Consider the following 288,358-nt stretch of genomic DNA (forward strand, 5'->3'; position numbering starts at 1 on the left):
ACATGTATGGGTCTGTGACGTCCCAGCTTGACCCCAACCGCAAGCTAGGTGCCTCTGTCAACACCTAGCACCACCTCGGTGCAGCCCTTGCCTGAAAATATTTATTTTAATGGAAAATAGACACTGTGAGGTAAACTCAAGCAGAGGTGCTATATTGAGGGAACATACTCCATTTATTCCAATAGGTCTCTGAAAATGGTCACTTGGAAGACTTGCAAGTAAACCCCAAGAGAGGCAGGGCAGGTTCAGGGCCTCGTGAAGGGTACCGTCTTCCCTCTTTGTTCCAGTTATAAATATATATAAAGTTCGGAGCGTAAATGCACAGCTATGGCAGACGCTATTATGAATGCATAAAAGCGAGGAAATTCCAAGTTATGAATCCCATTGCCACAGTAACTCACACACATCATGCAATCTGTTTGTAACGTGCACTACCGAACGTCGTGTTAACTTTTACGGTCTCTATTACATATGTGTGATGTGAAAAGGTTATAGTGGGAGAGGGAGCCATAAATCTGAATTTTCTGATAGTTATGACTTTCAAGTGAGTGTAAAATGGCTACTCTTTTTCCCTTGGTTTTTCTTGCTTTCTGGCTGAGTCTACTTTTCGTTGTATCTTGGTTTCTCAGAACTTTTCTGGCAGATTCTTTATTTCATCACAGAGATTGATTATTTACTTCTGTCCGAAAAATATTTATTAAGTGCCTGTTATGGGAAGAGGAGCTGCAGGACATACGTAAGTAGCTAAAATAGCTTTTGTGTTCTCGATTTTCATGACAGTACACAGCAGGGCTGGGACAACGCACAAAGGGTAGGAAGAGAGTATTTCTCCCATGTTAACGATGTACGTACCAAGGCTCACACAGCTAATACTAGCCACTGAGTAGCGGAAGCTGGGTCTGAACTGCAGTTTGAATAACCAAAAGCTCACTCTCTTTTCTATCATCTGAAGAAGAATTGTCTGCCATCCCAAGCTAGGTCTCAAAGAATATGTAGGTTTTATTTTTGAAATTCTTTTTTGTTTTTTCTTCCTTTCTTAGAGCAAAATATATTTAATATTAAAAATTCAGGAAACACCTGGGGCACCTGGGTGTGGCGCAGCCGGTTAAGAGTCTGACTCTTGGTTTCAGCTCAGGTCATGATCTCAGGGTCGTGGGATCGAGCCCCACGTTGGGCTCCCTGCTCAGCGCAGAGTCTGCTTGAGACTCTCTCTCTCTCCCTTGCCCTCTGCCACTTGTGCTTGTGCTCTCTCTGTCTCTCTAAAATAAATAAAGAAATCTTTAAAAAAAAATTTAGGAAACACAAAGTACGAATAAGAAAAAAATGCATGCATGACTCCAGTACCCAGAAACTACCACTCTGAATGTTTTGGTGTCTTTTCCTCAAAAGTTTATATTTTTTTTTCTGAATGGGAGCTTTTGTTTATTGTTTATTATACAAGTGTTGTTCTTTTACATAAATGTGTTCATGACTTTTTTTGAGAGAGAGCGTGTGTGAGCAGGGGTGGGAGGGGCAGATGGAGAGGGAGAGAGAATCTTAGGCAGGCTCCACGCCTGGTGTGGAGCCTGAGAAGGGGCTCCATCTCAGGACCCTGAAATTGTGACCTGAGCCCAAATCAAGAGTCAGATGCTTGAACTGACTGAGCCACCCCGTTGCCCTTTCGTGATTTTCCTTTTTAATTTGTCATAAACTATTCCAGGTGGAGAGAGTGCAACAGGTGAGTGGGAGGTGAGTGGAAAGGTGTGTGGGGTGGTGGACACAGTGGAGACAGGACATGGGGCATCCAGCATGCCACAGAGCTTGGCGGAAGCTTCTGAGAGCCAGGTGGGCTCCAACCAGGGGCTCCCCAATGCTTGGTTTCAGGGTTGGACTCTGTTCCATAAGACACATACATGCACACTCTTTAGCATATGGATGGCAGCTAAGAAAGGTTAAATACACTTGGATGGGGAGATGCTGAGGGGGATACAATTGCAATTGTGCCCTAGGTCTGTTATTCAGGCAGCAGCATGAGGTGGGGTGACAGAAGAGGGCACGTAGGGTTCTTCTTACCACATACACCAGGGGAGGGAAGGGTGATCTGAAGGAAGGCAGATGCAGACTATGAAGAAGGGAGAATATGGATGAGTGAAACATGGACGTTCTCCATGGAGCTGTGCAAATATTGTGATCCCAAACTCCAAAAGCAGGAGATGAGCGAAAGCTTCAGGTTGTAAGGGCTGAAAATAAAACCGAGCTGTTTCCTGTTTGGTCTGTAGATTCTCCTTGGAGACACAATTTCAGGTAAGAAAAAAACCTCTGTTACCATCCTAAGATAAATTTCCATTATATTTCATTAATTTTGCACATTTTTGTCACTTCTATTGCATGGGGGGGAAGTATCTACATGACCTCATCCTGGCACAGAATTCTCTGCTTTCTCCCAAAAGCCAGGCAGGTGATCCTGCCACACGGAGGCTGGACTTCACAAGCGGTGGGTGTGAAAGCAGGCAGGACTGTGCACCTGGGAAGAAGTGGCTGTGAACATCCCCATGTGGTTCATGTCACCAGCGTCATAATTACTTGTTTCCATGTCTCACTCCTCTAGTTGTGAATTTCTCAGGCACAAACTGTGTATCGTCTGTATTCTAAGCTGCTGACACCATAACAAACAGAGCGAGCAGCTGATAAATGGTCCTTGAATGAAGCCATCAGCGGCAAGAAATCGTGTGTGTGTGATCACGGGTATGTGTATATGTGTGTATCTATATATGGTTGTCTATCTATGGATATATGTACACGTGTATAGATATTCCTGTGTGTGTATATTCATCTACTAAGTTGTACCTGCCCCTAGTCTGGCTGCACTACCCCCTTCCTGACCTAAGCAGCTTTAGAAAGAGATCTTGCTTATTCATCAGTGCCCTATTCTACTACACAGGAAGGCCTTGCTTTGTGCAAGTGTTCTGCAAGAAATCCCCTGCAAATCAGAATTTTCTACACTGAATCCCATTCTAGATGTACCGAAGGAGTCTATTATTTAATGTATCCCTCGCATCTCGTTTTGCAAAGTGCACTTTATAGAAATGCACATCAGCAATCTTAAATTTGTCTGTTTTCAAATCCAAGTTTGATACACCAGGTCTGCTTAAAATTGGGGCATGCCTACCCCCTTCCATTTCACACTTGGCTCATCTCCCAGGGCAGTTGGAACAGGGACTTCCCTTGCTCGCTTGGGCGGGGCAGGACTGGCTCAGTGGAACATAGCAAAGGATCTGTGTGGTGATGTCCTGGACCTTCAAACACTGGGGTTCCTAGGAGGCATAATAAGAATGGGGGTATCATCCTGATCATGGTTAGCACAGAAGTTTTACAAAATAATGTAATAGTTCAACTTCTGCTCCATTAAATGTGCCAATAACGCATAACATTGAAGCCGGATATGAGTACGAAAGAAAAAGGTGGGCCCTCGGAAGGGACTGACAACGGTGTGAACTAAACTTGCTTTAAGGGCAGGGTCTCTGGTTTAGGAACGGGACGTGTGTTTTTCTCCAGAGAGAGAGGAAAAGGGAGAGAGTTTGGCTGTGACCTCGGCTGTCCTCACAGGGCCTTCACACCTGCTTCTCCTGTCCCGTGTCACCCACATGTCCGGCGGAGTTGGAAAATTGTTTGGGGGGTATATTTGTTTGCCAGGGCTCTCCTAACGAAATGCCACAGACTGTGTGGTCCAAACAATAGAAATTTATTTTCTCACAGCTTCAGAGGTTGGAGGTCCAACACTGATGTGCTGGTTGGTTTGGTTTCTTCCGAGGCTTCTCTCCTTGGCTTGGTGATGGCCGCTTTCTTGCTGGGTCTTCACATGGTCTTTTTCCTGTGCCCACATACTTCTGGTGTCTCTTTGCGGTCCATCCTCTCCTCACAAAGACACTGGTCAGAGTGGACTAGCCTCATCCTAACGGCCTTCTTTCCACTTCCCTCCTCAAAGATCCTATCTCCAAACCCAGTCACACGCTAAGGGGCTTGGGGTTATAACGTCAACATGTGTGTTCATAGGAGGACACATTTCAGCCCATCACAGGAGAGCACTCCTCACGGCCACACTGATCACCGCAACCTGTCCAACTTCCAGAGTGTGTGAGGACCAGGAGACAGAAACCCCCGCCTACCAGTTCCTTCTTCCCCCAGCACAACAAACTGGTCAAAGAAGAAGACCTGCTCTTTGCAAAGACCTCACCCCGGGAGCAGCGCTGGGAGCCCAAAACCTGTCTCTAAGATACGGAGTGTCCACCCAGGGGGAAATGCGGCTCCCCTCACCCATGTAATTAATTCTCCACGCTGAAGCTATTCCCTGGTGTAGATCCCCACTGCCTTCTCCCCCCGCCACCCCCCCCCCAATCTCTGGCATGGTCAAAAGCAGGTTGACGCTGACAGGCGATTATGCAGACCCATGAATTCATAATTCAAAATAAACCCATCAAAACATTTGCTCTTACTTTTAACCCCATTGTACCCCGAATGGAAACGTTAACACACAACAGCAGAAGAGATAAATATGGCAGACAAAAGTTTTCCCACAGCCTTTAGCCCCTTAAACATTCTAATCCCATTGAAGATATTTATGCCTGGCCAAACATTGCCACTGGGGGCTGGGCTCCTGCCGGTGGCCCCCTCGCAGCGCCCGCCGCCTTTGTAGAGACCAGCTGCCCGTTGCTATGGCGATCTGGTTACGGAAGGGCAACGCAGGGCACCTCACCCAAGCGCTTTTTTAACCAAACCACATGCTTATTAAAAGAAAGAAGAAAGTTTCCATTAAAATATCTGGGCTGATTACATTTGGAAACTTAATAACATGAGTTGACTCAAATAACTCCCATTGAACTGAACCCCAGCAGGACTTAAGAGTTCACCGGGGGGAACAAACATCTCTGATGAAACTTGGCATCTTAACCCTGTTTAACATTTTAATTAAGAAGGGAAAATTCGGTGTCATTTGCTTTTCTGCGGTCTCCAGGAGCGGCAGGGGACATGCTTGAGAATTCCTCCAAGAGGGCAGGCGGAAAGAAATACATTAGCTAATTAGGGATGATGCAAACATCTATATCCAAGACATATATACCACCCCTTGCTTGCCTGCCCACATTTTCTGCTGCCCTTCTCCTACTGGACAGATTTCTTAGAAGAGGGTGCAGGAGTATAGCTTCTACATCTTTTTAATACTGCTAATTGAGAATGAAATTATTGCTGGAGTCTTGTGCTCTAAGCGGCTAGAGAAAAGCCTAGGACAGGGGCACACATCTACGGCCCCGCTGGTGGGAAATGCCCAGAATTTGGTAACTTCAGAAAACTCTCTCCAAGCCCTCATTTCATAAACATCAGAACTCATCTTTTTTTTTTTTTTAATGAGCATTTCCTTTTTCTGGCCAGGCAGGCACCCTGGGGAAAGCTTCTTCTTAGGATGGCCCAGTTAAATAGAAAATATTATCTTCTCTGTTTTGCAAATGAGCTTGTGAAAGGGAGTTTAAAATAGCAGCCAGGGAAAAAGCTGCAGCCGGCTGTGGGGACACAGTGGTCGCCTCTGTGCCCCGGCTACTGGTTCATCCCAGTCCTGGAAAAAAAAGCAAACTGAAGCAAGAAATAGTAGGAAAATGCGTTTCACGAGAGGGTGTATAGAGATCTTCAGTGTATTTCAACCTCAAAGAGGAGCCAGAGACTTTTTCCTGTGTTTTAGTTTGTGTTGCTTTGCTCCGACACACGGAGTCAAACCCGCACCCTGAGTTTTTGTTCATTTTAAGCTCCTTCCTCCTTTTGACATCCCTTAATATGCAACCTAGTCCTGTACGGCTGAGAGTTTCCTTCCTGGGAAACTTCCCTGCCCTGCTTGGCCTGCTGTCTCCCGAGGGCCCCAGGGAAAGCAATACCCCCCAGCCCCCTCCATCTTGGGGCCCTAAAGGGATGGGGAGCAACTGAACTATGTGTTAATTGCGCTAAGGCGCTTTCTCTAATGAAATAGTGGCTTTCTCCATAGCAACGGTGATTAAAAGATGCAGAATGGCGGGTCCTCCAGGGCCCGTCTGTCTGGGAAATGATTGCTACTTTACAGAACAATTCAGTCCAGATAGAAGTTTATTGTGTACATTTCGCCTAAGCTGACTGCTCAGGTCACACTTCCTAAAGCCGCTTTCTCTCCCTCTGAGCGCTATTTTCAGGCTGACTTGGGGGAGGGAGCCACGGGACATTTGCCGCCTGGCTGCGGGGGGGGTGGTGGTGGTAGATGGGGGCTGTTTGGAGCTGGGGGTGGGGGAGAGAGAGATGAGACCTGCTCTCACTCGCGATCAGAGGATGGAGGAGAAAAAACCCAAAGCTTGCAGCTTGAATGTAAGCCCGCTCTAAAGAAGCCCCATGCTTCATTAAGCATCTTTCAAAATGCTCACTGAGGTGCCTGGAGCGGGTAAGGTAAATTCCCTTTCCATTTCGTGCACCTTTCCAAAGCACAGGGCATTCCTACTTTATATACACTGTAGGGTAAGTGATTTTCCAAGTTGGATGGGCGGGGGTCATCAACATTATCTGGACCAAAACACGCAGAACAGGGTAAGATAATGGTCCTAACAGATTGGAGGATCCCAAATGGGTGGGAGGGAGGCATCCTTCCCGCGCTGCACAATCCTGCTTCTTTCACGTCCAGGTTCCGGGTCTCCTCTAGTAGATAAACCAGAAATACGACAGGGGGGTGCTAGGACGCAGCTCACACATAGACCACGCCTCTGATGCACACAGAAGGAGGGACGGTAGAGGCCACCTTCGGAGACAATGAACTAAAACTTGCCGGGAAGCGCTCCCAGTAGGTAAAGCCCAGTTTGGAATAGGAAAAGAAACTAAACATAATCATGATTTAAAAATCCAGACTCAAGCCTGAACATATCCCAGAGTATGTTCTCAACTTATAATGGGATCAGATTTAAATGTATCCAATTTAAGAGCATAGGCTCTGGAGTCCCAGGCCTGGGGGAGATTCCTGGCTCTGCCCGCTCTCTGCTGCCTGAGCTTGGCTAAATTCCTGAATCCTCAGGTTTCTCCGTTGGAGAAATAGAGATGAGAATTAAAGGAGAGAATTTTGTAGAACATTGACTTCCTGGCATGCAGCAACAGCTCAAAAATTATAATAAAAATAGTAATTTTTATTATGCAAAGTAATGCTCTATTACGTTTATATAGCACTCCATGACTCACAAAGTGCTTCTACTTATCTTCCCTCTTATAATCTTCCTAACGACCCTGGGCTGTTCCGATAAGCCCTGGTTGTGCCTCGCTGGAGTGAGATCAAAGCCCTGTACCAGGCATTGCCAGGTCAAGCAGAAAAGGCCAGTTGCTGGGGACAAAACAAACCCAGAAATCCAAACTTCAGAATCTAGCCCTGGGAACTGGAAATGTTCTAGGCTGTGGGATCCAGGGGTGAACAAGGGCAGGACAGTCCTGCCAACCTGGGGCAGACAGTTCTGGAGGGCCACACGGGAGAGGCGGAGGGTGCAGTGGACCCAGGCCCAGGGAAGCAAGGAAGGCTTCGCAACTCTATTTTTATTAACAAAATTTTGAAGATAACATACTTAAAGGGCCTTTAAGTGTTTAGATTTCTCGAGGAAATAAAAATGCTATTTATACTGGCATAAAGTATAATTATTCACACTTTCAAAAGTGTTTGAAGAAAACTGGAGGAAGGCCACAAATCTAAATATTTAGAATGCCAAGAAATCTGTGTGCTACTGTGATTTCTTTTCTACTTAGAAAATAACTCATTTTAAAAATTATTATGACCCCAACTTTCTAATCCTAAGGGAAAACTTCAAATTCTAAACAAAAGCTAATATACAATTTAGCCTGAGCAAAGAGCCCTCTAATTACACTTTGTACACGGCCCATTATCTGGGTACATAATACGAATACTCAACATTCCCCAAAGGTATTTACCCAAACAGCTGCAGGAGCATCCGTTACCACACAGTGGTCTCTAAGACTGAGAGGACCCTGATAGCCTCCCCAATAGCAGACAGTCCTGCCTATGCGTTCACCTGCACCCTTGAAGTGTGGCACCTAGGATGTGGTCCAAGAACCACATCTGGGGGAGATTTTGGAAATGCAAAACTCCAACATCCCAACCCCCTACCCCTGCCTACTGACTCAGGATCTCCATTTTAACAAGATCCCCAGGTGATTCATATGCATATTAAATTTGGGGAGTGGAAGGTCTACCTACCCAGGGTTTGCACATAGCAGAGAGAAAAGGCACGCGGGTTGGCTGGAGACTACATATCCCAGCCTCCCTTGCAGTGAGGCGTGGCCATGTGACTAAGTCCTGGCCATTGGTAGATGAGCGGAAGTGATATGTACAACTTCCAGGTGCGGACCTTAAAAGGTAGGAGTCTGCCTTTCCCTTCCTCTCCACTTTTCTTGCTGGCTGGATTTGAGCGTTGTGGCCGAGGATGGAGCAGCCATCTTAGATCACAAAAGGGATATATATATATATATAATCACTGAGACAGTAAAGGAAGGGCTTCTAGGATACTGGTAAATTTCCATTTCATGACCTGCATGCGATTTATAGAGGTGTTTGCTTTATTATAGTTCATTAAGCAATTTTTTAAAGATGCACTTGTGAGTGACTTCCCATACATGGGGATCACACTGAGATGCCGTGATTGTCACTCTGTGGCTGTGCTACCTATGGAAGGGACATCAAATTGGCCACATCCCCTTAACCAGTCTCAGCCCAGAACCAAGAAGAAAGCTGAGGACCTGGTTAGATCTAGTCCACTTCCATCATTTTACAGACGGGAACACTCCATTCCAAAAGGCGAGCTACTAAATCACACTATATCCGTATCTTGTCTTTCCTATCCCACCCTTTCTCTCTTCTCTTTGTTGCCTGTCATGCATGGACATACTGACTATCATACCGTGAGGGTTAAAATCTTAAAATCAGAGTGATTTTCCTGCTTCCTTCTTCACTTAGTTCCAAAGTCTGGACGATTCCACCAGAACGCTTTTCATGATTAAATAATCGCATTAATTTTTTTTTTTTTAAACGTACCAACTCTGTTTAAATCCATGAGTTCATATGATATTTTAAAACAAACTTATTGGTTACCTTTGGAATATGCTAGGAAACCAACTCCTTATTTCAAAAGTTGCTAAATAACAAGAATGAAGCACTTAGACTAGCTTTTCTACATGAACTGTGCTTTGGGGTCAAAGAGTTGATGAGGTAAGTTATCTTTATAGATAACAAATGAAGATGAAATGATAAAATTAGACTATCACCATTTTCAACCCTTAACTAAATAACTAATCAAGGCAATAATCACTAATGGCTGCTAATATCAAAAAAGAGAAACAACCAGGAGTTTTCTTTTCATTCTTATTTGGAGAACACACCATTACCTGTGAGTCTTATTAAAAAACTCATACCTGGATTTCATTAAGCCTGGAGATGAAATCAGCAATTGACAAAAAGTACAGGGGAAAGGGGAACATGTTCAGTGACACCATGGGGACATAACCAACAAAATCTGGACCGTGAGAAACTCTGCAGGACAAATGACCAGATTTCTTCAACTAGTAACTTCCAAGCAGGGAGAAATGTGCAGACCGGACTTACAGATGAAAATAAACTTTAGAGACATGTTAAATGATTGCAACAAGCGGACCTAATTTGGATCCTAATTTGAACAATTAGTAAAACAATGTATAAGATAATTGAGGAAATGCTACCACCGAACAGATAGTGATATGGAGGAATTGTTGATGATTGCAAAAATGGAGCTCTGACAAGGAATGCTAGTGGTTTATGCTTATTTTAAGAACATATATCTTTTAAAGATACATGCTGCAATATTTATTGATGGAATGATATGACATCAGGGTTTTAGTCAAAATAATTCAGGATAGGGGAGGGGAGTCAAGGTAAGGGGGAGTAGATAAAATACATGAAATGATTGTTGTTGAGGCTGTGTGATAGGTATAAGGGGGCTCATTATATTACTCTAATTTGTATGTTTGAAATCTTCCATAATGAAAAATTTCTCGGGGTGCCTGGGTGGCTCAGTCGTTAAGCAGCTGCTTTCGGCTCAGGTCATGATCCCAGGGTTCTGGGATTGAGCCCCACATCCGGCTCCCTGCTCAGTGGGAAACCCGCTTCCCCTCTCACACTCCCCTTGCTTGTGTTCCCTATCTTGCTGTCTCTCTCTGTCAAATAAATAAATAAAATCTTAAAAAAAAAAAAGGAAAATTTCTCTTTTTTAGTGAAATTACCTGCAATCCCAAGGATGCTAGTCTCTGCTTTCTGATCTGACATTGAGCACCCTGAATGAGCCCATTGGCCCCTTTCTATAATCCCAGTAAATGAATAACATCTGAAACTTTTGGTCACAACTCTCGTGAGGTCAACATTGCTCATGAGGTCCATGTGATGGACTATTGCCATTCTCTCTTATATAATAGCCTCTTTGACCTAAAGAAATACACCCTGGGGCACCTGGGTGGCTCAGTCAGTGAAGCGTCTGACTCTTGGCTTCAGCTGAGATCATGATCTCAGGGTCCTGGGATGGAGCCCTGCATCAGCTCCACACTCAGTGGGGAGTCCACTTGTCTCCCTCTCTCTCTGCCCTTCCCTCTACTCATGCACACTCTAAAATAAATAAATAAATCTTAAAAAAAAAAGAAAGAAATGCACCATGACCAAAGATACCCTGGAAAGGACCTCCCTACACACACACACACACACACACACACACCCCTAAGACGGGGGTGGGGAAGAAGGCATTGTAATGACAATTCTGGAAGTCCAGCTCCCTCCTTTCCATCATCAACCTCTGAAAGCTCAACCTTTCCTCCTTTGGGAGTCTTCATTCATGGAGAAAGGAGTGTATGTTTCATAGAATCATAGCACGGACAATATTTTCAAAAGGTTCAATCCAGCCTGTAACTGGGATATGTGGATAAGGAGGGGGCGGGGGCGGGGGGGGGGGAGGCTTGTGCAGCCAGCATAAGAGAGCTTCCCCCCTCAGCCTGGGGACTTTTCCTCTGACCATTTCTCTACTCTCTACTACTGTTGGGTTACTTGTGAATTGTTTGGTTAACGCTGTGGCGAGAGATGGTGCAACAGTGACTTCAGTCCACAAACAAGACATGGCCCCATTGCAATGGTGTTTGCATCATCACTGTCCCGTTCTACAGGGGGACACCTTCTTGATGGCTGTAGCCTGGGAAGCATTTAAATAATTTGCATCGTAGAGTCAAAAGAACATTCTTTTTCATTGTAGGTTCTTTTCAGTTATTATAGGGTAATATATCAATAATATAAAGCCACATACATTCATCTTATTTTTTAAAGGGTAAATTACAATTAACTCATATAGGCTGGAACAAGTTAACTGTTCCCCAATTCCTCGTAATCACCAACTTCTTTTTCTACTGGGAAGTGGGAAAGAGGGGGGAAGGCTGACCTGCTTAATTGGTGGTCAAAAGTGAATGAGATCCAGAATGCCTGGGTGGCTCAGTTGGTTAAGTGTCTGCCTTCAGTTCAGGTCATGATCCCAGGACCGAGTCCCACATCAGGCTCTTTGCTCAGCTCGGAGCCTGTTTCTCCCTCTGCCTCTCCCCACGCTCATGTTCTCTCTGACAGATAAAATCTTAAAAAAAAAAAAAAAAGTGAATGAGTCCCTACTGCCTAAACGCATTCAATGAGCAATCCTAGACTGGAAAACAAACAAACAAACAAAAACTATAAAAGACATTATTGGGAAAATTGACCCCATTAGATATACTGTAGATAACTATTGTGCTAATGTTTCATTTCCTGATTCTGGTCGTTGTACTGTGACTATATGAGACACACAGAGAGAGAGACAGAAAGAGAAAGGCAAAGTATTAACAATTGATGAAACTGGGTAAAAGATTTGCAGTGGTTCTTTGTACTATTCTTGCAAATTTTCCACAAGTTTGAAATTATTTAAAAATACAAAATTTTAAGACGTGATGAGGAATCTGAGACCCATGCCCACCGACACTAGAACCCAGCCCTTGCCCGGGGCAGCCCAGCCCTGTCCCACTCCCTATGAGCAAGGCCGTGTGTGATTCCAGGAGGAGAGGGTATCAGGCAGCCGAGGAAGAAGTGATTCCTTCTCAAGGGCAGGAGATGAGCTGAATCAAAAGCTAGAGCCCTCAGCACTCTCTTAGGCCAGAAGCCTGGAGACCTTTATTACCAAAACAAAATAACGTAATCAGAACAAAACAAATATTCCATATGGTTTAATCTTTATTTTTACAGGATTTGGCAGGAGCCGTAAGGTCTGGAATGATGGGTCTTTTGGGGAACTCTGTATTTATTAAAATGGTCTGGACACTGGTTCATATTATTCTTTTTCTTCCTTTGAAGCGGGAATGGAAAGTCTCCTGATAAATGGGCAGTGCGTGGTCCAGTTTAGGTAACTAACTAGTCTCATATCCTTTTATGCTCCAGTACCAAAATGTACTCCTGCAATTTACCTTCTTGAGATTCTAAGTTCTCAGCTACCTAAACTTGCTAAAAATCCTGTGCCAAGTAGAGCACATGGACCCTTGGTCATGTCAACAACAGGACAAAGTTTCACCTGGAAAGTTTCATCTAAAAGAATCTTATAAATATTATAAATTTACTACAGGGGATCTAATTCATCCTTCTTAGAAGAGAGATGGAGTTTATATTTTGTTATTCTACAAGTTCCACATAGTTTACAAAGTTAACTTCTTCTGCCAAATACTGAAATTCACCTTCATGAAACAGGGCAACAGACACCCAGGTTGCTATATCATAATGTAAGCTTAATTTAAAAATTATTTTAAAAACTTAACTGTTAAAATACACATAACAAAACCTACCATCTTAACCATTGAAAATGCACAGTGCGGTAGTGTTACATATATTCACATTGTTGTGCAACCAAATACCCAGGACTTTTTCATCTTGCAAAACTGAAACTCAGTACCCACAAAATAATAACTCCCCAGTGGCCTTGCCCAGCCCCTGGCAACCACCATTCTGCTCCCTGTCTCCATGAATTTAACTCTTCTAGATAGATCTGTGGAATCACACAGTATTTGGCTTTTTGCGACTGGCTTGTTCCACTTAGCATAATGCCCTTCAGTTCCATCTACGTTGTAGTGTGTGTCAGAACATACTTCCTTTTTAAGGCTGGCTAGTGTCCCATTATATGCACTCACATTTTGTCCATCCATTCATCCATGGGCGGATGCCTGAGCTGCCCTCGCCCTCTGGTGATTGTGATTCATGGCTGCCACGAACTAGGTATACAAATCTCTCTCTGAGATCCTGCTTTCAATTCTTTTGTATATATACCCACAAGGGGAATTGCTGGATTTATATGGTAATCCTATTTTTACTTTTTGGAGGCACCTTGTTTTCACAGAAGCTGTATCATTTTTCATTGTCACCAACAGTGCACAGGGGTTCCAGTTTCTCCACGTGCTCACCAACACTTGTTCTGTTCTGATTTTTTTTATAGTAGCCATCCTCATGAGCAGGAGGTTAAACTTTTCACGTTTAGCGTTTCGTTGTACAATAAAAGGCTGGCTCAAAGAAATATTAGGAACCAGCGGCGCCTGGGGGGCTCAGTCGGTTAAGCGTCTACCTTTGGCTCAGGTCATGATCCCGGGGTCCTGGGATTGAGTCCTGTGTCAGGCTTCCTGCTCAGTGAGGAGCCCACTTCTCCCTCTCCCTCTCTGCTGCTCCCCCTGGTTGTGCTCTCTTGCTCTCTCTCAAATAAATAAACAAAAATCTTAAAAAAAAAAAAAAAACAACCCACACACAAACACACAAAACAAAGAAATATCAGGAATCAGTGAAAAAGCATGGAAGGCATTATCTTATCTTTTTTTAAGAGTTTATTTTAAGTAACCTCTATACCCAGTGTGGGGTTCAAACTTACAACCCTGAGATCAGGTGTTGCACACTCCACCGAATAAGCCAGCCCGGGCACCTCTATCTTCTCTTATTTTAGGAAGGAATGTCCTTTGCCAGTTATTTAGCAAGATGGCGCTGCGCTGGAGAGAAGACTGAAGCTAGCAAGCCCGTGAGGAGCCTATTGCACTAGCTGAGCTGAGAGCAAACGGGTGTGCAAACTTTACCAGGGTCAGGGGAACGAAAGGACCGAGATGCTAGAACTACACTGCAGATGAAGTGGATAGGGCTTTTTAAGTGACTCCATGACGGACACGAGAGATTGGAGTCAATGATCCCACTGCACCAGGTCACAGCAGGTAGAAGTGGGAGCAGAGAGGAGGTGACAGGCGACCCCCTGATGACACCACCGAAGGAGGTAAAAAGAAAGCAGGGGACTTGGCTAGAATAAAGGAATTTTGATTCATCTGTCCCACGTAGGCTTGTCCTGCCAACTATTTCTCCCCGAGCGGAGCCAGAAACCCTCCCCAGCTTTGGCCCAAGCGTTCCAGCAAAGGCATGGCAAGGGCAGGCTGAGTGCTGGGCCGGCTGAGGAACAGCTCTCAGCCCCCTGGCTGCAGCCTGCTTGGGGACCCTCAGCTCTTCCTTTTGCAAAATGAAATCCAGTGGGTGTGGGTGTGGGGGCGCCAAGCCCTTCTTAAGAAAGCCAAGCCAGGCCCCGGCTACTGCTCTAGCAGGCGGGTGGTCCCTCCTTATAGGGGTGCGGGCTGGGCCCCGTGCTTTCTCCGGCAGCAGGGCAGTGAGCACAGGTCGTGGAGGAGATTTGAGGCACCTTCTCCAAGTTGGAAAGGCACGCTACCTTACACACAAACGACACGTTGTCGACAGAATATGGAACCGGCCATCCTCCCACAGATTAGAATTTGGTGATAAAGTCAGTGTTTCTCAGTCATAACAGCGAGGAGAGAACATGGTGTGTGGAACTTATTGGAGTCCTAGCATTCTGCTTTCTATAGAAGCAGCAAGGAGCTTACATTTCAACAACAGTAACTACCCTTAGCCTGTCGCACATACCGAATGTTTGCAGCGTGTGCGCGTCTACGTGGGCTTGCCTGCCACGGCGCATGCATTTGGTTTTCATTGTCCTGGACTGACTGGAGGAGTAAAAGCTCTCTCCTCCCTGGAGAGAAAGTGGGGGTCAGCCCATACATTTTCCAAGTCCAGCATGTGGTTTCCGTCACATGTCCCTTATTAAAGTCCGTGGGAGCTGTGTGGGGGTCAGGGAACGCGTGGCCCCCCAACACTCCCTGAGGAAAGGGGGGCGCTAGTACCAGAGTTAGTAACCAGAGCAACACATAACAGGGTGTCTCATTCCAGACTGGGTCGCCGTGGTCCTGGTGTCAGGGACGGACGAGATCCCCAGCGCCCCCGGGGAGCCAGACCATTCGATGGTCACGCCAAAAACAGGTGGGCTGAGGACTGGGGAGAGCACGTGCATTGGGGCAGACGGGCCCTCCTGGCGGGCAGACAGCAGCGAGAGGCTTGGAACTCCCAACACCAGCCTCATCCACACGGGCTCAGGACAATCAGGGCTCCAGCCGAGACAAAAGTCACCTTACACTTAAGAAAGGCGTAGGTGGGGATTTTCCAGTTTTGTTCTTATAAAAGGGAGGAAAAAACCCAAAGCCACAGTTTAAATAAAATGAATATTTGCTTTTTCTTTATCATTGGAGGCATGTCCCAGGCACCTTGATTATCATGTTTCCATACTTCTAAAGAAAGAAAGAAGGATCTGCAATGGATATCCATATATATTCTCAAACTAAAGCATGGAGTGACCTTCGCTGAGAACGCCTATAATAGTAAGGGCAGGCATATGTAGAATTTCACCGGGCGCCTCGCTGGCTACGTTAGTAGAACATGTGACTCTCGATCTCAGAGTCATTGGTTTGAGCCCCACAATGGGTATAGAGATTACTTTGAAAGAGAAAGAAAGAATTTCAAATTTTCCTCGATCCTTTCTCATTTTAATCTTCTTTTTTCCCCTCTGGTAAGTCCTATTCAATCATTCAGAAAGTGTTCACTGAGAGCCCACTAGGGGCTGTTTGGGGTCTGGTGATAGAGCCTCGGGCAGGCCAGAGCGGACCTCTGCCCCCAGAGCTACCAGTCCATTGAGGAGACAGACAGACAGACAGACAGCAACACAAACAGGAAACACGGTCTGTAGAGAGCAGGCCTAACACAAGAATGCAACAACATTCTAACTGTCATGTCGAAAGCCAATGGTTGGGTGCTAATTTAAATGGGGGGGCTGCTAGAGGCCTCCCCAGGGGGAAGCCAGCAGAGCCAGAACAGGGAGAACGGCGTTCTGGGGGCGACAGGAGGCTGGGCCCCAGGACAGCGGGCGGGTACCTTGCTCTTCCTCCGGCCAGGTGAGGGTAGGACACCCGTCCAAGTCGCCAGCTCGCTGGCATCAGAGCCAGGGTGAGAACTAGATCCTCCCCTAGTCCCCTGTTGTCCTCATTGGCCCCAGGGGGCTCGCCGCCTTCATCCCTTCTCATGTGTGTGTGTGTGTGCACACGTTTTCTTTTTACTATCAAGTCAGTTTTCTTTGCCTTGCCTCCTCTTACCTCCTGTGATGCCCTCACACCTTCCTTCAAGCCATAATTTCAATCTTTCCAGACCACGCGTCCTGCTTATGTCAACATGTCCTTCTAGGTCCTCACGATCAGCACGCCGCTCTCTTGTGGACTCTTCCCCCAGGAGCACACCGGTAAGAGTGCAAGGGGCTGACGACAGCAGTCACGGTGACGGCTCACCCCCGGAGGAGGAGGGCTGCAGGGACCGTGACCCCAGCAGGACGGTGGGAGGAGCTGGTGCGGGACCGGCAGCTGCTACTGGGTTTTCTGCCTCTCCGGCCCTTCTCTCGTTCCCCGCGCCGGCACGAGTTTCTCCGTGGGCCCAGAGCTCTCTGTTCACACGCCCCAGCAGCAAGGGTCTCTGAGCCTTGTAGTGGACGCGGCCGTGTGTGCGTGTTGGTCCTCAGCAGCTCCCCCTACCCCATTGCAGGGGCGCGGCCCTGGGCCAGGTGGAAACCATCCCATCTGCAAGGTCATTGTCCTCACCTGGCTGGGCCCGGGTCAGCTGAGGCCAGCGCTGCTCAGCCCCTGGCCTTGTGCCTTCTGCTTCCTCCTTCCCCTTTCCCCAGATCGCTCCCTCGCTACACCCCCCTGCCCAAGGAGCCCTGTACGGCTCTGTGTCTGGGAAATCTGACCCAAGACCAACCTGTTCCTCTCCCATAGCCGTAGTTACTTATATACTCCGTGCACCTGCTACTCCCAGTCAGCCTCTCCTCGTCTAGGGACGGCCCTCTTCTGCTCTTTCCTTCGATTCTAGCGCCCTCCTTCTGAGGATCCGTTAGAAGGCCATTTCTTTCCCGCGCTGGCAGCACATGAATTTTCGTTTTTACACGTAACAATCCAGGGAGTGGCATTCCAGAAAGGAAATGGCAGCTTGCGGAGAACCAAGCCCCACCCCTCGCCAACCTCACGGAGCGGCAGCTGGTTCAGGGGCGGGGAGGGCGGGCTCGGGAAGCCCACGCTCTTATCGAGGTGACGGGCTGCAGGTGCTCTAGGAAAACTGGAGAAGCACCGACCTCAAGGACTTTTCAATGCTTTTCTCATGGATTTTTTTGGAACCGGAATTTCTTAGTTCACCAGCCACGTTGGCCACGCTCTCTGTTGCGTCCTTCTGGGGCTTTTCTCGTGGGGCCCCCTGCCTTTCCGTGCGGCCCCCCCCCCCCCCGGGGCTCCCTCTGGGAGAGGCTTAGATGCTCGCACATTCCACCCTAGGTCTCCTGGTGAAAACAACAAACCAGTTTAGCTGATGCTAAGAAATCCTCTGGCTTGTCCATTTTGTGGTGGGTATGCTCGGTTTCTCTCCTGGGAGATGAGGATGCGGCTTCTCCTCGCCGGCTGGGACACAGCCCCTTCCAGCCATGGCTGCCCCCCACTGCCATCCATGGTGGCTCCGGGGGGCTGCCAGGGAGGACGCTGTTTGCACACAATGGCACGCCAGTGTAGGAGCCCACCCCTCCTGAGGGGCTTCACTCGGCCTTCCACTCTAGAGCCCAGGGCTTTCTTTCAAATTCTTTGTATTTCAGCCAAATGAAACGGCACGCTGGTCCCCAAGCATGCCCTGTATTTCTGCCTGCACACGGGGTCTTATTCCATCCCTTCTGCCAGGAATGCCCTGACCCTCCTTTCTCAAAACTGACTGTTGGTCAAAGATCAACTCCCTCAAGAAACGGCTCTGATCGCCTCCATTAGATGCAAGCTTTTCTTCCTAAGAGCGTCCATTGGATTTTGCAGAGAGCTTTCCAAGAGCAGGCACGGGGAGAGCCCCCGGCCTCTAGGGATGTGGGGCCACAGCCCCGTGATGTGTGGGGTCAGTATGAGGGCTGTTCGCCCCCGGACCACCCCTGCCCGCCGACCACCCGTAACGACATGTTCTCATGGGCCAGGCAGCTCTTCTCTCCAAATGCCACTGCGGCCTCACATCTCTAAGCTGGTCACAACTCACATGAGCCGAGCAACCGTGTCACCTGTTCATACTGGTGCTTTTTTCTTTTTTTTGGTGGGAGAGCACTAAACCAAAACAGGCCTGCCCTCAAGTACTGGGATCCACAGACCCATTAGGCCAGGAATTCCTTACCAAAACAGCCAAATGTCCCCCGACAGCTCCTCCCCACAGGTGCTGGTGGCTGCCAAGACCTGTCAGCCCCCCGGCGCTCCTGGGGTCCTTTATTCCTCTCTCTCACTGTTCATTGGGCAGCAGGTGACCATGAAGGTAGCTGTCGAGGCACAAATAGCCCCACAAGCATAATCTTCTCCTCTGGTGAGCTAAGAAGCTGTTCAGCACATACCTATTCACCCTGCCCCCTGCCCCCATGTGTGAACACGCCATCAGGCAGAACCACGGATGCATCTCTTAGCATCCTTAGTCACTGCCCATTAAAAGGCAAACAGACTGGTGCTTCTCCAAGGTTATAAAGAGAAACTCCTCATTTATGTACATCAAATTTACAACTCTTCTTTATGGGCATTTCCGTTGTTCTTAATGTGTTAAGAGCCTGCCACATTCAATCGATCCCACTGTGGACTCACTGCTCAGGAATGCTTTCTAAACATTTCCACCCAGTGCTGTGAAGCTGAGTCCAAGGAGCAGACCCATCCTGAGGGCCTGGGAGCCTGGTCTCAGCACCCACCTGACCCAGACACACTTTCTCGAGGGAAGTTTCTCCGATGAATCCAGTCTCTGGCTGGCTTTCTCAGAGCAACGTGCATCATTCCTATGGTCCAACTTGTGTTGCTTGTCTCAAGCCTTTAGAAAGAATTGCGACATGAAGAAGGACTTCAGACATGGTGGACCAGGCACTCACGGGGAGGTGGCACCTGGTATGAACCTTGCAGATTTGAGTGTCTGCAGCTGGAAGAGGTTGGGCAAGACAGGTGAGGGGACAGACTCAGGGGAGGTCAAGAAATGGCTGAGAGGGTTTATGGAAGGGAGATGTAGCAAAAGTGGACAAAGGAGTTGGGCATGCCAGTGGGGCGGGTGAGGTTTCATGCAGTAGGTGATGCAGCGCTGTCTCATGTGGGACCAGGAGAGACAGATCAGAGTCAGATGTCTGTCAGGCTTGTGAACTGGCTGGGAAGGTTGGCAGGCTATTGCAATGATCCTGGTAAAAGGGACTGGGGGCCTGCACTGGCCCGGTGAGGCTGGAGACAGGGAGGAAAACGGGGGAGAGACTGGGCTGCTCTCTCAGGCCTGGAGATCTCAGAGCTAAGTCATCCATCAATATAAAATGTCTCAAATGTGCAGATTTCTCCTTCATGGCTTTCCTTGCAGAAAGATGACTTAATTCAAAGACAACCCAAATCTGAAAAAAATCAAGGAAGTGGCAAATAAGAAATACAATTTATATCAAGAACATTGGCCCAGATGGACCAAAGGAAAGGTTTACCTTCCCATGCATAGTTTAACCAGGGGGGGAACGAACGGCAAGAAAGTTTCTTTCTGCCCCCTGGTGGCTCCTGGGAGAATTGAACTGGAAGGGCAGAACGAAGAAAGGGGACCAGTTTCTCCACCTTGAGCCCAATGTCAACGGAGCAAACACCACTCCAACCACAACGAAGACGTTTCAGACGTCCTGACATCTCAGATCTTCGGCCTGAGGTCGGCGAGCGGAGCTCGGGCCCCCGCCAGTGTGGTCTGCTGAGTGTGAGCAGGTGGTTCTGCCCACTGCCCAGCTGGACAGCGGAGTCGGCCGCAGAGACTCTAACTCCGCTTCCACTGAGCAGTTGCTAGAACGTGACCCGGGAGCAGAGCGTCTGACAATGCTCAGGAAACAGCTCCACTGGGCCCCGTGTCGCATCGCACCGGCCCAGGTGCTGCACACAGATCTGCACACAACAGAATGCACTTATAATTAGGTTGGGGTTTTCTGGTTTGAGGGGTGTATTGGAGGGGGTGCGGTAAAAGCGACCAATCTATTCGCAACTTTCATCTTCCAGCTCACCTCTTGTTCCCCACCAGGGCGGCATCCTGCAGCCCTATATAACATCACTTCTTTTCCACTCAAAAATGTGCTTTTGATTTCCTTTTTGATAATGCTCTTCAGCTAACATGTGGCCCTGTGAAAAGCCAAAATTAGGAGGTAATGCCTCTTCCAGAATTTGCCTTCATGCAGAAGAATAATGCAGAAGGACGAAGAAAAGCAGGAGCAGTTGGGGGCTGGCTGAGAACAGTCCAGTCATGATCAGTTAAACGGTAACTGGATACGGCAGGCCCGCTGTGCGGAGCATTCGGCACGGCCTACAAAATGCTGCTGGTTTTCCAGATATCCTGTTATTTAGTTTTGTCTCAAACAAAACAAACAAAAATGCGCATAATTGCACTGGGCCTCAAAACCCATTTTAATCTCCCAGTATAGCAAGGAAATCCTGAATGGTGGTGCCACTGGAGAGTGAGGCCCTCCGTGGGCTCCTATGAAGAATGGTTTATCCACATTCTATTAGAGAAAGGCCAGCCAGTAGAAAGTTTGTACCCTCCTAACATTACAGCGTCCTTTGTAAACGGGCATCTCAAGTGGATTCTAATTCCATAGTCTCGAAGACCTGTTTCGGTATGGTGAATTTTGCGGATAACTGTAACTTATCCAGTTAATAGAATCTTTTTGTGACTTTAACAATTTCAAATAGAAGTATTTGAATGCATTCTATCCTTTTTCCTGGATTGGAGTATACCGAATGTACTTTAACTGTTTCCTTGACAATTCAGCATTGTCATTACCAATGTCAACTCTGACCTGACGATGTTGTGTGCTCAGGGGTTGATGTTTGGGGTTCTATGCCTTGGACTGGTAGGGTCTGCTCTTCCTTTTTTCTTTACTATTTTGCTAATACTTCCTTACCTTTCTTTTTGTCGGCATCTGCTTTGGGCAAGGTGTAATGGGCTGCAGAGCAGGGGCTAGGCAAGGCCACTTCTCAAGGCAACTGTCCTCGCCCCCTACCCGCTGGCCCCCCACCTGCCCAGTTCGCCTCTCCTGATGAGGAAGCTGAGGTTTGCTTGCCTTCTGGTCCTGGCCTAAGGTCCCACAATTAGTTAGGTGATCCGGGGACTTGAACCTGGTCCAGCTTATCACTAGAATCCAGGTTCCCTCCATGTTTTGTTTTGTTAACTTACTAAGGTTAATAAAAGGATCTGGTTGCTAGTGGAACGTGGTCAGAAGGTCGCTCTAGGTCTGCTGTTGGCCCTCCCCGCCTTACAGTCCATCTTCCCTTCTCCAGAGCGGGCTCCCAGCACCGCCGCCCAAGGGGGCAGTGTTGAATGTCAGTGGGCATACCGCAAGAGTTGGCCAGGAGGTGATGTACACCCTTCCAGTTCACTTTATCCTTTTCCTTTGGCACCAAAAATTTCTTCTCCTTACGCCTCATGGCCCAGTGGCTTTCCCTTGAGTAAGGCATGAGCTCTAGAGCCTGGATTCAAGCCCAATTTAGCTTCTAAGAGCCAAGTTTGTTTCTTTGTTTCTTTGTTTTCTTTTTAACCTCACTTTTGGATACTCCGTTTATGTTCCAGATGGTGAAGAGCCCGGATAAGCAACCTGCAGATAAGCAAGGCCCGAGATTCATCATCACTCACTGGTAATGCTGACATAGGACAGTTTCCATATCTTAACAAAGGCAATAAAGGAGTAATAGAAATGAATAATGCGCTCATTATCGTAAGCTCAAAGTGGTCTCCAGACTTTCTCCTCCCAACTTGGATCCTTTATTTCCAAACTCTCTTGACAGCATCTTTGGTGACATTATCAGAAATATTAATTACTGCAAGCATGAACCACCAGCGGCTGTAGATGCAGACTTCATAATTACACGCAGTTGGCCACACATGGATGTTTCTCTGGCCGTCTTATAAAAAGCATATGGAACAGAATTAAGTAAATCACAGTGTGGCTCTCAAGAATAGGCAGATGACCAGGGAGACCAGAGATAGTGTTCCTTAATTCCTGTAGGCATTGCCCTCACACTGTGCAGAGCCCCCTGGAGGCCGCTGACCAACCTCGGGGGCTCCCGCGGACCACCCCCTCCCCCGCCCCGCCCCCCAGCCCACCAGCTCTGTTCGTGGGTGGCCGCAAACAGTCTGGTGAAGTGAATCCAAACGAATGTCTCCGAACCTAAATCACGCGCCTCTAGTGAAATTCCACGAAGATCTCCACGTTGAGGACATTGATAGGCAGTTTGGGTCAGAAGTAGGCTGTACTAGGGAAAAAAACAACAGTAATCAAAATCACTCTTAAAAATACGATAGTAAAGGCATAAAAAAATCTCTAAGGCAGACCTGTAAATCAATCTATTCTGTCTTCTGGACTTACTCACGTGAGGTAACCACCAGCTGTGTATTCAACAGTACGAGAGATGTGTAATGAAGATTTATTTTTCCCATTTTCTTCTGCGCACAGGTTCACTGCATATTTTTGGGAGAGATGCATATAAATCCTTTTATTGGTATAGATTCAAAGATTTTTATTGATAAATCTATAAAATTTTTTTTTTCTACTTGATCAAAATAAACATGTAACTAGAACTAGAAACCTGAAAGAAAATCTGAGATGCAATATAAAAATGGAAATAATAGAGACGCCTGGGTGGCTCAGTTGGTTAAGTGTCTGCCTTCAGTTCAGGTCATGATCTCAGGGTCCTGGGACTGAGCCCCATGTCGGGCTCCCTGCTCAGCGAGGAGTCTCCTTCTTCCTCTCACTCTGCTCCTCCCCCTGCTTGTACTCTCTCTCTCTCTCTCAAGTAAATAAATAAAATCTTAAAAAAGAAAAAAGGAAATAAGAGAAGAGCATAAATACTTTAGAAATATTTCTGGATTAATCTCTAGTCATTCAAATTGTTCATTAAACATTATCTCTGCACGTATTTTAACTTTAAAGATTTTATTTATTTGAGGGGAGGGGCAGAGGGAGAGAGAGAATCTGACTCGCTCAGCGAGGAGTCTGACATGGGGCTCGATCTCACAACCCTGAGATCATGACCTCAGCTTACCCAACTGAGCCACCCAGGCGCCCCCATGGGTTTAACTTTAAATCACAGCGACGTGGCAGTTATATCGGGAAACTGAGGCAGCCTTGTGGTAATGAGATACAGCAAATTCATACGTACGGGCAGCTACACTTTAATCAAAGATGGGCCTAGACTGCTCAGTGTAAATTACAATGAGAAACCAGAAAACATCAAAGTAAGTTGCCCTGAATGTTCTGCTGCATTAGCTCCATGGTGTTTTGCCATGTAGAAATGTATAAAATATATCAAACCATGACATTTTCATTTCGTAAGATGGCCCTTCTGCAGCACCGTCCACTAGAACTTGCAACAGTAGAATCGTTCTGCATCTGCACCTTCCAGTATGGCCGCTCTCGTGGGTTCAACTGGGTCCCCCACAGGGGCGCCTGGTGGCTCAGTGGGTAGAGCATGTGACTCTTGATCTCGGGGTCATGAGTTCAAGCCCCCTGTTGGGCACGGAGCCTACTGAAGAAAAAGGAATTGTGTCCTTCCCTGCCCCTAGCCCCCTGACAAAAAGACATGTTGAAGTCCTAGCCCTCAGTGCCTTGCCGGTGTATTAAGATAAGGTCATAACTAGATTAGGGTGAGCCCTAAATCCAGTATGACTGGTATCCTTATGAGGAGCTGACATAGAGAAACACACAGAAGATGGCCTTGGGAAGAGAGAGGCAAAACTGGGAATGAGGCAGCTGCCAGCCAAGGAACACCGAGCACTGCTGGTAATCTGCAGCGGCTGAAAGGCGCAAAGAAAGACTCTCCCTGGATCGATCAGAGTGAGCACGGCCCCGTCGATACCTTGATTTTGGACTTCCAGCCTCCAGAACTGTGAGAATCAATACATGCTGTTTTCAGCCATGCAGATTACAGCGTGGTAACCTGTTACAGCAACCCAGGGGCCCCACATGGCTAGCTATGAGCCCCTGAAATGTAGCTAGTGAGGCTGAGAACTGAATTTTAATTGTAATTAAATGAAATAGACACATGTGGCTACTGTGGACAGGGCAGCCTGATCAGTTTGTAGGACTTCTACAATAGTCCTATACATCGAAGCCCGTTTAGTTGACCGTTGAACAACACGGGACATCGACCCCCTGCGTAGTCAAAAATCTGCAGATAACTTTCGACTCCCCAAAACTTAACTCCTAATAGCCTACTGTTGACCAGAAGCCTTACCAACATAAACAGTCGATTAACACATATTTCCTATGTCATATGTGTCATATACTGTATTCCTACAATAAAGTAAGCTCTCGTAGAGAAAACACAATGTTATTAAGAAAATCAAGGAAAATACATTGACAGCACAGTACTGTATTTATTGCAAAAAATCTGCGTAGAAGTGGACCCATGAAAGCCCGTGTTGTTCAAGAGGCAACTATATTGAGCTGATTGTTTGAATTGAGAATAATCATACTCTTACTAGTGAGCTTTCATTAAGTACACACTCTCTTTCACTGTATATGTATGTACATATAATCTTTGCTCTAATGGTCAATAAAGCATCAGCAACGGTTAGCTTCCAAATTCCAATCTGGTCATCTCTGAACATTTTCAAATGTGCTGAAAGTATATAGAAGTGTCCACATACAACTGAGCTAAGATCCTTAAGCTCTGAATTCACAAACTTAAAATGCTGTTTTTCTTATTTCATGATCAAAAAGCTCCATTAGTTGAGAGATGCTATTCAGACTCACTGAATACTGAATTAACAAAGTGTGATGAATGGGACTTTATGAAGTATTCATGAGTCCTGATTTAACACTAATTAAATAAAATTTTATAAAAGGCCAGTGTTAAATGATTTTAAGACCCTGGCACAGACTGACAAAAGCACAAAAAATTAAGGTTCAGGGGGAAATATGATCCAAAAATCACAGAGTTGAATTACGCAAGCAGGGAGCACAACATTTATACGTTTTTGGTATGATGGCTTTAGCATGCAACATTTGACTAATTTTAGAAACCACTTTTTGTCTATTGGTTTTAATCAAACTGTAATGCTCAAAGAAACAGATATTTATGCTAGTCACTCTTGGTCTGCCTAGTGCATACCAGACAAGTGAAGGATGTCTTTCTCTCCTCTGAGGTGGCTGAAACATTTATTATTGAATTCCATATTAAAGGGTAATTCTTAAAAATCACAAATGCCACATAACATTAAGATTTGCTGTGCTAGGTTTCATTTCTTTTAAAGATTTTATTTGAGAGAGAGAGAGATTGCACATGAGGACAGGGGCAGAGGGGGAGGGAGAGAAAGGGAGAGAATCCCAAGCAGACTCCCCACTGAGCACAGAGCCTAATGAGGGGCTCGATCCCACGACCCTGAGACCATGACCTGAACTGAAATCAAGAGTCAGACGCTTAACCGACTGAGCCACCCAGGTGCCCTCAGTTTTGTTTTGTTTTTTAACAGCACATCCATTTGGAATTGCTTCTTCATATTACAGGTGGAGAGATATGGTGAGGAACCCAAGTGATAAAAATCTGCAAGCTATTTTGGAGCTCTAAATGAATAAAAATTTGGCATGCCAAATATATTTAGCAACTTCAATTCTTGGTCTAATTGAGAATTAGACTGTCAATAGGAAACTATTTCCTGGACAGGACTGGACTGAAGATACCAACTGTGACATCCAACTGATAGAAAAATGCAATTTTACTTAGAATTAAATCTTAAAAAGCCAGCATATTTTTCAAAGTAAAAATCTTGGCTAAATTAACGATGGCCCACCCTTTCCAGGTACCCATTTTAAGGGCCTCTGTTGTATAAAGAATCAATGAGTCAGAACCTTAATTTTAAATAACCTTAAGCTTTTAAGTAAGACATTTTCTAATTGGGAATTTTAGAGACGTTCAAACTGTAAAAATGGTAGGATAGTCTCCTAGAAAATATTTAGTTGAGGGACAATGAGAGGAGGTGGAACTAACTTTTAAAAGCTATACCTGAACGTTCGAGTTCGGAGGAAATCCCTACTGTCGGGGAAAGGCATAGGATCGGGGAAAATGAGGGATAAGAACCATGTGACTGAGTGTTACAAACAACTGATGAGAACCATTAATGCAGGTCAATTACAACTCCGAGTGCCCATGAGGTGGGGCTCAAGTCTCAAGCCCCCTTTCTCAAAAGATATAGACACAGCGGACTATTATCGAACAGCCATTAAAACAATTATATTCTTCCTCATTTATTTGCATGTTCACAATGGATTAAAATGTTCAAAATTATGAAACAATATACATGGCATGATCCTATTTTTCTTTAAAAATAAAACAAGACATATACATACATGTAGGTAGAAAAGTTTGAAAAGGTACAACATCGAAGTGTGAATGGCAGGGGTGGTGGTTACTGATGGCATGGTAACGGATTTTGTATTTTCTTCCGTAGATTTTTCTACACTGCCTAAGTGCTCCCTGGTGAACACCGGCCACTTCAAGTAAGAAAAACAACAAAGCTACTTCCATTCTGGAAAAAAAAAAATGTCAGTGGGTATTATAACCAATTTAAATCACTTGGAAAATAGGATTCATTTTATTCTAAACCTACTAGGGTCCTCTTTACTATTAAAAAAAAAAAACACAAAATGCTTGTAAACGTATTCCATAAATATACCGTGTACTATTATGAATGATTATACTTTGCTTTATATTTATGAGAATTTCTCTGTAAACTAAGCTTTTTAAGAGAAATTATATTTGAGTTTGCTACATAAATCCCATGCCTAATCCCCGTGGGTAAAAGAATGTCTATTTCCTAATTTCTCATGTGAAATCCAGATGTTTTGCTTAAAGTGATATTTATTTTATTTTTATTTATTCCTGGGAAAGGAATCCACCATGCTTTGATTTAGGTAACCAAATGATCTGGAATTCCCATAATTACTGTAAGTGAGATATTATGATTCATACAGCCAATGTTTTACCTCTGTTTTCTGCATATTCACTACAGGTAAAATGTAGTTAAAAAAACCGAAAAGTAAGGAAACATACGTCTTCTAAGTATTGACCAGCAAGAGCCACGGCAGATAGAAACAGCTTTATTATTTTTTTTTCATTCAAGATTTATCAAATGGACTGTTCAAAAGGCATACACGAGAGCAAAAAAAATCACATGCAATCAGACTTGTTTTGTTTTACAGTCACTGGTTTTCTTTTGGAAAAGAATACACGTTTGAATAACTTCTAGATCAAACATTATGTTTCCATTTCACTTCCTTCTTTTCTTTAAAGTTAGAAACCACCAACACTTTCTAGATAACTGGTCATCATATTCCTTCTCATTTTTATTCACACTGAAATAGTATAAAGCCTATAAAATCAAACCACATACTGCTCAGATATCTGAAAAGGTTCATTTATATAATAGGTTCTGCTATGTTAAGAAACCACACACAAGAGGTATTTTGCAAAATGGATAAAAAATAGGATACGTTGTCTGAAAGCAAAGATAAACCGTAATAATTTCTTATCTAAATAATTTTTAATCAAATGAATAATATATTCATTTGGTAATAGCCTCTTTTATAGAATATTAAAAAAAGTGCTCAGATTACATTTTTAAAAAATAACAAAAAAATCTCACAGAACTGGAAGAATTTAAATAAAGACGGCAGTGTGGAAAACCTCGATTACATTTCTGCTCCTGAGACGAGGAGGCAGGTGTGAATTTACCTGCATCCATGAGGGAACTACAACTCTAAGAGGGTAAATGCGCAGCTTCCAGCCTTGAAAACATAGAAACTGTCTTTGAAAGGTTCTCGAGTGTCTTTCTTTGGATGAAAGCCATGAACATAAAACCAGATTTCTCAGCTAGACTGCACGTCGACTGGCAAAGCCGGGTCACTTGCCTTGCTGTCCTTTTCTAGCACGCTATTAATACTCAGCCAGGGCGCAAAAGAACAAATAATTAACTCAATAGGATCAATACACTATCTATTCCCAAAAGAGCAGCACATGAATACAGCAACCGAGCAGAAGAATCTCCGTGCCCAGTTCTCTCTGGCGGTTCACTGCAGCCAACCTTGAATGCTGCCCTCGGGGGCAGCACCCCGGTTCCCAGACAAGGATGTGATCGATCACTTTCCTCTGAAGGAACCCTAACTGAATTCCGCAGGAGGAAACCAGAGTCGTGGTATGATGTAAGAGTCAGGTTTTCCCTTCATGGGATACTCAAGGGTTGTGATCTTCAGGGCTCCTGCTCTACCCGCCAATCACGGACGTAAGAGTGGGTGTGATGCAGATGGCAGCAACGTGAACATTCCAACGCCAAGGGCACCAAGATCTGACCCAACCCACTGACTTTCCTAGGACTCAGACTACTCACAACACTTCCGAAGTCCTACTTCGAAACTTCTTTCAAAATTCAGGCATGTCCACAAAGCAGTGTGTAGAGCCTAATTCTATTTATATTCAAATTATGTATGTATGTGTGTAGATATATAACAGTTCTCTCTTTCTCCGGTATGGTAGAATTTCAGATTATATTTATAGTTTTATTAATGTTTGAATTGCTTATAGTGAGTACCATTTTGTAAACCTAAAAATATTAAGCTATCTTCATTTTAGAGGAAAAAAGAAAAAAAAGTTCTGTAGGTTCTGAAGGCAGTTCCAAACAAGAGCCTATCAAATACTCTTGGGAGGCTATTTTGAAGAACAAAATCCCAGAAGAATGCCAAATCCACACAATCAGAGAAAATGGCTTTCCTCACTCCTCTATCCTCAGTTGGCAAAATACCTGCGTACGGCAGGTGTTACACACACACACACACACACACACACAGACACACCCCGTCTGAATGAATAAATACACAGAGTATTTGGATGTTGAATTTCTAGACATGTGATTTTTAAAATCATTGTTTTATGATCCCTCTTTTAGCTAACTGAAATTATTTTCTAATGTCTTATCCAAATTCAGTGCCTTTAGGAGAAAAGTTTAAAACCAGTAGTGGGTTTCAAAGTACTACGTTTTATAATACGGTTTTTAAAAAAGATCAATAGAAAACAGGCAAAATGGGCAATGGAATGAACTCCATGGCCAAGCTGCTGACACAGAAGATGGGGGTCAGCTGAGAAAGAGCACAGGAAACTAACCCTCCTCTGTCATTATCGTCTCCAACACAGCTCCGTTCTGTGAACCAATATGCTGAGTCTCCTTCCTCCTAGCACAGGGCCCGCCACCTTGACAGGGGTGGACAAGGGACATTTGCTGACTGGGTGAGGGGCCAAAAGAAAGTGAGAGGACAAGGAGCTAGCATGTGCTGACTCCCAAATCAAAGAGCAAGAAACCGATTGCTCCACCTCTTGCCCTGGAACACAGGTCAAAATGATTCCTACGCTTCATTAAACATGATTTGTTGCACAGCTATAAAAGTAGTCAGATATTAACTAATTTTTAATCAATAACCAAAGACAAGTGTCCTGAGTTCTAAGGAGTGTGTATAGTTACTTCTGATGGGTCTTAGGTCAAGGCAGGAGCCAACATTTTTCTAAAAAACAAAACCAAAAAACCAAAAACCAAAACAAAACCTACAAAAACCTCCATTTCTGAGATTTTTAGAAACAGAACAAATAATATATATACAACTAGGGTAATCACATATTTTGTTGTCCAACTGGGATACTTTTGAGAGTAAGGTTATTTGAGAGTAATAATTATACTAGGAAAAACAAGCGTGCCGAGACAACAGACATGACGGAGGCCGTCCTGGGTAAACGAACATCTGACGTTCACACGACGTCCTTTCTTTAAGGTTTGTATTTTCTTTCTCTGGGTTTTCTATTAACTACGTAACATTCGGCAGTAATATTGAACACTGAGGAACAACAGTTCCGTTCTCTTGAGAAGACGTTTTCCAAGAGAGAAAACCGACTCCCCACCTTCTCCCCCAGCCTTCCAGTCTTGGAGCACAAACTAATGTCTTAAATGGATCTGAGAAAAGTCTGCTGTAATTTCTTTGACAAAAAAAGCATGATGGTGATTTAAATGACTTAAGATCCACTTATTCATTTTACTCTCCAAAATATTAACACAAGGAGTTTATACCGTAGCTTGTTCATAAAACAAACTTCCAAAATGATAAACCCCCACGAGGAGGCTAGGTCACAACCTATTTTTAAAATCTTTATATTAACCAGGAGATTCTCACAAATACATTGCCACAAAATATTCTAGAAAAGCCACAGAGAGTCAAAATAAAAAACGCCCCTCTGTGGGCAGGCCGGAGCCTCCCTGGGGCGCGGGGGCGCAGGGGTGAGGGGCGCGGACGGCCTCAGGTCCGCAGCAGCAGCATCCGCTCGGAGCACGCCTGCCCCACCAGCCCCGCGTACTGCAGCACGGCGGCCTCCTCGCTCGGGTCCTTCCGCTGTTTCTTATAAACGCCGTAAGGCATTATGGCTTTCTTGTGGAACACCTGCAAACGGTCAGGCTCCTTACTGCGACCTTCGTCCACTGCAAGGACAAAGAAAAGTCATTAAAAAAAGTCACAGGTCAAACTACTTTTTATATCCGAGTGTAACAATATTTAATTCGAATAATAAGGACGCACGAAGATGTCCTCCTTGAGCAGTATGTTCCAACGAGGATGTTCATAAGTAATACCCTGCTGACAGGAAGAGATTCCCTCCCCTGAGAGAGCTAAAACATCAGAAGAGAACTGTACGCAATTAAAGAACGGGTCTTCAACACATTATTTTCTCCTCATGGTCAAGTTTATAACCGTCTTTCCTGAGTCTGAACTGCGTTGATTTTGCCTCCCCCCCAAGCCGATGTACCGTCCGAGGTTTTCATCCCTGCGACAAAGCCGTAAGGCAGTGGCCTGGGCGGACTCGAGCCAAGCAGGTCCTGGCACTGGGGGCAGGTTCTGGGGGCAGAGGGCAGACGCTTACAGCTCTCCGGGGGGACGGGGCAGGGACGCCTAGCGGCTGCGGCTCTCCCTTCTCCTCTTTTTGCAGATAAACAAAACCAAGCAGAAGTGTTCTTTGGAAGTTTCTAGGCATCTTTTAAGAGAACAGCTGGTCTGTGCCCTTCAACCCTTCCTTCACTGAGCTGCCTGCAACATGAACGTCACGGCAGGAGCGTTAACCAACCCTCCCCCCCTCGCCTGAGATTAGATTTCCCTTAGGTCAGAAAACACAAAAGCCAGAAGGAACCCGGGTACCTGAGGACTCCGCATAATAAAACTACCGTACCAGCCCTGGACTACCTATGTAAAGAATTTCATAGAAAAAAGAAACTATCTTGTTTAAGCCAATTTACTTTAGGTTTCTGCTATTGGCAGTTGCTCCTAATTCTAACACAGGGAACAACTTTGCACTATCAACTAAAATGGACCATGTCTCTATCACTGACTCAGCCAGGCCACTTCTAAGAATCATCCCACAGCTGCGGTTCTCAACCCTGACCACATACTGGAGTCATCCAAGGAACTTTTTAAAAATACCAAAAAAGTCCTGGATCCCACCTCCAGACATCCTGATTTAGAAAGTGGTCTGAATAAAACCTGAGCATCTGTATTTTCTTAAGCCCTTTAAAGTGGGTTGAGTTGGGGCACCTGGGTGGCTCAGTCGGTTGAACTCCCAGCTCTTGGTTTTGGCTCAGGTCATGATCTCAGGGTCGTGAAATCAAGCCCCTTCGTTGGGATCAGCACAGAGTCTTCTTGAGATTCTTTCCCCCTCCCTCTCCCTCCTACCCCCACTCACTCTCTCTCTAAAATAAATGAATAGATAAAATCTTTAAAAAATAATTTTTAAAAAAGGTGGGTTGAGAACCACTGTTGTAGAAAAACACACACAACAGTATTTATATATGTGCATAAAGATGTTTATAGCCACACTCTCAGCAGTACCGAGAACCTAGAAACAACGCAAATGTTCACCATGGAGAACTGGTCAAATAAGTTAAGGTATATGCATATAATAAAATGCTACACAGCTATTAAAGACAAAGGAAGGTAGATTGTTAAGTGAAAAACCGGAGGTACAGTGTAAGCTACTGTTCTTTATAAGCCTAGTATATGCACAGAAAAAATCTGAACAAACATGCATCAACCTTTTTACAATACTTCTCTCCATTCCCTTTGCCTAGAAAGACCCCTCTTTCCTCCAGGAAAAAACATGGCTCGCCCTCTTGCTTCATCAGATGACTTCAAATGTTGGCTCCTCAGAGGGCCTTCCCTGACTCTATAAAACAGCATCCCCGCTCTCCTTAACTCCCTTCATGGCACGGACTACCACCTGACATACATAATTATTGTCTGTTTCCTTTTCCACTAGAAAGTTCTATGAGAATTCAAATTAAATGAAAAACTGTGACTGCTCTGCCCACTAATATTTCCCCGGTGTCTAGTACAATGCCTGACAGTAGGTGCTCCGTACATATTTGCTGAATGAATGAATGAGTCTATCTCTGGAGGCTTTCACGTCATGGGAAACATACACACACACATACACATACTCTCACCATTTTTTGGATTTTCTATAATTGGCACAAGGCTTTTATAATTTTAAAAAGTTGTTTTTAAGGTTGATTTAGGCATTTTTTAATTAATTTGGGTCTTCTGAAAATGAAAAGTGGGAATGCTAGTTTCCTTTTCAACAAAAGGATTCTTTTAGAAGATTTCTCAGGGTCTTTCAGCTATAAACTTCTTCAAGTCAAATCATAAACATAACAGCTTTCACAACAGAGTCGCTATAAATTCAACATTTTATTGGGCACCTCACAGAAGGCTCTATGTGTTTGAACATTTGAATTGGATTACATCCCTTTTTATTGTGTAATGGAAGCAACAATTAAATGTTTATTCTTCCTCAACTGATGCTGTTTCCTCTACTGGGTATTCATTAATTAGTCTGGATTAATCATGCAAGATCAGTTTCAGAAGAGACAGAAGTCACACTATTTTTCCAATATCTAAAAGAGAAAGAGACATCCCATTTTATGGACTCATGTCATAGGCTAGCTGATCTCAATCATCAGAAAGTGATAAAGTGAGGGCATTCCAAAACTGACTGCACTGTACACCTGTTTAGAAATTTGTTAGAGAGAGATACAAGCTAATCATGTACTATTACCCCCAAAGAAATTCTCCGTTGTCAGAGAAGGCCACGTTGGTCCACTTAGAACCCCACTTGGGAAGGCATGCAGACGTGAAGGGAAAGGGGTCACCAAGGATGCCAGCCAGAGGGCCCTCATGCCCTCAGAACCGAGTGCGGGTGTAGTTTTAGATTTTCACTTTACCCAGGACACATTCAAGGGAGATCAAGGGGCAGGGGGACAGCATCTGGAGGAACAGGGATCCAACCCCTCACTACTGATTTATCTCCAGCGCCACGCCCGGGCCGGTCTAGCCTCCCTGCTTCTACCACTTGGCTCTGCGCTGCAGGAGGCTGGAGCCAGGGGAGACGGAGCCAGGGTTTCTTCCCAAAACCTTTCGTCTTTCTTCCTTGGCTCTGCTTTTTGGCAGGAGCTCCAGCTACTACTTTTTTTTTTTTTTTTTTTAAAGACTTTATTTATTTATTTAACAGAGAGAGACACAGCGAGAGAGGGAACACAAGCAGGGGGAGTGGGAGAGGGAGAAGCAGGCTTCCCGCAGAGCAGGGAGCCCGATGCGGGGCTCGATCCCAGGACTCCGGGATCATGACCCGAGCCGAAGGCAGACGCCCAACCATCTGAGCCACCCAGGTGCCCCTCCAGCTACTACTCTTAAAGTGGTCAAGGTTCCAGCTTCTATTGGTAGCCCTGGCGTGGCTCAGGGGTGGCTCAGGGGTGGTCCAGGAGTGGCCCAGGAGTGGCGGTGGCTTCCAGCTATCACTCATCTCTGGGTCACTCTGTGCCTTGCCCAGCTCTCAGCAGCACCACTCTCTGTTATCACCAATTCCCTGCATTAAATGTTCTCTGTTGTAAGCACCCCAAGTGGTTGTGGTACGCTGGCTGACTATACCAACTTCAAAATACGTGTTTTTAACAAATTACTCTGTCCAGCTGAAGCAGAAAATCCACATACTTTAACACAATGAAATATTTCGCATTTACTAGGTCTCCACACCCCTTAACTAGGGTAAGTGACAAAGGAAAAGGGCAACAACCTGGTTCCTGATGTCAATTTCAGGCATTTTAATGTCCACACACTGCAACACAGACAACTAAGTCACATCACCTGGGTATAAATGTAGCAAGAAAAAGGTAGGTTCAAGTACGTTTACAGTCTAATACAAATAGAAAACTGGTAAAGGTCACTGAGAGCAGCAAAGGAGAAGACCACTGGCAAAACTGTACAAAATCTTCTAAATCTTTACCTTTGAATTTTTTAAACTGGAATTTTAAAGTATGTCTGATGAGAGACAGCAGCAGAAAAATGTTCACCTTTGGCCCAGAAGGCTGACCGACAGCCTGCAGAGTTCTGATAAGGATCAAATACATGCCGGTTGCTACATTCTTCAAGGGTCTCAGGACTGCCTGTACATCCCACCGATAGTTAACATCAAGCTGAATGATAAGCACCAGAGAAATCTTGCAGAAGTAGTTTTATGAGTAGAAATTCACAGATGTTTATGATCTAATACTCCCTGCACATCCCCTCCCCTTGAGCACTAAGCATATAACCACCAGCTTCATTCAGCAAACATGCACCTCTTTCTGCCCACGAGACCTTTCCCGGTGCTGTAATAAAAGCACCTTTTTGCACCGAAATCATCTCAAGAATTCTTTCTTGACCATTCATGCATGGCCCCACATCATATCTATATCTAACTTTACAGAATGATGTGTAACCGTTTAAACCTTTATCCTAAAATATTTTAGGACAAACATACTTCAAGAATCAAACTGGAACACTCTAGCAAATAAAAATGTTAAGACCTGATATGCCATCATCTTATCTAGAACGAAATGCCACTCTCTAATTTTTATTCTTTGCTAATATGGCATATAAAAATAAAAATAGAAGATTAGGAAAAAGACCACTATTATGCAGAATTTACAGCAACTATTCTAAAGTGCTCCTCCAAAAGAGTAGGAAATTATATATTGTTTCATTTGTCAAAATATAGATTTCATTTCTCTTTATTAAGATTACAGGAAGAGTTTTCAATTATATGCAAGTCAAATTTGGGAGAAAGACTACAAATATGCAAGCTTCAACTACTGAATTCCAAGTTGGCTTGTGATGCCATGCCGCTGCATCTACTGTTAAACACATATATCTAATTAATTTTCATAAAGCTTATAAATTAATTTATAGCACTTTTAGAGAGGCTTATAGCACAGAAATCAATCAAGTTCACTAGTTCTTTTTACTCCAAATACTTCTGAGGCCTTGTTCTGAGTCAAAGTAATCAAATGCATAATATACTTAAAAAGTAGGTATTGACCAGCTATTATTCACTTTTTTTTTTTTTAAGATTTTATTTATTTATTTGACAGAGAGAGACAGACAGAGCACAAGCAGGGGGAGCAGCAGAGGGAGAGGGAGAAGGAGGCTCTCCACTGAGCAGGGAGCCTGATGAGGGGCTCGAATTCAGGACACTGGGATCATGACCTGAGCCGAAGGCAGACGCTTAACCGCTGAGCCACCCAGGTGCCCACAGCTATTCACTTTTTAACATCATATGTAATTTAGGTAATAATGAATTTCAAAATCCTCTCCTCATTCTCTTCAGTGTTAACATATCCAAATTATTTGGAGATGCAAATATAGTTGGTCTTGGTGTTCAAATACTTCGGAAGTCTGTCCGGTTAGTGTTATTGTCATTGTTGTTTAACACAGCACTGACTCTATCACCAATTCACTTATCCGAAGCTTTTTATTAAATTACTGAAATACAAATTACTTTTCTTAATTGCCTCAATTCTTTAGTTTCCCCATTAAAACACTCTGACCATAAAAAAGACATTAAAACATCATACAGATTAGAAGTAGCACTAATGCATTTCTTTCCCCACCTAAAAAGACTTAAATTGCAAGTCAAACTTGAAATGTAAACTAGAATTCTGCCTACCCAAAGATATGACTAAAACTGCCAGAAAAAGGGGATGCAGAGCCACAAGACATAGAGTAAGAGAAACAAAGGAAAGATACACTTTTATAAATTTTTCAAAACTTGACATTTCAATAACTTGAACTAACTCAACGAATTTTCTGGGAATTAGTCAACAAAATTACCAAATAATAATAAGCACATTCATTCTTAAATTTTATATTTTTTAATCATAAAAGTAATACTTGTAAAAACTCAAATAATCTAGAAATAAACAAATAGAGTGATGTCAGCCCCCACACAGAACCCTTTCTCTCCCACCTTCTCCCTGTCTCACCAAACTTCCATCCACATTACCGGTGCTTAACAATTTCAGAAGACGCATTTAAATATTAGAGGAGTTTTGGATCACATTCTACCCATACCTTAAATTAAGGCCACAAAGTCAAATCAATCACCCTTTCAAAGGGTATACTGTATTAAACTTCAGAAACTGCGGCGCCTGGGCGGCTCAGTGGGTTAAGTGTCTGACTCTTGATTTCAGCTCAGGGTCATGAGATGGGAGCCCCACATCAGGCTCCACACTAAGGGAGCCTGCTTAAGATGCTCTGCCTCTCCACCTGCCCCCCCACCCCCGCTCAGGTGCACCTTCTCCCTCTCTCTAAAAAAATAAAATAAAAAAGTCTTAATTGTTAAAAAAAAAAAACAACACAAATCTTCAGAAACTGATTATCATTATAGCAAAATACAATTCGCTTCTGGGCTTAATAATCTGCAGTGTTATTATCAATAGTTACATTGCAATAATGGCTAATTCTGATTCCTAGCACATTTATTAAAACCAATTTAAAACCTAAACAAGAAAAATCCTGCCAGATACTTAAAACAGCAAATTAAGTTATGATTTATTTACTAAAGTAAAAAAAAAAAAAAAATGCATCCCAATCCTCACAAAACCTTTTGTGATCACCTTGAATCGCCTGCCTGATAAATGCCATCAGTGCTTGTAGACAAAAATCTATGTAGCTCAATCCATACAGCACAACAGGCCTCTTCTTGAGGGGACCCCAAAGAGACTGGAGAAACAAGCCATTCTGAGATTAAAGACCACTTGCCATCTCATCCAAGGGTAACTGCCAGCCTACTGGGAGGTCTTGGAAATGTGTGCCAACAAGGACCTCTTCTACCTTTTCTTTCTCTAATGTGTCACAATTTCATAAACTAAAAACCAAAGGCAATCCTGCAAACTCTCTGAGTTGAGCATTTGATCAATGACAATACAAATATGCTGTTAAATCAATGGTGTTTTAATCTTCAAGGAAAACTCATCATGATGGGGAACGACTGCTTGATTTTTATTCACAGGAGATGAACTGCGCATCACAGGTGCTTTCTAAGGAAAAGAATCTAGAGATCAAAGCTTTACTTCTTATGGGGATTTAACTCATTCATTATTCTTATAATGTCTAGGCTTTTCAGAAAATGATGAAAACAGTATTTTCTTAACTTCATTATTTACTGCTACAGCATTACTACATAAAGATGAAAAGGTACATACTCTACAGTTTCTCATGAATAAGGTGGTACAGGGGCAGACCTGGTGATGTGAATGAAGCTAAATACAGTTGGGTAAAATTGTGACATAACGGAAGAATGTGAAACTGTGAAGAGAGGCATGATAGAACTCAACTCTGAAACCAAACTCAACTCTGGAAAGTTCAAAATCAAATATGATTCAGAATATTTTCGAGTGACAGGAGGTATGAACAAATGTTTCAATCACTGTGGAGGAGGGTGGGGAGAATCTGTCAAAGGAATATTTCAGTCTGGGGAGCCAAGGGCTTGGCAGGGGGACGCATAGTACATGTGACAGAAATGAACTCAGCTCAGTCAGCTAATTCTTCAAGTCCACTTGGTGGGAGGCTCAAAAAATTGCTTTGGGAATCCAAAAGCAATCAGGGAGAATTACACATTTTCATCATCCATAAGGAATAATGTTGCCAGTCATTTCACTTGGAATATTCTTTCGGACAAAATGAAAACAAACCTAAACTTAGCTTACATAAAACACCATTTAATAACAGCTTTATTGAGATATAATTCCCCGACCACACAATTCATCCACTTGAAGTGTATGATTCAATGGTCTTTAGTGTATTCAGATCTGCGCAGCCATCACCACCATTTTCGGCACCCCAGAAAGGAACCCCGTATCTATTAACAGTCACTCCCCATCCCCCTCAACTTCCCCAGCACCAGGCAAAACCAGTCTATTTTCTCTCTCCATACGCAATCTCTTGTGACTTATTTCTTTCACTGCGCGAAGTGTTTTCAAGGTCCATCCATACTGCAACATGAATTAGCACTTCATTCCTTTTTATTGCCAAATAATATGCCATGGTACCGACACGGCGCTTTTTACTTATTCTGTTGATGGACATACGGGTTACTTATGCTTTCAGACTATTATGAATAACATTATGAACATTCATGTCAAAGTTTTTGTGTGTTTTCACTTCTCTTCAATATATACCTAGGAGTGAAACTGTTGGGTCAATGATAACTCTATGTTGAACCTACTGAAGAAATGCAAGCCCATTTTCCAAAGCGGCTGCACTGTTTTACATTCGATCCGCAGTGTATAAAAGTTCCAGTTTTTTCACATCAACACTTGGTATTACCTGTCTTTTTGACTAAAGCAACTCTGAGTGGGAATGACATATTATCTTACTGTGGTTTTAGTTTGCATTTTCCTGATGGCTAAAGATGCTGAGTTTCTTTCCACGTGCTTGCTGGCCATTCATATATCTTCTTTGGAGACATGTATATTCGCATCATTTGCCCACTTGAAACTGAGCTTTTTATTGAGTTGTAAGAGTTGTTTATATATTCTGGATACTAGATCCTTATCAGATATATGATATGCAAATACATCCTCCTGTTGTATGGATTGTCTCTTTACTTTGTTGATGGTGTCTCAGGAAGTATGAAAATTTTTAAATTTTAATGAAGCCTAATTATTAATTTTTTTCTTTTTGTTGCTTGTCCTTTGGGTGTCATATTTAAGAAATCATGCCTAATCCATGGTTAAGAAGATTTACTCCTATTTTTTTCTAAGAGTTTTTTGGTTTTAGCTCTTCCATTTTGAGTTAATTTTTATATACACTGTGAGATAGGGAACCAATTTCATTCTTTTGTGTGTGGATATCCAGTTGATCCAGGACCATTTGTTGAAAAGGTTCTTCTTCTCCCACTGAATTGTCTTGGTATCATTTTTCAAAATCAACTGACCATAAATATGACAGTTAATTTCTGGACTCTCAATTCTAGTCCACGGATACATATATGTTTGTCTATATGAGACAACCATACAATTTTAACTTTCTTCTTTAAGATTGTTTGGCTATTCTGGGTTCCTTTAATTTTCATGTGAATTTTAGGATCAACTGTCAATTTCTGCACAGAAACCAGCTGTTATTTTAATAGGGATTGCATTTAATCTGTAGATCAGTTTGAGGACTACTGCCATTTCACCAATATTAAGTCCTCCAATCCATAAACATGGGATGTTTTTCCATTTACTTAGGTCTTCTGTAATTTCTTTCAACAATATTTTGTATTTTTCAGATGGTGAGTTTTATACTTCTCTGTTAAATTTATTCCTAACAGTAATTCTATCTTTTTGATGCTATTATAAATGAAACAGTTTACTTAATTTCATTTTTAGGTTGTTCACTGCAAGTGTATAGAAATAAAACTGACTTTGTGTGATTTTTTAAAGTTTTATTTAAACTCCAGCTAGTTAACATACAGTGTAGTATTAATTTCAGGTGAACAATACAGTGATTCAACAGTTCCATACATCCCCCGGTGCTCATCATGACAAGTGCCCTCCTTAATCCCAATCATCTATTTCTCCTGTGCCCCACCCACCTCCCCTCTGGTATGTGTGCTGATTTTTCATCCAGCAATCTTGGTGGACTCATTTATTAGTTCTGATGGTTTCTTAGTACATTCTTTAGGATTTTCTATATACAAGATCATGTCATTTGCAAATAAAAATAGTTTTACTTCTTCCTTTCCAATCTGGATGCCTTTTATTTCATTTTCTTGCCTAATTGCGTTAGTGAAATATTTTTCTAAGGAAAAAAAACTATGTGATTTTGTTAAACTTGTCACATGATGGTAACTAAAAATAACTCCTGATTCACAGAAAAAGGTCACCTGAAGAAAACAGGATGATACAGGCCCTTAGTCAACTGTGGGAAAAAATCACACCAACTTTACCTCCTGCCTCAGCACACTGCCAGCAGGACTTAATACTGTTATCGTAAGTAAAATGCTAATAAATAACCCTCTTCTGATGATGAATAAGGGTGGTATTCTCTCAAGTTTCTCTGTTTTAAGATTTTATTTTTTTAAAGTAATCTCTACACCCAACGTGAGGTTCAAACTCACAACCCCTGAGATCAAAAGTTGCACGCTCCACTGACTGAGCCAGCCAGGCGCCCCTAACTCTATGTGTTCTGACCCTTGAATACTCTCTTAAATACTTCCTATTTCACCAATGTTTACCCTACTAAAGGCTACATTTAAAAACTGACAATATAATGAAAGAAATGTAAATTAAAACACAAAACATGCCATTACAGAATTTCTCTAAGACAAAGGGGACGCTGGTTTGCCCAGCTGCTGCTGTGTGCAGGGGCTGGGGCTGGAGCCAAAGAGGCGGTCTGGCAAGTTCGGGGCTGGCAGGACTGGGCCACCTCTGACCTGTGTGGTCAAGTGACTAGTAACATGCAAGGAAACTGGTTACATAAATACATATATTGAGAAAAATGGGAGTTAGATTGCTCTGTCAGAGAAGGGAGAGACAGAAGATTAGAACAAGTTCTACTGTGTTGGATCAGAACTGGAGGTACTGGTGGAAACTCATGGTTCTTATACGCTGTACAGACAAACAGATGTAAAAACAGAAGTGTGTATGTGTGCACTCCTGTGCACGTGCGCACACACACATGTATCTATTCTAGATCTGGCTGCTGAGAGGACTTGGAAGCAAAGAAACCCCTGCTGTGATGAGCACACTTACTGCCCAGATCTTGTTTTCCAAATACACTCTCCATGAAAGAAACCGAGAGCTCCTCAGAGAAAAGCCTGAATGCAGTGCTGGACCAGGGAAAGTACAAGATGAGCCTGGAATATTTTGTGCCACACTCAAACAATGATGGGGAGATGTCAAAAGAACACAGGAGTCACCTTGAAAAGGTTCCTGCTGGCCAAATCTGAGACAATCTGAGCATTCAAAATAAACAATGAGAGCAATGGATTATAATACATTGACTAAAACGCTAGGATTCCAGGAGTCCACACTGATATAGATGAACAGGGAGAAGGCACTGCTCTCTCTTCCAGCAGAATGCCAATCTACCGAAGTAGAAGGAATGATGAAATTAGAAAATTCTCACTTGGCAGCCATCTCAGTAATAAATGATTCAAGCAAGAATCATCATTAGTGGATGTAAAAACTAGCAGACATTAAGTTTGACAGAACAGGATATTTACACTGTCTCAAAGTATCTCCCTACAAAATATTTATTACTTATTAACTTATACAAAATACTAATTTTACAGTGGAGACACTTGGCATTTATTACTTTACCAAGTGGTATAAATTCAAGTGCCCAGCAGTGAGAGGGGTGGACAGTGTGCACCTCCTCAGATGATGCAGTAAGAACACAGCATCAGTTCTAGGATATTCTTGCCAAAACTATGTAACCTGCATCTAATTATGAAGAAACATCTGAGGAACAAAATTGAGGAATATTCTACAAAGTGATTGGACTGTAGCTTCAAAAATGTCCAGGTAATGAAAGACAAGGGTATGTACTAAGGAACTCTTCCAGGCAAAAGGAGACTGAAGAGACAGGACAGTAGATGCAGCATACAATCCTGACTTGCACTCTGGATTCAAAAAAAAAGAAGGAAAACAGAAAGTAGGTTTGTATGTGTGTGTATGCATGTTTGTGTCATAAAGGACATTACTGGGAAAATCTGGGAAATTTTCCCAGTAATGTGGGAATTAGATGGTGTAATATAACATTGGTACTGTCCTGGTCTGGCTGGCTGGTTATGTAGGAAAGTATCCTTGTTTTCAGACAATATACACTGAAATAGTGATGGAGCAATATATCTGCAACTTATTCTCAAATGGTTCAGAAAAAAATACAGAATAAAGGGGGAGAAATGAGAAGGCCAATATTTACAAGTGGGAAATCTGGGTAAAGGGTGTGCAGAAGTTCTCTGTATTAGTCTTACAATTTCTCTGTAAATTTGAAATTTCAAAATAAAAAATTAACAAATGCCAAACTGTGTTCTTTGGCCTCATCATATTGTATTTGTGTATTTTGAAACCCAAGCATTACATTTGTACCTTCTAATTGTTAAATTTTGTTCTGACAAATTCCCATCACTACAGCCTCTTGAGGTATTTTCAGCTTCTGTTTCTTCTAACATGTTAGAGATCATAATACCTGGAAATTCAGCAATCAAGATTAAGAATAAAAATCTTAATTTTTATTAAGTCTGAAAAAAGGCAAAGGAAAAGGTAATGCTGCGTTTAATATAAGTCAAAACATGGATAGCTGATAATATTTTGATTATCAAATACATTGACTTAGTTCATTTTATGATCTATGATGTTCAGTTGGTTTGACAAATTAGTTTTTTAAATCATTAGCTTTAAATTCCACATTTGACAATTCATGGAAATTATTACTGTGATAAGAGGTAATCTCATCAGTAACCTCACTGATATGTGACCCCAGTGGGTCACCAACCCATTTACAATGAAAGCTAGACACAACACTCATTTCCAACAAATGAACCTGGCATTGGGTTAATTCTGATTCCTTCCAAGGAACTGGAATTGAGCTAGAGCCTTCCAAAAGTACCTTTGAACAGCAAAACCTTTGAGAATTTCCAGGGGCAAAAGATTCAACTCAAAATTACAGTATTTTTACCTTAAGAGCAAATACAAAATTCACTTTTCTTTGCGAAAGGTCTCAATCTGGAAATGTGTCCTCTTCCCCATTCTTGGCCTCAACCCAATCTGTATACAATCTCTGTAAATTACATCTCCTGTAATCCATTTTTCTACTAGTTCCTTTCTACTAACTTTCACAAAAGCTTAAGTCTGGCAGAAACAAAACTCCGTGGCCTCTGCTTACCCTCCAGCTATCTCACTTGACTTTCTCTCCTTCTTTAAAGGCTATTTACTTAACGGCCAGTTCTTCACCTCCCACTCACCGCACAATCTATTTCAATGTGAGTCTTGGCCCTGTCATGTCCGCTCTATTCACTAAGGTCAAAGGTCTCACTGTTCTTGAATATAATGAACACATTTCAGTCTTCACCTCCCTCAGCAAAGTGTAAACTCAGAGGACCACGTCCTCTTCCCTGAAATCCACACCAGCTTTTCTGACAACACTTACCCCAGTTCCTCTTTCCACCAGGGCAGTTCTCTACCTGACCATCAGACGAGGGGAGTTACACAGTATTCTGCTGTAGGTTCTCTCTTTTCGCTCTACACTTTCTCCCTAGGAAACTTCATTCGGGTACCATCTTTAAGTCTGACCTCCAAATCCTCAGGTTCCAGCCTAAATCTTTCTCTTGAGACTCAGGAAGATGTGATAATACTAAGTGCAGCTGAGGGCAGGAGACTGTGGTCGACAACGTGCCTTTGGCAAGGCAAACTCACATGGTCCTGGTCAGAGCAATTTTTTAGGAATGCGTCCTGCAGAAATATTAGTATGTGTGCAAAAGATGTATATTTAAAAGTATGTTGTAGCATTATTTGTAACAGCAAAAAATTTAAAACTTAAATGTCCATCAATGAGGGTAATGATTATCAATAATATGTATCTTTGTATGCAGCCATTAAGAAAGAATAAGTAATCACACTTATACCATATGGTCCAATAATTACACTTCTCGGTATTTCCCCAAAGGAGCTGAAAACCTTTTTTTTTTCAGTTTTTTTAAAGATTTTATTTTTTTTTAAAATAATCTCTACACCCAATGTGGGGCTCAAATTTATAACACCAAGATCAAGAGTCGCATGCTCTATCGACTGAGCCAGCCAGGTGCCCCAACGAGCTGAAAACTTATGTCCACACGAAAACCTGCAAATAAATGTTTAAAGCAGCTTTATTCATTACTGCCAAAATACAGAAGCAGCCAAAATGTCCTCCAATGGGTGAATGAATAAACAAACCGTGGTACTATTATTCAGTGATGAAAAGAAATGAATTTTCAAGCCATGAAAAGACATGGAGGAACTTTAAATGCATATGACTAAGTGTAAGAACTAATCTGACAAGACTACGTACTGTAGGATTCCAACTCCATGACATTCTGGAAAGGGCAAAACTGTGGAGACAGGAAAAAGGTAAGTGGTTGCCCGGGGATGATGGCACGGAAGGGGGGATGAATAAGTAAGAGCACAGAGGATATTTCGGGCAATGAGACTATTCTGTACTATACTGCAATGAAGGATACATGTCACTATATATTTGTCAAAACTCATATAATGTACAGCACAAAGAACAAACACTAAACTGTGGACTTTAGTTAATAATAATGGATCAAGGGGCGCCTGGGTGGCTCAGTCGTTAAGCGTCTGCCTTCACCTCGGGTCATGATCCCAGGGTCCTGGGATCAAGCCCCGCATCGGGCTCCCTGCTTGGCGGGAAGCCTGCTTCTCCTTCTCCCACTCCCCCTACTTGTGTTCCCTCTCTCGCTGTCTCTCTGTCAAATAAATAAATAAAATCTTAAAAAAAAAAAAAAATAATAATAATAATAATAATAATGGATCAATATTGGCTTATCAACTGTAATCAAAAGTATCCCACTAATGCAAGATGTTAATAATAGGGCAAACGAGAGGTGGGAGTTGGAGGGTGGATGGAAATTCTCTGTACTTTCTGCTCAACTTTTCTGTATACCTAAAACTGCTTCAAAAAAGTCTATTAAAAAAAAAGAATGAGAAAAATGTTAAGATGTTGACAAGAGAGGAAACTGGGTATGGGGCATGGGAGAATGCTCTACATTATCTTTGCAATTTTTCTGTAAAGCTACAACTCTTCTAAAAAGGTTTATTTTTAAAAAGAATGAGGAAGTCCATTATATAGTAATAAAGATTTTCAAGATAACCTAATGTTAATGTAAAAAACAAGCCACAGGATATTTTTAAATTGTATGTTTAAATAAATGATATAATTAAAAATTGAAATTAAAAAACATATGCACAGGAAAGAATCCAAGACCTTCCTACCAAATTTATACAGTGCTTACTTACCTCTGCAGAGCCAGGGGTGTGGATGTGTGTGCTCATGTGCATGTGCGCTGGAATACGCTGTGGGATTTTCACTTTCCGCATTGTATTTTAAATAATCACAAGCATATTATCCAATCATGTTTCTAGTAAAAAAAAATTGTTAAACCAGAAGAAGCCACCCAGAGTTGAAGTGTTGGTGAGTAAATAGTATGAAGCATCCAGCACAAGATGGATGCTAAGAGTAGCAGTATTACTACGCCTGTTATCTCAGTAAAGGCAGTACCACTGTTTTTAGCACCAACGAGAATTCCCACTTCGGGCACGAAGCTTCTATTTATTTTTATTTTTTTATTTTATTTTATTTTTTTTTAAAGATTTTTTATTTATTTGACAGAGAGAGACACAGCGAGAGAGGGAATACAAGCAGGGGGAGTGGAAGAGGGGGAAGCAGGCCCTCCGCCGAGCAGGGAGCCCGATGCGGGGCTCGATCCCAGGACCCTGGGATCATGACCTGAGCCGAAGGCAGACGCTTAACGACTGAGCCACCCAGGCGCCCCACGAAGCTTCTATTTAAAGAGAGTGCTCACATCTGTGCTGCCTTTACCGTGTGAAGCTGTGGGCCAGAGCTGGGTATTAGGAATGCCTGCTTGCTGTGTTCCTGGAAGCAGGAGGGAGCTTCTGAGTCAGCTGACTGGGACTGTGCACGGGGCAGCGTCCCCCTCGGCAGTGCTGGTCACAGGCCTGGATCTGCCTCTGTGCAAAGTTGCCCCCGAGGGCTCATCTAAACTTCTGCGGAATGAATGGTCCCAGAGGCAGAAGAAAGCGCTGCCAGTCCCCCAAAGAAAACACGTATTACAGATGGTAAGCTAAATTCTAGTGCACCGGCTCTCCACTTTGGTTGCATTTTAGAGTCCTGTGGGAAGTTTCAGGGAATTCTGATGCTCAGCATACACTGTGGGGCCATCAGAGTCTCTCGGAGTGGGGCTCATAGATAATGGTACAGAAATACCCCATCATGGAGTCAGACATATAGGAGAGCTTTAAAACACACCAGTGCATGAATCTAAGGCTATGTTAACAATTTCTTGCAACTGGCTTTAAAAATAGTGCTCTAGGACAGAGAATTACCAACCCCCCCCAAAAAAACAAACCAACGCCCAAAACCCCATAACAAAAAAACAAAAACCAAGGCTGCAGCAGGGTATTCCTATGCTACCACCTTCATGTGGCCATTTTTCATTTCTGCTCCCATGAAAGCTTCAGAATGGAGAGGGTGAAACTCGGCTGGGCCTTAACTACAGTGCAAGAACCTACAAAGTAACCTTGCGTGTCTTTTTATATCTTATATAATAATGTTCTGATCCACTAATTTTGTATTAGAAGTCAGCAGACTTCCATTTAATTTTACTTGTAATTTGCTAAAGTGACTCTGTGGAGACTAAAAAACCCAATATATTAACATAGGTGAGAGAAAAAGAGAGAGAGATTGTTGATAGTTCCTTAAGAATCTGTTTACAGACCATCACAACATGAGGAGTAAGGGTGAGTGGTGTCATCTGCTGTAAGTGCTCTGTTACTGTCCAGCAGCTTTAGGCTTTTGAAAGTTTTCTGGATTTTTAAACCTAAAACTGGTTGCTGTAATCTCTCTGGAAGTTCATACGGTAAGTAGTATTAGTGATACAAATAAACCTTTTACAAAACTTGGATCAGATTTTATCAGGTTTGATTTTTACTAGTAAATTAACTTCAGATTTTCTCAATTACTCATTTGCTACATATTAACTACCAGGAGCATGTTTAATATTCTTCCCAGTATAGCTGGAAATGCACAGCTGAAACAACAGTAATAGTTTACACACTCCTAACTAGCAAAAAAATAGTTCTTGGACTCTTTCTTCCTTCCTTTCTTCCTTTCTTTCCTTTCTTTCCTTTCTCTCTCTCTTTCTTTTTTTTTAATTAAGACAAGACAGGAGGCCTTCCACTTCCAGAAGATAAGCTCCAACCTACTTCTCCCTACTGCCCCACTACGTATGACAGAAAACTCTGCACATTATACAACAAACCTAAGAAGACACTGAAACATGAGAGAAGAGGCAGCCCAGCAGGGACTCTGAGACCTGAGGAACGATAAGGTGGTGGGCATCTGGGCTTCCTTTCTGCCTCAGGTATTCCAGAGGGGAAACTGCAAGAGCAGGCAACCCAGAAAAGCCAAGACACTGAGACAAAAAAAAAAAAAAGGTAACAAGAAAACCTCCCTCTAACCAGAGGTCCAGGAAAGTGGCAGCCTAGCAAGAAAGGAAACTTTCTGACAATAATCTCAAAAAAACATAAACTGCCACAGCTCACCCAATATGAAAGATAATGTAAATAGCCCTACAGCTAGTGAAGAAATTGAGTTTGTAATTAATTCCCAAAAAAGAAATCTCTAGGCCCCAATAGTTTCACTGGAGGATTCTACCAAACATTTAAATAAGAATTAACACCAATTCTACACAATCTCTTTCAGAAAATAAAAGAGAAGGAACCTAAATCAGACAAAACACAAGAAAACTGTAAAGCAGTACCCCCTATGAATATGGATGCAAAAATGCTTTATAAGATGTTAGCAACACAGATTCAGCGGCTGCATGTATTCTAGGGATGCAAGGCTGATTCAGTATTTGGAAGCCAATCAATATAACCTCCCACATTAACAGTTTAGAGAAAACAATTACATAATCACATCAACTGATGCTGAAAATACACCTGACAGATTCAACAACCAACCAGGCATGATAAAAACTCTTAGAAAACTAGGATTGCACGGGGACTTCCTTAACTTGATAAAGAATGAATGCTTTCCCCCTAAGATTAGAAATAAGGTAAGGATGTGTACCCTCACCATTTTTATTCAAAATAGTGTTGGAAGTCCTAGCCTATGCAATAGGGTGAAAACAGGAACTGAACTGCACCCGGATAGGAAAAGAAGAAATAAAGTTGTCCCTATTTGCATACGACATAACAGGGTCTGTAGAAAATCTCAAGGGCGCTATAAAACAAAACCTCCTAGAACTGTAAATGAGCCCAGCAAAATCACAGGATAGAAGATCAACATACAACAATCAACTGAACTGCAAATCACACACTTGGTAAGGGGACTAATATCTGAGATATAAAGAACTCCTAAAACTCAACAACAAAAATACCCAAATAAGTTGACTCAAAAACAGGCAAAAGACATGAATAGACATTTCTCCAAAGAAGACATACAGGTGGCCAATGATCATATGAAAAGATGCTCAACATCACTCATCATCAGGGAAATGCAAATTGAAACCACAATAAAATACCATGTCCCACCCATTAAGATGGTTATTATCAAAAAACCAGAAAACAGCAAGTGTTGGCAAGGATGTGGAGAAACTGGAATGCTTGCCCCACTGCTGGTGGGAATGTAAAATATTGTGGCCACTGGAAGAAACAGTATAGTCGTTCCTCAAAAAAGTTACAATTATTATATAATCCAGCATTCCATTTCTGGACATAGACCCCAATAAACAGAAAGCAGGGTTTCAAAGAGATACTTGGATACCCATGTTCATAGCACATTATTTAAACAGCCAAAAGGAGGAAACAACCCAAGTGTCCATGAATGGTTGAATGGGTAAACAAAATATGGTATATATGTACAATGGAATATTATTCAACCTTAAAAATAAATGAAGTTCTAACATATGCTACAACATGAATGAACCCTGAAGGCATGAATGAACCCAAAAGGACAAATAATGTATGATACCACTCCTATGAAGGACTTAATAGTCAAAATCATAGAGACAGCAATTAGATTTGTGGTTGCCAGGAGGTGAGGAAGAAAGGAATGGGAGTTATTGCTTAATAGGTACAGAGTTTCGATATGGGACCATGAAAAAAGTTCTGGAGATGGATGGTGGTGATGGTTGCATAACAATGTGAATGTACTTAATGCACTTAATGTATATGAATCATATACTTAAAAAAGTTAAAACGGTAAATTTTATGTTATATATGTATTTTGCCACAATTGAAATAAATAATTTCATTTTATTTTATTTATTTTTTAGAGATTTATTTATTTATTTTAGAAAGAGAGCACACATAAGCAGGGGTGGGGCAGAGGGAGAGAAGCTGACTCCCCGCTGAGCTAGGAGCCTGACACGGGGCTTGATCCCAGGACCCTGAGATCATGACCTGAGAAGAAACCTACCTGGCTGCTTACCTGACTGAGTCACCCAGGTGCCCCAATAATTTCATTTTAAAAGGCCCACTGTATTTCAATATACTAAAAATGAACATATGGAAATTATGAAATATAAAAAAACACACTATTTATAATTACTTGAAGAAAAAAATACCTGTAAATCTAAAAGAAAGTGTATGGGACTTGCATTGCTTGTTTTCAGTAAACTACACAATGCTGATGGAAGAAATCAAAGAAGATCTAAATAAATGGATAGACAATCCATGTTCATGGATTGGAAGACTTCTGAGAAAAATATTAATTCTCTCCAAGTTGATATACAGATTTAACACAGTTCCTAACAAAATCTTTGCAAGTACTTTTATGGATATAGGCAAGATTATTCTAAAATTTACACAGAAAGACTGGGAGAGCTGAAACAATTCTGAAAAAGAACAAAGTTGGAGAAGAATCATTCTATCCAATTTCAAGACTTGTTTCATAGCTTCAGTAATCAAGACTGTGTCGTATTTACACAGGCTGGACACACAGATCTGTGCAACAGAACAGAGAATCCAGAAACCGTGCCACACAAGTCCAGCCAAATGATTTTGGCAAAAAATGCAAAAGCAATTCAGTGGAGGAAGTCTTTGCAACAAACAGTTTTGGAGCAATTGCTATCCATAGGCAAAAACTAAATCTTGATCTAAACTTCACATCTTAAACAAAAATCACCTCATCAATCATATGTTACATGTAAAAGTATAAAACTAACAAGAGAAAATCTCTGATACCTAGGGCCTGGTGAAGAGTTCTTAGGACACCAAAGCATGATTCATAAAAGAAAAAAATGATAAATTGGACAGCACCAAAATTAAAAACTTTTGCTTTGTGAAAACCAACAAAGGACAAAAAGACAAGCTACTGAGCACTTGTATTTAAAGTATATAAAGAAGGGCACCTGGGTGGCTCAGGCAGTTAAGCATCTGCCTTCAGCTCAGGTCATCATCCCAGGGTCTGGGATAGAGCCCCACATCAGGATCCCCGCTCAGTGGGGAGTCTGATTCTCCCTCTACCTCTGCTCCTCCCCCTGCTCATGCTCTCTCTCGCTTGCTGTCTCTCCCAAATAAATAAATAAAATCTTAAAAAAAAAAAAGTATATAAAGAGGTGCGCCTGGCTGGCTCAGTTGGAAGAGCGTGCAACTCTTGATCTTATGTGAATTCGAGCCCCACATTGGGTGTAGAAATTACTTAAATAAATGAATAAACTTTAAAAAAAAAAATAAAAAATAAAGTATATAAACAACTCTCATAACTCAACAATATAAAAACAAACAAGACACGAGTATGCATTTCACTGAAGGGAATATATGGATGGCAAATAAGCACACAAAAAGATGTTCAACAGGGCGCCTGGGTGGCTCAGTCGGTTAAGCGTCTGCCTTCGGCTCAGGTCATGATCCCAGGGTCCTGGGATCGAGTCCCGCATCGGGCTCCCTGCTCTGTGGGGAGCCTGCTTCTCCCTCTCCTCCCCACTTGTGCTCTCTCTCTCACTATCTCTGTCTCTCTCTCTCTCAAATAAATAAAATCAAAAAAAAAAATTAAAAAAAAAAAAAAAGATGTTCAACAGCCATTAGGGAAACACAAAATTAAGACCATAGTGAGATACTGCTATCTACCTATTAGAACAGCTAAAACAAAAACATAGTAACAAAACCAATGCTGGCAAGAATGTGAAGAAACTCTCATACATGTTGGTGGTAATATAAAATGGTACAGCTACTCTGGAAAACAGCTTGGCAGCTTCTTAAGAAATTAAACATATACTTACCATACAACCTAGCAATTATACTCTTGGTCATTTATCCCAGAGAAACAAAAAATAAGTTTTTTTTGTTTTTACACAAAAACCTGTGTAACAAATGTTTATAGCAGTTTTGTTTTGTTTTGTTTTTGGTGAGAGTCCTAAAATGGAAACAACCCAGATGTCCTTCAACAGGTAAATAATTAAACAAGCTGTGGTACAACTATCATCCATACCATGGACTACTACTCAGCAGTAAGGACTGGATTATTAATACATGAAGAAAGAGAAAGAAACACACACAAATATACTCCACCCACCACCCCCGACCCCTCACACATAATAGAGAAAAAAGAGGGAAATCAAAGGAAATTTAGTAAAATATCTAGGACAATCTTATTGGGCCTGTGTTTGTAATTTAGTTATTTTAGCATAAAAATCCCTAATAATCTCTGAGATTAGTGGTCAAAGGAAGTATTTCAGGATTTTACTGATTTTCAAAAGCAAAAACAAAACTATAGCATTTTATATACAAATTTAAAATATTTTCAGGTTTAAAAAAAGTATTTTCAGGTTTTATTATATATTGCACTCTTTAAAATTATCTGTCTGCTTTTGAACCTTAAGATCAATTACTTTCTTTTACTTCTGGTTAAAAGTTCAAACAATTCTATAAACCAAATACTTTGACCAATAAAGCCAAATTTCAGTAAGTCTGATCTGACTTAATAAAGTAATAACTCATTGTGCTTGACTTTTAATAATTTATTATTCAAGATGATTAGGGGATTTATAAGATATTTCCTTAACTGAAAAAAATAATCGTATCAGGACCTTTCATTACCTACTGCAATTAAAAGCAATCTCAAAATGAGACTTTACACATTCACTGTTTTAAAGTATCTTGAATGAATGAATGAACAGATGTCTAAAACTTCTTAAACATAAAAAAACTCAAGTCTTAGGGCGCCTGGGTGGCACAGTCAGTTAAGCATCTTACTCCTGGTTTAGGCTCAGGTCATGATCTCATGGTGGTGGGATCGAGCCCTGTGCTGGGCTCTGTGCTCAGCGTGGCGTCTGCTTGAGATTCTCCCTCCGGCTCCCTCTACCCCTCCCACTCATGCTCTCTCTAAATAAATAAATCTTGAAACAAACAAACAAACAAACCTCAAGTCCTAGAGCTAACCAGGATATCTCTAAGAATGGCACTTGCCTCCTTAAAGCTTGCAACAAAATTTAAATAAAGAAACATATAATACACTAGCAAAGGAAACCAAGGCTGTCAGAGAAAAAAAAAGCAACCAAAACAAAACATCAAATTAGGTCCTTCAAAAATCCTCACAAAAGGCTGAGATAAGTGAAGGCCATCTCTCTCCACTGTAAATAGTGATTATTCTTTTTTTTAAAGATTTTATTTGAGAGAGAGAGCGAGAGAGCATGCACAAGTGGTGGAGAGGGGTGGAGGCAGAGGGAGAAGCAGACTCCCCGCTGAGCAGGGAACCCAACGCAGGGCTCGATCCCAGGACCCTGAGATCATCACCTGAGCTAAAGGCAGCCACTTAACAAACTGAGCCACCCAGGCACCCCTGATTTTTCTGAATGTTAAGATAAAGACAATCTGCAGGGTCATGAACCATGCCTAATGCAAACAGAGGTACTGTCTACCTAGGAAGAAAGGTGAGAAGAAGCTCGTCTTCCAGCCCCAGATTCACCAGCCATTACAATCCAGCTATCCTACAACTGTAAAGCTTTTTCATACTGAAAACACACCTTAGATTTTATTTTTAATTCCAAACAATGGTGGGAATGCAAAGGCCAATGAATAGAGTTAATGGCCATAATTAAAGTTTCCAGGATCTTTTATGCAAATTAGAGAAAATGTAACTCATTTTTTTTTCTCTCTCTTTTTTTTTTTAACCCTCACCCCATCCGTCCCCTAGATCTCTGCCTCCAAGGTCTGATGGAAGCCAAAGCGGTGAGAAGAAAATATAACTCTTACATCCTTTTTTAAAAATGCAAAGATTATACATTTCCAATAATTTCTAACTGTTCTCACAATTCAGAGACTAAAATGGAATGAGCAATAAGCTCAATACTTAAGAAAAATTAGCAATGAGGACAATGCATGCAGCATTTTTTCTACTTGGGCCAACTTTGCTTGGAAAAATGCAGTTCAAAACCTCAGCAATTTTGTCCCCGTAAGCCATCTTACTGTCAACTTAGTTTTTCCTTTTATTATGACCACTTAAAAAATGAAGCTTTGCTCCCACACAGTTTCACTAAGGTAAACCTGACAAAAATTAGAATCGTGCATACCTAGGGTGTACAGCATGATATCTGGATATAGGTACACACTGCGAAATGGTTACCACCATCAAGCTAATGAACACATCTATCAGAAGTGGTTTTTAGGGGCGCCTGGGTGGCTTAGTCATTAAGCGTCTGCCTTCGCCTCAGGTCACGGTCCCAGGGTCCTGGGATCGAGCCCCGCACATCGGGCTCCCTGCTCAGCGGGAAGCCTGCTTCTCCCTCCCCCACTCCCCCCGCTTGTGTTCCCTCTCTCGCTGTGTCTCTGTCAAATAAATAAATAAAATCTTAAAAAAAGAAAGTGGTTTTTAATGCAGAAAAAGCCTTTTATAGGAACAGTATTCTGGTTGCTCTCTGTCATCTTCTATGTGGGTAGCCCTCCCAACCTGACAGTAAACTCCTTGAGGGTGGGAAGCAAATCCTGTACTTCTCCTCAGCCAAGGGCCCAGGCACCACATTCCCAAGATGCTGGAGATAGGGAGACACATAAGGCGCAGTGCTGAGTGGGCATCCCGCAAATGTTTGTGGTTCATGGTGCTGATCTCTCTCCCACTCTAATTAATAGACAAGCAACAGAAGACAGATCTTCAGAGCAACTACCCAGCTTTCATCCACTTTCCTGTTAATTAGTACCTCATGTTTATTACTCAATGTCTGAATTCTCAAATTAAATCATTATTGGATTATTTTGTTTCTGAATGTGTAATAAATATTGAAATTAATCAGGTCACAAAAGCTTTAAATTGTGCTCTGTGCTAATCCTTTTTTAGGACAAGAATGGTTATCTGGCATCTTCATAAAACTCCCATTAATTAACCACAGTAAAATGTAAGAAAATGATGCTAACTGCAAACAACCCATCAAACACGCCCTAGGTTTATTTGGAATGAAAGGCTGTGTCTCATGCTTCACATCCTAGACTAGTCCATGTGTGCTTCTCCAGAGAGACTAAGAATTCTAGAAACAAAGACACTGTGTGGAGAATACCCATGCTCCAGGTCTTTCGAACTGGCAGAGCTCAACTGATGATTTGTACGAAGACAGGAATCTGGGCCCGAACCCGACAGTGAACCACAGCCAAAGTCAATGGCGTAAGCAGCATTTATGGATACTTCTGAGACAGCCACGACCTATGGATTGCTTTGCTACTGCTCAAAGGCCCTGTTGATTACCGGTCCCTAAACCAGTGAGCATAATGACGTGAGTGTTTTGATTCTACTGTCTCTGGATACTAGATTGGAACCTGCAATCCACTTCCACAAAGCAAACTCCCTTTTCCAAGGTGATAAAAGCATGAAACCAAATCAGTTTTGCTGTATGCTCTTCTGATATACTATCCTCTTGCTCAGAGGAAGAAATGTTTTCTTTAGCTCTTGTATAGCCACGCAGGTTTTGCTGTTTTTGCTTTATTCTTATTAGATCCTTCTATCCCTCTCCTGTGCTACTAGGCCAGTGGATTGTTCCATGTACTTCCAGAGTTTCTGCTGTGCTTTCATTAGGTCACCTTTGCTTATGATGAAATCCATTTGTTACTTGCTGACTCAAATCTCCCCAAGTGACCTAATGCTCTTGGTTTTCATTTTCTTCACAGGGCACTGAAAAGGTCTACTTTGAAGTAAAATGAAAATGTGTGCGAGGGGCACTATAATAACAATATTAAAACTCCTTTCTTGTCATTAAGTAAGCAAGCTAACCAGCAACCAAATCAGTTAAGGCAAAATTTTACCATCGATACATAGAACCTCTGAACAACAACAGAAGAATTCTCTCTTGTTCCAGGCCACTCCTCAGACTTTCCTGCGTTCTTCATCAGCTGACAGGTCTGACACAGAAACTGAGTTTTTGTCTTCATGTTGCTTAGCTACACGATTTATTCACAAGCCCCAAAACTTGAGACTTTCTAAAGTAAATTCCAGTTTTTTAAAAGTTTAAAATAAATCTCTAAGAACTCTTCCTATATCCCAACTGCTTCTTTCTAAGACTTGAACTTGTTACAGAACCTCTGATGGCAACAACACAAGAGGACAGAATCAGAGGCCTTTAATAGAACAGTGCAGCTCGGCCCTTTGAATCCAAACATGTTTCTGTTACATACTTTTAAAAAATCTCAACTATTCCTTGAAAAGGAAAACTTCAAAAAGTTGAACTTGAAACTTGAACTTCAAACTTGAATAACACAAGTTTGAACTGCATGGGTCCACGTACACACAGATTTTTTTTTTTTTTTATAAATACAGTACAGGATTGTAAATGTATTTTCTCTTCCTTATGATTTTTTTTTAAAGATTTTTTAATTTATTTATTTGACAGAGAGAGAGAGACAGGGAGAGAGGGAACACAAGCAGGGGGAGTGGGAGAAGCAGCAGCTTTCCCACTGAGCAGGGAGCCCGATGAGGGGCTGGATCCCAGGACCCTGGGATCATGACCTGAGCCGAAGGCAGACGCTTAACGACTGAGACACCCAGGCACCCCTTCCTTATGATTTTCTTAATATTTTTTCTAGCTGACTTTATTGTAAGAATAGACTACATAATACATATAAAAGAACAATTATGTGCTAACTAACCGTTTATGTTATTGGTATGGCTTCTGGTCAACAGGAGGCTCTTATTAGTTAAGTTTTGGGGGAGTCAAAAGTTACATGCTGATTTTCAACTGCATGGAGGGGGTAGGTACTCCTAATTCCTGTTGTTTAAGGGTCAATTGTATTTTCAGAAGTGTGCAGTTAAGAAAGAAATGGCTGCAGTTTGTAGTGAAAACCAGGTCTATGGTCCCAAAATTAACTCTAGCACCACTGGCAAAATCAGAAAGTGCAAATAAACTAAACAGTCCCTTCTGATTTTCCTTGCTTTCTTCAATACAGTTTGAGTGCTTTAAGAAAACATGTTCGAAACTCCAGGTATGTCTGGGTAGCTCAGTTGGTTAAGCGTCTGACTCTTGATTTCTGCTCAGGTCATGATCTCAGGGTTATGACATCGAGCCCTGTACTGGGCTCCGCACTGGGCTGGAGCCTGCTTACGATTCTCTCCCCCTCTCCTTGCCCCTCCCCACCTTTCTCTCTCTCTCTCCCTAAAAGAAAGAAAGGAAGGGAGGGAGGGAGGGAGGAAGAAACATATTCAAAACTCCTTATTTTTAAAATGACAATGTAACACAATAACTAATTAGCTGCATTTCAGAAGAGCCTTTGTTTTATCAAAAGATTAGCAATAATGGATTTAACAACGGTGTTTTCTTAGAAGACATTAAAAACATAGAGTCCAATTTATAATCACTAGATCCCATTCGACTTTTCTGAAAACATTATTTTATTTTATAGAACAAGGGTTATGCAAATTTAGTGAACTAGCTCAAATACACTTACTTACATTTAGTCAGTAGATCACTGCATCTAATCCCCCCGCCCCCATACCCTCTAATTTCATCAACTTGAAAGGCATTTTTTTGGTTTAATTCACAGTTTTGAGGAGCTGCCTGGCATCACTTTAAGATGTGTATCCAAGCTCCCACGTGAACAATAATTTGCTTCAGACTGATAAGACCTACACAGATGGCAGGTGGAAAAAGGGCAGCTGAGAAAGTTCAAAGGGCACTAGTGTTGTTCCAGAGCTCTCCCGGGCACCTGCATCACAGGCTTCCATAAGCAGCTGTCACACGACAGATCTTCTTTATGAAGGGAACGTAACTTAGATCTGAATGTGACATGAGAACAGAGTTCCTGACACCAAGGCTCAGACCACTGCAGTAAACTGCTGTTGTCTGGTCAAAGAAATGATCTATGCAACTTAACATTAAGTAAGCAAAAAAGAAATTAAAAGAGGAAAACACAAATGGCATTTATTTAAATTTTCTCTAGTATACTCAAATCATGTTTAGAGTGAAATATTTTTTAGGGGCACCTGGGTGGCTCAGTCAGTTAAACAACCGACTCCTGGTTTCAGCTCAGGTCCTGATCTCATGGGTCGTGTGATTGAGCCCCATGCTGGGCTCTGAGCTCAGCGAGAGTCTGCTTGGATATTCTCTCCCTCTGCCCCTTTTCCCACTCATACTCACTCTCTCTCTCTCTCTCAAATAAATAAATCTTTTAAAAAATATATTTTTTAAAAGCATCTTTGAGGGGTACCTGGGTGGCTCAGTCAGTTAAGCGTTCAACTCTTGATTTTGGCTCAGGTCATGATCTCAGGGCTGTGAGATGGAGCCCCACATTGGGCTCCATGCTCAACGGGGAGTCTGCTTGAGATTCTCTCTCTCCCTCTCCCCCTCCTCCCCATATCTCTCTCAAATAAATCATAAATAAATAAATACATGGCATCTTTGACTACATAATAAAATCAATGGACATAGTATTTCGGTCCAGAGTTTGTCAAGGGATGGAAGCCTATAAGGTCACTTCTTTCTCAAAAGGCAGACACATCTGGAGAATCCAGACATTTGCTAGACAAAGATAGTTACAACAAACAAAACAAAAGTGAGTTATTTTAAAAATAAGGCATGCAATTGTATAGTTTGCTAAAATAGATGATAAACAATGAGATTATTGTATGATACCATAGAATACAATTTAGTTTCATTTTGGACAGTTTTCAGTTAACTATCTAGCTAGGAACATAATCTTTGGCATACCTGATCAGTAAAGTTACAAATTTAGGCCGCAGTAAAATATAAAAATGTTAGAATCTTGACCAAGACAGTAAACCACTTATAAGAACATAAAGATCTGTGCTACAGTCCTCGGTCTAAATCTGTGGCAGCAGAGGACAGGAAAAGAACCAATTTGTCACTCGGCCGACAAACAAGTCACTTTTCTTATCCAAAGCCCATATATGCATGGATACACAGAATAAAACACAAAATGAAAACCATGTGCAAAACTGCTATCTTAGTTACTAATATCCCTGGAATTAAAAAACAGAAAGAGGCCTGTCAGCAACAGACCAGGAAAGCCTGGAAAGGTGGAACTGCTGTTAGAGAGAAACCAGTTCAAACCTGTACTACTTTTTCCTGCCTATAGCCTAGTTCTCGCCTCTAGCCAAAACTTTCCTCAGGCTTTTGATGAGTGGGCCCATTATTCCAAACAGGCAAATTTCATCAGACAGGCTCAAAATATCCCATCTAGAGCCCCCACCTGAAGCTATCTAGGTCAATCAAATATGGCCACTCGGGACAGTAACGTGGCTGTGTCGGGCACGTTCCTTGGTCCGACCTCAGCGTTCAGGGCCAGGGATCACTGGATGTACCCACCACATACAGACAATACCCACTGGTCAGCAAAGGACTCTCAATAACTACAACTGTGGGATGTCTACAGAGGAATTTAAAGAAGTCCTCCCAACAAAAGGTATACTCTAATATACCCGCCCATCCCAATCCCTTTCTACTACTAATCAGTTGTTTGCCTCATGAATACTGATTTAGAGCAACAGAGTCAGTGCGGGGATGAAATAAGACGATAAATGATAAGCATTTAACACAATGCACGGACCAACAAATATTAATCACAGCAATCGCTGCTACCACTACTACATCTAAATCAGAAGTGGCACAGAGCTGGAGTGAGAATCCGGGGCTTCCCCCCCCTTCCTCGTCTCTTAGTTCTAGAACAAATTCAAAACTACTAGAGTACGTCACATGAGTAAAGATGAGTATTGTTTAGCACTTTTGTTTCAGCTGTGTGTTTGTGAGAAATGTGGAAATGGGAACACAGTAGAAAATCCATTTCTTACAGTGGACCACATTCAAGCATTTGGAAAACACTCTCCTAAACTACTTGGCCTCGCCTGAAACTACAGTTTCAATCTTCTGATGTCAATAGTGAGAATGGGGAAGGTGGGTGAAAGAGCGCAGCATAGTGAAAGCCAGCACAATTATGGTAAATGCTACAATGTTAATATGGTGCATATTACTTGGTGCTTCAGAATCATATACCTTACATTTATGTAATGCTTTCTAGTTTTTAAGCAGTGTGATCCTCACAAAAAAATCTTAAATGTTTGGAGGTCACAAAACATACTAGGATCCTTTCTCTGAGTGTTGAGTTTTATAAGTTCTTTATATATTTTGGACACTAAGTCTTTATCGGATATGTCATTTGCAAATATCTTCTCCCATTCCGTAGGTTGCCTACTAGTTTTGCTGACTGCTTCCTTCACTTGCAGAAGCTTTTTATTTTGATAAAGTCCCAACAGTTTATTCTTGCCTTTGTTTTCCTTGCCTCGGGAGGAATCTAGAAAGAAGCTGCTATGGCCAGTGTCAGAGAAGTTACTGCCTCTGTTCTCTTCTAGGATTTTTATGGTTTCAAGTCTCACATTTAGGTCTTTAATCCATTTTGAAATTATCTTTATGTATGTTGGTGGGAATGCAAACTGGTGCAGCCACTCTGGAAAACAGTATAGAGGCTCCTCAAAAATAGAACTACCCTATGATCCAGCAATTGCACCACTAGGTATTTATCTAAAGAATACAAAAATACTAATTCAAAGGGATACATGCACCCTGATGTTTACAGCAGCATTATCTACAATAGTGAAATTGTGGAAATAGCCCAAGTGTCCATCAACTGATAAATGGATAAAGAAAATGTGGTGTATGGTAGATGTATCTACATACACAGTACATCTGCCATGTGTACACACACACACACATACACACACACACACAATGCAATATTACAGTGGCCAATCTGTGGAAACAGTCCAAATGTCCATCAACTGATGAAGGGGTAAGTAAAATGTGTGTGTGTGCAGGCGCGTGCATGTATACATCTACCACACTGCAATACTACTCAGTCATCAAAAAGAATGAAATCTTATCATTTGCAATGACACAGATGGAGCTAGAGAGTATTATGCTAAGCAAAGTAAGTCAGGCAGAGAAAGACAAATACTGTATGATTTCATTCATATGTGGAATTTAAGAAACAAAATAAACAAGCAAAGGGAAAAAAAGAGAGGCAAACCAAGAAACAGATTCTTAACTATAGACAACAAACTGATGTTACCAGAGGGAGGTGGGTGGGGGGAGATAGGTGAAGTAGGTGATGGGGATTAAGGAGGGCACTTGTGATGGGCACCGGGTGATGTATGGAAGTGTTGAATCACTATATTGTGTACCTGAAACTAATATAACACTGTATGTTAACTAATTGGAAATTTAAATAAAAACTTTAAAAAATTTAAAAAACCATACTAGGATTCTTAACTTTATGCAGTCTGAATTTCCCACTTCACAGATAATGAAACTGAGGCTGAGAACTTGTGACCTGCCTAAAGTCACAGAGCTAATGTGTGACAAAACGAGAGCCATTGTCTTTTTCTTTCTTTTTTTTTTAAAGATTTTATTTATTTGACAGAGAGAGAGAGAGCGAGAGCAGGAACACAAGCAGGGGGAGTGGGAGAGGGAGAAGCAGGCTTCCCGTTGAGCAGGGAGCCCGATGCAGGGCTCGATCCCAGGACCCTGGGATCAGGGCCTGAGCCGAAGGCAGACGCTTAACGACTGAGCCACCCACGCGCCCCAAGCCATTGTCTTTCTATTTCTACTTTAAATATGTTACTTGGCATTCACACTCCAGTTACCTGCTATTCTACGGTAGTAGAATGGTTAAGTATTAAGTTAATAGACTGATTTTGGAAGCTGTTAATGAAAAAATCAGAAAATGCTATGAAAGATACTAAAAATTCAACTGAAAATAATATGACTCAACTCTTAATTTACGACAATGTAGTCAGTATGTAGATCAACATGACAATACTATCTGTTTAAAGATCTTTCTGCTGGTTAGGAATCAATGACGTATCTTAAGACCTAAATGCAATGCACATGACAGTCAAGATATAACCTTCTGGGCTTAAGTAACGCAAACTGCAGTGAGCAGACCAAGAAATTAGCTGAGGAAACACTTGGTCATGGGCTATGTGTCCACCTCTTTGGGATACCGAGTCACTGAAACGGCACTGTATATAGGCTCCGGTGTGTCTTTCAGCCTGGAAAAACTGAATTAAGAAGGAAAATGTTTGAGAATAAATACTATGGTACTAATAATGGTGTGGAGGAATCCGAGCATATTTGCCATTTTTGGTACTTATAATGTTTGATTGAACTGGGTCCATTAGAATAATAAACAGATCACTCTCATGATTTCATCTGTCATCTTAACAATAAACATTCAATCTTCAGTCCACAAACGTGGCAAATCTCTCCACTGTTTAGGTCTCTGAAGAAAGCTTTGTAGTTCCCAGTCTTGCAGTAGTCTTGGTAAATATATATATCTAAGTACTGAATATTCTTTTATGCTACTGTAAGTAGATTTTTTTAAAAAAATTCATTTTCCAATTGTTTGTTGCTAGTATGTGAAAATACAACTGATTTTTCATCTGCAAAGAGTGAGAGTTTGACTTCTTCTTTGCCAATTTGGATGCCCTTTATTTCTTTTTGTTGTCTGATTGCTGTGGCTAGGACTTCTAATACTATGTTGAATAGCAGTGGTGATAGTGGTCATCCCTGCCGCGTTCCTGACCTTAGGGGGAAAGCTCTCAGTTTTTCCCCATTGAGAATGATACTCGCTGTGGGTTTTTCATAGATGGCTTTTATGATACTGAGGTATGTACCCTCTATCCCTATACTCTGAAGAGTTTTGATCAAGAAAGGATGCTGTACTTTGTCAAATGCTTTTTCTGCATCGATTGAGAGGATCATATGGTTCTTGTTCTTTCTTTTATTAATGTATTGTATCACATTGATTGATTTGCGGATGTTGAACCAACCTTGCAGCCCAGGGATAAATCCCACTTGGTCGTGGTGAATAATCCTTTTAATGTACTGTTGGATCCTACTGGCTAGTATTTTGGTGAGAATTTTTGCATCCATGTTGATCAAGGATATTGGTCTGTAATTCTCCTTTTCGATGGGGTCTTTGTCTGGTTTGGGGATCAAGGTAATGGTGGTCTCATAAAACGAGTCTGGAAGTTTTCCTTTGCAGATGATATGATACTTTATGTGGAAAACCCAAAAGACTCCACCCCAAAACTGCTAGAACTCATACAGGAATTCAGTAAAGTGGCAGGATATAAAATCAATGCACAAAAATCAATGGCATTCCTATACACCAACAACAAGACAGAAGAAAGAGAAATTAAGGAGTCGATCCCATTTACAATTGCACCCAAAACCGTAAGATACCTAGGAACAAATCTAACCAAAGAGGCAAAGAATCTGTACTCAGAAAACTATAAAATACTCATGAAAGAAATTGAGGAAGACACAAAGAAATGGAAAAACATTCCATGCTCATGGATTGGAAGAACAAATATTGTGAAGATGTCAATGCTACCTAGAGCAATCTACACATTCAGTGCAATCCCCATCAAAATACCATCCACTTTTTTCAAAGAAATGGAACAAATAATCCTAAAATTTGTATGGAACCAGAAAAGACCCCGAATAGCCAGAGGAATGTTGAAAAAGAAAAGCAAAGCTGGCAGCATCACAATTCCGGACTTCAAGCTCTACTACAAAGCTGTAATCATCAAGACAGTATGGTACTGGCACAAAAACAGACACATAGATCAATGGAACAGAACAGAGAGCCCAGAAATGGACTCTGAACTCTGTGGTCAACTAATCTTCGACAAAGCAGGAAAGAATGTCCAATAGAAAAAAGACAGTCTCTTCAACAAATGGTGCTGGGAAAATTGGACAGCCACATGCAGAAGAATGAAACTGGACCATTTCCTTACACCACTCACAAAAATAGACTCAAAATGGTTGAAAGACCTAAATGTGAGACAGGAGTCCATCAACATCCTAAAGGAGAACACAGGCAGCAACCTCTTTGATCTCAGCCGCAGCAACTTCTTCCTAGAAACATCGCCAAAGGCAAGGGAAGCAAGGGCAAAATGAACTATTGGGACTTCATCAAGATAAAAAGCTTTTGCACAGCAAAAGAAACAGTCAACAAAACCAAAAGACAACCGATAGAATGGGAGAAGATATTTGCAAATGATATATCAGATAAAGGGCTAGTATCCAAAATCTATAAAGAACTTCTTAAACTCACACCCAAAGAACAAATGATCCAATCAAGAAATGGGCAGAAGACATGAACAGACATTTTTCCAAAGAAGACATCCAAATGGCCAAAAGACACATGAAAAAGTGCTCAACATCACTCGGCATCAGGGAAATCCAAATCAAAACCTCAATGAGATACCACCTCACACCAGTCAGAATGGCTAAAATTAACAAGTCAGGAAACGACAGATGTTGGCAGGGATGCAGAGAAAGGGGAACCCTCCTACACTGTTGGTGGGAATGCTGGTGCAGCCACTCTGGAAAACAGGATGGAGGTTCCTCAAAAAGTTGAAAATAGAGCTACCATATGACCCAGCAATTGTACTACTGGGTATTTACCCCAAAGATACAAATGTAGGGATCCGAAGGGGTACATGCACCCCGATGTTTATAGCAGCAATGTCCACAATAGCCAAACTATGGAAAGAGCCAAGATGTCCATCGACAGAAGAATGGATAAAGAAGATGTGGTATATATATACAATGGAATATTATGCAGCCATCAAAAGGAACGAAATCTTGCCATTTGCAACGACGTGGATAGAACTGGAGGGTGTTATGATGAGCGAAATAAGTCCATTAGAGAAAGACATGTATCATATGACCTCACTGATATGAGGAATTCTTAATCTCAGGAAACAAACTGAGGGTTGCTGGAACGGTGGGGGGTGGGAGGGATGGGGTGGTTGGGTGATAGACATTGGAGAGGGTATGTGCTATGGTGAGTGCCGTGAATTGTGTAAGACTGTTGAATCATAGACCTGTACCTCTGAAACACATAATACGTTATATGTTAAAAAAAAAAAAAAAGATAGCAGGAAGGGAAAAATGAAGGGGGGGGAATCGGAGGGGGAGACGAACCATGAGAGACTATGAATTCTGAGAAACAAACTGAGGGTTCCAGAGGGGAGGGGTGTGGGGGGATGGGTTAGCCTGGTGATGGGTATTAAGGAGGGCACGTACTGCATGGAGCACTGGGTGTTATACGCAAACAATGAATCATGGAACACTACATCAAAAACTAATGATGTAATGTATGGTGATTAACATAACATAATAAAAAAATACAGTTGATTTTTGTATATAAGCCTCACATCCTGCTACCTTGCTAAAATTTATTTACTAGTTCCAGTAGTTGATTAGTACACTTCTGAAAATTTTCTACGTAAACAAAAATTTATGTCTCCAACAGGAAATGCATAGTTAAATAACAGATTTAGACTTGTGACTTCCAAACTAAGTAAAAATTTAGGTTTGTTACATCTATAAATTTATTACATTTATATGAGTATTTTTATCAGACAACTGAATTAAGAGAGAAACTGAGGACATTACATTTATAAAAGAAGTTTAAAAATGTTGAAAGAAATTTAATTAGCATTTTATAAATGCAAACATTATTCAAAAGCACCTTAAAAAATGATTGCCAAAATGTGCAAAACTTGCACACTGAAAATAAGATTTATAATCTGAGTTTAAATGTCTAAAGAAGAAAAAAACGTTACTTTAATAGACTATCACTGTAATGAATAATAATTTCTAAAATTAAAGTGAACCTTGGCATTGCCTTTCGTGCAAACGAAAATCATGCTCACAGGCACCTAAAACTTACTATTCAACAGCTGATACCGGTAAACCCACAGATTTGAAAACTTAATATATAAATCTTTAAAAGCTGAGATAAACCAGTCTTCAAAAATTGCAAGTTGTCGTTTTTTAAGTGGGTTATGAAATCAATATAGTGGGTCAAGACAGCTTTTCTTTTTTTTTTTTATAAAATAGTAAAGCAAATGGAGTGTATCACATCTAATGAGGATAAATACTATTTCATGAAACTCTGGTTTCAATTTCGTATCTATACAGATAGACACAATACTTGCGTGCATGCGTGTGTACAAGTGCTATGTACTAGGTGGAGATACAAATTGTATTTTTTCTGAGTTGTAGTTAAAATTGTGAAAAAAGGCAAACATAGATGCACTCAAGATCACTATCTATACAAAATAAGGTTTTTCTAAAACACAGTACTCTATTTATTCTCTATCACATACTGATGCACGGGAGGCACTTCATCCGATATTGACGTTATTGGGTTATTGGGGGCTAGCAGTCTTAGCATTATTTGGTAAATGAAAAGGGCCTTCATTTAGGGACATCACCACTCTTACATCTAAATGGCACCAAGGAATGGAAATTTCTGGCAGGTCCATCTCTGCTACACAACGTGGTACCAAATGCAGCTGTCATCCTGGTTACTTCAGTCTTCTTTAACAAGCCAACCTTAATTCTACTTTAGCTCCCCAAACCCCAGGTCACAACTTGCCATGACTCTGAAACTGTAAAATCGGATACTCTTTCTTCTCTGGATGCCATTTCCTATCCTTGCGGCTGGTTCAGTCAGCCCGTCACCCTGGTTTTCAAAGACGACCTGTCCTGTGGCCCTTTCTATGACATTTTCCTCCATTTGTCCCATCTTAGGTTCCTTTCTAACTGAATTCAGATGCCTCTACCGTATTTCAACCATTTCCTTGTCAACAGCCTTAAATTCTTGCCCTTTCACGGCAACAAACAGCCTGACAACAAGACAACTGTCTGCCTTCCCCAGGCTGCTGGAGAAGCATCCCATCTACACAATCACCCTAGCTGATTTTTTTTTTTTTAAGTTTTATTTAAGTAATCTCTACCCCTCCTACATGGGACTCGAACTCACGACCCTGAGATCAAGAAGCACATGCTCTTCCAACAGAGCCAGCCCAGCACCCCTCACCCTCACTGATTTTGACAAGGACTGGCAATCGGCTCTGTCTCCCGTTCTTATCCTGCCACCACCCCCGTCACTAGTACCTACTTCAGATGCAAAACAAAAGGCATCAGATGAGAAAGCGTTCAACCTGCTGCCCCCACACCAATCTATTTAGCTTCACTTGCACTGAGCCTTTCCTCACCCTCTCCTACAACAGACAAAGCGTCCTTACTATCTAAGGCTCATCTTCCCATCTGTGTGCTTGATTTTTCTTGTGCTTCACGCCAGAGACCCTGATACATTGATTTCCACCCCTCTTCTGTTGTCCCTAATCTTTCTCTGCCCTAACTCCCTTTGAAAATGCTCAAGTCTCTCTCAGTTTTGAAGGCCTTCTGTCATCAGATTTACCTTTCTCACTAGTGTCTTCAAAATTCACATTTGATTATGTCACCTTCTTAACTTGTACTTTGTTGTTTTTTTTCAAGATTTTATTTATTTACTTGAGAGAGAGTGACAGACAGAGAAGGGGCAGGGAGACGGGCAGGAGAGGGAGAAGCAGACTCCCTGCTGAGTGGGGAGCCCAACGTGGGGCGTGATCCCAGGACTCTGCGATCATGACCTGAGCCAAAGGCAGACGCTTAACCGACTGAGTCACACAGGCACCCCTTCTACTCAGTTTTTAAGCCTTGACACTATTTCATTCTCCCCTGAGCTAAGACAGTTCTTGCTGAGATCCTCCAAAGGTGCTTCTCAAGCCCTGTCAGCAGAATCAGATGCTGCTACTGCCCCCCAGCTCTTGAACGTGCTTCTTGTAACTTCTGTGACCCTCCACTCTCTTCGCTTCTCCTGACCTCTTTGGTCTCTAATGGGGCTTTTCTTCATCTACTCAGTCATCCGTGGTGGGGTTCCTCAGGGTTCCCGCCTCGGACCACTGTTCTTCACTGCAAGCAACCGCACTCCCTCGTGAAGCTCCTGTGCACGCGCTAGTGCCTCCTTCCCAGGTCCTTCATCAGTGTCAGGTCTGTATGTCCAGCTGCCTCCGCGACACCACTGTTCATGTCTCCAAACACCCGCAACTCAGCATGTCCAAGCTGCACTCACCAGTCCTCTCCTTCTCCCCCAAATCAGCTCCCCCTTCCATGTTCCTCATTTCAGAAATGAAGAGTCAGTGTTAACTCTGTTCGTGTCAGAATCTAAACAACTCTCTTGACAACTCTCTTCCTTCACCCTACAATTAACTGGCCAGTTCTGTGTACCCCAGCTCCTGAATATCCTTAGCATCTGTTCACTCCTGTCCCAGTCCCAATTGTTACCACTCTAGTCCAGGCCACCATCATCCTTGCTTAGAGTACCATATGCAAAACCCTCCTAATTAGTCTTCTTACCGCCAGTCTTAACTGAGTCCTGGTCATTCTCCACATGTGGAGTAGAAATGACAGACCTGCTGATGTCACTCTGGTACTTAAAACCCTTTCCTGGCCTTCCAGTGTTTTCAAGAGAAACATCAGAAGTCCTTATAATGATTAGCAAAGTTCTTCACTAGCCAGCTGCATCTCCCCCACCTAGCCCAGCACGCCCGGACTCCCCCCCTCACCAAACTCTAGCTGTGCTTCCTGCCCCCTTCTGAATATGCTCTTGCATTCCCCGAAGCTCTTGCATTCCCTCCCTTTACAAATTCTAACAGATCACTTCATCCGAGAAGCATTCCCTGCCCTCCCACACCCTGTCCAAAACTGGGCTGAGGACCCTCCCATGTGGACTAACTGCATCTTCTATCTCCTCCAATATGCCACTAACTACAATTCACTGAAACTGCTGGGGAACTGTCTGCATCCTCCACTAAGCTCCTGGAGGGCTGGGATGAGTAATTTACATCTCCATCATAAAGCATAATACTGGCTGGATAAATACTTGAATGAATGATTTTATGAATTCTTCACATTTTTTATTCTAATTCTTGGCTGGCTCCTCCAACTATTTCAAATTAAACTAGCTTATTTTTTTTTTCCCTAAAGTCCACTACTTTCTCATGTTTGTGGTCCTTACTCTATCTGCCCCAATGCAACAGACATGGTCAGCTGACACTAGGGACATGCCATCTCAGTACTTCTTCTACATTAGACACTGCTTGGGCATTGCCACTTATCCCCCAGGCCTTATCTGTGACTCACGCCATGACTACAGTGCACAGGTTCTGTGAAGGGTAGATGGGCAAGGTCTGTCTTGCTTCCTCCCTTTCAGATGCAGCAGCCTGATCCACTTGGACATGTGCAAATGCAAAATGCAGAGACATTAACACCCAGTGAGACCGTCATCAGCCAGGGGACAGTGAAAGCCAGGGGACACATACGTCTTCCTGTGGTTCTTCAGGCAGCCAATTCTGAGACATCCCTGACGGTTTCTCAAGGGACTGAACTCCAGTCATTGAAGTGCTGGTCTGCACTGTGCACACACACCATTGTTATCTTTTCCTCTTTCCTTCCCTAGTTCACTCTCTCCAGTCCCCACTCCTGCTCCCGGGAATGCAAGCCCATTTCAGGATCTGCTTCTGGAGGGAAAGCAGGCTAAGTGTCTCTTCGCATCAGAATTTTGACTCTTGTTTTCTTATTTTGATAGGGGTTAGTAAAGCAGGTAGCTTTACTTCTTTCCTGATTGTCAACATGTCTTTCCTATTTTCAGACAAATTTCATTTTATTATCAGTGAACACTCCACAGAAGCATGAACAAGTCAAGTCTTCCATAAATGATGTCTATTTCAAATGAATGGCAGCTAGGAAAATACATTTCTTACAAGAACAGGAATTCTACCCCAGTTTCCATGTTTATATTAAAAACATTTTGCTAGCATCACATAAAAGAACACTTATAAAATAAACAGACCTTCTCATACCTTCATTTTATAGCTTATTTTTCTGCTGAGAGACTGAATATTAACAGATAGAAAAGAGAATCTAAACAGTTTAAAAATACCTTTCAGACAAAGGCAGAGACTTCATTCTTATATTGAAGCTGGGTGTGAATGATATAAGAAACCTCTGGATTGTTATGTTTGTTTTTGGGTCAGTTCCTCCAATAGCTAGTAGACACTGTATTATGACTAGCAAATGATGCAGGTTCCAAAATGCAGCACCAAAATATAGCACCAACTATCCTTCAAGATTTTTTTTCAATTAAGCTAATGATTCATGTTCTGTTACTACAGAGGCACAAGTTAAATCAAGAATATTTACTGATAATTCACAAGATAGGAAAACGTTCAATTAATTGCACATTATTTAGGGCTGATGATAAGCTTGATTGACATTCTGGGGTATGATCTTTTGCCCCTTCTTTCCTTATTTAATCTTTGATCATTCCATCAATTGTCAGAGATCATTCAATTTATTGGCTAAGCAAAGATTATAAATTCTCTACTTTTATCACATCAAAGTTTTTAAATTTTTAAAATTTGTTTAAAACCAGAATGTGCAGAAATCATCAATGCTTAGAGAATTTCAATGCTCTTTGGGTAGTAATAAATTTTACTTTCATTACAAGAAAGTATCCCTGTGAAAGAGTTACATGTCTTCTCAAAAATTTGTAAGGTACCTAGATCAGAGTATTAAAAGAATTCTATTGTTATCATATATCAATGATAGTAATCTTATTTTTATAAAAAAGCATGTGAAATCCACACCTTCCAGCTCCAATACATAAGTATATACTCCATTTATAATATATTCAATGCCTAGAATTAAGATGCCACAAAGCTTCCTAACAAATAAAAACAAGTCTTTTAAATACTATGTAGTTGCTCCAGGTATTATGGTGCACAGACTGAACTACACCTCCTCTATGTTAAGATTCACATTTTTACACATTCTGACATTTCTGAAATCCAGACGCATCTTACAACTGATGGAGTCATAGTCTAATTAGCAATATTTTTCCTGTCTTAATAGTACATCAAATAAAGGACTTAAAATTGATGATGGCTCACGTTCAACAGGACATCATTCATCCAGCACTTAGACAACAGATATGGGCTTTATTTTTATTCTTTACCTGACATTTTGGACAACCTCTTCATTATATAAAAAATGTCAGTTTTTTATTCAAACAAAGCAGCACTGCAAGATGCCACACAGTAGAGCCAGGCTGAACGAGCATTTTATAGACATGTTCTGAAGCATCATGATCATTTCCAGCTTGCTGGATGGAATGATTTCAAAATGATTATTATGTATTACAGGATTAATTAAATTAAAAACTGGGTGATTATAAAAGGGAATTATTTACTTAAAAAATTTATTCCATAAGAAAAGAGAAAGGGATCAGAGAAGTATTTCTTGAACAGCTAAATGGAAACCTCAAATCTGCTTCAAACTTTTTCAGAACTATTTCAGTCTGCCTCCGGCCAGTGACAATTTTCAGTCATTGGCTCACTGCTCATGCATGCCTTTTTGAGCAAAGACTGGCTGGTAGAAATTTGTAAAGCAGTATTTTTAAAATTTCTCTCATGTAAGACTGGGGTTAAGATACTCAAAAATGAGAACAGTAGTTGCAACTGTTGAAGTTTACCTCAGTAAGTCCGTTGCACATTTTTCAATAGAAAATACAAATACTAAAATGTTATAATACTTCAGTGGTATTCACAAATACCATAGGAAAGCCTTGTTTTCTTGCTCCTTACCGTCCTCATGAAAACACCATGTCAACTAGGGAAACCTAGTTTCTAATTTTTACAATAGGAGTCATATTAGTGCAGTGTATGTAGTGTAGCTTCATGTTAGTGCTACACTGACACCTGGATAAGAAACGATATCTTTGAAAAACAGGTTAACTGGGAAAAGATAGAAATAACATAATGAAGTCATATTTTCATGTGGATAGAGAGTAAACTGAAAAATTAGAAGACTGTAACTTTTGGGGCGCCTGGGTGACTCAGACAGTTAAGCGTCTGCCTTCGGCTCAGGTCATGATCCCAGGGTCCTGGGATCAAGTCCCGCATCGGGCTCCCTGCTCAGTGGAGAGCCTCCTTCTCCCTCTGCCTGCCGCTTCCCCTGCTTGTGCTCGCTCTCTCTGACAAATAAAATCTTTAAAAAAAAAAAAAAAGACTGTAACTTTTTATATTTTCCACATCAAAACACATTCTCCAGAGTCACCAAATATAAAAGCCATATTTCCAAAGACACTGGTTCTCTCTCCACCTGGCTACACATCCCAGGACCACCATCTTCACTGGCAACAAAGAATATATGTTTACTAAGTATCCAACAATCAATATCAAAGTAGGTAGGTCAACCTCAAAGCCAGCTTAATTCTATACCTATAATAAAGAAAGACACTGTCTACTTAATTATAAGTTACCACTGCAGCACATTTTTAGGGGCCCTTGGAAGTTCTGGTAAATCTGCCTTCTCATTATGTATTATTTCCCAGTGATCAGGGTGACACTGTGGCTAAGGTATGCTCTTTTGAGGAACCATGAACACAGTATTCAGAAAGTGATACCAGACTTGGAGAAAACAGGGGAGCAAATACAGGTCAGAGCTCTTTCTGAACCTGATTATTTCGCACACGGTCAGAGTGGGACCTGCTTTTTCCATGGGCACATGGGACAGAGACTACAAAAATATAGAAAAATGCCAGGGAACCATGCCGGCAAGAAAGAAGAATGGAGTAAAGAGACAGATGAAACAACATAAAATAACAGACTGGAGCCTTGGAACTTCAGGGGATCAAACCAGAAGAAAGCTCCTTACACTTGGATTTTCATTAATTGGCTGGGAAGAGGTAAAATGTCCTAGAAATTCTCTAACCTGCGTAAATGCATAAAGCACTAAGATAAAATTAGATGCCATTATTTTTACGGTAAATTTAAACTCAATATCCTTACTAATATTATGACTTAAAACAAATTAGAAAATTTCTTACAAACATTTCAAAGTATGTACAGAAAAGAGGGAGTGAAATCTAGACTACTTTGTGGTAAAAATGACTATATTGCTGTAATTATCAGTAGAGACAGAATAAAGACCATTCTAATTAGCTCCTTTGAAGTCAATACTAAAAACAGCTACTTATAAAAATGAGAGAGCAGGGGCACCTGGGTGGCTCAGTTGGTTAAGCAGCTGCCTTCGGCTCAGGTCATGATCCCAGGGTCCCCGGGATCGAGCCCCGCATCGGGGTCCCTGCTCGGCGGGGAGCCTGCTTCTCCCTCTCCCTCTGCCTGCCTCTCTGCCTACTTGTTCTCTCTCTCTATCTCTCTGTCAAATAAATAAATAAAATCTTTAAAAAAAAAAAATGAGAGAATAATATTTGAACTAAAATTATTTTAAATCTCTGATTAAAAACAAGTATTCGCTGGTATTTTTCCCAATAAATGATATCTGAGGGGGTCAATGATGAAAAATTCCATCATGTCCTGAGGATCAACTGAGGTCACCCAGGAGGAACCATAGGATGATACTTGAAAATACTATATGCTCGGTGAAGTTGTCATTTGTTATAAATCTGGAAGCAAACTACTACTACCAACAATAAATAGTACACCTGTACAACATTAAGAGTCAAATCAAATCGTAATTTATCATGGTTCTAAAACCAACTCCAAAACATCTGGTTTACTCCGTCAATGCCGTCTGTAAATATCTGTGTTGGACACAGCCTATCACCCAATTACTGGCATTTGTCCGCTGAAACCCCAGATCAGTGGTCAAGTAGTTTTTTACCTTACTAAAAGGAAGAAGCAACACAGAGCATTCAGTAAAAACAATAACAGAAGTGTGAAGGATGACTCCTGCTCTGTTTTTTTAAAAATGTACACAGACGTATGCAGAGAAAAAAGCATCAGACGGAGAGCATAAAAACACTGACAGTGATTACTGCTGTACAGAGAGATGAGAGGGTCATTTCAATTTCTGCTTACCAGTGGTTTTATGCATTTGGATAAATCTACTACTATTCGCAGTAAACATTTTTAAAAGATAATTTAAAACAAGAAAAGCAAAATGTAACTGTGATGAATTTTTGAATTCTATACATATCCAACTATCAATTTAATAAGCAATCTAACAGATTTTTACTTAAAAATCAAGTGAGAACCTTCTAAAATCCTTTCTTTAGAGTCAGCAGAGGTCCTGAATTCAAAAACAAAAGACCAATTCGTGAACAAAGGGATGTCTTTAGAATTTTTCAAGTGGCTTCTGTTTGTCAGCCCCTCCCTCCCCCCCACCATACATTAAAGCAGTAAATACAACAGGTTTTTATCATTCTGCAGACTTCCTAGTTAAGTAAATAACCATATAACCCAAACCTCCAAAATGTGGGAGGTGGGGGAGGGGGAGGTCAAGGGCAGGGAGGAATAGGATTTCCAGAGGCTTACATCAATTCAGGATAGAGGGAAATGTAATTTTTCTTACAAGTGGCCCCGATGCCCCTTGTAGCCAAGCTCTGTTTTACAGGGACCTGTGGTGATCAGTTGTGCCTTCTGCACAGCAATTTAACTACTGAAAAGCTGGGAGGAGAAACAAGATTTAGTGGGGGAGAAAAGCACCATGCCGACTAACAATGGTGTCCATATTAAGCTCTGTATTTTGTTTGGGTCACGTAAGAGTAAAACTGGCCCAAGAGAAGAGAATAGTTTCTCACAGATTGCCATTTAAATCTCAAATGACCATGTTTCACAGCATGCTCAATACACTCCAGCATGTAACTGCATTTTAATTTCCTAAAACCACAGGATAGAAGTCTGATTTCAAATAGTGTCTGGACTGTGATATTCAATACTGATAAAACTGTATGATGTTCTCTTGAAAGTTGCAAAGATTCAGCATACGGAAAAGGATCTTCCTTTTCTTTGAAGCACTATTCTTGGAGAAATTTACTCCTCTGACTTTTGTAAATGAATTCTAAACGATGAATATTAAGAGCTAAGGCTTGTGCCGTAAGAGAGGTAATTTAATAGGTTACAGGAGGAGAGCATGCTACATACTCCTCACTCACCACGGGGTCACACCATCGAAACGAGACTTCAAATTTTGCCATGAAATGCTCATTTATACTTACTTTGGAAAATAAATTTAGAACCTATTAACATGAATGAATCTTTACTTGAATGTCCATTCGGTGCATGGAAAGTATTCAGTTACCTTTTCAACTTTATAGAACAGGGAGAGCCTGTGATGGCCTTAATTTCCAGGTATTATATAAAAGAAGGAAACTTTAAAACAGATCAAAAAGGAAAGAAAAAGGGGAAGGTGAAACTGTGTCTTAAGTTTGGGAGTCAGAAACCAACTCATGATCATATTATTTAGTTGGAAGGAACTTACAAATTTTTGTATATGAACATGAAATGATGCAGTGAAGATGGTTAGCAGTTTTCACCATAAGGGAATGGCTCTGAGCCACCCTGGAGAAAATTTGCTAAAAGGGGAAAAAAATATTTTTTGAAGGGACAGTGGATTAAGTATATGCTTTCCTCTAAACTACTTATTATTGCTTTTCCTTTTGAGCCTGACTCAAACCCTAGTTGACAAATTCAATAGGTCTGTTTTTAAGCAACACGTCTGTTTGATCAGTCAGGTGTAATTTTACTTAGAAACAAAGAATGGAATCCTGAAGGTGCAAGAACTATAAAGCCATGGTTGCTCTATGAACCTAAATATCTAGGAAACCTGGGGGTGACCTTGGGGTGCCTGGCCTAGGAGTTAGGTGGGTCCCAAGGCCACATCTTCATCAGATTCTAAGCTATCATCATGTGTAAGAAGTGCCCCCTCTTGATTTCATAACAGCTTTTCAAGGAGATACCAAAATACAATGGAACATGAGCCAATTTTTTTGTAAGAAAAAACCTGACTTATGGGGGGGAAATGCACATCCTAGAACAGAAGAAAATACTGCATTTCTTTTCTTGTCCCTTTTGTCTTCCTATTTGATTTTTCCATTTACTCCCTTCCCCTCCCCTGGCCTTTCCACTTCTCTTTTCTGATTTTTTTTTCCAAGCTTAGACCATAGATGACTAGATAAAAAATATTTTAATCTTAATTGCACATCAGGCATCTCCTCTGGTGGGCTGGGAGGAGTCATAACTCAGTGAAGCACACAGGGGAACACCCAGGAACTTCAGTCTGAGGAAAAACACGCAGGGGAACTTGATGCAACCCATCACGAGAGCATCACAACTCACACGTGATGAACAAAGCCGCAGCAGAACGCAGGCAGGGTGAGGAGGGCTGTGTAGAGGGAGACTGCTGTAAACTGAGGGGGGGGGGGTCTAGACAAAAGGGAGGTGAGTAGAATTGCACATTGTTTTGGAGACAAGAATCAGACCAAATAAAGGCAGATGCAGACGAAAGCCTGTGGTACAGTATAGGGGATCCAGTGTGCTACTTTGCCTAGCAACCACCAACTCAGCAATAATACAGGACTATTCTCAGCATGTTTGTCTTACTTTAATCCTCATTACAGCTCAATAAGGTAGGTTCTATTATTATCTTAATTTTGAAGGCCAGGAAGATGATGAAATTGCCTAAGGGCCACAATTTACAGGCTGATGATGGAGCCAGGATGCAAATGCAGGAAGTCTGACCCCGGGGCTATACTTTTACGGTCTGTGCCTACTACTAGTGCACAGAGTATCCAAATGGGGAATACTAAGGAGATCAAATAGGGCTAGGGCTCTACTGCGTAGGAGGTGGAAGAAGGGACAAAAAGGAGAAGCACCAGAGATGTATGAAGAAAGTCAACAAAGTATTCTCACACACACACACACACACACGAAGAATAAGAAAGCATTTTCACAAAACCCATCCCAGCCTGTTGGCCCTCAGGAAACCATTCCTCAACTTTATTTAGTCCAACTGGTCAGTATTTCTATCTTCTTTACCTTAGCTAAACAACCTAGTGAGCAACTTTTTTTATGCACTGTGATAGTTGTAAAAAGAAATGGAAAGTGGTATCAGCCCTCAAAGCATATAACAATAGTAACAGAAGAAGATGGGTTAGTAAGGAGCAGAAGCACAGGAGGTTTCTGCATTTATTTCCCAAAGTGCGAGTGCTGTATCCGTGCACACATGTTATCTCCCTGTCCCAAAAGCTTACACACACACACAAGCACACACTCATGCACATTCTACAATAGATAAAAAGCTACCTGGACCCTATGAAGAGCCAAAACCACATACATGGAACCTAAAAACACTGTCAACGATTTCTGGCAGAGCTCTGCTCCAAACATACCTGCTTCTGGATCCTGGTTGAAACGGCAGTACTTGGAGTTATCAAGCGAAGACAGGCATTGCTCAATGGGCACCCAAACATACGTCTCAGGACACAACAAATCAGAAGGTCTATACTGACCCTAAAGAGAAGTGAAGGAAAAAAAAAACACAGGCATTACAAACACAGTAACTTCCTGGTTACAAGGCTCCAGAGTTCTAGGAAAGGTTTTAATCACCAATTTAAACAAAGTCAACCAGAAACAGCTTTCTTGTAAATACTAAGCGACTCTAGGAACTGCTTCCCCATCCCAAGAATGCACACTTGATTCAAAAGCTCTCTAAAAGTAATGCATCACTATTTGTGACGCCTGTATTGATCTGGAAGATTCGGGTTTCTACTTTCTTTTTGAAGAAATATTTAATATATGATTCTTGCTGAGCTGATTGCAGAGAATACCCAGTTTTGAAATCAAAGTGAAATGTCTTTCCACGCATGACAGCATTACAATTTACATCTGGAGCAAACTTCTTTTCCAAAATGGAATTTCAGGATGTTTTCATTTGTAGACTCAGTTGATAATACTCATTCCATGCTAATGTATTAAAAAGTACTGTTTTGTCAAGAAACTTTCATGAACAATCTAAACTGGTAAATGTAAATTAAGAGAAGTTTAAAAAACATTACAGAAATTTTAGGTAAACTTCTATGATAAAAATCCTCTCAAGTTTCTTCAAAAATGCCATTTAGCAAAAATGATTTATATATTTATAACCCAATTATGTACTCCAAATCTAAAACAAAGACTATACACTAGATGCTGAAGAAAAAAATCATTTGCTTACAGGTAATCTGGTAGACAATCAACAGGGGATGACACAAATTACGTGAAATCATTCAGTGAAAATTTTCAGAAGCATCAAAGTTAATTAAAATTCCAAATATCTCTTCTCTAAATTTTTGAAATTCAAAATTCATTATGGAGGTTAAAATCCAGTAGTGTTTTTCAACTCTGTTTAGTACAACCCATAGTAAGAAATACACTTTACATCACAACCTAGCAAACATATATGCAAATAAAGAACTAGAAACAAACCTTTTACATAGAATGCTTACCCATGTTATGTAATCTTTTATTTCCTATCCTACTCCATTTCATTTTTCAATGATGCTCTTGAACCATAAATACTGCTTTTACAAACAGCAAGTGGGTCACAACCTCAGAGTTTGAAAAACACGTTCTAGCACGAAACCCTTTACAAAGAATACTGCTGTTACAGACCCAGCACTGTTACATACCTTTTTATCAGACAGGCACTCTAACCTGCCTGCTATGTGCAGGTCACTATATGAAGCCTCACTCAGATACACAAGGAACACCACACCCTCCCAGCACTCGAAGCATCCAGAAGTCCACAAGGGAACGGCGGAGAGCGTAACTGAAGAAAGTATATGCGAACCAGCTCCTGCCGGAGAGGCTGGGAGAGAGGTCAAGGGGAATGGGGAGTTTTACTGGGGATTTAACAGATGACTGGAGTTAAGTCTAGGGCAGGATGAAAAGGAATGAGAATAATCTAGATGAAGGGAACAAGATAAACGAGGACACAGAGTGGGGCCTGGTATGAGATCACCCCGAGGAACAGGAAATAGGGTACCGCAGAAATGGAAAGGTAGGTTGGGACAGATTCCGTGAGGCCTCAAAATCCATGTTTCGGGCTATATTCTAGATGAAATGGGAATGCTTGCCGGCTAAGAGAGAGAGCATGACTAGAGGGAGACTAGAACTCGGGTGCCTGATCCTGACCTGCCCAGACCGTTCACGGCATTGCTGACACCTGGCGACCCTGGAGCAGGAAAGGCCGTCCGTAAGGGCAGCTCCAGGTGGTCCACGTACTCATCCAACATGAAAATTCCTAACACAGGATTCTTTAGAGATGAATTCATAATTAGTAGGTGCAACAAAGCCTGAAAAGCAATGTCATTCTATCCATTAATTCAGAAACTGTTTTACTGGTGGAAAGTGGCAGCATGATGTGATGCTGACCATGTTGACAAATGTGAAAAACTAGCCGTCTAAAGCAATGGGTCTAAATCTTCTTTATTTTCGTTTTGGGTTATAGACCATTTTGAAATCTGCTGAGGGGAAAAAAGCTAAGCATTAAAGCTAAAGATATAAAACTTCTACAGAGAAAAAAAAGGAGTAAATTTTCTTCACCCTGGAGTATACAAATATATATTAGTACACAAAAAAGCATTAACCATAACAAAAAAACAACAAACTGATGAACTGGGCTTCATGAAAATTATATACTGTACTCAAAAAACTATTAAGAAAATAGATAGGCAAGCCAAAGACTATGAGAAAATATTAACAAAACATAGACTGGAAAACAGATTTGTATCCAAAACACATAAAAAAAACTTAACTCAAGTATAAAAAATCCATTTTTCAAAAAAAGGCACCAAATAGAGATGAATGCCTAATAAGCACCTGAAAATATATTCAACATCAGTTACCAGAAATGCCAATTAAAGCCATAACATATCACCACACCCACCAGAATGGCAAACATTAAAAAGACTGAGTAACAAGTTCTGGCAAGGATTTGGACTATGTAGAACATGGACACTGCAGGTTTAAAATGATTATAACCACTTGGGAAAATATATTCTTGGACATTTATCATTTGTGAATCTGTCGAGGATAAATTCCTTGAATTGGAATTGATGCGTGTCAGGGTTTTTATGTTTTATAGCACAAAACTATTTTCCATAGAAGTTGTGCCATTTTACATTTCCATTAGCAACATATGGACACAAGTGTTCATTTCCCCACATCCTTACCAACACAGTGTACAATCGAAACTTTCAATCTCTGCCAATTGGAGAAATGGCATTTCATTGTGGTTTTAATTTGCATCACAAAGCTTTCCATATGTTTAAAGCAATTTGTATTTCCTTTCCCATAATGTTGGCCCACTCTGTTGTTAGATTTCTGATCTTATTATTTGAAAAGCTTTTATACATTAAGGAAATTCATCATTAGTTTGCAAAATATGTTTTACTTCCCTAGTTTATATGTCTTTTGACTATGCAATTTTCTTTCACCAGGTGGAAATCTGATAAGTGGTCAAACTCATCATTTTTAAAAATGGCGTCTGAGGTTTTGCAATGTAATTTTAAAAAAGTCACTATCACTCAAATATTATAAAAACATTCACATGTTTTTTTCTAGTACTTTTATGGTTTCATAATTTTACATTTACACTTATGCTCCATCTGGAATTTATTTTGGTGTAAGGTATAAGAAAAGGATCTAACCTAATATCTTTCAGATGTTTACCAAGTGGCCTCAATATCATTTTAGGACCGTGGTTTCCCCCACTGATTTAAATGTCTTTCTAATAACTTACTAAATTTCCATATACATTTAGATCTCTTTCAGCACTTTCTATTTATTTTGATATCTGACCTGTCTATTCATGTGCCAGTGCCAGACGGTTTTAACTATTAAAGCTTGATATTATATTTTAATATCTAGTTGATCTAACCATCCCCCCATAATTGCTCTTCATTTGCAGAATTTTCTGGCTCTTCCCGCTTAATTTTTCTAAAATTCTGTACTTAGAGGGTATCTGGCTGGCTCAGTTAGTGTGCAACTCTTGATCTCAGGGTTGTGAGTTCAAGCGCCCTGATGGGTATAGAGATTACGTAAATAAAATCTTAAAAAATAAAATAAAACAAAACAAAATAAAATAAAATAAAATTCTGTACTTAATACAAAAATGCTACCATTATGAACAAGGAAACAGTAATAAAAATGTTATGGTATATTTTGTCTATTGTGATGGCAGGACATAAAAGCAGAGAATCCCAAGAATGTTAGTAAAAAGAAAATATATGTATCATCTTAAGTTAAAAAAAAAAACAAAACAACCCAAAACATACAAATGACACTATTTTCTAATTTAAGGTAGAACTGAATGATGACTGGCTAAGATCAAATGTTGGGGGGGCGGGACGGGGCAGGGGGAGGCAGTCAGGCATCACCTTAGAAGTCTTTAAAGGTGAGCACCTGGGTGGCTCAGTCGTTAAGCGTCTGCCTTCGGCTCAGGTCATGACCCCAGGGTCCTGGGATTGGGTCCCACATCCGGCTCCCTGCTCGGCAGGAAGCCTGCTTCTCCCTCTCCCACTCCCCCTGCTTGTGTTCCTGCTCTCGCTATCTCTCTCTCTGTCAAATAAATAAATAAAATCTTAAAAAAAAAAAAAGAAGTCTTTAAAGGTTAAAACAGACAAATTCCATGCAGCTATGCAGATTCATCCACAGACACCTGTACCCATTACCTGGATTTAACAATGACGTTGACATTCAAAAATATTGTCAATGAACAGGAAATGAATCTTCACTATGCAGACACTAGATGTTGAGAATTAAACAATGAACAAATAAATGCATGCCTCTAGATAACTCAAAATCTACTGGCAGTAACAGACTTGGACAAAGATGAAATGAACATGAGAACATAGCAAGGGGGCGCTCCTGGGGGGCTCAGTCAGTTAAGGGTCCAACTCCTGATTTCAGCTCAGGTCATGATCTCAGGGTCATAACATCGAGCCCCACATTGGGCTCATGTGCCGGGTGTGGAGCCTGCTTGAGATTCTCTCTCCCTCTACCCCTCCCCTTCCTCCCTCCCTCAGTCCCTCTCTTTAAAAAAACAAAGAAAGAAAAAGAATGTAGCAAGTATAATTGTGTAGTGGTTCAAGGCTCCTAAATTTTCACAACATTCTTTTTTGGTAGTACTTGTTCATAATAGTGGGTCTGAGATTTTCTTTCTGACTCTTTAAGTACACTTCATTTATTTCACTGAAAAGTCACAAATGTATACATTTCATCTTCTGCTCATCAACCAAAATCAAGTTCTGAAGATTAGGTTAAAACATTTTCTCCAAACTACAGGCTAATCTCAGTGCTTCATACCAAATATTCTCTCAAACCACCAAAGAATACAAAGGGTTTTATGAAATAAAACCACTCTGAAATGTTATGCTTTCTAACATTTCTAACATTATTTGGTTGAGCGTTAAGACACCAAAGTGCTTACAACTCAATTTAAAGTTGCCACCACACAAATGAAAAACACAGGGGCTTGAAATCTACCCTGCCTTTGCAGCCAATGTAAGAAAATGAGAAATGTCTGTGTTAAGAATGTAATTACTTAAGGATTTGGACATACTTTCCCATAGTCAGAAGAAAAAATATTTAATCAACCTCTAAGTACATTCATTCATACTGCAACAATGAGATAAAAGCAGATTAATTCTCTCCTAGGGTGCTGACTCTTTGTAAGTAAGAAAATCAGAGTGACCACAGATTTCTCAAGTACTCAAAATTTCGAAAATGTAATTGGTCTGACAGGGCTTATCTCACAATTTTTTGAGCATTCTTGCAACTGGATCTACAATTTTAGAAGATGAGCTCGACTCACCACACACAATCTCAAAACCACCACCCAACAAGGACAGCACCCCATGAAATGCTACCAAGCAAACGCACCTATTTCAAGGCGGGGCTCTGGGGGAGAATGATGCAGTTCAAGATTAAGAAGCTTGGGAAAGGTAAAAACGATCTTCTAAAAAGCCTAAAATTAGAAGAGGGAGTGCCTATTCCTCATTATTAATTACATGTTTCTGGGAAGGGATAACCACTCCATTCAAAGTCCTCAAAGGGAAATAAGTTCAGCAACCTCTGTGATCTACAGCTTCACTGACTGTTTTAAGGTTCTGTAGCTGTTTACAAACTGTTCTGGACTGGAAACCAAGAGGAAAAACAAAAAACAAACTAAGTGACTCTATATTTTCAGTTGTCAAGGAAGAGTGAATGTTCTGCTCAGAGTGCTCAGCAGTATTCAGTATTCAATTCAATGATTTTATTCCCTGATTTCATTTTGTTTAAAGAAAACCACTTAGACTACTTGTAAAACCCAAATTATACTTACACCCCCAAGAAAAAAAGAGAAAAAATTAAAATATGGTCATATTTCCGTCAACTTGACGAGGTTGTCATAGACTGAAATTCAAGGAAATTCCGAAGTTAAATCTAAAGCAGTAGGGGAAAAAAACTAGCTAAATACATTTCCTGCTCTATTTCTATAAAAATAACTGCTTCTTCTGGAAGAGAAGATCATACAATTTTGGTTTTTGGTCAATGGAATGAATAGGCATTCCTTTCACTTGCATGCTTTAGACCATAATTTGAAGAACATTATCATATTGATCTAATTTTCTACCCTTTAAAAGAATCACAAAATAAACTCTATGGAGATTAGCTTACTTTAGCAAAAAATATTAATCAAACTTCAACCTAAAAATTAATTCATTTTGATAACCAGAGGTTAAAAACATGGTGCTTTCATTTCTTACCAAATAAAAGCGACACGCATATAAAATGGGGTAAGTATCTGGAAAAATTTGATTTCACAATCATTAACAATTTCAGCAAGGATAGTTTAAAATAGATCAACATTCTTTACTTCTAATGAAAACACAGCCAACAACACTAAGAGTCTTTCCCTTAAGTTAAGGTATAACTAGTTAGAAACCTGGACCTTTGAAGGCAAAAGCAACATTAAGTAGATGGAGGAAGGGCAAAATATGGTTCTAGCAAGCCCCCCAGAATCAATCTTTTTTTGTAATTTTTTTTTTGAGACGCAATTCACGTACCATAAAATTCACCTTTTTAAAGTGTACAATTCCATTGTGTTTAGTGTATTTTGCAAGATTACCTATCAACAGGACTACCTAATTCCAAAACATTTTTATCATTCTAAAAAAAAAAAGCCCTGCACCCATTAGCAGTCACTTCCCATGCCCTCTCCCCACAAGCCCCTGACAACCATTACATCTACTGGCAATCCATTTTAAAGTGGAGTATTTGTTTACATTGCCACACTTCCTATTAAGAGAGTAAAACCCAAAGCCGCAACACAGCCTACAAGGCCCTAGTGATGCGGCCCATGTTACCTTTCTGGCTTGTCTTCCAGGACTTTCTCCCTCCTGCCTCCTTCCACCCTGGCCACATTGGCGTCCTTGTTGCTCCTAGAACACAGCAAGCCTGCCCCCCCCTCAGGGCTTCTGTTTTCTCTTCTGGTCTTACGGATACTCCCGTGACTGTCATCCACTTTAAGTTTCTGCACAAATGTCACCTCAGTGAAGCCCACCTATCCCCCCTATTTTTCTTCCATAGGACTTGCCACCTTCTAACACTCTTGTTAATTTACTTATTTATTAGATTTGTAGGAAACTCCTTGCTAGAACAGAAGGTCAGGAGTTTTAGTCTGATTTGCTCACTGACCTATCCCAAACCCGCTCAGTAAATACCGGCTAGATGAACAAACAGCGAATGCAGGATGCTGGGCCCATACCTCTGCCACTTCCCTCTCTAAACACAGGGGAGGTCACTTTCATACACTCGTCCTGCACATGAACACGGCACACGGGGAGCGACAGTGTTTGCTGAACCTGTACTTATGATGCAGCTCTACCGCATTTTCACTGCATGGGGACAGTGCCCAACCTTCCGGAATGCTGTGAATTATCACTGAAGACTCAAAGGACGTGATCACCAGAGGATCCAGAAGAGTCACTGAAATTAAAAAGGAGGTTCTCATACTCAAGGTTAGAAACTACTAGTTCATGTCAATTTAGTTTTTTCCCCCTCAAAGCTGAAAATATTCCTTATTTCACGGGCATACACTTTCTTTTAAAGAAATACATAGCTTTTCAAATTAAGTTTCATTTTAGAAAAGGAGGGGGAAACATGACTTGAGAAAAGGCCTCCTCATCTATTCAGGGTCCAGCAGTGTCACTCTGGTGATGACAAGAACAAAGACAACAAGCTCTCCCAGCATTTAAGAACATAGTCTTCATGGGACGCTTGGGTGGCTCAGTCGGTTAAGCATCTCACTGTGGCTCAGGTCATGATCCTGAGGTCCTGGGATCGAGCCCCACCTTGGGCTCCCCACTCAGCAGGGAGTCTGCTTCTCTCTCTCTTTCCCCTCCCCCTGCTGTGCTCTCTCTCCCTCAAATAAATAAATAAAATCTTAAAAATAAATAAAGAACATAGTCTTCACGATGATTCTGTATCTCACAGGAGCTCAATCTCAGAATAAAGGACAAAAGTAATGAAAACAGACACTTTCTACTGTGCAGATGAAACAGTAAGATCATGTAATGGTAGTATCTAATGGGATGGTTCTGGTAATCAACTCAGAACTAGACTCCTGATTCCCATTCTCTTTCTATACCTCAATTTTAAAATATTCGCAATTTTTAAAAGGATTTTCAAAATAAGTTTCAAAAACCTTAAAAATCACAAGTCAGTTCAATATGCACAGACTCTGCTCATCATGAAGGAAGAAAGGATGAAATGAGCCTCATGGCGCACTTGAGATCCATTGGGAAAATGCGTTCCAGTAACTTTCGCAGCCAGGGGTAAATGCAGGGGGGTAGGCACAAGGTCCCAAAGACACACAAAAGAGCTGCAACATGGCTGTGATACTCGAAAGAACAACAAGGACTATAAACAAGCTGCTGGTCAAACACAAGGATGAGACAACCAGCTTTCTCTGGAGACTCCTCAGAAGAGGTCCCTTCTGTAGTGTGTCAAAGTCTGAGAAGCACATTTCCATGTTTGGAAAAAAAGTTAGGCAGCTACCAAAAGTACAAACAGATCCAAGACCTACATGGCCGTCTCCCTCCTGAGCTCCCAAATACATGTCCGTCATAATTTTACTAAATAGGAAATGAAATCAAAAACGACCATTTCAGCTCCACCGATTAGTATGTGGTCCTATGTCTGTGGTTTGTGGATGCTTCAAAAATAAATGTCTCTTCAGCTTTACATTCAAAATGTTAGGTTAAAGACTAACTCCATCTTTTCTCTGAACAAATGCCAATTTCCATAAATTCAAATTTATTACCAGCATTTATCTTTCTTCTTAGTATAGAATGACATATTCGAAGTAACTTTCAAGTTCATGAATGGACCCTACTGTAACTTGGTATTATCTGGAGAAATATTATGAAATCGACAATTTCAAAATTACATTCTGGTTTTCTTTTATGTTATTACATCTTCTTAGATTCCTAAAGAAGCACTTCTTAAAATTGAATGTACAACTGATCAAAAATAAAAGCTTATTACTAACCACCCCTTTCTAAATAAATGCACAGTATTAAAAGGTCTATTCTTTGATTATAGCAAATCCAGAAATACATGATTTTACTAAAGGGCTCCAACATCATTTAAAAGCCTTTTTTTTTTTTTTTTTTTTTTTGGCCTTTATAAGAAGACATATGAACTCATATGCATTCAGGACTACAAATGTTTGCATATCTGACATATAAGAATTCTCTTTGAATATTACATTTGTCTTTGTATGAGTTTAAACAACATGCAAATGAGAAGTTACTTCTTTAATTAAAGTTAAAGAATTTGAGACTTACTTTTCTCAGAAAAAAAAAATCAGAGAAAAGTAAAGAAATGCTTTCACATGATATTCACCCAAGTTAGCATTCTTGGCTTTTAATTGGAAACATCTGGGGATGGGCTTGGCCGATTGCAATAAAATTGAAGTTACCAATTCACACCCTGCCATTTTGAGGGTATTTTGTTTTTACAGTTTTCAAATTAAAACCAAACGGACTTTCCTTTGAACTCTGGTCCTGAAGCAAAGATCTTTATGAGATTTCACTCTCAAGAATACTTTATAAATATTTTGAAAAATACGAAGGATTTCACGAGTATTTGAGGAGAGGATAAACCAGCAGAGTTTATTTTAAAAGTTCAAGTTAAATTAAAATGTAAGAACACTAAAAAGACAGTATTATTTAAATACACACACCCAAACACACCCAAACACACACACACACACACACACACACACAGAGTAAACCCCAGTAGCACTGAACAAAGAAGATTTATCATGTAAGTCTTTTTACCAGGTAAAGTTGATATCAGTATCCCACTTTTCTATGATAAACCCATTGATTTTACTAAAACCAATTGCTTAAAGAGAAGCTCTAACACTACATAAACAAAAATAGTTCAAAATAATCCATTAGAGTGGGCTGTACCTCCAGAGAAAGCGAGTAAGAACAAGGGCTTATTAAAGCCAGTCTTTTCCCTGAAAGACAACACCAATGCAATCCCATCCACAAAGTACTACAGCAGACCCCGTGCTCCCTGATTTCATTACATAAACAGAGATTGACTTTATCGGTCCCCAAGAGAGTGCTTAAGAAGTAACTCTAGCTGCTCTGTTTTCAGAAACTGTGTTTGGATTGTGCCACGCTCAGCTGGCGAGGTGAGCAGAGACCAGTGAAGACAAAGGGCCTAAACATCTGAATCCATTTGTGTTCCCCAAATTCTGAAAGCCAACAGATGTACTCCATGTGCTGCTAGGCTAAGCTTTGAAAATTTAAAAATACATATTTTTTCCACTGACAAACAGAAAGTGATGGTATTCTGTGTTTCTTTAATTAAAATCCAAGGGTTTGCAAAGGCTCTGGGACTTACTTTAAAGCTTCCTTAAGACTGGGCTGTTTATTTTACTATTAGCAAATAATAGAGAATAAAGATTCTAATTCAGTTTTAATCACAATCTTTGCTTTTATTTTGGAAACCCTGGGTTAATCTCTTTTCTTCTAGAAAATACAAAGAAAGCTTGTGAAGAAAAGATTCAGGGAGTCAACTTACAGCCCAAATTTAATTTCAAACTGAAGGGTCATAAGTTGAAAAGGATGAAGGAAAAAAAGAGAATGAAAGATGAAGACAAAGAAAATAAGAGAAAATGAAAAAGTAAAACCCAAAGCTGCTTTAATTTCGGTTAAAGATTAGATATTCATATAAATATTTGTGTGTGTGTATATTAAATCTGGCCTTCCCCGTACTAGGAAGAAGTATCAGGTTAGGTGTTGGCTTTGTCAGGTCTGAGGCTACTGCTTGAGAAGCGGCAGGGAGAGTCACTGGTTCTGCCCCTGCCTGAGGCGGAGGTGTCCTCACCTGGACCGCAGCAACGGGCAGACTCCGAGTTCTGCACTGAATCCATCCATCCTCCTACTGCCAATAGAGAGAACGAACGGACTATGTCAACACTCCACTTAAAACCCTTACTGGCTCTCCAATAGCTATAGTAAAGGAGGATAATCCCTTTTTAAAGTAAAAAAAAAAAAAAAAACCAAAAGCCGAAACACCCATAGGCCTTTTATAAGATACTGTTGTGATTTTAGTTACAGCTGATGAGAAATTACCTAAGATCAAAAGCAGTACAAATTCATGAATGCTTTTAAATGAGTTTGGATTTTACTAATGACAACAGAACCTATGTATGTTTGCACAATAATCATACTATACTCACATGTTTATTAGTCTGCATCCACTGTGTCTAAACTCAGACTTCTTGCTCCCTCGTTTAGACAGATGGTGCACCTGGAGTGCACGACACAAGATCTGCTGTCAGCCTACTCTCTTTCCCAGGCTCACTCACCCCAGGGCACTCACATCTAGGCACCAGGCTGACTACTCACTTGGGTCTAAATGCCTCCTGTGGATCTAAATGCTGCTTGTCTCCCAAGGTCTCCTCAGACTCTGCTTCCCTCACCACCAGCTGCTCTCATCCCCTGAACTCTCTTTCCTGCAAGTCAACGGGTAATTATTAAATGCTTACCATCTGCCAGGCTCTATGCTAAGGTCCTGGGAACACCATGGTGATAATAACTCGCCAGTTTCAGTTCTCAGGGACCTTCCAGTCTAGAAAGGGAGGTGGCTTTAAGAAAATAATCATACAGAATTTATGTATCATTACAAAGTGTGGCAAATACTATGAAGAGAAAGCACATCAGAAAGTACAATAGGGAGACCTAATTTAGATTGGGAGACTCAGGGTTGGTGTCTTTAGTGGATATCTGGGTTTCTACAGAAGTCTTTTCTAGAACTTGATACAATCTTTTGGAGCTGTCTGTTTACACACTGTTTCTCTCTTACTTCTGCAGTTCCCCACACCCCCTTCCCTAGTCTCAACCTGGAAGTTTCCAGAGAGCAGGGAGTATATCATTTCTTTGCATTCCTTGTGCCTAGGCAGAATTCCTTATATGAACTGAGTTTTCAATAAATACTTCTTGAATATTCAATTAAACTGAATATGTGAAATTGTATTTCTCAAAAACAGACAATCAGATAATTTTATCATTTTTTAAGATTTTATTTATTTATTTGAGAGACAGAGGGAGAACACAAGCAGGGGGAGTGGCAGAGGGAGAAGGAAAGGGAGAAGCAGACTCCCTGATGAGCAGGGAGCCTGACTTGGGGCTCGATCCCAGGAACCCGGGAGCATGACCTGACCCGAACTCAGACACTTAACCGACTGAGCCACCCAGGCACCCCTAATCAGATAATTTTAAAACTAGAAGGGCTGTAGACCTCCCTAGTTAGTATCCAGTTTCATTTTAATATTTAAAAAGGGAATGGGGACAGAAAAGTTAAATGACTTAAGGCCAATTACTGGTAAAGCCAAGATTAGAAGCTCAATCTCAGTATTTTCTGTTAAAATTCCCAAGCTAAAACCAGACCTAAGTATGAACACCTAAAGTGTGTCAGCAACATCCTATGTTCCCGTTTATGAAACTGTGCCTAATCAGAATCATTTAGGACCTGGACCCATTAGAAACATATAACTGGCTTTATTTTTCAACATTCTTTTTTAAGTTGATATGCCCTGAGTCAAACGCATGCTAAAAGCAGTTCATGACAAATACACAGCTTTAATAAAGTCAGTAAGCTGTATCTGATTGATCATGTCGCTAACTGAAGCTATTATTTTTTTTCCAGTAAACATTTTTCAATGCCTGAAAACCTTAATCGTTAAAGTCTGTTTAATTACACCCCAGAGGGAAATAAGAAGTTAGCTATAACCTCATATTTATCCCAAGGGTGTGATCTTTGGTAATCATTCCTTTTTTTCTGCCTGATGGAAAATTCATCACAAATGACTTAAATGCTTCAAGTTTGAGGATAACCTTTCCCCTCTCAACTGTAGCGGTAGGAGTCCTGGTAGAATTTACATCCTATCCCCTTGGATGTCATCAGTATTCTGTGTCTCTGCCAGGAAGGACTTGCTAAGAAGGTTCACATCACAGCTTTGTGAAGTGCCCACACTTCAGCAAGCTCAAAATATATTTGGTTGATATTTCTTCCTTTTCTAAATAACCAGTTCTCTAATTATGATGAACACAACCACTTTTAACTTAAACAGTTTTTCACAGGATGAGCAAATCAAGTCCAGTCACAGAATTTTAGATAAATTACTGTGAGTAATTTCTTCTGTTACAAACACCAAATAATCTCAGGTGACAACTTGAAAATCCTGACTTCTTCATTTCTTCTAAGACATTCAGCCTAAAATATCATACTGGTCGAAACTTAACCATGTTGTTAGAATAAAAGTTAGACTTATATAGCTCCCCAAGATCATAGTCATCATTGATGCCCCTGTGAATGTTATAATTTTATCCACTTTTTAGCCCATTGCAAAACCATATATGCACCAAACACAAAAAATCTTTATGATAAGAATTTTTCATATTTTTATGCATGACCTGAAAGTGTTATTTAGAATTCAATTTTAAAATATATGCATAGAAAGGAAAAAGTGTTCAATGGCTAAACCATTAAAATTCTTCTTTAATGGCATCTATCTTTCACTTTACACAAAAAATACATTATCCTAAAATTTTAAGGAGCCAATCATCGCCTTTCTATCAATAACAGTTTGGTGAAATCAAAACAGCATAATTATCTTGTCAGTTTACCATGTCAGAACTCTCTGGAAATAGTATAAATAAAATCAAAGCTGAAATCTACAACTTCCAGATGTGGGAAAGTATAGTTTTGACAAGTTACTATAAATTATGGTATCTGTATGGTTTTGAGCCTACAAGTGTGGAGCACTGAGGATGTTTGGAAGCTATCGATCTGCAGACGGGCTGTTGGCTTCTGGTGATGCAGCATCTGGGTAATACAACGTGGGACACAGCACAAACTCTAGCAATGATTCTTCTGTATCATTATGAGCTCCCAGGTCTAAAGATATTTAATGTGTTTCAATCCACTGCAGTTATCCTTTCTGATGCTCAAATTGTCCATATTTTGGCCAGTGGGAGTCAATTTCAGTTGGCCCCTGAGAGCTTTTGATATAATCCTAGTAGTTAATGATAACACTTGCTAACTTCATTTCATCCTCACACGGATTGTTTATTAAAGGAGTTTTTACTATCCTCAAACTTCATGGTGTGTTTTTGAGCTACAGATTTGAAAAGCTATCCCTAAATAAAGCTTCCATCCAATTATTTAACTTTAGGCTTGGGGTAAGTTAAGTCCAAGCCTCAGAGCCTCCTTCCCATAATAACAGTATGAAGCACTTACAAGATGACTGCAAAGAACCACACAAGACAGAATTAAATGTAAGCTTTCCAAAGCACTTTTAGTAAAATACCCACCTTTAACTGAAACGCATATGAAAAATGTCTAAAAGCTAAAATAAATGCACTGGGAACAAAAGGAAACTATATTTTCAGATCAAATTTGAGTAAAAGAACTAAATAAACAAATGTTTAATTTTTTTCTCTCTATAACCAGAAGTCACTAATTTTTTGTAAAGATTCTATCTATATATATAATTAAATAATGTTCCTATTACCAAAAATCATAATAATAACCTACTGCTTATTGAGTGGTACACGTACTACCTCATTAATCCTCACAACCATCCCGTAAGGAATAGTGATCAGTTTTCCCATTTTACAGGTAGAGACACTGGCACTTAGTCTGTACATATAATAAGGCATGAAACCAAGATGTCTTTGGAAACTTGATCTTAACTCTTTCTCCTGATGAAATGATAATTAATATTTAAATTCTATAAGGGAATATATTTATAGTCCAACTTTCAACAGTATTTCATTAAGAAAATGAGTAAATATTTAAATTTTAAATGTTTGTAAAAAACTGGAATTTTGGAATATATTTTTAAAATCCTACTGTTCATAAGAAATTATAAAAAAGAAAAAGATTTTATCCCTGGGTACAAGGTTGGGGGAAGAGGACAGTCACAGTCTCTATGACCCCACAGATTACTCATAAACTGCAAAGGGGAAAAAGCAGCTCTATGGAGTTGTGATATCCTGAGACGGACACTGCATCACCTTGGTGGTATCCCGCCTATAAAGTTTTACCTGAAGAAAATTATGAAGAAATAATCACAAATTCAAATTATGAGACACTGAACTCTTAAAAAATGTCAATGCTGTGAAAGAAAAAAAAAGCTGTTACAGTTCTAGATTAAATGATTCTTAAAAAAATCCATAAAACTAAATGAAATCTATAACCTTTGATAAGATTGAGGGAAAAAAATAAAGGGTATTATTGGAACTGGGAAATTTGAATATTAATTCCATATTTGATTGTATTATTATAAGAATATTAAATTCCTTGAGCATGACCATGGTAAAGTTAAGTTATAAAGTATAAAGTTATAACTTTAAGTTATAAAGTTAAGTATAAGGGTATCCTTGTTCTTAGAAGACCCATGTTGAAATGCTGAAGATGAAATGTCATGATCTCTGAAACTAACTTTAAAATCGTTTAGCAGAAAAAATACACACACACACACACACACACACACACACACAAAATTACATATGTATACTTACATAATGAGATAAATGTGGCAAGATGTTGATAACCAGTTGCTCTAGGTAAAGGTGTATGGGTGTTTACTGTACTATTCTTTCAACTTTTCGTAGGTTGGAAATTTTCAAAATTTGGCAGGGGGGAATCAGATTCAATAAATACATATTCCTCTCCACCAAGCATCTGTGCACGCTCCCACAGTGCTCTCTCCCTTTCTTCTAGAACATACCGCATTCGATCTGGCAGGATAGTTTTACAAGTGTTTATTTTGTCAAAAACCTCCTTGCAGACAGGACCTACCTCATCAAGACCAGTAGAGTGACTTACTCACTGAAGGTCCTCCAAGTGCCTCATTCAAAGTGGGTCTAGGAAACGCGGGCTGAATTAAATATTTGTTTCTTCCACACTACTATGTAGGTGACAATAAATGGTTTTCAATAATACTAAAAAGGACTCACAACAGAAGTATTTCATGGCTGATAAACTATACTATATAATCCCTTAAACTTAAAATCATTTTAAAACTATTAAATATCTGAAAAGCTAAATTTAAAAAAAAGTACATAAAGGTAATCAAACAATCACCATTAATAGAAGTTTAGTCTATAAACCACTATGGAGTAACTCATGGTTATTACCTCATATAGTATACGTTTACATTAATGTAGATAAGAATCCATTTTAAAATTTGTATCCCAAGTTGGTAATACGTATTCTAGAGACCCCAGGGTAATTTTATCATTGAACTTCACATCGCAAATGGTCCTAACAATTGGGTTTTGTGATTGCAGGAGAATGGCTATTATGAGCTAGATGATGAAGATGATAGTGATGTTAATCTCTAGATGCATATACACTGACCCGATCAGCAGGGCCGTAAAACAGAAGTAGGTTAGTGCATAAAGTAGGGGTCAGCAAACCATGGCCATGGGCCCAAACTGGCCTGCTGCTTGTTTACATATGGCCCACAACCTAAGAATGGTTTTTTACATTTTTAATGGTTGAAAACAAATCAAAAGAAAAATAATACTTTATGACAGATGAAAATTATGACATTCGACTTTCAATGTCCATAAATAAAGTTTTACTAGAGCACAGCCAGCCATGCCCATTTGTTTACGTGTTTTCTATGGCTGCTTTTGCCACAAAGGCAGACCATATTGTCTGTAAACCTAAAATATTTACTATCTGGCCCTTTATAGAATAAATACCAGAGACAGAAATTTCAACATCCAGTAGACAATGAGGACCCATGGGTATGTTTATCTTGATATTCATGGGGTGCTACACTTTGCTGCACTTTTCTATATGTATAGTATGCCTCAATAAAAAGGCATCTTAAAAAAACCCTACTATAGTGAAGAGTATGGGTGTATGAAAGAGATAACATTCCCACATTTCCAAAATTAAACATATGAAATAGTGACTTTCAAAAGGTGCTGTCACAACCAAAGTTTGACCTGTGACAAAGAGTCCAGACTATGGATGGCCAAATACGGAAACTACAGAGATTAACCAGAGCAAGTCAGTTAAAGACGATTCCAGAAACTAAAAGCAGCCCAGGCAAGTAGACAGTAACAGCAGGACCCGACTCAAGCAACAGACACACTGATGTCGTTTGGAGTTTAACAGCAAGACTCCAGGATCTAGGAGGACTGGAAGAGTGAGGTGAATTAATATGGTTTTGATTTAACACTTAAATGGCAACTATGGAAGTATCCGAGCACAAAGCCATATCCAACTACTCTCCAATCTTACTCCTACGCCAAGATTGAAGGCTTGTGAACTCTATGGCAATGCTTACTGGTTAGACCTTTTTAATTACAATTGGCAGTATCTTCAACTATAAATATTATAGAATAATTTATAGCAAAAGCCACCTTATCCAAAGTGAGCAGAACTAGTGGTGAATTAACTGAAAATGCCCTTATAGTGTGTATATGGGAAAATGCATACAAACATGCATACCTTCAACGTTTTACTGCATATATCACTCATTCTTTGATTTAGGACCAAGCCCTTTCTTTGGGGATGCATCACTGTGACTTTCAGTTACTGGTTCTTTAAAATACAGTGAGAACTGGGGTGATTGGCTCAGATGGCTGAGCATCTGACTCTTGATTTTAGCTCAGGTCACGATCTCAGGGTCATGAGATCGAGCTCTGCATCAGGCTCAGCACGGAGTCTGCTTGTCCCTCTCCCTCTTCTTCTCCCTCTGCTCGCGTGTGCTCTGTCTCTAAAATAAATAAAATCTTAAAAAAAAAACAATACAGTGAGAACTTACTAAGGGAAGTATAGAATCTTTCCAGATTTTTATGGATTTTTTTTTACCCCAAATTCTTTTAGTTATCTCATCTACGACTAATTTGGCAGTGATTTATGATTCATCTTTGAGTCTATCTAAAGCATTTAAATTAAGTTTAATGCAAATAACTACTTTTTAAAACATCATTCATCAGTTTACTTAATATTTAATTAAATTATAGCATTTCAATAACAAGTAAAATTGGCATTAAAAAAGTGGATGAAAATAGACATGCATGTATACTAAAGTGCAGTCTTCCAGCCATGAACATGAGACTGCCATGGGCTTCACTGGGTAAACTTTATGGAAGGAATGGAAGGCATCACCAGATAAAATGAACACATAAATAACAGATTCAAGGTACCGAGCAGGGAGAAGCAAGCCAGAGCCGGGGCTATGAAACCAGGGCACAACACTGACCTACCCACATTAGTGTTCTTAGATTCCGTGGGCTGAGGGTGACAGCTGAAAGGGTGCATCTGCAGAAGATTCAGTGACCCTACTTACGGGTTGTAAGGAAAAACTGGAATAGTCAGGACAGAGCCACTGTTGCACCGCAGATGGCCCAAGAGGAAAAAAAGCTAAAGAAGGGGGGAAAAAAAAAAGAACAAAAATGGCAAAAGACAATGATCTATTCTCATATTGTTTGATGCATTCCTCATTTGTCCTGCCAGACTGTCCCCTTAAGAGAAATAAATTAAAAAAAAAAAAAACTTTTATTTGCCTTATTACAAAGAGGGCTGACATCACTGAGTTATTCCATTTTTCTTATAATCCTCCCGAGAATTTGCAAACTAAGGCCGGGAAGTACTGAAGGAACAACAGTCACCCGTAGCAATTCAACTTGAAATTAAGATAGCCACAAGAAATCAGTACTACTCACTCCTAAAAGGTAGTACAAAACATACCAGCACCTAAACAGATCCAGGGAACGACGGGAATGGGGAGATTAACTTACATTTTATCAATTTATCAAAAGAACTACAGGCAATCAAGTCAAGTGCATTTTTAATGTAAAAGTTTGAGAGAAACAGAAAAATTAGAATAGAAAATCAACTGGCTTATATTTCCTGAAACAGAAAGTATTCTTTGTTACATTCCTATGTATGAGTCTAATTTTAAGCAGCTTCTGGTATATGACATTCTCCCACTCTCCGTGGAAGAAAACTTCCCAAATGAATAGACACACAATACGGACGGATTCCTTATACTTGGCATGAATGTGCAGAAAAATTAATTCTGTGATAATGTCTCAAAAGGAAATATGCAAAAAGATGTTTGCCATGTATTATCTGTAACAAAAAAGTGGAATGAACTTAAATGCAGAGTAGCCCCGTAAATTATGGCACATTATTATAACATTTACAGTCACTTAAAATCAGGGGTAAACGAAAGATTTAAGGAGAACAGGAAAATACTAGTGGGAAAAAGGTGGAAAAGAAAATTGTATATATCATCTACTAACCATGAGGGAAAACATGAGGGAAAAAGAACCACATGCATATTTACTAAAGCCTAAGGAAAGACAGCAAAAATGTCAACAGTGATTAGCTCTGGGTGAGAGAACTGCAGGCAATTTTTATTTTTAATACTCTCTTTATTCCCTTTTCCACAAGAGGAATTATTTTTAAAATTAAAAAAAAAAAAGGAAAGAATAAGAACAGAATGGGGGAACAGCAAATAGAAGGAAGCAGGAAATAATCATTTCAAGGAAGGTGACTCCAGAACTGCACCAGCTCCTCCACTCGGTCACCTTTATAATTCTCACAATCCCAGAAGTGAGAACAAATTCCACCAGTAAGGGGATCTGAGATGTCTTTTCAGAAATATTTATTTTAATCGTGAAAGTTTAGCATGTCTGGACTTCACGCAAGTTCTACAATATTAAATAAAATGCAAGAGCCCCTGCACCCCTTGGAGCTGCTGATCCAGAATATCATTTTCCCTTTCAAGGGGGAAGTGGAAGACACAGACGAGGCACACACACACACAGACACACACACACACCCCCGTGGCCACCACTGAAAGTGTCCAAGCACACCACCAAAAACCACCACCAAGTTTGCACACACAAGTAGATAATGACAACTATGTCACCTTCCACACTGTAAGACACACCTGAGATTTTAAAATAAAAATGAGAAAAATATGCATGCTTGGAGGAGCTGAGATACAGACTTATACGGCCAGTGATGGCTCAGAGTGCTTTTAAAACCTACACGAGCCTTCACATTGGAAGTCCGCTACTAGGGAAGCAGCGCAGCCCAGCACGGCCAGGCAGGGCTTTAGCCTGTGTCGACCTGCACGCAAGTTCTCCAGCATTAACTGGCCGTCCGCCCTTCTGCCCTCTGTGTCCCAGGCTTCTCGTCTATGAAAACGGTGAAAATGGTAACACTTGTGTCTGGGACTGCTGTGACAATTACCTGTGTAATTATACAACTGATTTATCAAATGCACCTGGCACATAGTCAGCAAGGTATTTTAAAGAATCACACAATATAGTCAACTTTCAAGTAAAAAAAAAAACTTAAAAAAGAACATGCATTATGTTAAGTACGTGTAAGTGTGTAACCACATACATTCACGCATCTGTGTGTACATGGTAGTGGTGGGGGGGGGACAACGGGATAGCAGATGGAGTAAAATGTTACCAGTAAGTGAATCTGAGAGAAGGGTATACAGGTATTCATTGTATCATTTTTTTTAAGGTTTTGTTTATTTATGAGAGAGAGTGTGCAAGTGCCTGCGGGCTGCGTGAAAGCGAGAGGAGGGGCAGAGGGAGAAAGACTCGTAAGCAAACTCCCTGCTGAGTGCGGGGCCTGACACGGGGCTCGATCTCACAACCCTGACATCATGACCTGAGCAGAAATCATGAGCTAGACGCTCAAACGACCCAGGCGCCACCCAGGCGCCCCTCTCTGTTATCATTTTTATTCTTGTACCTTTTCCTTCTGCAAGTTAGAAAATATTTCCAAATAAATGGCTAAATAAAAACAAATTCTACTATTTGACGATTAATTGTAATAATATGGAACTGAGCCCTCTGCTCTATTTCCCTTAGAATACTACCTGAGGGCCATGGGCCACATCTGGAAATGGCAAGGTGTCCAAAGCAGAACTGAATTAACAAAATTGTGCATTCACGGCATGCTCAAAAAAATTAAAAAAAAACAAAACAAGTAAAACTGTTTGCCAGACTCTCATCTAAGACTCACCAATTCTACTAAACTGACCCCAACCAAGAATTTAACAAAGCCTTTAGGAATGAGTTTATTAGATTTAATCTGAATTAAAGCAATAAAAATACTTAGCATCTCCCTAGATCTTTCTTTCTAGGATTTTATATCCAAAAATATGAAAACCTTTTATCACTCTCACGTTTTTCCCTTGTGAGCCAAGAGCAGTGCAACTACATGGGCCTGTACTAGAATACGGAACCTTGAATACAGAGAAAGCAGAAATTTCCCTTCTATGAACTTAATTCTAAATTCTTAACTAAAATATGTGCCTACAGTTAACGTGACTCCATCCATGACATCAGAAGCACACAAGCACCCCCAGGACGTCCTTTGTACGTTTTCCTCAGTTCACCCAAAACTAATGGGAAGAAAATTAAAAGGTAAGAGAAAATCAATAAATGATAACAAAGAAGGGAAAAACGGATCCCCCAAAAAGAAGGCCCTTACTTTCCTGAGTCTCTCCCTAGTACTTCTGATTACCTGGCTCACCAAGGCGGTCTTGCAGCACTTTAAAACCTTTTCCATCTCAAAATTCAAAGAAATGCAGCTGGCTAGTTTGTAAATAAGTTATGCATTTCTAATTTTCATTATGTCAACTTATTATTTTGTTACCTAAGAATATTAATAGTGAAAAACAAAAAGAAAACTACACATTGGCGACTGTTTGATTTCCTACACCAATGCCCTTTCCCCACCGCTTCAATCCTTCACCATAATTCAGTTTGAAAAGCAAGTTCAAAACTTTGCCTGGCTTAGCCACACATGCAGTAAGCAGCAACACACCCTGGAAAAATTACTGTTCAAATTAAGTCAAACTTGCTAGTTCCAGATTAGAAAAGCAACTATTACATATCCTAGGAAAAACCATAACTCATTAGCGCCACCTTGGTCTCAGTTTTCATAGAGTTAGACCTGAAGAGTCCAGATGGCCCTCTGTCTCTAACGGATCAAGGTCCTATATCTTTGGTGACAACAAAGATCTGTTTGTCACCATTTTGTTTTTCAAGATTCTCAGGGGAAAAAAACTCTCAACATTAGTAATGCTTCAGTATTTTTTTTTTATTTTTTAAAGATTTTATTTGACAGAGAGAGAGAGACAGCGAGAGAGGGAACACAAGCAGGGGGAGTGGGAGAGGGAGAAGCAGGCTTCCCTCTGAGCAGGGAGCCCGAAGCGGGGCTCGATCCCAGGACCCTGGGATCATGACCTGAGCCGATGGCAGACGCTTAACTGAGCCACCCAGGCATCCCTGCTCACACTAATTTTTAAGTCAATTTTTTTAAATGTAGACTTTATTTCACTAAATACTACATTGAGCCCAGCCACAAAAATCTGAACTCCCCATCACAATCCTAAGGACAACATCTTGGAAACAGAGGATAAAATGCTTCACTGAGGGGAAAGACTAAAAACTATTCCTGAAATGGGTTTTATCTAATTCTATTTATACAGAATAATTTGCCAGCTCTTTCCTTTCTTATTCTCCATCTCTAACTTGGGTGGGCAAGCGCTGTATTTACATAAAACACACGCCTAGCAGGTACTGACCGCAGTACTGAGCACCCGAGGAAATGGCACAGCTGTGGGCCTCCCTGAAGCACCCATGCTGCTGGCAGACAAGTTTATTAGTTTGGTTCTTGGCCTTGAAGAAACAAAGAAATTCATTCAGGTGCCAGTAAGCTGCTGGTACTAATGGTGTAGGGGAACACAACATTTTAGGGAGGCACATCAGAAACTGAGGGCAGAAATATTACCCATGTGGGGTCAGGCTCCAGAGAATGCCAGGCTGTCCAGGAAGAGGAGATCCAGGTCAGATGAAGGCCTCATGGATAACAGGTCATAATTCAAGAACTGGCAAGCAGGTCTAAAAAGAGGTTATCATGTCCCCTCAGCAGCAGGAGGCCCCAACCTGCTGACTCTGCTTCTGCTCCCCCTAATCTCACTGCCCTCTCATCTTGATATCTGTTGATTCACAGACCCCTTTGAAAACCAGATGAAAGAAACCCAAGGACTCTCTCCTCAAGATAAATGTGCACATGGACAAACGTCTGCCTACAATTCAAACTCTATGAAGCCTTAAACTCACTCTGAGCTTTTGTCACTGTTTCTCTGAGTGGCACTCTGTAGGACTATCCCTACTAAGCACTGATCCTCCCTATAGTCTCAATCCAAACTTCCTTCTAAGAGAGGATCTCATTGATTTGGTCCCCCACTATTCAGTGGGCAATGCTTTAATGCTGAGCTCTACATGACACTAATCCACCCAAGATTGACTACCTTTGGGTCAGGTACCCATGCGATGGCAGTGTTTATTTTTTTTTTTTATTTTTTATTTTTTTTAAAGATTTTTTATTTATTTATTTGAGACAGAGAGAATGAGAGAGAGAGAGCACATGAGAGGGGGGAGGGTCAGAGGGAGAAGCAGGCTCCTTGCTGAGCAGGGAGCCCGATGCGGGACTCGATCCAGGGACTCCAGGATCATGACCTGAGCCGAAGGCAGTCGCTTAACCAACTGAGCCACCCAGGCGCCCGCGATGGCAGTGTTTAATTGTCACTAAGCATAGTGACCTAAACTCAAAGGCTGCATTTCTTTTGGTACAGCCTATAGGAATACCACGTTCCCTCAGAAAGGGGGTATGGGCATGGCAGACATCTGAGTACAATGGACTTCTCTATGCAAAACAAAAATAGAAAAAAATGGGGGATAAGTGCAAACCCCCACATGCGTCACAGATTAAATTTTAAATATTTATATTTAATGGCTGACTAATGGTTGAAGGGATGCCAAAAAAGAACAGTAAAGGTGGCATAAGATAGACTATTGAAGTTTTACATTTATATTGCATTTTATAAGAAAAAAGAGAAATGAGCTGGCAGAAAGAATGAATGAAGCATATCCTGGTGGGCAAAGGGGTGTCTAAAGGCCGATCGATGGTGAGGAATTGGAAGAAAAGGGAACCCTTGAAGACCAAGCAAAGGAATCTGGATTTAAGAGAACTGTGTAAGACACCACAGATTTTCTAGCAAAACTGTTTTGTGCACAGTATAAATCATCCTTAAACAGTTCTGTGGTTGAAGATGGACACAGGATGGAAGGGAGTGAGGCAGTCCACCAGCAATGAGTACAGGGCTTCCTCTGCTTCTCAGGGCGTTCAGTTTCAACTTACTGTTCTATATCCAAGATAATGATGCTACTCACGGTTGCTTCCCTTTAGCTAATACACAAACTCAGACAATAAGGCTTTTGAAAGTGTCCCATATGAGAATCTTACAGTTGCCTTATTTTTACATATGAAGACCTAAGAACCAAGAGAACATCTACAGATATAATAATAAGGAAAGAAGATCTGTGCCATGTTGGAGGCACAGGGGGAGGGGTGGGAATTGGTTTCTTTCTAGCACCAACACCAAGGTAGAATACTCAGCAAGATAAACAGTCGTTAAACACATACTACATAAGTGCTTCTCCAAAACAGCTTAGTTGTAAACATGCTAGGTCGAAGCACATGAACGCAGAATGTGCCAAACCTCTATCCCAGTAAAGCTGACAGTGAGTATAACCTCCCATCTTACAACGTATATGCCAACACTGTGTTCTCTGTACCAAAAAAATGAACTGAATTTAGCTGCTAAGGTAAGTTCACTTGGCTATTATTAAGCTGTCAAGTTTCTTTTTATTTCTAAAAGCAAGGAAAACAGAATGATTTATAAATATTAAAGACAGACCCTACCATGCACATCAGAACTAGAAAGAGAAAGGTCACAGTTTGGAATTTTTAACCTTATTTGTTGTTGCTGCTGCCCCTTCTGAGAAACGTCCAGATTTCCTAGATATATCTTCTTGTACAGAAACATTAAATTACCTTTAAGTTGACATGAAGACCACCCATAAACCCCCTAAAGAAAATTTAAGACAGTCCTGGGGTCATCAATGAGTATATGGCTGGCACAGGGTTAGGAATTAGACACAAGAAACTTCTCTCTGGTGTGTCATACAGGATAGTTTGTTTAGAGACCGTTATGGTGAACCCCAAATTACTCTTTCTGGCAATTCCTTTCTGACAGCAGTAGTCAAATTACCCATGGTAACTCAGCAACTGTAAAGCCCTACAGACTTCAATGGCAAGTAGGTAACCCTTTAAACAGGGTTTCCAAACCTTGGCACTACTGACATTTTGGGCCAGAGAATTCTTTGATGCTAGAGGTCCTTGTGTGTCCTGTAGAATGCTCAGCAGCATCCTGGGCCTCCACCCACCAGATGCCAGCAGCACACACAGCCCTCCCCCCACTGTCCCACTGGGACAATGAAAAGGGTCTCTAGATATGGGGCAGGGGTCGGGGCAAAATTGCTCGACAGAGAACCACTGTTTAAGGGCAAGTGGGAACAGGAACTCAGAGTGGGAAGCCCCTCATTGTCCCACTACAGCTAATGTCAGATCATGAAACAAATCCATGTTAGTTGTAAATAGTGTTTAGACTGTAAATTTACATAACACAATTATCAAGACTAGAAAAGACTATACTCTATTGTTATTTCAAGGACTTTACATATAATGAACTTTTTTCAATTAGATGCATTTCTAAATCAATCTGTTTAAAAACAAACCTTTTAATTCACATACAAAGCATGTATATTATTATACAGGGCTATCATTTCAGAATTAAAAATGCAATAAATTATTGGCAATGCTTTCTCAATTTGTAGAAATATGTAACACAAGAGTATTTTCACTGTTTATCTGACAATTCAAACATAACTTTCTCATTACCTTAAAGCAATCTTTTAATAAGCTTACCTTTAATTAATATTGTTGAAATCATAAAAAGATCTATCCTGTAGAAATACCAAATGATACCACTTACAGATATGTACTTTCCCTCTAACCAATAATCAAGTTAGTCATTATTCCCATATTACCATCCATCCGTTCAACCAAAGAATTATAGAACATTTACTATAAATCAGGGATTGCTGCTAAAATTAAATGATAAATGAACTCAAGCTCTACCTCTTGAGAAGCTTAGAGTCTAAAGAAACAAACAGATGGGAAAACATGTATTTATAATACAATGCAGTCAGGCAAGGTTTCAGAGTGGGAGCACACAGGAGCTGAATTTTGCAAGGTGAAGAGGAGCAAAGGGAGGATATCACTGTTTTAATATGTTGGCATAGAGAGGGTCTTTTATTTTTTTTAAGATTTACTTATTTATTTGAGAGAGAGAGAGCGCCTGAGCCAAATCAAGAGTTGGATGCTCAAGCGACTGAGCCACCTGGGCGCCCCAAGAAAGTCTTTTAAAAGCATGTTATAGAAGCCAGGAGCCACAGAGGAAAAGGATTAATAAATTGGGTGACATAAAAAATTTTAACTTCCGTATAATTCAATAAATGTACATACAATAAACAATGCTATAAGGCAAATGACAAATGGGATGTGACAAATGGTAAATGTTTGATATTACAAGTATTAGTATACAAAGAGCTTTTAATCATTTTTAATGTTTTAATAATTCCTGTAACTGAATTTTCACAAAACATATCATTCTGTTTCAGTGAAGGGGTTCTCTGCATCTCTGCAGCACCTTTTATTTTTTAAGCTATTTGGAAGAAATGTCCAAGAGCAAGTGACTTATTTGCACACCCCTCAGTACTGAAATCAAGAACAGGCTGGCCAGTATTATTCTATAGGGAGAAACCTAAAGTTAAATGAGCTATTTCTAATTTAATGGAATCAAGGCTAAGTCTGAAAAAGGGAAAGCGGAGACATTTTATTACAATACAAATATAACAACACAGAGATCATTTAATTGAGATATTATTAAACTGGTTATGTGCAGGCATCCATCTGGGAAAAAATTCAGTCTTGACCCTTAGCACAACGATACACCAAAAATTTCAGATCAATTACTGAAGTGTGAAAGGTAAACTATAAAAATCTCAGAAGAAAATAAAACATTTCCATGGACATATGGTAGGCAAAATTTTCTTGAACAAGACACAAAAGCCCTAAAGACTACATTAAAATTAAGAATTTCTCCTCATCACAAGATACCATTAAGAGAATAAAAAGACCAGCAGTGAGTGGAGGAAGTTACCTGTAAAACACGTATGCAACAAAGGATTCCTACCCAGGATGCCATGAAGACTTCTACAAACAAGAGCCAGACAACCCAACAGAGAAATGGGCAAAAAAATTTGAACAAACACTTTACAAATGGCCAGCAAACATGTGACAAGGCATTCAACTTTGTCAGTCAACATAAAAATGTAAATTAAAACCACAATGCTCCCCCCACAGTACACTATCAGGATGGGAGGCACCTGGAACTCACCATGTGTAGGTGAGAGTGTAAATAGGTACATCCACTTAAGTTATGGGCAGTAGGAACTAAACCCGTGATCTAGCAATTCCATACCTAGGTCTATGCCCATCAGAAATATATTATGTTCACCCCAAGACATGTGAACAATGCTCATAGTTGCACTACATTAGCCAAAACCTAGAAACAGTTCATCCCCAGGAGAATGGGCATACAAGCGATGAGAATAAACCACCCATTGTTCCACACACCACATGAATAAATCTCACAAATATATTGTTGAATGGAACAAGTCAGTCACAAAATAAAATACGTTGAGTGATTCCATTTATGTAAAGTATAAAAGTATATACTTTTGTAAAGTATAAAAACAGGCAAAATGAGTCTATTGTGGTTATCTTTGGGGTTGGATAATAACCAATGGGGGCATGAAAGAGGTTTGTGTGGGGCTGGAATATTCTGTCTCTTGATCTTGGTGCTTGTTGCACAGGTGGATGGAATCATTCTGAAAATTTATCAAACTGTACAATTAAGAATGGTGCACTTTTCTGTATACACGTTTCAATAACCAGTTTTAAAAAAAACAAACAAAAAACACTACAGCTAGGTAGCAGAGACAATTCTTGGAAAATATAAACTGGACCACTGAAGACAGGCCTGACTACGTTTTTTCTAAGCCCGGTGTTCCAATTAGAGACCTGTGAAGAAGCCAGTTCCCTGCATGCTTCCCTTCACTTCCCCGCTTTCCTCATTCAGACAGATGCCCGCCTTCCACAGGCACTGCACATCAATAAGCTCACTGAGCACCTCTGTGTGCCAATTAATGTGCCGAGCACCAAGGACAGCGAGAGGTCAGCCACGGTTTGCTCACGGACCTGACCAGCAGGAACCATGTCTGATCCTATTCCTCTTGCCTCGGCATCTAGCAGGACGTTTTATACTGAGGAGGCCCTCCGTAAACACTGACTAGTCATGTATACCTCCAAACAACTGGAGCACAAACACAGCTACAGAGAACGCACTTAGAAGTGCCAAGAGCTCACAGGATCAGAAAGGCTGCCTCCACCTTCACTCGGCACACGGGCGTGGAGCTGTTGGGGGCAGCAGTGGGCAGACAGAGCGAATGGTCTGGAAGGAAGCTCCAGCTGGCACATGCAGCGCTAAGTGCAAGACCTTTTCAGAGGCAGGAGACCGGACAAGGCGGGGAGACATGGAAGCTGGAGAGCACGGAGTGTAGTGCCTGACAGTCAGGGAATGGGGGCTGGGTGAAGGAGGAAAGCAAACTTGCTTTTTCAGTAGGTCAGGGCACAGCTCGGGTAGTAGTATTTTCCAAAAGCACCAAAGATGACTGCTGTTTTTCAAAGGTTAGGAATCATGCCCTATGCCAGGCTTCCTACTTCACTGTGGGCAGACAGATGAGGAAAAGGATGGGAAAAGGCACATGATTAAATACGCTTTTAGTCCCCGGTCAACATTTACCTTTAATATGCCAAGTATTTTAGAATTCTCCAAAATTAAAAGTTATATGCAGCTCATCATAAATCTAAGAAACAAAGCCATTTATATGAATTTCAATTCCAAATTCTCTCTTATGTTACTAAAATGAAAGTGTGAGGAGCGCCTGGCTGGCTCAGTCGGTAGAGCGTGTGACTCTTGGTCTCGGGGTAGTAAGTCCAAGCCCCACGATGGGTGTAGAGTTTATTTAAAAAGATAAATCAAATCTTTTTAAAAATGTGAGTTGCTTCAAACTCTGGGCAAGTTAAGCATCTTGAGCTTCAATTTTCTCACTTGTAATGAGAAGCTTAAAACACATGGCCCTTAAGGAATTGCCTTTTGACTCTGATGGGGCAAATTTCCACATGTGACAATTTTAGAAACAAGAATTTGTGATGAGCATGTGAATTCTCTTACCTCCCACTGCCTGCAGGAGGCATCAAAAATCCCTTACTAAAATTATTCTGTGGTCATTTTTTCTACTGACTCTGTCTAATTCATCGGACATTTAACATCCAGAGCAACAGATTCTGAATCACAAACTCCAGAGTTGTGTTCTGTGCTGTGGGTAACCGATGAGATCACTTGTATTTCTTTCCGACCAAAGTAGCAAAGTCACTACTATGTGTACCCAAATACATCACCCGGGGCTGCAATACCATAGTAAAATAACATTTGCTAATTTGTCTGGTCAGGAAACTTCAAAAAGCGTGGGAGCTTGGGGGTTTCAACAGCTTGTGATTTTGCAGAGGCAGCTTTGTATATAAACCCCAATTTTTTCCTGTAGGTGCTTTTGTAACAGTAATGCCAACTGCCTTCTTTTAGGCAAACTCCTGCCGAATTCCAGAGGTGCTGTTTGGCCACAATCAAGCTGAGGCACTGACTTGAAGAATGATTAATCACAGATGAATTAGCTTTTTGTTTCTTTTCTGACATTTCCGAACCCTTTCTGAAGTTTCAACTATCTGATGTCTGGCCATGTCATGCTACCAAAGCAGACTGCCTGAAATCACTGTTTACTTTGGCCTGCATACAAGTCTGGATAAGGATTTAGTCAAAACACCTCTTTCAGATCACAGAATGGCCTCACAGCAGCACCCTGAGAGACAACACGGAGAAGAAATTTTAAAAATTATACCTAACATCATTTCTATATACTCCAATTTTTACTTTCAAAGGAAATCAAACAGTTTTGAATTGTATGGAAAGGGGTCAAAATAGAGAATATGAACCAAGCTTTACATGTAAATATTAAACATTTCAGAAGCACAGGAAAATTCATTTAAAAAATACTTAGAAAACAAACCAAATAGATTTAAACCAACAGCTTGATTTTTTAAAAGTATATATAATAATACTGTGTGTATACATACATATAAACTATATAACATATAAACTATATAATGCATATATAAAATAAATAAACACAAAGCAACAGCTCAGTTTCCAAGAAATACTGGTGGTTAGGCCGAATGAGGGGAAAACCTGCTCAGGTGTCCACTGCAGGCCATGTGCTCTAGGAAGTGACCCCTCCCATCACTGGTCAGAGTTGCACAGGGTCCCATCCTCCTTGCCAGGGACTGGCTCAGGCACAGACAAGAGGCACAACTCTGACAAGTAAAATGAGTGATGTGGGCTGGGAGGCTTCTTGGTAAGGTTTCCCTTAATTTAAAAAGAGATACAGACAACCTCACACACTTTGGGATATCTACTGTCAAACAAAACCAGAAAATAACAAATGTTGGTGAGAATGTGGAGAAATGAGAATCTGTGTGCAGAGCCACTATGGAAAACAGTAGGGTGGGTCTTCAAAAAATTAAACATAAAATTGCCATAGCACCCATTTCTGTTCATGTCAGCCAGCTCCTGAGCCCCCAAACTGGTACTGATTTATGCTAAAACTATATCAAGTCCCATTAACATGGCCACCATTATCACAACAGTTAACGTGAACAGGGATAATGTATCAAGCCCGCTCCTTTCATTAATGACTATTTTCCAGCTCTCATTAAATCTTTTCTAACTACCCTGTGCCTTACATCTAAGACTACAGGCACAAACAAAACACATCTTACTAAGGAATGTTTATGTAAATCAGCCTTTACACATACACACACACCAGCAAAATCAAAAGAATAAAAATGTGTTTTAGGGACTCTGAGGCACAAAAACATAACTGCTGTAAACTAGCAAACCATCGAGGAGGATTTATGGCAACAGGTGCCATCTATGTAACTATGAGGATGACCACATGGTGATTTTCATCTTCATCTTGCAGTGCTCATCATTACCATTAGCAAGACAACCAAAATCAAAATTCATCATCATGTTAAGAAATGCCTTGTAGGCTCAAGTCAGGGTATTAAATGAAACGCCTTACAAAGATGAATTCCCATAAGCCAACTGGGCACATCCCTAGGCATGACTGCATATGGAAATTAAGTGACTTTGCCAAAACTCTCTCACAGTGAGCCATCAGAAGCTTCTCAGATCAGTTCAGCTCACTTAAGGGTCAATTCTGGGTCTGAACAGCTCCACAGAGAATGATTTCTATCTACGTGGACATCTACATCTCTATCTAGTCATCTCCATCCTATACATGTGTTTTAGTCATCTGTTGCTGAGTAACAAACCACTCCAAATCTTAGTGGCTGAAAACCACAATAATTTATTATTCCTCCTGATTCTGTGAGTTGGCTACAGCTCAGTTAGGTGGTTCTTCTGACGGTATCTCTTAGGCTCACTCAGGCAGCCGTATTCATTCAGCAAGCTCGGCTAGAGCTGAAACATCCAAGATGGTCTCAGGCCTCCCAGGTGGTGTCTCTTGCCAGCAGGAGTTGGCCTTTTTACATGATGATGGCTGGCTCCCAAGACAGAGGAAGGGAAAGCTGCCAGTCCTCTTAAGGCCTGGGCCTGAAGCCCCAGAGAGTGCTTTTCCATGGTATCCTGTTAGTGAAGTCAGAAGGCCAGTCCAATCAGGGCAAGGGAAACAGAATCTACTTCTGATGGATGCAGCAGTATGCACATACAGGGTGAGAAGAACTGATGATGGACACACACCCTGGAAACCATCTACCATGCCATGGTCCTCCCTACACATAAAGATAAACTCGTCATTTCAGCATGCCCTCATCAAAACTCATTACTCAATAAAAAGAGAGCAGGTAAAACCAGCCCTTTTGTGTATCTCAGACCTGCTGTTAAATACTTTCATTTGCCCTACTTCATATAAGTGTATTATATGGTGAAGGCTGTAACTTAACATGTCTAAATCTACACAAGAAAATCCAAATGAAACATTATTCTAGTTTCAGGTACAGTTACGTATCACTGGGTGTCACTGGGCATTTATTATCCACATGCCCCCTCAGCTGTGACCTCCGTTAGGGCAGAGCCCACATCTGCACTGTTTACAGCTGTATTCTCAGTGTCTAGAGTGTACCAGGAACTAAGACACTGCTGCTTCTCAATTATTAATATTCCTGTTTTAATATACATTCCTTTTTTAATACCAGATAGAAATACACAGATTTCTCCACGTACATTTTACAGTGTGGCAAAAATACTCCATTACTAATGCTTTAAACACTTAGTTATGCTCCAAGAAAGAAGATACACTTTTAACTATTACTGTAGTTATATGCTAAATTTACCCTCACTGAATCTTGAAAATGAGAGATTTTACAATAGTGTGCAATTCATTTTCTGTGAGTTACCTTCTTTGTTGGTGTCTAGTTCTGGACCTTCAAATTGCAATGAGAAATATTCATGCTTGAACCAACATCTACCTTACAATTTTGAACAGCACATTTCTGACTGAGAATTCCCACTTTTACAAGCAGTTGTGCTGTTCCTTCATAACAGGGTTCTCATTTGCTGAAAATATAATAAAATATCCTTAGATGAAATGAAAACATCTACAAATGGAACAAAATAGTCACTTTATCCTGCCCACAAACATCTGAGCTCAGACTTTTTCTGCCCTAAATGGACAAGGCCAAAACCAACAGATACCCTGCAGCGCAACACAGGAATTATTCTGGAGAGGTTCACCTTTTTGCAGCACCAACCCCAACAGAGTTCAGTGCCACTTTCCTCCAAACAAAAGATAAAAGTGTCCACAACCCTGCAAATTTTCATAAAGTGAGGCAGTATTGGTACACACTAGCATAAGCCTCTGCTTTTCCCCAGCATCTGAACTAAAAAGTATGGCTAATAGCACAAGCAGGCCACTTAGAAATCTGGGTGCCATTTATCAGTATATAAACACAGAACTTCGACAGGTCTCAACAAAAGCACAGGTAATGATTTTGTGCATGCTACCCAACTGGGTAGGTTCTATCCTACGAGTCAGTGCAAGAAGATTCTATACTCAAATTGAGATAAAAACACAATATATCTCAGAGCACCTGGCTGGCTGTTCGTAGAACATACAACTCTTGACCTCAGGGTCATGAGTTCAAGCCCCACACTGGGCACAGAGCTTACTAAAAAAGAAAAAAGAAAAAAACAAAACAAAAACAAAAACAAAACACCCCACAATATATCTCATTTCTGTATCATTCCCATTTTACAGTTGCAAAACCAAGACCAGCTGTAATTAAGCAACTTCTCCAAACTGTCACACACTCCTGTACCACCACCGCCCTTTGGTATCAGGTATTTGTCAATACTCCATGATACCCAGTCATATTCCCTTAGAACCACCTATGTGTCTTACTCAGTTCTAATCTGTTTGCAAAGCAGAAGCTGTCCTAGTCACACTCAGTAAATACTTGTTAAACAAAAGGGAGTTTCCTGACCCGCAGCACTAGTATTTCTTCTCATTAATTCAACAAATGTCTATTAAAAATTAAACATCTATTGTGTGGCAGGCACACTTTTAGGTACTTGGCATACATGATGAAGATAAACATCAAAAGTCTCACAAACGTATACACAGGAGACAGACTTGAATTTTGGGAAGAAACATAGAATGCTAAGGAAGCTGGGGATGGGTGGGTAGGTGAGTGGTCAAATCTAGTCTTAGTGTCCAGTATAGATTACTGGAGCAAGTGACCGCTAGGCTGAGAAATGATGGAGGAGGAGTTTGCAAGCATGGAGGATGGGTAGAGGGAGATTGAAAAACAAGAGATCAGTAAGGGTAAAGGCCCTCGAGTGGGAAAACCCAGCTGAAAGACTCCGGTTAGTCAGCCTGCAATGTTCAGGACCCAGATAACAAAATGTAGATATGAGCTTCTTCACCAGAGTGATTCTGAATTTAATAAACAGAAATTAGCTAACTTTAAAATGAGAAATAATTATCTTCCCAGTTATTACGCTCTCAGATGTGAAAAATTAATCTGGTGCAGTGGTTCTCAAGCTTGACTTCACATTAGAATCTCTGGAGCGTTAAAAAAAAAAAAAAAAAATGACGTCCATGGTTTGACCCCTAGCCAATGAATCAAAATCTTGGAAGGTAGGGGCCCACTGGTATTTTTAAAAAAGTTCCTCAGGTCATCCTGAAATACAGCCAGAATGGCTAACAGCAGCAACTCAAAAGGAGACGAGCACTAGCTGTCCTCCAGTCTCATCCTGAAATGACCCCTCGTCTTCCCATTGGCTGACTTCCTGTCAACCAAATCTCAGTCTAAACGTTATGCCTCTGAAAGGCTCTCCCTGACCCCACTCGAAAGGAGCCACACCTAATAAGTATTTACCACATCACACAGTGCTCATTCCTATCTGTTTGTCTTCTTTATTAACTTGTTGTAGGTCCTTGAGACTAGAGATCTTGCCTGTATTGTTCATTGCTGCATTTCCAGCAGGAGCTCAGTAAGTATTACATGAATGAAGGAAAAAAAGATCAGGTGGGCACTGGGGTATCTATCATGCAAATGGAATTTAAAAATAATATCCTGAAGCTATAATTCTGACAAATTTCGGTTGGGTATGATTAAGCCAGACAGATTGAACAGTATGGAGAGCATTTTTTAATTCTTAACTAAAAACTAGATATGAGCCAGACTTCTATTTCCAAGCAGAGCTCGACTTAGGAAGGAGACTGAATAACATACAACATTTAGTCTGGACTGGAGTCAACAAAGGTGGATAAAAAGTCTTCATACAGGGCGCCTGGGTGGCTCAGTCGTTAAGCGTCTGCCTTGGGCTCAGGTCATGATCCCAGGGTCCTGGGATCGAGCCCCGCATTGGGCCCCCCGCTCTGCGGGAAGCCTGTTCTCTCTCTCCCACTCCCCCTGCTTGTTTTCCCTCTCTTGCTATGTCTCTCTCTGTCAAAAATAAATTAAAAATCTTTAAAAAAAAAAAAAAAGTCTTCATACAGAGGAAGAGGTGATGAAAATATGGTCAACATTTCCATGAACAACAACAACAACAAAAAAGAAACAGGTTAAAATATGGAGCAATTAAGATTTTAGCTTAGGTATAAGGAAAAACTCACTGAGGGAAAAATCCTGTGCCACTAGAGTGGCCATTACAGATGGGAAGTAAAAGTGAAACTTCTCCAAGTCCCTAAGATTGGCATAAAAATACTTCTGTTTAGAAGGGGTCATGCACAAGTACACAAAGGCAGATGAATATATAGGATGGCTAGACTTTTCTTTTGAGTGTTATTATTGTACTACAATATCCAGAGTATGTGAGTTTCCTACCCTGAATTTATTTAGATCTGGTACCACAAAAATGAGCTAGAAGGAGAGAACACTAGTAAAAACAGTACCAAGTAAGTATTTTTGGGAAAAGAGAAATATATTCATGCTTTTCTTTCCACAGAGAATGTATGTTTAGACCTATCAACTAAATTAATAATTCAGGCATAAAGGAAATATTTGAACGATTAAATTCACAAGTTACGTACAACGTACACTTAAACACGGGAATTAAATGCCAGCAGGAAGCCTTGCCAGAAGACCTGGGCTATGTCAGCATAAAACCAGCACGGTATTGTGTATCACCCTTCTTTCAAAGCCAGTTTTGCTTCTAGGATCTACAGTTTCTAACAGTGGAAGCATCCCTTCCCCAGACATTCAGCACTTAACCTCAACGCTCTGGAGCCACTTTTGTTCATTCCCACATTTAGTTAATCACCATGTTTTGTGGATTATTCATTTGTATAGAGAAAAAAAAAAGAGGGAGGGGAAATTTACGGATTAAAAAGATTTACAAGACACATCAACCAAATGTACAGACCTCGTGTGGGTTCTAAGTCAAACAAACTAAAAAATATTATGAGACAATCAGAAAATACAAGCACTGACTAGAGGTACAGGAGGATATTTAGAAATACTGTTAATGCTTCTGAGGTGTGATGCTGAGACTGTGATTTTGTTTTCAAAATGCTGTTATCTTTTAGAAATACACATTAAAAAATGTGCAGATGAAATGATATTCTGGATTTGTTCCAAAATATTTCAAAAGATGATGGAGGTAGGAATAGGGATGAACGAATAGATGAAATACGAGGTACTGCGAATTGCTAAAGCTGGGTAATGGGTACAAAGGGGTTCGATTACACTTTTCAATTTGGTTTATGCTTTTAAAATACCCATAACTTTAAAAAAATGGTAACTTACACATATGAATATGTTTTTTGATTTCCACATGCTATGTTCTTGGCTCTGAAACCTCAATGACTCCCAACTGCTTAAATACCTCAGAATAGCTTTCAAGTCCTTCAGAGTCCTTTGGTTACCCTTTTTTATATGACTATGTCATGGGCAAGGTCACCTGCCAATCCTTACTTGTCTGCTCCTTCTCTCTGACCTATGCTTCCCCATCTGCCTACTCGATATCAGGCCACTTAACCAAACCATTCTCCTAATCTGTTTTCATGTAAAATACTCCCAATCCTCACCACGATTACAAGTTTTAAGAGGAAGATTCATGTTTACATCTTTTTGCCTCTTCAGAGCTTAAAGCAGTGCTCTAAGTAGAGCGAAGGAGTTCGGTTCCTGTTTTTATGGTGGGCGGGATGTAGGGAAACTGCTCCTTCATATTGCTCTACAGTTACCAGAGTTTTTACATACAGTAGGCTGCTAATCCTTAGAAAACATCAAAGAGTTTAATTAAAGACAGTCATAAAAGATAAAACTTTTTTTTAAAGGGGAATTCTGACATACAGTTAAATCTCACAATAATACGATGAATTATAAAGTCAGAGCAATAAAGGCTGTGGTTCTCACTACAGAAAGCTTCATTTCTGAGGCAGCAAAGTGATTTCCTTCATTAACTCACTCGTCACCCCTTCAAAGTCCAAGTCCTATACGCCCTGAGACAAAAATCATATTAAAGATTAATTTTTCTATGATGAAAATCTTACAAACATTTGTATTATTATTATTATTTTTATTATTGAAAATACCTCACTGCCTACATCGAGCTCCAGTTTTTCTGGACTGTGACTGGGTCCAAAGGAAACAAAGCTAAAATGGAAGGGAAGGAGAAAAAAATGGAGGGTGGGGGAAGGGTTAGGATGCACCCAGACAAGGTAGATTCCTAGTGGGTGTTCTGTTCTACCCCAAGTAAGCAGGCCCTACTGAATGTTCTAGAATAGCTGGGATTTCTATATATTTGGTTAATTTCTACAGATCATTCTGTACTAAGCAAATATTAAGTGCCTATGTGTCCAGCACTGTTTTAGGCAATGAACAAGCCAGATTCCATGAAAAGTTTAAAACACATTTAAAAATAATTCATTATATACATTGTAAATACACAAGCGAGTTAAACTAATATGATTAGAAACCATGAAAGCATTAATGTTCATGAACTGCATCTAGAGCAGACACGCACGAAAATCAGCTTTACCTTGTATTTCATCTTGGGACATGAATGAATGTAGAAACCCATATAATAATAGTTGAGTTGAGATGTTTTCTGATGAAGTTGCCTAGTAAAACCAATTTCTCTGCCAAAAGAAGAATAAAGATGAAGGTACAGTTAAATCTCGTTCCAATACTCAAAGTACATGTAATTTGATGTCAAATATCTGATAACATCTAAAAATATAATGTTAAGCTATTAAGAAACTCCAAGTGTTGAAAGCAAAACAATTTTAAAAATGCTTTAAGGGGCGCCTGGGCGACTCAGTCGTTAAGCGTCTGCCTTCGGCTCAGGTCGTGATCCCAGGGACCTGGGATTGAGCCCCACATCGGGCTCCCTGCTCCATGGGAAGCCTGCTTGTATTCCCTCTCTCGCTGTCTCTCTCTCTCTGTCAAATAAATAAATAAAAATCTTAAAAAAAAAAAACAAAAAACTTTAAGATAGCTTTTACTAAAAAGACCTAAACAACTCTGAATTATTTTGAGCAAATGCATCTAAGTTCACATTTTACACTTTATTGAGCATACTAGTTGATCTAAAATTCAAACAGCATAAAAATAAAGAGATCTATTTAATACATTACTCATTATCCCCTGGAGTTCTCAAAAGACTGGGTTTATCAAGTGAAAAACAGCACAGCAAGTTTTATAAAACTCAAAAACCAACACATTTCAGGAAGAATGACTATTATTATGACCATTTACATGCAAACATTTGCAACTATATATGATATATAACTCCTTCCTACATCTAGATGTTACTCTAATATTTATTCTCCCTAAAACTAAAGAGTGGAAGAAAACTATGCTATCTCACCACTTTTTCTCTATTTGTTGGCATAGGCGAGGTTTAACCGAACAAAGACACTGTCAGCAATGCCCAGGCTTGAAGTGGTTTTAATTTGCATCCGGATAAATCTGGGCACAGAACTTCATCCTACTTGCCCAAATGAATGACTGCTTGTATTTGAGAGTTTTAAGGAAACTTTAGTACATTTCTAAAGTAGGAGAAAAGTTGTTTGTTTCGTTTTTATGTTTGTTTCTTGAAGGCCTGCTTTCTTTTTTTCTTTCCTTCTTTCTTTCCAATGAGTGCTTGAATTCAAGGAGAAATTTTTTAAGTGAATAGTCTGTGCATTTTGCAAGTTCAAATTTAAGTCACGGAAGGGTTGTGATCCTACAAATTCATCTTCTAAATCCAAGCAGACTGAACATTATTAGCCTATAACAGAATAAATCCCACTATTCCTAGAACTAATCCACTTTCAAGGTTCAAAGTGAGGAAGAAAGCACTGATACACTAACGCGGGACCACCCACCTCTGACAACAGCACTCCTTCCCTTGGTCCTGCATTGCCCCTCGCTCCCCCAGTTATTCAGGCCCAAACCTGGAGCCATCCTTAACTGTTCTTCTCCTCTCACTCCCATGTCCAATCCATCAACAGGTCCAGCTGGCCCCATCTCCAAAATATACCCTGAATCTGACCTCACTACCTCCACCTCAGCTATTCTGGTCCAAGCCAGCATAATGGCTCCCCTGGATGACTGCAACAGCTTCCTGACTGGCTTTCCAGGTTCCACTCTTGCCCCTCTGTAAATCCCACAGAGTGGCCTAAGTCGTTTTTTACAATATTAATCAGATCAGGTAACCTCCCCAAACCCTTCGCCTTCAAATTGGGTTGATATCCCACTTAGACAAAATCGAACCTCCCTACCATGACCTATCAATCGCAGCTCCATCGGCCCCTCCTCACCAGTGCCTCCTGCATCTCTGCCCTCCCTGCCTAACTCCTGTCTACATCCTACCCCATATCCTAGCCCGCAGGACTTATCTTCTCCATTCTGACCACCTCAGTTGTTGTACCACCCATATTTCTACCCTTAGACTTTTATTTAAACAGTTGGGTCCTTTATTTTTTCTTGGCTCCTCAAATGTCACCTGTCCAGAGAGGTCCTTCCTGACTGCCCTATACAAAAAGGACCTCATACCTACCACTGTGATTTTATTTTTGTCACAGCATAATGGAGTATTTAAAATTATGTTGGTATTCTAATTTACTGTCTGCTTTGACAAAGCTGGAAACCCTTATTCATTTCTATGAATTGTGTCCGAGACACATAGATTCTTCTCAAATAAACATCTGTTAAACAAATTAATTCATTTCTAAAATTCATCTTGCTAACAAAACATAAATAAATGTCATGCTCATGATCCCCAATTCAAACATTTTTTTAAACCTACAGACTAGGTTATATAAAAATCTATATTGATTATAGATCAAAATATAAAAACTATATGCATTTACAATTTCTTAAGAAATTAAAGAAATTAAACAGATTTCATTGAAATACACTATAATCAATAATAGAACCAGCAATTTATAGCCCGTTCTCCCCAATTTTGCTTGGAAATAATCAAATTTCCTGGCTGCCTTTCCTCTTCTAGAAAACTCAGCAAATCATATTCTCAAGAACACTAAAAGGAAATGACAAGACTGTAATGCAGAGGCAATCTCCCTGCTTTCAACTGGCAACAACTTTCATGCACCCAGGCTCCTCTGCTTCTTCCTCAAAGCTCTCCAGCTCTAGAATTTCAAGAGATATACCAAAGCAATAAATAGAACTCTTATAATTTTGCTGGGGGGGGCGCCTGGGTGGCTCAGTCGTTAAGCGTCTGCCTTCAGCTCAGGTCATGGTCCCAGGGTCCTGGGATCGAGTCCCACGTCAGGCTGCCTGCTCAGCGGGAAGCCTGCTTCTCCCTCTCCCACTCCCCTTGCTTGTGTTCCCTCTCTCGCTGTGTCTCTCTCTGTCAAATAAATAAATAAAATCTTTAAAAAATAATAATAATAATTTTGCTGGGAATTGATTATTTACTACCTCAAATGCAGCAGGATTTCAATATCCCTTAGTTTATTGAGATATGAAATGTCATATATAGGTTGGAATTCACTATGTGGGAATAAATATTCTTGATATTTATCTGAGAAGTCTAAACAAATCTATAGCTACATACTGTAAAGTGATAGATACAAAAACAAAACAAGAAGGAAAACGACAATAATTTCAAAGTGTTGGCTGATTTTGGTCCAAAGAAAAAGTAGTTTTCTGAAATAAATATACACTTCTAAAGTTACAAAATGTAAATGCTTTAAATTATCAGTTCCAATATCACTGGCGTCATTATGTGTCATGAATATTCTTAATTAGTTTATACACAAATGTAATTAAATACATAAGAAAAAATAAAAGATTATTACAGAGATCAGTTGTAAACACTGTATAATTGTGAATCTGCTATAACTTGGCATTAGGAGACATTAGGTTGAAAACACCAAGATAGAGAATTTTTCTTTATATTACAGACTACTGAAACACACAGAATCAATTATGGACCAGATTTTTTTACAAAAATCAAATGGAGATTAAAGAAAAATGCCAACTCTTCCACTTTTATAATTCAGAAAAAAACACATACACAGCAAGTAAAATAAATAATCTCAAAGTGCATCTTCCCAAGACGTGAGAATGTGACCACTGGACACAGAGATTGGGAAAAGAGAAAACAATGACACCATGAGAAAGAGAGAGTCCCAAGGTCCCAGACAAGCAACAGAAAAATAATTTTCAATTCTCCTTCCCTTCTCTACCACATATATACGCAGACTAGAAGGAATAAAAATAGAACAAGTATTTTCATGGAATAAGGCCCTAATCTTTCTACCATCAGGATAATGCAAAATCTCTGTGCTGTGCTGCGTATATCTGCAGCCATGGACATAAAAGGGAAATAATCTTTTGATGAGAGCCACAAGTTAAGTGGATAGTTAGGGACTTCCCAGTCCTGTTCCATATACTTTCTCACATTACTTTATTTATATTAGATTCATTTAACCTTTAATTATGAAAAAACATATACAACAATGACAAAAATATGTAAATACTATAATATTTAAGGAACATTAAGTTGTTCTTGATAGAGTAGCTTAAATAAAGACATAAACAAAAAAAGCACCCCACAAACACAATGACTTGTCATATACTAGACGAGATGGATAACTTAAAAAGCTACAGAATTACCATCAGACATTGGCCTCAGTTCTAAAAGTGGTATTCTAAATACCAGTATATAACAGACTACTATAGCAACAAAATTATGAACTATCAAGTAGGATTTCTGCTGTCATATGATGAACTCTAATCAAATGAGGAATTATCTGAAGTTCCATATAACCCATGAGAGCTGTCAAAAGTAATCTTACCGTAATGCAGAGTAGACACCCAAAGACAGGAATGAATAATCAGGATCGTAGTACAAATATACAGACGAGACACAATATGGAAGGATGTCAATCACCCCCACAGCAATGATTCTTCCATCAAGCCAATACTGCTGGTGAAAGGAGCCATAACCACAATCTGGTCCATGAGGGGGATTCTCAGCCTGTGAGAAAGCAGACATACATATGAACAGTTTGTTTTCTTTATCTTTATATTAAAAATCTTAATAATTATCCTATTATACTTTTATTTTCCGTTGTAACTCCTAAAATTTCCCATGTTGCCATCATCCTCTGCAGTCACACCCTGTAAAACTTTTTACTTGTATAAACACTGACCGAACAAAAGAATGAGAAAAAGAAATAAACTTAAGATTTTTTTAACTTGTTTAAAAATTTAACAGTAGGAAATATAAATTTCACAGGATAAGTAAATATTAAACTATATTTTCTGTTCCACATAAAATTTGGGAAAGAAACGGTGTATGAGAGAAGATGGAGAACAGAAAAGGAGAGGCGGTGCATCAGAACAGAACTGCCCCCATACTGCCAGCCAGGCCTGATCTGTGACGACCCTGCACTGAAAAGGCATATGATCCCATTATTTTTTCTAGGTAAGAGTTCTTGTGTAATTACAAAAGGGCTGTAACACTTCCTCTTTCTGGCCAAAATAAAGTTATTTCCCTACCATTATCTTAATGTAACTATAATCCACAAAAGAAATGAAGAGATTTCAGAATATTACCATTTATCTGTAAATAGTTGAGTGACATTTTTCATTTTAAAATTCAGTATGACTTTATTTTTTTTAAAGATTTATTTATTTTTAGAGAGAGAGAAAGAGCACACGGGGGGAGCAGGGGAGGAGAGCTGAGGGAGAGGGAGAGAATCTCAAGCAGACTCCCTGCTGACCGTGGAGCCTGACGGGGGCTCAATCTCACAACCCTGAGACATCGTGACCTGAGCCAAAACCATGAGTGGGACGCTCAACCCAACTGAGCCACCCAGGTGCCCCTAAAATTCAATATGATTTTAAATATAACTGTTGCTAAATGAAAATCATAAAACAAAAATTATGACACATCATAAAAAATGCTTTGCTCTAGGGATGTTAGAGATTAACAATTTAAGTGAACAAATACAACAGCACATGTATATCATTTTCATACAGCTAAAACCACAGATAATATGTATGGATACAAGTAGATGAGAATGAAGAAAAATGAAATAAGTTGGTCTACCAATATTAAAACCAGGAAAAAAAAAAACATTACAAGATAGGAAATCTACAGATCAGTATCTCTCCTAATACAGATGCAAAAATGCTCACCAAAGTATCAGTAAATCAAATCCAACAATGTATAAAAAGAATTATATATGTATGTGACAAAGTGAGATTTATTCCAGGTACAGAAGGCTGGTTCAACATTAGAAAAGTAATTTTTTAAAAAAAGCAATTAATGTAATCCATCATGGAAACAGGCTAAAGGAAAAATCCTATGATATATCAACTGACACAGAAAACACCTCTGACAAAATCCAACACCCTTTCATGACTAAAAACTCAACAAATGAGGAAGGGAAAGGAACTTCATCAACTTAATAAAGAACATATACAACAAATCTACAGCTGACATCATACTTAATGGTAAGAAAATGGATGCTTTCCCCAATAAAATCAGGAACAAGGCTATGATACCCTCTCTCATCACTCCTATTCAACATCATCATGGAAATCCTAGCTAGTGTAATAAAATAAGAAAAGGAAATAAAAGGTATAAAGATTGGGAAGGAAAAACAAAAACTGTCCTTATTCACAAATGACATGATTTATTATGTAGAAAATCCAAAGACTCAACAACAAAAAATGGAAATAATAAGCAATTATAGCAAGGTCACAGGACACTGAGTTAGCATTCTAAAGTCATTTGCTTTACTATATACCAGCTATAACTGGAATTTGAAATTAACAACCCAATACCATTTGTAAAACCAAAAAAATCACATGGCTAAGTATAAATCTAACAGAATATGTACAGAATATATATGCAGAAAATTCTGACAGAAGGAATCAAAGAAGAGGTATTACATGTTCATGAGTCTTCATCGGAAGACTCAATATTGGTAAGATGTCCATTCTTCCCAAGCTGGTTCACAGATTTAATGCAATCCCAATCCAAATCTCAGCCAACTATTTTGTGGATATCAACGAATTTATCTAACGTTTATATAAAAAGGCAAAAGACCTAGAATAGCCAACATAATACTGAAGAACCAAGTTGAAGGCCTGACACTACCTGATACCAAGACTCTGGATAAAGCTGGGGCACCCGCGTGGCACAGGCGGTTAAGCGTCTGACTCTTGGTTTCTGCTCAGGTCATGATCTCGGGGTCATGAGAGCCCCGTCTGTGTTAGGTTCTGCGCTCAGTGCAGAGTCTGCTTGAGATTCTCTCTCCCTGCCCCTCCCACTTGTAAGTGTGCTCTCTCTCTCTCAAATAAATAAATAAATCTTAAAAAAAAAAAAACTTACAATAAAGCAATGAAGCTACAATAATCAAGATAGGGTGATACTGGTGAAAGAACAGACAAGTAGAACAGCATAATAGAATAGAGAGCCCAGAAATGGACCCACATAAATACGGCTGACTGAAAGGAGCAAAGACAGTTCAATAGAGAAAGGACAGTCTTTACAACAAATGATGCTGTAACAACTGAACACCCAAATGCAAAAAAATCTAAATCTAGACACATCTTTCAAAAAAATTAGCTCAAAATGCACCATAGGCCTAAATGTAAAATGCAAAACTATAAAGCTTCTCGATGATAACATAGGAGAAAATCTAGGTGACCTTGGGTTTTGCGATGAGTTTTTAGACACAATGCCAGAAGCATAATCCATGAAATAAATAACTGACAAGTTGGACTTCATTAAAATTAAAAACTGCTTTGGGAAACACACAGAAGAACAAAAAGTGAAGCCACTGACTAGAGAAAACTGCAACACATGTATTGGATAAAGGACTGGTATTCAAGAACAGAAAGACTCTTAAAATTCAACAGTAAAAAAACAAACAGCCCAATTAAAAACTGGGCAAAGTATGTGAGCAAACACCTCACCAAAGAAGAGGTACAGGTGGCCAATAAACATATGAAGAGATGCTCAACATCATTTGTTAGGGAATGGAAAAGAAAAAACAATGAGATAGTACTACCCAACTATTAGAATGGCTGAAATCCAAAAACCTAAATATTACATGCTGGCCAGGATGAGGAACAAAAGGAACTCTCATTCATTGATAATGGAATGTAAAATGGTACGGACACTTTGTGGAGGACGGTTTGAGAGTTTCTGACTAAGCTAAACACAGTGTTACCATATAAAACAGTAATCGCATTCATAGGTATTTATCCAGTTTGTCTGAAAACTCAGATCACACAAAAACCCAAAGGCCTGCATGCAAATGTTCATAACAATTTTATTCATAATTACGCCAAACTGGAAGCAACTAAGATATCCTTCAACAGGTGATAAACAAATCATGATACATGGAATACTATTCATCAATCAAAAGAAATAAATAATCAAGTCACAAACACACAAAATGAAGAAACCTTAAATGCATATTGCTAAGTGAAAGAAGCCAGTCTGAAAATGCTACCTACATACATTCCAAATACATCCTGTAAAAGGCAAAACTATAAAGACAGTAAAAAGATCAGTGGCGGCCATGAGCGTGGGGGATTTGGAGGTGGGATGAGTAGACATAGCACAGGGGACTTTCAGGGTGAAACTATTCTCTCCAATTCTGTACTGGTGGATATGTGACATTATGCACTTATCAAAACTCAGAACTTTACGACACAAAGAGTGAGCGTTAATGGATGCAAACTAAAAGAAAATCATTTAGGAGATTAAGGGATCCCAGGAAGGAACAGAAATATGACAAGAGAATCTAACTATTACAAATGTAAGAAGTAACCTGCCTGAAAGCAGTTGGGAGGGGAAAGGTGCTGATCTCAGTAACCTTTGGGGTCTATAAGAATGAAGGCAAAAGTAAATCTGCCATAAGCCTTGTATTCTACCTGATACAGCTGTTTTACAGGAGACAACAGGTTAACAATTCTGACATTAATACACATGTCTACTGTAAATGGATGGAGGCCTCTCACTGTTGGAGTGGGAATTTACAGACAAGCAAGATAGAATCCACAGGGTAATAGATTAGAATTGGAGACATGAGTCTCCACTATATTAAGCTAAACTGTTTAGCTTAATATAGACAAGATGGTTACATACAGTAATATTTATAGGTCTGTATACATCAAATATATGTCCATACAATAAGAGTTAGTACGCACATATTATTTCTTTACTCTGTCAGATGAGAAGGCCTAAAGAAATGACACCCTAGTAGCAACAAGCACACCCAGCACCCAGATCTTGGTTTCTCCATTCTGTAGTATAAGGAACAAGCCTATTTGGGAAAATGGCTGATTCCAGGACTAGGACAGGAAATATACAAGATAAGCCCGGTTCATCTTTTTTAAGATTTATTTATTTCAGAGACAGAGTGAGCAAGCAAGTGGGAGGAGGGGCAGAGGGAGAGAGAGAATCCCAAACGGACTCCACACTAAGCACAGAGCCTGATGCAGGGCCCAATCCCAGGACCCCAAGATCGTGATCCAGGCCGAAACCAAGAGTTGGATGCTCAATGAACTGAGCCACCCAGGCTCCCCAGCCTAGTTCATCTTGTGTCAAAATGTAAGAAAGCACTTGAAAAACAAAAAGAAATACCCATTGATGGAGTTCTATCAAAGGAGCACAGGGGACGACTAAAAGAGCTCCCAATGGCCAAAGCTGGAACAATTTGAGCAACAAAATAAAGTAGTATCAGATTACAACCCATAGTACAAAATAAATATCCATGAGTCCATACTAACGTATATGATTGAAAAAAATTAATAAATGAGGAAGAAAGACAAATTTCCCATACAGAAGAAGTCCAAAAAGTTTATGTAAATATTCTGCCCTAAAGGTAAGAGAGCATAACTCCCTCCTGAAGTGTGGGCTACACACAGGAATTCCCTTCCAAAGAGTACAGTTATGGGAAAGGGGTTAAGAGAGTAACTGCACAGGTGATCAAGGTCAACAACAGCAAACGGATGCTAGCAGTATCAGTGATTTCTAAAACTGCCACTGTTACAGTTAAAATGTTGTTTGGGCAATAAATATATCTTCAAACTTTTAAGAGCATCCACCAATAATAATAATAATAATAAATTGTCAAACCCCAGTTCTAGCATTCACTGTCACATATACCTTTGCTCTTTAAAAAGCCATGTTTATCTCCCTAGAAACAGATACAGTTTGAGGAGTAGAACAGGCAACAAACAGAAACAAAAAAAAAGGGGAAAGGATATTCATCTGTTAAAACTATACCACCTGACAGTAGGAAGGGAAAAATGAAGGGGGGGAAATCGGAGAGGGGGACGATCCATGAGAGACTATGGACTCTGAGAAACAAACTGAGGGTTCTAGAGGGGAGGGGTGTGGGGGGATGGGTTAGCCTGGTGATGGGTATTAAAGAGGGCACGTTCTGCATGGAGCACTGGGTGTTATATGCAAACAATGAATCATGGAACACTGCATCAAAAAGTAATGATGTACTGTGTGGTGATTAACATAATATAATAAAAAAAAAAAAAAAAAAAAAACTATACCACCTGAACTGACACCAATACTCTAAACTGCTAATGGACTTGAAGTTGAATCGCCTGTCTCAGAAGCTAGACTGTTCCAAATACGTAATAAGAAATACACAAATTCCTATATATCACTGAATTTTATGAAAACCATCTTTTAGATGTAAGCAATCCCTGAGGCTTATAGGAATGAAGTGCCCTGTCTTTAAAAATAATCAGGTAGGAGAACAGCCCAGCAGTGACTCGGAGCCAGAGACAAGCTGTAGTTTGTGCTACGTAAAGGCGGGGAGCCTGCCAAATGCCAGGGAGCCTCCAAGTCAGACGCTAATTGGATGACTTTGAAATGAATCTAAATTCTTCCATAATTTCAGTTTAGCATCATTCCAGGACTCATTAAATCTAATGCGTACATTCATTCACGAAAAAATGTATTTATCAAACACGTAAGTATTGACTTAATAGGCATTATCTCAATAAGTAAATGACCAAAAGTTTATGTTAACCCTAAATATAAATCAGCCCTGCTTGTTGTACAAGCTTGAAATCTTTTTTCCAAACTGCAACTACCTTCTCAGTTTCCAATTTTAATAATTTCATTCATTCCCCAGACCTCCCATTTAATAACCTGCTTCCATTTACTTCACTTGTCTGTCCTCCTGCGAGTCCAGTCACAACCAATGTGTCCTATCACCAGCATTCCCATCTCTCAGTGCATGTGGAAGTCATCCTATCTATGTATATAGGTATGGGCTGCCTTATAAATACTGAGGAAAGAATAAGTCAGACAACTATCTACTCTGACCCCCACTACATCACAGATGAGGAAACAAGAAATCCAGGAGTCAGTTAACAATACAATGATCATTAAATCATGGAGTTGTAAACTGACATACAAACAAGCCTCCTATCCCCTAGGTCAATGCTATTTTTATGCTATCCTAAGAAAATCAGCCAATCAAACACATTTAAATATCTTCACTTTTTGAATATCCCTAAGATATCCAAATCAGTAGGTAAGGCAACATGAAAAACAAAGTATTTCAACGCATGGTTTTCAACGAGTTTTCTTAAAACTTGTTTTGCTGTATTCCTTTTCTTTCCAAAATGTCTTCTGACAATTAAAATATGAGTGATTTCCTTTCCTCCCTTGTGGGAGCTTCACTGATCTAATTTTTGAAAACAGATTTAAAAAATGGAAAACAATCTAAGTGAAGGCAGAGAAGAAGCTATTTTCCAAAAAGTACATCTGGTTGCTTCAGCACTGCTGATTAATAATGATTTATGGTTCTCAGTTTGATAAGTCAATTAATATTTTCAAGTTTTTCCACAGGTACACGGCAGCTGCGGCAAACGGGTTGGAAGTGAACCTAAATTACTGATTGTCCTGGCCCTCCGTGAAGAGATGGAGCAGCCAGAGCCCCCAGATCACTCACTTCTGGCTGGGAAATCTGGAAAAAATTCAGTGCCTACCCTGTTTCCAATACCATAAACTGAACTGATCTCACTGACATGCTTCATGTTTGTGAACATACACACATCTGCTGAATCAGTATCATCCTTCCACCTGACATAAATCTGCCACAACAGGCTTTCCCTCAAACAGGATCCCTTAGCTCAAATTATTTAACACTAAAACATGGGAAGAATACAGAAATTTAAGGGACAGAGTAAAGACAGTAAAAAGAGAAAGAACAGCAGGTAAATCTGTGAAATCAGAAATCAGCAGAACTCCTGGTTATGTCTCCCCAGTCATTCAACAACATCCTTGAAATCCAAACTCACTGAAGTTCATCATGCCATATGCTTCAATATGCTAGTATTTGGATACCTGTTGGTTTTTATGAGTAGCAACTAGAGATTACCTCTTTTGCAAATGTATGTATTTTCAGCTAACATAGATTTGTCACTCTCACCCCCACTAGGTCAGAAAGATCCACATCTTATAACAGTCCCTTCACTTAATTCTCCAAGGGGCTCAGTCCCTCAGCATCTAGTCAGTGACTAGTCTCTTCTCACTGACTGCCTTGAGAATCCTATTTCAATACTTGGGACTGTCGCATTTCTTCATCCTCTTACTTCGTTAAAGCCTATTGTTAATAAAACAAAACAAAATTAAATGAAATAAAATAAAGCCTATTAATTTTTAACACTCCAACTGTTACTTAAAAACACAGAAGGTGATACAATTATAGATTATTCAAGAAAATACACACTATTTGGGAAAGAGAAAGTAACAGAGGTGGAGGTATCATGTAAATTGGCAGCTCTCAAACTTCTTGGTCCCCAAATCTCTCTACATACTTGCAAAACTTATTGAGGAAGGCAAGGAGATTTTGCTCATTGAAGATAAGGAGTTCAGGAGATATTTATTGTACTAGATATTAAAACTAGTATTTTTAAAAATATGTATTTGTTATTTGCTTAAAAATAACAATGAATAACACTGTTAAAAAATAACTACTATATTTCCCAAAACAAAACAAAAATTTAGCGAGAAGAATGGCACTGATTTACATTTCTGGAATCTCTTTAATGTCTGGTTTGGCAGAGGATAGCTGGATCTCATACTTGCTTCTGCACTTGCTGTCATCATGCAGCCTCTGGAAAACATCCCCATATACTCATAAGAGAATGAGAGAGAAAAAGGCTAATAAAATATAATTTTGGACCTCAAGGATCCCTTGCAAAGGCTTCAGGGACCACAAGGAATTGCAGGACATTTTTGAGAGCATTCACATAAATGAATTTTTAAAAATAGGTAGCGAAGGAGGCTCTAAACTGTAAGCCATAAAAAGAAAGGAAGGACGGGAGAGTGACTTGAGTCCAGGATTTGGAATCAAAGTATCTGGAGTTGAACCCTAACTCCACTATACACTTTCTGGGTATTTTACCTTAGCAAGGCAATAACTACTTTTAAAACTATCTGTTTCTGCATTTTTTTTTTAAAGTAGGCTCCATGCCCAACAAGGGGCTTCAACTCACGACTCTGAGACCAAGCCAGCCAGACATCCCTCCATTTCTGCATTTTTAAAACAGGAATCCTACTACTGCTCACCCTCAAAGGTCATTGTGAAAAACAAATGATAAGGTACAAAGAAAAGCATCTTGCAGACCGTGAGCAAATCTGGGTCAGTTTTTGCTTTTAGTTTTAAGGGGTCTGAATGGCACACCCTAAGAGTTTACATCTGCGAGATTACACCAAAAGCTCCTGTAACAGCAGCTATTCAAATTAATAGCAGCTATCTTAATTTTGCCATAAATTAGTCAGTGACGTGATTAACAATATTGAATAGTTTACCTTTCTCATGCTTGCACCTTGCACAGTCCTGGATATGTGAAAAAATAAGGAAAGTTATTTCTCAGAAGTTCCTCCATTGCAAAGATTTAGCTGATAACAGGAAAAAATATAATAGAGCTCACCACTAGCTATACAAAAGAAAAAGCATCTTACAGGCTGGGGAAGAAGGGCAAGGTTTATGGATGAGGGGGCTCTGCAGGAGGACACCAAAGGCACTCTGCAGAAATGGCATCAATATTGATAGGCCAATTTAGGCTTCTAGTTAAACTGCTCCCCAAATGGGTGTATATGTACTCTGATAAAGTACACCTGTCTCCTGACCCACCTGCCTCCACATACACTAGGCTTAAAAAAACACTGTTAAGACTCAAAGGAGCAGACAAAGGGGGAGTTATTCGCCAGGGACCAGAGGCAGCATTTATTTGCTGGGGAGACTTAACCATGGGTTCAAAGATAGTAATAGGAAAGGTCTTCAGGGCCTTTAAGAAAGCAGAGCCTGCACTGTCCACCCAAGACATCCAAAAGTACCTCTCCCAGACCACGCCTGTTCACACAAAAATCTGCAATTAGACAATTAGTGTCCTGCATTTTTTTTAAACAGCAGTTCATGGAGGCCCCCAAAGGAAATCATTTTAAGCACCAGATTAAAAGTGTGCATTGTTTTAAAAGAACTTAGTCCTGCAATTTTTTTGCCTTTTGTTAACAGTTTCACGAAACACTGCACTGAAGTTTGGATTTAATTTTTTTTAAAAGATTTATTTATTTGAGAGAGAGAGAGAAAGCACAAGCACGGGTGGGGGGAGGGACAGAGGGCAAGACAGAATCTCCAGCAAACTCCCCGCTGAGCGTGGAGCTGAGGCAAGGCTGGCTCTCAGGACCCCAAGATCATTACCTGAGCTGAAATCAAGAGTTAGATGCTTAATTGGACACTTAACTGACTGAGCCACCCAGGCACCCCATCGGGATTCATTTTAAAAATAAAAACACAAGGATGCGCTAAACCACTATGATATCAAAATCTACCTAATTTCTTAAAAAAGAAAACCCAAAACTAATTTGAAAATTTGAAATAATATGGTCTATAATTAAGAAATGAAGAAAATAAATGAATTTAAGTTGGAAAATACAAATAGCAATGCTCATGGTGATATGTCATGCAATGATTTACAAATCAAATGTAACCAATTTCTAATTTGTTGGCAGACAATCAGTACACTAAAGATGGCCACCAACTTACACTTCCTGGCTCATCGCTATATTATATGGTAGATATAATGACAATCTACCTGGAAGACTCCAGCCCTGTTTCTAGTTATGTCCAAAAGTATGTGAAATTAAAATACTTTAAGGACCAATTCTGAGAAAATATATGGTGATTGGACATGTAGTTCCCACCAAAGAACATTCCACTTTCCTCCAATCAGAATCCTCTAAATGTCCAGGAAAAGAAAAACCTCTCCATAACCATGCACTTCCATTCACTGACACAACACTCAGGCAGCTCTTCTGGGCGGTAAGAGAATTGTACTTAACACAAGGTCTGCTTTTAATGAGTACTTGTTCCCCTGGCAAAAGCCCCCCTCCTACGAAGACAACTGTAGCCTTGAACCAGCTGGGAACATTACCTGATGGGTTTAGCTACCAATAGGCATTGTAATCACCACCACCAAGAAATATTTTGTCTTTCTAGGTTACTTTTTGGGGGCTGATTCTGACAGTAACAGAAACTGAGTACTTTGATTTGATATCCTGCTGGATGTCAACATTTTACAACCCAGCTTACATTATAGGAGATAAATTTACTGATCCTAGCCTTCAAAATATTCAATTATCTTAGGTATTATAAATTAAATAATGTTAATTCTGTAACAGGCCTGTACCAAAATTATTAGTCTATGCAGGCTTATTCTGATATTATTTCCAATCACCATTTATATTTCAATTCAAAGACAGTAACATTTAAGTGATGCTAATAAAAGAAAGTGCATGTAAAAGTTATAATATTTTCTTTTACTGTATTTTAAGCAACACTTTCTCTGCTCATAAAGAAAGCATTTAAAAGTTAATTTTACTAAGTAATAAAAATGACTTAATTTTTATGGCCTTAAAATTAGGAAGAATTCCTATGATGTTCCTAGTCGCACAATTCTCTCAAGTTGCTACACAGTACTTTATACCAGGTAAACCTCTAAATGCCTCCATTTTATCAGAATCCCTGAGTTGATGAAGATTAGCTGGTCATCGGAGAGGAACAAACTATACCAACTGCCTCAATTTCTGTTGATAATCTCAATAAACAACAATTCAGTAGCATCTAACTTAAAAATTTTAATCAGCTCCTATTGACTATGTCCAGGACACTGATACCATGACAACCTTTGTGCACTTCCAAATTGGGAGAAAGAACCAAATTAAACAAAATTGTAAAATAAAATAAGCTAATTACAGTCCATTCATATGAAGAACTATTATGTAGTAAATAAAAACTATTTTTACCAAGAATTTGTAATAACATTATAAACATTTTGGGGTGCCTGGGTGGCTCAGTTGTTAAGCATCTGCCTTCGGCTTGGGTCATGATCCCAGGGTCCTGGGATCGAGCCCCACATCAGGCTCCCTGCTCAGCGGGAAGCGTGCTTCTCCCTCTCCCACTCCCCCTGCTTGTGTTCCCTCTCTCGTTGCGTCTCTGTCAAATAAATAAAGTCTTTAAAAATAAATAAATAGACATTTCTCCAAGTTAAGTGAAGACAATATAAAGTGTCATGTATGATCACAACCATATGAAAAATTTCTCTCTCTCTACAGTGTGTGTAGCACACACACACACACTTATAAAGATGGGGAAAAAAATCGAGTCCTGTCAGTACAGGGTTCATGGATGATACATATTCTTTTCTCCATTTATTTTTAATAAAAATGCAATAATGTATAATCAAGAGTTTTAAAAACTGAGGTTGAAGAATTATTAGCATGTATTAAAAAGACACAGTGGTATCTGAAATTTGATAAAGGCCAAAAAAAAATGGGTGTTCTCTTTTCATTTATTTTTTATTTAAATTCAATTTAGTTAACATATAGTGCATATAGTATATTATTAGTTTCAGGGATAGAATTTAGTGATTCATCAGTTGCATATAACACCCAGCGCTCGTTACATCAAGTGCCCTCCTTAATGCCCCTCACCCAGTTACCCCATCCCCCCACCCCTCCTCCCCTCCAGCAACCCTCAGTTTGTTCCCTAGAGTTAAGAGTCTCTTATGGTTTAAGTGCAGTTCTGGGCTTGATTTTCTATTGACTGAGTTATTTTACAATTTGGCTGGGGCAGAGGTTAACTTAAAGATTTCTGCCCAGTGGAACAAGTAACCCAAAAAGTTACAGTTTAATGCCCTGTAACTCAGTAATCAGTTGTTTTTATCTAACTTAGCAATCTCATCTCAACCTCTTATTAAATTGTGTATCTCAGTATCTGTATTTTCACAAATGCTCCTTGCACCAGTTTTAATGTGTTACTGGTTCTTGCACTAATTAATGAGTCAAATAAAATTTGACATGTGTTCATGCTCTATTTGTATGGTTATCATGCTTTTACCTTTCTGAAAATGTAGTTTAATAGTTTTGGAGTTGACCTACTGAGAAGCTCAAGTGAATACTTAATGGAGCTAAAAAACATGCAAGTGCCCTTCACAGCCTGTCTTTTCTTGACTCTCAAAGACATTCCCATAGAGCAACAGAGCTCTAACTGTGCTGTGTTTCTCTGTCTTTTTCTCCCTCTCCACTGTGTGCTTTTGTTTTTGTTTCTGGTTCTCCTACGACCAGCAAGTTATCCCCCTTAGTGGCAGCAACAGTTAGATTTGGTTTATGGTCTGTTGGATGAATGACGTAGATCTATTCTCCACTGAATGAGAGGAGACAGAGTTTATTAGGGTTTTTTTGTCTGTATATTCGTGAGTTCAATCAATTAAGGAGAACAGCTCTTTGAGATCTGAACCCATGAGTTTCTGTGTTTACTTGTGACCTGTAGCTCAAGTTGCAGAACTGGAGCTCAGAGCTCTAAGTGTCTATGAATTCGTGATTCAGAAAAGTCTTCATTTCTTATTGTATGTGAAACATTTTCCTGCCTTCAGAGAGTACTAATGAATCATACCATCACATTTCCTTATTAGAGGAGCTCTATAAAATTGATTTATAGACATAAGTAAACATTTATATAAATCAAATATTCTCCAAATTCACAGAAAAAAAAACTCCTTACAGAAACTGTGAGCTCAGAAACAATTTTAAAATAAATCAAACTGGCTTAATAATTTTGGTTTAAGAAAGAAAAAAGGGGGGCACCTGGGTGGCTCAGTTGGTTAAGCATCTGCATTCAGCTCAGATCATGATCTCAGGGTCCTGGGATGGAGTGCTATGTTGGGCTCCCTGCTCAGTGGGGAGTCCTTCCCCCTCTCCCTCTGCTTCCCTCCCTCCCCCTGCTCATGATCTCTCTCTCAAATAAATAAAATCTTAAAAAAGAAAAAAAAGAAAAAGGGTATGTCTTTTCTCAGATTTATTAGTATTAGGTATAATATATGAATAGATTTTTAAAATAATATGAGTTTGTTTTCTAATGAAGAGGTTAAATTTCTAAAACCACTCACTGGTTTATTAATCAAAAAAGTTAACATCATTCCTACATAATGCTCATGATTTTGAAACATGCAAATTTGTGTTAGACTGAATTAAATTATAATTCTGACATTGAAAAATATTTTTAAATTGTGGTAAAATACACATAACATTTACCATTTTCAGCATTTTTGAGTGTACATTCACATGTGCAACCAGGACCACGATCCACCCACAGAACTTTGTCAGCATCCCAAACTGAAACTCTGTATCCACTAAACAGTAACTCCCCACTTCCGCCCTCCCTAGCCCCTGGGAACCTCTGTTCTACTTTCTGTCTCTATGAATTTGCCTACTCTAGCTACTTCAGGTAAGTGTAATCACATAGTATCTGCCTTTTTGTGACTGGCTTATTTCACTTAGCATTATGTCCTCAACGTCCATCCATGTCATAGCCTATGTCAGAGTCTCCCTCCTTCTTAAGGCTGAATAATATTCCATGGTATGCACACATCTTGTTTATCTCTTCATCGGTTCATAGACACTTGGGTTGCTTCTACCTTTTGGCTATTGTGAACAATGCCTCTATGAACACTGGTTTACAATATCTGTTTGAGCCCCTGTTTTCAATTTTTTTGTGAATATACCTAGAAGAGAAATTGCTGGATCATATGGCAAATCGATTTTTAATTTTTTAAGGAATTGCCACTCATCTCCCATAGAGGCTGCACCATTTTACATGCCTACAAACAATTCACAAGGGTTCCAGTTTCTCCACATCCATGCCAACATTTATTGTTTGCTCTATTTTTGATAACAGCCATCCTAATGGGTGTAAAGGTGGTATCTTATTGTGGGTTTCATTTGCAGTTCCCTAACGACTAGTCATGTTGAGCAACCGACAAACTTTTTTATATATTACGTTTTATGGTGGCTTAAACATAACTTCTAAGATTCTTAAATAGTTTTAAAATGTGGATTAATATAAATTAACAAATGCAATAAACAATCTTTGGATACCTAAGTAGATTCTAAGTAAGACTGAACACTAAAACAATGAGCATAGTATTTATAAATTTGTCCTGCTTATTTACATATGCTATAGAATGACTATATCTTTGGGTCATGTCAATAAACACGTTCATCTTTGCTACTCTGAGATGTAAAAGGGATGCATAAGAACTTTGTGATGTTTGTATTTAGGCACTTTCCCAGTCTGCTAAAATGCTTACATAATCAGGTAGTTCTCAATGACCTACCTCCCAGTTTCAAGAACCCAAAGCTATTACTTTATTAAAAGATATAATTCATATGTACCATATTAAAGGCAAAAATAAGAGAGAAATACATTTGGGTATGCAAGGTAACAGGATAACACTTGTTTTTATAGAAGAGAGTGAGGAGAATTGTTCTAAGTGTCGGCTTGCTTCAGAACATAAAAAAAAGCACGGTGAAAGACAAAACTGGAGGGACTACAGCCAGTACTAAGTTGAGGGAAGTGTATTTTATTTGCCTAGTTTATAATGCCTGAGTCTGAAAGGAAGCTACAGTTGACTCTTGAATAACATGGGGGTTGGAGCACCAACACCCCCCACCCAGCACAGTCGAAAATTCACAAATAACCTTTGACTCCCAAAAACTTAACTACTAACAGCCTGTTAGTGACAGGAAACATAACTGATAACAGAAACAGTCAATTATTTTGTGTTATATGTATTAGATACTGTGTTCTTACAATAAAGTAAGCTGAAGAAAATATTAATAAAATCATAAGAGAAAATACATTTACAATACTGTACTATAAAAAAATCCATGTATTAGTGGATCACAGTTCAAACCTGTATTGTTCTAGAGTCAACTGTACAAAACATGTTAAAATGTTGGCTGAGTTCACTCAGTTTGAGGGAGCTCTTCATTTGAGATACCCTTACTCACTTTAAAAATGAAAAAGTGAGGGTTGGGGTGATAAAGGGGCTTGTCCAAGGTCACAAAACCCATTTAGAGGAATGAGAAGGACCCAAACCTGGAATTCTCAACTTTCGGTTCAGTGTTTTTCTCACTGGACACTGCTTCTGTGGCCCCATGTCAGAACATCATCACAATACAGTAACATGTTCTATTTAATGTAATGAATTAAGATATTTCAGCAACTTACTAAGCCAAAGGATGAATCAAGAAATGTATTTCTCAATGACATAATTCTTAGGAAATGAAATGTTTCAAAGCAAGCAAAAAAGTTTACTTTATAAACTTTTTTTATATAGTTATAAATATATTTATATATTTATAACTATATATATAAGTTATAAATATATTTATAACTTAAAACTAGAAGCACTGGGATGACAAAAATTTGAACTTTACAGAGCTTAAATCATTGAGGAATGATTTACAGTAAGTGTGTTTAATAAGTGTGACAGAAATAAGAAAGGAACAATTTTTGCATTTCTATCACAGAATACATAAAAATTAAGATGTTAATCTGTTAACTGTTTTCTTTACTTTGACATTTCCTTATATTTTTAAATCCTAACTATCCAACAAAAAGACTTTTAGTGAGGCACCACAAAACGCTTACAAGGAAAAGTAACAGAACCCCAAACTTCACAATTCTACAGATTAGTCAATATTTATTGAACACTACAACAAACACCTTAGAATTAAGAGTAACTATCTTAATGAAACTTACTTAATGTCAATTCAATTTGAGACTTGCTGGAAAAGCATCCCCCCAGTGACAACCCAACCTGATATTTTTATTTAGAACTGAATGACTGCAAACATCAAACAAGACGGACATCCCCATGGAAACTAATCCACCCCAGGATTTACCATTCAAACATTTTCTGAAGCATTCATGCATATTTAATGGGTAACGAAAATTGTCAAGGCAGATGACCCTAATTTTGAACAAAGCTGAAAGATCCTTTCAATGCAAACCACTACTTGCTAAAGGAAGACTGATCTGGCAAAGAGGTACCTGCAATGGACGGTGATTTAAGATGCCTAAACTAATCTAAGCTCCATGCCAGAAAAATCTTCAACAAGGAAATTTATGGCATTTTTCTCTTTAAGGTCTGGTTTTCTATTCTAGTAAGCTTTCTCTTATTCTCAGAATAAATTTTGATATTTTTATCACAGGAGATTGGTCTCCAGGAAAAGACTTCCAGTTTATACAATTTCACTATAAAACATAAGGTTTCAAATAACATTGGCTCAACTATCATGTGATATCCAGAAGCAAACTGGAGGTAAGTTCATGTATTCATCCAGCACTTACTGAGTGCCTGTGTGAGCCCAGGGAATCCTAGTCTGACTATCACATAAAAGATGTTTAAGCCCTACCTACTGAATAGCTTCGGTTCAACCGATTCTTGGTTAGCAGCCTCAGGAGCAGTCCCACCCCAGCCACGACTGCCCAACAGCCTTCAGACCTAACCGAATGGGAGAGCAGTCAAATGATAATCCCAATGAGTTGGGGGATCTGGCTCCAGAATTCTAACTGGGGCCTCTGCCCAACACTACTCTGCGTGATTCTACAGTATACAGGACTCAGCCTGAAAACTACATGACTCTTCCCCAACCCATGAAACTAGAAAAAACAGCACCCCTCACTTGTATCTCCCTTTTGCCCAGTGGATCAAGCCACAGCCTAACTTTCCTTTTCTAATCATTTAGTACCAATAGCAGCCTGACAGCCATTCTCTGAGATCTAGCCCCTGTTCAGATACCTCTGTTTGCCCTGGTCCTGGCTCTCTACACACAGCTGGTGCTCCCAGGCCCCAGACCAGACAGCAGGTGAAAGCTCCTCCCAGTCACCCAGCTGAACCCTCTTCCTACCCTTCTCTCCACGGCTCTCCAGTTCAGGCCAGCTCTCTGGCTACCAGATCCTCAGCATTCTTGTTTGGTAAAATTGTTTTAACTCCCTTCCCAAGTTTAACAGCTCAGTCTTCTCCACTTCAACCCTCCACTACTACCTCTACAAGCTCCCTTCAATTCTAACAAGACCCAGTTTGGGTAACAGCCATTCCCTCTTCCAAATTCTGGCCACTGGAGATACCTTGACATCTACCAGAGCCACCCCAAGCAGTGACACTTCATTTGCCTGCAGACTGAAGAGATGGCCAGGTTTTTATGGTCCTTTTTTTTTCTGCTGCTACCTGCAGCTTGCAATCAGTGTACACACACACACCCAGATGTCCACGTTATTCCAGTCTATCACAGAGCTCTAAGTGAGAAGTAGCTCTCAACTTCAGAAAGAGCTTGGCAAGATGGTTTCACAAGCTATCAAAAAATACTAATGGCTAACATTTAAAATTAAGAGTATTAACTACATAGCTAATATTTAAATATTCCTTAAAACACATCTGTTTCAATATGTAATACTATCTTGGGGGAATACTAAAACTGCAAACACTACACTACAGGGATGAAGTAAGAAAGCAAGATATCAAGCTGAATCAAATCTTTTCTACAATATTTTAGAAAATTAAAGGATGAAGGGGGCCCCTGGGTGGCTCAGTCATTAAGCATCTGCCTTCGGCTCAGGTCATGATCCCGGGGTCCTGGGATCGAGCCCCGTATCGGGCTCCCTGCTCCGCGGGAAGCCTGCTTCTCCCTCTCTCACTCATCCTGCTTGTGTTCCCTCTCTCGCTGTGTCTCTCTCTCTGTCAAATAAAGAAATAAAATCTTTAAAATAAATAAATAAAGGATTAAAAAATGATATGTGCCTTTTTCCCCCAGCTTTATTTACACATGACAAAATTCACCCATTTTAAGTGTAAAATTCTGCGTATTTTTAGCAAATTTATAGAATTGTGGAATCATCACCACAATCCAATTTGGGATCATCTCTATCACCCCCAAAACTCCCATGAGCCCCTTTGTATTAAGCCTCCACTCTTACCTCTAATTCCACTGATCTCCCTTCTGACTCTCTCAATTTCCTTTTTTTGGGTAATTCATTTAAATTGAAACACAATATGTAGGCCCCTGTGTCTGGCTTCTTTCACATCATGTTTGCAAGGTTCACCCATGTTGTAACCTATATCCTAACTGGTGCCTGTTTACTGCTGAATAGTATTCCACTGTATGGATGGACATTTATCCACTCACCAGTTGACAAGACATTTGAATTATTTCCAGCTTTTGGCCATTATGAATAATGCTACTATGAACATTCACATCCAAGTCTTTGGATGTATATTTTCATTTTGCTTGGGTATATTCCTGTATTTTTGGGTCATATAATAACCCTATCTTTAATATTTTGAGGACATGCAAAACCATGGCTACACCACTTTAATATTCCCACCACGACGTATAAGGTGGCCAAGTTCTCCACATCTTGCCAACACCTGTTACTGTCTTTTGATGACAGCCATTCTCGTGGGTTTGTAATGGTATCTCTTTGAGGTTTTAACCTGCATTTCCCTGATGGATGGTGAGCATCTTTTCATGTCCTTATTAACCATTTGTATGTTTTCTCTGGTGAAATATATAATCAAGTCTTTTGCCTATTTTCTAACTACATTGCCCGTCTTACTGAGTTATGAGTTCTTTCTGTTATTGAGTCTAACAATTCCAATTTGATCAGAGAGGATTTCAATCCTTTTCAATTACTGAGATATGCATAATGGTACAGCATCTGATCTGTCTTAGTAAATGTTCCCTGTGTACTTGAAAAAATACGTATCATTATTGGGTACAGTATTCAATAGAGGTCAATGAAGTAAAACTGTGTGATGGTGTTGTTCACATCTTCTATGGTCCTTCTAGTTTTCTAATTGTTCTGTCAACTATGGAGAAAGTTGTCCCAAAGTCTCCAACTATAACTGTGGGTCGGACTCTTTCTCCTCTCAGTTCCACTGGTTTTTGCTTCATGTATTCCTGCGCTCTTATTATTGTCTCACATTTTGGATTACCGTGTCTTTATATGATGAACCGACCACTTTATTTCTATGAAACATCCCTCTTCCTTTCAGATCCAGCCTTTGCCCTAAGTCTACTTTGTCAGGTATGAATATAGTCACTCCAACTTTCTTACGATTAGCATTTGCACGGTTTGCCTTACTCTGGCCTTTTACTTTTAAATGATCCATGTCTGCACAGTTAAGGTAGAGTTTGCTTTTTGTTTTTTTTAAATCTGATAATCTTTTTTTTTTTTTGAGAGAACAAGGGAGAGAGACAGCACATGAACAGAGGGAGAGGGAGAATCAAGACTCCCCTGCTGAGCAGGGAGCCCAACGCGGGGCTCAATCCCAGGACCCTGGGTTCATGACCTGAGCTGAAGGCAGACACCTAACTGACCTAGCCACCCAGGTGCCCCAATCTCTGACTTTTAATTGGAGTGTCTGGATAGCCACTGGCCATATGCGGCTGCATAAGTTAACTAAAATCTTAAAAATTTAAAATTCAGGTCCTAAAAACCTCAGTACCTATGTAGGACCACTAGCTACATACGTGCTTGGGACAGTGTAGATGTAGAACATGTCGATATAGCAGAGTCCTGGTTCAGATCACTTATATTTAATGTAATCAGTAGGGTTCGATTTAAGTGGACATCTTGCTATTTGCTTTCTATCTGTCTCACTTGTTCTTTGTTCACCTTTCCTTCTTTTTTTGCCTTTCATGAGACTGAAAACATGTTATCATGGCAATTATTTTCACTATTGACTTAACAACTGTATCTCTTTGTTTTTAAGGCTGCTCTAGGAGAGTGGTTTTCAATAGGGAGCCAATTTACCCCTTTGGGACATTTGGCAAAATCTGGAAACATTTTGTTTCAACTCAGGGGGAGGGTGCTACTGGCATCTCTTGGGTAGAAGTCAGAGATGTTGCTAAGCATCACACAATGCACAGGATAGCACCCCCAAGAAAGATTTAACCAATCCAAAATGTCAATAGTGCCAAGCTTGAGAAACCCTGCCCTTGGGTTTACAAAATACATCTCGAACTTATCATTTCATGTAGTGCAAAAATCTTATAGCATTACCAGAGGGGAGCGGGGGTTGGGTGAAACAGGTGATGGGGACTAAGGAGGGTACCTGCTGTGATGAGCACCGGGCAATGTATGGAACTGTTGAACCACTATATTGTACATCTGAAACTAATATGACACTATGTGTTAACTAAATTAAAATTAAAACTTTTAAAAAAAGAATCTTACAGCAGTATAATTTCATTTTCTCCTTTCTATCTTATTATCGCCACATACCAACAGCTGTGATGTTGAGCTCAACCAATGTACCTCTCCGGGCTCAATTTTCCTTAAAACAAAACTGGGAATATCTACCTCACAGACACTCTGTGAGAATTAAAACGACATAAGCAAAGAGCTTAGCATAGTACCCATCCACTGTAGGTGCTAACATCTCAGTAAGTTATTATGATACCTGTTGAATGAAGGAAGATTGGAATTGATCTGAAATGAAACAGAAGGACATACCTGAACAGAAACCTAAGCCACCTACATTCACACGTGGTGAAATGTCTTACAAACACCTCCCCTGTAGCTCTCCGCCTCCGAAATGCCGATAAGACTGCACCCTACTGGACTGGCTGGCAAAGTGTGATTCGGGAGAGAACTGCAAGAATCTTTTAGCCTCTGATATATAATCCCCTTTATTTACCTACATTTAATTGAAGACATCTGTAGGTGGTGCCACACAAAATGTAATTCAGACTTAGAAATGTCAATAAATATGTCTGTAAGGGAGAGGTCCGATGTAAACCTAGCAGGGGAGTGCACATCAGCAGCCACAGAGCCACATGAAATTAGGAATATAATGGAAATATGTTGCCTGACTTGACGAGGTGATAAAAGCTCTTTTCCCATAAAGCTTAATGAGCTCTATTAGTCTTCAGCTTACAGGAATGTAAAAGGGTCAGCCCCACAGAGGGAAGTAACTGACTCTCCACACATGGCTCCATTCAAATGACAGCAGATCAAATTACTGATGTAATTACTATAACCTGACAATTTCGTTAGATTCATGTGGCAGTTAACTGTTTAGGACTTACAACAAAGGGACATGGTTCATTCATACTAGTTTTGTGGACAAAATGAAGTTTAGAGTATCCTTCATTTGCAACTGCAAGTCTCATGTATTTTACGGTCTCTACCAGAATTATTTTTCTTTTCTTTTACTTTATTTTTTTTTTAAAGACTTTATTTGACAGAGAGACACAGCCAGAGAGGGAACACAAGCAGGGGGAGTGGGAGAGGGAGAAGCAGGCTTCCCGCAGAGCAGGGAGCCCGATGTGGGGCTCGATCCCAGGACCCTGGGACCATGACCTGAGCCGAAGGCAGACGCTTAACGCCTGAGCCACCCAGGCGCCCCGAATTATTTTTCTTTTAATCAGAATTAGGGAAGGTGTTTGGGTATTTATCATATTGTAAGTTTCCTTCTCCAGCTAAAACATAAGCTCAATGGCAAAATTAAACATTTGGGACTCCTAACACTCTCCTACTTTGGCTTTGCTTTGGCTCACGGGCGAAGGAGGTGGCAAAGGAACAGAATCCTGAGCTCAGTGCTGTTGGAAATCTGGGGGACAGCAGCCACTAACTATGCCATCAGGCAGCCCCCACAAAATTCCAGACTAGAAAAATTTCAACAGAAAGCCCTCAAGGTATTTCCCAAATACTTCAAGCAAACAAAAGCACATTGGTCATCTCTAATTTTGATTTTTTTTCCTTTCCCCATGTTCATAAGCTCAGTAAGAAAAGAGATTTAAACAAGGTAAAACACAACTCCGGATCATTAAGTGGAAAAAGCAGATCAGACAGAAAATGACAGAAACTATCACTAAAATTTGATCATACTTTCCCTCTACTTTTCACCAAAGATTAAAGCTTCTGCATGTAGATTCTCAATATTTAGCCAGATGCAATTAAAAAAATATTTGTTTGGTACAACTCTAGCTGTGCAGTTGGTAAACTCCAAGCCCTATCTATACCTGAGAGCATCCAAAGATCCTGATCTTAAGTAGCTACAATCTTGCTAGGAAGACTGTTAACCATATTGAAACATACATGTTAGGCCTTGTGTGTTTTTAGCTGACCACTGCCAGATTATGGGTAAAGTCCTGTTACTTGCAGCCTCAGCCCCACCTAGCTCACTCCCTCATCCAACCGTTAACAAATGTTCATCCAGTGCGTCCACTGTACTATTCACTACACTGAGATCAGAAACCCAAGCGAGAAAAACAGGGTCCTCTCTCACTGGGCTTACAGCTGAGAAAAATCTATTAGTGAGGTCTCTTTAGAAGGATCTTTGCCATTGTTAACACTGCCCCAGTAGCGCAGTGGACATCAAGAGCCAGCCTCCTTATTCACTCCATGTCCAGGTAAGCCAATCCAGCCTAAATGTCTTCTGCTCAAAACCATTCTTCCTGATTACTCCTCAAAGCTCTTGCTGAAATCAGAGTTCAGCCTTAAACCTTATCGACATTCTCTTCACCTAAGCTCCTGCAATTTCTCCCCACCCACCTTTTTCCCCCAAGACTAGACCCTGTTTGCACATCAGTCAGAGACTTGCCTGATGTACTTTCCAAACACTAACTACAAAAGTCACCACTAAACACCTACCAAGGTATCTCTTCTCCCCATTGTGGCTCCTTCATGGAAGAGCAAAGGGTGAAACAATTTAACATCTTGTGTATCTTCTTAACTAATTTCTGTATGCTTAAATTATTTTTAAACTGAGATCTGCATGTATAATCTTGCGTCCTACTTCTTTCACTGTTTTGTGCATCAGCACATACTCATGAATATGCATAATCCCCATTTTAATGGCTGTAGAGTGTTCTATCCATAATATGGCTGTCTATACCATTATTTACTCCTCCTACTGCTGGACATTTAGACTGTTCATAAATCTTTTGCCATTATCAATAATGCTGTTAGGGCACCTGGGTGGCTCAGATGGTTAAGTGTCTGCCTTCAGCTCAGGTCACGATCTCCAGGTCCTGGGATCAAGCCCCATGATGGGCTCCCAGCTCAGCAGGGAGCCTGCTTCTCCCTCTCCCTCTGCCCTTCCCCCGCTTATGCTCTCTCTGTCTCTCTCTCAAATGAGTAAATTGAAAAAAAAAAATCTTAAAAATAAATAAATAAATAAATAAAGCTGTAATAAACATTTAGGCAAATTTTGTCCTCACTTCTAATTATTTCTCTGGCAGTGATTCTTAGACTAGAATTACTCAGGCACACAACCCACAGGTATGAATTTATATAGGGTGTTTAATGTAGACGACCAAACTGATTTCTGTATAGGATAAAGTTTAAAAACATCCCATCCCACCATATCATCCTAAGCATTCATTAAAAAAAAAAAAAAGATTTCTAAATAGGTAAGCAAGCATTTATCACTGTTCTTTTAAACTACACTTCTTTGATTACTTACAAGGTTAAACTCTTAAAACATTTATTATCATTTGTATTTCACCACACTATCTCATAAAATCCAACGAAAAATTATGGGAAAGAAAATAGTACATTTTAAAATTGATTCCAGGAGATCATTAAGTATAATAACCTTGTTATCACACTCTCCCCAAACTGCCTTTTAACTATATATGTTTTCACGAACAAAAGTAAGGATTTTTAACAGAAGCAAATCTTATTTTTCCATCCTTTCCTTTGTGATACTTCCCATTCTGCTATGCTTAAAAAATGCTTCATCAGGGCACCTGGGTGGCTCAGTTGGTTAAGCAACTGCCTTCGGCTCAGGTCATGATCCTGGAGTCCCAGGATCGAGTCCCGCGCATCGGGCTCCCTGCTCAGCGGGGAGTCTGCTTCTCCCTCTGACCCTTCCCCCTCTCATGTGCTCTCTCTCTTTCTCTCAAATAAATAAAATCTTAAAAAAAAAAAAATGCTTCATCAACTGAAGAGTAAATTGTATAATTTATACTGTCTTCAAATTTCTTATGGTTTGCTTTTATTGTTTTCGCCCTAAACTTCATTTAAAATTCTATGTGACAGGCATTGTGTTCAGTGTTTGCCACACACTATTTCATTTCATTTTAATAACCATAAAGTATTACTATTTCCATCTTTAGATTAACCAAAAGATGAAATGACTTGCTCATAGGCCAACCAAGCCTCTGACATTTCAAAGCCCAGAGTCTGTCCAAACATAGCTTTGTTTCCCCCTTGATCCTGGATATTTAGAAAATGTGACCAAACTTGGATGGTACTCTCTGGCCCCGTCAGTTTCCCCTGGCAATCATCGAACTGGTCTCTAAGAGTATTTAATGTGCTAGGCTGGGCTACACCACACACCCACAACGTTCCAGTAATTTCATGAACACGGTGTTACCGAAGCAGAACAGGGAACACTGCCTCTATATGGAGAGGTGCCGGAGGGCCAGGCGGTGGGCAAAACCTGGAGGCTCAACCTGAAGAGGGACAGGATTTGAGCAAGCTGGGAATGGGGGAAGGGAACATAAAGTGCAATAAACAGAAGCAAAAGGAAGAACAAGGGAAAGGCAGAGAACAGTGTCTTACTGTGTGGGGCTGCAGTACAACCCAAGAGGAAAATACAAAATACCACTAAGGTTTGAGCAGCACTTTATTTATTGAACTCACTTGAACTCATGACCCTGGGATCAAGACCTGAGCCTGAGCCACCCAGCTGCCCCTGAGTAGCACTTTAAAAACGCTGCCATGTCCACTGCTTCGTCGGAAAGGTAGGAATTATCATTTGCATTTTAAAGATAAGAAAACCCAGACTCAGGGAAGTTGCGATTTGCCCAGTGTGACCGGTAAGGGAAGGCATGCTCTGAAAACCAGCTTTGGTTCTGAGTGCAAGCATCTCTACTCCGCAGCCTCCTCTTTCCTCCTCCTTCCTCAAAGCCTCACCTGTCTTGGGTCAACTCACAGGTCAGCTGCTTTCCTAAATATCTTTATCTCACAGTGTTATCACCGGGAGTCTCAGCTCTACCCCGCAGAACCATTATAAGGACTCAAGGTGGAAGTGAATGAAGCACTGAGAGAGGGGGAGGGGAGAGGAGCGGGGAGAGAGGGAGGGAGGAGGGGACGGAGAGGGAGACAGAGGAAGGGAGCATGCCTGTGTTTAAGAAAAGCTCAGTAACAGGTAAGTCCTTTGCTCTTCCCTCATCAACTCAGGGGTTTGAAAAAGTGCTCTCAAACCAACAGAAACTTGCCTGACAACATCCCCCCCACCCCTTGACTCCTGCAGCTCTTGGTTACCGGTTAACAGCCAGGGCAGTTAAGACAGAATAAGGCTAGTGTCAACAGTTAACAAGGAAGCAGATACAGTAAGGCTCTTTACAATGCAAGACTGATTTCAGTTTACTTAAAAAAAAAAAAAAGAAAATGTTCTTAAAAAGAAGCAATGACCTGTTATGAAGGTGAGCAGTTTTATAACTTAACAGGAATTCTTATTCTAAACAAAGTCTGTATTCATCTCATTACCATTATTGAAGAGTATGTGTTAAAACAAAATGATCACCTCTAATTTATCAACAAAACATACCAATAGTGATGTCCAATTAGTGATCCTAGTATTAAGGTCAGGGAGTAAACTCTTACCTCCAGAGGTGAGCTGCAAAGGAACCTTGTGAACTGCAGAGTCATATTTGAATATCAGGATCAGTTTCATCCAATAAATGGGAAGCAAAAGACAACAAAAAAGGAAAAAGGAAAAATTATTATTATATATCTTTTCAATAACAGCATGTAAACTAAACTTTAAAGTCAATAAAATTAACGTTTTTGATACATTGTGTGGTTCATCCACAGAGTATAGAAAAGTTCAATCTAGCCCATAGTTGGTATTTGAATTAGTGTAAATAAAATCTGTATAAAATCTATATAAAAATGAATTAAAGCACAACAAATTAGTCTTAAAAGCTTTCATTTTTTAAGGTTTCCTCTTACAACCCCTACATAATAAAACATCCTCCAAGGGAGGAGTTAGCAATCTTCCTGACAATGAATGCCACAGGCAAAATTAAGTAAAGGCCAAGAGAAGGAAAAGATAGAAACCAAAGGGGAACCAAGAAAAGAAATAAAAAGTCAAGAGCAGGCGAGGAGGCGGGGTGAGCAAGAGTGAGACCAGGGGAGTCACGCCCACACCGGTGCCTGGCCCCAGGGTTCACCCCTCTGCCTTCCTCCTTCTCAGCTCACACGCATCCTTGTTCTATCATCTCTTTCTCTGACACATGCCAAGGCTTACAGAATTTCATCTGAAACTAAGTGTTACATATGCCGTTTCTCAGCATTTAAATAAAAAAACATAAATTTTGGCAGGGTAGGGAGGAGCCAGGGGCAAATGACAAAGCAAACTGCAGGTTAGCTCTGAAACGAGGACTGTCACATAACTCCATGTATATTCATGATGATAATGCATATTTTTAGATGTTATTTATAAAATCAATGTTTCAAATCCTTTGAGAGTTACTGTAATAGTAAAATACCCAAGTAGTATAAACTCTTGATCTCTCTGAATGCAAAATAACTACAATAAAATGCTATAGCAGGCCTGTTTCCAAGCACTCTTGAACTTCCTCTCCACAACAAAACTAGCTAGTACTCACAGGGAATACAAATAATTTGATTCTCTTTTAGAGATACACTTGAAATATTTCTCAGTGAAATTACATGATGTCTGGGATTTCCTTCAAAATCACTGGGGGGTCAGGAGGGAACTATTGTAGGATAGTGTGTAGATAAAACAAGACTGGCCATTATATTAAACTGGTAAGAAAAGAAGATGAATATATGCAGATTCATTATATGACTCTATTTTGTGAATATTTCCAGTTTTCTATAATAAAGTTTAAAAAGCATATCAGATACTTCCTCCCCACAAAACTAAAGCAAATATATTCATAAAATGTTACTAGTGCACACCAAAGCCATGTAATTAACTAGTATCATTTAGGTCCTAGTTACTTTAGTAACTTTTTTCTTAATTTAAATATCAATATGCAATTTGATTATATTAACTGTTAAAGGAACTTTCTGAAAGTGCAAGATATACCAAAATTTTAAGTTTTCATAATGCTGATATGTAACAAATTAATTCTGTTGAAATTTAAAGTGCAATCTTGTGATCTTGAGTTATTTTCATAGTAGCCCAACACAAGACAATCCCTATTCTTCCTCCCAGGAGTAAAAAGTAAGAACAAAGTTTTAACAGTGGAGAAAAATGAGGTATGGCGAATTTTTATTTCAAAATGAGAAAGCTGCTCTTGCACGGTTTCTGGGCTTTTCTCCACTATGTGCATGTCAACTATATGGTACGCATTATACTTCAGAACTGAGAAGTAGTTCTGGTTCAGTAGTAACTGATGCATCAGTTAGGATGGAGGTCACTTTAAATAACAATAAAGAGAAGCATATGATTACTCTCCAAGAAAACGAAGTTCTCCTTGCAGGTCCAGTAACTGACACACACCTTTGTCACGTGTGTATGTAACACTCCCGTCACAGCTTTTTCAAAATAGACCTAAAAATTCCTACCCTGCCTGAAGCTGCCGAAACATGAAGTACATAAGTAAAAGTTCTCAATTCCCGAAGCAGTGAAAACAGAATAACAAATCACAAGGTGCACATTCACTCTCCTATTCAAAGGACATGAAAAGGTCCAAAAATGCTGTTTCTTGATTAGTGCACCAGAAAACCCACTGCTAGTTCCCTTCAGTTAGTCAGCAAATTTTCATTGTGAAACGACATGTATTATATTCAATACAAATGGTAATACTTTGAAAAAGAACTATAAAAAAGCAAATTAATTATTACAAAATGTATTTGTACATACACTGTAACTGACAGTAGAAACAGATGCCTTCTCACAAATACCATCAGAATGTCTGATCAGTATAAAAATGGCTCAATGTTGCTGTTACAACAACTAAAAAAACTATGGCCACAGTCCCGTAGTCCACATTAATACCACTTTTCTAACATAGTTATATTAATGCAGCTATTTAAAAAATATTACGTTATGGGCATAGTTAATAAGCTTAAGAGAAAGATCCTATTTTAGATATTTATGCAAAATGTTGAGAAAATAAAGAATTTAATATGTTTACAAAATATCTTACTGATTTTACAGATAGGAATATACTTCGTCATTCTAGAAACAACTGGAAGTAAATATAGCCATAGTTTTTATCTATGTTATTTTTTTTTTAATTTTTAAAGATTTATTTATTTATTTATTTATTTGACAGAGACAGACACAGCGAGAGAGGGAACACAAGCAGGGGCAGAGGGAGAGAGAGAAGCAGGCTTCCTGCTGAGCAGGGAGCCCGATGTGGGGCTCGATCCCAGGACCCTGGGATCATGGCCTGAGCCAAAGGCAGACGCTTAACGACTGAGCCACCCAGGCGCCCTCTTTCTATGTATCTATTTTAAAGACTACTTCTGAGAAATGTTGATTTAATATAGTTGAAAATAGGAACAACCTGCCTGACATTTGGCTTTTCAAATGCAAACAGGTACGTTTTTCAATAACAACATTAATAACATTATTACTTGGACTCACTTGCTAAAATTCATAAAAATTTTGTCAATGATCTCGTCTACTCCTGAATTTTTTTTTTTAATATTTTATTTATTTGACAGAAAGCAAGAGAGCACAAGCAGGGGGAGCAGCAGAGAGAGAAGGAGAAGCAGGCTCCCCACGGAGCAGGGAGCCCGATGTGGGGTTCGATCCCAGAATCCTGGGATCATGACCCGAGCAGAAGGCAGACACTTAATGATTGAGCCACCCAGGTGCCCCTGAATTTTTTTTTTTAATTTTATTTATTTTTTGACAGAGAGAGAGACAGCGAGAGAGGGAACACAAGCAGGGGGAGTGGGAGAGGGAGAAGCAGGCTTCCCGCTGAGCAGGGAGCCCGATGCGGGGCTCGATCCCAGGACCCTGGGATCATGACCTGAGTCCAAGGCAGACGCTTAACGACTGAGCCACCCAGGCACCCCGCCCCGACTTTTTTTAAATAGTAAGTATGTTCCTTATTTAGCATCCAGGCATAAAGGGCATCAGTGCCATTTTAAAAACCTTTCAGGCCTCTAAAAAGGGAAAAAGGATAGACCCAGATCAGTTCTCATGTTCCATACTACTTACTGACCTTCCTTCTCTTAAAGTATTCTTATCACTTCTAGCTCCATTGGTAGCCTATGTCATAACACCTTCTCATTCCTTCCAGAGAAGCACTTAGTGCTTACCAAAATTTTTTCAACAGTTTTCCAAGCACACAAAATTGTAGTTAAGCTTCTTGTCAGTTATGATCAGAAAGTTCTTTCTTTTTCCAAGACTTGTTATCAACCATGCCTGTTATGCTGGAGGGGGGGGGGGGCGGTGGAGAGGGTGAGGGAGGCAAGAAGGAGAGAAGAATGCGCACTACTGGTTTTGTCAAAATATCCCGTTAAAACTATAATCAACTATTTATCTTTGTAATATAAAACATTCAACACATAAGTAATATAAGCTACTATATACCTGAAATGCCTTTTCTGGTTTAATAAGGAACCATGTTAAATTCCTATATTTTGACAAAAAAAGAAACACTAAACAGCAATTTTTTATAAGATAAGGCACAACTTTTTTTTTCTAAACCGAAGAACATCAGTGAGTTATGCCTACATGTCAAAGTGGAATTCAAGTCTTTCTTACAACTGTTTGTATAGATTACCCGAAATGTCCTTGCATTAACAAAATACTTCTGCTGCTGTTTCCTTGACCTTTCACCCTAGCATACGGTACTTACAAATTGTCAGGGGACAAGTCTAATGATTTTAGATTATAACCTAACAAAATCTTTATTTAAAACCTAAATCATACGCAATGTAAGACACTTAAGTTTTTCTATCAGGAATTTGGAAGTTTTGATTAAGAATCTAAAGTTAAATTAGGCTCCCTTTCCATTCTCCCACAACTGCTGGTACATATTTGGACTACTGGAAATTGACTGTTTTAAGGCAGTGCAAGAACTAAGTTTTATGTTAGGAATGTGTTTCTCGTGGGGGCGCCTGGGTGGCTCAGTCGTTAAGCGTCTGCCTTTGGCTCAGGTCATGATCCCAGGGTCCTGGGATCGAGCCCCGCATCGGGCTCCCTGCTCCGCGGGAGGCCTGCTTCTCCCTCTCCCACTCCCCCTGCTTGTGTTCCCTCTCTCGCTGTGTGTCTCTGTCAAATAAATAAATAAAATCTTTAAAAAAAAAAAAAAAAGAATGTGTTTCTCATGAATCTCCAACTCTTAAAAATTAATCTGATTCCACAGAAGAAAAAAGTTTTATTATTTCATTTCACTGCAGAAAAACAAAATCTTCAAAGGCAGCCTACACAGCTAACACCCATTTAAAAAGTCATCCAGAGAATGGAAATTAAATCTGTACTTAGCAGGGAGTCACAACTAAGGTCTGATGGCAAAGATCCTGTTTATCCTCATTTCAGTGGGGAGTAAAGGCAATCCTCAGCTTCCTTTCTAGAGCTACTCTCTAGTCCACCTGCCCGCAAGGTGGCTGAAAGGACTAACTGCTTGCACTGGCTTACTTGGTTAGAACTGGAACCTTTGGACTAGTCATTAAGCTTCAATAAATCTTAAAAGAGGACAAGGAAAATCATATTTACATTCTAAGGTATTTAAACCTATGTCCCCCAAGCCACTAAATGCCCTTTTTTGCCAACAGAAAGGAAGAACAATGATCTAAGAATTGGTCTGGAATCTCACTAGCTTAATCTACTTGAGTAAGTACCTTCAATTATTGGGGCCTTAGTTTTCTATCTGTAAAATGATTTCAGCCAAACCAGTCTCACCAACTGGTATCCTGTGGTACACCAAGTTCCTGAGACACTCTCTAAAACATGATTCCATGGCCAAGTAAGTTCAAGAAATGCTGCCTATTATTGCCGCCTCACCTCCCCTTCCTCATCCTAGAGAATTATAAGGTATACTGATAAATTAAAGGCTTCGAGACTTCCTTCCATTAAAAACAAAAAAATCCTACAAGATAAGTAAATTCTGGGGATTGAAAGCACAGCATTGTGATCACATCTAACAACACTGTACCATATACTGAAAGTTGCTTAAAAAAAAAAAAAGTAGATCTTAAGTGTTTTCATGACAAAAGAGAAATGGTAACTATGTAATATGATCAAGGTATTAGCTAACACTATGGTGGTAATCACACTGCAATATATCAAATCAAATCAGCATGTTGTAGACCTCACACAATACTCTGTGTCAATTATATCTCAATAAAGTTAGAAAAACAAAAAACTCTTCAACTTTATTTAATCTAGTGCTTTCCAAAGTTACATGACGAGGAAGTTTTGTTTTTTGGTTTTTAATTTCATGTAACATTTATTAACATTGTGTAGAATATTCTACAAAACTCATTCTGGGAAATACTACCAGCTCTGATTCAGTTTCCCCAATCTGTATTTAATAAAAATGCTCACTGAAAATACTCCATATAGCTTTTTACAGTATGAAAAATCTAATACGAACTATCAGTGAATTACTGGTCCCCTTTTCCCCCCTTTTAAGAGTTATGGTTCCTATCCAAAATTATCCCTCCCAGTATAGGATTTAGCACTTTAGATGGGTGAATGGCTAATGTTCAAGCCAACACCATGGAAAGAACTATAATAAAATGCCTCTTGAAAGATTCTAGTATCTCCCCAGAATCACAAAAGCCCATAACAGTAATACACAGAGCTTCATAGCTTTTGCTCTGTGTTGAGTCCAGTTGGCTAATGCACGTCCTAATTAGTGAGCTACTTCGATGCATACTCTTTTACTACTTGCCACTCTCTAATTTCTAAGAGCAATAGAGATTTGGGCAATAACTAAGTCATTCATTACCACTAACTCACTGCATGTATTCACTATAATGATAGTTGTAGGTCTTATAAATAGTGACTCTGTAACTATTAATACAAATAGCATATATTTTAACTTATTAAAAATTCATTTATTATTTACTACCTCCAACTACTGTGCTTCTGTTTCTAAAATTAAATGGTTAAGATTGCAAGATGAATCTATAATCCAGATAAGAATATAATTCTACAGCTTTAAGAGCTCAAAGAGAATGGAATTTAAAAGAATTTCGTTGTTTTGCAAAATTACCAGCACCAACAATCACCATAAACAGAGTTCATATCAAAGAGAAAGAAAAGGAAGTTCTTGGCAAAGTCACCAAAATGAACACCAACTAAAAAAAAGACTCATGTATTGGTGACATCATGTGTTGATTCCAGAATCATTTGCTTCTCTAATAGAAGAATCATTTTGGGGGTGCCTGGGTGGCTCAATCGGTTAAGTGTCTGCCTTAGGGTGCCGCTCAGGGTCCTGGGATCGAGCCCCATATCGGGCTCCCTGCTCAGTGGGGAGCCTGCTTCTCCCTCTCTGTCCGCCTGCCGCTCTGCCTACTTGTGTGCCCTCTCTCTCTCTGTCAAATAAATAAATAAAATCTTTAAAAAAAAAAAAAAAAGGGCAGTATTCACAAAAGCTAAGATATCTTTACCCTATGATTGAGGGATTTAATTCCTAAGTATACACCCAAGAGAAATGAGTGTCATGTCCATGAAAAGGCAGTACAAGAAAGTTCATAGCAACTTTATTCGTAATAGCCCCAAAGTGGAAACCATCTGCATGCCCATCAGCAGAGAATGGACTAACTGTCCATTATCCGTAACAGTGGAAGACTACACAGGACTGAAAGAAAACTACTGCTGCACACAGTATACGTGAAGCTCACAACAGAGAGCTGCGTAAAAAGAGGACACAGAAGAGTATATATTGCATGATTATTTTTATATGAAGCTTAAGAACATGCAAATCTAATCTTATGGTCAGAAGAGTAGCTGCCTCTAGGTGAGAGCATACTGACTAGAAAAGGAGCCTTTTGGCATGCTAAAAATGTTATTTCTTAATCTGAATGGTGATTAAGGGGCATATACAAATGTAAAATTTCAATAAGCTGCAAACTTAAGATTTGTGAGCTTTGCTGTATATAAATTTAAAAATTAATTTCAAAAAAGAAAATAAAAGAAGAAAAAACTACTGAGCTCCTCCTGTGGATTTTTCCTAAAAATTATTTAAGCCACAGAATTTTATAGCTAAAAGGAATCTTGGTGATTATCTAGTCCAGCTCCCCTAGCTTACATCTGGATAAACTGAGGCCCACACGTTTTACATTTGATAGCAGCAAAACTAGGGTTAGAACCTAGAAGCCTTTCTAGGTTCTCGCTTTCCCTCCATTAAACCAAGGACTCAACACCACCATTAATCAGAACTCACACGAAGGCAGTAACACCCAGGGATACCAAATCTCAGTTATAAAACAACAGTAAAATATGGTGATAAATAGATGTTTGGTAACACAGAAACAAAGCAACTAACAAGTCCACAACAGAATGCATCATGTTTATGATAATGACAAATTCAGCCAACAAATGGCAAAAAGGCAGGATTTTAAAAATATGTTCACAAGCAACAAAAATGAGGAAGATATCCCGTGTCCCATTTCCCAGCCTTGCCAGTGTCCCTGCCCTCATGTGAGCTCGTCATGTCTCCTCATGTACCTCCCGACGACACACACGAGCTCTTCATTCAGGTGTCTGCCAAGAACCCCTCCCTTCAGAGCCTCTTCCCGACATCCTTCCCTGTCACCACAACCACTCTAACCCTCCCCTTTTCTTCATCAACTGTTAGCACATATTACTCTGACACCATCCTGCATGCTTTTTATCTTCCTCACCGGTGTGTAATCTGAGGGTAAGAAATTTTCTGTCTTGTTCACTATGCTGCATCCCTGGAGTCTAAAATAACGCCTGGCACACAGCAGGAACTCAATATTTGCTGCTTAAATGCCTACATGCGTTCATTCATGACTTGACTTAATCATAAACAAATAAATGAATATTCATATTATTTCCTTTTCCCCTATGTTTCTTCATGGCCCCCGGCTACTTTGTAGAAGTGGGTCACACCTGCTCAAGGTGAGATGCCATAACCAGAGAGAAGAGGTCACCAGTGACCAAGACCTGCTATCACTGAAGAAACACCTGTGCCCTTCTCATTTGATCTTCTCAGGAAGCCAGTGTCCTCCAGAAACACCTTTCATTTCCTGCAGAGAAACTTCCAGGAAGTATTTTTGAGGAGCAACTACTCAAGAGACTGAGGACAAAACCAGGTATCATTAAATGACACTAAGTTGGGCAAAAGAATTCAAATTGACCTTGAAAAACTGGGTGTCTTTCAAAAATCTGAATGAACTGAATTAAGGATAAGCAGAAAATACAGAGCCTAGAAATAAAAATTAGCAGGAAACCACAATCAAGACAAAATTTATTTTAAAAGTCCTCTGGTCAAAATACTAAGAAATAAATATATTATCAGTAATCTAATTATTATTAAAAACTAATACTTGATCTTATTAACAAACATACTGGGGTGCCTGGGTGGCTCAGTCATTAAGCGTCTGCCTTCGGCTCAGATCATGATCCCAGGGTCCTGGGATCGAGCCCCGCATTGGGCTCCCTGCTCCGCGGGAAGCCTGCTTCTCCCTCTCCCACTCCCCCTGCTTGTGTTCCCTCTCTCGCTGTGTCTCTCTCTGTCAAATAAATAAATAAAATCTTTAAAAAATATATTAATAATGGTTATAGGTACTGCTTGCACACTTATCAAGTCAACTGATTTCAAGCAAGATCAAATATCTCCACATCATACCAGGTATATATATTTCCAATAATTTTTTTAAAGATTTATTTATTTGAGAAAGAGAGAGAAGGAGAGAGTTGGAGGAGGGACAAAGGGAGAGGGAGAGAAGTAGACACCCTGCTAAGTTGAGGAGCCCGACACGGGGCTTGATCCCATGACCCAGAGATCATGACCTGAGTCAAAATCAAGAGTCGGATGCTCAAGTGACTGAGGCACCCAGGCTCAGTTATTATTAATATAAAAATTATTTCCAATAATTTTTAATATTATTAATATTTTAACATTTTTAACATTAATGCAAACCTATGTAAGGATGTTTATTACAGTATTTTAAAATCCATTTTATTTGTTAAATAAAATGAGCAAAGGACCGTGTCTTACTCATGTATGTATCCCTAGGACCTACCACAGTGATTGGAACATGCTAAGAATTCAATGTTTACATGACTGGTTAAACAGAAAAATCACCCTCCTCCACAGCTAAGAAAGGAACATGGAGCAATTCTAAATATAAAATTTTGAGCTATTTCTAGAATGACAAACAGAAAAACAAATACACACACACACACACACATATAGCAATATTTACAGACCTACAAAAATATATCCCCTATTTCCCTTAAAGACAGAATTATGCTCTGGATAAATAATCATGTATATAATATGTATTTTTTTACCTTTACAACTAACTACTGACTAGAATAAAATCAACTACTTTTTAATCATGCAAGCAGTTACCTAAAATTATTTGGCATATCAAATGAATTAGCATAGCAAAAACACAAACTTTCCTTGTTTATTAGACTAGTTATCAATAGGCAGTATTGTTCACTTGTCAAGTCACTACCAGGAGGTCATAAAACCTGAGGCCCCACAGATTTAATGGCAAAAGCAGAGCTAACACACAAGAGCTAAAGACAAATGGTGCTCACGACAAGATTATTCCTATCACCTGAGCTTTGCACTCACTAAAATGTGCTTAACTCATTGTAGGTAAATTTCTCAACACTCTCTCTCAGGAAATTCAAAACAGCTTTTACTTATATAGAAGGACAACTGTCAAGAGCTTTTGATATCATCTGAATTCTTTTTGCTTCACGACACAAGTTTCAAGAACACTATTTTCTTTCTGAGTAGCTTTCCATTTGGCAACAAGTCAGCTCTCTCTCCAGCTGTTTCTCAAGAACAAGCAACTCAGCTACTCACTCACACAGTGCGTGTTCACTGGGCATCTACTCCATTCCAGACACTCTGCTGGGCATTGTGGATTTCTGATTCTGGCACCGTATTTTTATAAGTAGGTACAACAGCACAAAGTATGCTACAGATTATGGTAAACTAATGAGCTAATTTTTCAAAAGGAGAGATGTACTCTAAGAATAAGCAAGAATCTCTATCACAAGAGTAAAAAAAGAGCAGAAGCATTCATAGTTCCTTTGTCTCCCACTGTAAGTAAAGCAATTAAGAAATACATGTACAAATCTTCACCAACTAATCCCTTTTATAAGTTTTATGTGGTATCATGGGATTTTAAAGACTCAAATTACGTATCAATGAACCAACTGGTTTTGAATAATACTTTTTTCCTTTGAAAGAACTAATTCAAATTTAACATTAAAATTTCAAACATGTGATCTTTTAATTCAAACAAATATTTGAATTACAATGGAAAAACAAAACAAAAAAGAAAAATATAATTCATTTGTAAATGCTGGCAGGATGGGCCAGAAGTATCCCTTATTTGCCCTTGACCTCAGTATTCTCTGATGATTCTTAATGGTTTATGATCATTGCATTCTAGCAACCAAAGTTTAGTCAATGATTATTTAACCAAGCACCTTTACCTTTATTTAATCCTCATGACAAACCCGGCTGTACTATTCCACCGCCCCCCACCCCGTGTTTACAAATGAGGAATCTGAAATGAATAAAGCAGAGGAATCAGAAACTTGCTCAAAGCCACACAGACACAGGTAGTAAGTGGGCAAGATAAGATTTTTTTTTGCTTTATTGCTCTCTTCTGGAGTTTTGTCTTTAGTTTCAATATCTGAAATTCTGGAGTAGCTTGATAACTGACTGCTAGTTATGTAATAAGTATAACAGTACAGAAAACAGTACACAAAAATAGTACAGCAGGGTTTGTCATGAGGATTAAATAAAGGTAAAGGTGCTTGGCTAAATAATCATTGACAAAACTTTGGTTGCTAGAATGCAGATGATCATAAACCATTAGGAATTCTCAGAGAACACTGAGGTCAAGGGCAAATAAAGCAGGAATGCAGAGTCAGGTTAATCAGGAATCAACATCCCGGGCACCTGGGTGGCTCAGGTGGTTAGGCCTCCGACTCCTGGTTTCAGCTCAGGTGGTGATCTCATGAGTCATGGGATTGAGCCCTGCCTTGGGCTCTCAGCTCAGCAAAGAGTCTGCTTGCTCTCTCCCTCTGCCCCTCTGCCCATGCGTGCAAGTCCTCTCTCTCTCTGTCTCTCAAATAAGTAAATGTTAAAAAAAAAAAAAAAATCAACATCCATTTCATGCCAAACACTCCCCTTGACAGCCTAACATTCCATGTCATTGTCCTATCCCTCAGCTTTCAGAAAACAATGTAAACATGTATATATTAACTATGAGAGTTACTGTTACACTTACATAACTAGCAGTCAATTATCAAGCTACTCCAGAATTTCAGATACTGAAACTAAAGACAAAACCCCAGAAGAGAGCAATAAAGGTTAAAATGAGGATGCAAAACAATGCTTATGTCCCCAACTCACAGAAAAATCCCTTAAGCTCCTTTTCCCGTTTTCCTCCTGACCACTACTTTACTAACAATAAACCTGGCGATCTAATTTCCAAGCCAATAAATAATTCCTACTCCTTCCTTACACCTGCTCTACTTTTCCTTAATACTTATCCCCTGCTAACCTACTATATAATTTACTAATTTATTATGCTTATTTTTTAAATGACTATCTCTGACCACCCACTCCCACCTCTGAATGTGAGCTCCCCAAGAGCAAGGGATCTTTATGTGACTTCTTCACTCATTTGCTAACTGTACCAAGTGCCTCTGGAAGAGTATCTGGCACTCATAAGTGCTCATAAATATTTTAACTAAACATCAAGAAACCACAAATTAGAAAGAAAAAGAATGCTGGGGCGCCTGGGTGGCTCAGTCGGTTAAGCGTCTGCCTTCGGCTCAGGTCATGGTCCCAGGGTCCTGGGATCGAGCCCCGCATCGGGCTTCCTGCTCAGCGGGAAGCCTGCTTCTCCCTCTCCCACTCCCCCTGCTGGTGTTCCCTCTCTCGCTGTGTCTCTCTCTGTCAAATAAATAAATAAAATCTTTAAAAAAAAAAAAAAAAAAGAAAGAAAAAGAATGCTGAAACTAGACAGGCTAATACAATTAACAATTGACAGCAAAAAAAAAAAAAAAGGGAAAAAGATTAAAATAGAGAAACACGTGAGAGAAAAAAGGAGTCATCTGAGGGCGTGTGCGAAATGCAGCAAGAACAGCACGTTCCTGAGGGACTAGGAGAACCATTACCAGCAGGCGAGTCCTGCGCAGCATTCTGTGTGAGAAGGCAGGGAAGAACAAGGCAGTCATTTTAAATGATTAGAGTACATAAAACTTTAGCAACAAAAATGTTCCAATTATTGGAAAATCTGCTTATGCTGAACGTTTCATTCACTGATGTCAGTTATTCTTTGCAGACATTGCTCTGCCACTAGCTACTATGTTATCCTGGACAACCCACTTTAATTCTCTAAATAAGAGAATTTACTTTATACAATCACTAAGGTCCTTTCATCTCTAATGTCGTACAATACTATGATTTTATAATCTGAGACAAGTTTTAGATATTACTGACAAAAGAAATTTTAATGAAAAATGTTCTTTTTTTTTAAAGATTTATTTATTTGAGAGAGAGAGCAAGAGACAGTGCAGGAGAGAGGGGCAGAGGGAGAGAGAGAGAGAATCTCAAGCGGATTCCCCACTGAGCAGGGCGCTTGATGCACAGCTGGATCCCAGGACCCTGAGACCAGGACCTGAGCCAAAACCGAGAGTTGGACACTTAATAGACTGAGCCACCCAGGCACTCCTAAAGGGAAAATGTTCTTAGTGATAGCTGTAATTCCACCTCTTTGCATCTCCCCCCAAATTAACATTATCCTGGGGATATAATCATGCCTCTGTTCTAATATATTTAGGTAAGTGATTCAAAAGCTTTAGTAACTTAACTACTGTTAGTGACAAATGTCTTGAAACAAACTGAAGACACACCACAATACAATCCCTTGACTTAGGGGCTGTTCATAAAAAGTGGCTTTTTTGATTGATTGTGCAAATAACCGTCTAAGCCTTCTACTTCATTCAAGCAAGTTATCCCTGGGCTTAAAAATAAATAACAAATATTTCAAAATGCTGAGAACTTGCCATCATTCAAATTCTGTTAATTATGTAACAGTTATTTATAAAATAGTACGTGCCTATACACGACTGTCTGATTTTCCTACATAATTGAAGAAAAATGTCAGTCTGATACAATGAATACTTTTCTAAACATAAGTCATTATTTTCATATACATAGAGAAAAACTATTAAGAGAAAAATGGTTAATGGCTTCTTTAGGTTAAGTTCCAGAAAATACTCAAATCTCTAAGAAGCAAAGACTCATTTATTTTATTTATTTTTATTTATTTATTTGACAGAGAGAGACACAGTGAGAGAGGGAACACAAGCAGGGGGAGTGGGAGAGGGAGAAGCAGGCTTCCCGCGGAGCAGGGATCCCGATACGGGGCTCGATCCCAGGACCCTGGGACCATGACCTGAGCTGAAGGCAGACACTTAACGACTGAGCCACCCAGATGCCCCGCAAAGACTCATTTAAAATGATCATATTCAATGCCTCAATGCAAATTACTTCCAACAAATGTCAAAAGTTAAGCACTTACCTGAACAGGCTGTGAGCACACAACTTAGGCAGCTGGCCCAGGGACAGAGCTGAGCTAGGATGCAGGAGCCAGCCTGTTCTAGAACTAGATCGCCACCTGGTGGCGGGAGTGAGGAAACAATCCAGTGTTGTACCACTTCCTTTCACTACTCCATGGGGTCCGCACGGACCTATGGCAACCTTCTCCCCTTTACTTTACCACACTGTTGAAACATATATGCCCGAAAGAAGATAACTTTCCCGGAAATAAGTATCCTTCAGAAGAGGAGGTCTCCTTATATTTGAGACTCCCACAGGAAGTTCTCTGAACTAATTTAGAAAACAGCTTTCTGGGAAAGCACAGTAGTTTGAACTAACCTCAGTTATAAGTTTTAAATTAATACAAGACCACCTGATGGAATCAGCAAACAAATAAAAGGTATTTATAGGTAAAAGGGCATAATTTCAGGGGCCTGTTTTTGGAAAACCCAACAAACAACAAGTGGCAAGGGGGAAGCCCAGCAGATTCGCCATATTGTCTTTATCCTATGAATGCTTGAAATTTTCAATTTTAAAATGTTTTAAAAATAAAAATATATCATTCAGATTTACTTATTAATCTTAGGGATATGTCTTTCACGTAATATGTGAACTTCTTTCCAAAAAAAAGCCTTTTAACCTAAAACTCCAAAAAAAAAAATTAGTTATTTTAAAGTCTTTTAAAGATTTCCTTAAAAAACAATAAATGGTAACACTGTGAATGTCCTGATTATCTACAACCAAATAGAGAAAAACTCTCCTGATGTTATTCAATTGGGTACTTACGGCCTAGCCTAACCATTTCCACTCGTTTCATCCATGGATTCAGTGTGCTGTGCTGTAAACAATCTGAACAGAGGCAAAGATGGTGTGGTGTGTCATCCATGCCAAGAGTGGGCTCTAGTGCTGACAAAGACACCTAGCAGGTAAGAAACTATTTTCATCTTCCCCTATACTTTCCTGTTACTAACTCATGAATGTGTGACACAGAGGGAAGAAGGAAGGGGCACCTCGGTGGCGCAGTCAGTGAAGCCACTGACTGCTGGTTTCGGCTCAGGTCATGATCTCAGGGTTGTGAGCTCAAGCCCTGCATTGGGCTTTGCGCTCAGCATGGAATCTGCTTAAGACTCTCCCTCTCCCTTTGCTCCTTTCTCTGCGCATGTGTGCTGTCACTCTCTCTCTAAAAATAAATAAATCTTTAAAACAAAAAAAAGAAGAATGAAAACATAGAACAGGGGTGACCATGAAGCCTGAGAACCTTACTTTGTTTAATCAGATAGAGAATGGTATGCTCACAATAGGAAATACTTTTGTGACAGAGATCTTTAGTAGGAATTTACTAAAAGCAGTGTTAAACTGCAAACAACAAAGCCAGGAACGGTTCATGAAGCGTTCTAGTCAATACCATGGAAGGAGAATAAAGTCAGAGAAATCACAATCTACGGGCAGCAGCTCCCCAATCCCTTACTCTAGCCCCAGGGACTGCAGGCAATGAAGAGCGGTGCACAGTAATGATGCCACCAGAAGGCCCTTTCTGCTTGACACTGGGTGTGTTCCAATACATGGCCACGCAATGACTTATAAGCAAATCACTCAAGCCAGGCTTACTTTCATCCTCCCTAACTCTACCCCAGGTAAAAGACTTGACCTCACCTAAAAAAAAGGGAAGGGTAGGAATATATATTTCTCTTAAAATGTAAATAAAAATTCTTTTAATTCTATAACAATGCAACTATGAGATTATGTATACATACATATAGATATATACACACACAGAGTCACATGGTTTATTCTACCATATGGGGAAAGGGCAAAGTATAAGACTACCTCTTTAGTGCGAACAGAACACTTCATACAGACCAATTAGACCAGGTCTAATTTCTTGCTGCTTAAATATTTTATTAACTCAAGAACCTGGATTCAGTCACTAAATCTATCAGAGCAGATTCATATTCCTACCGAGAAAAAAGGTATGAGTCATTCAAGATGCTGTTTGCTAGAAAGATAACCTTGAAACCTCAGAATTTACACTGTTGAGAATTTTCCTAGTTCCTCAGGACAATCACGATGATGTCATTTCTGTCATCCACTCCACTGCTCACTCCCATTCTCTTTCCTGTTGCCAGGAGCATCAGTCTGCCACTCGTTTTCCAAAACTGTATAAAGTAGAAATGCAAAACACAATTCTCTCTAAACATTTCAGCCTATGATCATAGAGGCCAACCAAAATAAGACACTTCCTCTAACATCTTTCTAATAATTTAAAAATTAAGCAGGGGGGAGCCTGGGTGGCTCAGTAGGTTAAGCATCTGCCTTCAGCTCAGGTCATGGTCCCAGAGTCCTGGGATCGAGCCCCACATCGGGCTCCCTGCTCCGCGGGAAGCCTGTTTCTCCCTCTCCCACTCCCCCTGCTTGTGTTCCCTCTCTCGCGCTCTCTCTGTCAAACAAATAAAATCTTTAAAAAAAAAAAAAATTGAGCAGGGATATGTTTCTCACCCATTGTCAAAACAACAAAAGTCTGGGACCACACTCTGTAGGGTGTGCTGTGGAGTAAGGCACTCCTCTAAACTGGAGTGCAAAAGGGTACAACATCTGGGAAGGGAATTTGGCAAAATCTAGCAACATTGTATGAACTTTTGCCCATGTGCACTCTGTGAAATCAACCATAAAAGAATACCTCTACACACGCATAATGACAAAATTATACTACCTGTAGCAGCACAAAATTAGAAATAACCTAGGGGCACCTGGTTGCTCAGTCAGTTGAATGTCTGACTCGCGATTTTGGCTCGGGTCATGATCTAATGGGTCCTGGGATTGAGCCCTGTGTTGGGCTCCGCACTCAGTGGGGAGTCCGCTTGGGATTCTCTCTCTGCCCCTCCCCCCACTCAAACACTCTCCCTCTCTAAAATAAATCTTAAAAAAAAAAAAAAGGAAATAACTCAAATGTCCATTAGCAATAGACCGCGTTAATAACTACAGCACATCCTTTCACAAAACGGCATGTAGCTGAAACAACAAAGAATTAGGGTTCTCTATGAGATGCTAGGACTGTGACCTTGGATATGTTTGCAGGGAAAAAATAAAGGCCAAAAAGTGTACATAGGACGTTTTTCTTGGTGAAAAGGAGAAAAATAAGATTATTCATATGTATTTGTGTTTTTGGTTTTGCAAAAATACCAGAAGGATAAACCAGAAACTCATCAAAATGGTTATTACTGGAGGGCAGGGACAGGCTGGAGGAGACATGGAAAGAAGACTTCTCTGAGTGGATCTCTTTGGGTGACTCTGGAAGCACATAAATGCATCACCTATTAAAAAACTAAAATTAAGAAGTAAACCCCCAAATTCAAAACAAACTGAAATAAGTGAACATAAGTCAATCTGGTATCATAACCACATAAGAGAATAAAATTATTCCATGCGACTTCTGAACACAGTATTCTGATGGAATGTCTGAATGGGATTATGTCCTAGGGACAAAAAGAATCACAAAAGAATCATAAACCACACCTATCAGCTGTCATTAGTACTGTTATTGATACTGTAATGCTGACTCTACTTTATGTATATCATAATACAAACCAAGTTCATAAATATGCTAATGTAATCAAGAAACACAAAAAAGAGAAACAAACATAAAATCAGAAAAGATAACACCACATGTTAAATTTGAATTGGAAATATCAACATAAATTCATACTACCTAATTCTTCTTGGTCTCTAAATTCAATCTTCATTAAAAGGAACCAAGGCTTCTTGGAAAAATGGCTGGCAGATTCCAAGACTGAGTTGGGAAATGTTTAAGATGAGACTGGAGTATCTTTCTGTTCTAGAAAGCAGAGGACAAAGGGGATATCTTGATGGAATGTGCACTGAGCAAACCTGGGACAGTTTGAGCATCAAAAAGAATAATGACTGTGACTATAAAGTCCTGAATAAAAAAATATCCAGAGGTTTTGCAGTGGGGGAAGAAAAGGGGGGCGAGGAGGGAGGTAAACTAATTTGTCACCAGCTTCTCTCCCTAAAATTTGTTAATTAAGGTGAAAGAATTCAGCATTTACCTTGCCTTCTTAGGAGAAACTACAGGTTATCCTCGGTTGATTAGGAAAATCTCCTCCAGCCTTTTTAACCAAGAATGGCTATTAATGTATGTATTAAGAGAAAAAGGAAAGCTAAACAAATCCCTATTCGACAACCAAAGACATCAACGAACACTAACACCATTGCCTAAAAAGGTTGTTGAAGAAAGGGCATTCATCTGTGCTGAAATACCTCTTTACAGATTACTTGCTAATCACAAAGGGGACATCTTACCCTTATAATGAAGAGATCCAGAGTTCACCACCTTAACACAGTGTTCAAAATTAGCACCATCAACACCGAGACAAACCATCATTCTATATCTTCTGACAAAATATGATGTACACAAAATTACCTAATGAAGTACACATGCCAAAATTGTTAAACCTGAATCTAATCAAGATTTAGACTTAATTTTCAGTCTACAGGAGATTGGGGCCACAAAGGAATAAGTTAAATTAGACCACGAGGAAAGATTCAGACAAATACAGAATTTGGGACATTCTATAAGACAACTGGCCTGGACTTTCAAAACCCAATGCCATGTACTGCCGTAGTAATGAACATAACTAGCACCCTAATTAAGACACAAAAATATGACTCTCCACTAAAAGGAACTGGAAATCCTTGGAGAAAAGGCGGATACCAAATCTGGAAGGAAAAGCTACAACATGAGTCTAGAATGTCTTGTGCCAGATAAAAAGGAAATTCCTGACTAACGGGATCATAGCATAAGGTCATAGGCTCTTGCTTGAGGGGAATCCTAGCGGCCAAATTTGGGACAATTTAAGCATTAAAAAAATTATGGCAATGGATTATAATATTTCAAAAGTTTTTTAAATCCATAAGCCCACAGAGATACCAAAAGGAAAAAAGATGGGGGTGGGAGTGAATGGAGAGATAATGTTCTTCTTTACAGTAAATATGTAATTTCAGGTCATAAACGAGGTCATGGGGTGCCCTGGTGGCTCAGTCCGTTAAGTGTCTGCCTTCGGCTCAGGTCATGATCCCAGGGTCCTGGGATCGAGTCCTGCATCTGGCTCCGTGCTCAACAGGGAGCCTGCTTCTCCCTCTACCTCTGCCCGCTGCTCCCCCTGCTTGTGCTCCCTCTCTCTGTCAAATAAATAAATTAAATTAAATTAAAATAAATGAGGTCATAAAAGAATGTAATTCAATTTGATAAATCACCATTCTGCAGCCTCTCCCACCTTCCCATAATTGATTCAGGCAAGGAACATCAAAGGGCATTAAAATGATTGGCTGATACATGTTGGGAAAGAGGTTATTCAAAATGTCTTAAAAACATCATCCCACAGATTACTTCAGGGTATCTCGTGCTTTACAATAGAAAGATCTAAATACAAAGGTGAAAATGTCACTCAACAATAAAGAGATCTGGGGGCGCCTAGGTGGCTCAGTCAGTTGAGCATCTGACTCTTGGTTTTGGCTCAGGTCATGACCTCAGGGTCATGAGATTGAGCCCCAGGTAGGGCTCCACACTCAAGGGGGAGTCTGCTGGAGATTCTCTTCTTCTTCCTCTGACCCTCCCCCCACCCCACCCTCTCACTCTCTCTCTAATAAATAAATCTTAAAAAAAATAAAAATAAAGGGATCCTGTGGCTTCCATCCAACCAAGCGAGCAGACCTAGCATCACAAATAAGGGACAACCTGACACTGAGCTGCCCGAGATGATGCAGCGGAGCCAAAACACCGGCACAACCCCGACAGAAAACTGGTACTGTCTGAGAGCTGAGCATCTGCATATCCGACGACATAGCAGCTCTATTCTAGGTACACACCCAACAGAAACCTGCCCATGTTTACCAGAAGACACGGACAAGGATGTACATGTGCAGCACTCTACACGGGAGCCCCAAACTGGGTACTACTCAAATTCCCATCAACGGCAGACATGGTAAACTATGGTACATTCACAAGTGGAACACTATCCAGCAATCAGACTGAACACCCTATGACACAAATACAGGTGAATCGCACTAACATAAAGTTGAGTGAAAGAAACCACAAGCAAAAGAGGACACATGTAGGACTCTACTTATATAAAGTATGGAACAGGCAAAACTAATCTGCAGGGTTACAAGTCGAGAGTGACCCTGCAGATGGCCGTGATTGGAAAAGGACGAAGGGCAACTTCTGAGGGGCTGGGAGTAGTCAATTTCTTGATCTGAGAATTGTTACACAGAGTTCAATTCATAAAAACTCATCTATCTGAACACTTGTGTATTTTTCTATATGAACATTATACTCCAATAGAAAGTGTTTTTTTTTAAAGTACACATCACTTACACCTAAAAACATTTAAACTGAACCTAATCACTAGAAAACACTCAAATCCTGAATACAGGACATTCTATAGACAATCAGCCTAAGCTCTTTAAAAATGTCAGTCATAAGAAAGAAAAAAATCAAGAAAGACTAAAGAAACAAGGGCCATATTATAAACATAGCATAAATATAAAAGTTCATGAAATGCATGAACCTTGACTGGGTCCTGTATTAAAAAAATAAGCTATAATAAAAGGTATTTTTGGTATAACTGGGAACATCTGAATATGGATTGTGATGTTACAGAATTTCTGTTAATTTTTTAGGAATGATAAATACTGTGGTTACTTAGGAGAATATACTTATTCTCAGGAAGAGCATGCTTAGTATTTTCAGGTGAAGTGTTTTAATATCCACAACTTACTCTCAAACAGTTCAGATAAAAAAGGAGAGGAATTAAGATAAAGCAAATCTGACAAAGTTGTTAACAACTGGTGAGCCCTGGTAATAGTATGTGGGTATTCATTGTAATCTTTCAACTTTTCTGTTTGTAAATATCAAAGTTTCAAAAAAGTTGGGCAAAAAATGGTAGTATCACAAAAAAATTTTAAAAGATAGCTGTTCTAGAATAAAAAATATAATAACCAAATAGAATATAAAAACCTAGATTGGGAGCACCTGGGCGGCTCAGTTGGTTTAAGCATCTAACTCTCGATTTCAGCACAGGTCATGATCTCAGGGTTGTGCCCTGAGCATGAAGCCTGCTTGGGATTCTCTCCCTCTCTCTCTGCCTCTCCCCCCACTCATATATACACACACACTCTAAAAAAAAAACCTAGATTGGATATTAATTTTTAAAAAATGGGAAAATATAAATAAATATAGGACTCGATATTAGATGATATTTAACAATGATATAAATCATTGTTAATTTTCTTACGTGTACCAATGACATTGCGTTTTGAATAAGTACATCTTATTTTTCAGAGATTCATGCTAAAAAGCTTAGGAGTAAAATGTCACGTTTACAATATAAGTTAAAATGACTCTCACACAAAAAAGATGAGGCAAACATGGATAAGTAATTATTGTTGAATCTAGGTGATGAGTATAGGTGGTCAGTATACTATTCTTTCAATTTCCTTTTTGTTTGAAAGTCCGTAAAAAAATTTAGAAAACAATTTTATCAGTGCCTCAGAAATGTGAAGAGACCGCTGCAGCTATGAGTACAGTCTGTTTTTCAACGAGTTTAGAAAAGTTGAGGTCAATTTTATTTATTCTAAGGAACCAATGGCACTTAATAAATATTATTAGATAATGGTATGTTCTATAATACAATATCAATAAAATTCCAGCTCAGATCCTATGTTATTATATATGAAATTTGTGGTATTTTGAAAAACAAAGATTCATATGTCCTGGTTTTATATTATATTATACAAAAGATAGGTCACAAATTACACCCATTTGATTTTATTTATATTATATTATTTTCTGAAAATCTGTTATCTATCTGAATGATTGAAAACAGCAATGGAAGCAAACATGCTGGAGTAATTCATCAAGTCCTTTACAATCTCACTACAATTATGTGCTACTTCTCTAAGGATATTATTAAGAAGAACTGAATTGCTATTTTATATATCAGAGCAATCTATATTTATCTTCTCATCAAATCTTTGAAAAAATAATCTACTTTTGGGGGTGCTGAAATGATTATTTTACGGTTACCAACAGAGTTAAAATGGATTTTATGCACTGATACGGTTGCTTCAAGTCTCCAAGTTACTATGCTGACTTTTATTTACTTTAAATGCTTTATAAGAGCAAAAAATGTATTTTCTTGAACACAAGTGAATTAGTTTCACCCATTATATTAACAAAATCACACCAGGGTGAGCTGCTGCACAGAGACCCTAAAGCGAGTCAGAAGAACACTTAAACTTCTCAGAGGAGAACTTTTTGGCTTCTCTTCCTGCATCCGAGCACAGGAACACTGGTCATTCAATCATGCAGAAAACCGTAGTCATGTACAAGGGGAAATTACTTCTGCACTCTATAATTAATGAAATGAGTTCCTTCAAAATAAAATGCCACACTCAAGACTGGGAAGCAAAGTAATATGTTCAGATCAGTTTCTCAAGGCAGCCAACCCTACAGGTAGAGTGTGCTTACTCTATCTGTAAGCAATGGTTTAGCCAAGTGAAGTAAGAATTTCTAGGATGAACACACCAGGTGAAGGACCTCATCTACAGCCGTGACCCTCTCCTTACATGCCAACTCCAAGGCAGCTTTCAGGCTTGAAATTCCCTATTAATTAGCCCCAAATTTAATTATCTTACCTAGAGAAGACCAGAGGTATTGCTCCTGACCACCGCCATGTGTATAAAGCAGGGCTATCATTCAGAGGAACGACCGTGTTCACTCTTAACTCCAGAGCAGTGCTGCAATGAGGCACAAGGGGGCAGGCCACAAAAATAGGGACTGGCTCACCAATTCCCAAGGGAAGTAACTATATTTGGAACAGTGCATGGGGAAGTTCAAGCCTACAGGCATTCTTAAAAATTGAGATTTTGGTGATAAGCAAGTAAGAGAAGACCAGAAGTTTCATGAGGGCAACAAGCTAAACCACAGGCCCAACTGATAAATCAGAGAGAAACAGAAAGAGACAGGCAGGAAGAGCCCACTTGGGGTCAGAACAAACTGTAGAGAATGGCCTCAAAAACTGCCCTGCAGAGGGGCCCAAGTTTAATTAAACCAGACTATAAAGCAATTTATGTTCCCGGGACACTGCTGAAAACCACAGAGCAATTGGCCAGCAATTAGTGGAGCCTAAGAGCTGGGTCTGACACCAAAAGAGACAAACATCCTAACAAACAGATCAGGGTAAGAAAAAACGGAAGACCACTATCATCCCCGGTTAGCTGCAATGCTCAAGGCTGAGCCCTAGGAAGTGACATCATAGACTTCTCCTACTTTATATAAATGTATACTCTCCTCTCTTCCCTACTGATTTTAAAACCAATTGTATAAAAGAGCATAATTGTGTTGTTGGAATAACAAGTAATATATTTGATAACATCATCATAAAGAAGGTGGATGGGAACAAAGCTATAACACAGTAAGGAAATTATACTAAGTGGTAACTCAAATCCACTCCTATATTCCAAAGAGAAATGAGTATGTCCACATAACACTTGTACATGAATGTACACAGAATTTTTCACAAAAGCCAAAAAAATGAAAGCCACCCAAATGTCCACTGATGGATGCAGAAACAAAATGTGGTACGATGAAATATTATTCATCCATAAAAAGAAATACTGGTATATGGTAAAACACGGATGGACCTTAAAAACACTATGCTGTGTGGAAGAAGCCAGTCAACAAGAGACCACCTACTGTATAATTCCATTTGCATGAAATATCCAGATTAGGTTAATCCAGAGACAGAAAGTGGAATAGTCGTTGCCTAGAGCTGGGGCGTTCAGGAAAAAATGAGTGACTACTGATGGGTATGGGGTTTCTTTGTGGGATGATGAAATGTTCTGGCATTGGTGATAATGGTTGCATAACTGTAAACGTACTAAAAACCACTGAATCATATACTTTAAATGGGTGAATTATATCTCAATAAAGCTGTTACTAAAAAAAAAAAGCATAGTGCAGGGTCTTGACCTGCAAGGTATTATTTTACGTTTATTTCTTAGAAACCATATTCAGAGAGATGACAGACAAATCAGCTTATAAGAAAAACTATCATTTCATATGTCTCTGAAAACTGTATGAATTCAGTTAGATGTCAGGTAAATAAAATGCTATGGATGATCTTAAAGTCAAAGGATTTATCAAACCCAATATAATATTTACCAAGCCATACTCACTTGCATGATATCATATCAAAGTACTATTCTGTCAAAATCATTTTCACCAGTACAAATTTTCTGTAAGCATGTGACCCTATAAAATAGATCATTAAGGCAAAGCTATTTTGCTATAGTAAAGAAATCCATTACATATTTCTATTTAAACACATGGTCAAATCACATACCCAGAGTTCAGTACTGACAGCAGTGAATGTAAATTAAAAATGTATACTTCACTGCATACAAAAGGAAATAGAAATCTGAATGGCTCAAATTAAAATTTACTGTAGAATTTTAATTAAATGCCATGTTCATTTTTCTTAAAAAAATATATACCACTTTTATAGTATGGATTACTACCCTACAATATGCATCATTTACACCAAACATTAGAGTTGTCCCATAATATATAACAAAATTGAGAAAACATAACCTAGCACACAGACAGAAGAATACAAAGCCTTTTCTAAAAAGCCTCAATCAGGGTGCCTGGGTGGCTCAGTCAGTTAAGCATCCAACTCTTCATCTCAGCTCAGGTCTTGATCTCAGAATTGTGAGTTCAAGCCCCATGGTCGCGGGGAGGGGAAGCCTCATTCATACCTTAAGTCTGAATACAGACCACCACCCTGGAGCCTCTCCAGATGCTAAGTTCCAGATGCTGGTTTCTGATTAGTATCTTCCCACAGTTAGTTATCCCACAGGCTTCTCAAACTCAACCTAGCCGACACAGAACTCATTTTCTGTCCCAAAATGCACAAATTCTTCTTCCTCTTGTATTTCTTATCTCAGATAAGGTTACCATCATCTACCCAGTCATGCAAGCCAGAAATGAAAAATCAATTTGGATTCGTCCCTCTCCTCCATTTCCAACTCCCAAACATCCTTCAAGTCAAACACCAAATCCTCATCAACTCTACCTCCAAAGTGTCTGCTGTACCCTCACCATCCTCTTCCTACCAGTATGACTTCAAGTCCATCATACCTCACTGGCTCTGCCTCAAGTCTCACCACTCTTAAATAAAACGTGGCCAACATTATTGTGGGAACCACTCATCTACTCCTCTTAAAACAATGTGGTTCAAATAAGCACCTTCCTCCACCTAAGCTCTTGGGTGGAGCATGTGATCCAGACATGACCAGAGTTCTCTATCCTCCAGTCACAGTGACTGGTTCAGGGATAAGAATGTATCTCAAGTTGGGCCAATCAGTACCTTCCTTGGGACTTCTTACTGAAATAAGAAAAGAAGTGCACATTATTTTTTGCTGAGATCACTCGCTGTGAGAATAACGTACCTTAAACTGGCAGTATTCATCTCTGCCACCATGTGCCTGAGTCAGATTCAATCCTTACAAAGAAAGCAAGCTGGGAGACCACAAGCAAGAAGCACTAATGGTATTTTCCTGAGATCTAATGAAGCCAAAACTTCTTTGTTATATACGCAAATAAATCCCTTCTTTAAGAAAATCAATTCAACTTTGCTTTCTGTTGCCTCTCAAGTCCTAACACATTTCTTAACAACTAAATGGAATTCTCCAGCTCCACTATCTAAAATCCTTCAATCATTCTTTATTACTATTAAGGTTAAAGTCCAAGACTCTAAGGTCTGCAAATTCTGGCCCTTGATTATTTGATGGCATAATAATCAACTTTGGCACTGCAAAACACCATAAGCAAAGTAAAAAGATAAATGACAAACTAAAGAGGAATATCTGCAACTTTTATCCCAAGGGCTTAGGTCCTTAATATATAAACAGTTTCTAAGAAATGGAAGAAAAAAAGTACTCCTAGGAAAACAAGCAAAACTATGACCACATGGTTCACATAAAACTCAAATGGATTTTAAACATAAGAAAACATGCTCAATTTCATTTATAATAAAAGGAATGAAAATTAAAATGACACAAATTTCATTTGCATGTATATGGCAAAAACTCACAATTCTTATAAAATCTCAGTGACCAAGGCCATGGAGGAATAAGCATTCACATAGACTGCTGGCTACAAAAGGGTACAACCCCTGTGAAGAGGAATCCCTCTGGAGAGGAATTGACCCAGCAATCTGGAAGCTTATCACAAAGACACAGTGACAAAAATACAAACAATTCTATGTACAAGGGTACTCACTGCAACACTATGAAAGGGTAAAAGACTAGAAATCGCCAAATAGCCACCAGTAAAGGTCAGAATGAAGAAACCATGCAAGTACTCAGCAGCTAGAAAATGAAGATCTCTATATATTGTTCTTGCGTGACCTCCAAGTATAGTATGTTTGTATAATAAAGAGGGGGAAACATGTGCATGTATAAGTATATGTATATGTACTGGTATGTTGTAAAACATGCACACACAGAGATACACATACCCACACGCACACCATACAGAGAGATCACACAAAAGCACACACACAGATACCACATGTATATGTGCTTACATTTTCAAAAAGTATCATTAGAAGCAAAATTAATTTTAAGATAAACGACCCAGTTTCTTTTAAAAATGCTATTAAAAACAAGAGGGAAATGTATTTTAAATTAAAAGATGTTCAACCAAATGGGATGTATAGATCTTACAAGAATCCCGATCCAAACAAACCAACTATAAAAAGACATTTAAAAAAAAGACATTTTTGAGACAACTAAAGAAAATCTAACATGTACTAGGCATGAGATGACATAATTATCGTTAAGCTTGCTGGGCATGATTATGGTACTGTAGTTATGTATTTTTTTAAAGTTTATAATTTTAATCTAGAGATTTCCCTCCTTTTTTTTTTAAAAACACTGTTTATTATAGATTTGTCTTACAGAAGTGCCCAGGTATCATTTTAAATAATCCTTTATCCCTCATATTTTTTGTGAACCGGTTATTCCATCTAGAAGCTTATAATTCAGGTTCAGTTTCTTCAGCAAGAATATTCCATAGGTGGCATTTTATACTTCTTACATATAGTCCTGTTGCCAAGAATGCCCTTCTCCCCTTTGGCCTGACAAACATTTACTTATCCTTTAAGACTTGGCTCAGAAGTCACCTCCTTTGGAAAACCTCCTTAACCTCCAGTCCCATACTAAGCTGACTTCCCCTACTTACTAATCCAATAGCTAACCCTAATGGCATTGGAACTGCCTGCCCCTCTGTTGCCACAATCAGGCTGTGAACACCGTTAGCAATGGACTAGTCTGCAGGACTGGACTCCATGGAGGCCTGAAGCCTAAGTGGGTGAAGTTCCAGGAAAGTAATCTTTACCCAGTAAACACATCAGATCATGGCCTGGTGTCATGGCCCAATCATTCATACCCGGTAGGCAGGCAGCACAAAGCCAAAATCTCCAGGGTAATAGGAAGGAGTAATGTTCAGGAGTAAGACCCCCTGAGAATATCAAAGGGAGCTTTTTGCATCTGGCAAACTCCTTACTATTTGTAAACACTATCATCCACAGCTGCATGGCTCAATGGGGAACTTAGGGAAGCACTTCCCAAACTGGAATGGGCATTCAAATTGCCCAGAGAATCCAAATCAAAATGCAGATTTGGATTCAGCAGGGCTGAAGTGGGACCCCAGATTCTGCATCCCAGGTGGATGCTGTTGGTCTGCAGACCACACTTGACCTAGTAAGGTTCTGGGAAACCTGAAAGTCAGCCCTCTCTCAGGGAACATACAGCATTAACTCTTGTCTTACTCTCTTTTAATCTAACACGGTCTGTGTCATTAAAACAAACAAACAAATCCAAATTTTAAGTCTTCTGCATCTGTTGGCACCTTTCTTCTAATATATCCCTCCTCTGACAACTACGCAATCTCTCATTCATCTAGATCTCTCCAGCCTGGAAAATATAAGCCCTCAGTAAATGCTTGTTAAGTGATACTCTATATAATCTCAACATATTTAATTCTTTTCCACCGGCTTCTTGTTAAGGTATGCTTGTTCACTGGTCCATTTTTCCCATTTGATTATCAACTCCTCAGAGGCAGAGATTCTTCCCTTTGTGCCGTGGCCCATGGTCTGGTCTGGCACATAAGCAGCGGTCAGTGGTGTTTGCTGACTCAGCCTGATGACTGAACATGTACACACACTACACAGGTTCTGAGAACCCTGAATACAAACCTATCCTTTTTTCTGAGGGACTTAAAATGCTCACATGTAGGACTTGTTTTCACGGAAGTTTAGTAACATACACTGAAAAGGATCATCAGCTTTACTTAACAAATAAGGAAAGAGCAAAAGAAAGTTCTATATTATGCTTCTTCATAGACAACCTCATCGAGATAGGAAAAAAACGTTTCACAAAAGGTACCTCAGTCTTCCCACATTCATCAGGCGGATCCTGGTGGATGGCCATTTGATACTTGACATATAAAGAAAATGACTGGCTGAAGGACGACTTGAACTCTGGGTCCTCAAAGGAGACAGGTACTAACCTCACCTTCAGAGCAAGGAAAATACAAGCAAATGCTATTGAAACATCTCTACCTGCTGATGTGCTTCTGAAGGTGAGGCTAGAGTAAGATCTCCGCAAATCCACTTCCAAAGCTCAGTCCTGGAGTTTTTCATGAAATAAATAAACCCTGGAACGTGCTGACTGGCCCAGAGCCTAAAGCTCTAACTTTATACTAACACTTAGGAGAATTTTTAACTCCTAAGGGCCAGGACAATTTATTTTTCTTTTGTTTTTTACCCTTTCCACCTATTGTGGTTCTATGCACAGAGTCAACACTATTGCTCATGGTAGTGGTCACTACTTTTGTCCCCTCTACTAGTATTGTTTTAAGATTTTTCCCCTTCCACATTTTTCTTGGATATTCTGATTTACAAAATTACAAGCATATGAGAACTTCTATTAAAATACTCTATTACCTTTAAAAAAATTCTACTATCTTACTTTTCTAGTCCCACTCAGTTGTGTATAATTTAGCTGTCATGAACTCTGTCTATACATGACTTTTAAATGGAGATAAAGCCTATTAACCATGTTATGCAAAGTATGCCTGTCATAAAAATATAAAGCCTTTTTTGCTTTTTTCCTCATAAATATTTTATCTTAGAGTTCTATTATTAATTTTTAGATAAATACATCCAGACATAGCGACTTTAAAGATAATTCATTTTACGTGTTACTTTCCACTTTGCAGTTACACGTGACTGGCACTTAACGTGTCCTAGGTAAAATTTGCACTTTCAGAATGTCCGTTACTCCACATTCCTATCATTTTGCAGATATGCTGCAAATTGAATATAAATAAAATGTACCACAAATAAATCAAGTTATAATACAATGGTATCAAATGGAGGGGGAAGTTCCATTTGCACAGAAAAATTACACTTGGCCTGCTGACCTGGCTCACAGTTGGTTTATCAGGTGGATCCTTGTGAATAATCATCTGGTAACGTTTATAGACCTGGTAAGACTCCTGAAATGTGGCTTTGAACTGAGAACTTGGTGGAGATGATCTCACCACCCTCACCTTCAGAAGGAGTTAAAAAACAATGTTCGTTAATTAATTTATTTATTCCACAGAATACGCATTAACAGTTACTCCCACCCAAAAAGAACCAAAAGTTTCCATACAAATATTAAAGCATAAACATACGATAATATTTTAACATTAAAAATTAACAAGATAGTAAATTTTTTTAAAAAGTTATTTCTCCAACTTACAGACTCATTAAAAAGGCAGAGGATCCTGTCTAAACTCTTAAGACTAAGATCTATGACTGAATTATGGAAGACTGACTCTCTTGTAAAGTGGCAGGATACTTCTGGCACTCAAGACACAAACACAAATAAATACTCTTGAATTCTAGTTGTATGCAACTCACCTTCAGTAAATCATTCAGAAAAACTAAAAATGTGAATATATTTTCTAGACACTCTTCATGCATCACTCCTAACTCTAAACTTACAGATTTTGTTTTTTAAGTGGGAAGACAACCCTCACAAAGTATTCCTATTTCATGGCATAGTTAAGAATAAGACCCTAAAGTTAGATTTCTTTTACTCAAATTTTCAATGTCACCATCTTGGTCAAGCAAATAAATTTACCTCTCTGTGCCTTAGTTTCCTCACAAATAAAATAAGGATGAGTTAACAGTAACTGCACAGTAATGGTGAACATTTATTTTAACATTGATTATTCACTAACCAGTTAAAATGTGTTAGCAAAACAGAAGAGTAAAACAGAAAATCGAATGCAGTATAATAAAAGGGCTAACTGGAAAATTTTCACGTGTGCCGTAAGAAGCAATTCTTCTGCAAAGAAAGAGTAATATACGGTGGACAAAAAGTCTCTGCCCATCCAAGGTATCATTATGTTAAAAAAGTAAAAGCTGCTGGGGCGCCTGGGTGGCTCAGTCCGTTAAGCGGCTGCTTTCGGCTCAGGTCATGATCTTGGGGTCTTGGGATCGAGCCCCACATCCGGCTCCCTGCTTAGCAGAGAGCCTGTTTCTCCCTCTCCATCTGCCTGTCACTCTGCCTACTTGTGCTCTCTCTCTGTCTCTCTCTCTGTCAAATAAATAAATAAAATCTTAAAAAAAAAAGTAAAAGCTGCCTACTGCAGAACTGCTATTACATACTTTAAGTAGTATGTTCAATTCTCTTTACAATTTGAGAAGAAGAAAGTCAATACCAAAATCAGAGCAGTTAAGGAATTACAATAGTCAAAGTTGTTAAGACTTATGTCTGATAATATATATGATCCTAAGGTTTAGATTGCATTAAAGTTAATTTTCAGTATCAGGTCCTTAGCAAAGCTCTTAGATGGTATTAAGCTACAAATTCAAAGGCTGACCAGTTATTAATGAGATATGAGAACATAATAAAATCATTATCATTAATGTTTCGGAAAAAAAATGTATAAACACCAAATACTGAAGAATGTAGATTTAATCTGGGATGTAAATAAAAAATAATAGGAATACTCTAAAAGTAATCATACTATGCCTACAGAGGTTTGAGAGAATTACTGAGAGAGGATTAAAGTAGTACAACTTAGTACTATTTAGTTAATTCCTAATTGCTGGCTCGCATGTGTACTACCATTTGTTGCCTTAATGAAGATCAGGATACTAGAATGGATAAAACAGTGATTTGCCTGGTGTGATCTATTCTCCTTCACAATCTAACCAAAATTGCTAACAGTGAAATTTTAAATAGTATATTTTGTCACTTTAACTACTAAATTTCAATCAAGGGATACAAAAAGCCAGAGTCCCTTACATAGTAACATGCTAAAACTGGAATTATTTTCACAACTTTAGTAGCCAAACTGCCTGAAGTATTTATTTTAAATCTTAAAAAAAAAAAAAAAAAAGGTTTTTGTCAAATAGCAGTTAACCTAGTAAGTACAAATGCTACTCCATCCCAATTCACTTTAATTTCCCATTATTTAAACAGCAAAATATCAACTTAGTATAACCTCAAATGAAAATAATCAAGGTACCAACAACAACAAAAAAATAAAACAAAACACCCTCCAAAGTACCTCTAACTTGTGTGATGCATTCTCTGGTAAAGATTCAAAAATTAAATCTTCAAGTGATTTGGGCTGGTTGGATTTATTAGCCTTTGGTGGGAACAAAGATGGTGGTTCACCTTGAGCCTGGAAACCCTCAAGTTCTCCAGCTGGGCTCTGCTGCATGAGTTTTAACCTTTTCCTTTCTTTCCGGATTTCCTTTGCTTTCCGACATGGAGGCTTACTCAAATCTGCCCCTTTGCCTAAAAACAATTGCAAAATATTAGACCAATCACATTTGACTCTAGAAATGTTTTTTTTCCCCAAAAGTCTCAAAGATTCTACAGAATTAAGTCTAAAGAGTTCCAATAGCTAGATTAGCTTTGTAAGTAGATGCTTCAGAAGATTCTGGTGTAGAGCTCTAAGTTGATCTTAAAATTCTATCTCAGAAGTAGGGACTGTCAAAGAAAGTAAATAGTCACAGAAACTTCACACAGCTCTTACTGTGAAAATTTAAAAAAAATTAATATTCATCCACTTCTCTGCCTTTATATTATAAGTTGAAAAAAACATAATCAAATATCTTCTACTACAGGACACGGGTATTTCCAGCCCATTCCTGAGGGACATTTCTCTCAAAGCACTGGTGACATAAATACATGCTTAGGACCTGGGTGTAAATGAGTACCGACCCCAGAAAACATTCTGGCAGGTTTTTTGATGAAAAAATACCCTTGCTTACTTGAAAGTATTTGTGTCTCTCCATCTAACAAGTGGATGGGGTCTCATTTGTTCAGCTCCAGTTAATGAAAGTTTTGTTTGAATTAAAAGAGCAAATATCAAACTGAAAGGCCTTTAAGATATAAAAATTTTAGCTACAATAAACCACGAACTTTAGTAAGTGCCCTTTCATCTACCAAAAAGTCTTCAAGGACTTGATGTTGAGATCATCATTAAGAGTTAGAGGCAAAAAAAAGAGAGGCAAGTAACGAACACAAATGAAAACTTCAAAATAATTTAAATGCCCAATAACAGAATAATTATACAATTTTTAAAACAGCTAAGCAACAGAATATCAGTCATTAGAAATGCTTAGAAATTTTCAGGGATTTGTCATTACACAAGGTTAAAAAATAATTCCACTTATGTATAAATAGACACATGAAAAATATTTAGAAAAAAGCCTGGAAAGAAACGTTAACAGTCATTTTACATGGGTTTAGAAGTAGAGAAAGGACTTTTTTTTGCTTTTTCTTCTTGCAGTGTTCTCTTTTCTCCAAATTCTCTAACAATAAACATACTTTGTAATTTTTTTAAAGTCATTAACAAAATAAAAATGCTATTTTAAGATTCTAAAACAGTATTTACAAATCATATAAAAGTCAGCAATATGAAGTTTTACAAGACTAGCAAGTTCAATTTTATAGAAAAGAAAATCAAGACCCACGGTGCTAAGGGACTTGCCAGAGACCAAAAGCTGGTCAAAAGAGATGAATCTGATGTAGGGCGCCCAGGTGGCTGAGTTGGTTGAGCATCTGGCTCTTAATTTTGGCTCAGGTCATGATCTCAGAGTCATGAGATGGAGTCCCGGGTCAGGCTCCATGCTTAGCATGGAGTCTGCTTGGGATACTCCCTCACCCTCTGCCCCTGATGATGCACGCTCGCTCTCTCAAACAAATAATAATCTTACTAAAAAAAAACAAACAAATCTGATGAGAAAATAGTGAGTTCACAAATAGTAAAATCATATTACAACTTCACTAACATTTTTTCCAATTAAAAACAAACTTTACGTATAAAAACAGACTTTGAATAAGTCTAATAACCAGGCAACAAAGAACTGATTCTATAATTAACCATTACTCTATTGCCTTAAAGAATGAATTTTCTTTGTCCTGGGAATCTGTCTCATCAAATTTGTTCTGAGAGGCACAAGAGCATTTGGTTAAGAGCACACACTCTGACATGGGCTGCCTGAGGTCATCTCTGTCACTGGCTAGATGATCTTGGGCAAGTTACCTTGTCTATACAAAAAAGATAATAACCAGTACTACCTATGGAGCTCTATGAGGATTAAATGAGTTAACACGTATGTAGTTCATAAAACAATACCCACTGTTGGGCACTGGGTGGCTCAGTCGGTTAAGCATCTGCCTTTGGCTCAGGCATGATCCCAGAGTCCTGGGATTGAACCTGCGTCGGCTCCCCCCGTTCAGCGGGGACTCTGCTTCTCCCTCTGTCCCTCCTCCCTACTCATGCATGCCCTCTTTCTCCCTCTCTCTCTCTCAAATAAATAAAATCTTCAAAAAAAACCAAAACAAAACAATACCTACTATTTAATTAGGGTTATCTATTATTATTAGCTATTATATGCACCACCAATCCCTACAATGTTTTACCTATACAGGTACTCCATAAATGGTAATAAGGCAAAAAAAAAAAAAAATCCTGCATTTTCTACAAGTTACTCAAAACTACATTCCCTACCAAAGTTTTAAAACTATGAACAAATTATAAAACTACAGTGAACTGAGAAACAAGTTTTCAACATTTTTATTAAAGACCAGCTTTACACTAATTAATTCATTGGACTAAGCAATCCTTATTGTGCTTGCTTTACTCTACACATATGTACTATCACATTATCAACTGAAATAGACAGCAAATTAGGATTTCAGCTTACTTAGGGGATAAAGATCTCCCCAGATCAATAAGATCCTTCAAAAGAACGGGAGCAGATCAATATAAAATCAGTATACCATACCAACCCTGCACCCACAGAGGTTCAAACCACTCCAGGATCCTAGATTAGTCCCAAGAGTTTTGAATAGAGTTCAACAGACCTGCATAATTTCTAATTAAGTTTCAGGAAATATACTTTTAACATTTTTAAAATAAAAAGGAAATGAATGCTTCCAGAGAAAATCCAAAGATTCCTACATTTTAAAATTGTCTTACATTTCTAGTGAGAAATATCATAAGGTGAAAATAACTGCAAACTTTTTTTTATGGTTTCAGTAATCACACTGCTGCAGATAAGGTTGGTACTGTTATTCTACACTGTTGTGTACAGTAGGGTAAAGCAAGTGGGTAACTGCAATATCCTAATTCTAATTCTACCACTCTCTGTGTCCTTGAGAACCAGGTTTCTCAGTGTGGAAGAAAGAAGATCCAAATGTCAAACAAACATGTAAAAATATGATAGTCCTGAATTTGAACTGTAAGTATCAACATGACCTCTCATGACCCCTTGCATCTGTTCATTGAAAAAGCCTAGAAAACAATGACCAAGCCAGTAGCAATAATGGTCACATCTAGTCTAGTTGATGATCTCCAAATACCATTTTCCACTAAAAGAAACCAGGACTCCTTGGAGAAATGGCTGTACAAGATGATCCAGGAGCATCATGTCATAGGAAGCTGCCAAGAGTACTACCATTTTATCCTAAAAAAAAACCCTAGAAGCCAACTTAGAGAAATTCCCACAGGACAGAGAATTAAAACATAGCCAATGTGTTTAGACCCATGAGTTCACAATGATGGATGGATGGATGGATTGGTGGATGGATGGATGGATGGATGGAAGGAAGGAAGGAAGGAAGGAAGGAAGGAAGGAAGGAAGGAAAGAAGAAAGAAAGAAAGAAAGAAAGAAAGAAAGAAAGAAAGAAAGAAAGAAAGAAAGAAAGAAAGAGAAAGGAAAGGAAAGGAAAGGAAAGGAAAGGAAAGGAAAGGAAGGAAGAAATTAACTAGTCTTTGTTAGAAGAGTTATTTTGTAGGATGGAAAATAAAATGCAATAATCAAGAATTCCTCCTGCCTTTGCTATGAGTTCTATGGGAAACAAACAGATGAGATGAAGGTTCTGTTTATGGAAGTATCCAGCTAGTAAATGAAAAATGAATGACAGACTTAGAATATCTAACGGATCAATGGATTTAGGCACTGAGCATTGATCCATGGCTATTAGCATTAAAAAAGAGAGGTACCCAGACATTATGTGTCTCCTGAAAGAACATCCCACCACCCATGAAGTAACCTTACCTATCCTCAAATAAATAATTTGAACTCAAATCTGATTAAGACTTCTCTCCCTCCCCAAAAAAGCAAACAAACCACAAACACCAAAAAACAAAATACAATTTAATCTTGAATCTGGTCTGATTTAATCTTGAATCTCTAGATCCAATGATCAGTTTATAGGCAGGTACAGGAATATGTTAAACTGCACTGCAGATGTAATTAAATAACCCAGAACAACCAACCTAGTTTCTTCAACAAACAAAGTGCAAATAAAAAAGTGGGAGTGATGGAAGGAACCTACAGATCTACACAGATTTTTCTAATTGTGTCAACCAACTACAATATGTGGCTGTATTTGTATCCTGATGCAAACAAAATTGGAAACTTAAACATGGACTATTCAGTAACATTAAGGAATCTTACTTAGGTGTAATGGTGGGAGTATGAATATGTATTTGAAAGCTCTTTTATTTTTTTTTAAAGATGTATTTATTTTAGAGAGCAAGAGAAAGTATTCGCAGACTTGAGTGGAGAGAGGGGCAGAGGAAGAGACTCTCAAGCAGACTCCCCACTGCACATGGAGCCCAAGTTGGGTCTTAATTTCATGACCCATGAGATCATGACCTGAGCTGAAATCCTGAATGGGATGCTTAACTGACTGAGCTACGTAGGCACAAGTTCGTATCTTTTAGAGAACCATTCTGACATATGGGATGATATAATGTCTGGAATTTGCTTCAATATAGTACTGGGGGGGGGGGGACAACTGGATGATGAGTATCGATGACACAAGAGTGCCCATTATGAGTCAGTAACAGTGTCACATAAGAGCAGGGTACGTGGAAGTTCATTATAATAGTCTATGTTTCCAAAATGAAGGTTTTTAAAATTTAATAAACTCTAAGTAATATTTACAATAAACAAAATAATAAAAGAACTGACCCTATCACCCAAGAGAGTAAGAGTTGAAAGAAATTATCTAAATCATTCAGAACATTTCATTAGACTATTCTTACTAATTAGGATGAAATCTCAGTTGGCAACCCCTTAAACGCCATGAAAGCCTTCGTAAGAAAAACTATTCGAGGAAAATGCAAATGCACAGTTTTCTGTATGTTAACATGATTTAGATAAGAAAAACTACAATAGTAATAAAAATGTCTCCTTTGGATCATTCTATATAAATAAATATAAGAACAAATTCAGGAACTGAAGCATAACCATCCAACTGACATTTAATGAACTAATTTTTTTAAAAAGTCATACAAACACATGCATGCACATATATATGTATATATAATAAACCCATTTAATGTTGGATACTTTTTTTTTTTTAAAGATTTCTTTATGTGAGTGAGAGAGAGTGAGCACACGAGCAGGGGGAGGGACAGAGGGATAGAAAGAATCTCCAGCAGACTCTGTGCTGAGCCCAGAGCCAGACATGGGGCTTGATCCCAGGATTAGGAGATCATGACCTGAGCCAAAATGAAGAGTTGGACACTTAACCAACTGAGCCACCCAGGTGTCCCAATTCTGTATACATTTTATAACCTAATTCTTTTACAAGTGAAAATATAGAAAAAAATTTTTTGACCTTATTAAAGGTAAAGTTAAATATCAAAATTTGGAAATTTTTAAACTAAAATTCATTATGATTACATAAAGAAATCTAATGATAAACCAGAGAACTTTAATGCCTGTATCTTGAACATAATACCTAAAATTTACTTTGTCTCACTTCACACAAAAAACAAAAATGTTTAACAGCACATCTTTTCCAGATAAAAATTTGATTCTCAAACCTCCAGGGTCCTAAGGTAGTAAGAAGAAATGGAACTCTTTTAAAATATCTGTATTTGGGGATAATAAAACTAATTTAATTTCTGGATTTTTAAACATAGCAGTTTTTAAAGATATGATTTGTCCATTCTAAATCCAGGTAATAATAAATTATACAAACTACGAATCTATTTTGCAGATTTCACGTAAGTCGTGTTTTTAGCTGATGGGAGAACCCAGGGGCTACAAAATCTCAAGCACAAAGAAAATCACTAGGATTTTAAAATGGCCACAGAGCAAACTTGCCTTACCTGGCTTAGGAGCCATGTGCATTTTAATTGAATGGGATGGCTCACCAGAGCCCAACTTCTCCTCTATACGTTGTGACTGAATTAATTCCTTAGATTCTTCTTTCTTTGGGCTTTTTCCTTTCTTCTTTTCTTCACTCTCAAAGCTCTCTTTGAGGTCATCACTGAGTGTTTTAAGGTCACACTGTATATCCAATTTATTTATTAACGCAAAGTCACCCGCAACAGTCTCCTCCATGGTGGGCTCCATGGGCTCATCTACAAATCAGAAGTCAAAGTCCATCAGCTAGGCCATCTGACACAGTTAAGATACACATAGGGAAAAAAATAATGCCCCTTTTCCCATGTGGAAGAGACTACTATGTATGCATAAAATCCATTCTCCTGGCTTCCAAAGTAACAGAGCTGTAGTTAAGACCGTGGCACCCAAGCAAAGGTATGCACCCCCAGTCCCTCTGCAAGTTGTGACCAAGCTCCCACCAATGGAACATAACCAAACTGATATGCCCAATTTGGCCTCGCTTGTTTTCAAAGGAATTTTGTGACCCTGAACTTCGACCCTTTACCCTACCCACTGGCTGGATTAGTGAAAACCAGAGTGACTGGAAATCACACGTTGAAAGGAGTCCCAGAATGGATGGGGGGGGGGGGTGGGGAACAGAGTTGCAGGCTAACGTGGAACACCCACGCTGGACTGTTATATGAGGAAAGAAAGACTTCTATCATTGTTTAGTCATTGCAGTTTGGTGTCTTTGTTATAGCTGTCTACCCTTCCACTCTACATCACTCTTATAAATTCAGTTGCAGAAATAAATAATTTAGAAGCCTAAAACAAGTCAAATAGAGAACCAAATGTAAAAGCCATGTGTAAAGACAGGTAACCATCAATTTATAAATGGAAGGCACCTTAAAGCTTATCTGAATGTTAATTTTTGAAACTCAGAACATGATTCCCAGCCACTGAAAAAAATTTTTGACTAACAAAATTTACTTAGTTTTTCGGATTATGTACAGACAGTACTAATCAGAGCTGCACCAAAATTCTGATATTTCCAATGCCCAATTGCTCCCGAACCTCTACACCCCTGAGCCTTCCCGCCTCTTTGTTGCCCATAGCTCTGCCAAGTCTGCTCCAGGTTGTCCTGAATCTTGGTCTGTTAAGGACAGTGCATGAAGGCGAAGAACTTACCTGTCCTCCTGGTCACTGTATCACCAGTGCTTAAAACAGGGACAGGTACATTGTGGGCAATGAAAACACACTTGGGGAATATATTAACAAGTTAAAACTGGGATGGAAGGCTTCCAGGATTAGGTATTTTCTATGGCAGAAGTGAGAAAGAGCTCTAAGGATAGGTAGCATTCCCAATTATCAGGCTCATGTATTAGGCACTGCCTATATGAAAACTTTTAAAAGGAAAAGAAAAGACACTGAAAAAACTGAAAAAGCAAAGTATCTATAACCAAAGTTCATTAAATATTTCTAATTATGTTGTAGGAAATTGACTCTCAATTCAAAATTTATCACACAAATAAGAAAATTCCGGGCAATATGATTTACTGAAGGGCTTCCTCGAACACAGAAAACCTAAGCTTTACTCATCATTCAAAGTGATTATGCAATATTGTGTAAGGCGCACCTAAGCATCTGTTTCTCAAACGTAATACCACTTCCCATTTACTTCACAAGGTACTATTAGGATCAAGTAAGATAAGAGTTGTCAAAGTACTGTGAAAACTAAAGTTCCAATAAACCCCAAGACATCACAATATCTTTAAAACTGTCCTCCATCTTCTTCTGAGGCTAGACTTACCCTGACAGGCATTCCCCTTATCCTTGACTTTTGGGCCAGTGGTAATAGTAACAGCAACAATAACAGCAATCCCCACCATCAGAAAAACAGTACTACCTGACTGCAGTATGGACCCATTCCCCTACTTAATAACCGAAAATGACAACCTTGGAAATCTACATCGATGTAAAGAGTTTTTACACCCCCAACTCATCTTACCCTCACAATTTCCTTTGGAAATTTCCCCTTTAGCCAGAAATTTCAACATTTTTTTCAAAACCTTCTTGTGAGATTTTGATGGCTGAAACTGTAAAGGTCGGCACCTAGGAAAGCAAAATAAATATTTAGAAAGTGAACTCAAACTAGAAGAAATAAAATGAGTTCTGGGCAGCGTCTAGTACAGAAAGGCAAAACTCATGCCCGGGATTTTTGGGCAAAGATAGGGCTTGATGTAGCCTCTAGTCCCACCCCAAATCTCACTAAAACTACATTAAGGAATTAGAAAAAAAGAAAAAGGCATAAATCACTGGAAAAAAAAAAAAGAGAAGAGGAGAAATGCTGGAAGCTGGGCAGAACATGCACAAGTGGTAACTGACTTAGCAGACCAAAGAATTTTGAATCCTAAACCAACAGTGGGAAAAGCCAGAATGATAACCAATTTTCTTTACATTAACCCTACAAATTTTAGGGATTGGCTGATACCTGATACCTCAGGAGATAAGAGTGAAGGTGGTTCTAAAAATAGAAAGATCTCTTGAAAGTCTGTTTTGGAAGCAGTTAGATGTCTGATGCCTCCACCACTCCACACAGGACTCCCTACACAACCCAGGAGAAAGCTGCACATTTAGGAAAGAGTAAAAAATAGGGCCTCCTACATGAGGATGTAGGCACAGTGGAAAGCAATGAAAATGTACTAGAAACAGGAAGCTTAAATGAAAGTCTACATACTGAATGTGGAAACCTCCAACCCATTTCCCAACCCAGCCACAAACATGGGCACTTTCTCTCCAGAATGTGACCAGACCTCGAGATACCTCAGGGACTCCCCCCTGGAAAGTCAGAATCACCAGACACTCAAGGAGAACCTCTACAAAGACACTGGAGAGCCTAAAAATACAAATATCCTAAGAAGAACACGTTCTTATTTCTCTTTAGCTATTACAGCCACACAATAATGGGAGGTTACAAAAAAAAAGAGAGAGAGAGTCCAAAACCAAAAATCTCTCAGAAGTAAAAATATAATAGAAAAAATAAACAATTAAACAGAAGACTCAGAAAATTAAGTTGAGGAAATTTCCCAAAAGATATTGCAAAAGGGATGGAAAACAAGAGAAAAAAAAATTAGAGGATCACTCTAAAAGTTCAACATCTGAATGAAGACATTATAAAAGAATAGAAGAAAAAAATGGGGGGAAGAAGATCAACAAAATAATAAAAAAAATTTCTGTGAAGTGAAGGATATGATGGGAGGAGGCCCCAGGTAAGAAGAGCCCCTTAAGTCTGTATGCAATGGATGAAGAAAGACACACCACCAGATGTGAAATATCAGAACACTGGGGACAAAAAACCTTTCAAAAGGAAAGAACATTTTGGACAAAGGAACAAGAATCAGAAGCAAAGCCTTCAAAATTCTAAAGCAAAATTATTTCCAATCTACACTTCTATAGCCCAGCCAAACTAGATATCTGAGTGGTGAATTAAAACATTTTCAAACAGGGGCAACTGGGTGGCTCAGCTGGATGAGCGTCTGACTGACTCTTGGTTTGGGCTCAGGTCATGATCTCAGGGTCATGATCTCAGGGTCGTGGAAATGGAGCCCCAAGTCAGGCTCTATGCTGAGCATGGAGCCTGCTTGGGATTCTCTCTCTCCCTCTCCCTCTGCCCCCATCCCCCCTCGCACACTATCTCTTTCTCTCTTAAAAAAAATTTTTTTCAAACATACGAAGTCTAAAAAAAGTACTTCAAAAAAATAAACTTTTTCTCAAGAAAGCTATTAGAAGATGAGCTACACTAAAATGAGGAAATAATCTGAGAGGTCAGAGGAGACAGAAAACATGAGACCCAAAGAGAATCCCCAAGATGGCAGTAAAAAGAGATCCCAGGGTGACAGTGATGCATCAGTTGGAAAGACAACCTGTCCAGATCACAGTAGGTCAGAAGACAACACAGAGATATTCATCAAGAGGACACAAGTGATAGAGAACCTGAAGCATCTAAAAATACCAAGAGGAAATTTACACAACTGTGGGAGGATTTCTAAAATTGACTGGTGATGGGTACATAGAAGACTATGCAAACAAAAAAGACAATTATCAACTCCATGGAAAGCAAAAACTTGTGAAGGAAAGAAAATGTAATCAATAGTACACTGCATGGCTCGACCACATAGCATATTTATAGGTCATGATACAGTGACTACACCGTCCAATATTACGATACTTCTGAGCTGGGAAGTTGGCAATGAGGACAAAAAGGAGCTTGAATGTGACAGGGCAACAGGGATGAAATAAAGTTAAATCCTTCTCTTTCAAAGAGAGAAATTCAGAGATAATGAGAAAAAATAAAGTTGAATCCTTACCTTTTAAAGAGAGAAACCCAGAGATATGAGAAAAACCCAAAGATAATGAGATAAGGTTTCTGTAATTATAGAAGCATGTCACTTAAAGGTAGAAAGAAGAATAAACAACAACAAAAAAATCAGTTAAAAAATTTGAGAGTGACTGCACTGGGAAAAAGAAATAGGGAGGTTCAGGGGACTGCAATTTTGCAAAGTAAGCTTTATGGAATTGTTTGATTTTTAAATTACTAGCATATATAATTCTATATAAAAATAAAAACTAAAAAACAAAAAAAATCATAGCCAAGGAAGCTCATCCTCATTTATACTCACATACTGGGCAGCCCCTGACATCTAACAAGAAGCTACGTTGTAGGTTATAATCGCCTTGACTTCACATTAGGTCTCATTATAACTACTGTAGTAAACAAAGTAAAAAAACCCAGAACAGTAAATATGCAAAATGACTCTGTAATATCAATACATGTAATGAAGTTGTGTAAAGAATAACAATTCAGGAAATGTTTGATTTCATGCAAAAAAAAAAAAATTAACATTTTATAATTATTTTGTTTTGCAATGTTAATCGAATCCCTTTTCATAAAAGCAATATACCTGGAACAGAGCTTTACATTGAGAGGCACCCAATAAATTATAGAGGCTTGGTCTTTTTCTTTAACCCACTGAAATTGACTTTTTTTTTTTTTTTTTAAACCTTTTCTGATTAGAAATTCTCAGGGTTCTAGCAAATCAGCTCCAGACTTATTTAAACAGAATCTGGGCCATAATCCAATAACAAACTGTTACTTGAAGGAAAAGGACTTCTGCCTTTGAGGATGTCACTGCTTCATAACCACTAAAACTGCAAGAGGACAGGATAGCTGTCTTAGTAAGATGATTTCAGTAAACCAGACACCCATCTTTTCTCTTTATTGCTCCAGTCCTATGACGTTAGATAAAAGAAAAGGATTCTTAACCAGGAATCAGTGGAACTGTGAGAGCCCGTTGGGAGCCCAAGATCATCCTAAAATTAGTATGCAAATGTTACATATTTTTGCCTATATGCCCCCTCCCTTTTGTTTGGCTGCAGAAAGGGTCTGTAACTTTTCATCAGATTGCCAAAAGTCTTCAATCCCAAAACAAATTAAGAGCAACTAAGAGAAAGAGGTGTGAGGACCAGCCAAAACATGATGGATACAACTGTGTTTGCTTTTTTATCTAGAGAATATATTCATATTGAAACTGTAGACAAATGCTTAATAATGGCAACATACTTTCCCTAGATTCTACCAGAAGAGGAAGGCAAGGAGGACAAGGGAGAAGAGGAGGATCTTTATAATCTGAGAAGGGAAAATCCTTCCATGTTATACTGGGGTTTACTGGTTAAGCAAACACTTTGTAGGAAAATAGACTTTTTAGTTTAAGTTTTCCAATGAAGAAAAATGGACTCTAAATATATGTGGCAGATTAAATGTCAGCCCTCCCCCTCCTCTTTCTACAGATCCTATAGTGCTGTTTGAATATGAGTACTGTGTGCAGCAATACACTAGAATGTGGAAATCCCCAAGCTAAATTCTATAAAACATTTGATATCTAAAAGTAATTTGAGTATTTTCTAATATTCTCACAATATGTCATATCATTGACTAGATTGCTAAACAGTATACTTTTTCATATCCTATTTACACCCAAACCATTAAATAGTATTATTAAAAGCTACTGATGACGTATAAATGTAGCATCAGTTTGTAGAAAAGATATAACTCATTTGTTCTTCTTTATAAAGAGTCTAGCTAGAATGAAAATTAACATGTAAAAAAAGCAAGATGTCACTGAAGAATTATACATACTCTTCAAATTTATATATACATCCTCTTTCTTACCTTATCGTGTACTGAGGACAACATGTTTGATTCATGACAGGCTTATACACATATTTCCCGCTTCTAAAATTAAAAAGTAGTTTTGTTAATGTCTTACACATTTCTCACATGTACTAAAGTTGACTAGTACAGGAGTACAAAATTAATTAGAGTAAAAATCTAACCAATAACATAAAAATATTTAGTTACTCTTCATAACCTAAATAATCTTGCAACATAGACACACCAAGGACAGAGTCCAGCCTTTTCTTTCCTAAACCCTGATATATGTACTCCAAACCTCTTCACCTCCATCACCCCCTCAGCAGCACCTGCAATCCTGCCATGCCTCAGCCCACCACCAATCCTCAATACCATAAAGGCAATCAGAGGAAATCGCTGAGGATGAGGTGACACTGATGGGAGCCCTAGCCTACGATATCCACAGGTGAGGGTTCAAGTGTAGTAGCACAAGGCAGCCCAAAATTAACCTGATGCTTTCAGTGCTTTCTGGATCTCAGTTAGTGGCAGAGCCATGACATTATGGATTGAATTGTGTCCCCTCAAAATTCGTATTTTGAAGCCCTAACCCCCAGTACCTCAGAATGGAACTGTATTTAGAGACAAGGCCTTTAAAGAGGTGACCAAGTTAAAATGGCAGTTAAGATGAGCCCTAACGCAATCTGAATGCTGTGCATATAAGAAAAGGAAACTGCGGGCACCTGGGTGGCTCAGTCGGTTAAGCATCTGCCTTCAGCTCAGGTCATGATCCTGGGGTCCTGGGATTGAGCCCCACATCGGGCTCCCTCCTTGGTGGGAAGTCTGCTTGTCCCTCTCCCTACCCCCCACCTGTACTCTCTCAAATAAATAAATAAAATCTTTAAAAAAAAAAAAAAAAAGAAGAAGAAGAAAAGGAAACTGGAAATACAAAGAGACACTAGACACTAGAGATATATATACAAAGAGAAAGGACCACGTGAGGCCACAGCAAGAAGACAACAGCAATGTACAAGCCAAGGAAGGGCCTTCAGAAAAAAATAAAGCTGCAGACACCAGGATTTTGGAAATTTCAGCCTCCAGTACTGCAAGAATATAGAGTCCTGTTGTTTAAGATACCCAGTCGGTGGTATTTTGTTATGGCTGCCCAAGTAAACATACATGAGCTCGGTTCCTGAGTCAGAAACCTGGGAGTCATCTCAGATTCCTCCATCTAAAGCACCTCTATATCCAGTCAGCAAGCTTTCTACTTCTAAAACGTACCCCTTACATCTGTCCCCTCCCATCTATCTTCTAACCTATAGCCACTGATGATGACAGCATTGTCATGAGATGACCAAGTCACAACCGGACCCTGCAGGGATCTCTGGAACGAGTCTTCCTGCCTTTGCAATCACCCCCTCAAATACCTCTCTGCCATCTGAATGATCATTTCCAAAACACAAATTCCATCACAATTCTGACATAAAAGCTTTCAATGGCTCCCCTCCACCTTTTAAAAAAGAAGTTCATCATGGCATACAAAATCCTTCAACATCCGACCTAGATCTACCTTTTGGGTCTCATTATTAAGTTTAAGAAAAGGTGTGAAGTTTTATTTGCTGTGCTCAATCCCATGTCTTTTGGGGAGTATTGGCACAGAACATTTAGCACTGTTTATATTTACATAAGGAACTTTATACATTCTAAAATCATCTATAAAAAGGTAATTACCAAAAAAACTTAGCCATCAAAGGCAAAGTGTGGACCTTAATGGAATCCTGACTCAAATAAACCAACTATAAAAAAAAAGGACATTTCTGAGACAAGCAAAAAATCTAATCAAACTAAGTAACAGATGACATCAAAGAATTATTGTGTAAAAGATGATAATGGTATCATAGATACATTAAAAAGGAAAAAAGAATCCTTTCTTAGAAACATATATTTATTACAGGTATACTAAGAGGATACCTGAAATTGCTTTAAATTATTTTGTGGGGGAGGAGGGAACATCTTAGTTTGTTCACGCTGATGTAACAATATGTCACAGACTGAGTGGCTTATAAACAACACAAATGTATTCCTCATAGTTCTGGAGGTTGGGAAGTCTAACACCAAGGTGCCGGCATATTCTGTCTGGTAAAGATAAGCTTCCTGGTTCATATTTTTGTTGTAACCTCACATGGCAGAAGTGGCAAGGGAGCTCTCGGGGGTCTCTTTTACAAGGGCACCAATCCCATTTGTGAGGACTCCACCCTCTGATCTAATCACCTCCCAAAGGCCCACCTCCAAATACCGTAAAATTGGGGAAGGGAGTGACAATGATACACGCACATTCACTCCATTGCAGGGAGCAAGGAGAACTGATGCAACAAGATTGGCAAAATGTTAACAACTGTTAACATGTACCTAGCCTGCGGATAGGTACATGAGGTTCATTATACCATACTCTCTACATTTATGTGTATTTGAAGTTCTCCTAATAAACATCTTTAAAAGGAGAGAGAAAAGAATCACTACACAAAGAAATACAATAAAAAAATTTCTTAAACCTCTTTCCAAAAACAGGAAAACATTTTAAAGGCAAACAATATTTTGCAATTATAAGAAGAACCTCAGTAACAAGAGAAGTGTCTTTGTATTAAAGAGCTTTACCTTCGCCATCCTCGATCTATAAGATCCTGATAATCCTGTACTGTCATTGAATGTGCCCACATGCCTGAAAAAATAAGTGCCACGTGCCATGTTAATTATAGCAGGTCGAACTTTTTTTTTTAATTCAAAGCATTCTTTAAATGTGAATATTGAAGCAAAAAAAAAAAAAAAAATCTAGCTCACACTGGAGAAATGAAAGTTTGCACATACTTCATACTTGTTTGACATAACATACAACACAGATGGAAAAGATATTTATCTTCATTTTAAAAATCAAACACATCTAAGTGATTATATTTAATTCAGGATTAGCCAATAGTCTCTATGGCATCATATATTTAAGGTCCTTACTGTGATCAGATTATATCACACTTTTAAGCCATAATAATATCCCCTATAATTTAATAAGCTAGTCTCTTCAAAAGAACTGAAAAGCAAATGTTTTCTGATGCATATAAATTTTCCTGATTTTTATGTTTTTAGCATAGTCTTGGATATTGAAAATAGAACAAAAGTATACAGCAATATTCCTTTTAAGTATAAAAACTGAAAGTAATCGAAATGCCCAGGAACAGAGAAGTGATTACAGGGACTATGATATTATCCGTATGATGGAATAATTATGCAACCATGAAAAAAATGAAGACTATGAGAAAACATTAAAAGGTATATTTGAATTAATGTTAAAAGAAATTTTTTCTCTTGTAAACAGCAAACTGCATCAGAGGTATATAGACAGAGGTAGGCTTGATAGTACAAGAGGTATTCAGAAACAGAAATGTCCAGAAGCCTGGCAGGTGCTCATTAACACTGAGTTATTTTATTAGCCTCAAATTCATCATCTATAAAATAGGAATAATAAAACCTACCTACCTAATAGGTGTGGTGCCCTATGGTAAAGATGATCAGAATTAAAATATATATAATGGAAATTTACAGTTCTCTCTTTAGGTGAAAAGGGTAAAAGCAGGTTTCTTCCACAGGACTTTAAACAAAGGACATCTATATTAATCAATTTCCTCTTACTAAAATTACTGGGGAGGGGCGCCTGGGTGGCTCAGTCATTAAGCGTCTGCCTTCGGCTGGGGTCATGATCCCAGGGTCCTGGGATCGAGCCCCACATCGGGCTCCCTTCTCTGCGGGAGGCCTGCTTCTCCCTCTCCCACTGGCCCTGCTTGTGTTCCCTCTCTCGCTATATCTCTCAGTCAGATAAATAAATAAAATCTTTAAAAAAATAAATAAATAAAAGTAAAATTAGTGGGGAAATAATTAAGGATCTATGAAAATACTCACTTTAGACACCTTTAATAGAAAGTGCTTATAACACACATACTGTAGTCACAATACTAAAATTCTGAAAAAGGGAGGTATCTCTAATACCCTAAGGCATCCACTGTCACCAGTTGGTGTGTCTTTCCTGGGTTTTTATCCTCCCAGAACTGTGATCATGTCACATGCGTCATTTGCATCCTGTTTTTCTCCGTTCAACCCTACACTTAAACATCTTTCTGTTAGCTCATCTTCATAACCATCACTCCTAATGACTGCATTATATTACATTCTGCTCCCTCTTACCTGCAAGCATCTAATAAACAATGTCAATTAATAAGTAAATGGACATACCATAATCGTCCAAATCATTCCCCTGCTGTAGGGCATTTATACTTTTCTTAAATGGAAATTACGTAAATTTGTATCTTCATGGTTATCCCATTTTCCACAATGCTGGACTATTCCTTGAAAAAGATTTTATATCTGCGAATGCATGACACAGCAGGAAATAAACATAATGTTTTGTTTACAAAAAACAAGTCTTCCGAAATAAACCTGAACCATGACAAGCTGGCTTTGTTGTCGTTCTGGAAATGGGTGATTCGAGGAATGACAAGGCATATAAGCACCTGGTAAAATTTTCAAACACATTAGTACCAACAGGCTCCCTCGCCAGCAGCGCCTGTGGTCGGTCACCAGTGTCTTGTATGCTCTTCCGGACATTTTATCCAGATGCCCATGCCCACATATGCGCACACACCTCTTTCTACACAAATAGCCCACCCGACACGCCGCATTCTACAATTAAAATCGGGGATGATCCCACATCAGCATCAGCACTGAGAGGCCGGCCCCAGCGGAACTGACCGCACTACAGGGCTCCCTGGCACGGCATGCTGTCACATATTTAACCGTCTCCTACTGACTGAAGACGAAGACGGACACCTGTTTCCACACTCTGGGCCACGGCGAGACAACCATTATCTCGCACGTCCGAGCACCTGCGTGAAGGATAAGCACCTAGATGCTTCCCTGATGAATCAGAGCTGAGGTCCATTTTTATTTGACAGCCACGGCCCAAACCGGCGAGTCGCGTTCCGCACACCCGCCTCGGGAAAGGACCTGGCCGGGGGCTCCAGCCGCCGCGCGTCGCTCGAGCCGGTCGGCCCGGGCCAGGGCGCCGCGACCCCCGAGGACGCCCGCCGGCCGCGGAGCCCCCGAGGCCGCGACGCCCTCCCCCGCCCGCCGGCCCGCTCACCATTGGAGCGACTGCCCGACTCATTCTTGCAATAGCCGCAGCGGTAGGAGTCCTCGCCCTCGAAATACTCCACGATGCTGGGCGAAAGAGCGGCCCAGGAAGCCATGGCCCCTGCCCTCCAAACGCAACGCGACCCAGCCCGGCCCCGCCGCCGTCGCCGCCACCCCACAATGCTCCGCGCCGCCTGGGAGTCCCCGAGGCGCGCGCGAAGCTGCTCGGGCGCCCGCAGGCCGGGTTCGCCAGGAGTCCCGCACGCTGACGCCGCCCGCGCCATCTTGACCGAGGGCAGCCTTCCGCTATTTCCGTTCCTTCTCTGACCAGGACGGCCATCTTCGGTGAGGGTGAGGAGGAGAGAGGAGCGTGAAGGGAAATAGTCTGGGGAGAAGCGTCTGGGAGAGGGGAGTGGGAGTTTGGGGAGCCGGGCCTGTGAGCTCCCAGGCGAGGGGCTGGCGGCGCGGCGGGCGGTGCGGGGGTGGGACGCCAGGCGGCCGCGCCAGCCCCGTCTGTGGGGACACTCACCGCAGGACACCTTGCCCTCCTCGGAGTCGCAGTAGCCGCAGTGGTAGCCAGCCTTGAGCCCCTTGTATTCCACCACCGAGGCCATGGCTGCCTCCAGGGTCCGCCGGGGCCAACCACGCCTCTCGGCGCCCTGGGGCCAACCTTGGCGGAGCGCGGGGGCCCGCGGCGGGGAGGGGAGGAGGACGAAGCCTGGGGGTGCGTCTCAGCGCCGCGACCCGCGCCCCTGGCACCTCCTCAGGGTCTCGGTCTCTGCTGGTGCAGAGGCCTGCAAGGGACCTTAGCGAGGTGGTAGTCGTGCCCCCGGGCGCCGAGTTAGGGCCAGCCCTTGGCGTGGTTAGGGCCGGCCCTTTGCGTAATTCCTTGCCAAGCATTTCTGCAACTGCTCATTGTCAGCGCCGTTTTACAGATGAGGAAACTGAGGCACGGAGGTTGTGACTCAGTCGTTTCCTGCAGGTTTCAGTATAAAAGTTACTATCTCGGCCGTCCCTGACAGCCATCTGGGTGGCCAGCTCAGGTTTCTTCCAAACCAGCACGTCCGCTCTTCGATGCCATATGCAGGTGTTCTGTGGATGGCAGGCGTAGGTGACTTGAACACTTAAGGTTTTTAAAGCAAACAACTTTCAGAGCCAGTAGCCGCCTTGTGCCATTATAAGCCTATTGCCACCACATCTTATAACTTTGAAAGAGAAGATGAAAATCTTGATTTTTAGTGTACAATTTTTTTAATGTTATTTTTAAAGTTTTTTTTTTTTTTTAACTGTACAGGCCAAACAAAAGATTTATGTAGTTGAATTCAGCCTATGGACTTCCAATTTGCAACCCCTATTTTAAAGAGGATTTTTTTTAGGGAGTAACAGTCTGGAGCAAAGTATAAAAATGAGTACCACCAACAAGGTAATATTCCTTAATCTTTAGGTGCATAGGTAATTTAAGATTGTCTTTATTTTTCCTTGTCAACAGTAAAGCTGATTATCTTTTTGCAGTGTTTTAAAAAGTGAAATCATGAAACTTGGAGAAACAGGTAAACTTTGGAGGTCAGTTTTAACATTCTTGACCCCAAGGTCCACTATGTTGGATACATGCCTGCTTAAGTTGAAGAGGTGTCCTGGTAGCCCCGTGACCTGTTATAATACGAAGCATCACTTGTGCCTCACACAATGGGAAAAGACCTAAGGGATAGCTATGTAGCATGTAGGAGGCTCTCAGGGCCCCTCTGGGTTTCTCCAGTTCCTCCTCAAACTTGAAGGTTCCTTGCTACATATCAGTACCCATTAAGACAGACTTCATTCATTTTGTCCATTATGGCAGATTTGAATATTCCTGGGCCTTTCCCAGAGGCTCTCATTTTGGAGGAAAGTAAAACCCTGTGGAATGAAACAAAGACAGCAGATGCCATGCTCAGACGGAAAGGAGGAGGCCGGGAGGCTTTTTGCTTTTATTATAGTCCTGTACCGATTCACTTCTGTCCCTGTGTCCCAACCTTAGCCCAAGCCTTAGACCAACCTCTGCCAGGGAATGCCAACCTAGAGCTATTATGTCAATGTCCTAGGCATATGTATCCTTAGAGCAACTTCACAACATAGGAAATGAAGACCAGAGAGGCTAAATAACCTACACAAGATCACACAACTAGTAAGAGACATAAGAGAGTATGCGTGGAGGGCAGGGAGAGACCAAAGGTAGAGGCAGGTCACTCCAGGTTGGTAGGTGGCAGTTTTTTGTTTTTAAGATTTATTTATTTTACAGAGAGAGAAAGAGAGTGTGTGAGCATACATGCGAGAGGGGAAGGGGTAGAGGGAGAGAATATCCAAGCAGATTCCCACTGAGCGTGGAGCGCGACGTGGGGCTCCATTTCACAAGCCATAAAATCAGGACCTGAGCTGAAACCAAGAGTCCGATGCTTAACCTACTGAGCCACCCAGGTGCCCCCATTAGTGGAAGTCTTAATAAGCAAAGGGAACTTACATATGAGGCTTGTCTTGGGCAGCAGCAAGATGAGTGGATCCCCACACAGCCATACTAGCCACGGCTATTGAACACCTGAATCTTAAAAGTTTGTATAGAGGGGCTCCTGGGTGGCTCAGTTGGTTGAGTGTCTGCTTTCAGCTCGGGTCATGATCCTGGGGTCCTGGGATCAAGCCCTGCATCGGGCTCCCTGCTCAGCGGGGAGCTTGCTTCTCCCTCTCCTTCCTGCTCCTGCTCTCTCTCTCTCGCTATCTCTGTCTCTCTCTCTCAAATAAATAAAATCTTTAAAAAAAAAAAAGTTTGTATAGAGAGAGGCCTTAACTGGGTCCAGTCAAGTGTACTGTGCAGGTGTTCTCACCATCACATCATTATCTCAAGGCAATATCCTTGCAGCAACCTCTGGGAGTGCAAGAGGCAAGTGGGACCCACATTCCAAGGACAGGGGAGGAGGCGAGGAGCCTCTGATCACCTGGGTCCAGCTCATGGGTCAACTGGTGGTCACATCTTTTCAATGACCTTCCACAACAGAGGGAGAAAGGTGATAAAAATAAAATTGTGGAGAAGAGATCAACAAAGACTACAGGGCAGTGGTTCCTAGATGTCTTTATTTTGCTGAAATTTAGAGACAATAAGTTTTCATCTTCCAGGCCTAAATGAGAAAAAGCAGAGCTTCAGTTTCCACCTTTTTGTGGACAGACATGGGAAGAGGACATTATTAGAATGTTCTTTTATTCATGAAATTGCCAGCAATAGATAGTTGTCTTTACTTTTAATTTTCTTACTTAATGAAATGAAATGCTGGCAACACTAGCATGTGTGGGCCCATTAACATTTCTTACAGTACTGAGTGTGATACCAAGTCTGCAAAGCTGAGTGAAACTCAGTACAAGGCCCTGATGATGTGAAGGAATCTGCATGGGATAGGCCCAATTCATGTCCCTTAAAGGGAATGATGTGAAACACATTCATTTTTTCTTCTGAAAAAAGTGTTTGAGTTGGGGCCTAAGTTAAGTCAGGAAAAAAAGAGTAAAATACAGATAACCTGAGGCAGAGAAGAGGGGCATTCTAGGAAGGAGGTGCGGCATGAGCAGAGACAGGGAGTTGGATAGGACCACGAGGGGTCTCAGGAGCTGGTGATGGTGGAATCCTAGAAGATGCTTTCCTTGTGGGCCATTCACTGCCAAGAGGCCTCAGATTTGACTTTTCCCTCCCAACATGTAGATATGTGCTCTCCAAATTGGTAGTGTAAAAATTAATAAGAGAAACCTCATTTAGAATGAAAGTGAGAGAGCTCTCATGCCCTTATCATTAATTGCAGACCCAAAGTAAGAAACATCTTGCAGGGTGGATACTATTTTACTACCCCGCAGGAGGAAGAAAGTGCTTTCTCTTGCCCTGGCAACAACCCAGCCAATGAAAAGCCACTCTACTTCAAAACTCCAAAGGACTTTTTGTTTACTACCACCCTCCTAAATTCCTCCTTTCCTCCATAAAACGGGGTTCCTCTCCTTTGTTTTCTGGACTAGCCTGTGGTTTTGCTGTGGCTTGCTTATCCCAGATTGCAGTTCTCTATCCTCAAATAAACCCATTTTTGCTAGGAAAATAACTGACAGTTTTATTTTTAAGTTTAACAGTAGCTACTAGCCACTCATGGCTATTGAGTACCTAAAATATGCCTAGTGAAGCAGGGGAACTGAGCTTTTTATTTTAATTTATTTAAATTTATTGGAATTTTTAAATTATAGTGGTGTAAAACATGAGGCAGGATAAATGCCAAAAATGTAAGCATAATCATATTCAAAATGTATAAAATCAAAGACAAGCAAATCTCTTGAAAAAGCCAGGGGAAAGAAAACCCTTACTAATAGAGGGGCAAGAATAAGAATTACATTGGACTTTTCTTTGGAAAGCATGCAAGCAAGAAGAGAGGGAAGTGAAATATTTAAAGTGTTGGGGAAAAAAAAAAAAAACCAACCTACAATTCTGTATCCAGCGAAATTATCCTGCAAAAGTGAAAGAGAAGTATAGCCATACCTCAGAGATATTGGGGTTCAGTGGCAGACCACTGCAGTAAAGCAAATATTGTGATAAAGCGAATCAAATGGATTTTTTTGGTTTCCCAGTGCACATAAAAGTAAATGTGCGATGGCATTATGTCTTAAAAAAAGTGCATACTTTAATTTAAAATGCTTTATTACTAAAAAATGCTAACCACCATCTGAACTCTCAGCCAGTCATCATCACTGATCGCAGATCACCGTAACAAATATAATAACAAATTTAAAACACCAGAAGAATTACCAAAATGTGACACAGAGGCACGAAGTGAGCAAATACTGTTGGAAAAATATTGCCAGTAAACTTGCTCAATGCACGGTTGCCACAAACCTTCAATTTAAAAATACACAATATCTGCAAAGTGCAGTATGGTGAAGCTCAATAAAACAAGGTATTCCTATAAAGACTTTCTCAGACAAACAAAACTGGAGGGAATTTGTCACCAGTAGACCTAATTTGCAAGAAATGTTAAAGAAATTCTTCAGAAAGAAGGAAAATGATATAGGTCAGAAACTAATTTACATAAAGAAAGGAAAAGCATTATTAGAGAAGGAACAAATGGAGATAAAATCAAATTTTTCATTTTTAAAAATTTAATTGCTCTAACAGATAACAGATGGTCAAAATAATAATAGCAACTTGCATACAGTAATTTTATGTTTATGGGTAAGTGAATAACAGCAGTGTTATAATGGATGGGAGGGAGGAACTGGGAATACTCTTTTAAGGTACCTGCACTGCCTATGAAGTGATGTAATGTTATTTGAAAGAGAACTTGGATTAGTTGTGAATGTATAGTGTAAACTCAAGTACAACCATTTAGAAAAGAAAAAAAAATTGCTCTGCTTAGGAGAAAAAAGAATTATGAAATGCACAGTTAAAACCAGAAAAAGAGTGGAAGACAAAAAAAAAGAAAAGAAAGAAAGAACAAGAGCAATGACTAGAAAACAATAACAAATATAGTAGATACTAATCCAGTTACATCAATAATCATTTTAAATGTCAATGGTTTAAATATACCAATTAAAAAACAGACTGTCAGACTGGATAAAAAAAAATAAGACCCAACTATTTGTTATCTACCAAAAACAAAATCCACTTTAAACATAAAAACAAAGATAGATTAAAAGTAAAAGGATGAAGAAAGATAGACTGCTGTTAACACTAGTCAAACAAAAGCTGGAGTAGCTATATTAAATTCAAAGTAAATTTCAGGGCAAGGAAAGTTAGGGATAAAGAGGGACATTACATGATGGTAAGTGGTCAATTCTCCAAGAAAACAATTTTTAATGTATATGCACCTAGTTACAGAGTGGCAAAATATGTGAGGTGAAAACTGAGACTTGCAAGGAGAAATAGATGAATCCACTATGATATTTAGACACTTCTGTGCCCGTATATCGGTAACTGACAGATCCAACAGGCAGAAAATTTGATTGAACTCAACAACACCATCAATCAACTGGATCTAACTGACATCTATAGAATCCTTAATCCAATAGCAACAGAATACACACTCTTCTCAAGCTCACATGGAACATTTACCAAAATAGACCACCTTCTGTGCCATAAAAAAACAAGTTTAAAAGAACAGAAACCATACAAATTATGCTTCAGATCACAATGGAATTAAACTAGATATCAACAACAGAAAGGTAGTTGGAGAATTCCAAAATATTCAGAGATTAAACAACACACTTCTAAACAACACTTGGATCAAAGAAGTTCAGAAATATTTTGAACTAAATGAAAATACAATTGACCTTGAACAATGCTGGGGTTAGGGGTGCCAGCACCCCCACACACAGTCAAAAATCCACATATAAATCTTGACTCCCCCAAAACAACTACTAATACCCTACTGTTGACCGGAAGCCTTACCAATAACATAGTCTTAATACATATTTTTGTGTTATATGTATTATATACTGTATTCTTACAGTCATCTAGAGAAAGATGTTATTAAGAAAGTTACAAGGAAAAGAAAATACATTTACAGTACATATTTCTCAAAATCCACAAATAAGTGGACCTCTGCATAAGTGTTGTTCAAGGGTCAACTGTACAGCTTACTCACTTTGTGAGATGCGGCAAAAGCAGTGCTTAGAGGGTATTTATAGCATTGAATATGTATATTAGAAAAAAGATCTTAATAATCTAAGCTTCTACCTCAGAAAACTAGAAAAAGGAGAGCAAACTAAATCCAAAATAAGCAGAAAAACAACAAAAAATTAAAGCAAAAATAAATGAAACTGAATACAAGAAATCAATAGAGAAATTCAACAAAACAAGTTAATTCTTTGAAATGATCAGTAAGATTGATAAACCTCCAGTGAGGCAAATTAAAACAAAATGAGAAGACAAATTGCCACTATTAGAAATGAAAGAAGGACCATCATTACTGATCCCATGGACATTAAAAGTATAACAGGAATATTATGAGCAACTGTGTCCACACATATGATAACCTACAGGAAATGGATTAATTCTTTGAAAGATACAATCTACCAAAACTCACACAAGAAGAAAAACATAACCTGATTAGGCCTATATCTAAAGAAATGGAATTAATAATGAATAACCTTTGAAAACAGAAAGCTCTGGGGCCAGATGGGTTCATTGATGAATTCTACCAAACATTTAAGGAAGAAATTATACCATCTCTCTGTAGTCTCTTCCAGAAAATAGAAGCAAAGGGAATTTTCTAAGCCATTCTATGAGGCCAGCATTACCTAATATCAAAACCAAAGACATTACAAGAAGACTACAGACCAGTATCTCTAATGAACATAGATGTGAAAATCCTCAAGAAAAAAAATTTGTAAATGGAACTCAACTATATATAAAAGGAATTACACACTATTATACCTTTCAAAACAATGTAATCCATGTCGTCAACGTGCTAAAGAAGAAAAGTCATATCAGTAGATGCAGAAAAGGTGTTTGGCAAAGTCCAACACTCATTCATGATAAAAGCTCTCAGCAAACTAGGAATAAAGAGGAACTTCCTCAATTTGATTTGATAAAGAACATCTGCAAAAAGACCTACAACTAGTTTCTCATACTTAATGGTGAGAAACTAGTTGCTTTCTCAACTAGATCATGAACAAGGCAAGGATGGCCCCTCTCACCACAGCTACTCAACATCATGCTGGAAGTCCCAGCTAATGCAATAAACAAGAAAAGGAATAAAAGGCTTATAGTTTAGGAAGAAAGGAATAAAACTGTTTTTGTCCACAGATGACATGATTGGCCAAATGGAAAATTCCAAATAACAACAATAAAAATCTGGAACTAATAACCAATTATAACAAAGTTGCGGGATACAAAGTTAATATAATAAGAAGCAGTCTCTTTCCTATATATCAGAAATGAACCATTGGAATTTGAAATTAAAAACACAATACCAGGGGCGCCTGGGTGACTCAGTCAGTTAAGCAGCTGCTTTCGGCTCAGGTCATGATCCCAGGGTGCTGGGATCAAGCCCCACGTCGGGCTCCTTGCTCAGCCAGGAGCCTGCTTCTCCCCTGCCTGCCATTCCCCCTGCTTGTGCTTGCTCTCTGTCTCTCTAGCTCTCTCTGTGTCAAATAAATAAAATCTTAAAAAAAAATTATAAAAAAATAAACACAACACAATACCATTTACATTATCACCAGAAAAAAAGAGAAATACTTAGGTATAAATCTAACAAAATATGTATAAGATCTATAAAAGGAAAACTACAGACCTCAGATGGAACAAATCAAAAAAGATGTAAATATATGGAGAGATGATCCATGTTCGTTGACAGGAATATGAATACTGTTAAGATATCATTTCTTCCCAACTTGCTCTTTAGATTCAATGTAATCCCAATAAAAGTCTCAGCAGTTATTTTGTGCATATCGACCAACGGACTCCAAAATTCATATGAAGAGGCAAAAGACTCAGAACAACCAAAACAATGTTAGAGGAGAAAACAAAACCAGAGGACTGACTCTACCAGACTTTAAGATTTATTATAAAGCTACAGTAATTAAAACCGTGTGGTATTGGTTAAAGAACAAATAGATCAATAGAACAGGATAGAAAGCCCAGAAATAGACCCACACAAATATAGTTAACTGATCTTTGACAAAGGAGCAAAGGCAATTCAATGAAGAAAGGATAGTCTTTTCAAAAATTGGTGCTGGAACTGGGCATCCACATGCAAAATAAATTTATAAATTAATCTAGACACAGACCTCATACCTTTAATAAAAATTAACTCAAAAATGGATCATAAGCCTAAATGTAAAGCACAAAACTAAAACCCCTAGAAGACAACATAGGAGAAAATCTAGGTGACCTTGGTTTTAGTGATGACTTTTTAGACAGAACACACAAACATGGCCCATGAAAGAAAAAATTAAAGTTGTACTTTATTAAAATTAAAAACTTCTGCTTGGCAAAAGAATGAAAAGACAAGCCATAGAATGGGACAAAGTCTTAGTAAAACACATTTCTGCTAAAGGACTGGTATCTAAAACATATAAAAAAAAATCTTGAAATTCTCAGCAAGAAAACAAACAACCCAATTAAAAATAGGCAAAAGATCTGAACAGATACCTACCAAAGATAAACAGATGGCAAATAAGCATATAATAAGATGCTCAGCATCATATGATATTAGCAAATTGCAAATTAAAATGATAACAAAATAGCATTCACACCTCCTGCAGTGGCTAAAATTCACAACACTGACAACACTAAATACTAGCAAGGACGTGGAGCAAAAGGAACTTTCATTCGTTGCTGGTGGGGAGGCAAAATGTAGAGCTACTTTGGAAGATAGTTTGGCAGTTTCTTATAATACTAAATATACTATCATATGATCCATAATCCTTGGTATATAACCAAATAGTCGAAGGCTTATATCCACACAAAAACCTGCACACAAATGTTAATAGTAGCTTTATTCATAATTGCCAAAACTGGAAGCCAGCAAGATGTCCTTCAATAGGTGAATGGATAAAGCAACAATGGAATATTGTTGAGCGATAAGAAGAAACGAGCTATGTATGAAGCCATGAAAAGACATGGAGGAATATTAAAAGCATATTACTTAGTGAAACAAGCCAATCTGAAAAAGCCTTTTCAGCATGAAAAAGTCATACCGTATGATGCCAACTATATGGCATTCTGGAAATGGCAAAACTATGAGACAGTAAAAAGATCAGTGGTTGCTGGGGTTTAGGATGCAGAGTGAGGGAGGGACAAATAGCTGGAACATTGGATTTTTAGGGCAGTGATAAAATTCTGTATGATGCAGTAACGATGGACACCTGTCACTACACATTTGTTAAAACCCATGGAATGTACAAGACAGAGTAAAACTCAGTGTAAGCTACGGACTTTAGTTAATAATAATTCGGCAATATTGGTTTGTCAGTGATAACAAGTATACCATACTAATACAAGATATAAATAATGGGGGAACTTGGAGGGTGAGAGTACTTTTTAATCACTATTTCTGTAAACTATAGGCGCTCTTTAAAAATTAAATTTATTAATGAAAACAGAACAGCAGTATAAAAAATTTTAAGTTGATTGCAGGTTGAGATGATATTTTGGATATCATGGGTTAAAATACATCACTAAAATTAATCTTGCCTGTTTCTGCTTACTTTTTTTAATGTAGCTCCTAGAAAATGTTAAATTACTCTGTGACTTACATTCTGTTTTCATTGAACAATGCTGGTCTAGAACCAGGTTCTCACAGCACCAATGGACGAACCCAATTCTCTACCTGCCTCTGCTTCCAGGCCTTATGGTTTCAGGATCTTTTCTCTCCTGCCACTTCTTTTTAATAATTTTCCTATTTTTTTTTATTAATTTTATTTTATAATGTTATGTTAGTCACCATACATTACATCATTAGTTTTTAATGTAGTGTTCCATGATTCATTGTTTGCATATTACACCCAGTGCTCCATGCAGTACGTGCCCTCCTTAATACCCATCACCGGGCTAACCCATCCCCCCACACCCCTCCCCTCTGGAACCCTCAGTTTGTTTCTCAGAGTCCATAGTCTCTCATGGTTCGTCTCCCCCTCCGATTTCCCCTCAATAATTTTCCTATTAACAAAGTTCTCCGTTTGTTTGGGGAAGTCACCATAATTCCTCTACATCATATTCTGGTTCTGGTGTTGCTCCCCACATGTGGTGCCCTGCCCGTTCAGCTTCCTCTAGCAACCACTGACAGGTCACCTCTTGCTTCTTTGGTCTCAGGAGTGTCTCCCACATTTCTGCCACTCTACTCAGAATGTGCTCCCCAGCAGGTCCTCCACGTTCAGTCCCACCTCATACTGATGACTCCTGCCCTTTGTTTTCGGCCCATACTTACGCGTCCCTTTTGTATGGCTACATCATACACGTGCACTTGTGTCTATTTCTTGCCTCCCCCATTGGGTTGTGAGCGCCACGAAGGTGAGGGCTGTGTTTCCACCCCTCCCATTTTCCAAGGTCAGGTGGATAGCATGTGGAAGATCACAAGCTTGGCTTTCAGACATCCATGTTCAAGTTTCAGTCTCCCCCTGGGCAACTGTGTGGCCTTGAACACATCACATAACTCTCTCAGCCACGTTTCCTCCTAATTGGAAAATCAGCAGAAGAATAATAACATTACCGAATAGGGTAGTTGGAGTGTCAGTGTTTTATGTTTAGATACTATCAGAGGAACTTCTATTTTTTATTTGAGTCTGTTTTCAAACTCCGGCAAAATGGGGTCAGCGGGCAGCGTGCAGTTTCCAGTGCCAACAGTTAGTCTGTGATGACGCTCTGGTTTGTTTCAAGTTCCATGTCATGAGAAGTGGTTAACGATAATTTCAGCTCAGGAACCACTAACCTCTCCTTCCCCAGGGAGGATTTCTCATAACTACTCAAACACATTTCGTGACTTTTGACAAAAGATTAAAATTTAGGTATATGATAAAATACTTGTTAGCAAAGAGTTCTTTTTATGTTTCTCATAGAAAGACACAGCTCAGGCCACCTTTTGTTTATGTTAGGGCGAAGTCTAGTCTTGCTGATAGGTGCTTCAACCTGATTTGCTGTTAAAAACATTTATTTCCCTGGCTTATAGTCTTCATCCCTTGTTTCTCTTATCAGGAAAAAGAAACAATTCAAAGCATAATACTTAAATAAAAAGTACTTTTAGGTCCACATGATTGTCTTTTTTGTTTTATTTTAATTAAGCTGATTTCTTACGTAAAAAGAGGCTCATATTAGTAATTGCATATTTTTCTTTATCAAAAAGGAGGCTAGGGGTTCCTGGGTGGCTCAGTTGGTTAAGCATCTGCCTGACTCTTGATTTTGACTCAGGTCATGATCTCAGGGTCCTGAGATTGAGCCCTGTACTGGGCTCCATGCTGGGTGTAGACAGCCTGCTTAAGTTTCTCTCTCTCCCTCTCCCTCTGCACCCCCACCCCCCCCACTCATGCTCACTCTCTCTCTAAAAAAAAAAACTATATTCAGTTTTCAGGAGGGTAAATAAGATATTACCTTTTAACACTTTATTTTTTTTTAAGATTTTATTTATTTATTTGAGAGAGAGAGAGCACAAGCAGGGGGGACAGCAGAAGGAGAGAGAGAAGCAGGCTTCACACTGAGCAGGGAGCCCAGTGCAGGGCTTGATCACAGGACCCCAGGATCATGACCTGAGCTGAAGGCAGACACTTAGCCAACTGAGCCACCCAGGCGCGCCTTCCTTTTAGCACTTTACACAGTGCCTGGCTCAGAGTCAATGAATACTAGGAACTTGGGGTAGTATGATACCGTTACATCACAGGCATATACACATTTTGGCTGAACAGCACGTGAGTTTGATATCTAAGTGACATGACATTTTATCAGTGTTAAAATGGTATCTTGTGAATATTAAAATGTAGGTTGTAATGTAATTCAAGGTTTTGGTACAAAAATCAACAGAAATCACTGTCATGACTTGCTGTTTGAAATTCTTTGATTTTTGATAAAATACCCATATTTACTTTCATAACTGTTTCATTTCTTTTCTGAATGAGTTCAGGGCTGTGGTGTCAAGCACATCTCTGCATACAGCATATTTGGGGAGGGATAGATTTTATTCTTAATAAGTAAGAAGCCAGGTTGTAATCAATCACTATATTTTCTCCTCTCACATTTTAAGAAGTAGAGACATTTCAAGAAGGAGAAACAATGAGGACTTTATTTGGACATCCGCAGCTTAACTATATGGTGACAAGTGTCTTGAATATGCAGAATCATTTCATTAATTTGTATTTTGACATTGGTGTATTGTCTGCTTGTCCTTAAGTAATGACCAGGTATGAACATAATTAAATATGTGGCTAAAAGATTAAAGAGGAGTAGAGCTCAAAAGCTCCGTAGCAGCAGCAACATTTAGCTGAGTGACACACCAGCTGAGGGATGGTGAGACCACGTGACCAGGCCACCCACACGCCTGTCTGCCCTCTGCCAGCTACTGGGACTGTGCATGCAGGATCCCCCCCCCCCCCAGCTCTCCCTAGGTTACATTTCTATGGAAGATACATAATATATATCCCCACCCCCAAAAAAGCCCAAGCAAACAAAAATGACAAAGATGCTCCCATTACCTTGGAAGATGCTTTCTCCAGGTACACCGAGAAGAGCTGTCCTATCTGTGAAACACAGCCCCTTGCACTTTCTGTCCGCGGTCAATCAGCCCAGCTCACACTGGATGCATTCCCTGCCAGCCAGGCGATGTCTTCACCTACCACCTCACAGTAGTCTCAATCTAGGATGGTGATGACACATACAAAAGCTTGTGACTGCCTCTGGTTGCCCTAGAAATCAACCCAAGGCATCCTGAAGGACCAACAGTGGAGAGCGGGAAGTCTGAGAGGGCCGGGAAGGTGCTGGCTGGAGAACAGTACCTTGCAGAACAGAGAACGAGGGACTGGAGCCCAGCCCTGGGAAAGCAGACGCTGTGAGGAAGAGGGCGAAGAAGCAAGCATGTTGTTCGCAAAGCTGGCGATGGATAGGACACTGGCAGAAAAAAACGACACGGAAGATCCACAGCACAAGGCTACTCGCCGGGTGGCCGCGGGCGCCGGGCGGGGAGGGTGCGGGGGGAGCCCAGGGAAGGACCGACTGGCAGCGCGGACCCCACCCTCACGCCGTCCCCCGGTGACAGACTCAGAATGGTTGGATCTGAGTGCGGGAGAACAGTAGGTATTATTTCCTTCCATTTTGAGTTAAAGGCAGGAGAATGTTCGATTATCTGGGAACGAGTGTAGCACAGGAACGAAAATGTGCTCTGGAGTCGCGCAGGCGCACATCCTGCCTCTGAAACTGAGGAGTCACGGAACCTCTCTGGCCTCAGGTGTCTTTGCAGCGAGGCCTGATGAGTGCCTCCCTCGCGGACTGTGTGGGAGACGAAGTAAAAGGACCCACTTAAGGGCCCCGCACATCACCCAGTGTATAGTAAGCTCAGTAAATGCTGTTATGGAGATAATATAAGAACCTCATAGAAAAAAACATGAAAGCGGAAGCAGGAGTCTGTTTAAGAAATTAGCTTTACTTACACGGTAACTATAGTTTTGTTTTTTTATCTGTCTATATTATAAAATCCTCTTTTGCTGCAAAGAGAAGTCAGAGAGGGGAGCCTGGGTGGTTCAGTCGGTAAAGCATCTGCCTTGGGCTCAGGTCATGATCTCAGGGTCCTGGGATCGAGCCGCGCGTCGGGCTCCTTGCTCAGCAGGGAGTCTGCTTCTCCCTCTGCCCCTCACCCTGCTCTCGTGCTCTCTCTCACTCTCAAATAAATAAAATCTTAATGAAAAAGAGAGAAGTCAGAGAAACAGAATATTTACAACCGAGGTTGCTAAACAGAATCTATTTGCTAACTAAGCAGGCTAAGAAATAAGAGTTCTCCAGGATACCTAAATGTGACTGCAAATTTCTCGGCTGTATTTTCCTGCATTAAATTAAAAAACAAAACAAAACAAATTTTCTTGCCATCAAATTGTTTTATTGGCTATCTAAAATATAAACATTTGACAAGAATCATGAAACGTTACAGTTAGCTGTTGTTGGAAATTAATGATAGCTTATAAATTATACTATTTATAATTTTATGCATAACTGAACTTAAAAGGGACTGACTAGCTTTGAGAACTTATTTTCTCATCCAAGGCAAGGTTCTTTGTTCTACGAACAATTATACAAACCATGGTTTGTGGAATTTGAAATAGCAACTCAGTCTCCCCTCTCCAGTGTTAAAATAAAGGTATTTCTGTTAGCCGCAACCTCAAACTCAATATGGCTCTTTATTCATATTTTTATCAGAGAGCATTCCTTCCTTGCTTCAAGGAAAGCTACAAGTTAGCAAAAGTCCTGCCTATTGGCACAGAGAAATGCCTCTTGCTGTCGAAAAGTGTGTGACAAACATGTGAAAAGCAAGTCCCAAATCAACACCCTACCTCAATTCACACCAGGGCCAGGTTTCCTGAAACCTTTCTCCAAATCCTAGTGCAATTTCTCTTTTTAATCTTCCAGATTGGCCTGGGCCAGAAACACTCAGGACCCTCGGATTGCAGTGGGTTCCCAGTCCCCACTAGAAAAGAAGATTAAGGTGAGGAAATATGTTTGCCATGAACTCTGGAGTCAGTAATACCATCACAAAAAGTTTCTCCCCAAGGTAGAAAGGGCCTGAGTGTTTCAAGCCAAAGTGCTTCATCTGTTGGGCTTGGTTCCGGCTAGACAGCACTGAACAAAGCAAACATCGCTTGTGCCCCCACAGGGCCAGGGCAAGTGGGGGACATGGACATTAAACAGTTACCACAAATTGTGATAAGGGTCATGAAAGATGGGATTTTATTTGAACAAATACGTGGAAGGTCTGAGGAAGTAACATTTAAGCTAAAACCTAAAGATTACGTACATAATACTGTAGTCAGAGTTGCTGTATTGTGTGTTTGGGAGTCTATGAAGGAGGAACATGTGAAAATACTCAGATGGCAAAGAGAATATGGTTTTTGAGGAACAGAAAAGTCAGTGTGGCTGCAGCAGAGTGGACAAGCAGGTGAGCTGAGAGGCAGTCAGGAGCCAAATTATGAAAGCCATACTGGGATTTGGGATTTTCTCCTCAAAGCAACAGGACACTCTCCTAGGTTTCAGTGCAGGGAACGGACATGCTCAGATTTGTGTGATACAGAGATCCCCCCCCTGGTTGCTGTGTGCGCGGTCTGGTGGGGCTGGGGGCAGAGAGAAGCATGGATTCAGGGAAGCTAATGAGGCTGCTACCCTAGGGTGGGGGCATTTTGAAGTTAGTAGGGACAGACTGAGAAGGGGGAAAGAGAAGGAAGCACGTTGGAAGAAGAGCCAAGTGGAGATGTTAAGTAGATCATATCTAGGGATGAAGTTGAGAGGTGAGTACAGGTCAGTCTCGTGTGCCTCGATGGTCTTGCTCATCCCTTACTGCCCCCTCTCGAGCAGTCTGAGACACATGGTAGGTCACCTTGTTGAGTGACTGAGAGTGTCCATGCCCAAGAGAGTCTATGCTCTAAGATGAGAATATGCTCATCTTAAGTGACAATTTCTGTTGTATTTTCTTGCATTACATTTAAAAGACAGAACCAGCAAAGTAGGTGGAAGGGTGTGGCCATGAGGTAGGAAGAGAATGAAGGGCTATTTAGTCACCTGGGGATATTTGGCTAATGGCTGGAACAGTCTCGGGGCGGGGCGGTGGGGGAGGGGGGGGGGGTCGGCGGGGGGTGGGGGCGGGGGCGGGGGGGGGGGGCAGGATCACCTTGGTCACATGCCCTTGGCCACAGCCTGGAAGCCAGAGGAAAGTAAAGTACTCAACTCTGTAAAATGCTGCTGAGGTCAAGTATGACAGGGACAGAGACAGGACCACTGAATTTGTTGCTGTGGAGATCCTTCACGACCTAAATGAGAGCAGTCTGGGGGCAGTGGGGGCCTGGAAACCCACCTGAGGAGGACCGAGGGGGAACTGGGCAGTGGGGAAGTGGAGAGGGGTTCTAGGTGTCTGCTTCATGGCACACGGTGAAAGGGAGCCAAGATGGGATGTGCGGCAAAGGAAACGTTTTCCTTTTCTGCTTAAAGATGATATATATACTGGAACATATTTTTATGCTGACGGGAGTGATCCAGTACAGGGGAAATTTTGATGAAGCAGGAAAGAAAACTTGGTAAAAATTTGCAAATTAAGTTCCTGAAGCTTCACAAGGACAGATGGGAGAACTGGCTTTTGATAGACAAAGGGGCAATGTTTCCATTCTAAGGGCAGGGCCCAGGATCCATGCATGGCGGTGGTTCTGGCAATGGGAAGAGGAGGGCGTTCCTGACTGAGTGCTTCTGTTTTCTCAAGGAAGTCTAAGGCGAACTCTTCAACCGGAGGGGGACCCTGGGGGAGGGGAGTGTGGGAGGTTTGAAGAGTAAGCCAGGGAACACGGCTAAGAGATCCCCCCACCAGGGACATGGTGTCAGAGTGCCAGGAAGAGCCACCAGCCACTTGTGATCTGTATCATGGCCTGTAACAAAAGGACAGCCAACTTAAAAACCTTTTAACACTTCCCTCTGACAAGAGTTTAGGTGGTGTCCATTCTTCAAAAGTGAGGAAATTTTTGCTCCAGAAGTCTCAGCAGGAGAATGAAACACTTCATCAGCTCAAAGCCGTGTCTTTTGACTTCCGGTTTGCCGAAGCAGAGACGTACTACTATCGGCGGCATCAAGAGATGATGCTGGGGGAAGCATGGAGATACCTGATGGTTCCAAGGCGGGAAATTAAAATAGAGAGAGAGAGACCCCAACGTGAAAAAACAGGAGACGCTAAAAGATGGGACTATTTAGTGCCTGAGAGGGAGCTGGGCCACATAGAGAAGCACATATACCGAGCGGAACGAGCCAGAGGCCTCAGAGACCACAAGTATCGGCTCCTCCCTCAAAAGATTCCAAGTGAAACAGTCTTCCCCAACATATTAACCCTAGGGAAGGAGGAAAAGACTGAAACTATCCAGAAAACCCACAAAACTAAGACCAAAAAGCACAGGGCGGCCTGGGCAAAGGAACAGATCAAGGGGCATCAGGATCGAATGATTCGGGGGAGAGAGCTCACGGAGCAGAGAAGTGAGAGACTGCGTGCTTGGAAGATCTCTGCCCCCACTCCTCTCCACAGGCCTGCAACACACAAGGAGGAAGAGAAAGAATTCGAACGGATCACAGCCTACCCGATAGCCCAGCCTTACCAGGAAGCACTCATCGAAGTGACCATCCTCATGGAAAAGTCCAGAAAAGAGGATAACGTAAAAAAGCCACTCCAACGAGACCTCTTGAGTATGCCACCATTTTTGAGAAGTCAACTAGAGAAAAAAAAAGTTTAAGTTATTTTCTGGATTATTGTGTTTCTTTTTTAGGCTGGCATACTTTGACAACTGTCAGGGCAGTAAAATCCCACACCCCGCATTGTGTTTCTAAGTTTGTTTGCATCAAACTTGGGGGGAAAAAAGTTAAACCGAGTGTTTATTTCAACTATCTGCATAACTATCCCAAAACTTAGTGACTTAAATCCACCACTATTTTATTATATCTCACAATTCCGTATTAGGAATTCAGGCAGAACTTGGCTGGGTGATTTTTCTCCCCCATCCCGCACCACCGGAGCTGCTTGGGGATATTCAGGTGACAGCTGGACTAGAGGGTACAGACCGCGTGCCCTTGGGTTGACTAGAAGGCTGGGCTTAGCTGGTCCCAGTCCCCGTCTCCTCTCTCCATGTGGTTTCTGGCCTTATTACACGGTGATTCCGGCTCTGGTGACCTCTCAGACTCCACAAAAGTTCTTTTGACCTAGCCTCCGCAGTCCTAGAACATCACTTCTGCCATATTCTGTTGCTCAGACAAGTCACCAAGATCAGCCCAGACTCAAGGCGGGGAGGAAACAGACTCTTCCTCTCAAAGAAACTTGCAGCCATCTTTTAATCTACTATTCCAAGGCTCTGAAAAGTCCATCCTACACGTCTATCCTTCTTTATCCTTTCTATTGTCTTTTATGTTAACACTGCTCATAAAAACTAAACAAGTATTTTTATACAAAGAAACCGACAATTCCACAGCTTCTGGATTGATCTTGACTAAAGAGACCTGGTCCCTCTCTGCAGAAGTAAATACAGACCAAGGGTTTAAAAGCCTGTTGCAATTATGCAGACAACATATTATCTTGTATTCTCCAATGCACCTGTAATTTTATAGCATGTCAGAAGCCTAAGCCCTAGCCGGAGAGAGACCCAAGACTCTAGGATTTAGCCCCTCAAGGAGCTTATGATCTACTTGGAGAGAACAGAAGTCAAAGCAGCACACGCCCAGGTCTGTGCTATGAAACACTGGATGGAGAATACAGACCACAGAGTAGGGCAGCTTATGGGCAACGCCAGTCTGAGAATACTCACCCTGGGTGAGAAGTGCTTGGGCAGGGCAGTTAGGACAGCAAGGCCTGGCCCCAAACCAGCTACCGTCAGCACAGAAATAAGGCACACCCGGGCCCTGGGGGAACTCCACTGGAAAACGTGCGAACAACATGACAAGCACAGACAGGGTAACGGAGGTAAGAATGAGGTGCTATTAGAACACAAAGTTCTAGAGGAAAAGAAAGACTTTGGGGATGTTACATGTGTTTGATATTTAAACGATAACATGCATTAGTTGGTTTTTTCCTATTCAAAAGTTTACAATTTTTTTTTTAAAGTAGCCTCCTTGCCCAACATGGAACTTGAACTCACCACCCCAAGATCAAGAGTCACATGCTCTCCCTATTGAGCCAGCCAGGGGCCCCTCCTATTCAGAAGTTTAAAGAAGAGAAAGTGGCCCATAATCTTCCCTGCCCAGATAACTTCTGTTGATACTTTTTTGAGATTTATTTACTTGAGAGAACGAGAGTGAGAGAGAAAGAGAGAGGGCAAGCACACTAGCAAGGGGAGGGGCAGAGGGAGAAGCAGACTCTCTGCTGAGCAGGGAGCATGACCCGGGGCTCAATCCCAGGACCCTGGGATCATGATCTAAGCTGAAGGTAGGTGCTTAACCCACTAGCCACCCACGTGCCCCAATACTTTTTAAAAATAATGAAAAAGTGCATGGTTAGAAAACTCAATTATAGAAAGATACAAAATGCCAAGTGACAGCTAGGCCACTTTGGTTTCCCAAAGGTCATCCCTCTTTCTTTTTTTAAATTAATTTATTTGAGAGAGAGAGAGCACAAGCAGGAAGGGCAGAGAGAGAAGGATAGGGAATCTCAAGCAGACTCCACACTGAGCGTGGAGCCCGATTTGGGGCTCGATTTCATGTCCCTGAGATCATGACCTGAGCTGAAACCAAGAGTCAGACGCTCAACTGACTGAGCCACCCAGGCCCCTTATGTTTCTTGTATGAGCAGAGTTTGACGCAAGTAGAAGACAGGCCAACAAAAGGGAAAGAGGAAGGCAACTCTAAACAGATTTGCTTGAAAAATTGTAATATTAAGACCACATGGGTGATTCCATTAATGTGAAATGTCCAGAATAGGCAACTTTTGACAGAAAATAGGTTATCGGTTGGGGCTAAGGGTTAGTAAGGAGACAGGTGAGGAAGGGTACCTGCCACTGGTTGGGGACAAGAATGTTCTGCATCAGGATGTGGTGGTTACAGAGCCCTGTGAACAGACTGAGAAACAATGAAGTGTTCGCTTTAAATGGGTGAATGATATGGAATGTGAAGTTCAACCAAGATGGAAGAGAAAGCTGGAGTTTAGAGGGGGAGGTGAGCCTGGGTGGAGGCAAGGAGCCTGGTCATGTAAGTCCTCCACAGCGCTGCAAGCTGAAGTGTCTCAAGTCTTGAAGGCAGTGGGGAGTCACTGAGAACTGACAAGTGGTTTTGAAGATGTGGAGGGGATGCGAAGGGCGGGCAGGAAGCGGAGGACACCAGACGGGAGTCTGTGGCAGAAATCTGGGCAGGATGGAGAAAATCAAGACACCAGATGGGAGGTCATGACCAATTAAGGTAGGGGCTGTGGGGGAAAAGAAATCCTAGCTTTTGGGGTGCCTGAGTGGCTCAGTCAGTTAAGCATCTGCCTTCGGCTCAGGTCATGGCCCCAGAATCCTGGGATCAAGTCCTGCATCGGGCTCCTTGCTCAGTGGGGAGCCTGCTTCTCCCTCTGCCTGCAGCTCCCCCTGCTTGGGCTCTGTCAAAAAATAAATAAAATCTTAAAAAAAAAAAAAAAAAAAGAAAGAAATCCTAGGTTTCTCTGGAGGAAATAAAGTAGTAGAAGTACCCCTATAGGGATTAAGGGAGGACAGATTTGGGAGCTAATTTATACATATGTTTAAAACAGCCCCTATGCTGCCAATAAGCCATTGGTCACGTATGCCTGTAGCTTTTCAGAGTGGAGTCAAAGTTTGGAGAATGTTCAGGATATAGATGTAGGAGAACTCATGAGGGTAAGATGGGGGGGAAGGAGGTCAGGGAAAGCACCAGATAGAAGGATGTACAGCTTTCCAGGAGTAGAGTTTTTTTTAAGATTTTATTTATTTATTTGAGAACGAGTGAGCGAGTGAGTAGGGGGACAGAGGGACAGGCAGACTACAGTGAGCATGGAGCCCGATGCAGGGCCTGACCCAGGACCCTGAGATCGTGACCTAAACCAAAATCAAGAGTCCGACGCTTAACCGACTGAGCCACCCGGGCTCCCCTCCAGGAGTGGATCTTTATGTGTCAAATGCACAGCATTCAACCCTGGGATCGAACTATTTGAGAAGGAATCACCAATTTGGCCTAAAACAGCCCCCGGGGAATGCTGGGAATGGAGGTGTTCCTCTGCCCGGGTTCCAGGACGGCCAGAAGGGGAGAGCGCCTGTGATCCTTGTTCAAAGAAGAGACAGGACAGTAACTAAGGGTCACGACAGTTGTTTTACGATGAGAGATAACCGTGGTTGAAGGGAAAGCGCTAGGTATGGAGGGTGGGGGACACACCTGAGCACCAGGAAGGGCTGGGACCCAGGGAAGGAGGATGTAGAAAGCTGGGGAGTGGGAAAGGGAACCAGAGAGGGACAAAAAAACATCAAGGCCAGGCCTGAAGGGCCAGCAAAGATGGGCAGCCCGGGAGTAGCACCATCCACCCCGCCGGATGGTTTTCCTCTTTGGGGTTTGTGCAGAGAGGACTGCTGCTGGGGACAGGTATCCAGCCTGGCCTGGCAGAGGAGAGGGCTGAACAGTTTCCTGTGAGTAAATCACAGGCTGCAACCTATAAAATGGCTGATATGTGACTGTGTTTTACCTACAAGAGCAACAATTTCGTACAGTTCAACCTAAGATTTGTGGATTTGACCAGCTAACTTTACAGCTAAAGAACCATAATGATATATAGGCCATAACAACCTAACTAAAAAAGTTTTAATGGGACAGGACTGGAGAAAGGACAAACTCTGGCATGATGGGAAAATAAAAAGTAACTACAATTATTTGTGAAGATGGCAGTGAATTTCCTTTAATCAAAGACAACCATGACAAATTCATTAACTATCAAAAGCTACATTTTACTAAAAACAATCTGTCTTTAAAAATGTTTAATCATACAATATATACAATACATGCTGCTTTCCTCTTCCGATTTCACTATCCATCTGAGTCCTGAAAGAGGGAAAAATAGCTGGTTAACAGTTTATAAATGATAAAATGAATCAAAAGTTCACCTGATATACATAAAAAGGATCTAATAACTAGTCCTTTCTCTCTGAATAGAGCCCCAGGCCACGCATATTATATACCTTATGTCTGTTCTGTTTCCCGCAGTTATCTTGGAACAAAAGAAGCTCAGTTAATTGAGGTGCATATTAAGAGTTTACGTTAAGTATTAAAAGCTAATTTGAAACTCTCAAAATTATAGAAAATTTGAGCTAAAAAAAAAAAACCCTTAAGGATCTAATTCAAAATCCCCCCATTTTACAGACAGATTTGTAGACAAAATGAAGCTGAGTGAAATTAAGTGATTTGCTCAGTGATTTTAAACTAAGGGGACGGAGCAAAGAGAATACAGGTCTTCTGACTCCCACCCACAGCAAATGCCCGATCATCACAAAGATTTCCTTCTAGCATGTTCTCCTTCATAAAAATAAAGAAGTGTTTCACAGCATAACTCAAGATTTCAGAAATGCCCATTTACTGACATTATTCCAGGTAATTCTGTCCTAATCCTCCTTTTCTACTTCATAGCTGTAAAATAAGCAAATCAGATCGGACGGTGATGGGAGGGTTCAATATTCTACTTAACCAAAGTAATCCGAAGAAGGGGACTTGCAGCCACTAGGCCCAAAGTTGCCTTTCTCACGGGCACACACAGTTCTAAGAATGGGGCACTAGAGGGAGGCAAATCCCAATTCCACCCGAATGAAAAAAAGGAAGATGGTCTGGAATGCTAATTAACATTTAATAACACATAGGAAGAACTACCTTTGCTGGCGTCAAGCGCTTAGCCTCTGCTGGCTCTGGCCTGAAGCAATCACAGGCTCTGAAATCTCAAAGGTCTTCACGATCTCCTGGCAGAGAACAAAGAACATTTGGGGACTGGGTTTACCGCAAACGAAGAACTACCCCAGGGCAACATGCAGAGCTTTACCTCCCAGTCACGGTAACTCAAAGCTATAATTCCTTGATTCCTAATTTGGGTGTTTTGGTCAATTCCCTCACTTTCTTCATTAATATTAACAGGCTCTGTTTGAAAGACAAAAGTTTTCAAAGGTTATCAAATCGCAAGAGGTACTCTGAACAGAAACTGATGAGAAGGAATGAACCTGTATCGAAGACACTTATAATATTACATACTTATTATGATTCCGTGCATCACTGATGTGTTAAGAGTGTTATTACGGTAGTAAGTAATCCATTTGCTTCCATTAAAAAAAAATACCTCCCGTAGTAGAGTTACACGTGGCAATCATTTGAAAACTTCTGCATATCTACCTACCAACCTCAGAGCTGAGCCCTAGTGAGTCCAAAAGAAATTGAGAACTATTAAAGTACCAATCAAGGCAATAAAAATACTTGACTCTCTACAGGGGACCTTAGAAAGAAACGACTCACTGAGCTGGTGAAATTATTCAACTAAGATCCTCTCAAGGAGAGGAGAGGGAGGTGGCTTCAGGGAAAAAACGGAAGAAAAGTACAACAGCAACTATAATTACAAACATTCTCAAAACTGAAGGGACTTTCTTGTTAATCTTTAGGGCAGATGTTGAGTCAATGATACAGATGAACCCCCTCATTTTAACTGATGACCGTGTTTGCAGCATTTCAGTTAGTTGAGCAAGATAGAGCACTGTAAAAGTTACCTAAAATGCAAACTCGGTTACATTCAGAAAACTGCATTTCATGAACTCGAATAACACATACATTTTCTCTAAAACTAATTTTTCTTAACATAGTATCATTTACCTATTATTGGCAGTCGGTCTTGGTCAAGCTTTATTCTTGCAAAACCATCCTAAAACACAAACATAATTTTAGATTTAGATTCAAAAGCCGATTTAAAAAATTACATTCAAAACCTATAATCATTGGATAAAAAACATTATTAATTAGAAAACTCCATATCCCATGGGGCACCTGGGTAGCGTAGTCGGTTAAGCGTTCGACTTGATTTCGGCTCAGGTCATGATCTCAGGGTCATGAGATTGAGCCCCACACTAGGCTCCATGCTCAGCAGGGAGTCTGCTGGAGATTCTCTCTCCGCCTCTCCCCCCTTTCTCTCTCTCTCAAAAACAAACAAACAAACAAACAAACCTCCATATCCCAGACAATCAAAATGTACTGTAACAATAATGAGGAGATTATGTGGGTAAGACTTTACATTGGGGCATCCTTCAGGTTTCTCATCAGCCTCCATCCTGAGGATCTCCTAAATAAAACTGTAACTGGCTTGGCTCTTAAAACTTGGCTCTTAAATGTGATTCATGCATATTTTTGGACACTCGGCATTTTATTATGCATAACTCATCATTTACTGCTGACAAAATATGCCTTTGTTATCATTTCTGGGAAAATACTTTGGTCGAGAAAAGATTTTTCCTGAGGTTAAAATCAAATTCATCATCCATGAGCGGGAGTGCACCTGTTATAAGACTAAAGACAGTCGAAAGCAAATTTCCATAGTATATTTCTGAGTAGGGGTTTTCTTTTTTTTTTTTTTTTGAACCTCTATTTTGAAATAATTTCAAATTGAAAGGGCTACAAGGCTACTATAAAGACCTCTCATATATTCTTTCCCCAGCTTTACCATCTGTTCAAGTTTTGCCACGTTATTTCCCCCTCTACATACGTATTAGGAATTCTCATGAGAAAATAAGTGATAGACAACCTGCTCCCTTTCCTTAATACTTTCAGTGTATGTTTCTTGACAAGAACAAGATCTTTCCTTACAAGACAACTATCAAATTTGGGAAATTTAACATTTATACCATACTGTTATCTAATCTATAGTTCCATATTCAAATTTTGTCAATTCATTCTGTAAATTCCTAAAATGTAAAAGCAAGCACACAGTTTTTTTTAAGTTTATTATGTTTAGTAATCTCTATAGCCAATGTGGGGCTCAAACTCACAACTCTGAGATTAAGAGTCGCACACTCCAAACTGTGAGTTTGGACTGAGCCAGCCAGGCGCCCACACTGAGCCAGCCAGGCGCCCACACAAATTTTCAGCTAGTTTCTTCTGCCTGTGTGCCAATGTTTTGCTACAACGGGTCTACCATACATACCAGTTAGTACAAATACCTTTGCCAGCTCCCATCCACAGCTTTTATTATTTACCCCCCTTTTTTTGAGAGAGAAACAGAGCAAGCAAGAGCAGGGTCCACACAGAGCTGGACACAGGGCTCGCCTGAGATCATGACCTGAACCGAAATCAAGAGACGTTTAACTGACCGATCGAGCCACCCAGGCACCCCTATTATTTACCCTTTTAAAAGCTATAAAAGAGGGGCGCCTGGGTGGCTCAGTCGGTTAAGCGGCTGCCTTCGGCTCAGGTCATGATCCCAGGGTCCTGGGATCGAGCCCCGCATCGGGCTCCCTGCTCGGCAGAGAGCCTGCTTCTCCCTCTCCCTCTGTCTGCCGCTCTGCCTACTTGTGCTCTCTCTCTGTTAAATAAATAAATAAAAATCTTTAAAAAAAAAAAAAAAAAAAGCTATAAAAGAAAGAAGAGAAATAATCTTAAATCTTACCCTTATAATGAAGGAAACATGAAAGATGTTTTCCACTGTTCGGGGGAAAGAATGTGGATCAACCACAAAGTCAAAGAAGGACATAGGAGTATCAGCTATAGAAAAAAGAGGAAAAAAAATTCTTCAAAACAGGAAAGATGATTTTTGCCAATCAGTAAGACCAATATTCTGTGTTAGCAGAGGAAGGAAATGGGCACTCAAACTTTCGCGGGAGTGAAAACTGATTTAGCCCTTCTGGGGGGCAATGTGACATATCTATTAAAAATATGTACGTCCACTGATCTGGCAACCCGCCTCTCAAAAGCTGTCCTACAGAAATATCAGCATGTGTGCACAAAGTTGTGTACCAAGATTTCCCACTGCAGTGGGTTTCACAAGAATAAAATGCTACAAAGAACTTAGTCGTCCACCCACGGAGGATACAGCCATACAGTGGGAATCACTGAAAAGAGTAAGGGGGATCTGGATGTACGGATATGGAAGAATGTCCACGTGGAAAACTCACGGTGCAGAAGAATGTGTGTATTATGATTAGCTTTGAAAAAAGCAAAAAACCAACAAAAATTCCCAACTTACTTATGTGCAAAGTCACGTGACGGACATAAACGTAAGATCTGAAAGTATACAAGCACATCGTACAGGGTGGCTGCCTCTGGGGAGCGAGGGAACAGGTACTCAACTCTACTTTTCCCCCTTCTATGGCACCTTTTATTTTGTAACAGAGAAAATACCCCATCTTTTATAAGCAAAAATGGAAAGTTACTTTGCCAATACTCTCACATGGGATTGCTAAAGGAGACGCTGAATTAAACACACATGCCAAAAAAGAATCAAAATGATTCAAACATTACATAAAACTGAAAATGCTTTTTAAAAAAAATAACTTCTGACTGCAAGTGGTATTTGTCTAACTGATAAATACAAATTGCTCTACTTTGAACTTGGTATCATACTTACGATCTTCTCGAAAATACGTTTGCAACAATCCCAAAATTCTTTCCACTTCTTTTTCTGTTGCTTCTTGATGAGATTCTTCCATTTCATTTAACTGAAAATATAAAGTCATTACCAAGCAGACTGACCTACTTGCCTGCTCATTCATGTTTTCTGCTCTCTGACACATCTAAACTCCTCTAGCTGTCTTTTACTGGGGGACTGCTAGCAGTTTTTATCCTCATCTTAAAATTTAAAGTTAAAAAAAAGATTGTCTAGTTTCAGTAACATTTTTTATATTAACTTTTTAATAGAGGAGTAACATTACCAAATCAACCATTTTCAGGTTGAACGTAAATAGCAAAATACAAATAGCGCAGTTTAGAATAGTGATTCTCAACTGAAAGTGATTTTGCCTCCTGGGACATCTGCCACTATCTGGAGATGTTTTTGGTTGTCACAGCTGGGAGGGGAGGCTACTGGCCCCTAATGGGGAGAAGCCAAGGATGCTACAGAGCATCCTACAACACACAGGACAGCCTCTCACAACAGAGAAGGATCCAGCCCCCAATGTTGATGGTGCCGAGGCTAAGAACCCCTGGTTTGGGAGAACTGATCCAAACTACAGACATGAATTAAAACTAAGACAAGGGGTTAATCCAATCAAATGTTTAAAAGCTGCAATTATTTAAGTAATTATTTAATGAACCAAACCTGACTCTAGACCCTAAAGCTTGGAAAGATGGCCAGATTGCCCGTATATTGTATGAATAGCTGCTGTAACCTGAGGTGTTTTTAAAAAACAAACCTGGTCAGGCATTGTCTTCTTCTCTTCTGTCATGGGACCTTTTCTTGGACGATCACTTCGTGGCTTTGGCACAGGGAACTCTCCTTGTATTGAACCCAACCTAATGAAAAATATGCTTTCATGTCTTTTTTTGTTTGTTTTTTAAACAAACTGGTTGCACTAACTGGAAGCAGTTCCCACGGAAATGGTCGAATTCAGACCAGGCTCCAGTGATATATGAACTGACATTGGACCAAAACTCTTGTCAGGTTTGTGACATCCTCTCTGCTCCCTTTGTGTGTCTCAAAGAACTCCTAGGAACTTACTCAACCACAGATACCCCCTCAAACGCCTTCCTATTTTGCTCTCAACAGTGAACCGGTAGATATGCCTGTGGTCTTCCCAGCTAGCCTGCTGTCTCTTTGGCAAAGCCAACTTCAGGTCAGTGGGAAGGCTGAAGGTGTGGGAAAGGGGAACAAAGAGCTCCACGGGGGTTAAAAGCCTTTGGACTAGGGGTGCTAAGGTCGAGGCTCCCAGCCTACGACAACAGAACACACCCCACACCTGTCTCAGAAGGACAGGTCAAACAGAAGCCATGGAATTCTTTCCCCCTTTGTACTCTCTACACCCCTTAAAAAAAGCTCTATTGCAGACTTAAGCTACAGTAATAGATGTACCATGCAGAGGCCAAGGCCCCGCGAACATGGACCCATATGGTCCCTAAGCTCGAGGAGCTCAAAGCATGCAGTGTAGATGGACGGATCCAAATCCACAGACACACACACACACACACACACACACACACATCCATTTCAACATAATACAGTAGATCCTACAGTGCTGTGCTAGAGTAATCCCCAAGTGTTCTGAGAGCACGGGGGCAGAGATCTACCCAGACATGGGAGTGATCGGGTCGGGATCTCTGATCTTACAATGATACCTCTGTCTGGAGAAGTTACTGGAAGCTTCCAAGTTAGGGTCTGGGAGAGGAGCAAACCTTCCCAGATGGAAAAGACGGGGAAGAGACTGGAGGCCAAAGTAACAGCAAGTGCAAGGGCACAAAGCTGTAAGCAGTTCACTGTGGACGCGGGCTGTGCTGGGTGAGGAGAGAAAGTTTCAGGCACAGCACCCCAGCTGCATTTAGATCCTGGGGTTTATGACAGAGCCTTGAGCTCAAAAGCAAAGAACAGAGATTTGGACTTCATCCTGTAACAAAGAAGCCTGATCTTTACGCTGACATGTACGCAGTGGTTCTGGGCAGATGCGTGGCCCCACACCTGTGCATCTCCAAAGCCTTCTTGCTGAGGTACCGCCGCCCTCCAGAGCTTTGGGAGGGTGAACTGGAGTAGACAGATGCCCAGGAGCTGGAGCACGTAAGGGAGAAACAACTGGGTGGCTGCCCCAGAGAATGTATCTGCTGGGGGTCACAACCAATGTCTCTGAAGGTGGTCTTACAAAAGAACCAGTAAGGGCTATTCTTCGTTCCTCCAAAAGGGCTGGGCTAGGAAATTACGACGGAAGCTAAACTGAGTATGAAGATAAACTTTTCAAAAGTAGAGTGGTTTCCAAAAAAATGGGGTGGGCAGTTTATGTGAGTGACTCAAGCAGGCTTCCAGTACAAGTCAGTGACCATCCAACAGGAAATTACAATGAATGGCATTTGACATACGTTAGTAAAATCTTAAAAGACCCTCCATAAGAGGTATCATCCTCCTACAGGATAGGGGTTAAAGACGACAAAACAAAGCCAGACATTGTGCCCCAGACCCAGAGCCTCACACACTAGAAAAGAAGGGAGCCAGCAGGGCCCTGTGGTAAGCGGTTCTGGCCCACAGCCTTTCCTGCTTAAATTAAGCAGGATGAGGTTCCATCCACATCAAGATTTTATGGGCTTTTCGGTCAAAGTTTAGAAAAATCTCCACACAATGGCATCCTGATTGTCACCGCCACCCTACCAGATAATTCTTGTTCCTACTATAACAAAACAACTTAAGGTTTACAAATGGCTGGTCTGACCGATTTTTAAAATAATCTTACAGAAAGTGGAATGTATGGGTTTTATTAAAGGTGTTTTCTGCTGTTTTGCCTGATATTTTCCAGGAGTCATAGACTATGAATTCAAAATCAGAACTATCTTCATCACGGATGAGTTCTTCAGCTTCTAGCGGATTTACACCCATATGTGTCAGCTACAAAAATGAAGGGAAACAAAAAACCCCAGTTAAGCCACAGGCAATCATTCACCACATCCAATAATCTCTATCACTAAACTTGAAGAGGCCAGAGGCAAAAAAGCCTGTTCAGTGCCCTAACACGTCGGCTACATTTCGTATTATACAAATAATCTTATATAAACCCCACCTTTCAAAGGTAGAAATACTAGAAGGAATGAATCCTTAGTCCATCAAAGTATTAGGAAAGCTGTACCAACATACAAATCTGAAATCACATCCCAAATCAAAGGCTCCAGGACAGAACAGGCAAGTTTAGCTGGCTTCTGGATTTTCGTTTTTAGCCAACCTCCTAGAGACCTCTCTCCAGCTTGTGTCTCAGTACATCCAAAGAGCAGTGGCCTAGAGTCAGAGGATCGCTCATCTTACCACTGCCTTCCTGGGAAGAGTTGCTAGAAGTCTAATAATTCTCTTATCCCACACTATCTCACAGAAAATCAAAGCACCCTGATTACATTATGAAATTATAAAATGCCTACAAGTTATCAAATTAAAACAGTAATATCAAACATAAACAATAATCAAAAAGCCCTCGGGAAGCTTGCCCCTATTAATAAAAGCAATCAATCTCTGTAGAGAGGCTGCAAGAGCCCGATCAGAGACGTAAGGTCAGCAAGCCTCCGCCCCCCCCCCCCCCCCGTCCCCCGCTACTGCACGCATAAGGAGGACGCGTCCGTTTCTGTCTGGTCAAATCTACCCATCTTTGCCTTATAGTACCTATACTTGATGAACTCGGAAGGGGCTTCCCCACCCAGCGATTTCAGAGCTGTAATTTAGGGTTTTATACTGAATGCCTTAAGACTTCCGGAATTTGCTCCGATTTGTTAAAGTACACATCTCACCTGGATAAATACCAGTAATTTAAAAAAAGATAACCCAGGATATAGTCACTTTATTTATTCAGCTATACATGAGTGTGCATTTTCCAAATGCGTTATACCTCACAATAAAAAAGTTAAAAGAGAGAAAATTTTAAGGTTTTAAATTTAAGTTAAATTTCAATTTTAAACCATTTAAGGTTTTAAAAACAACAGGAAATTCATCTGCCTCCTGCCTTTACAAAAGAATTAATTTATCTGGGCCGGTCTCCTGGTACTAAATCATTTTAATAACCATTTAACAAACATTCAGGCAGAAATTCAAAGTCCTAGCACAAATGCTAGGACAGAGGTTAGCTCAGAGTGGAACCAAAAACAGAAAAAAAAAAAAAAAAAACAATCACAACATAGTAAAATGCAAGGTCAGCCTCATTGTGCTTTTTTGGTAAATCCACCAAAGAAAAGTTTAAAAATTTTAGGTAACAACCATTCAAAGAAAGGTGAATAAAACAACAAAAAGACCCACAAAAAAGCAAAACCCCAAGCATATTCATATGGTTCCAAGATATTGTCAAGGACTGATGAAAACATGCCCCCCCACCAGGCCTAACTCCTCTCCAGCTGAGCCCTGCCACCTGCAGGGTGGGTCCTGCCCAGCCCAGGACAAAAGCCCAGGGTCACTGAGAATGAAAAAATGGCCATTTGTAAATAAACGTAGCACCCAGAGTCTTAGAATGCTAAGAGATTTTTAAACCTCTAAGCTGCCACCCTAAATTCCTCCACAGGGCTCCCCTGTCATTGTTTAACTTGGTGAGATCTCTTTGGAGGAATCTGAGACATGCCCCCCGCCCCGGCCCCCCAAAAAAGGAAAAAGGAAGTGAAATCCATTTGCATACAGATCTAAGCAAAGTAGATAGTTATACAATATGTGACATGGGAAACATTTTTTATTAAGATTCTGTAGCTTTGAACTTACTAGAGTTTCAACATATCTTAACATATCAAATGAGTTCAGATCAGAACGCAGCTGCTTTGCTTTCTCTTTGCCCAAATCTGAAGCCAGAACAAGAAACTGGGCATCCAGGACTGCTTCTCTTGCTCGGGACACTATTCAGAAAAGAAGGAAAATACACATTACTAAAAACCCATTATTCACAGGGATTTTCCTGAAATTTCCACCTACTTACTTGACATTTCCCACTGGACCAAAAAAAAAAAAAAAAAATTCTCAAACATACCCATGTCCCTCTAAAACCTGGCTCCTCTACCCAACCCACCAAAATCTGGAGTCAGAGCTGACCAGTCCTCCTAAAAGCCACTCTCCCTCCGGGGTCCTGCTCCTGTGAACCGAGCCACCAGCTCTTCATAGCTCTGGTTCAACAAAGCCTCTCTCCTCTCCCACACCGGCTTTTTCCTCTGACCCCAGGAGCCCATCTTTGCCACGATTCCCACCTGTGCGGAGGTAAGTCAAAAGGGAGGCCCACTCCGTGTAAGGCAGGGTGGCTTGCTGAGCAGCAAGAGTAGGAGTGCGGGCTGGGCAGGCAGCCTAGGACTCCCCCCCCCATCCCACCCCCCAGAGTCAGCACAGGCCACCACGTCAACAGCCTACCGCAGGGCAGCGACTCTGAGGATGGGTGACCCAAAAACGTTTGACAGAGGACCCAGGACTTAAGCTATAGAGAGGAAAAGATTTCAACAGGAGACAAGAAGCGAATGGGGCAGGGAAACTGAGGAGGAAGTGGGGGAGGGGAGGGACAGGCCCTTTGGAGTTAAGAGCAGGCCTGAGGGGCCCCGGGGAAGGGGGAAAAGTGCTCCGGGAATACCTGGAAAGGCAAACTGGAAAGGGAGCCAAGAAGAGGGGAACAGGGCAAGGCTCAAATACAGAAACACCTGGGCCTGGCTCGCTCCTGAGGCCTTTTCACTTGGATCCCCCACTTCCTGAACCCGCCGCAGGCTGCTGAACTTGCGGACTCCGGGTTCTGTTTGTATACATCATTTTTCTCCCATTTTATTTCGGAAGCGAGGCTGCGGAAGTGACCACGGGTGAGAGCGGGCAGCAGGGGCCGGGGCTGGAGGCTCATTCCTGGGCTGCCCCAGGGCCTTGCCCACCGGCCTCCCAGCGCGGCTGGAGAGAAAAGTGCAGACTTCTCGGTCACAGATGGCTTTGAGGCCTCCGCCGAGTTAAAACCATGAACGCCAAGGATCTAGAATTCTGTGTTTGCTGAGCGACTCCCGGAGCCCAGCTGAGTGAGAGAACTTCGCCTTAGCGAGGTGACCCGGTCAGCAGGGCGGAATCAGCCGAGGGGGAGGCCATGTGTGGCTCAAGAACTAATAAGATGCACAGTAAAACCGCAAGGGAGTTGAGGGGGTCGAGAGGAACCTTGAGGAGACCGACTGGGAGTCCAGGAGTGAAGAGAAGACAGAGCTAAGGACGGTGGAGGAGGGATTTAACCAGGTGGGGAAACGCCCAGTTCTGGAAGGATTCAAATGAGATTTAGCAAATGGGGGAGACCCCACTTGGGGAACAGCGAGGAGGCTGTGACCAGAGCTAGAAGGACAGTCACTTGAGAACACGCAGACACAAAAACGTTAGCGGCGGGCAACAGGTAAGCCATTAGTCATAACTAGCACGTGGCTAGACGTAAAGCTTCTGGTCCTCAAAGACCACGGAGCACCGTGTTCTGTTCAACAAATGCATCCTGGGGATCCAGCAGCCAATACCACAGACAGAGGAAAGGTAACACATGCAAAGTCCTCAACCCTGGACAAGCAACAGGACCACCTGGGGGGGGGACTTGCTGAAACAGGCTGCTGGCTGCACCCCCAGAATCTCTCATAAAGCCTTCAGGGCGCCTGAGGGGAGTTAAAGCAGAATTACCACTACAATGAAAAAACTTCCCACACTAGTAAAGCACTATTACAATATGTGGGAATTGTGTGATGGCAATAATTTGGCTCTTATATAAAACTAATTAAAATTACTCTAAAACTTATAATAAAAAGCACTCATATATAAAATAACGAATTACCTCCATTAAACAGAGTGTTGGCCTCTTCAAGGACTTCTGTTAATTTGTCGCTGGCATTCAGTATATCCTCCCGGTTTTCTATGTAAAAAAATACAAGGTTTGGGAAATGTGCGCATCAGGCACTCAGAGTCCGGGACGAAGCGATCACCTGCAGGACAGCCAAGCCCGGCCCCTGCTCCCCCGGGTGTGTGTGGGGGGGGGGGAGGGGGGCGGATTACTTCACACATCTCCATCTTTTTAACCCAAGTGGCTCGGAAAGAGAGAGGTAACTGTACCTTTAAGCAGCATGAACTTTACAAGGGGCCCGGCTGCCTGTACCCTCCACCCAAGGGGCTCCACAGCCCCTGCAGCCCCTGAGGAGCGCTCCGAAGGGCGGTTCCCAAACTTTGCAGCCACAGAGGCCCCTAGAGGGCCACCCGACAGATGGGCGGGCCTCCCCGAGTTTCAGAGTGGGGAGGTCCGGGTGCGGCCCGAGGACTGGCATTTCTGACAGCTCCCTGGTGGCGCTGCCCCCCCTCCGCCCCCGCGCTGGGCGGGCGACCGCGCGCCGGACCCGCCGACTGCCAGAAAAGACGCCCGGGGCCCCGCGTCCCGCCGCCGCCGCCCCCTCCCGGCCGTGCCGGCCCCTCGGGGCCCGCGCGCCCCCGCCAAGGTCGCGCAGCTCGCTCCACGCGACGGCGCGGGGCCGCCTCGCGAGCCAATGAAGGCGCGGCCAGGCGGCGCGGGGCCGGCCGGGGCGCCTTTGACCAGCCGGGCCGCGCGGGCCTGCGTCCGCCACCTGCCCCCGCCCGCGCCCCGCCTTACGTTGGACCGAGTTGATGAGCGCCCGGTACTGATGGCGGATCTGGCGGCACAGGCCGTGGTCGGTCTCCGCCTCCAGGCTCGCCGGGTCCACCATCTCGTCCCCGGAATCCGACGGCTCCGTCTCCTCCAGGCTCGGGCGCTCCGGGGCCTCCCTGCGCTCGGGCGCGGCGCCGCGGCGGGACACGGGCGACAGCGGGGACCGCGAGCGGGAGCGGGAGCGGGTGCGATCCCGGTGCGGGTCGCGGCCCCGGCCCCGGCCCTCGGACCGGCGGCCGCTGCTGTCCCCGGACATCGCCGCCAATCCGCCGTGCAACTTCGGAACGGCGGAAGTTCGCGCCAGAAACTGAAACCCCTGCTCGGCGCGAGCGCCTGCTCCCCGCGGAACGCGGCTCCCGGGCCGGCGCCAGCGCACAGCGACGCCTCTGGCGGGAGGCCGGCGGCGGGCGCGGCGCGGGGCGCTCCCGAGGCGCCGCGGGGCCCGGCCCCGGCCCTGCGCTGCCCGCGCATTGGCTGCACCAGGGGCCCGCTTCCCGTACGGTGCGGGCCCTAGAGCCTTGCCCCGCGGGCCCGCGGGCCCACCCCGCCAGGCCTGCGTCTTCCCGGGTGTCCTTGGCTCCCTGGGACCCGGCCACAGCCTGGCGACGTCAGGGCGCGCGGTGCCTGTGCGTCCGGGGGGCTGCGGCGTTCGAGCCGGGGAGACAGGAGAGGCGGCTCCGTGACCTTAGTTTCTCTGAGCCCTCACTGGGCGGATCAGACGAGGTCCCTGTGCCTCTGGCAATCCCACGCGTGGTGAAGACAAGAGCAACAACTATTAACGACAAAAATTGTCTTTCTCCTAGTAAACGCTCTGCTCACTGTCCCTTCTAAATACCTGCATCATGGCAGTTTATGTTCACAACTGGTTCTCAAACTAAAATCTTCTAAAATATCCTCGACAGGGTCCAAGACAGATGGAATTATATTCAGAAAATGTAGGAGTTTCATTCTTCGTGTTTTGGGTTGTACTGCAAATGTCGTTTCCCAAAAGTTCTCTTTGGTGCTGAGAATACATTTTATTTTCTCAAAGGAACAATATTGTCAGTTGAGTTACTACTCAAGTCTACAAAAATACCCTTTTGTGCATGGTGCGCACTCAGCTGGAGGTAAGCACTATTCGCTGGCCCCAGCAGCTGATACAGCCCGCGACCCCCACTTACCTGGGTTCCAGAAGAGGTATCCTCTGATGCCTGCCTCACTGGATGAATGGTGATTGGCCTACGTGAGTCAGGGTGATCTTATCCTCCTTCCTCTATGACTGGACTAGGGATGGGCATGTGATCCAGTTCTGATCAGTGAGACGTGAAGGGGCTTCCCGTCTAGATGAAAAAGCCTCCAGAAAAGAGAGCCTTTATCCCCAACCTCATTCCTTCTCTGAGACGCTGGTATGATGACCCGGTTCCAGGCATGATGGCAGCTGTCTACTCCTGATGAAGTGACAAGCATAGGAAAGAGCAGAATGCTAGGGGCAGTAGAAAGGAAGGATGGACATAGCTCAGCTGCAGAATAACTGCCTACCTCCAGCCTGTGTTAATCTCTTGTGTTCATTGTTTTGGGGTTATCACTTGCAGTTCAGTGCATTGGAACTGAGACAAATACTTAGCATTCTCCTAGGTGGAAATTCATTCCACGCTGCAGACAAAAATACCTGGAACATTTCATTCAATTTAACAAGCTTTTGGTGTGTACTAATGAGCTCTACAAACACAGGAGGTCACAAAGATGGCTCAGAGACTTGCCTTTGCCATCCATGGTCTCACGAGGAGACAGACATGAAAGTGATCCTAAGATTCATGTGGCGATACAAGGGATCCAGAAGCCAAAACAATCTTGAGAAAGAAGAACAAAGTTGGCAGGACTCACATTCCTCAGTTCCAAAACTTACCTCAAAGCTGTAGTAATCAAGACTGTGTGGCGCTGGCATAAGGATAAACATAGATCAATGGAATAAAATGAAAAGTCCAGAAATAAACCTATTCATCTATGGTCAATTGATTTTTTTTTACAAAGTTGCCAAGACAATCCACTGGGGAAAGAGCAGTCCTTGCTACAATGTGCCGGCAGCATTGGCTATTCATGCGGGGAAGAATGAAGTTGGACGCTTCCTTAAAGCTATATACAAAAATGAACTCCGAATGGATCGGACGTAAATGTAAAAGCTAGTATTATAAAAAATCTTAGAAGAATACGTAGGTATAAATCTTTGTGACCTTGGCTTAGGTAATGGTTTCTTAGATACGACACCAAAAGCACAAGTAACCGATGAAAAAAATAGATAAAGTGGAGCCCAGGTTTGTGGTAATTTGCAATGGTAGGAAACTAGTATTGGTACCTGGGATGAGCAGCAGTGGGAAGACATTACCCTTCCTGGGCCTGAAGTGCCAGAGGGAAGAAGCAGTGTTACCAGAACCTGATGAGGGCTGAAGCCATGGAGAAGGGACCACCAGACAGGAGCTGTGGTCCTAGAGGCATGCAGTCATGCCAAAAAAAGAGGAAGTGGGGGTAAAACACCTTGGTCTCTCTCTCCCAAACATCTCTTTGAATGATTTTACCTTCCATTGGCTAAGGCCAATATAAAGCCAGTGGGCAAGAGAACCTGTGTGATACACTCCATAGATCAGTCTCTGGGCAGAGCAAGGCTAAGAAAGGTGGAGATTAATTTGATGTAAGGGTGGAAACAAATGGAGGATAACCCACATGATAGGTAAGAGGTATTTCAGGGTCTATTTAGCTAGTTATAATAGAAGCTCCACTACAAGGCCTTAGCCAAAATAGTTACAATTTTCCTTGTGACACTGGAAGTCTAGAAGTAGGCAGTCCAGGATTAGTGAGTTGGCTTAATTACCTCAATCCAGAATGGGTACATGTCACTGCTGCTCGTAGTCTATTGGTCAGATCTGGTCACATGGCCTCAACCCCACCACAGGGGAGGCTGGGAGACATATCTTCTATTTCTCTGTTTCCCTATCCCTTCTTCTTTACTGTCAAAGCCCACTTTCCACCATAGAGGCCAAAAAACAAACAAACAAACAAAACCAGATACTCATCTTCCCTCCCAGCTTCCCTCGTACCTGTGGCATGGAATATGACCCAATCTTGACCAAAAGGACTAAGGAGAAGTCTGTTGAAAGTCTTCTCGAAAATATTTTTTCCACAGTAAAAATAGACACTGAAAGGAAATGCCCCTCTTTAGCCAAACGTTGTCATGCCCACATGTGTTGCTCAAAGTGAGGCAGGCATCTTGTGGCCACATGAGGACCCATGAACAAATTAACATTACAAGGCAGAAAGACCCCAAGTCCTGGATGACATAAAGAAGCTGCTGAACCCAAGCTGCAACTGCCCTCCCTCTGGATATCTTGTCACAAGAGGTAATAAATGTCCTTGCTGCTTAAACCACTTTTCACCGGGTGTTCTGTGATTTGCACGCAAAACAATCCAAATGATGCGTTTCTTTCTTTCTTAAGCCAGTTTGGTTTAGATTTTCTATTACCAAGATATAAAGAATCCTAACTTGTGCAACCAGATGGATCCAGAAAGTAGGAACTGTGCCCGAAACAGGAAAGACTGATTAGCACAGTAGTCACGCGCAGTAATTAGGAAAAAAGCGTTACAAGATGATGGAGCAGAGACCAGTGAGGGGAGAAGAGCTGACTGAGTAGACTCCCTCCTTTCCTGGGAGATGAGCCTCTGGATCTCCCTCCTAACTAACATGACATGACAATGAAGCACTGCCAAGTTAGGAGAAACCCAGAGGGGGACATCTGGTAAACAGGCCTTAATAACCACCAGGCAGAGGGAAGGGAAGCAGGAGAGTTCCAGGTGGCGCCGAGGTAGAGGGCAGGAATCCCTGGTGCGCGGAGCCTCCACCAGGCTGTAGCTGGGTCCCAGCATTCTTGCAAATCGAATGGGAAAACATGCACATTCTCAGTGTAAAATAGTCCTGGCACTGAGGAAGACAGCCAGCCACAGGGGGATCCTTCTGGTCTGATCTGATTTGATGCTGGGAATTCTGGATTTGGGGGCCGTATATATGTCCAGCCAGGACCGAGTTAGATCATCTACAATGCGTTTATGGTGGCTAGTGTCGTAAACATGTCACTTGGTGTAATTTGATATTCAGTATATCTCTCAGGGAGATCTTGGCGCTCCTCATCAGCCAGGCTCCAGGAGAAGGTAGAAGTTACTAAAAACTCAATCCCCCAGTTCTCTGGTAGCTCCTGTTCTGCTAGTGATTACATGAGTCAGTGATGAAAATCTGCCCCTTTCTGGTGCTTCATTTATGAATGCATGTTTATTGAGGGGTCCGCTAGGTGCCAGACCATGGCTGGATGCTGCAGATGCAGTATGGAAGAGAGCAAACAAGGCCCCACACTCATGGGGCTGACGGCTTTCGGAGAGAGACATCAAGCGAGCGAAACAAAGATGAATGTATACCTGCTGTGTTAAATGCTCAGAAGGAAAGGGTTTGGAGCTGGGCAGGAATCTGACCTGGATAGCAGAGTCAGGGCCATTAAGCTGAGACGGGAAGGAGCCCAGGAGGGAAGTCGGGGTGCAGGCAGGGCAGAGAGCAGGGTTTTGGCAGCTGGGGCATCACTTTGGTGTTTGGGAACTGCTTTGTTCTAAGGTGGAAAATAATCACAAATGTGTCTGAAGAGACTCCTCCTATAGAACAACTCAAACCTGCATGCGCCATATTTTGTATGACACGACTGGGCTCCCAGAAAATAAAGGAAATTTCTACAGGAACACAAAGGAAAGCCCTGGAGCTCGAGGTGGGAGCTCTTGACACGTGGAACACTGTCCACCCCGGCTGTGGGCGAGCTCTGAGGCGGCTGCGGGCAGAGGGCCTGAGCATCAATACGCCCACAACACACACTGTTCAGCTGAAGGGCGTCACGTGCCCATGTGATGCAAGCTTGGCGAGCAAGACAGACGAGACCCCTGCTGTCACGGGCGGACGCTAGCTGGCAATCTTACCAGGCAGAGAGATGAGATAAATAATTTCAGATGGTGGCAATATGAGACAATTAAAAAGCATGTTGTGGTAAGCAATTACCTACCAGGCGGTGAGGAGCGTGGGTGGGTTACTTGAGCTGGGGAAGTCTGGGAAGCCCCCTCTGAAAAGCTGACAGTTCACTTAAGAATGGGAGTCAGCCATGTAAATTTGGGGGGGGGTAGAACTTTCCAGATTAGAGACTTCTCTTTTTCCCAAGCCTCTCCCTTAAGTCCAGACACTGATCCAAAAGCTTCTGAGAGGAAACAAAGCCCAGGACTGGGACACACCTGTCCCATTGTCAAGACCTCGGGGCCAGGGTGGCCAAAGACCTGCAAGTGCGGGAAGGAAGGGTACGCTCAGCTCCTAGCGCTTCCCACCTGGACGCAGGAGAGAAAGCACCTGCTCTGCTGTGGTTTGGCCGGAGAGCAGAGGGGCTCCTAGTAGTCAGATGTACAACATGAACCCAGAGAAAGGCATAAACACCGTGAATACTGCTTCCCCGGGGCGGGAGTGGGGAGAAGAGACAGCGAGAGATTATGAAATCTGTACTGTTTCAGCAATGTGTTAATTTTATCATTTCAGAAGAGAAGTGTAATAAATACTAACTTTTAATCTGTGTTGTCAAACAATAAGTGCAAATTTTTAATCAAACAGTGCAAATGAATATTTTCCAGGCTCTCAAGGCTTACGGGTCTAAAGGTCTAAAAAGGACTGTTAGCCTCCCCACCCCACAGTCACCTTCCTCTTTTTATGGAAAAGAGTCACAGCCATATTAGTAAATAGCAACGGCCGTGAAACTTCTGCACCTGGAGTGATTTCCAGTTGGCAAAACAAACAACCAGCATTAGCTTGGGGACATTTGGGAACATGCGTAAGCCCTGAGCCTCGTATCATCTTCCAAGTCTCTCCCTCCATTTGCTTTTCTTTCATTTTGTTAACACTAAGGAGGATTTGTAAATAAATAAAAAAGGCCAATGAATTAAATTTTTTTTTCTAATCTCTCATGTTAATGAGTGTCTTAATGAGATCACACCTGTCATGTATTTGTCACCCCAAAACTCGAATACATGCCCTCAATAACACTTTAGAGCCATGCTTTTCGAATGTTCTTGTACATTTGAACCACCTGGGATGGCTGTTAAAACTGCAGATTCTGATTCAGTAGGTCTGGGAGGGAGCCTCTAACTGTCCATTTCTAACTCCCAGGTGATGCCCATGCTGCTGATCGGGGATCATACTCACACCTGCCGGACGAACAGAGATGCAAAACAATTTAAATATGTTTACTCGCTTCTGAAGGCCAGAGTGAGATTTTTTTTCTTATTATTGAGATGTAATTCACCTGCCGTAAAATTCACACATTCAAAGTATACGATTCAATGGTTATTATATTCACCAGAGTGGTGGAACCATCACCACAATCAACTTTAGAACATTTTCATCACCTTGGGGAAAAAAAACAACCCATGCCCATTAGTTGTCACTCCCCCCTTCTCCCCAAGTACTATGAAGAATTTAGAAGAATTTAGGCTAAGGGTATAAATGCGGATTGCAACTTATTTTAGATATGATGGGCAGGGACATCTTCTCTGAGAAGGTGACATTTGAGATGCGACTTGATGAGTTACCCAAAGATACAGGGAAATCATATTCTGGTCAGAGGCGAAGGCAAAGAAAAGTCCTTGAGGATAAACTGAGTCTGGCACATTTGAAACTTCAAGGAGGCACGGGTAGCTGGGCGCCCAAGGGAGAGAGGGCTGGAAAACGAGTTTGGTTCTGACTCTCATTATCAGTAACTGACCTACGTTGTTTTGTTTCTAGAAACATTTAGGATTGGTGGTGAATTGAAGATGGCCATGAATTCTCTGACACTCCTCCCGCTGAGATAGCAAATTTATGTCTCCTCCCCTGTAACATGGGCCACCGTCTGACCAATAGAATACAGAAGTGACGCTGTGCCAGTTTCCGGATCCAGGCCTTAGGAGATCGGCAGCTTCTACATTCTATTTAGGGGAACATTTACTCTTGGAACCTATCCTCCATACTGTAAGGAAGCTCCAGACAAATGGAGAGTCCATGCATAGGTCACAGGTGAGCTGCCAGCCAAAGACTGTGTCACCCGCCAGCCATGTGCATGAGCCGTTGGGACATCCAACCCCACTGAGCCCTCAGATGGCTCTGGTTCTAGCTTTTGTCTGCCTGCAGTTACATGAGAACCCTCCCTCAACATGAGAACCACCTCGCGGAGCCCAGCCAACCCACAGAACCATGAGAGAGACTTTTAAATTACTGTGCCAGTCACCTACTGGGCCCTTTTGACCTGGAGATTCACCTCCTTCAACTTTGGAAAATATTCTTATATTACTTCCTTGATAATTTCTTCCACTTTTTTGTTCCATGTCTGCATGCGTGACCTCATGGATTGATTCTCAAGGCTGTAATATTTTTTCATATTTTAAGTCTTTAATTCTATTTTTTGACATTTTTTTGGTTTGCTTTCACTCTTCTATTGAATTTTTTATTTCAGGCTATGTGGGAGGTTTGGTTCTTATTTGATTTTGCTTTTGTCTGCTCAGCGAGCATCAGGGGAGGGTGGGACAAGGTGAAGGCAGAGGCTCTGCTTATACTTGTTTTTAATTTTCAAATGTCCAACCCCAGTTCTGCTCCCTCCATTGTTCCTGGTGTTTCAGAGCCTCTCCTGGGTCTGCAGTGCAGACTGGGTCTTGTTGGGCCTGAGGCCCCACCACCCCCTCTTACCCCAGCTCTAGGCTGAGCCTCCTGTGCCCCAATTCCTCCATGACCAGACCTCAGTCCACTTCCCGGCGCCCACAAACACGGAGCAATCGCTTGACTGATGTGCCGTCCCAGTTTGCTTCGCTAGGGTCCCAACAAACTTCAAAAAAAATTCCTTTGCTATCACTTCAATGAATTCTCGAAGGAAAGGAGCTGCGTCTGCTTCATTAATGAGAATTTCTTTTTCACTGCGTAGGGAGATAATAGTCTGTAAACATTATCCTTTTATTTTCATAAGTCCACCTGTTTGCTGTCATAACATCACTTTGAATTATTTTCCTCTCAGAATTTTAAAATAATCAGCAGCCCGAAGCACTGCCTGCAAAATGTTTTGTTTTTCTCGTGTTCTCTGCCATATGCCAGTCACTTTCAGCAAGGCTGCATTTATGTGAATTTAAGTCGGGCAAATAAGTAATACGCAATAAAAATATTAATGGAACCTCACGTTATGAGCAAATTTGAAAACATTGCAAATCTCGCCAAATTAAAACAATTTTTTGCTTTAGGTAATTAATTAGTGTTTGGATGGAGAAGCATTTCAAGGCTGGCGGGTCAAATGAAGGGTTGACGCTGCACGGTGTTGCCACACGGTGGCGCTATTTCAGCCGCTCAGCCGCGGCTGGCGGTTTTTCATGGGATGGTGGGAACCACCCCGTGCCTGGGCCCTGGGACTTTGACTTGTGATCTCAGCGTAATAAAAAAACAAAACAAAACAAAAAAATACCTTTCTTACATCTCAAGGCATTTTCAACCGAGCATTATGCGTTAGTACAAATGCAAGCACTGAAAACTGCTCCTGGTTGATTAAGTGGGAACCGAAGTTAGATGCAGAAGAAAGCCCGGAACGCAGCCCACGGGACATGCCAGGAGGTCACTCACAGAAGGCGCCCTGCACAGTGGGAGGGGTGATGCTGGGGAGATTAAAACCGGCGCTAAGGAGAAAATCCGCCCCAGCGACCATAGACACAGGCCCTCTGGAATATCCGCTTTACCTCTATGCTTGTGCTCATGGGAACATTTGACTTACATGATCTGAGTGTTGAATTACCCAAGAACTTCAGAAAAAAGTCTTGCCAAATGTGATCGCTGTGAACAATTCTATTCCTGAATAAAGGCTTTCTGTTTGCAGAGGGCTTTTATGTACATTGTCTTGTTCAGGCCTCACTGGGCCTGTGGAGAAGGTGGGCAGTGGGTGTGTTTCATACACCATGAGGCTCGTGGGCACCTGCTCCAAGTCCTGGCTGCTGAGGAGATGAACCAGGGCCCAGGCATCCAGCCTTCAGACTCCTCCTTCGGGACCCACAGATGGGGCCTTCGTATGACAGGCTCCTTCCAACCCAATCAAAGACGTTCAATATGGAAAAAAAAAAAAAAGAATCATGGTCAATTGAATTCAGTGCCTGAAAAATTAAATATTTCTAATGGAAATTAGATTACTTAAAAAGTTTTCAGGGCGCCTGGGTGGCTCAGTCGTTAAGCATCTGCCTTTGGCTCAGGTGGTGATCCCAGGGTCCTGGGATCCAGCCCCGCGTCGGGCTCCCTACTCAGTGAGGAGCCTGATTCTCCCTCTCCCTCTGCCTGTCTGTCTCCCTACTTGTGATCCCTTTCTCTCTCTGTCAAATAAATAAATAAAATCTTTAAAAAATTCTTTTTTTCTGTGAAAAATTACTATTCACATGAGGTAAAATTCCTAGAATAGAAAAATATGTGGAGAGACAATCCTCCTCTTTCCCTGTCCCCCAGTTTTTGCCCCTTCCTGGCAGTAGCCACTTACTGTCACCAGTTGTTTTTGTGAATTTCCAGAAAGTCATTATTTTATATATTTTTATACATATTATAAAATAATGTAGGGCACCCAGGTGGCTCAATCAGTTAAACATGTGACTTGTTTTTGACTCAGGTCATGATCTCGGGGTCGTGAGATCAAGTCCCGTCTCAGGCTCCGTGCTGGGCATGGAGCCTGCTTAAGATTCTCTCTCTCCCTCTCCCCATGTCCCTTCCCCATAAAAAAAAAAAAAAGAAATATATATATACATATATATATATACATAGTGCTGTATGATTTTTTTCAGAACATAGAAATACATGCTACACATAATGTAGTATGCACACATAAATTTATACCTTTTTTTACACAGGTGATGACATATTATACATACTGTTATGTACCTTAATTTTTTTTCCCACCCACCTACGTATCTTGGAAAGTTTTCCCTGTTGGTACCTAAAGGGCTCCATTCTTTCTAACGGTTGCTTTGTTTTCCATCGTACGGTTGCACATTTAATTCATTCAATACTGATGGAATTTTAGGCAGTTTTGCCATTTAGAGATGGTCTAAGAGTAACTGCTCATCTCCCTTTCTCAAGAGAGCACACTGACATTTTCAAAAAGGACAACCTGATTTTATGAGGTTGGTAGAAGCTGACAATGACCTGTTCCTGTGTACCAGAAGCACCTCTAATTTTATACTCTCGTTTTGTTCTGTTTTTAAGGCTGCTTTGTTTTGAAAAGAGGCTGGTCCTGGCCAAAATATAGAACGGCCCCAAGTAAATGAAATTGCAGCCCCAGGCGGTTGAGACTCTCTCCAGGTCCCAAACAAAACGTAGAGTGAGAACAACAGAGAGCTGCAGGCTCTGGGTACCTGCACGCTCCCTGGCCTCTGTTATTCTCCCTCGGGGCTGCCGAGCCTTCTGGAAAGCTGCTGCCGAGCCTGGGTCAGATTGCTTACACGCTGCCGTTTCCCAGGCCAGCGTTCCCAACCTTAAGCCAATGCACATTTATAGAACACTTCCATGTGATCCTGGGGGAAGACAGACCACGGGCGGAGGGCAGTGCTGAAAAGTCCTAACATCAGGAAGAGAGGGCCTGTTCTCAGCTCTCCGCTCCTCATGCTCAGAGGATCCTGGGTAAGTAAGTCTCAGACTGACAGCTTTCTTCCTTTGAACAACGTGTGGCTTTAAACTGGTTTGGCTACTGAGATTAGAGGGGATAAATGCATTTCTTTCTTTTCTTTCCTTATAAAGGGAAGTTAAAGGCACATTTGTGCTTCTTATTTCCACGCCCCCCCACCCCACCCCATTGTCTCCTAAGCTGCATGAAATGTATTTTTTTCTTTCCAATAAGTTACTGTCTCCTTTTGGTAGGATAAGTCCCCGTTGATCTAGACCTTGGTCCCCTCATGGGTAAAATAAGGGTTTTTTTGCGAGATGAAATTTCATTCTTCTGGCCTCTGTTATGATTCTTCCCATTGCAAATTGGATTTTCAAGTATTTATGGTTCTCTGGAATGATGATTTAATAGACCCCCTGAGGTCCTAACACACCGAGACCTTATGGGAAAAAGTTATTTTAAAACTCCGGATGGTGTTGACTTTGACATGTTTGCAGTGTTTCTCTAGACTCTACACAAGTACCTTTTCAGACCAGTTTTGGTGTTGCGCCTGCCAATTCGAGCTGCCATGTGATTTCAACAAACACTGTGTGTTTCTGAGTTTGACTTGGTGTCAGAACTGAATCATCAGGCCACACCCAAGGAAGGCAGAGTGCTGAGCCTCGTTTGAAAATCTTAGTTTAGTGAACCCTAGTGGAGTGTGTGTGTGTGTGTGTGTGTGTGCAGGTCATATTTCATAGGATAGTCCATGAAACAGAAATGCCCAGACTCCGACCACATACCCTCTAGTGTGTAATGTCTGCATATGCGTGTGTCTAGGGGGCAATACTCCTCCGGTTTCAGCTGCTGCTCCCAAATTGGCAGGCCGTCCTTCCTAGTGAGTACCTGTTGGCTACTTTGGGACTGTCTTGTGCTCAGGTTCAGCTGGCAGGGCCCTCTTGCTTCCATCCATGTCCTCCTGCACAGACATCAATATCAGGTGGGTCCTGTGGCTGTTGGGGGTTGATGTTCAGGAAAAGGCTTATGGTCTAGTTTTGTTTTAAAAGTCCAGAGGTTTCAGTTTTCCTGTCTTGTGGCTCAGTTTATATGGGGAGATTTGGGAAGATCTAAAAACTCTGCTACCACCATGTTCCCAGACTGCCTTGTCAGGTTTGTCATCGCAGTCAGGAGACTGGCTTGCTTCTGCAGTAGCTCTAATGGGTAGTGATAAGGGTCTGGCCCAGGAGCGAAGGGAATGGGGAGGAAGGGGAGAGTGAAAGACACACCGGGAAGGAAGAATCCAGAGGTCTCCGTGAATGTGCATTGGAGAGACAAGAGGAATGAAACAGAGGGGACATTAAAACACACTCATCCCTTCAGTTCTTTCAGCAAACACTCAAGTGACCCCATGTCCTGGGTCCTGGGAATAACCCCGGAGCCTGCGGAGCACCTGGGCTGGAGGGGAGGCAGATGCCAAGCAGCAATCACTGTGAGGTGCAGAATTACCATGAGGGTCCCAGGGGATGTGACTGAAAGAACCCAGTCCTGTCAGTGGAAATGGGAAAGTCAGGAGAGGGTTTGGGTCGAAGAAGAAAGATATAAATTTACATTTCAAGAGGTTAAGTGTGAATCTTCTAAGTAGAAATCTCCTCCAGAGTTAAAAGCATGCTGGGTGCTGGAGGAAGTGGGGAATGGCGGCCTAGATTTGGAACCTTCCGCCTGGACTCAGCAGAGGAAGTTAGGGGAACCAGTGGGATCATCTGAGCAGACCAGGCTGGAGGACCAAAGCCTGGATCTTATTAAACGGCTCCCCTGAGAGGGTGGGAGGAGAAACTGGAGAAGGCGAAGGAGAGCCGGATTTTGTAGCACCTGCCTAAGTGGACAGAAGTTCGGGGAAAGCAGGGTCGACAGTGTTGGATGCTGTGGGGATGAGCAAAGGCCAGAGTCTGCAGACCCCGGGCAACTTCTGAGTGTGGTGTGAGTCAGGGAACTTCTGTTGAAAGAAACAGAAACTTGCTTTGAGTTGAGAAGACATAGCTATGGGCTGCAGCAACTCCTTGCATCCCGGCTTCTCAGCTAGCGCCAGTCTGAGGGTGGGCTGGTGTCTGCTGGGTTCCTAAACTTGCGCCTCCCTCAAGTCATCACGCATTGTCTCCGGGTCTCTCTGGCACTGATCCCAGCCTCCATTCCTCATTGCCTGGTGATTTATGGCCCGCCTTGATTGACTTCCAGGGCCGCCATTACATATCAAGAGACAAGATCTGATCGGCCCAGCTTAAGTCCATGAGCGGTGTCGAGGAGGTGGATTGGTGCAGTAGGCAGGATGCTGCATCAGTGGGAGGTGGGGAATGAGGGAGAACGAAAAATGAGCCATTTTCAGAGCAAAGGACAATGGCAGGCCCTCAAAAGTTGCTTGTTCAAACGTATGATTTTATGGGAGTGGAGAAGTAACGCTGGTTGCAATGATGGGTGCTGCTAAATGCATGCACGGGTGTGTACAGAATGGGCCAGGGGCGTGTGGGGTGTAGGGGACAACAGCAGGACAAATGCAATTCACCGGACTGTGGCATACCGTCCAGTAGAAAACCCAACTCACTAGGGTGCTGACCGTGCTCCAAATCTCTGATTCCCGAGGAGATTAGAAGCCCGGGTGAGATGGTCCATCCCAGCACAGGAGGTCTTATCCCAACACAGAACGTAGGGCAGGGGACCGAGACCCAAGTGGTGAGACAAGGGAGCAGCCGACCGTGCCCAAGAAACGAACACAGGAAGACCACTCTTTGTGGGCTTGTCTGAACCCTTTGAGATCAGTCACTGGACAGTCCACGACCTTTGTCCTAGGGTTCCTTAGTTCAGCTGTGTTTAGAAGAGGTAGATACCAGTGTGTTTGTATAATCCTAGGCTGCTGTGGCAAGTCTATGCGTGTGTTTCAATCCCGTGAAACGGCTGTGGATAGCAGGAGCAACTCGAGAGAGCTGCCACCTTGCCAACGTTTCATAAATGTTGTTAATGAGGGTGTTTAAAATTGACACAGTGGAGAGAGCCGCTGGGACGGCTGAGCGCTCTGAGTTTGTGACCTAAAAAGGGGAAATTCTGCTCCACGCTCAAGTCAGGGAACAGCCTCAACAGAGCCCCGTGCCAGAATTGGTGCCAAAGAATTATAAAGAGATTAAACCCAGCGACACAGGCTGATGTTGTTCTAGCAAAGAGAGCTAACTCTGTGTAGTCGAGCTGCTCACATCGGTTCAGGAATGACTAAAATTGGTTGTGTCTCCGTGTTCTGGGGCTCCAAAGAAATTCCCAGCCTCTACCAAAGGACTGCCTCTCCTCAGAGTTGTTGCCTTCCATGCTTATCAAATCCTGAGTTGCAAGGCTTAGACCACGAATGATTCTTTCTTTCTGGTTGTGCTCATTTGTAAGTGGGGCCAAGGTTTTCATTTTGAGGGGACATGATTTTGCTGGTCAGTCTGGGAGCTTAAAAAGCAATTCACCAGAAGTATTCACTTCTGGTCATTCAAAAGCCCACTCCTGCGAATATGTTTCTGCTGAAACAGATAATGAGGCTCAAGTTAGGATGTGACAAAGTTATTTTGCGTCTCATGTTTCATAGCGAAAGGATGAGACAACCAACACTTGAGTCCTGGTCAGTCACAAGATCATCCTCTCATGTGTTCCAGTTCTTTGAAGAACACTTGGTGATGTTATTGTTTGCATCCCCTGGTGGAAGTTTCGCTATTTGGCATGTCTTGGGTGTGCTTCCCTCACCCCCAACACCAGCCCGCTCTACCGCCCCGGGACAGCCCCTGCTTTGGCAAATGCCTCTCCCTCATGGAGCATAAACAAGGAGATTCAGGCTGACTTGTCTTGGTGAACAGGTGTGAGGAGAAATGACCCAACCACAGATGCCCACCTTGGAGAAGCAGCTAGATAGAGAAGGAACAATGCCCATTGGGCAGTCAGTCATTAGTACCAGATTTCTTATCAGATGGGCAGATCCTACCGGGAGAGAATTCAGGAAGTTATCTTTTGGGAGCTGTGTTTATACAGGGCGAGATTAGTCCTCAGGCCCACATTCCGGAAGCCAGACAGTGGTCAGAGGAACCAAACAACGGGGGTGAGAGAGAGGGGCTGAGCTGGGGCTTGGGGAGCAGTGCTTGGGCTGAGCTCCCCTGGAGGTGCCGGGTCCCACATCTGAAGTCCAACCAGGAAACTTAATCATTAGGTTTAGCTTCCTTCTGTCTTCTCTGCTGTTTTTCTGTAGAACTAGGTCTACCTGTGCTTTCCACAGATTCATGGAGGGCCGAGGTGGGCACATGAGAAATTGCACTCCAAGATTGTTGTTCAGTTATTTTGAAGAAATCTTCACTGTCTCTGTTTTCTTCCTGTCTTCAAGTTATCCTGAGGGTCTGGTGGTTGCACACATTGACTTTCTCTTGCTCATTGTTTTATATCTTTAGAGGAGGAAGTATTGGGATGCAGGTCACTACCCCAAAAGTTAATTAGAAAAAAAAACCAGGAAAATATGATTAAGATATTCTTTTTGTTCTTGTTGGAAAGCCCTATAGTCTGAGCAAATGGGATTTAACAAAGTCTTGTTTATAAGGACTTTTAAATTATATGGTAATTATTATTAACCTTAAATTTTTAAAAATAAGTTTACAATAAAATTGAAGAAGAAAAGTCTTTAAAAGCTATTTTTTATTTTACATAATAAAATTGCTTGACGTTAGCTGAAACTCTCTCTAAGCCCTAATAATTGCATGTGTTGTATTATGTCATATAGAATGCAAATACCTTTAATTTCTTAGTGCAGCTCTAACACATGGCTCATCAGTATAATATCTTGGCTCCAATATAACTGGCACTGATATCCCATCCACACTCAAGATTTCCGCCGGGTCTGCCTTCCCACCCCTTACCCCATCTCCTCCCACCCTCCCCTTGGCCTGCAGTTCCCAATTATGTTCATACTGTATTTGATTTCCAAAAATGACAGCACAGTTTAGCATTTGGATTCAAATGATGTCTGAATGTTTGTGGGTTTTAACAGCCTGTTTTCATAAGAAATACGGTTTTGCTAATATCCAGTATGCACAGGACTATATGAAAATTGTGAGTAAGGAGAATCTTGTATTTGAACGTGTCATCAAATATATGTTTTAACAGGAGGAAAAGAGACCCCTTATTGCAAACCAATATGTGGCTTCACATTTCCATTTTGGGCTAAGGAACTATGCACTGTTTAGAATGTGGGATGCTCAGAGCATCATCCTCAGAGAGATATAAGGCAGTGATACTCAGTCTGGCATGGACCAAGATGATGCTAATGATCACCAGTCAAGGGGCCATGCTTGTAAATTGTTATTTTACCATGGGAGAGGAATAGGACAGAGAACTTCCCATCATTGGCGGTATTCAAACAGACCCAGAGATTCCATGATTATTCCCAGGTTCTGGTTTAGACATGCAAAACCTAGAAAGCATCATCACCAAACGTACCTGGCCTCTGTCCCCCAAAGAGCCAGATTCCAGCTGATGAACTAGACCCTTCAAGACGCAGCCTTGTCCATGTCCCCAAGTCAGGGGCTGGGCACATGTCTTCATAGTAGAGTACATGTGCCAAGACGTGAAAGGTCGAGAAGCCCTGAGATGAGCTAGAGCTCTCGTGTGCCCCGATTCTAAAGCTGCTGGTAGAGACTGACATTGGCCTGACAGGAAGTCTACGTTGTGAGTGGGTGACAGTGGGTTGCCGGGGTGGTGGGGAATCCCAACTACATCTTATTAAAGTCAGAACTGATGAATGGAAGGAACTCACCTTGTCATTCATTGAATGGAACACACATTTATTGGATTCCAAAGCAGGGAGTATGGAACCTGGAGAAAGGAGATCTGGGTTGGAATCCCAGCTCTGCCAGCCTATCAGCCAATCGAGTCAAGACAGAAGTGTCTAGGTTATTTTAACAGAAAGAATTTGATGTAAAGAAGTGTTATCTAGGTAAAGAGCAAGGCAGAAAAGCCAACTCGGAGTTATGATAGAAAGTGGCGCCTGCAGGAGGCGGTTATCACACTCGGCTTAGGGAGCAGAGAGAAGCTGGAATTATTCAAATTTAGAAGCTTGGAGGAGGGCCCCACAGAAGGGAACCTCAGACCCCTGTGGAGGGAGCCCCAGCCGTGAGGCGAGCTCTGTAGGCGTCGGGACGACTGCACACGGGACCCCAGCGCTGCAAGGGGGGGGCTGCACCCGTCCCCCACCCCCGAGGTGAAGCCGTGAGGCTGGATGCTGCTCCCAGAACTGGAAAAACAGACTGGAAGGAGTGTGTTCTCCTTCCTCCTTCCACCTCTGGGCTCTGCCTCCTCCGGCAGGGCCTAGCAAGAGCAGATGGCCAAGCAGAAGCAGGCTGGCAGAGTCCCCCACCGGAATACAGTAGGTTTGAGGCTGGGAGGGTAACTGCATGACTGGCCCAGCCTCTCCCCAGCAGCGGGGCTGGGTGCAGTGGTCTCTGGTCCCTGGGGCAGGAGAGACTGATTTCTGAGTTCCTCCCAGTCCCTGCCTTCTACAAGGCTGGGCTTCTCCCATCTAAATTTCCTGGTGGCCTCAGAGATGGGGGAGGCTGGGGGAGAGTGGCGGGGAAGATCTGTCATGTCACTCAAACCCTACAGAGCCGCCAGGTCCCTGCCAGAGCAGAAAGCAGGCGAGGTCTCTCAATAAATCCCCTTCCCAGGCTACGGCTGTTTGTTTGTATTAAAACAGGAACATGATAACAGAGCTATAAGTAGCTAAACGCTCAGCTGTGCAAGGTAGGGAGTTAGAACAACTGAATTCAGCCACGGGAGGGAGAAGATGAGGTCTCCTGCCTGCTGGGGCCATCTGTGGGAACAAGCAGCTGGCTGAGGTCGCTGGGCGTGTCCTGCAGCCAAAGTCACCGCTGGTCAGGTGAACCTGAGCTCGCCTTCAGTGAGCAGACAGAAGCTGGATGCCTCCAGCCGATGCCTCCCCACATGCTCAGCTGACACAGGGCCTGACTGGCTGGACGCCACCGTGGCCCGAGGGCAAAGCCACAGCAGGGAAGGCAGGTCTCCTCTGACCTTGCTAGTCTGGTCCAGAGGCGACTGCAGAGGCCCGCTCAGGGGGAGGCTGTTTGTGGGGAGCACGCCTGTCCGAGTCTAGACCGGGCTCCAGGCCCTGCTCGCTGGGAGACCAGGGTAGATCATTCCCACCCTCTTGGCCTCGGCTTCCCCGTCTGTGAAGGAGGCGTCGGTGAAGATGATCTCCAAGTTTCTTCCGGCACTAACAACCTAACGTGCTCAATGCAGGAGAAAAATCAAAACTTCTTAAGCCTTTAAAACAGATACATTCCCATCCCATTTTTTAACATAGAGAATAAAAATCCCTAAATAGAAAACTTGGTACAATTGTCTGATGTAGCAACAAATCCCAGCAGGCTGTTCTCACAGGACAGTGGGGGTGAGTTGCAAAACCTCTCTGAGCCTCCGTGTTATCATCGATGCCATGGGAACAACGTGATCTCGTCTCTGATTTCCCAGCTCCCTGCGCCTCCCACCCTACAGGTAGCACGTAAAATGGGGCATTGGACCGACCTGGACATCGCAATCTGGGTCTGAGCGGAGTCCTCCACCCACAGGTCTCTCCGCCCCGCTCAGCTTGCCGTGCTGGTTCTCACGTTTCCATTTCCCCTCCTCCTCCACACTTGGCCCCAGGCTCCATTTCCCCCGTTCTGCTCTCGGCTCCTCTCAGCAGTGCTCTGGCTACCCAGCCCTGCTAGGCTGTCTCAGCCACCCCAGCAAGTGACCGGCCCGAACCCGGCACTGTTCGCAGATCAATGGTTGGGGGGGGGGGGAGGTCGCATCAGCTGGGACCCTCCCAACTAGTTCTGGTTGCCAACACCTAAAAACTCCATGCTCTACTCCAGAAGTCAATGAGCAGAAAAAGAAATGAGAGAAAAAGGCCATCAATTACCTTTGAACTGTATAGAAAAATCTTCCAAGGTGGGAGCATCACATCCTTCGTGAATGTAGGGCCTGGGGCCAACCAGACTCCATCCTTCCTCTTGCTCTTAGCTGGTCTTTGACCGTGTGACTTGATCCCTCTGGGCTTTGGTTGTTCATCCATAAAAAGAGAAAATACCTACCCCGTGGCCTCGCCGTAAGTATTAAAGAGCACACGAGCGCCTCCATGCTTGGTACATAAAAAAGCTCAATATTTATAGAACGCGTGAAGACGTGAATTAATGAATCAAAGACTGTCCTATCTTACATTCGGGGTCTTTTGGGGCTTTGATGATGTGACACCAGTAAACCAGTTGAGAAACAAAAATCCTCCCAAATAATTATCCTTTAAAATGAATTTTATATATTTAATCTATGGGAGAGTAGGTTGAGGTCAGCTGGCTGTTTAGGCTTGTACAGAAACAAGTGGGTAGAAGAGACCTTTGTGGATTCAGTCTCGTTTGTGCAAGCCACTGGAATGAATTAGAAGCCTAAACTGTGGATCCTTTGTAAAGATACGCAGTTTAATTCACCTGAGGACATAGAGGTACTCTAGCTAAGTTAACACCTGGTGCCCAGTGATGCCCATAGAGAGGGACGGGATCGGAATGGTGTGTCACCAGCCCAGTAAACATTTCAGTGTAAATGGCTTGTTCAAAAGTTCTTGAAACAATTTACTTTCTTCTTATTGAGTCTGTGTTATAAGATGTCTTAGTCACCATGGGTTTCTTCTAGTGCACAAGTCAGTTTAGCTGAGCTTTTAATGCAGATGTACTGATTTCTAAGTAGTCGCACCCAAATTCAGGATTTTACTGAAGAGATAAAAAGAAGGCAGTAGAAGCCTTGTTTCACTGAGGGATTTGCCTACTGGGACTCCAAACAGACCCCCGCCCGCAATGATAGAACAGGCAGCAGTTTATCTAGGGCTTACTCTGTTCCAAGAGCTTTACTGAAATTAACTCACTGCGGCCATGCGAGGTAGGTATTGCTATGATTCCCATTTTAGAGATGACAAAACCGAGGACACAGAAATTAAATATTAATTTGCCAGAATTTACACACCAGGTAAGTGGTGAAGCTAGTATTCATGTGACAGCAGTCTGGTTCATAATCCCAACCCCTGCCTCCAAAGGGAGGTTGTCCCAGAGATGGATGGGGGAACCCATACACATGTGCGTTTAGCCATGTGTGGTGGGAAATGGGAATCTGGTTGCTTGCTGAATGTCCAGCTTGGAAGAAGACAAAGAGGGCAACTGATCAGCCACGGACACGTGTAGACAGTGGTAAGTCAAGGAGACTGATATTGAGGTCCATCAGAGCACTGCCTTGGGGAGAAGTGATCACGACTAAGGAATGGGGACACTCTGGATTCCATAGTGCCTGGCATCTGAACACGTCCCCAGTGCCCAGGCACTCTATTATAAGAGATGGAGCACCAGCTTCTGGGATGGAAGCTGAGAAGTTGGTCTATTTATTTGTTCTCTTCCCCACTGGCCGTGGCCACCTCTGGGCAGCGGTATTGGGATGGGCGTCAGTGATAATGCCCAGTATCCAGCAGTCATGACAGTGGTCATGGGACCAACAGTGGCAGCGACAGTGGTATCAGTAGCCACCCAGGAGTTGACTGAGGAGATGGTTCATGGAAGGAATACGCACTAACGAAGGTATACAGCTGAAATTGAATCCTGAACATTCCCCACCTCCAACGTCCTTATGCGACTCCGCCATTTTGGTTGGCTAGCCTCTCTTCCTCCTTCTCTCCCCCAGGAGTGTGCCTCCAATCCTCCCCTTCCTTTTTTCTATGTTTGCCCCCTGTTGCCCCCTGAATGACCTCTCTTCATTTCCAGTTGGCTCATCCAAGATATTTCACTTAAAAAGATTCTCTTCCCTAGAGGAATTCTCCTGTGATTTGGGGGGCGGGGGAGGCAAACATTCTTGTTTCTCATCCCACCAATCCTTAATTGTACAGAAACCTGGTGTTAATAAACATAAAAGTAACAGTTTTCAGACGTTCCTCCCACCGCCCCCCTCCCCCATGAAATTCTTTTTTTAAACAATAGTAGATGCAGAACCCCAATATATGAAACACACACACCTTTAAAACATGCCACATGAGGCGAAATTCACGTAACACAAAATTAACCATTTTAAAGTGAACAATGTGGTTATATTTACCACATTCCCAATGCTGGGCAACCACCACTTCTATCTAGTTCCAGAATATTTTCATCACGCTGAAATAAAACCCTGAACCCATCAAGAAGTTACTCACCCTGCCCCCAGCCCTTGCGAACCATCAGCCTGGTTTCTGTCCCTCTGGATTTGCCTCTTTTGGACGGTGAAATCACACAATATGTGACCGTTTGTTTCTGCCTTTTTTCACTCAGTAAGTTTTGAGGCTCGTCTGAGTTGGTTACATGTATCAGAACTTCACTCCCTTTCATGGCTGATTAATATTCTGATGTATGGGCCTATCACAATTTGATTATCCGTTCATTTGTTGAAACATATACACTTCTGCTCTGTCCGAACCACAAGTGGGGGCACCAAGCTCCTCCCCCCAACATCCAACATGCCCCTCCATGAAGTTCCTGACACCCCTCCGAGCTTGGTCAGACAGCTGGTCTCCAGGGAGGCTCTGATGCAATGCCAACTTGTTTCCCAGGAGGGGTCGCACCCTGTGGCAGGGATCAGGGGCTTCTGCAGAGAGAAAGACTCACAAAACCGAGCCCAGCTGCATTCCTGCAGAAGAGTGGCTGCCTGGTGATAATGGGAGGAATCCTGGGAGGTGGAAGGCCGCCGGGCACGAGGGGCTCTGGGCGGCTGCCCATCATCGGTCCCACCCAAGGGCCTCAAGGCCTCCTCCACCCTGATGGGCAGGTCCGCCTCTCGGCGCCCTGGCCAAGCCTGCGGCTTTTTATGACTTCACTTGTTGAGACTCAAGCCCCGCCTCGGTAAGTACATTCTCCACACAACACACTATAAACAGGTGCCAGACTGCTGGCGTCATCCTATTTTCACAAGTTCTCTTTGTCTTGCCACATTACTTCGGGTGGGATTTTTCCAGGTGCCAACAGGAAGCCCTTCGCGCATTTTACTCCTTTTCCCCGTGGACGGTCTGTCCCTGCTCCGTGGCGTGAAGGGCGAGTGAATGATCCGGAGAGTGAATGCCCTGCTTGCCGGGCAGGACGATTCGGATCGCTTAGGTGCAGCCAGTCAGGTCACAGGGCCAGTTTTAGTCTGGATAAGCCCTCTCTGAAAGGGGCCCTGCTCCTGTAATAACGGGGAAAATCCTCTACGTGAAAGGCCCGGGCCACGATGGGCTCAGAAACGCTGATTCCGCGTTTGTGTGATCACAGCGGCTCCGCGCGGCCCGCGGCTCAGGTATGAGGCGCAGCTGGTTTGCGTCCGTGTCAAGGGTGGGGACGGCTTGTCTGCCCAGCTGGCTGACGTGGGCCAGCGCCTCTGCGTAGGCCTCACCTGCTTCTAAATGCAAGAGAAAGTCCAATTGCTGGAAAGCAGACCTCCCGTGGGCCCGCAGCCTCCAAAGTCCCAGACGTTCCCTGAATGTAAGTAGACGGCAGAGCTGGACCCGCCTTCCTTTCTGGTCGTGGGGGAGCTCGGGGGGCTGGCAGTGCTGCAGCTCAGGAGAGAGTTCCCGAAAGAGCCAAGCCTTCTCTCTGTGGTTTTGAAATTTACACTGAGCCAGAAGTAGGTTTAGTATTTTTTTTTAAGATTTATTTTTTTAGGGAGAGAGAGAGAGAGAGCGTGAGCACAAGCGGGAGAGGCAGAGGGAGAGAGAGAGAGAATCTCAAGCTGACTCCCCGCTGAGCGCGGGGCCCAACACGGGGCTGGATCTCACCACCCCGAGATCATGACCTGAGCCGAAATCAAGAATCCGAGGCTCAACCGACTGTGTCACCCAGGCACCCTGAGCCAGAAGTAGTTTTGTCGTGGTTACCCGTATAAAAAGCTAGTTCGGGCGCTCTGATTTGTAATGCAGTTATTGAATTTAATCTGGTGAATGAAATGCAAAAATTAATGTTACATTGAACTGGGGCGCCTGGGAGGCTCAGTCGGTTAAGCGTCTGCCTTCAGCTCAGGTCATGATACCCAGGGTCCTGGGATCGAGTCCCGCTTTGGGCTCCTTGCTCAGCGGGGAGCCTGCTTCTCCCTCTCCCTCTGCTGCTCCCCCTGCTTGTGCTCTCTCTCTCTCTCTGGCAAGTAAATAAATAAAAAATTAAAAAAAATTATATCAAACTGTATGAAATCCCAACTGCGTGTGGGTTAAACTCATGGGCATGGGGAAGTGACAATCATTGATATAGTCATAACGATTAACAGTCATCACTGTTTGCTAATGAGGCATCAGTTTCCAAATGAACCTCAAAAAAACCCCCCAAAACCCTGAAGTGATCAATTTTAAATACATGAAGATTTTAATGTTCTGTAAGTGAGCGTATTATTTTTTTCCCCCATCTTATAAACAGTAAATGGCAAGAACGGATTAAGGAATTGTATCCTTTTGACCCAAGGGTTTGGAGTGAGAGAATCAATCGATCACTACTACAGTGATGTCACTTCCAGTTTTCTCAATTTGGGGGCATTTTATTTGTGCTGCTGAAAATACTCACATTTTCTTTTCCCGTGACTGTTCAGTACGCATAGCACGTGGTAGCTACTCAGTCAGTGTCGGTTGAATGGATGAGCAATCAGTGGACAAATTTTATTTGAATGAGTCAATCACCGAGGTTTTCTGAGCTAATATTTCCACTAAATACTATGGTGGAAGCAAATACTGCTGTGGAAGAAATCTTGAGTTAGAAGGCAGGAGACTGAGTCCGTTTTCCAGCTTGGGTCTTTGGCAAGCCCCCTTCCCTTCTCTGGTTTCAGTTTCCCCCCCTGGATCAGACTGGTAATCTCTCAGGCTCCAGCTCTAAAAGTTGATAATTTTACAAGTTTTCCGTAACGTAGTTTCTCCGTGTAGAAAAAGTGCGGGTGAGAGTCCCCGTCCCGCTGATGTTATGGGGTCTTGTGGAACTCTGTGAGCTGTGTGGGAAGGCTCCTCCCGAGGACGGTGATTAATCATCACCGTGGCTAAGCGAGCCCGATGGAACGGGTCTAGTGGTCCGGGCAGCCCGCCCCTTTACCTGATGATTTATTCCTTGTCTGGCCCCGGCAACCCATTTTCCTCACCAAGAAAACCGTTCTGCCCTCATAAAAATATGTGCAGAAGCGAAACTGATTTGATGAAACAAGCGCTTTGAGTAAAAAATATGTTACTGAAGGAAAGTGGATTTCAAGCCTCCTAATGTGCGACACTGGGCTCTGTGGTCACTTGATGGGGGGAAGTGCCACACTCTGCATTTCCGGAGGGAGCACAATTAGCAGAAAACACCCTGAGAGCGCCACCCCTGGAACTTTCTTTGGCACCTGCGCCCCTCCTGTCACTCCGTTTGTGGATACACCTATGTGTGTACATTGGCGTTCACACAGACTCAGGGACAAACTCGTTTTTCAGAAACGGCTGCCAACCCTGGGCTGGGGAACAAACACAGCAGCCCGTCCTGGGAAAGAAGTCTGGGTGGCATATCGCAAAAGAAAACCCTTCAAAAGCGATTTTCCATGATGTGGCTGCAGAGATCCACATTTCCCATCATCTGGCTTTGGAGTCTGGGGAGAGGTGCGGAGAGAAAAAGCCTCAGATCTTCCTCAATTTTACACATGTGTATACCTTTTTATTTCTTCTAGTTGCTTCTGGTAAAATCCTGAGGGACGCTGGCACCCTGAATCACCATGGGCAATGAGAACAGCACCTCGGAAAGCCAGGTGGGTGTCAGGGAGCTTACCCCTCAACCTGCACGGGTCCCTTGACTGACCTTGACTAGATTTTCTTTTTTTCAGCATCTCCTCTCCACCCAGGAAGGAACAAGTGAAAACACAGGTTATGCATAAATACATACGGACACACAGAAGCATTTACCATTTGCATTTTGAGAATTCTTGTATTAAGGCTAGCCCTGATTTTATAAACCATATTAAAAAAAAACTAGTTTAACTATTTTGTGCTTTTAAAATAATAAGAGTTTGGCACATTTTTCCTGGATTGTGACCACCCATCCGTTTACTTATGTGGATGCATCAGAGGAGGTTGAAATGAAACCTTATCCACACTCCTCCCCAAAATAAAGTTATGGCCCTTAAAGAGTGATCTTCAAATCTATCCATGTTGAGCAGATTAAACGTGAACTATCATTTCCATGTTAGGGAAGGTTTTCACAACTGAGGAATGAGCTTTAACTGCTTAATTGCGCATACACCTGGGATTGTTAAAATATATTCGAATTTTATAGCTCTCCATTTTCAGTTTGAGAGACTTAATTCAATGCCCTGGTGAACAAAATCAGGACGACGCTTTCCTATTTATCTCACACACAGTGGAAATTTTGGATTAATGGTATTGAGTTTTCTGAGTGAGAGAATTGGATCTGAAAGGCAGCGTAAGGCAATTTGCTTTCCCTCTGCCTTCTTCTTCCCTACAATCTTCTTTTCTCAAGGAGGAACACAGGAATCATTAAGACAAAACCGTGGCAAACTCCGGTCTTTAGGAGCAGGCCAGAAACAATAACTGTGGTCAATGGCAGTGTGTGAGACAATAGGGAGGAGGAGGGACTGTGGCAAACAGGAGGGATCCTGTCCTGTTGTCTGAAGGAGGCACCACCATCAACTCTGGCTGATGGCTGCCACGTGGGAGCGCAGACCCAGTGTCACAAGAGCGTCCTATCTCTTCAAGAGAAGTCAAAAGCCCGTATTTTTCTATGAAATCATAAAAGTATTTATAATTAAATTTCTCATGTTGAGGCGATGGTAGATTGGCATGCTGTTGCAAGACCTAATACAGAGAGGTCCCTGAACCCTTTACCTAGTTTCCCCCCAGGGTAACGTCTTTTGAAACCACAGCGCACACCCATACCCACATTGAGACAGTCAAGATACCGAACGTTTCCATCACCTGAAGGATTCCTTTCAGTTTTCCTTTCACCACCTCCTGTTCCCCACCCCTAATCCCTGGCGCCTCTTCGTTTGTCCTCTATGTCTGTAATTTTGGCTTTCTGAGAATGTTATATAAATAGAATCACATGGTGTAGGACCTTTTGGAATTGGCCTTTTTCACTCTGCTTAATTTCCTCGAGATTCATCCAGGTAGTTACGTGTATCAGTAGTTTACTCCTTTTACTCGCTGAGTTGTGCTCCATGGTCTAGGAACATCTGGTTGTTTCCAGCTTGGGACGATTACAAATAAAGCTATTGTGAACATTTGTATACAGGTTTTTGTGTGCGTGTGAGCATGTTTTTGTTTCTCTGATGCGGATGCCCAAGAGCGCAGTTGCTGGGTCATGTGCTAGTTGCATGTTTAGTTTTATGAGGAACCACCAAACGGTGAGATAGAATCTCTGTACCATTTTACATTCCCACCAGCAACACGCAATGGATGAGTGATCCAGTTTTGCCACATCCTGGTCATCGTTTGGTGTTGTCACTATTTGGTGACGCCGTGCTGATATGTGTGTTGTGATGTGTCGCTGTGGTTTTACTTTGCATTTCCATGATAACTGGTGTTGCTGATCATCTTTCATGAGCTTGTTGCTGTCTGTGTGTTCTCTTTGGTGAAATATGTGTTCATGTCTTTTATGCATTTTCTAATTGTTTTTTATAAACTGTTGAGTGTTAAGAGTCTTTATATAGTCTAGATACTAATCCTTTGTCAGATTGTGGTTTGCAAATATTTTCTCCCACTCGTAGCTTGTCTTCTCATCACCTGAACAGGATCTTTTGCAGAACAAAAGTTTTTATGAGGTACAACTGATCAGTTTTTCCTTTTCCTTTTCTGTCAAGTCTAGTGCTTTTGGTGTCAAGTCTAAGAATTCTTTTTCTACCCCTACATCCTGAAGATTTTCTCCTATGTTATTTTTTCCAAAAATTTTATAGTTTGACATTTTATATTAAGTCCATGATCCATTTTGCATTCATGTTTGCGTAAGGTATGAGATTTAGGTTGAAGTTCATTTTCTATGTTTTTGTTCCGTTTTCTTTTGCCCACGAATGGCCATCTCTCCACTACTGTGTGTTGAAAATACTATTCTTTCTCTATTAAACTGCTTTGGCACCTTTGTCAAAAATCAGTTGGTCATATTTGTGTGGGTCTGTTTCTGGGTTCTCTTTTTTATTCCATTGATCTATGTGTCTACTCTTCTGCTGATACCACACAGTCTTGATTACTGCTGCTATATAATAAGTCCTCTCCCTCCTGACTACTTTTCAAAATTGTTTTAGCTATTCTAGGACTTAAAGCTTTCCATAAAATTTTAGAATAAGCTTGTCTATGTCTAAAAAATACATTGCTGGGATTTTGATAGGGATTACATTAAACCTATAGATACACTGGGAAAATTGACATCTCTACTATGAGTCTTCCATTCCGTGAACACACAGTGCTTCTTTTTGATTTCTTTCATCATCATTTCATAAATTTCAGCATATAGATCCTGCATATGTTTTAAGTGTATGTCTAAGTATTTCATTTTATTTGCAGTAATTATAAATAGTATTGTGTTTTTAACTTTGGTTGCCACATGTTCATTGTTAGTGTATTGATTTTTTTGTGTGTTGATCTTATATCCTGTGACCTTGCTGAACTCACTTATTAGTTCCAAAGGGTTTTTTGTAGATTCTTTGGGATTTTCTATGTAAACAATCATGGTATTTGCAAATAGGGAGAGTTGCATTTCTTCTTTTCAATTCTTTTTCCTACCTTATTACTGTGGCTAGGAATTCCAGTACTACGTTAATTAGAAATGGTCAGAGTGGACATCCTCACCTAGTTCCCAGTTGTGGGGGAAAAGCATTCCATCTTTCACTGTTAAGTAAGATATTAGCTGCAGGATTTTATAAGTTCTCCCTCTCTCTCTTTAAACTTTATTTATTTATTTATTTATTTATTTATTTATTTATTTATTTAGCTCTAGGCCTAATATGGGGCTTAAACTCATGACCCTGAGGTCAAGAGTTGCATGCTCTACTGACTAAGCCAGCTAGGCATCCCTATAAATTCTCTTTATCAAGTTAAGGAAGATCCCCCTCTATTCCTAGTTTGCTAAGGATTTTTATCATGAATGGGTATTGGATTTTTTCAAATGCTTTTTTTATTTTTCTGTGTCAATTGATATAGCCATATGACCTTTCTTTCTTCTTTGGGCTGTTGGTAGGTTAGATTGCACTGATTGATTTCCGAATGTTGAACCAGTCTTGCATACCTGGAATTAATCCTACTTGGTCATGGTGTATAATTATTTATAAAGACTGTTAGGCTTGCTTTGCTAACATGTTGTTGAGGATTTTTGTGTCTAAATTCACAATTAACATTGCTTGGTAGTTTTCCTTTCTTTCTCTGGCTTTGGTATCATGCTAAAACTAATCTCATAAAATGAGTTGGGGAGTGCTCTCTCCTATTTTCTTGAAAGAGGCTGTGTAAAGAAATTTTACAACTTTAAAAATGTTGGCAACTAATTTAAATTATTTTTAAACACTCTGTGAGCCAAAAAGATGCTCCTGCTGGCTGGGGTTGGCTCATCCTACCTCTTTGTAACCTTTAACTTACAAGAACGTTCTATCTTGTGTTTTGGAGTGAAGAAAGCCATGGCCACTGGTTCAGCACCTTCCACAGGCGGACACAGTACAGGCACTAGACTCATATTCTGGCCTTTAGTCCTGCTGATTAACAAACCAAGTGGCTCAGATTCAATACCTTCTCTAAAGACTTGCAGAGCTGTTTGGGCCCCAAACCATCTGTAAGCTCCACTCTGGCTACAAACACGACAGAGCGATGGTTCTCACTGGGGGTGTATTTGCCCCCACCCGCAGGACATTTATCAATGTCTGCAGGCAGGTTTACTATCTCAGCTCCAGAGTGGAGGTGCTACTGGTATCTAGTAGGGCTCAGGGATGCTGCTAAATGTTCTCAAGGTACAGGGACAGCCCCACAACAGAGAATTATTCTTCGCAAAATGTCAAAGGTGCCAAGGTTGAGAAAACCTAGAATAGAGGAACATTGGTCTTACCTGCTTGAAGAGACTTCCTTGGGGCAGTGGCTGAACTTCCTGAATCTGAGATGAATTTCTACCTGAATACAGGCAAATTAAAGTGGTTTACATGTTTTCTTCATCATTTATTAAATGACACTGTCTAGAATTAAAGGCTGGTTTACTTAGGATAGACTCATAGAGATGGAATTGCTAGGTCAAATAAAGGGTGTTTTCAAATTTCTTGCTATAGAACTAGATCTAGATCTATCTATATCTACATACAAAATACTTTCCAGAAGGGTGATGCCTATTTATACTTTTCTCATCAGGGTATGAGGGGGTCCAAATCTCACTGTGTCCTTGCAAGCAATGAATATAGTTCAATGTTTCAGATCTTTACTTCTCACCTCCTGCCAGGCCCCAATCCCAGTTCCCTCCTGGAGCAGACAGGAGATGTCTTCCTGCCATTGCAAATTTTCACAGCTCCAACCTCAGTCACACATGACCCAGTGGGGCATGATGGCATTGCCTTTAGGATTCCAGGGTCAGCACAAGGTTTGCCTTGCACAGAGAAACAAGTGGGAATGAAGCACAAGTACATTTGGCTATAGGATCGGGGCTCTGCCATGGGGTTGGTGTTCCAGACTCATCTTTCCACTGTCTCCTGAATGATCCACTGTCACCCCACTTTCCTCAAACCTGAACTAAGCTCCCCCTCCCCCATCCTTTTCTCCTCTTGTGTCCCCCCCTCCCAAGTACCATGATCTACCCTACCATCCAAGACAGAAATATGGAGGTAACATCTGACTCCACTCACTCCCATTCTCCCCATTTAATAAGTCATTCTGTGATTTATAATTAATAAATGAATGGCCTGGCCATTTAGCCTTTCAAATTTCTATGTAATTAGGACTTTCCTTTGGTTGCAAGAGCCAGAAAACTGTCTCCAATGACTATAAGCAGAGAAGGCTTATTTGGCTTATAGAATTAGGAAGTCCAGAGAGAGGGTCTAGCCTCAGCAGTCACTGAGTCCAGAGGTTCAAAAGAGGATGCTGGAGATCTGTCTTCTCTGGATCTTGCTCTGCTTTCCTCCGTGATGCCTGAGTGCTTAGGGAGGTGCCCTCAGCCTGGTGGAAACAGAAGAGAAAACAAAACCAAAAACACCAATGGCTGCTCCAGGTGTCCAGACTTCCTCCCGTTAGCGGTCCAGCCTCCCAGTCAGCACCCTCTGAGGACTGGCCCTGATGGTGTCGCGTGCCCTGGCTGGGATCCGTCACTGCGCCACCAGATGTGGACACTCTGATGGGCCAGCCCGAGTCATGCAGGGGAAAGGTGGGCCCAGGGGGGTGATGGCCCCATCAGTATCACTTAGAGCACTTTCTCAAAAGATGAAAAGTATACGTAGAACATGTTCAAGATGTAGTTTTTTTCTAGCAGTTTTTTTTCTTCTCTCCACCCCCACCGCACACCCTGTTACCTCACACCTGGATCAGTGCAGGCTGCCCCAAACTAGTTTTTCAGCCTCCACACTCCCTATCCCCCCCTACCCCATCCATGCCCCCAGGCCTCTCCCAGGGGCTCATCTTCTGTGAAGATGCACTTGGAGGTCCCAGCATTCTGCTTACACGTGAACTCTTAGAAGGAAAGGCAGGGGTCTGAAGCGTCCTCCTGTTCACAGATGAGACACCAGGCATCAAGGGCCAGCCCGGTCATCAGGGCAAAGGATGAGGACAGGCCTGCCCAGGGCCAACCCTTGCCTTCTTCCTACACCCTCGGGCTGCAGGTGCCTTTCCCTCTGGTGACTAATGTCCCCTGGTAGCCATGGGCAGGGTGGGAGTACCCCTAGCAGGAAGAGAAACCAGCCAAGACTGTCCCTCTGGTCCCCAGGGGGGGGGGTTCCTGTTCACCGTGGCCCCTCCTAACGGTGAGACTCCTTTGCTTTCAGCAAGAGAACTCTGGCTCGCGGAACGTCATCCTGTGGCCTCCAAACCCCGAGGCTGTGCAGGTACCGCGAGATGTGCTCTGCTGCTCAGCCCCCTTCCTAACATCTAGGCCTTTGCACACTTGGCGCGTGGCATGTTCCTTTAAATTTTGGGGTTTGCTCCGCCTTCTCCCATTGCCTCCTTTCATCTACCTCAAAGGAGCTGTAAAACACAGCAGAATCTGCAATCTATGTTTAGATCTTCTTAAGACAACATTTTGGGGTGCCTGCCCAAGAGCCGGCACAGCAGCCCTGCTCCCAGACGCTCAGTAAAGCTCACGTTCTCCGCGGAGCGCAGACGCGGGGAGCCCGCACTAACCGCCCGCTCGCCCCCGCTTTGCTTTCCCTTGTCCTCGAGGCTTTGGGTGGCGCGGTGGCCCCGCGGCCCCGTCTTCGCCGCCCGTGGGCAAAACTGGTGTGTCGTGAGAAAAGATTGCGTTCTGCATCCGCTGTCCCTGTCGTCAGGCAGCTGCCTGAGCCCCGGAGTTGTCGCTCCGGCTGAAGTGCTGGCCGTCCCCTGGGGAGGAGGGCCAATCAGGAGCTTTGCATCCGTTTCAAGGAGATTTTACCTGGAGAGAATGCCAGGCCAGGTTGGTGTGTGCTTGTGGGTGTGGTCAAGGTGGGACCGTAAAATGCCACCTGCCCTGATATCCCGACACACGAGGGAGGGGCGTGAGGCCCGGGGTGGCGTGTTCCTGGCTTTAAGGAAAGAGCCTGGGTGGCTCAGTCGGTGAAGCGTCCGACTCTCGGTTTTGGCTCAGGTCGTGGTCTCAGGGTCGTGAGATCGAGCTCTGCAGAGCCTGCTTGAGATTCTCTCTCTCTCCCTCCCCCCTCCACTGCTCGCTCAAGCGCTCTCTCTCTCTCTTAAATAAATAAATAAAATCTTAAAAAAAAAAGAAAAGAAAGGGGTGCCTGGGTGGCCCAGTCGTTAAGCGTCTGCCTGTGGCTCAGGTCATGGTCCCAGGGTCCTGGGATTGAGCCCCACATCGGGCTCCCTGCTCTGCAGGAAGCCTGCTTCTCTCCCTCCCACTCCCCCTGCTTGTGTTCCTTCTCTTGCTTTGTCTCTCTCTATCAAATAAATAAATAAAATCTTTAAAAAGAAAAGAAAGGAGCTGCTCCACCCCCAAGGGTAGCTGCCAGGTAGGTCTGATTGGTGTGCTTCTTTCTCTCTGTATCCAGTGATGTTGTCAAAAACTGACCTCTGTGCTCTGGAGCCAAAATAAAACACGAAGCCAGAGATTGGGGATAAAGAGGAACAGTGATTTTTATTACCTTGCCCGGCAAAGAGGCAGCTGCAGGCTAGTGCCTTCAACACTGCAGACCGGGCTGGAGTAACAGGCTGAGGGGTTTGCAGGATCTGGGCGGTTTCGGTAGGAAGGTGGCGCGTGCTGCCAGCCGCATGGCCATGTCCCCCGGGTGGTCTCCTGACTGGCGTGGGCGCCCGCCGATGGAGGAAAGACATTAGGGTTCAAAGCCGACGGCCAAGAAAATTCTCGAGATGTCTTTGGTGCAAAAAGGTGGTTTTATTAAAGCCCGGGGACAGGACCCATGGGCAGAAAGCTGCGCTGGGGTCATGAGGAGTGTCCCATTATATACTTTCAAGTTGGGAGGGGGTTAGGGATAGTGTAAGTCCCTAAGGAATTTTGGAAGCAAGGTTTCCAGGACCCTGAAGGGCCTAGCTATTGTTGGGAAAAGGTCATTTATTACCGTCTAATAAAACCTTAGTCATGAGACCCTTCAGATGTATATCGGAGGGCCATATGCTTGGGGGATGATTGCCAACACGTATCTTGGGGGGTTTAGAGATAAAGGAAGTTTCCAAAAGAATTTTTATATGTTAAAGTAGGCTTACAGGATCTTGGGTTCGGGGGGCGTGGTGGTTTGGGCTAGGATTACCCTTTGCCCTTAGCAAAGTGTCAACATCCAGGCAGTTGAGGCCCTAGAGGAATGTCACTCTGCCTGTTTGAAGGACTTGTCAATGGGCTGTAGGTAGTAAGGGAATTTAATAATTTCTCTTCTGCCTTTGTTTCCCACATCACCACCACCCCAGTCTTGTTACGGAACATAGTGAGTTCACCAGATGTCAATATCGATACTGAGTTCTTGAAACAAAGAAGGATTCTGTAGAAATTTTTCTATTGTGGTAAAATATACATTATATGAAATTTAGCACTGCAACCATTTTTCAGTGTACAGTGGACGTTCAGTGGTGTGAAGCACATTCACGTTGTGCAACCATCCCCACCATCCATCTCCAGAAAGTTTTCATGCTTTTAAACTGAAATTGGGTACATATTAACCGATATGTCCACATCCCCCTCGCCACTCCCAGCCCTCGGCAGCCACCATGCTACTTTCCTACTTTAAATCTGACTCCACTTGGTACCTCGCCTAAGTGGAGTCACTTTTGTGACTGATCTGTTTCACTTAGCACAATGCCTTCAAGGTTCATCCTCGTTGCAGCCTGTGTGAGAATGTCCTTCCTCTTTAGGGCTGAATAGTACTCCATTATCTATATCCCACATTCTCTTCATCCGTTCATCCGCTGATGGACACGTGGGTTGCTGCCACCTTTCAGCTAGTGTGAATAATGTTGGTATGAACACAGCTGTGCAAATATGTGTGACTCCATGCTTTCAGTTCTTTGCGGTAGATATCCAAAAGTTGAATTTGCTGGATCATATGTGAATTCTGTGTTTAATTTCCTGAAAACCACCAGACTTCTCCACAACGGCTGCACCATTTTACATTCCCATCAACAATGCACAAGGGTTCTAATTTCTCCACATCCTTGCAAACTCTTGGGGTTTTTTCATTTTGTTTTTTGCTTTTATAATAGCCATCCTAGTGGGTGTGAAGTGGTGTTTCGTTGTGGTTAGAGGCTATTTCTGATCAGTGGTCAGTGCAGATCTCATATGCCCAGAAGGAGGCAGCCATATAAGGTTCTGGAAAAGGAACATTCTGGAAAAGGGAAGAGCATGTGTGACATGTCTGGGAGGGATGAGCTTGTTGTATTTTGAGATCAGCAAAGAAGGCCAGTGTGGCTGGAGGAGAGTGGGTGAGAGATTATGTCGAGATGCGAGATCAGGGAGGTGGGTGGGGGTGAATCTTGTAGGTCATTATCAGCTTTCTAACTGGGATGCAAAACCACCAGTGAGTTTTCAACAGAGGTGTGACATGAGCTGATTTGAAATTTTATTTTATTTAATATTATTATTATTATTATTTTAGAGAAGAGTGTGTGTGCAACCAGTGGGGTGGGGGTGGGGTGGGGTGAGGGGGGTGCTAGAGAGAGAGAATCCCAAGCAGGCTCCGGAGCCCGACATGGGGCTTGATCTCACAAACCCGAGATTTTGACCCGAGCCGAAACCAAGAGTCGGATGTTCAACCGACTGAGCCACCCAGGTGCCCCGGTTTGAGATTTTAAAAAAGAGCTTTGCAGTTGCCATGTAGAGAATGGTCTTTAAGGGGCGGAGGGCAGAAATGGAGGAGGGACACTAGTTAGGAGGCCATTTAGAAGTCAGAGATGTGGATGGTGATGGCTTGGAATGAGGTGGCAGGGAAGGGGGTCCCTGGATTGGGGATGTATTTTGAAGGCAGAGAGGGTGGGCTTGATGATGATGGAATTTGGGGGTGGGGAAAAGAGCAGAATCAAGGACGAGCCCTAGGTGTTTGGCCTGAGCTGCTGAGCAGATTGAAACATCATTTCCCTGAGATCAGGAGGATTGGAGGGGGGGGAAGGGAGAGAATCAAATGTTCTGGTTTGGCCATAAAATGTGAATGCCTTTCGGGCACTCCAGTGAAAGAGGCATTTGGATGCACAAGAGGCGGAGCTTGAGATGCATGTTGGAGTCACCAGCATAGGTTTTTAAAGCTGGATGAGAACACCTGGGGAGTGAGTGAGGATGGGCAAAGGGACTCAGGACTAATCCCTGAGATGTCCTTTAATATTTAGGTGTGAGCCTCAGGGGTAGGGGGCAGTTTGTGAAGGAGCTGTAGCAGAAGACATAGGAAAATGAAGGACCTGGGAGGCCCATGGAGGAGAGTGTCCAGAGAAAGTAGAGGCATCAGATGCTCCTGAGAAATCAAGGAGCAGACACCTGCCCATTGACTTGGCAATATGAAGGCCATCGGTGTGAGGGAACCTCATACTGCCCCTTGAACCCTTGATAAGCATTTCCAGTGGAATGACAGGGATGCAGTTTGGATGCCTGAAGAGGGAATTGGAGATAAGGAAGTGGAGGGAGGGGTAGAGATAATGCAATAAGCTTTTCTAGAAAAGGGAGCCGAATATTGGGACGGTAGCTAGTAGAGGGAGTTGCCTGAGGGTTTAAAGATTGAAGATCTTAGATGGCTGCCTGCTGGTGGGAATGAGGGAGAGAGGCAGAGGTTGGTGGAGGACAGGTGATCGACGGGTGGACCGAAGGAAGGCTGACCCTGACTGTTGAGAGTTGATGGGATTGGAGCCGACTTGGGCTTACAGGAGCAATCCCCCCGCCATTGTGGATGGTGGAGGGAAGAGGAAAGCAGACACACCTGGGAATTGTGAGGATGGGGGAGTGGAGGGGAGGCAGCTCTCTTCTGATGGCTGATTGGGGTGCACATATGGCAGAAAGTGGGGGGTCAGATGAGGCAGGGGTGTACTGAGCTGCTCGGGAGTTGGGGGATGGCGGGTGCCTGAGGAGAATGGACCTTCATGCAGTCAGTCACCGAGAGAAGCAGGGATGTGAGCCTCGTAGGACCTCTCTTCATAAACTCTTGGCAGGGGGGCTGGCAAATTATCTTAATGATTTTTGCTTTTGAAATTTTTTGGCAACAACTGATCGTTGACTTAGTTATTGACCATTTAACCTTAACTCAAGAAGTCAAGTTTAATAACATCACCATGGTCCGGTATCTGGATCCTGCTGACGAGTCAGTTATTTCTTCTTTGATCCACACAAACCCTATTTAAACTCTGAAATTTAGGAATATGGCCTGGAGGGTTTTTTTGTTTTTTGTTTTTTTCTGTGCTCCCTAGAGAACAGAAGCCATTGGTGGGGCAAGTTCACACACGCAGGCTGGACTGAGCCCATCCATCCACTGAAGGTTCCTCCTCATGCGCTAAGGGCTCTCAGCCCCAGCCCAGCCCCTGGGGGATACCTGCTATTGCACCTTGGGTCCTGGGTCCTCGTGGTCACTCCTGCTCTGTCCCTGCAGGAACTGACTCACAGAGGCCTCGGGGCAGGGGATTGCTCTCTGGGAGTACGGGGCAGCCCCTACCAACATGCACAGCTGCGACCCACGCGCAGACCCCAGGCCGCCCCTTCCTGGCAGCTCTCCTTCCTGCAGACGTGTTGGTTGGGAATGAAGAGAAAGCCACAGTTATAACTGGGGCTGTGGAGGGTGACTCGTGTGGGGGTGGTGGGCACAGGCCAGCCAGGGGTCGGCAGAACGTCTCACGCTGAGCCCAGGGGAGCCTGCGCTGTCACTGCGAGGGTCAGGGTCCTAGGGTGTGTGTCCCTCTCTGGGACAGAGGTAGAGGTGGCAGCGTGACAAGAGTAGCCTCCATCCAGTGGCACTTCCTGGGGTTTCCTGCATCGTGACCTGCGTGGAAGGACTTATGGTGAAAGAAGAGCCCCTCCAGCCCATGGTCCTAGGCTGTGACAGTGAGCGTGACAATGACAGTTGTTCCTGTTCTTTACTGAGTGTTCCGTTTGGAGGAGCCCCACAGAAGGCCTCTGAGCTTCCAGATTGCAGAGGGGAAGGACAGCCTTCCACCCACCAGCATTACCACCTCCTGGATTCCCCTCAGGGCTGTCATGATGCCCATTAACAGCTCTGGCAGCAGGAGGAGGCACAAGAAACATCCCATCCTATTATTGTAATGGCCTGACTTAAAAATCTGTGATCACTTAAAAAAACTCTTTTAAAGCAATTTCATCGTCTGGATGTTTCTGTAGTTTGAGTCCCAGAAAGAAATGATTTTCAACTATAGAAACTGAGATCAATGCTCTGAAGCAAGATGACAGGTGCAGAGCCACCTGACCTGCCCCTGGGCGTCAGCCCCAGGGAGCTGCTGTCTGGGCTCAGAGCTGAAGGATGAGCAGGAAAGAAACGGGATCCAGAGGGGGGAGAGTAGGTCTCTACACTGCCTGCAGCCCAGGCCGCATCGGGGCAGGTCCCCCTGGTTCCTGGCTCCAAGTCCAAGAAGCAGCTGGGGCCTGAGGTTTGTTCCTGAAGGCGACCTCAGCCCTGTGGCCCCAGGCTGTGGAATTCCCCGGCATCCCAGAAACGGAGGACCAGAAGCATGGGAGATCCCCTGCTACGTGAGCTGACCCTGGGATCTGGATCACCCAGAAACGTGACTGAGCATTTCTCTGCAGGCTGAGGTTAGCTCTGGCTCAGGGGCTGGGTGATGATTGCTGTGTTTCATTAATAGGTAAACAACCCCTCAGGATGGGCATGGATTGTTTCAAGCTACAGATGCTTGGGGTCCCAAGTTTAAGTTGGGGGAGCAGTTTCTCTCTTTCCTGAGGGACCCAAAGAACCCAACGTTCTGAGAGCGTTAAACTAACCCTGGAAGAAACAACGTCTTCTAATATTCTACTGGCAGTGGGTGGGCATCTGGGATGATTTAACTGCATTTAATGAGAAAAAAATGGAAGGAAGAGACAATGAACCAGTGTGAACCCCAGTTCGTGACAATGGAGAGCCCCTCCACTGTGAATCTCTGCTACCACAGTCTCTCCTGGGGACCCCCTCGCCTGGAGGCTTGCTGCTAACGCTCACTGGGGCTGTTATTAAAGTTTGCAAACTGCATGGCTCCAGGTTTGGGCCGGATGCATCTTCCAAAGAATCAGATTAACTGCTTTAGCTCTAAGCGGACTTAGCCCCTGGGGCTCTTAGTTAATGAGTTTTGAATCCGTTTCTTCTTTGTAATAATAATAACTCACATATATGAGTGTCTTCTATGGTCTAGCCTTGTGTTAAGTGCTCCTCATGTATTATGTTATTTAACCTTGAAAACCCTGCAATTATGATCCCCATTTTCCAGATACGGTAATGGGGACATAGACCCCGAAGGCTTACAGCTAAGTAAGCAGGAAAGCTTGGCTTTTAACCACTGCACCTGCGCCCTTATTCTTGAGTCCAGCCGCATGCTGCTCTGGCAGGAAAATGAGCAGATGTAGGAATTTGAGAGGGGCAAAACCTAAGGTTTATGCCTGCATTTCAAATCGAGTTGAATAAATGTTATAGGACACGATAGGCTATCCTGACAAACCCAACTCTTTAAATAAAGAGACTCTCCTCCGTATGTGCTGCTCTTTGCCATATTGATGAGGTGCTCCCGTCAGCCACTGAGGCAGGCAGGCCAGGGATCGCGGTCGCCATTTTATAGACCTCTGTCTATAAACCGGCTCCAAGAGGTGCAACGATTTGGTTTTTCTGAATGGTCCAGCCTTCTTTAAATTATATTGCTTCTAAAATATTAAATCCACACAAGACATTAATATTGGGCAATGTTTTTGAAGTCTCAAAGGTTTTCCTTTCTCCATAGACAAAAGATGTCAGAACATGTCAACTCGGGCTTCTTGGAGGCTCCTGGGTTCTTTTAGGGTAACTCTTCCATTTTGACCCAGATGCTGTTGGGTGAGGGAAGATAGGTATCGTTCACTCAATGTGGAACTCTCATTCACTCGCTGGGAGGATAGGGACCACGTCTTTTTTTTTTTTTTCCTCTAATTAAACTTTTTATTTGGAAAATTTTCAGGTTTACAGAAATGTTGCAGAGATAGCACAGAACTCCCACTTACTCTTCCCGCAGCTTCCTCTAAAATTAACATCTTATCCCATGTCTTTTAAAATCTTCTGTGTCTACCTAGAACCTAGATTCAACCCTTCCTGGACATGAGGCAGAAGCATCAAATCCTACTGCAAACACGACCTTTGTTTTCTCCGTATTTTGAGGGAAGAGTGGGCCTTCAAACCCAGCTCTCTCTGACTCCAAAGCTTGTTCATTTTTCTGCCATATTCATGTCAGAAAACATTCCATCTGGGGTAGCTGAAAATTCCACCCTTGGGGCCTCCCCCTTCTTGGCCTGACAAAGTGCCTGCTAGGTGAGGCTCAAGGCGGGGGCATCCTCTGCTGCCGGTGTGGATGAACTGCTTTAATTTTCAATCTTTCCTTTTCTTCCCGGAGGGGAAGAGATGTTTGGGATGATCCAGCAGAACTGGTCTGAGCATTTGCCTTCCCGTGACAGGGCAGATGGGCGGCCCAAGCAGGCCCCAGCACCGAACATGTGTTCCTCCATATTTGGCAGCCTGTCGGTTGTTTCTGAAATCCGATTCCTAGTGCCATGGGGATGACCTTTGGTCTACTTCCCAGCATTCACCTGCAGTCACACTGCTCCCGAGAAGCTTGCTCCAAGAGTGGGCGAGTTGGCAAGATGCTCTGGTCATGATCTAACCATGTTAACTCAGCCTCTTTATGGGCATGACCAGTAAGCCAAAGGGAGCACATGGAAGAGGTAAGGTCAGGGGAGTTTTTGTTTTTTTTTTAAATGGTAAGACACTTTAGCTCTTGATAAAGTGTATTTTTTAGAGCTGGAAAGTGCCTGTTTAAAGATGCCTTTAAAACAGACCCTGGGCTCTGGAGTATTCTAGAGCTAAAGAAAGGCTGTTTGTTTACTCAAGCAGTGGCAGCAGAGAAAAGATTTGAAGAAGCAACTTGACAAGGCAGTTTGTCATGTGGAGGACTGCCAATTTTTTTGTCCAGGCTCCTGTTTGGAAGCGTGAGGGAAATTTTAGACACACGAACTGTTTTGCAGGATGCCTGTTGACACAGCAGACCCCCGAGAGTCCTGTGAACAACAGGACTTAGCGCTGTTGCTGGGATGGAGAAACTGCAAGGAGGGGAAATGTGGTAGAAGAGTGAGATCTGAGGCCTGTGTGTGCTTCCCCCGGTTTGCGGAAGTGGCTATCGACCAAATGGAAATACTCTATTTTTTACTTATTTTATTTTTATTTTTTAAAAAAGATTTTATTTATTTATTTGAGAGAGAGAGCATGAGAGAGAGAGAGAGCATGAGAGAGAGAGAGAGAACATGAGTCGGGGGGGCAGGGAAGGGGCAGGGGCAGAGGGAGAAGCAGACTCCCCGCTGAGCAAGGAGCCCGACGTGGGGCTCGATCCCAGGACCCTGGGATCATGACCTGAGCCAAAGGCAGATGCCTAACCAACTGAGCCACCCAGGCGCCCCTAAATGGAAATACTCAATTTTTTAAAACATTCAACAAATATTTATGAAGTGCCTGCCTCTCCATGCCAGGTGCTATTTTGGGCAATGAATCTAGGCTTTCAGAACCCAGTACTGATGTTTTCATGGCAACTCCATCCATATCTGTTTTGTTGGAGAGAGATGGTATTCTTCTTGCAGATTAGCTTTCTAGCAGGAGGAGGGGTGGGGCTGCCGAAAAGGCAGAAAGGCAGACCCTTTTTTCTGCTTTAAAGATGAATCTGAGCCCTTGTTATATTCCTTTGCCTGAGGGAAGTTAACATGTGGTCCCTTATCCCCTTTAGTTAGAGCAGAGATCTGCCTCCTTATACCATCTGTTGTTTGCATCTGTCTGGGCTGTTAGACATGTCAGTGTCTTCCCAGAATTACTTTAAAGTAACCTTGATCATGGAATAAAGAGCAGGAGATTTATCTGTTAAATTATTTGCAGAATCATTTGCTGCTGATAATGTGATTGAAAGGGAAGCCTGGCTACAGAAGGTATTTGGAGCCAAGGCCTGTGTGACATTCCGACAAGTAGGAATTGGGTCACAATTTTTAAAAATTCAGGACCTGATATGAAAATGTCACTCACTCTGTGTTGTTACTCTTGAGCTAAGGTAGTAAAGATTTTTAACTCATGCGTCCAAAGGTAGTAGTGTTATACAGATAAAGAACATTCTAGAAGGGTCAGGAGCACTTCGGAGGTTGAATTGACAGTGATTTAAAGTTTGAACTGCCTTCACACTATCCAACAGGGATGATTGTCATCCTGGTTCGCAGGTCAGGGGACTGAGGTCTGTAGGACAGGGTGGAGCTCCCATTTCAGGGAATGGTTCAGCCAGCATGAAAGTCATACCAGCAGGGAGGGGGTCAGCAGCCCTTCTTTTAGGTGAGGGATCAGCCCCAGCTCTCTCTGCCTCCTTCAACACTTCCCCATTAAAGGGATAGAACAAAAATGCCTTTTCCCGGCGCTGGGGTCGGAGAGAAATGGGTCCCTCTAGACTCCACTGCTGTGTGATCTTGGCCAAAGACTGACCCTCTGTAAGCCTCAGCTGTAAAACAAGGACATGAATAGCACTTTCCTCTTACAGTTGTTGTGCAGTTTCAATCACATGGTTCACAGAGACCAGTAGTCCAGTGCCTGGTACTTAGTAAGTGCTTAATAAACAGGAGCTATTCTTACTGTCATTTCCCCCCACATTCTGTCTCAGCAAAAGTGAATGGAGATTTTCTAATTGTAGTGTCATGTTAGCACTAGGATGTGTGGCCCTGAGAGTTGAGGCATCTTTGATTTTTTTACCTTTGGACACAATTGGGTGAACAAAGTAGCCAGCCGCTCAGACACCTGCCCTAGTCGGGGGAAACATACCCAAAGCTAACTTGCCGTTCAGGCTGTGTGTGAAGGTCAAGGACACCACCCATCCAACAGAAAATTCAAGGTCTGAAGAAGACCCCCCACCCAGGTTCAGATTGCGCAGATGATTTGCACCCAAATGTCCCATGAAAGCTCCAAAATTGATTTCCAACAACCCCAGCCTAGAGGTTGATAGAGCTGGTGGGTGGCATCCTCCCTTCCCGGGAGGACTGGGTCTCCCTTTGGGGGGCCCTGTGTTTACACGTCTGTGGTCATGGCATGGGGGGCTGTCTCCCTAGACTGTGAGCAACTCTAGGGAAGGGATGGAGTCTCGTTCATTTTTGTAGCCCCCACTTCTAGCTTTGGTTCTGGTGCATGTATTTTATTTTATCTTATTTTAATTTATTTTTTAAAGATTTTATTTATTTATTTGAGAGAGAATGAGCATGGGGGGGGAGCACAAAGCGGGGAGGGGCAAGGGCAGAGGGAGAAGGAGAAGCAGGCTCCCCGCTGAGCATGGGCTCCGTCCCAGGTCTCCGGGATCATGACCTGAGCTGAAGGCAAACGCTTAACCGACTGAGCCACCCAGGCGCCCCTAGATGAATGTATTTTAGATAATTGAATGAATCGACAAATCAGGAAATGCCTTCTGGAAGATCTGGGTGAAATGAGATATTTATCAAATGATTCTACTGCATCAGGATCCCGTACTCACAGCTGGTAAATTGTTGGGCTTTTGTATTGCCAGTTGCTGGCTTTGTGGGGCAAGGCCGGCTGGGTCTGTCTCTGGAGTCGCGTAGGGGAGCAGCATCCCCGAGGGCTGAGAGATTTCTAGCAACAAGGGGCAGGCAGCCACAGGGAGCCTGGAAAGTCCAGAGAAGCTCTTCTTGCATGTCTCCTGGTGCCGCACCTCCACCACCTCCCTCAAGGACAGGACCTCGGGGCTCATGGAGCTCGGTTTCTCCCAGGCACCCAACAAGCCATGTGCCTAGGTCTGAGCTGTAACAGCTGGAGGAAAGGGAAGCTGTTTCTAATTCACATGAAGGTGCTGTCTGCTCACAGGCCACACACCCGCCCGGAGCAGCGTCACCTTCCAATTTTCACGAAGGTGCCCCCCAGGCCAGGGGCTGCCCTGCCCTGTGGATTTGGATCATCTGCCAGGTTTAAGCAAGGTGAAGAGAAGTGAGGCCTTGTGCTAACTGTCCCCAAAAGTGTGTTCCATGGAACACTAGCTCTAGTAGATGGTAACAGGTGGCACGTGAACAAAAGGATCCTGTGGTCAAGAAACTTTGGGAAAAGGAGTTAGAGTTCAATGTCATTCGACCACAGATCTTCTCAGATCCTTTCTGGATAATGTGCACTGTGAACTTCTAAAAGAGGGCTAGATAACCAGCGCTTCTTAAACTTAGCTGACATAGAATACTTTGTCTCCTTCGAAGCTGGTCTGATCATTTATGGAATGTACTTTTTTGGGTTGCAAGTGACAGAAATCCAACTTGTACCAGTGAAGGCAAATGGGGACTCAAGATCTCGTGTAATCGCTGGTTGGACGGGGCAGAACAGGCTGGACCCCAGGACCAAGTGGAAGCAAGGCCTCCGCACCCCCAGGACCACTGGCCCTCTGCCCTCTGTACCTCATCCGAGCTTCCCTCTGCCTGCCAGCACGAGTCTGTCTTGTTGCAGGTGGCCTTCTTCCACAATGGCTACAAACAGCCTGCTGGTAATGCTGGCACTCTTATTCTGCAGAACCCACACCAGATTCTCACCCCTCTGGGTCTTTGGGGAGTCTTGTGTGCACCCCAGTTGGCAGGGCTGTGGGGCCTTGTGAAGGAGCACTGCTGGGAAGATGGGCTGAAAGACAACCACTTCTTTGGGAAACACTCCTTGGGGTTTAAAAAAGCCCTTTTCCCCTTTCTGACATTTATACTACACTTAATGAGCTTTATTTATTTATTTATTAAAGAGTTTATTTATCTGACAGAGAGAGAGAGAGAGCACAAGCAGGGGGAGCGGCAGGTAGAGGGAGAAGTTCAGCAGGGAACCCGATGCGGGGCTCGATCCCAGGACCCTGAGATCATGACCTGAGCCAAAGACAGACGCTTAACCGACTGAGCCACCCAGGCGCCCCCATTAAATGAGCATTATTTAAATCGAGTTTTTAATACCTCTCATCTCTTTCTGTCCCATGATTTGAAGTTTTGACTGTCCTTTATATTTTTGTATCTTGGTTTTAAAAACTGCTTACCCAGCAGATGAGCTTATTGTGAGAGAGAAGGAAAAGCGACCGCCTCTCAGAGTGGTTAGGGCCTCGGACCGGTGGCCCCAAGTTTCCAAGGGCTCATCATTTTCTTTGTTCAGTGTCCCCCCCACCCCGGGATTTCTGGCTGAATTCTGGTTCGCAGGCCCAGGGGGAGGGAGGAGGAAAATGTCTTTCATCTAGGTGGTGCCACAAGTAAGTTAGACACTTGAAGATCTTAGAGCAAATACCCTCTCTTTCTCCGGGGAGCAGATGACCCCCCCAAAGTATGGTAGGTGTCCCCAGTCTTGGCTTTTGACTAAAACAGTCGTCCTACTGAGCTGGAGTCTTGTGTGTAACCACGTGTCTCCTCCATCAGAGCAGAGCAGGGGCCGTGCTCGCTCGGCTCACCTTGTACCTCAGAGTGCAGCTCATGCCAGCCCACAGGCGCTGCTCAGGCAGATGATAAAGCAAATGAACAACCTGACGCTCGACGATGCGGCCAGTGGCCAATTGAGAAATGCTTCTGTGTCTTCAGACACTCCTATCTGATTTCTTCTCCAATTTCTCTTTCTTCTGGCTCAGAGAACTTCGTCAGCTCAGAGTCCAGGGTCTGTGCCACCATCTGGGAATGGTCAGAACCTCAAAAGGGACCTGGAGGAGAAGTCTGCAAGTACTGAGCATGGAGACTTGCACAGGTAAGAGCCAGGGTCAGAGGACTGGCCCAGCCCGACGTGTGGCCGGCTCCCTGCCTGCTCAGCGTTTGCTTTGCTCCATTTGCTTTGGAAAACTTACCCTAAAACCCATGACATGGTCCTCCGTGGTGATATGGTCAAAGCAGTGGCTTATAGGCTGCTTTGTGATTACCTCGACCTGCATGATCAGAGAATTAATGTTTTTCTGCCCAATGAAACTAGCAATTAAGGGCTTCCTTCCATTCCAGCAGTACTCCAGGTTGTTTATCTTCGTTATCAGAACTTAAAATAAAAACCTGAAGGCTACCAAAAGGACGTATCAGGAGCGTCTCACGCGTGGTGAGTTGGGTCTGTATTCCTGCGTGGTAGCCAGTGATGGTACCGGATAAGACAGGATTCAAAAACTATTACTAACGTGACAGGTAGCCTGAGTCCCAGGGAGGCTAGTGGATGAATTCCAGAAATTAAGAAGGCCACACTGGTGCAGTGGAACATGGCCAGTGTGGGTGTGGCCCATCGGTCAGTGGCTCCTCATTATGACCCCCAGGAGGTCCTGATTTCCCTGCTGTGGCTATTGGGAAGAAGTCCAATAGACTCCTCCCATGTAGTGTTTGGCACCCATAGTTTTGGGGGCGTTCCCAAGCAGAGGGCCAGCAGACGTGAACATTCAGTCCCCAGAACAGACTCGGGACAAGAACACTGGAGGCAGTTAGTAACTGTCTGTGGGTTCAGTGCATGATCCGGTTGGAAGAACCCTCCTGGGGTTCCAGGAGGCTATAATTACAGGCCTTAAAAGAATAAATCAACAGGAGCTCCAAGGAACAAAAATGAAAAATTGAAAGGTAGACTCCCCCCCACCCCCCATCATAGACAATAGACAATGAGATTTTTAGGTCATGAATGCTTTGCAGAATCACGTTACCTAAGAGTTTAAGCAACATTTCTGTGTTTGGGCTTTGAACTATGGAGGGACACGGGTAAGTACGAGCGGCCCCTGGTGGCAGGAATTTCCACGCCTGGCTGGTATTACTTTCCGGGTGGTTCCGGCTCCGCGGATTCCAGAAGAGGCACTTTGTACCTCTTGGCCTGAACATTAGAATTCTTTAGGGAAATGGCGGGGCAGAGTGTTCTTTTCTGCTGAGGGAATCACAGAATATGCCTTGATCGACACCTTTGATCCCTGTTTTCTGCAAAAGGGAGGCCTCCTTTGCCTCCTAGAACTTCCCCCCCGCCCCCGTGTCTATTCCCCTTTCATGAACTTTTTATCAGGATAACAGGTTTTAAGAGTTGGCTCTAATGAGACCAGATGACCCGTCTAAATTGGCTCTGGGTGATCACGAAACTAATAGATTCATCTTTTCTGGAATTCTCTGCAAAGGAAATCCCTGCTGTCTGAGAGCCGAGGTCCAGCACTCCCCTCCCCCATGGAGGTTCTGGGATCCCTCAAGAGGCTTGGGAAGTATTTGGGGCCTGGGTCACAGCTAGACTGAAGAATAACAGCAGCTGGAAGGGCTTTTGCTTCTTGTTGCTCAGCTTTAGTCAATTATTATTTTTCCCTTGAGGAAGAATCGCTTCTCATTGCCAAGTGAATCGAGCATAAAAGAGGTGTCTTCTAAGAGCAAAAGCCCAAAGAAGCAACTTCCTGTTCACAGTGTGAAACATGAATTCTCCTCTGCAGACGCGTGAGCGCCTGTGGTGCTCTGGACAAGCTAACTCACAGACCGCGGAGGGGTGAGCGGCCTGCAGGAGTCAGGCCCCGCAGAGGAAGCCAGGGCAGGTGCTGCTCCCGGGAGGGGCTGTTCCCGTGACACACGCCGCCCTCAGCATCCACGACAGCGATACTCATAACATGTAATGTTCAGTTTGCACATGGGGACCAGACGCCATGCCGAAGGCTCTAGGCACACGAAATGCACTTTTATTTTCTTTAAATCAGTTCATTTCCGATTCCAAGTCCTTACCCAGCCACCCTTGGAAGTCCCCTCTCTCGACCTGGTGTATTGATGTCATCGCCTGTCCCCTCACCGCCATGGTGCCCACTGGCCCAGACCACACCGTCCCTCAGGCCCTAGGACCCCGCTGCCTTCAGGACACTCTTGGCACCGGGGACTCTTTGGTGAGGCTGGGAGCCCCGGGGCCATTCCCGTCAGTGCTCTGTGCCCGTCCCCCGTGAGCCCGAGGACATGGTCAGGAAGCAGGGAGGGACTCTCAGACGTTCGTCACTTTCTAAGACTTGCTCTCTTGTGATCCTCACATGCATTTGCCTCTCCCCTTGCCACATCACACAACTAGCATTTTCTCTTCACAGGATGTATTATAGGTTTTTACAAAAGATTGAAGAAGCCATTGACCTCGTACTGTGTTTTCTCCTTGGAAAAACTCCAGAGAGAAAGCACAGAAAGGCTTTGCAGTGGCTCCTGCTGGACTCGGAGGCAAGGGCAGAACGAGGGGAGAAAGGCCGGCGTCAATCTGGCCTAACGACCTTCCGTGCAGGGTTCTCTCCACTGCACAGGCGGGGACACTGAGGCTTGGACCCCATGTCATTTATGCGTTAGTGGCAGAAAGCCCATCGTTTCTGCCTTGAGGGTCTTCTTACCTCTGAATTACACAAGCATGGGGTTCAGACATCCCCAGGGGGGTTCAGTTTTTCACCCAAAGGAGTCCCACCAATTCAACTGCCTTGCTTTCCCATTGCCACATGGTGTCGCTCTTGGAACTTAGCCCTGCATTGGTCAAACCCAGGCAGAGGCTGGGAGGCACCTGCCCGATGCCCATCCCTGCACAAGTCCCCGGCTCCTGAGGGAGGATGATCCCGCACTGCTGGGACAAAGCCGGGTTGCCCCTCTTACTGCTCAGCAATGTCCATCCCCAAGCACAGCTGCGCTGGGCACCCACGTCCAGTTCCAGGGCCACCGCCTACCATCTCATGAGCCTTCTTCTCTCTCCTTGGGTACCAACCGCCAGGGATGGCAGCAGTCCTTTCTTTTTCAACCCTCAAAACACAATGAATCTCATCCTACAACCTTTCTTCAGATCATAGAGCTATTGGGTTGCACCAGAGGAAATGACTGTTTTGTAGGGAAAAGTTGTCGAGTAGTGGCCATTTCCTGAGCTTTAGCATCCTACCTGCTCATTCTTCCATTCTTCCATGGGTGATAGTTCAAAGATGACGGGCTTTTCTCGGGGAGCTGTGTGATGCCACAGGCTGGGTGCTGTTGGGGTTCTCTGAGGGCAGGGGTGGAGGATCTTGAACTAAAGGAGACAGCTCGAGAGGCCATTCCAGGTGGGGGCAGAATTCCTGAATCGGACCTCTCTGTGGCTGAGCAGGAAGTGAGCCCAGACTGCTGGCAAGCGTTCACTAAAAACAAGGCTGAAGAAGTGAGGTCAGATGGAGGAGACTTTGGAGGTCAGGTGAGGGGTTGAGATTTTATCCTGCAGGTAGCAGGAAGCTGGGGAAGTGCTTTGTGGTTTGTCTGTTTATATTTAAATAAAGATTTATGCAGGTGGGGAAAGAGTTCAGAAAATGAATTTGGGGGCTTGGACTGGTGCATGGGAGGGGGAGGCCGGAAGGGCTTAAAGGGTGCCCCTGTAGTAGAGGAAACCTCCCAAAGCAGAACCCCCAGAACCTGGTGATGGCCTGGGTGTGGGCAAGGGAGGGGGAGTCATAGAAGATGCTAAGGTTCTGGAGCGAGAACCCAAGAAGGATCCAACATCAGAAACAAGGACATCTAAAGTGAGTGCAACTATAGGGAAACCAGGACCAACTTTAGACACACTGAAATAAAGACCAGACGAGTCTCCTGGGAACCCTGCTGGCCTGGCCTTTATTTAAGCAGGTCCCTGGCCTGGGGAGGGGCGACAGTTTAATGGAGTAATAACCGAGCATCGTGGCCCCCAATCCTCTGATATCCTCATGGTGGTTCCAGTTATTCACAAGTTATTCGCAGGTGGGTCCACTCATTCCAGCACTCTTAAATTCATGACTTTAAAACTGTATCTAAGAGCATGGGAACAGGGCAGGTTTGGGGTGAAGGACAGTAAATGAAATCATATGGGGTGGTGGTTCTCAGTCTCCCCAGGTCATAGGGTTTGCCTGGGTGTTTGTAAAATCTTTACATTCCTAGGGCCACCCTAGTCCTTCTGAATCAAAATCGCTGGGTGCGGAGCTTAGGAATCTGTGTTTTGTTTTGTTTAGAGATTTTATTTATTTATTTGATGGAGAGAGACACAGCAAGAGAGGGAACATAAGCAGGGGGAGTGGGAGAGGGAGAAGCAGGCTTCCTGCAGAGCAGGGAGCCCGATGCGGGGCTCGATCCCAGGACCCTGGGATCATGACCTGAGCCGAAGGCAGACACTTAACAACTGAGCCACCCATGCGCCCCGGAATCTGTGTTTTTAATAAGCATCCTGGGTGATGCTTATGGATGGAGGGATTTCTGAAATGCTGATCTATTCCCGGGACCAGCTTGTAACCATTAAAAATACCCCATTTCCTGACCTCTCCCGTGAAGAGTCTGACACAGTAGTTTTGGGGTGAGGCTGAAAAATCTGTTTTTTTTTTTTAATTTAATTTATTTATTTGTGTGAGAGAGAGAGCATGAGTGGGAGGGGCAGAGAGAGAGGGAGAGAGAAGCTCAAGCAGACTCCATGCGTGGAGCATGGAGCCTGATGCGGGGCTCGATCCCACAACCGTGAGATCATGACCTGAGCCGAAACCAAAAGTCAGATGCTCCACCCAGGCACCCCTGATTTATGTTTTGATAAGACCTCTCTGGTTGCTGTATGGAGAACGTCAGGGGGCAAGACTGGAGGCCAGAAGGTCAGAGAGGAAACCGTGCAGGTCCCTGGCAGGATCTAGTGTGTCTTGAGTGAGGCAGGGATCTCAGCCTTATATTCATTATCTCCCTCCCTCCCGCTGCAGGAATCTTCCTAGACATTTTATTCCTAGTTGCCCTCCCTTCCCCAGGAAATTTCCATACCATAGATATATTGTATATGTATTGTGGTCTTTGGATGACATATTGGGCCAGATAGTACTTTGTAATTACAGTGTAATATCTAAGATATCTTTCCCCCTCCCAAGAGTCCATTTTGGCCCCTCTGGGGATGGTACTTACTGGCCCACTGAGCACATGGCACTGAGGTGATTACAGTGAAGATGGAGAAACAAACACAGCTTTGCTATTTTGGAGATTTTGGAGCTGAGAGATGCCAGGGCTTGCTGATGGACCGGATTTGGGAGGAGGGAGAGAACAGTCAAGGAAGATCCCTGAAGCTTTGGCTTGAGCAGTTGGGTGGTGAGGACCATTTGCTGAGAAGGAAAAAAGTGAATCCGGCATATTTGCTGAGTCCCACGGTCACAGACCCAGCATCCAGGAGGGAATCCTGTTGTGAAGCTGGCAAGACAGTGTGCCGCTCACAACCCCGGGCTCAGCGGGGGCACACAGGACCGTCCTCCATCTTTGGGAAGAAAGCAGGGTGCTCTTGTGTCTCAGAGACAACTCACTTCCTGCTCTACACCCAGCACTTTCAACACCTGGACATATGTCATCCCTTTGGTGAAAGTGGGGCAGATTCCATTTAGCAAACATGGATCCACAGCTCACCACAGGCCAAGCTCTGAGCTTGAGGCCAGAGGTAAAAAAGACAAACAGGACCTGTGGGTCCAGTGGTAGAAAGGCGTGTAAACAAATCATTCTAGGAAAGCTCAGTGCTGCAGGCAGGCTCTATGGGAGCACGGGGGCAGCAGAGAGGGCCTGGCTCTGCTGAGGGAAGGGAGTGAGTGCTCCGGAAGGACCAGGCTTGCCCTTGGGTCTTCAAAACCAAACAGAAATAGGGCTTTGTGGGGAAAGGAGACGGTTCCAGGCAGAGAGAAGAGCTGTCATCATTATGGAGCTAGAGGGAATACAGAATTTAGGAAGGGATCGACTTACTAGGCTCTTACGTAGAGAATTCCAGAACTTCTTTAAGTCTGGGAAAGGGGATGGAGCATCTTCATTAAGCTCAACCTCTTGGCTTTTTCAAATATACAGACTCTCACTTAGCACAGAAATCCTTGGCGTTTGGGGAGCAGCAGCTTAGGGAAGGGTGGAAAGATAGTTTGAAACATGAAATAGTGGACTTGAGAGGCTGGGCGAGGATGTTCCCTGAGCCTTGCCTGCCACGGAGTCACCTGCACGCGGGGGTGCGGGACCCGGGGCCGAAATCCACAGCTCACCCACTGCTCAGGGTGGACGCCTGCAGATGACCAGGAGGCCACAAGGAAGCTGGGGCTCGGGGAGGTGAAGAAACGTGCCCCCCACCCAGACAAAGCTTGGCTTGGTGGGGACTGGAATCCAGCTGGGTTTGGTGCTGCCCGGAAGCCTGGGCTCAGAGCCATTATCCTGAGCTCCCACGGGTGTCTGAAAACATTTGTGTTGTGGGCTCCATAATTAGAAAGCAAACCCCCGTCTGTCCTTAAAATTTAATTTCTCTGTAAACAAGGTCCGTTCTCAGACCCAGACAAAAGAAAAATCAAAAAGATCTGTTTTCTGAGCAGCGTCTGGGGCCAGCTCTTAATGAACGAGCCCCAGGTCCCCGATGCGGTAGTAATCAGTCCCTTCCTAAGAAACTTTTGCAAAGTTCCAGATCCGCTCAGGAGCTCCTGCCAAGGCAGGGCGTGTCAGGCAGAGCCGGGGGCAGCCTCCGCCCGCCAGTCCTGCTTCTGACTCATTATTTATCTCTGGCAGGAAGTAAACACAGAAAGGAGGGGGGTGGTGAGCTCCCCAACTTGTGACACGGGCTGAAAAAGAAGGTCACGCACTGAATTAGGTGTGTGTCTGCTTTCTGCTCATCTGGTTTCAATAGAGCATTTAAAAAGAGGAGAGGAGGAGTATTTTTCCATCCTGAGATGATATCCCATTTTTTGTCACAATTTGGAAAATACAGGGGCGCCTGGGTGGCTCAGTCAGTTAAGCGGCTGCCTTCGGCTCAGGTCATGATCCCAGCGTCCTGGGATCGAGCCCCGCATCGGGCTCCCTGCTCAGCGGGGAGCCTGCTTCTTCCTCTCCCTCTGCCTGCCTGCCGCTCCCCCTGCTTGTGCTTTCTCTCTCACTCTCTCTCTCTCTGTGTCAAATAAATAAATAAAAAGTCTGGAAAAAAAAAAATCTCTTAAAAAAGGAAAATACAGAAAAGTGAAAAGTGAGGGGAAAAAAAATCACCAATGCGCTCACCATCTATAGACAACTGCTCTTAAAATATTAGTGTTTCCCTCAGGCCTTTCTCATTTTTCGAGTTCTTTATTGATTGTGATAGCTGTTTGTGTATATACATACGTATTTATAAATATTTAAATATCTAGATATATTCAAACAATATATTAACATACACATTCATATACAATATATTTAAATATTTAAACAATATATTAATATAAATATTTATATACGGTACATTTAAATATATAATAGACTATGTTTTAGAACAGTTTCAGGTTTACAGAAAAATTGAGCAGTACAGAGAATTCTTATATACCCCCTTCCTCCTATACAGTTTGCCCTATCATTATTATTATTATTATTTTTTAAGCAGACTCTGTGCCCAGCATGGAGCCCAATGGAGGACTTGAACTTGCGACCCTGAGATCAAGACCTAAGCTGAGATCATGAGTCAGATACTTCAGAGGGCACCCCCAGTTTGCCCTATTATTAACATTTTGCATTAGTTTGGTACATTTATTACAGTTAATGAACCAATATTGATACATTATTATTAACTAAAATCTACAGTTTACATTAAGCATTACTCTTGTGTTGTCCATACGTCTGTGGGTTTGGCAAACACATAATGCCATGTACCCACTATCGCAACATCTTACAGAATAGTTTCAGTGACTTAAGAAATCTCCTGTTTCCACCTCTTCATTCCTCCCCTCCCCCTCCCCTACCAACTCCTGGCAACTACTGATCTTTTTACTGTCTCCATAGTTTGTTTTTTTCAATTACCTTTTTACATTGGTATAAGATACATTCTGTAAGAGTATGAAGCTGAGAGCTTGATGAATGTTTACACTCCTATACACTTGTATAATCAAGCCCCGCTCTAGAGCTAGATCATTCCTGTCGCCCCAGAAAATTCTCTCCTGTCACTTCCCAGTCAATACCCAGCCCAAGAATAACAACTGTTCTGACTTCTACCATCATGAATTAGTTTTGCCAGGTCTTGAACTTCACATAAAGGGGAGTTAAACAGCATATATACTTTGGTGTCTGGTTTCTTTTACACACAGCTACTTGTTGGTTTTTTAAATCATTTTTTATTGTGGTAAAAAAAATACATAGCATAAAATTCACCATCGTAACCAATTCTGAGTACAGTTCAGTGTTGTGCAAATGTTTCTATGGTTTCTTTTTCTTTCTTCTTTTTTTTTTGGGGGGGCGGTGGGCAGAGGGAGACGGAGAGAAAGAATCTTCAGCAGGCTCCATGTGGGGCTCCATCTCATGACCCTGAGATCATGACCTGAGCTGAAATCAAGAGTCGGACACCTAACTGACTGAGCCACCCAGGCGCCCCTGTTTCTATAGTTTCTTAAGGTAGAAGCTGAGGTCATTGATTTGAGACCTTTTTTTTTCTTAATATAGGTGTTTTAGTGCACTGAAAGTCTAAATCCTGCTTTAACTACATGTGACATTTTGATATTTGTGTTTTCATTTTCATTTGGTTCAAATACTTTCTAATTTCCCTTTTAATTTCTTCTTTGACTCACGGGCTATTAGAAGTATATTATTTAATATCCAAATACTTGGGGGATTTTCCAGATATGTTTCTTTTTTTTAAGATTTACTTACTTATTTTAATGAGAGAGAGAGAGCGCATGCACATGAATGTGCGTGCACGTGTGCACATGAGCCAGGGGAGGGGCAGAGGGAGAGAATCTCAAGCAAACTTCCCACTGAGCATGACTTCCCACCGAGCATGGATCCCCACATGTGGCTCCATCCCATGACCCATGAGATCATGACCTGAGCTGAAACAAAGAGTCAGACGCTTAACCAACTGAGCCACCCAAGAGCCCCCGCTTATCTTTTGTTATTAGTTTTTTAATTTAATTCCATTGCAGCCAGATGATATACTTTGAATAATTTTAATCTTTTAAAATTTATTGAGACCTTTTCAAAACGGGTAGAATATGGTCTACCTTGTAAATGTGTCATTTGCACTTGAAAAGAATGTAATGCTGCCACTAATGGATAGTATTTAATAAATAGCAATTGGGTTAAGTTGCTTGATAGTGTTCTTCTGGTCTTTCATATCTGTACTGATTTTCTATCCGCTTGCTCATTCAATTATCAAGAAAGGGGTATGGAACTATCAGTTTATAATTGTGGATTTGGCCATTTCTTTTTTTTTTTTAATCAGTTTTTGCTTTATGTATTTTGAAGCTCTGTTATTAAATAAACTTTTAGAATGTTTTTGTCCTATTGATGACTTGAACCTTTTATCATTATAATGATCTTCTTTATGGCTGGTAATATTCCTTGCTGCAAAATCTGTTTTGTCCGATATAATATAGACATAGGAGCTTTCCTTTCATTAGTATTTTCACAGTAGAACGCCCCCCCCCCATTCTCTTACTTTTAATCTATCTGTGTTTTTAAGCAAAATTTGAAATACTTTTCTTGTAGACAGCTTACAGTTGGGTCTTCCTTTTTTCATCCATTCTGAATATTGCTGCCTTTTAACCGAAGTGTTTATAACATTTACGTTTAATGTGATTATTAATATGGTTGACTTAAATCTCCAGTCTTATTATTTGTTTTCTCCATCCCTTTTACCCTCCTTTTTTGCCTTCTTTTGGAAAAAGTCATTATTTTTATGATTCTGTTTTATTTCCCTTTTAACTTATTAGCCACGACTATTAGTGTGAGGTGGTTGCTTTAGGATCGATACTATACATCTTTAATGTGATACAGTCTGCTTTCAAGTGATATTGCACAATTTCATGTACATTTAGAAGAGTCTTGCCCTATACAACAGTATACTTGCCCTATACAAGAGTCTTGCCCTATACAACAGAATACTTCTATTTCTTCCCTTTTGGCCTTTGTGCTTTGTTGTCATACATTTTATTTCTATATATATTTCAAATCCCACGATATATGTTATTTTTGCTTGATATAGCCAATTATCTTTTAAAGGAGATTTACATAATGAGGAAAAAAGAATTTCTATTTACTTGCACAGTCACCATTTCTGCTGTTCTTTATTTTTTTGTGTAGATAATGATGGCCATCTGGTATTATTTCCTTTTGGTTTGAGGGACTTCCTTCAACATTCCTTGAAAGATAGGTCTGCTGGTGATTAATTTTCTTAGCTTTTAAATGTCTGAAAAAAAATCATCTTCACCTGTATTTTAGAAAGATGTTTTTGCTGGGCAAAGAGTTCTAGGTAGATAGTTCTTTTTTCTTTTACTGCTTGAAAGATATTGCCCTACTGCACTCTAGCTTGTATGGTTTCCAACAAAAATTTCTGCCACCCTTTCTTTTGTTCTTCTGTCCTTTCTTCTCCCAGCACTTTTAACATTTTTCATGTTTTTACTGGTTTTAAGCAATTTGGTTATGATGTACCTTGGTGTAAGTTTCTTCTTGTTTCTTGTGCTTAGAGTTAGATTCTTGTATCTGCGGGTTTATAGTTTACATCATTTTTGGAAAAATTTTAAGCCATTATTTCTTCAAATAGTTTTTAAAAATCACCCTCCCTGTGTGGGGACTCTAATTACACATATATTTGGCTGCTTGAAGTTATCTCACAACTCACTGATGCTCTGTTTTTTTTTTTTTAATTTTTTTTTCTTTTTCTCTCTGTGTTTCATTTTGAACGGTTTCTATTGTTATGTCTTCAGGTTCACTAATCTTTTTCTCTGTAATGACGAATCTGTTACTAATCCCACCCAGTATGTTTTTCATTTTAGACGTTAGAGTTTTCATCTCGACATGTTTGATTGGGATTTTTTTTTTTTTTAAGATTTTATTTTTAAGTAATCCCTACACCCAATGCGGGGCTCAAACTCATGACCCCAAGATCAAGAATTGCATGCTCCCCTGACTGAGCCAGCCAGGCACCCCTGATTTGGATCTTCTTTATAGCTTCCATGTCTGTACTTAACATGCTCAATCTTCCCTCTAACCTCCTGAACACATGGAACACAGTTATAACACGTTTTAAAAAGTCCTTGTGTACTAATTCTATAATCTGCCTAATTTCTGGTCTGGTTTTGATTAATTGAGTTTTCTATTCATTGTGGGTCATACTTTCCTGCTTCTTTGCATTCCAGACACTGTGGGCTTTATGCTTTTGGATTCTGGATATTTTTGTATTTTTATAAATATTCTTGAACTTTGCTCTGGGATGCAGTTCAGTTATTTGGAACAGCTTCATCCTTTTGGGGCTTCATTAGGTGGGACCAGAGCAGTGGTTAGCCCACGGGTCGTGTTTTCCACTACTGAGGCAAGGCTCTTCTTAGTACTCTAACAGATGTCCCATGAATTATAGGTTTTCCACTGTGGCTGGTGGGAACAGGAGCTTTTCCCAGCCCTGTGTTAGCTTTTCCCAGCCCTGTGTTAGCTTTACGGATTCTTCCCTATAAACCTCTCAGGTGGTCTGAACCTAGTCTCAGGTGGTATTTGTGCATATACATGCTGATCAGTACTTGGATATCCCCAGAGTTCTGGCTTGGTCCAGTTTTCTCTTCTCTGGCACACGGATGCCCAGCTCCATCCCCTCAAGTCCGGGAGACTCTCGGGATCTTCCTGTGCTGCTTCCTCCAGGCCTTAGCTAGGGTAAGAGCAACACTTACTCTGTTGCTGTTCGTCTCCAGGGATCACAGGCCTCTGTTTCTCGTGTCTCCTGTAGCAGCCAATCCCCCATTAGCCCCATCCCCTGTTGTGTTAATAATTCTTTATATGACACGTCCCAACCCAAGCTCTCTGAAAAGATCAAAAAGCCACCCGTATCAAGTTTCTTTCTCTGGTTTTAAGTGCAAGTGCAGCAAAACACCTGGCATTTATTTTGGGAAAGGTGGGGAGACACTTCTAGTAAAAAAATATTAATAAGAGGATGCCACGTGCAAGAGTTGTTTTTCTTTCCTTTTCAAGAGCACTTCTAGTCTCTTTTCTTTCTGTGGCCTCAAATGCCAACTTCGACAGGAGTTAATCTTCCCAAATCATCACTGCAGCTGTGTTCATGTTGGAAAGGAGCCTGGGATGGTTTTTATGTCTTTAACATGGAACCAACTTGGCCCCTCGGTGATGTTGACTCATCAGCTCCCCCTACCCCATACACATTTAGGCCAGTGGGATTATAGAGAGGCAAATCTCAACAAAACAGGCCTGTGACTAGCACATTTTTGAGCTCAGTACACATGAGCTCAGCCTCACATAGGTGACATTGGTGACATCTTTTTGTTTAGGGAATGCCCCAAATTCTTTGAAAGATTTTTTAGTCATCAAGGGAAGATTCCAATATGTTTCCTGCTTTTACTGTGTTGATGAAGGCAGGAAGATGGTTTTAATACACATTAGAAGTCTTATCAAGAAGGAATATTAACAAAAATATGTTTACAGCCATTTGTTCTTTCTTGATGTCAAAACAAAATAAAAATACTACCATAACCTAGGCACACAAAAACCACTGCTTGCATTTTTCTGTGGCTAAGTAGTAGGATCTAACTTAAAATTAAGAAAATATTGCTGGTGGCAGAGCGATGGATGACCCTGTGCTTGGTGAAATGGAGCTCGAGCCCATGAGCAGATACAGCACCCAGTGAACCTGGCTCTCCTCCCCCATCTCACCGTGGTGCTGTTGGCCATTGGAATGTTCTTTACTGCCTGGTTCTTCATTTATGAGGTTACCTCCACCAAGTACACTTGGGATATCTACAAAGAGCTCCTCATCTCCTTGGTGCCCTCACACTTCATAGGCTTTGGAGTCCTCTTCCTGCCTGCTCTGGATTGGCATCTATGTATCAGCTCCCAAGGGTTCCAACCTGGTGGTTTCACTGAATTCCTGCTTCTGTAAATTAATTTTTTTTATTATTATTATTGCTGGAAGTGTCCCACTGGCTGCTTATGATAAAGGCAGATGTGTGACCAAAAGAAAAATTAAGAAAGGGGCACCTGGGTGGCATAGTCAGTTGAGTGACTGACTCTTGGTTTTGGCTCAGGTCATGATCTCAGGGTCATGGGATTGAGCCCCGTGTCAGGCTCCGCGCTCAGCAGGGAGTCTGCTTAAGGATTCTCTCACTCTCTCCCTCTGCCCCTCTGCTTCTTTCTCTCTCCCTCACTAAAAAAGAAAGAAAGAAAAAAAGAAAGAAAGAGGAAAAAAGAAAAGAGAAAAAAAGAAATGTATTTAAATGAATTGGTATATGGTCATGACAGTACCTAGATGCATTGAAAGGACAATGACAGAAATGAGTGACACCCAGAAAGAGATGTGGATTCATGCCAACTCTGGGGAGCTCTTGTGTGCAACAATCCGTCAGCCCCTTCTAGCAATCAGGCTGGGAACTGCAAAATTGGGTCATTCCACTGTCTTTTAGACCCCACAAAACAGATGCTGAAAAAATTGATTAGAAGACAGTTTTTTGAATTTTCCTTGGAATTCAGATGCCTGTCCTCCACCCCCCATACACACACACTATGCTGGATAATGGATTGTCACAAGTGGACTGACACCTTGACCTTGAAGTCATATAAGTCCATGTGGCAGAGTGCACACTGAATAATAAGGATACTTTGGGGTTTTACCACTCCCTCACATATACGCCCTTCTCCCCCATAACTCTTTAGAACCTACCAGAATTTTCGTCTTGTCTATTGCATGGGTTACACAAGCATTGTGGTCTTTGTTTTTTCTGGCACAGAATGAGCAGAGGAAAGAGTTAAAACTGGATAAAAAATACAAAGCTGAGTCTGACAGGGCTGCCAAGGTCAGTGGGCTCCTCAGCCTCTGTGCAGGAAGCATCGTTTGGAGAAATTAGGACCGTGTGTGTAGATTGGACCTAATCTGCTGGGATGGCCAAGAAGTTTCTGAGGAGGTGCCTTTCTCCGTGAAATACCAGGATTAGTTGTTGAGACTTGGCAATCTCCCTCTCTTTATTAACTTGAGAATTCTTTCCTCTGCATGAATCACTTAGAACATAAATCCTTTCCCAAAGTCCCTGGAATAGGCAATGCATCTCACAGTACGCCAGTTAACCGAAGTAAGGGGTTTTTGTGTCAGTTAAAAAAATTACTCCTCATTTCTATATTCCTTCCATCTTTCAATCATTCATTCGGCAGAGTAGGTACCAGTGCTAGACCAAGATATAAAAATAAATGAGGTAAATTCCCTCTAACCTCCAGGAGGTCGTACCCAGCGGGAAAATGAGTGAGTGAACAATTATACCACACAGGTACTGAGAGACAGTCTGCACACCGGCTTTAGGAGAATAAAAAAGGGAGCACATGCAGCTCAGGGAGGGAATCCCTCTGTGGAGGGAGGTGCGTGGGGGGGCGGGGTCCTACCACAGAGGCAGGTGACGGGGTCAGCACTGTTCAGGGGAGTAAGGGGGTTTTACCATGGAGGAGGGAAAGGGGGGAATCCCATGATGGACGGAATTGGGGGTTCTCATTGCAGAGGAGAATTAGGGGATATTATCATGGAGGGGGAAAGAACTCCCTATGTGCAGAGCCCTCAGCTGGCCTTGCTCTGAGGCACAAAAGAGCTATTCACATGTTCCTGATTTACAGACATATTCTGTTCCCAGAGCAGGTGAGAGGTGAGTACAGGGGGTGCTTTGATAGTGTGTTTTGAGAACTATCCTTCTAGTTCTGTAAAGGACAGCC

At 41.6% G+C, this 288,358-nt stretch overlaps 3 protein-coding genes across 11 annotated transcripts; 1 reads left to right on the forward strand and 2 right to left on the reverse strand.

The window, feature by feature from the left end:
- Positions 1 to 27,156: 27,156 nt before the first annotated feature.
- ATE1 (arginyltransferase 1) lies at positions 27,157 to 195,986 on the reverse strand. Of its 8 annotated transcripts, none has more exons than XM_032423331.1 (13): positions 195,329 to 195,986; positions 192,280 to 192,343; positions 189,667 to 189,729; positions 185,446 to 185,549; positions 183,440 to 183,694; positions 177,362 to 177,594; positions 175,217 to 175,345; positions 174,178 to 174,306; positions 145,535 to 145,567; positions 119,357 to 119,538; positions 115,087 to 115,186; positions 77,204 to 77,324; positions 27,157 to 31,006 (listed from the first exon to the last, which is right to left on the reverse strand). In XM_032423331.1, exons 1-13 carry the CDS (start codon positions 195,411 to 195,413, stop codon positions 30,828 to 30,830), a joined length of 1,677 nt encoding a protein of 558 aa, XP_032279222.1. In that variant the 5' UTR covers positions 195,414 to 195,986; the 3' UTR covers positions 27,157 to 30,827. The 8 variants fall into 8 exon arrangements, with proteins under 8 accessions (XP_032279222.1, XP_032279219.1, XP_032279223.1 ...); XM_032423328.1 differs by lacking the exon at positions 195,329 to 195,986 and adding an exon at positions 194,810 to 195,270; XM_032423332.1 differs by lacking the exon at positions 195,329 to 195,986 and adding an exon at positions 194,572 to 194,666.
- Positions 195,131 to 212,746, forward strand: LOC116644070 (putative uncharacterized protein ZNRD1-AS1). The gene is made up of 3 exons (XM_032423337.1): positions 195,131 to 195,144; positions 209,888 to 209,963; positions 211,939 to 212,746. Exon 3 carries the CDS (start codon positions 212,089 to 212,091, stop codon positions 212,731 to 212,733), a length of 645 nt encoding a protein of 214 aa, XP_032279228.1. The 5' UTR covers positions 195,131 to 195,144; positions 209,888 to 209,963; positions 211,939 to 212,088; the 3' UTR covers positions 212,734 to 212,746.
- Positions 212,747 to 216,052: 3,306 nt separating this feature from the next.
- Positions 216,053 to 229,516, reverse strand: NSMCE4A (NSE4 homolog A, SMC5-SMC6 complex component). 2 transcript variants are annotated; one of them, XM_032423336.1, is made up of 11 exons: positions 229,189 to 229,513; positions 228,385 to 228,462; positions 226,332 to 226,462; positions 224,344 to 224,495; positions 222,328 to 222,427; positions 221,544 to 221,634; positions 220,587 to 220,681; positions 218,804 to 218,852; positions 217,989 to 218,083; positions 217,823 to 217,908; positions 216,053 to 217,003 (listed from the first exon to the last, which is right to left on the reverse strand). In XM_032423336.1, exons 1-10 carry the CDS (start codon positions 229,478 to 229,480, stop codon positions 217,834 to 217,836), a joined length of 1,158 nt encoding a protein of 385 aa, XP_032279227.1. In that variant the 5' UTR covers positions 229,481 to 229,513; the 3' UTR covers positions 216,053 to 217,003; positions 217,823 to 217,833. The 2 variants fall into 2 exon arrangements, 1 of the variants encoding a protein (XP_032279227.1); XR_004301690.1 differs by having other exon boundaries at positions 216,990 to 217,003; positions 217,823 to 218,083; positions 229,189 to 229,516.
- Positions 229,517 to 288,358: the final 58,842 nt, after the last annotated feature.

Source organism: Phoca vitulina, unplaced genomic scaffold (assembly GCF_004348235.1).
Source record: "Phoca vitulina isolate PV1807 unplaced genomic scaffold, GSC_HSeal_1.0 scaffold28, whole genome shotgun sequence".
Taxonomy (NCBI): Eukaryota; Metazoa; Chordata; class Mammalia; order Carnivora; family Phocidae; genus Phoca; species Phoca vitulina.

What these genes read in the sequence shown, in the direction of transcription:
- NSMCE4A (XM_032423336.1), bottom strand. Translation starts at nt 229,480, where the DNA reads ATGTCCGGGGACAGCAGCGGCCGCCGGTCCGAGGGCCGGGGCCGGGGC. An exon ending in GCTCATCAACTCGGTCCAAC is followed by an intron (nt 228,463 to 229,188) that starts GTAAGGCGGGGC and finishes TTTTTTACATAG; the next exon opens with AAAACCGGGAGGATATACTG. An exon ending in AACGTATTTTCGAGAAGATC is followed by an intron (nt 220,682 to 221,543) that starts GTAAGTATGATA and finishes TTTTTTCTATAG; the next exon opens with CTGATACTCCTATGTCCTTC.
- LOC116644070 (XM_032423337.1), top strand. Translation starts at nt 212,089, where the DNA reads ATGATGCTGGGGGAAGCATGGAGATACCTGATGGTTCCAAGGCGGGAA.
- ATE1 (XM_032423328.1), bottom strand. Translation starts at nt 195,083, where the DNA reads ATGGCGCGGGCGGCGTCAGCGTGCGGGACTCCTGGCGAACCCGGCCTG. An exon ending in GTCGGGCAGTCGCTCCAATG is followed by an intron (nt 192,344 to 194,809) that starts GTGAGCGGGCCG and finishes TTATTTTTTCAG; the next exon opens with GCATGTGGGCACATTCAATG. An exon ending in ATGCATCACACAAGTTAGAG is followed by an intron (nt 175,346 to 177,361) that starts GTACTTTGGAGG and finishes CTCCTTCTGAAG; the next exon opens with GTGAGGGTGGTGAGATCATC.